This window comes from Nerophis ophidion, linkage group LG04 (assembly GCF_033978795.1).
Source record: "Nerophis ophidion isolate RoL-2023_Sa linkage group LG04, RoL_Noph_v1.0, whole genome shotgun sequence".
Taxonomy (NCBI): domain Eukaryota; kingdom Metazoa; phylum Chordata; class Actinopteri; order Syngnathiformes; family Syngnathidae; genus Nerophis; species Nerophis ophidion.
In genome coordinates, this window is record NC_084614.1 from 54,032,229 (window position 1) to 54,309,889 (window position 277,661).

The window sequence follows — 277,661 nt, forward strand, 5'->3', positions numbered from 1 at the left end:
AAGTTAATAGCAAGCACGGCAACAATTAATAAATGTAGCCAAATCCACATAATTGTGAACATCCATATTTTAGTAAGAACTACAATTATCCCGCAAAATTGATTCACTTGCTGGAATATAAAAACAATATAACAAGCATCCATAAACGTGGATGTATATAAAAAAGTGTGATATATTTATACGTACAGTAATCTATTTATTTATATTTGCACATTATTGCTCTTCTTTCCGGGACTACAACGAGTTAATGCAACAAAATTGGGTTATTATCTGAACTGTAAATTTCAAATTTGAATGACAATAAAAGTAAGTCTAAGTCTGTAGCATGTGACATTTGTGCATAATGAATTAAACATTAACTCAACACACCCCACGACAAAAATGTTTATCAGTCACTTGAGACAGCCTGAAACCTGAAACTCACTCTTCACACATGCTCCTCTGGATGAGGTCATCCCCTGACAATCTGTTCCAAGACCTATTGTTCTTTAGAAAAAACGCCCTAATTGCCCCTTTCGCATCTTTTTCTCAATGTAAGGCGTGCCTACTGCCTAATCTTGTGTTTATCCCCAAAATAGAAAGCACATCTGGCAAAAAGTTAAAATCTTTTTATTTTATTTTGAAGCGTTTCCGTTTGTTCTGGTAGGTCCCTGTTGCTCTTGACGAACCCAAGGTAACAATACATCTCTTTGAAAAGAGCACGTTGCTACGATGCTAGAAGAAACCTGGTGGTAGAGGCAGGTACTATCACTCTATCCCAATTTAGTTGACCCGATTCTGTCCTGGATTTGGCCCCAGACTCCGCTCTGCTGGTGTGTGTTTTTTCTGGCCCGTATAATATTACATGCTCAAATGCTCCAACCTGAAGAATACCAGCTTTCAAGGACAATCCCTCAGGCCAGATAACCTTTGACCTGGGATTTAAAATGGCCGGGGTGTGTGAAACGCAGATACTGGACTTAGTGTATTTTCATTCCCGCCAAATGTAAGCATGGCAGATACTGCAAAATTCAAAAGCTTGCGTCTGCTGAGATAATATTGAAGTTGCATAATTAAACCAAGCTAGCTTTAGAAATGAGCTCGCGTGCATTGGCACGAGCTCGCTGGCCGCTTTGATAAGCGCACATTTAATGACATCTCTCTGGAATGTGTGATTTGAACACAACATTTTTTTAATGAGAGCCATAACATTACAGATTCATTACATCAGTGATGCGGCATAGGCTGTTTTCTTATCTAATTAACTGCTGTTTTTTCCTGGGGGAAACCAAATTTAATCACTTCTTTTAGAAGATCTGGGAGTGAAGGCCCTGTTAATAAGCGGAAATGCAAATTTGAGGTCTAAATGACAACATATAAATAAGACATTTGCAATTCGGCTGACTAACAAGGCCAGACTTGCGATTCATCTTGACAAGAGTAAATTCAAAGTGTGTGTTTTGGAGGCTGAAGTTGAATAAGTGCAGACACACCTTCTCATTCAATGGGTTTTCTTTATTTTCATTACTGTTTACATTGTAGATTGTCACTGAAGGCATCAAAACTATGAATGAACACATGTGGAGTTATGTACTTAACAAAAAAATGGGAAATGACTGAAAACATGTTTTATATTCTACTTTTCTTCAAAATAGACTGTCTTTGCTCTGATTACTTTTTTGCACACTCTTGGCATTCTCTCGATGAGCTTCAAGAGGTATAGTCACCTGTAATGGTTTTTATTTCACAGATGTGCTTGAAGCTCATCGAGAGAATGCCAAGAGTGTGCAAAACAGTAATCAAAGCAAAGGGTGGCTATTTTGAAGAAACTACAATATAAAAAAGGGGGAGGGAACCTATGGCTCTCGGGCCAGATGTGGCTCTTTTGATGACTGCATCTGGCTCCCAGATAAATCTTAGCTGACATTGCTTAACACGATAAGTAATGAATAATTCCGCTGGTAACCACAGTGTTAAAAATATCGTTGACAATGTAAAACATTCTCATTTGAAATCACCTGACATGCATACGGTGTGTATGTACTTAATTTTTAATTTTTTAAACGTAATTTTTTTTAATATACATATTACAGGGTACATATCTTTTATTATTGAATGTACAAACCCCATTTCCATATGAGTTGGGAAATTGTGATAGATGTAAATATAAAAGGAATACAATGATTTGCAAATCCTTTACAACCCGTATTCAGTTGAATGTACTACAAAGACAAGATATTTGATGTTCAAACTGATAAACTTTATTTTTTTTGCAAATAATAATTAACTTATTATTTCATGGCTGCAACACGTGCCAAAGTAGTCGGGAAAGGGCATGTTCACCACTGTTACATCCCCTTTTCTTTTAACAACACTCAATAAACTTTTGGAAACTGAGGAAACTAATTGTTGGAGCTTTGAAAGTGGAATTCTTTCTCATTCTTGTTTTATGTAGAGCTTTAGTCGTTCAACAGTCCGGGGTCTCCGTTGTTGTATCTTACGCTTCATAATGCGCCACACATTTTCAATGGGAGACAGGTCTGGACTGCAGACGGGCCAGGAAAGTACCCACACTCTTTTACTACGAAACCACGCTGTCGTAACACGTGGCTTGGCATTGTCTTGCTGAAATAAGCAGGGGCATCCATGATAACATTGCTTGGATGACAACATATGTTGCTCCAAAACCTGTATGGACCATTCAGCACAAATGTGTAAGTTACCCATACCTTGGGCATTAATACACCCCTTTCCATCGCAGAAGCTGGCTTTAGAACTTTGCGCCTATAACAATGCATTTTTCCCCTTTGCATCAGTCCATCTTAGATGAGCTCGGGCCCAGCGAAACCAGTGGCGTTCCTTGGTGTTGTTGATAAATGGGTTTTGCTTTGCATAGCAGAGTTTTAACTTGCACTTACAGCTGTAGCAACCAACTGTAGTTACTGACAGTGGTTTTCTGAAGTGTTCCTGAGGCCATGTGGTGATATCCTTTACACACTGATGTCGGTTTTTGATGCAGAACCGCCCGAAGGATCAAATGTCCATAATATCATCGCTTACGTGCAGTGATTTATCCAGATTCTCTGAACCTTTTGATGATTATATGGACCGTAGATGGTAAAATCCCTAAATTCCTTGCAATAGCTCGTTGAGAAATGTTGTTCTAAAACTATTCGACAATTTGCTTACAAAGTGGTGACCCTCACCCCATCGTTGTTTGTGAATTACTTAGCATTTCACGTAAGCTGCTTTTATACCCAATCATGGCACCCACCTGTTCCCAATTAGCCTGCACACCTGTGGGATGTTCCAAATAAGTGTTGTGTTTAGCTTTCTTCAACTTTATCAGTATTTATTGCCACCTTTCCCAACTTCTGTGTCACGTGTTGCTGGCATCAAATTTTAAAGTGAATGATTATTTGCTAAAAAAAACAAATGTTTATCAGTTTGAACATCAAATATGTTGTCTTTGTAGCATATTCAACTGAATATGGGTTGAAAATGATTTGCAAATCATTGTATTCTGTTTATATTTACATCTAACACAATTTCCAAACTCACATGGAAACAGGGTTTGTATCAAATGTGATGAATATGTAATGGACCACAATGGAAACAAGCCTTTTGGCTTTTTTTGCCATCCATTTGCCTTTATAAGCATTACAAGGATTACAAGATGTCAATAAACTTCTCAATCAATCAATCAATCATGCATTTTAACCTGTCCATCCTTTTTCTTCGCACCAGTTCAAGAAGTCGCATTAATGGTAAGAAGTATTTGATTTATTATTGGTTAGCTTCAAAATAGAAATTTGATTAAAATGAATAAGTGACTTATTATACTTTGAAAATGTTGGTCTTAACTAAAAATGCATGCATTTAGTTGTATTCTGTGTTAAAACATATTATATGGCTCTCACAGAAATGCATTTTAAAACATTTGGCTTTCATGGCTCTCACAGCCAAAAAAGGTTCCCCACCCCTTTTATAAAACGTGTTTTGGTTATTTCACCTTTTTTTTGTTAAGTACATAACTCCACATATGTTCATTCATAGTTTCAGTGACAATCTACAATGTAAATACTCATGACGATAAAGAAAATGCATTGAATGAGGAGAAGGTGTGTCCAAACTTTTGGCCTTTACCGTACGTTAAAAATGGCTGCACCTTATTGACATCGCCTCAGGCAATATGAGCCAGTGTCAAATGTTATAAGTCAAGACAACAAACACAAGAAGAGGAGCACTGACTCAATTCCCCCGCTGTGCCTTGACATGACTTTACAGCCATAACTTATCATACTTTAAAATCTTTTTCATGCCTCTTCAAGACTTGCCAAGGATGAGTTTTAAAACGTAATATAAGATTCCCCCGCTCGTAAGAACACATCTGAGATCAGGACGGCCGTGAGGAAAATGCTCTTTCTAGCTCGCCAAATCTGATTAAAAAACTCTTTAAATGTGTTTCCACTTCATTGAAGGCGGTACTTTGCTTTGGAGGGAAGACAGGTAGCTTACTGGACAGATGTCTTTTGTCTCAGACCAAAATGAATAGGATTAGATTGCTGTATTTAGGGGGCGGAGGCTGGCTAATTCCTACCATTTTAATACGGGCCCAGAGGGGGCAGCTAACGCCACACTCAGAGCCGTAGCCTTAACACTATTCATGTCTTTTAATCAGGGCAAATCCCATTATAGGAGGAGGACATCTAATAGGACTTCTGTCCTTTGAGGAGATACAGTCAATACTTGCTGCATACCTTTAATACAACCAAGCCAGTGTGAAGTTTTCCATCCATCCATCCGTTTTCTACCGCTTATTCCCTTTTGGGGTCGCGGGGGGCGCTGGTGCCTATCTCAGCTACAATAGGGCGGAAGGCGGGGTACACCCTGGACAAGTCGCCACCTGAATTTTTTAATGTATTTTTTTCTGATCCTATTTTGAATTATTCTTATTTTTTATTTTATATTTTTTAACATCCATCCATCCATTTCTACCGCTTGTCGCTTTGTTGGGGTCGCGGCGGGTGCTGGAGCCTATCTCAGCTGCACTCGGGTGGAAGGCGTTGTACACCCTGGACAAGTCGCCACCTCATCACAGGGCCATTACAGATAGACAGACACAATTCACACTCACATTCACACACCAGGGCCAATTTAGTGCTACCAATCAACCTAGTGAACCCACGCAGTCACGGGGAGGACATGCAAACTCCACACAGAAAGATCCCGAGCCCGGGATTGAACCCAGGCCTACTCAGGACCTTCGTATTGTGAGGCAGATGCACTAACCCCTCTTCCACCGTGCTGCCCTATGTTTTAACATACTCTTTGCTAATTTTCACTTCCAACACAATACCAATATTGGAGCTTTGAGTATTGGCCCATATGGATACTATATCCGCCTGAATTATAGTACATTTTGTTGTGTGGAATGTAAAAAAAAAACCAAATACTCAGACAACAATAATCGTTATAAAAACACTAACCTTAACACATATTATGAGGTGGAGTGATGATTATAATGGTTTTGCTGACACCCAGCGGTCGCAATAAGTCTTTGAGTGTCCGCCTTGAGATTGGTAGGTCGTGAGTTCAAACCCCGGCCGAGTCATAACAAAAACTATAAAAATGGGACCCATTATCTCCCTGCTTGACACTCAGCATCAAAGGTTGGAATTGGGGGTTTAATCACCAAAATGATACCCGGGGGCGACCACCGCTGCTGCTCACTGCTTCCCTCACCTCCCAGGGGGTGAAAAAGGGGATGGTTCAAATGCAGAGGTTAATTTCACCACACTGATAATGTGCGTTACCATGAATTGATTAACGTGAACCCCAACTTAAACAAGTTGAAAAATGTATTCGGGTGTTACAATTTGGTGGTCAATTGTACGGAATATGTACTGTACTGTGCAATCTACTAATAAAAGTTGCAATCAATCAATCAATCAATGCGTGTGACAATCATTGGTACTTTAACTTTTTGTTTACTTACCACCAACGGGACAAGCGGTAGAAAATGGATGGAAGTTCAGATCATAACACAGTAAGTTGAATGATGCAGACACGTTTGTTATTGGATAATTTCTTAGAGATTTTGTATGTGTAAGTAATGTACAACTACGATTATTTGATACTTGTTAATACTGGCAAATGTGCTGTTTTACACTGCAATATGGTTTAAATAAGGGCACCTGTTGCAGATGTACACTTTAGTTTGCTTAGCTGTTGTGTAGCTGCTCGCTCCATGTATGCCTTTTTTAAATAACTTGACTAAAATGCAAGAAAAAGGCCAACCTTGTGTGCTGATTGGAGTACATTTAGATGTTAACTGGCTGTCCTGCTTTGCACAAGTAAACACGCTGTAAGACGGCTCGTATAAGAGATTTTAGATGCACGTCGATATCATCCGATGCAGGTATTTTTGCTGATATCGGACCTATATCTGATTTTGATATCAGATAATATAAATACCCCTAATATTCATAAGATATACCTGTACTTTTTTGAAATAGTTACTGTGGAGAGGGGCGTGTTGCACGCGTCCCCTGCGGGTGGGGTGTGTGCCAGGGCCGGCCATGAAGCAGCCAACAGGTGAGTGGATACCTCAGCTGGAACGAGTGATCTAATCCCCTGTTCCCTTTATTAGCAGCGCTGGAGACCATGAAATGGAGAGAGGCATGAGGACGCATGAGGACGCATGAGGACGCATGAGGACGCAGGACAGACGCACAGAGACGAACAAGAGACAGCTGAAAAGCTGGACAGACGGACAATTGTGTAAAGTAAAAGATGTATTAAATACTGTGTCAAACCTGTATCTTGAGCTGTGTGATACTGTGGTCAGAAGAAGCCGGGCGAGACGCAGGAATCCTCCACAGTTACATTTTAGTTTTCCCGAGGGAACTCTCCTGAAGCAATCAATAAAATACTATCTATTTATCTATCTATTGTTCTAGTGCAGTGCTTCTCAAATATTTTATGTTACCCCCGGCCCTAAGGTAGAATAATTTGTCTATAAAATATACTGTATCTCTGCACAGCAATGTAAGCTTATTAACATTAAGGAAAACAACACACTGGTCTTTCCTCATCTATCACCGCAGTTACAGTGAAGTTAAATACCTACTGACACCCACTACTACCGACCACGCAGTCTGATGGTTTATATATCAATGATGAAATATTAACATTGCAACACATGCCAATACGGCCTTTTTAGTTTACTAAATTGCAATTCTAAATTTTGCGTGAAATATTCTGTTGAAAACGTTGCGGTATGATGACGTCCCGGATTGTAGCGGACATTTTGTTCCAGCCCCAATCACAGCTATAAGTCGTCTGCTTTAATTGCATAATTACACAGTATTCTGGAGAAGTCAAAGAAGAAAGATGTAGGTTGGAACGGTGTATTGCGGCGGCCTTTAGCAACACAAACACAGCCGGTGTTTCCTTGTTTCCTTGTTTACATTCCCGAAAGATGACGGTGAAACATTAAAATGGAACAGAGCCGTCAAGCGAACATGGTTCCCTACCACATGTCAACTGACAGGTTTTGGTGAGAAAATGATGGTAATAAGTCAGCTCTTACCATAGACATGAGCGGAGAGCCTGCGTCGTTCCTCGTGCACCTGTCAAAGTGGCAGCTGCGGACTCTTTTGCCTCCTCCGACCTGCAGCCCTCGAACGTGGGATGCTTCCACCGTGGAGGAAGGGAAAAAAAAAATCTCAGCTTCGCCTCGTCGAGAAATGTGGCTTCCCTCCAACTTTCACTAAAACGCTAAAACACTAGTAACACAATAAGAAAATAAGGGATTTTCCAGAATTATCCCAGTAAATTTGTCTAATAACATCTGAATCGCACTGCCGTCTAGTTTTTTTTTTTCCTAGTCCTTCACTCTCACTTTCCTCATCCACGAATCTTTCATCCTTGCTCAAATTAATGGGGAAATCGTCGCTTTCTCGGTCCGAATCGCTCTCGCTGCTGGTGGCCATGGAAAATAAAAATTCCAGCAGCAGTGTTCAAAGTTGAGATCAATTTAAAAAGTAAAACGTAAGTAATGGGGATATAAATTGAAACAAAATAGGAAAATATTACAATAACAATAAAAATAAAAAGCAACAATGATAATAAAAATATAACAGTAAAATAAGAATATAACAAGAGAAACTAGGCAGTAGTGACCATGCTATGAAAAAGTATTGCACTGTTATTGTTTTGCATCCCCTGTCATCCTAGTACCCCCGGGCCCCTCCCCAGAGAGGAGTCGTACAGTCTAATGGTGTGTGGGACAAAGGAGTTTTTGAGTCTATTAGTCCTGCAATTGGGATGAAGCAGTCTAGCACTGAACAGACTCCTCTGGCTACTGATAACGCTATGCAGAGGATGACTGGCATCATCCAGGATGCTTACTTGTTTGTCCACAGTCCTCTTCTCTGCCACCGTCACCAGTGAGTCCAGTTTTATTCCAATCCTAGAACCGGCCCACCTTATCAGTTTCTTAAGTCTGAAGCTGTCCTTCTTCTTAGGGGCCCTAATGGAAGTATAATTATTTGTTTATAGTATATAATTGGTGCAAAGGTTTGACATGTGTACAAAGATATTTCACATGCCTTTACCGTGTATATAATTGAACAGTATTTATGTTGTGTACAATGTGTATTTATAATATGTTGTGAAAAGGAAATTTCATATTTTTTGGAAGCTTGTACTTAACTTTGTTTATAGGGTTAGGCGCAATAAGTGTTCAACTTCAGCCTAAACCCTTTCGGTCTGCAACATTTTTTAGAAATGTATGAATGTACAACTGTTTGTTTATGTAAAACTGTTTGTTTATTTTGTTGACCATTGACCGAAGAAATAATAAACTAAACTATACTAAACTAAATCCATCCATCCCTTTTCTACTGCTTGTCGAAATTGCTAAGTAAAATCGCTAATACTAATCAGTAGTATGTCCATGGTAAATCCAATTAGCACGGAGCTAGCACATTTTGAAAGGTGCAGCCTTGCTGTGCTCACTGCTTTCTTTTTGCTTTGTTGCTGGAGCTTGCAACCAGACATGACGTCAGGTGCAAAAACGGTATTGAATCATTTTTATGTTAATCGGTACCTGGCAGTGCCGACGGACTTCGAACGTCCAATGAAAATACCGAATTCGGTATTTCTCACTTCGTCTCCATAGTTATATATTTCAAGCTATGTCATAATTTTCCAGCCTAAGCAGCAAGCCCTAAATCATAGTCACTGTTTCAGGGTTGCGCCTGTCAAGAAAAATGCCAATTGTTCATTCTCCCCGTGGTGCTAAAAAGAAGGAATTCACCATTAATCTGAGCACAGTGGCACCAAGCAGCAGGAATCTGCATTCTTCTTCTGCAAACTTGAAAAGAGGCCTCAGTTCTTCTCATCATGCCCCACCATGCATCCATCTGATGGGGAAGCAACTGATCTTTTGTGGATTCTGCAGGGTCCACAGATAGGGCGGCAGGGACGTGACATCATCCAGATTGGCCAAAAACTGAGTGCACAGTTTGAGACGGGCAGCTGAGACGTCATGGGCTAATCGGCAAAGAAGAAGGACAAAAAAAGTATGGAGGCAGCGGTGCAAAGAATGAATGCCTTAAAAGCTGTTCAGCAGGCTGAAAATGAATAATAGAATATGATCACTGAAGCAGGCTGCATGATCCTCTACTCTGGACTGGAACTGCCATGTTGCAATGGAGGTAACAAATGATGGCTGACGTTGCCTCCATGTTCTGGAGGCCGATGACTAAAAGCTAAATTTCCTTGCTAATCATCCCGGTTATAAAATATGTGCTGCATTACAAACCCCATGCATGAAATATCTCATGCAGCACTTTAATTAAAGCATATTTGTGGACGGAATGCTGTGCAGCACTCAAAAGACAACTGCTGATGATATCTGCTGTAATGGTTTGTGGAACGCTGCTTTCACAGACTCTTTTTAAGTCGGAAATCTTTCAATCCAATCCTTCAGTTGAGTTTTTCAGGGCACACATGGCAGCTTTTATTTCGGCAGCTTTTTCACTGCACACATACTGTAAACACGGCAGAGATCCGCCTCATCTGGAAGAACAACAACAGACTAATTCCGCCTGATAATCTAATATGAAAAGAATATCACCTTCGTGCTGCATAAGTGATCTGAATGGTCCCGCTAATTTCTCTCTGCAGGCTCCCACGCTCGCTACGGGCGGCTGAAATTGTACCCTAATTACAGCCTCGATTTAATGATACAATTTGAAAGCTTTCCTTGAGCTTCTTCCTTAAGATTTATTTGGCTTCCTGGCAGCAAAAGCACTAAATTGGTTGAGAATTTGTGACTTGCAGCGTCTTTGAATTTTTCCAAATGAAAGAGAGGAACACATGACCACACGGTAATAAAAACATATTTTTCCATGGCTATAAGCCTCACGCTCACATGCAAACTCTTGGATGTCTAAAAAAAAAAATTGACTACTTATATATATTTTTCTGAACTTGTGTCTAAAAATGTTATATGCATGTAGGACTGTTGACCAAAATATATTTTTAAACTTGTAGAAGAAACATTTACATGGGAATATATGGATGGGTGTATGCATAGGGATGGCTATCTTTCATTTGTGAACCAATACAGTACCAAAAACAGTATTGGTACTCAACAGTAGTATACCATTTTTTTGTATTTTGTGTGTGTTGAGGGTTTCATTAATATTAATTTGTTAAATAATAAAATAAATGTTTTTAATTCAACATTTATCACATAATTAATAATACCGGTGCTGTCCAGTTGTTATGTATTGTTTTCCTACACTTCTGAGTCTCATTTGCAAGTATTCTCTCACTTCAGTTTGTTAGTGTTGCCGTCAGGAAGTAGTGTTTGCCATTAAGTTGAATGTGCTGGCTGATTACCAACTTTGTTGAAGTGTTAAAATCGCCATATAAAATCGCTAATGCTAATCATCCATCCATCCATCCATTTCTACCGCTTATTCCCTTTTGGGGTCGCGGAGGGCTGTGTTGGCCCTGCGATGAGGTGGCGACTTGTCCAGGGTGTACTCTGCCTTCTGCCCGATTGTAGCTAATGCTAATCAGTAACATATATCATGTAACTTAGCATCCCTTGATTTTGGGTCTTTTCTATCAGGCATATTTACTTTGTAAAATTTGCAACATTACCTACAGAGACAGTCCGTGATAAGTGCGAATACGCTTGTATTCCCACCAAGTGCTTGAGCCGGTGCCAAGTCTGCAACCAGACATAGATCCAACATGTATATCTAAAGCTTGTGACTTAATTTTTTCTTTATTCAGGGATTCAAAGAATGTTTTTCAGGACTGTGTTGGTCTAAAACCTCAGGATGCAGAGAGAGCAGTTGAAGTGCAGGTAAGAAGACCCTTTATTAGTAAATGACAGGTAAACAAAAAAACAAAGAAGTGCAGCAGGGAAGTGGACAAAGAGCAAATCATGATTCACCCTATCCTACAGATGAGGCTGTTTTGAGAGGCTACCTGATTGCCAATCAGCTACATGTGTGTCCTGATTACCACCAGGTGAGGATGTGGTGGTGGTGGCAAACAGGAAGTCAAAACAAAAAAATAAGAGCGCTGGACAGGAAATAAAACACCAAAAAATAATAATTACTTTCGTGAGAGGTTATGACAAATTCCTTCAATCCTTGCATAAAGAGGAACAAAAGTCACAAACTTTATCAAAAGAGTCATAAATATAATTTTTTTTTTTGTTTTGGGATAAAAAAAAAATTACATGAATGCCTTTCAATAGGCAGCAACAATACTGTATATGTTCAACAATAAATATAGAAATACACATTTATAAAGTCCTTGGACGTTAGTGAAAATTTAGCATGCTTTTGCAAACTTATTTCTTGCTATGTCACACACTAAAAAATGATGGGTTATTTTGTTCTACCCAAAAGCTGGGTTGAGCTTGTTGGGTCATATTTATAGGTTATTTCTAAGAAGTTGGGTCGTTTTTACTGACCTAACCAGTAACCCAGCTGGTTGGATTGCTGGTCGGGTCAGCTCTGGGACGTTGCCCACCCTCAAAAAACAACCCAGCAAGGAAGTGCAAAACCCAAAACCAGTGAAGTTGCCACGTTGTGTAAATGGTAAATAAAAACAGAGTACAATGATTTGCAAATCCTTTTCAACATATATTCAGTTGAATAGACTGCAAAGACAAGATATTTAATGTTGGAACTGAGAAACCAAATTTTTTTTGCAAATAATCATTAATTAAAAATTTTATGGCAGCTACACATTGCAAAAAAGTTGGCACAGGGGCATTTTTACCACTGTGTTACATGGCCTTTCCTTTTACCAACACTCAGCAAACGTTTGGGAGCTGAGGAGACCAATTTTTGAAGCTTTACAGGTGGAATTCTTTCCCATTCTTGCTTGATGTACAGCTTAAGTCGTTCAACAGTCGGGGTCTCTGTTGTCATATTTTATGCTTCATAATGCGCCACACATTTTCAATGGGAGACAGGTCTGGAGTACAGGCAGGCCAATCTAGTACCCGCACTCTTTTACTACAAAGCCACGCTGTTGTCCTGCTAGACACCGAACTCTATTTAATAATACAACTCTAACATTTGACAACCAAACAATTAAACAAGGTGACACGGTAAAGAATCTGGGTATTATCTTTGACCCAACTCTGTCCTTTGAGGCACACATTAAAAGCGTTACTAAAACGGCCTTCTTTCATCTCTGTAATATCGCTAAAATTCGCTCCATTCTGTCCACTAAAGACGCTGAGATCATTATCCATGCGTTTGTTACGTCTCGCCTCGATTACTGTAACGTATTATTTTCGAGTCTCCCCATGTCTAGCATTAAAAGATTACAGTTGGTACAAAATGCGGCTGCTAGACTTTTGACAAGAACAAGAAAGTTTGATCACATTACGCCTGTACTGGCTCACCTGCACTGGCTTCCTGTGCACTTAAGATGTGACTTTAAGGTTTTACTACTTACGTATAAAATACTAAACGGTCTAGCTCCATCCTATCTTGCCGATTGTATTGCACCATATGTCCCGGCAAGAAATCTGCGTTCAAAGGACTCCGGCTTGTTAGTGATTCCCAAAGCCCAAAAAAAGTCTGCGGGCTATAGAGCGTTTTCGGTTCGGGCTCCAGTACTCTGGAATGCCCTCCCGGTAACAGTTCGAGATGCCACCTCAGTAGAAGCATTTAAGTCTCACCTTAAAACTCATTTGTATACTCTAGCCTTTAAATAGACTCCCTTTTTAGACCAGTTGATCTGCCGTTTCTTTTCTTTTTCTTCTATGTCCCACTCTCCCTTGTGGAGGGGGTCCGGTCCGATCCGGTGGCCATGTACTGCTTGCCTGTGTATCGGCTGGGGACATCTCTGCGATGCTGATCCGCCTCCGCTTGGGATGGTTTCCTGCTGGCTCCGCTGTGAACGGGACTCTCGCTGCTGTGTTGGATCCGCTTTGGACTGGACTCTCGCGACTGTGTTGGATCCATTGTGGATTGAACTTTCACAGTATCATGTTAGACCCGCTCGACATCCATTGCTTTCCTCCTCTCTAAGGTTCTCATAGTCATCATTGTCACCGACGTCCCACTGGGTCATTATTGTCACCGATGTCCCACTGGGTGTGAGTTTTCCTTGCCCTTATGTGGGCCTACCGAGGATGTCGTGATGGTTTGTGCAGCCCTTTGAGACACTAGTGATTTAGGGCTATATAAGTAAACATTGATTGATTGATTGATTGATTGTATCATGTGCAGAATGTGGCTTGGCGTTGTCTTGCTGAAATAAGAAGGGGCGTCCATGAAAAATACGTTGCTTGGATGGCAACATATGTTGCTCCAAAACCTGTATGTACCAGTATGTATCATCATTAATGGTGCCTTCACAGATGTGTCAGTTACCCATGCCTTGGGCACTACTACACCTCCATACCATCACAGATGCTGGCTTTTGAATTTTGCGCCTAGAACAGTCCGGAAGACACCACGCCCACAGTTTCTAAAAACAATTTGAAATGAGGACTCGTGAGAACACCTTTCCACTTTGCATCAGTCCATCTTACAGCTTGTGCCCAGCGAAGCGTTTCCGGGTGTTGTTGATAAATGGATTTGGCTTCGCATAGTAGAGTTTTAACTTGCACTTACGAATGTAGCGACGCACTGTAGTTACTGACAGCGGTTTTTCTGAGGTGTTCCTGAGCCAATGTGGTGATATGCTTTACACAATGTTGTCGCTATTTTGATGCAATACCTCCTGAGGGATCCAAGGTCACAAGCATTCAATGTTGGCTTTCAGCCTTGCCTCCTTATTTCTCCAGATTCTCTTAACCCGTTGATGATATTATGGACCATACATGTTGAAATCCCTAAATTCCTTGCAATAGCTGGCTGAGAAATGTAGTTCTTAAACAACTTGCTCACGCATTTGTCCACAAAGTGGTAAGCCTTGCCCCATCCTTGTTTGTGAATGACTGAGCATTTGATGGAGGCGGCTTTTATACGCAATCACGGCACCAACCTGTTCTCAATTAGCCTATTCACCTGTGGGATGTTCCAAATAAGTGTTTGATGAACATTTCTCAACTTTCTCAATCTTTTTTGCCACTTGTTCCAGGACCAAATTTCAAATGAGCTAATATTTGCAAAAAATAAAGTTTACCAGTTCGAACATTAAGTATCTTGTCTTTTGTGTCCTGAGCAAGACACTTCACCCTTGCTCCTGATGGGTGCTGGTTAGAGCCTTGCATGGCAGCTCCCTCCATCAGTGTGTGAATGTGTGTGTGAATGGGTAAATGTGGAAGTAGTGTCAAAGCGCTTTGAGTACCTTGAAGGTAGAAAAGCGCTATACAAGTACTACCAATTTACCATTTTACCATTTATCAATCGATTGAATATAAGTTGAAAAGGGTTTGCAAATCATTGTATTATGTTTTTATTTACGATATACACAATGTACAATTTACCCTGCAGTTGGGTTACTTTGTGAAATGGCTTCTTTCTACCTCCTGAAACGGCGTCAAGCTGTCATCCTCGTGCTTTGGGAGGACAGAATAAAAGAAAGGTTTGTATGTACTTTATAAGTTACTTCATAAAGTAACTTATAAATATCACTGTATGTTTAATGATAGTTATCCCTACACCATTTAATTGGAGGAAGCCGGAGTACCTGGAGGAAACCCACGCAGTCACTGGGAGAACATGCAAATTCCACACAGAAATAATAATAAATAATAATGAATTACCTTTGTGGGCAGCACGGTGAAAAAAGGGGTTAGTGCGTATGCCTCATAATACGAAGGTCCTGAGTTCAATCCCGGGCTCGGGATCTTTCTGTGAGGAGTTTGCATGTTCTCTCCGTGACTGCATGGGTTCCGGGTACTCCGGCTTCCTCCCACCGCCAAAAAACATGCACCTGGGGATAGGTTGATTGACAACACTAAATTGGCCCTAGTGTGTGAATGTGAGTGTGAATGTTGTCTGTCTATCTGTGTTGGCCCTGCAATGAGGTGGCGACTTGTCCATGGTGTACGCCACCTTCTGGCCGAAACGCAGCTGAGATAGGCACCAGCGGTAGGAACAAGCGGTAGGAAAATGGATGAAAGGATGAAATTACATTTGTAACACATTTTACATTTGTTAAAATCTTAAACTGCTACAAAGTAAAAAAAAAGGTAAAAAAATATTATTTTTTAAATTAGAATACAGAATAGAAAACTAAAATAGAAATAAAAACATGAAACACACTAGATATACACTAGATAACACATAGAAACATAGATAAAATAGAAATAAAAACATGAAAGCACTGGATAAAACATATAAGCAAGCAGTGCATTTAAAAACAAGAAGACAGAGAAATTAGATAAAAGCTAAAAGTGCCAAAAAGGTGTTTTTTTTGTCCCTTTTTCAGACGTGACGTAGCACCGAAGGGAGTGTTTGATTCAAACAACAATGACGGCAAGTTGTGTGCTGACATTGATTCTGCTTTTGCAACTGTTTTGCGACATCGATCGAATATTAATTATTTCAAAGTTGAACAGGGAACGGTTTTGAAGGCATTTATTGGTGGCGAGGATGTTTTGGCTCTTTGTCTGACCGGGTTTGGATTTCCCAGCGTCGCTCTCATCAGCATCACGGGTTGATTTGGATGTGAAAGGTTGAAGTAGCACGTCATTCAAGAAAACGGACAAGTGGTTTATCCAATCACATAAAATTATTTTTTTTTTATAAGGGCCCGCCTTCTGAAATACCTCTCCCATTGAGAAGACCCAGATCCTTGTGTGGAGCTCAACAAACTACAAGAATCTGGCGAGAGTCAGGTTACATTTTGTCACTGACCAATGAAAAACATGTATCCCAAAAATTTGTGACTGTTTTTTTTTTAATGCTAAACAACTAAAATTTACTTTGGTATCTATATAAAAAAAATGGACATACATTATTTCCGTTGAGCAGTAACACATTCCAAATCAAACCAATAAATAATTTCTGCTACATTAGCTTATGTTTACATTCCTGTGTGTGGGTGCTTGCGCCACGCCTCCACCCACAGAGACAAAGACAATGGATGACTGACAAGAGGGTTTTTTCATTCCATTATTGATAACTCACAGATAGATGGATAGATAGATAGATAGATAGATAGATAGATAGATAGATAGATAGATAGATAGATAGATAGATAGATAGACAGACAGACAGACAGACAGACAGACAGACAGACAGACAGACAGACAGACAGACAGACAGACAGACAGACAGACAGACAGACAGACAGACAGACAGACAGACAGATAGATAGATAGATAGATAGATAGATAGATAGATAGATAGATAGATAGATAGATAGATAGATAGATAGATAGATAGATAGATAGATAGATAGATAGATAGATAGGTAGATAGATAGATAGATGGATAGTACTTTATTGATTCCTTCAGGAGAGTTTCTCCAGGAAAATTAAAAATTCCAGTTGCAGTGTACAGAGTTGAGATCAATTTAAAAAGTAAAAAAGTAAATAATGAGGGTATAAATGGAAACAAAATAGAAAAATATTACAATAAGAATAGAAATAAAAAAGCAACAATGGGAACAAAAATATAACAGTAAAACAAGAATATACCAAGAGAAACTAGGCAGTAGTGACCAGTTTATGGTTTTATTTCTATCTATCAGGAAATGTCCAAATATGATATATAGAACAAGTCATTACATTTACTATTGGCTAAGACCTGTGCTTTCTGAGTGCTTTTGTAGTTCTTATGCATTTTTTTATACTGGCAATGACGTTGTTCATGCCTCTGTTTGGCTAAATGGCTTTACAGTGTTGTGTCACAGTACCACCAGTTGCTTTGGTATGTACATTTCTAAAAACGTGAACATGGATGGCTTCATAAATTCGGATTTAGAGGAAACGACATTCCTTTTCATGATTTCCCCCATCATCCATCTGTGTATCGCCCACCAGCTGGTGGCGCCATGCATTCCAGGAACTTCTGTTTGCAACTGACACCTGCTCATGTCTGAGGGAGCCATCCTTGGATCCTTGATGGACAAGCCACCCTTTCTTATAGTGTGTGCTAAACTACAGACTTTTGAAAAAACGTATTACAGGAACAGATTTCCTCGTAAAATTAACATTTTGAGAAAAAAGATGAATGGATTTACTTTGCACACGTACCTTGCAGGGGACACTGTAGAAATGAAGAATATCTGGGGCTTAGCTCAGTGATGGTGTTCTTAGTGTTCTCCAAAAATTGGTGCTTTTTTTAATACCAAGGCAACTGAACTTTCATAGTGGCCTAGTGGTTAGAGTGTCCGCCCTGAGATAAGTAGGTCGTGAGATCAAACCCCGGCCGAGTCATACCAAAGACTTTAAAAATGGGACCCATTACCTCCCTGCCTGGCACTCAGCATCAAAAGTTGGAATTGGGGGTTAAATCACCAAAAATTATTACCCAGCGTGGCGACCGCTGCTGCTCACTCCTCACCTCCCAGGGGGTGAACAAGGGGATGGGTCAAATGCAGAGGACACATTTCACCACACCAAGTGTGTGTTTGACAATCATTGGTACTTTAACTTAATTTAACTTTAAATTCTGACCACAAAAAGCACAATGATACACTTGTATGGACTAATATGCTTTAATGGAGCAAAATGATGATCACCCAAGTTTCTTTGGATTCCTCCCGTGTCACAATGTGGAAAGAAAAGCATTCTTAGCGATAAAAGTAAAAGATTTGCAACTTTATCTTACTATTATTGCGCTTTGCAGAAAACATGAGCCGACGTAGCCACCCCCTTTACGCCATCCCTGGTATCCTGTTTACATCACGTTCAGGGTGTACAGCAAACTGTTTACATCCTTGACAATGTTTACGTCTCTGTGCATTCCTGCACTTTAGTTTTCAACCATATGCAATTTGGAACACACAGCTATACATTTTCTTTTTATGTGTCGAGTAGTGGTACAGTTTATTTTGAGCATGCTTACAAAGTTCCATCAAAATCAAAATTGTTTACAGTTCACAGTTGAACAGATCCAAAAAGGAGTAGGAAAAAGGAAAGCGTATTTACTCCTACCCCTTTATCATATAACATCCCAGCAAATTACTGGTCATTTTGATCACTTCCTGTGCTCAAACTGTGCTATTTGAAAAAAGGCTGGAAACATCAGGCCCCCAGTGAAACCCCAGAAACACGGCAAAATACTAATGTTCAAGCTTACAGGTGGAATGCTGTAAAGGCACTGTTAGACCATTAAGGGTTAGCAAAAAGGATAGGCAGAAAAGACCTGGAATATACATATTTTTCTTAATGTGTCATTAATTTTATTGATATTTAAAACAATATTTTTGCTTTTTATGGTGATTTTGTGCTCAATACAGGACATGTTTTGTTTTTTAAAGGGCGATTCCTGTTTGTCAAGGGAGAGTTGGCAAACTATACAATTACTGTTTTATTCCGGGCTGTAAAGTGTACAGGTATTTATCCATTCATCCATCCATCAATTTTCTACTGCTTATTCCCTTCAGGAAGGGGGGCGCTGGAGCTTATCTCAGCTACAATGGGGCGGAAGGAGGCGTACACCATGGACAAGTCGCGACCTCATCATTTAACTACCATGAATTGATTAACGTGGAATCCGACCTAAAAAAGTTGAAGAACCTATTCGGGTGTTACCATTTAGTGGTCAATTGTACGGAATATGCACTGTACTGTGCAATCTACTAATAAAAGTCTCAATCAATCAATCAAAGCCACGCCCACCAAATTTGAGAATAAATAAATATTTCTACATGTATTAGCCTCACAGGACTAAAAGCCACAGATATATACTGGTACGAAATATTTTGTAAATGTTCAGTTTCACACATTAATTATTTCCAAACGGTGCCTGTCACAGGGCAGTAAAACGGCTGATCAAACAAAACAGAAGACATCGTCAATTATACATGCAATTTTAAGTGAATAATACTAACACAGACACTTGTAAACTAGTTAGCATATTCGCTACGCTAACTTCATCACATTACAAAAGCACATACAAATGTGCATGAAAACACTCCTACAGACATCACACATGGGACGGTTTAGTAAGTAGGAATTGCTTTAGTTATATTGTAAAACTTACAGACGTCGCTTGGAGTGATGAAGAATCCTTTCAAGCGGAAACGCTTGCGGATAGTTACTCTTCCGGTTCAAGAAATGAAACAGGACGTACATTTTCATCCCGCAGCACCTGCAGTGAGCATACTCGTCCAAAAGATGGCACATAAGCACAAACAATAACACACACACAACTTTTCAATGTCTCTGTCGGTGTTGTAAAACTATTTGTTGAATACAACATACGGGGACGGCGTGGCGCGATTGGGAGAGTGGCCGTGCCAGCAACCTGAGGGTTCCTGGTTCAATCCCCACCTTCGACCAACCTTGTCATGTCCGTTGTATCTTTGAGCAAGACACTTCACCCTTGCTCCTGATGGGTTGTGGTTAGCATGGCAGCTACCACTATCAGTGGGTGAACGGGTGAATGTGGAAATAATGTCAAATCGCTTTGAGTACCTTGAAGGTAGAGAAGCACTATACAAGTATAACCCATTTACCATTTAATACAAAACATTAACACAGTTAACGAAAAAAAATATATAAATTAGCTGTTTTATAAGCCGCAGGGTCCGAAGCGTGGGGAAAAAAGTAGTGGCGTATAGTCAGGAAAATACTATACTCTGTATATTTTTGACATATACTTTTGACTATATTATCCTCTTGTACACGAGTGTCAAACTCATTTTCCTCGTGGGCCACTTTGCAGTTACCGATGCCCCCCAACAGGCCACTTGTAACACCGAAAAAATACACAGTTGTACCTTACTTAAGGCCATGTCTACACTAAGTCGTTTAACCCCTTAAACGAGGGGTCCCCAAACTTTTTGACTTGGGGGCCACATTGGGTTCAAATAATTTGGCCGGGGGCCGGGCTGTTTATATATATATACATACATATATATATATATATATATATATATATATATATATATATATATATATATATATATATATATATATATATATATATATATATATATATGATATCACGTCATCGATTGGAAAATGCATTTTTAGACAATGTGATTTGCCTGAGCGGCAAGGAGACTCTGAGAGTAACAAGCAACAAGCGGTAGAAAATGGATTCGAAAGGACAGATTAAAAAAATAAAATAAAACATTTGAACTTGGGACTTCCCGCGGGCCAGATCTCGAACTGGGCTGTAGTTTGGGGACCCCTGCCTTATTATTTTGCCTAAGCCCCATGTCAGCCACACTAAACCAGCATTTAAGGTTCCCCTCCTCTGACAATTTTTTACACAGTCAGCCATGTATTATTTGAATCTCCGGCTCTTAGCTTTGTATGGACTCATTGATCGTTTACAAACTGAGCTTGGACAGGAAGTGACGTCAAAAAGAATGCGCTACAGCCAGGTTCGTAATAAAGCGGTTTCGTAACTCGGAGCTAACCACTGGAAATATGGAGGCGCATCATCCAGACATGCCCATGTTTCCCCTTCCTCTACATGTACAGACGCTTGTGGAAATCACACACAAATACCTTAAGAGAAAGCGATTGCAGCTATTTCAGATACAACACTTCTCAGACGGCAAGAAAACTTCCAAATGTCCAGGTGAGTTGGGATTCGACTTACTGAAATACTTTGTCCATTTGTCGAAGGAGAGACAATGAGAATGTGGGCTCCTGTGGATTTGATAAAAAAGGTAACTTGTGCTTTGTATTACCTGGCCTTTTAGGGAAGACTACGGAAAACATTGAATGCATTTGCACTGGCAAAGCAGACTGTATCAGTTATTGTCCGCCATGTATGTCGCGGACCCAACGTCTAGGTCCAGAGTATATAAAGTCACCAAAAAGGAATGAATGGACAATGAAGGTGAAGGCAAAAGAGTGAGTGTCCTGACCAGATATCTAGATCCCTGGATTGATTGTTGTAAAATGTTCTTTATCATATTTACCTTCACGTGTCCATTAATATAACAGACCTTTTTTACCTAACCTAGCGTTTAGGTAAAAAAATGATTTAATTTTAACTAAAAAAGGTAAAAACAAAAAGCGCTCACAGTGGAGGCACAACTTGGCTAAGGAACAAAACTAACACATAAACAGATTATGAACTAGTGATGGGTCCGACAACACGGATGCATCGGCGCATGCGTCGAGCTCATAGAGGAAAAACCCTGTGCCGGTGCGCGTACCGCTTTTTGAAAGTCACGTGGCCGATCACGAGCTGTTTCGGTCACCTGACCGATACGCGAACTTTGTCGAATTGACGCCTGCGTGCCAAACTGTGTTTATAAGGAAGCACATCTGTCAACGAGATGTTGCTGCCAACAGAATCGCTGCACTTCTGTCGTTGGTCATTTGTAATTTATCGTCGTCGTAGATGATTTCCGCTGTGTGGGAATATTTTGATCATATATCGGAAAAAAAGGTATTTGTGTTCATTTCCTTTTCGTTTCATCCTATTTTCTCAAAGTTTCCACTTGATCTGTTAGTAGGGGTGTAACGGTACGTGTATTTGTATTGAACTGTTTCAGTACGGGGGTTTTGGTTCGGTACGGAGGTGTTTCTAAGCTAAAGTCTTAACAAGCTGCTTTGCTACTTCTGCCTCTGTCTCAGCACCCAACATTGTCCCACCCACACAACCATCTGATTGGTTACATAAAAAATCGGTAACAGCCAATCGACAGTGCGTATTCAGAGCACATGTAAAAAAATAAATACTTTTTTTTTTTTTTAATTCCCAGTCCACAAGCATCCTCACCCACAACACGTTCTCTTAGATTTCCATGTTATGATACATGTTCACATTATTTATTGACTGTATCTAAAAAAGATAAATAAATGTTTTTATTTAAATGAAGATATGAAATAATCTTAAATGAAATACAATGACTTGGTTTATATTATTGTATATTCGAGGTCATAAAATCAGTGTCAGATGAGTCGGTACATAGGTTGACTATAGGGATTTTTAATGTCCTGCAGATGTCAGTATTTAGTGACACAGTATTGACACGGTATCAATACAGTTTTGCAATGTGTCGAAACGCTTCATGACGCCTCATCAACCCATCACTACAATGAACATAAATCGAACAGCACTTACTATGGCTTGACAAGAGTAGCATGGACTTTGGCATGAAAAAACTGGCATTAAAAGAACACAATGATGCCAGCCCGACTGACCGGCAATGGCAGGCTTAAATAATGCCTCTGATTAGCGCTCGGGTAGCAGGTGAGCGACCGAACACTAATCAGAGACAGGTGAACGTAATTTGCAACCATGGCAACAAAAAAAGGGACTGAAAAAAAAAACAGGAACTTAAAGAGTCCAAATGTCAACAGAACATAGCCAAACAAGACATGATCAAAAGACATGACACTGTTGTGTAGTTTCACTTCCCCTGTCTGTCCACAGAGTGCTGGCTCCCACACCTGTTTTTGATCGGCAACCGGGTACAGTCTCCTGTTTCAGTCCAAAGCCCTGTCACACATTTCCAGGTTATTGCAGGCCAAATGAAGCCCCTGAGCCTTGGGTTTGCCATCTGTGCTGCAAAGTGATGATATGATGTCATGTCGCAAAATGGTTTCACAAACACACAAGTCTTTGCATCAGATGGTCATGTCACGTTTCATGTTTTGTGAGTCCCTTTCCACTCTTTAAGGATTACTGTATGCGGTTGGCCCTACGATGAGGTGGCGACTTGTCCAGGGTGTAAGCCGCCTTCCAACCAAATGCAGCTGAGATAGGCTCCAGCACGCCCTGCAATCCCGAATGGGACAAGCGGTAGAAAATGAATGAGACGGATGTATGCGAGGAATAAGAGCAATGCAAATGTTCCCACACTATTTTTATTTTTTTTGTCCTGAGTGGGTCCTCAGCAGTGTGTGTGCTTCTGTGAAGAGCTTGCTGAGCTGGAGGAGGTGGCAGGAAGGAGAGCAGCCACAACACGGAGAAGGAGTGCCCTCCCCTGGCTGCACATTCCACCAAGCACGCAAACAAGTAAATCAAGTCCATTCAGAGTCCATTTTTCAGAAAGCTGTTTTGAAATTAATTTTTATTATTTCATTGCTAATTTACAACAAGCGCTTCACTTAACTGGAACATTTTAAATTTGCTTGATATTGTCATCGTTAAATATACTTTTCTGTGTTATTATAGTCAGTCTTTTTTGTAAAAATTAATATACTTTTTTTTTTGAATAAGGAATATCACACTATGATATGGATGGCTGAGAGAGATATTGTGAAAAAACAAAATACAGAAAACATTATTCAATTCATGGATGTGACTGGATGCGTGCTTCAAATCTTGTGTGTGTGTGTGTGTGTGTGTGTGTGAGTGTGTGTGTGTGTGTGTGTGTGTGCAAATGTCAATACGCTGGGCTGTTGGATTGAGTACTTTGCATCAAATCTGCAGTTTCCACAGCTAAATCTAAAGCCACGCGGCATGATATTTACAGCAAGTAACCCTAATACCTCTCTCAATGTGGGAAATAATACAAAAATATACAGACTTGATACAGACTGACAAATTCCAAAAATAAACAAAAAATTGATACGTGTCATTCACAAGCATTAGCTGTTCCGCCAGTGAGCGAAAATCAACAATAAATATGACCGATCAATGGATACTTCAATACCTCCACTCTTAGAATTCAGCAATAAAATGAAAAAGAAGTCAACACAAAAACATGCTCATAAATCCCGAATATCCTTTTTGCTTTTTAGCATATTTTTTGTTTGTTTAACCCTGTGGCACACAATGCCGTCAGTGCAATAAATAATTTCATATCTGGACACACAAAACCTTCATTGCATAACATCATAGCAGTATTGCACTACATCTTTATGTGCATGTCTCCCCCCTTCTCTCTCTCTGGTAGACGTACACACACAGCGTGTATTTATTACACTTTAGCACTGATTGTGGCTGTCATATAGGAGATATATTCTCATAAAGGATCATTTATATTTCAAAATTTGATGCACACACATCTGCATTGTACTTTCCCCCCCATTGCTTGCCAACTTAAGTGAGGTCAACTTTGTTGACATTTCTGTTGCTATCCTCTTCAATGAAATAGAAGTGTGAGTAAATTCCTCAAACCAAACCGCAAATTCAACCAAAGGAACTAATGGATATGTGTTTGGAGATTTTTTTTTCTTCTTCTATTTTTACAGACTATAGTCCTGTTAGAAATTGTCATAAAAAAGATATATGTGTATATATTTATATTTGTATATATATAGACCATTTATTTTTGACTGAGCTTGAATCGGTGTGGTCACACAAGGGAAAAAGCAGAGTAGAACTGAAAGCGATAGAGTAAAAGAAGACCTGTACCTCCCACACAGAGGTGTTTCCGCACACACGCGCACGCACGCACACATACACCCACACACAAATACCATGACACCATGGCTTTTAGCGCGACCACTGGAAAACAGAGTGAATGTCTGTGGCTTGAGGGATCGCTTCGGAAGAGTGACGGGTGGGTGGGTCGGTCGGTGGCGGTGCGTTCAGGCCCAGAGAGATAACATTCATCCAGGGTTTGGTGACCAGGAGAGCCAGTCCTCTCCCACCTGTGCAGCTGAGGTTACATTATGAGTGTATTGTCTGTGCACAAGTGTGCGTGTAGGCGTGTGTGTGTGTGTACATAAGAGGCTAAAATGTGCGTCAGTTTCTGCTCTACTCACAAGTGACCACGTCACATGACCGCATCGCTCTTTTTCATCATAAAACATGCTTCAAACTCATCCCTGTTTGCCTTTTTTTTTTTTAAAGGATTTTTACATACAGTGTTTTGTGCCCCATCCTTACATTGTCTTTGAGAATGCATGCACAATTTCAGCATAGTAACTATCTTTCCCGAATAATCATTTTCCTTTGAATAATTGCGGTATTTGACGTGTCATCCGTCACTGAGTTTCCTCCTCCTCCCTCCGAGTTAAGGGGGACTCAGCAGGATTTGGGCACGGTGTTTGGACCTTGACCGTCCTAAACCAAGGCAGAGCTGATAGGAGGACAGAAAGCCAACAAGTGATATAAAAAGGGGGCACCTCATGGTCCATCCCTGCTGGGTCAGCCTGTCGTTCCTTTTCATCTCTGCATGGACCAGCTCACACTTGACATCAAAATTCATCTGCACTTTGCTTTAATCTAACATAAAAAGCTCATTTATCTCTTCGATAGCGCCACGAAGCAATCACCACAGTGGCTGTTTGGTACTTCTCCTCTGAAAGTTTCGGCTTTTTAATGCCAAGTGTGAACACGAATGCTAATACTGGTCCGTTCCAGTCTAATTACACATCAGTGTCTGTCTCTCAGCCTTTTTCCTGTGTCATATCTTTGTTTTTGTCGTCTTCTTCAGCAAAGACTTTAGCGGAGGACGGCCCGGCAGGCGAGGCTGGCTTGGCGGTGTAGGGCGGTGTCGGTTGGTGGCGGCTTATGGAGGACGGGAGGGCATCACAGCCTTTCCCGGGTGGGAATCCAAATGTAAGGCCCTGATTGCTCCTCGATCACTGTCTTTACTTTGTGGTAGACCTCTTCGAAGCTGTCCCCTTCCACAACAGCTGCAGGAGGACATGGCGGGGGTTGGAGGAAGAATGAGAGAAAAAATAAGAAATCCGTTTTAAACTCGCAACCAAACTGGTATTGGATTTTTGGAAGAACGGGACATCATTTGTATTCGCTCAACTACTGTGAGTTGCCCTGAAAACGTCTTTTAAATGTTCAAATGTGTTGGATACTCTTTAAAGTCTGGCAGCCTCTCATTCAGTTATGCGGCGAAGATGTAAATGTGGACAATGTTGCAAAAGGTGCATGTTTGCTGGTGGAGTTTAAAACAGCACAAATTGCGTCCATCTGGACTGATCAAATAACTAAGCTCCAGCAATGAAGTGGAAATCTGTACAAAGTGTATTGAAAATCTCTCCAGCATTAAATGGAGCAATTTTATGACTAAAAGTGCAGCGAGGCGCACATGCAGATGCTTTGGCTCACGTTTACCATCTGCCGCTGCCATAACCCAAATTTACTGGCAAGCAAGGAAGTCATGAACGCGGATACGACTTTCCACCTTAAAGTGATCTCTGTATTGACACTTCATCATTTCCTCTGACTAGGAAGAGAGATTGTCACCAGCCATAGGCGGTCCTTGGCTTAAGACGTTCCGTGTTACCACGCTTTGAGGTTAAGACCTCGCTGCCATAAATTGTTCAACAACTTCATTTTGGTGACTGGATTGGCTCAAAAACTGGTTACAGTGCTCAGCAGAAGTATGCAGAAGCGTGCGCGTGCATACCTGTCACCCTCTGCATTTGAAGATGTGGGACATTTCCAGGTAAAATAAATGAGTATGGCGAACATATTGTAAGTTACAAATACTTAAAGTTATTTGGATACTAGGGGAACAAATTAGGGGTAGGGTTAGGTTTACTAATAAGCAATAATTCTGAGGTTATTGAGGGAAGACTCTTAGTTAATGGCTTACTGGTTGTATAATAAGGCCATGCAGAATAAGGCATTAATAAGTATTTAATAATGACTAGTTAAGAGCCAATATGTTACTAATTTGCATGTTAATAAGCAACTAACTAATGGTGAATATGTGTTCCCCATACTAAAGTGTTACCTAAATGTATTTATTACAAATTGTAAATATTATTGTAAATACCCCGCTATTGCAGTTTTAAAGTCTTCTTAATACTGCCGTGTCGTGTGATATTGTCAAACAAAATCTTGGTGAGTGTGGTTTTTTTTTTTGGCGCTTTTGCATTAGCCAATCTGAAATAAACGACATAACTTACAAACCAATATGAAACAAATATGAAAAGTTAATTGATAAACAATGAAATAAGATACTCGAAGCCAGCGAAGCTAAACATCAATTTGTGAGGTATTTACATTAAAAGGTAAATTGCCAGTTAACTTTTATGAGAAACAGCATTTTCCAAACGGATATCAAGAATTTCCACTGCAGAGGACACAGCTTTTCAGAAAGAACAAGTTGAACATTATTGTTTTACTCCTGTTACACTGGGTGTTTACATTGTCACTTTCAAGAGACTTAACTGTATTTTCAAAAATATTTGCTTCTACCAGTGGATATGTCTGCATATTTATTCGTGGTTAAAAATACATGTGTTTGTCAGTAGTAATAAATATGAATAGAACAATTGAGCATTTTGTTTGGGTTCAATTACTGTAAGCCTGTTTATCCTAAACATTCCTACCACTTCATTTTACACACTATTGCATTTTTTACCAAGTCTTTTTTTAGGGACAATTCCACAACAATATCATACCGTGGCCTCAGTCCCGAAATAATATTGTACCGTGAAATTTTGATATTATTATATCCCTCCGAAAAACCATTAAATAAATAGATTAAACATTTTTTTTAATAAACTGGGCACAGGTCCTTTTAATCACAACACAGTGTCACTAACTACTGCGCCAATCAATCTGAAATATAAATTTATGCTATGTTAGGCTTTCTAGTTGCATAAATGAAAACAAACACAATTCTGGGCTCTTTGACAGTGCTTATTAAGTTGGCTTACATTTTTTCTTCTATCTTACAGAAAGCATGAGGAAGTCTGACCAGCTGCATGCTCTTTTCAGGGAAAGATATGTCTCCTGCTTGTCAAGATATTTGCACAAAGTTTGGATTTTTTTTTCAGAAATGTCTTTTCTGTGGTCCTCATGTGCATTTGTATCTCTCGCGTTGTCGATTAGGTAGACTCACGTAACATGCAAAACGCCACCCTGCTGTCATGAACCATGTTATCCTGAGTGATGTCAAATGATGCCGAAGCTTGAGTCAAACGGACACTAAAGCTGTAATAGCAGCGGTACTGGTGAGGGCGGCGAGAGAAATCCAGGAATAAAACGTGTCTGTGAAGATGGTGGGAAAGAAGGACGAAACATGGGATTTCCTGGAAAAACGGGATCAGCTACACCAGTGGTCGGGATCCTTTTTGGCTGAGAGAGCCATGAAAGCCAAATTATTTAAAATGTACTTCAGTGAGAGCCATATATTTTTTTAACACTGAATTCAACAAAATGCTTGCATTTTTAAGTTAGACCAACATTTTTAGAGTATAATAAGTCTCTTATTCTTTTTAATAGCATATTTATTCTGAAGCTAACCTATAATAAAGTACTTCTTACCATTGGTAAATCTTCTTGAACAGGTGTGGTAGAAAACGGATGGATGGATTAAAATGCATGAAGTGAAGTGAATTCTATTTATATAGCACTTTTCTTTAGAGACTCACAGCGCTTTTACATAGTAAAACCCAAAATCTGAGACTGTTTTATATTTCGAACGTTATTTTTAACACTGTGATTAGTAATTATTCATTACTTATCATGTTATCTGAGAGTCAGATGCAGTCATCAAAAGAGCCAGATCTGGCTCTATAGCCATAGGTTCCCTACCCCTGAGCTACACAAAGGATGGTCATTAGTTAACTTTTTGAACTTAAATATGTCTTCTAAGCATGAGGTGGACCCTCCTGGGGCGATCGCACCAAAAACAAAAACATAGTGAAAGTAAAACGTGAAGCTCACTGCAATTGGACATTGTGAAACATTCAGTGGAGAAGTGAAGGAATATACATTGGCTGCATTGCCTGGTCCAAGTCACGCTAGTGTTACCATATCTGAGTTATTGTGTAGAAATATGGGGAAACAACTACAAATGCGGGCTTCATTCACTAATGGTGTTACAAAAAAGATCTGTTAGAATAATACATAATGTTGGATATAGAAAACATTCAAACCCTTTATTTATTTAATCAAAATCATTGAAATTCAACGATTTAATGCATTTGCAAACTGTAACCTGCTACACAAGAATGTACAACAATTCTTCTCAACAAAAGAGGAGAAATATAACCTTAGAGAAAAATCTAATTCAAAACATTTGTATGCTTGTACAACACTTAAAAGCTTTAGCATATCAGTATGTGGAATTAAATTATGGAACAGATTTACCAAGCAAATCAAACAAAGCACCAATATGATTCAGTTTAAGACTGTTCAAACAACAAGTGTTCACAAAGTACACAGAACAATAATTATGATAAACATCTTCAACCCTTTTTTTTCTTCTTTTGAGATAAAGATTATTGATGTATTTCATATTTGTTTACTTACTATGGTATATTATTTATTTATTATTTATTTAAAAGCAGTAGAAAATGGATGGATGGATTTATTCATTTGTTCTGTTACAGAGAACGAGGAAATGGGAAAAAATTGCTATGGAATGAAATATAGGATTGAATAAGCGCTGCTTCTTCCTACTCCTTTTCGGACATGCTGTAATGAAACAACTGGAAATATGTGGCACATTACATTGTTTCGTATGCATGTTCGAAATAAACTGAAACAGAACTGAACTGAACTCAAAGGCTGCAACCATCATCAAGGATAGAGATGCTATTTTTGAACATGTGAAGGCATCTTTGCTACGACATGGACAGTAATAACTAAGCAGCCTAATGACACGTCCTCTTCTCAACAACCCCGTCTCTCCCTCCTCTGTCCTCTCTTCCAATTTGCAAGACAGTCACAGGCATAGAAGTTGTTCTCTTTACGTCACTATTTCACTTTATTCTTGTATTTATTCTTTTTCTTACTGTATTTCATGTATCATCCATGTGTTCTGTGTACAATGTGAGATCACGTCTCGTCTTGAGAGTCAGTGGTACTGGGTTTGAAGGTTCATACATTTATATTTTAATGATTTTAAAATTGTTATTTTGCACACCCAAAATGTTTTTTAACAATTAAGTACAAAACATGCATTGAATTAAATTCAGGTTTAAGCAAGAAAATAATACAAATTGTAACCCTAGGACCACCTGTTGCTACACGTTTTTGTATTCACCTTAACTGTTCTACATGTATTTATTAATATGTAAAGAATACAAGGTATTGATTAGACAGAGGCTGTTACTTAACATCATTTTAAATCTATAAGGATTTGTGCATGAAAAAGTGGAAAGGAAAATGGAGCTCGCTTTGATCACACGGTCATTTATTAATAAGTACATTACCCAACACAGCAGCAACAGAACCAATGTTGTAATAGCAGTAGGGCACAAACTGCTGAGCCAACACCACTGATGAGTTCATTGTAACAGTGTAACAAAACACGAGTGTCACACCAACAGCTAGAGTACTGCAATATTTTAAAGGGCATGTAGATGTAAATAACACTGCTGGACTCTGACCACTAGCAGTAACTGGCATCTAGTGGTATTAGTAAAATGCAAACTACATTGCGAGGTTGGCTACGGCCACAGCTGTAAATATAATTGGGGCGCAAAATAGATATCCTTGTGGTTACAAGCTTTTGTAGATCATGCGCTTGTCTGTGGTTAATTGATTGGAGCCGTTAATTGGAGCATTTTCAATATCAACCAAAAACTTTTTGGTTAATACTGAAAATGGTTGTGCTCTTACCTGAGAAACACTCGATGAAGTCTTGTTCTAGTTTGAGAGCTCTGTCCATTCCTTTCCTGGCCTGCTCCTCTGTCAGGCGAGTGTTAATCTCTCTGTCCACAAAGGCAGAATCATCTGTTATGGCGCTTTATTTCCACAAGGAACATGCAAGTAATATATCAAATGTTCAATGAGGTTACGTACAAGACATTCTCCAGTGACTTAGGCCGGACGAAGATGGCGATAGGATGAAGCTGAGCGGCTTGTAGTCGCCGCACAGCATTGGCCGACACGTCCAGAATGCAATGTTTCCCTTGCTGCTTGTACACAAGTGTATCAAAAAATAGCTATGTAAAAAAAAATCAACCTTTAATTCAGGTAGGAGTTTTAATACAGTGTTTTGCTTCCTACCTGCTCAGCCACCTCGCGGACACTCTGGACGCTGGTGCCGTACAGGTGGCTGTTGTACTGGCCGGCTTCGATGAAGCGATGGCTCTGAATGTCTTTCTCCATCTGTTCACGTGATGACACAAAGTGGTAGTCCCGCCCATCCACTTCATACTCCCTCTTGGGTCGTGTGGTGTCTGTCAATGGAGTAAAAATATATTTAGAAAATGTCTCATACCTGCGGAACCTCTTTGAATCTCACAATGACAGCAATTACATCTCGGCGAGGAAAGCATGCAGATCGCTCCCGAAAGGGCTGCAGGTGGCGGAGGGGTGTGAGCTGTGTCTTTGATTGACAGCACAATTACTTACGTGGGACACACGAGCCGAACTTATCAGGGAACTCAGACAACAGGTCATCATTTATCCTGTCTTTCACAGGACCCAGAATGATGATGGGCCTGGCATAGTGAACTAAGCATGAAGAGACAAGAGACCACGTTCAGAAATGGGAAATTACAATGACAATGAACTTTTATTGCCTTAAGTAATGGAATTTATATATTACTTTACAGCCTTACCTTCCACTTGGGTGACTGTCTCATAACTGTGCGAGGTTTTATCTCTCCCTGGTGACAAATCGGGGAATCAGTCAGTACGATTTCTTTTCCCATCAACATTTTAACAATAAAGCTTAGGTCACCATGTGTGGTTAATTTTAGTAAAAGTGTGTTGTAGCGAATACAACTTCTTACACAATAAATATGAACTTGAAATGTAATTCTGCAGGTATGTTCTCAAAAGAACTATGTTCCAATGCATGTTTGAACTAAACTATTTTTCCATTTCTACAACATGAGCAGCATTGTGGCTGTGACAGCACAAATGCACTAATAATCCTTGCAGCAATGCTGTGGACATTATGCAGACAATTAGGGATGGGATTCGAAAACAGTTCACAATGTATCAATTCCTTGGAATCGTTTGACATTTATTCAGATGGTTCTCTTATCGATCCTTCCGGGTGCTCTTCAATTGACTATAATTTCCAAGAAAATATTGCAAGGCTGCTAGTTCATCAAAGGAAGGACATGTGACCAATATGCTGAAACATTTGAACACACAGAATGCAATATTTATAAATGAAAGTCGCGTTTTGAACCGCTCCGATCTCATCTCAGCAGCAGTTAACACTAGCACATCATTTGAGTACAACAGGTACAAACCAACGCTTCCCATTATGGTAGTGCTATTATTTGTTAAATTGAAATGAATGCATTCTCATTAAGATGAGCATGACAAGGGATCGATTCTAAATAGCTCTGAGGCAGGCAGCCCAAGTTCACGTCTGCCGGTAGAGCCTAGACCAATGTCACCGAGCAGCGACTAAGTTTGTGGTCAAAAGTTAGCATTTTCGGTAGATGAATGTTGTAGCCAGAGAAAAGTTGCATGTTTTCCTGCAACCAGATTTTCATTATATTATACAGGTGAAAGAAAATGGTGTAAAAGTCCACTCATGTCAACAGTTTGACTTCAAATGTGAACATTTATGTGATATTATCTTATTACATGCCCGCCTTTATTTGTTATAATTCTGATCATCATGGCTAATAATTTTTGAAACCTTACATTTTCTGAGATTTTCAATTCAAAGTTTTCATAAACTGAAAGCCATAATCATCCAAATTCTAACCAATAAAGGCTTGACATATCTCACTTTGCATGTAATAAGTTAACATCACATGTTACTAAATGTTACATTCTCGTGTAAATTGCACTACGTATGTTCCTCTTGAGACCTCACTATAGGCCTTGTTGGCTCATGTTACCTCTAAACTGAACACATTTTATGCTAATCTGTCCTTTTTTTATCTTTTTTTCCCCAAATAAAAATCAATAAGAGAACCTTAAGCAGAATCGAAAGTGGAATCGGAACCGGAAAAATCTTATCAATTCCCATCCCTACGGATAATGCTATATTTTGCCACAAAAACAGTATACAGTGTATGACATACACAGTATTAATAAATGCTTTTTCAAGGAAGCCCAAAAATATACAGACTAATGTGACTTTTTGAGAGTATCCTTAATCGCTTAAAACTGCTACACCATATGAAAGAACATGAAGACTAGCAATAATTCATAATCTTCTCTGGGCATATATTGGCTACATTTAATTCTAAAATCATACTCCCCTAGCATTGCTAATTTAAGTAGAAGGAGCTTGCAAATTACCTTGCATTCCCAAAGTGTCCCGAACATGATCCTGCAAAGACAAGATTACAGTTTTATATGCTAGAAGACACCCTGAACTAGTTTGGTTCACTGAAAGAGCTCAGATGAACCTACCCTCTCTTTGGTGTTGACACGAGACCACTCTTTTCTTTCCACCCTGCAATGGTTAAAAAGCAGAAATTCAAGATAGGGATTAGTTTAGATTTGGTTTGAAATTGTTCTGTGCACAAAGGCGGCTACACTTTTACTAGAATTAAACACTGAGGGCCTGATTTACTAAAAGTTTGCATGTACTAAAACACGTGCAGACTTGATAGCACACGCATAACTGATCTACTAAACGTGTGCAAAGTAATTTGCGTCTCTATCTTCATTAATAAGCAAAATATATGCTGATCATCGAATTTCCCACAATAATGGGAAGAGAAGATGCAAATATATTATACAATATGCGCAGTGTGATTTATCAACACTCATCACTGTTTTGGGAGCACTATTTAGCGTTTTATTTAGCACATTTGAAACTGAGAGTTCCACAAATGGCTGTGAGAGAGGAGTGCTCGCGCTGCAAAGGCATGTGATAGACAAAGAATCCTCCGTCCTATCTGTACATTTTAACGTATTTGGACGGCCAGTAGTAAAAACAAATATTAGAAAAAGTGTTTATTCAGCAACATTTCATAGCTGCTGAATGGCTTAAGGGGCTGATTAAACTAATTCAGTTGATGCTTTTTGGTGTAATTTAACATTTTTCTAATTAAGTTTGTTTTTCCACATAGAATATACATTGAAAACATATATCTTATATAATAAAAAACTTCTTGAAGTATGCATTTATTGCATCTTTAACCAAGTGTAGTGCAACCACCCTCTCATGCACATTAGGCAGTTAAAAATGACAATTAAAATAAAAAGTTATTGTCTATTGCTTGGATTTAGGCCTGGGCAACATGGCCTCAAAATAAAATACCCGATTTGGAACATCCCACAGGTGTGCAGGGTAATTGGGAACAGGTGGGTGCCATGATTGGGTATTAAAGCAGCTTCCATGAAATGCTAAGTAATTCACAAACAAGGATGGGGCGAGGGTCACCACTTTGTAAACAAATTGTCGAACAGTTTTAGAACAACATTTCTCAACAAGCTATTGCAAGGAATTTAGGGATTTCAACATCTACGGTCTATAAAATCATCAAAAGGTTCACAGAATCTGGAAAATAAACTGCAAATAAGCGATGATATTACGGACATTTGATCCCTCAGGCGGTACTGCATCAAAAACCGACATCAGTGTGTAAAGGATAACACCACATGGGCTCAAGAACACTTCATAAAACCACTTTCAGTAACTACAGTTGGTCGCTACATTTGTAAGTGCAAGTTAAAACTGTACTTTGCAAAGCCAAACCCATTTATCAACAACACCCAGAAACGCTGCCGGCTTCGCTGTGCCCGAGCTCATCTAAGATGGACTGAAGCAAAGTGGAAAAGTGTTCTGTGGTCTGACGAGTCCACATTTAAAATTATATTTGGAAACTGTGGACGTGGTGTCCTCCGGAACAAAGAGGAAAATAACCATCCGGATTGTTATAGGCGCAAAGTTCAAAAGCCAGCATCTGTGATGGTATGGGGGTGTATTAGTGCCCAAAGCATGGGTAACTTACACATCTGTGAAGGGACCATTAATGCTGAATGGTCTATACAGGTTTTGGAGCAACATATGTTGTCATCCAAGCAACGTTATCATGGACGCCCCTGTTTATTTCAGCAAGAAAATAGCAAGCCACGTGTTACAATAGCGTGGCTTCGGCTTCGTAGTAAAAAAGTGCGGGTACTTTCCTGGCCCGCCCGTTGCCCAGACCTGTCTTCCATCGAAAATGTGTGGCGCATTATGAAGCGTAAAATACGACAGCGGAGACCCCGGACTGTTGAACGACTGAAGCACTACATGAAACAAGAATGGGAAAGAATTCCATTTTCAAAGCTTCAACAATTAGTTTCCTCAGTTCCCAAACATTTATTGAGTGTTGTTAAAAGAAAAGGTGATGTAACAGAGTGGTTAACATGCCCTTTCCCAATTACTTTGGCACGTGTTGCAGCCATGAAATTCGAAGTTAATCATTATTTGCAAAAAAAAAATAAAGTTTATGAGTTTGAAAATCAAATATCTTGTCTTTGTAGTGCATTCGATTGAATATGGGTTGAAAATGATTTGCAAATCATTGTATTCCGTTTATATTTACATCTAACACAATTTCCCAACTCATATGGAAACGGGGTTTGTGCATACCTGGTGTAAATGATTGCACCATAGTAAGTTGAAACAAACTTTTCACTGTGCAGTAATTTATTCCATGCCTGTTGCTGTAAAACCAAAGTACTGACAACACTTTTGTTTTCTTTGAAACAAACGTCTCGCTCTCATTAGCATTAGCCATTTTTCGCTATGTGGGCTGCTAAGAAAGTAAGGGGTCAGCACAAGCTGACCCCTTACTTTCCCTGGGGGGCAGAAAGTATGCCGGAACAAGAGGAGAAAAATATTGGTTTTAATTTCTAAATTGTCTAATACGAAAAACTTGAATATATCGATAAAATCAATATATCGCTCAGGCCTACTTGGATTTTTACAGACGTTTACAAATTTCTTTAGAGTTCCTCAAGATGTAGTGAAAAAGGGCGGAAGAGTGGAAGATATTAAGGAACGACGACAAGAAAAGAAACTCACACTCCAGTCCAAGGGAGCAGAGTTGAATAATTCACAAGTTTGCAGTGATCACTTTCTTAAAAGTTTGTTTGATATAGTGTTAATGTTTATTATTTGCACGACAACTCTTGCTGACCTACTGCCCTCGGTAATGGCACCATTCCCAAAGTATGTGGGCTCTATTGATAACCTCACTAACCACTTTAACGATGCCCTGCGCGAAACCATTGATAACATAGCACCGCTAAAGTTAAAAAAGGCTCCAAAAAAGCGCACCCCGTGGTTTACAGAAGAAACTAGAGCTCAGAAATTATTATGCAGAAAGCTGGCACGCAAATGCCGCACGACTAAACTTGAGGTGCACCATCAAGCATGGAGTGATGGTTTAATAACTTATAAACGCATGCTTACCTTAGCTAAAGCTAAATATTACTCAAATCTAATCCACCGTAATAAAAACGATCCTAAATTTTTGTTTAGTACGGTAGCATCGCTAACCCAACAAGGGACTCCTTCCAGTAGCTCCACCCACTCAGCTGATGACTTTATGCAATTCTTTAGTAAGAAAATTGAAGTCATTAGAAAGGAGATTATTGGGACACGCAAACTCCTCTACCACGGTAAGGTAGCAGCTCAGAGATCCTAGGAGCTATGTTGTCTGGGGGCTTTCATGCCCCCTGGTAGGGTCTCCCAAGACAAACAGGTCCTAGGTGAGTGATCAGACAAAGAGCAGCTCAAAGACTTCTATGGAATTACAACAAAATGAACCCAGATTTCCCTCGCCCGGACGTGGGTCACCGGGGCCCCGCTCTGGAGCCAGGCCCGGAGTTGGGGCACGATGGCGAGCGCCTGGTGGTCGGGCCTGTCCCCATGGGGCCCGGCCGGGCACAGCCCGAAGAGGCAACGTGGGTCATCCCTCCAATGGGCTCACCACTCATAGGAGGGGCCATAGAGGTCGGGTGCATTGTGAGCTGGGCGGCAGCCGAAGGCAGGGCACTTGGCGGTCCGATCCTCGGCTACAGAAGCTAGCTCTTGGGACGTGGAACGTCACCTCACTGGGGGGGAAGGAGCCTGAGCTAGTGCGCGAGGTAGAGAAGTTCCGGCTGGATATAGTCGGACTCACCTCGACGCACAGCAAGGGCTCTGGAACCAGTTCTCTCGAGAGGGACTGGACCCTCTTCCACTCTGGCGTTGCCGGCAGTGAGAGGCGACGGGCTGGGGTGGCAATTCTCGTTGCCCCCCGGCTCAAAGCCTGCACGTTTGAGTTCAACCCAGTGGACGAGAGGGTAGCTTCCTTTCGCCTTCGGGTGGGGGGACGGGTCCTGACTGTTGTTTGTGCTTACGCACCAAACAGCAGTTCAGAATACCCACCCTTTTTGGGTACACTCGAGGGAGTACTGGAAAGTGCTCCGCCGGGTGATTCCCTTGTCCTACTGGGAGACTTCAACGCTCATGTTGGCAACGACAGTGAAACCTGGAGAGGCGTGATTGGGAAGAATGGTCGCCCGGATCTAAACCCGAGTGGTGTTTTGTTATTGGACTTTTGTGCTCGTCATGGATTGTCCATAACAAACACCATGTTCAAACATAAGGGTGTTCATATGTGCACTTGGCACCAGGACACCCTAGGCCGCAGTTCCATGATCGACTTTGTAGTTGTGTCATCGGATTTGCGGCCTTATGTTTTGGACACTCGGGTGAAGAGAGGGGCGGAGCTTTCTACCGATCACCACCTGGTGGTGAGTTGGCTGCGATGGTGGGGGAGGATGCCGGACAGACCTGGCAGGCCCAAGCGCATTGTGAGGGTCTGCTGGGAACGTCTGGCAGAGTCTCCTGTCAGAGAGAGTTTCAATTCACACCTCCGGGAGAACTTTGAACATGTCACGAGGGAGGTGCTGGACATTGAGTCCGAGTGGACCATGTTCCGCACCTCTATTGTCGAGGCGGCAGATCGGAGCTGTGGCCACAAGGTAGTTGGTGCCTGTCGGGGCGGCAATCCTAAAACCCCTTGGTGGACACCAGCGGTGAGGGATGCCGTCAAGCTGAAGAAGGAGTCCTATCGGGTCCTTTTGGCTCATAGGACTCCGGAGGCAGTGGACGGGTACCGACAGGCCAAGCGGTGTGCAGCTTCAGCGGTCGCGGAGGCAAAAACTCGGACATGGGAGGAGTTCGGGGAAGCCATGGAAAACGACTTCCGGGCTGGCAGTAAGTCGGACACGTTTCCAGTGAGGGTTGGACTCCGCCAAGGCTGCCCTTTGTCACCGATTCTGTTCATAACTTTTATGGACAGAATTTCTAGGCGCAGCCAAGGCGTTGAGGGGTTCCGGTTTGGTGGCCACGGGATTAGGTCTCTGCTTTTTGCAGATGATGTAGTCCTGATGGCTTCATCTGGCCGGGATCTTCAGCTCTCACTGGATCGGTTCGCAGCCGAGTGTGAAGCGACCGGAATGAGAATCAGCACCTCCAAGTCCGAGTCCATGGTTCTCGCCCGGAATAGGGTGGAGTGCCATCTCCGGGTTGGGGAGGAGACCCTGCCCCAAGTGGAGGAGTTCAAGTACCTAGGAGTCTTGTTCACGAGTGGGGGAAGAGTGGATCGTGAGATCGACAGGCGGATCGGTGCGGCGTCTTCAGTAATGCGGACATTGTATCGATCCGTTGTGGTGAAGAAGGAGCTGAGCCGGAAGGCAAAGCTCTCAATTTACCGGTCGATCTACGTTCCCATCCTCACCTATGGTCATGAGCTTTGGGTCATGACCGAAAGGATAAGATCACGGGTACAAGCGGCCGAAATGAGTTTCCTCCGCCGGGTGGCGGGGCTCTCCCTTAGAGATAGGGTGAGAAGCTTTGCCATCCGGGAGGAGCTCAACGTAAAGCCGCTGCTCCTCCACATCGAGAGGAGCCAGATGAGGTGGTTCGGGCATCTGGTCAGGATGCCACCCGAACGCCTCCCTAGGGAGGTGTTTAGGGCACGTCCAGCTGGTAGGAGGCCACGGGGAAGACCCAGGACACGTTGGGAAGACTATGTCTCCCGGCTGGCCTGGGAACGCCTCGGGATCCCCCGGGAAGAGCTAGACGAAGTGGCTGGAGATAGGGAAGTCTGGGCTTCCCTGCTTAGGCTGCTGCCCCCGCGACCCGACCTCGGATAAGCGGAAGATGATGGATGGATGGAAGAAAGGAGATTAAAGACAATGCGTCCCAGCTACAACGGGGTTCTATTAACACTGATACGATGGTATATACGGCGGATACTGCCCTCCAAAATAGTTTCTCTCGTTTTGAGGAAATAACATTAGAGGAATTGTTACAACGTGTAAATAGAATAAAACAAACAACATGTTTACTTGACCCTCTTCCTGGGAAACTGATCAAGGAGCTCTTTGTATTATTAGGTCCATCAGTGCTAAATATTATAAACTTATCACTTTCCTCGGGCACTGTTCCCCTAGCATTCAAAAAAGCGGTTATTCATCCTCTTCTTAAAAGACCTAACCTCGATCCTGACCTCATAGTAAACTACCGACCGGTGTCTCACCTTCCCTTTATTTCAAAAATCCTCGAAAAAATTGTTGCGGGGCAGTTAAATGAACACTTAACGTCTAACAATCTATGTGAAACCTTTCAATCCGGTTTCAGGGCAAATCACTCCACGGAGACAGCCCTCGCAAAAATGACTAATGATCTATTGCTAACGATGGATTCTGATGCGTCATCTATGTTGCTGCTCCTCGATCTTAGCGCTGCTTTCGATACCGTCGATCATAATATTTTATTAGAACGTAACAAAACACAAATTGGTATGTCAGACTTAGCCCTGTCTTGGTTTAACTCTTATCTTACTGATAGGATGCAGTGTGTCTCCCATCACAATGTGACCTCAGACTACGTTAAGGTAACGTGTGGAGTTCCCCAGGGTTCGGTCCTTGGCCCTGCACTCTTCAGCATCTACATGCTGCCGCTAGGTGACATCATACGCAAATACGGTGTTAGCTTTCACTGTTATGCTGATGACACCCAACTCTACATGTCCCTAAAGCTGACCAACATGCCGGATTGTAGTCAGCTGGAGGTGTGTCTTAATGAAATTAAACAATGGATGTCCGCTAACTTCTTGCAACTCAACGCCAAAAAAACGGAAATGCTGATTATCGGTCCTGCTAGACACCGAACTCTAATTTAATAATACAACTCTAACATTTGACAACCAAACAATTAAACAAGGCGACACGGTAAAGAATCTGGGTATTATCTTCGACCCAACTCTCTCCTTTGAGGCACACATTAAAAGCGTTACTAAAACGGCCTTCTTTCATCTCCGTAATATCGCTAAAATTCGCTCCATTCTGTCCACTAAAGACGCTGAGATCATTATCCATGCGTTTGTTACGTCTCGTCTCGATTACTGTAACGTATTATTTTCGGGTCTCCCCATGTCTAGCATTAAAAGATTGCAGTTGGTACAAAATGCGGCTGCTAGACTTTTGACAAGAACAAGAAAGTTTGATCACATTACGCCTGTACTGGCTCACCTGCACTGGCTTCCTGTGCACTTAAGATGTGACTTTAAGGTTTTACTACTTACGTATAAAATACTACACGGTCTAGCTCCATCCAATCTTGCCGATTGTATTGTACCATATGTCCCGGCAAGAAATCTGCGTTCAAAGGACTCCGGCTTATTAGTGATTCCCAAAGCCCCCAAAAAAGTCTGCGGGCTATAGAGCTTTTTCATTTCGGGCTCCAGTACTCTGGAATGCCCTCCCGGTAACAGTTCGATATGCCACCTCAGTAGAAGCATTTAAGTCTCACCTTAAAACTCATTTGTATACTCTAGCCTTTAAATAGACTCCCTTTTTAGACCAGTTGATCTGCCGTTTCTTTTCTTTTTCTTCTATGTCCCACTCTCCTTTGTGGAGGGAGTCCGGTCCGATCCGGTGGCCATGTACTGCTCGCCTGTGTATCGGCTGGGGACATCTCTGCGCTGCTGATCCGCCTCCGCTTGGGATGGTTTCCTGCTGGCTCCGCTGTGAACGGGACTCTCGCTGCTGTGTTAGATCCGCTTTGGACTGGACTCTCGCTACTGTGTTGGATCCATTATGGATTGAACATTCACAGTATCATGTTAGACCCGCTCGACATCCATTGCTTTCCTCCTCTCCAAGGTTCTCATAGTCATCATTGTCACCGACGTCCCACTGGGTCATTATTGTCACCGATGTCCCACTGGGTGTGAGTTTTCCTTGCCATTATGTGGGCCTACCGAGGATGTCGTAGTGGTTTGTGCAGCCCTTTGAGACACTAGTGATTTAGGGCTATATAAGTAAAAATTGATTGATTGATTGATATTTCCCTTTTAGGTATTATCTTGATAATATTTGTTTTTATTAAAAACTGGTTTGCTACGAGTGTTTTGAAAAGCACCTACTTGACGAGTCTAAATAAAAGAAAGCGAAAAAGGCAAAGGCAACTATCATAAATGATGCATATTATTCCGGGAGAGTCTTGATACCAATTTCCTTGAGACAGCCACACATAAAGTGTTCATCTGTTTTGTCATGTAGAATGGCGTCTGGAGCACAATCGATAATATGTCTGGGAATGCGACCGACGTATAATCCTTGATATCTTTTTTTGATCAAGTATCAGGATCTATTCCATTGCAAAGTTACATTTTTTGCTCGTATCGTATAGATTAAAGTCTCTTTTGTATTTGGATAGTTTGTGCACTGTTTGCTGTACAAAAGCCATTTTGGCTTGATTAACCACCACTGGATGTTACTTCTGGGAAGAAGTCACGTGAAGAAATACAAACAATGCAGATGCACTGCACGAAGACTTGTAAAATGTCCATAAAAAGTGGTAGATGTCTCCTGCTTGTTTGAAAACATTGTACACGCTACAGGTGGGAGCATGATAAAATGAATGTGCAGTAAATGAGAGTGTCTCTGGTGATGCCTGTATAGTATATGCAAAATCCTCATTTAAATAAGGCGGTCTGCACCATTACTCAATTGTACATGCAGTCTTAGTAGATTGCACGCAGACACTGTTTAGCGCTAGGTATTTAGGTCCTAGTAAATCAGGCCCTGAATGCTATTAACAAGTCAATGGACAGTTAAATAGCAATTAGAACTCTACAAGGCATTTTATTGGTGCCTGGCAAAGAAAGAATGTCTAACCTGTGTTTGCTAGGGATGAAGCCAACCTCCTCATCCTCGTTCTGGGGAGTGACCTTGCGGGCCTGCCACCACTCCTCGTCCCCACAGTCCAACACATGGAGCACATCTCCGAACTTGAAGCCAACAGCCTGACTGAGGAATCCACAGTCCGCCGTCTTGTCATAGTCAAATAGAGCCCTGGAAAAGGAAAAAAAATTAGGTTAACCATGTAAATCTATGAAAAAAGCAAATATGTAGAGACAGGCACTGGTGGTTAGCACAGTCAGGAGATCCGGGTTTGTGTGGAATTTGCATGGTCTCCCTGTGCTAGCGTGGGTTTTGGTGGGTACAAAAACACGCATGTGAGGGGGGATTAGAGCAGTGTTTTTCAAAGTTTTTGGAGCCAAGGCACATTTTTTTTGCGTTGAAAAACTCCGGAGGCACACCTCCAGCAGAAATTATTAAAAAACAAAACTTAGTTGACAGTAAAAAGTTGTCGCAATTGTTGGATATGACTTTAAACCATAACCATCCAGGCATCACTATAGCTCTTGTCTCAAAGTAGGTGTACTGTCACCACCTGTCACATCACGCCGTGACTTATTTGGAGGTTTTTTGCTGTTTTCCTGTGTGTAGTCTTTTAGTTCTTGTCTTGCGCTCCTATTTTGGTGGCTTTTTCTCTTTTTTTTGGTATTTTCCTGTAGCAGTTTCATGTCTTTCTTTGAGCGATATTTCCGGCATCTACTTTGTTTTAGCAATCAAGAATATTTTAGTTGTTTTCATCCTTCTTTGTGGGGACATTGTTGATTGTCAGGTCATGTTCAGATGTACATCATGGACGCCGTCTTTGCTCCACAGTAAGTCTTTGCTGTTGCGCACCATTCTGTTTTTGTTCACTTTGTAGTCAGTTCAGCTCTAGTTACGTTCTGCATAACCTTTTTTTAGGGGCACTCACTTTTTGTTTATTTTTGGTGTAAGCGTTAGACACCTTTTTACCTGTACGCTGCCTCGCTGTTTCCGACATCTACAAAGCAACTAGTTACCGGCTGCCACCTACTGATATGGAAAACTATTACACGGTTACTCAGCCGAACTTTAGACAGCACAGACACTCAACAACGGCACAATATTTGCGGATTAAAATTACTGGTTTACTAAAAATATTTTTAACCCATTTAGGTGAAATGACTTAATCTCCCAAGGCACTTTGTAGACTGTATTTCACGGCACACTAGTGTGCCGCGGCCCAGTGGTTGAAAAACACTGGATTAGAGACGCTAAATTCTCCATAGGTGTGAAGCGGTCCTGTGGTTGCCTGGCAACAGATGGGCTTGGGTCCAGCTCACCTGTGAGTCTAATATGGACAAGTTGTACTGAAAATGGATGGATGGATAGATTGGGACAGAGACCCCAAATCGGTGAAAGTATTTCATCATCTGTTAAAGTCGAATACATGTTTTAACAATGCAACAAGGCTACCTAATATTAAGGATGTTTTTTTCAAAGATGTACCATTTGTGCCTAAAAAAACTGATGATGAATGTGAAAAATTTTGAGCATTGCTATTAGTGTGTTCTATATGCACCCAGTATTGTAATTTACTGAATTGTCTATGCTGAATAAACAGAGAACTTACAAAACAACAACAAAAATAATTGACAGTGACATATCCTACAATATACTTAGTTACGCTCACTATACTTCAATTCACTATTGTAAGCTTCAGCAAGTACAATCATTACACACTGACCCCTCTAGCTTTTTATTGTGTCTCCCTTAAATTGTTCCCCCGCAACATATGTCAACTAGGACAATTAACACAGTTCTATTGTAACACATACACAATCAATGTTTAGAAGCTTTTTAAATATTATATACCTTACGTATGAATTGTGATGTATCTTGTTGTAACTGTGTGCATGCTCAAAACTGTCGCGCCAAACAGCTGATATGTAGAGCCAAGATGGTGGCCCCAATTGATGACAGTTTCATTTAGTATGACAACATATATCATTATCGCCTTATCGCCTTACTTAGCACTAAAAGTGATGCCAACGTCCTCTGAAATGCAATTGGCTCGCCTGTTTAAAAGTTATTGCATTATTCACGATGCGACAGTCGCGCTGAATCACACTCAAACAAGAAGCACTTTTTAGCCTGCTAGCTGACGTTAGCTCAACGGCGGAAGCTAACATGAGGAGTCCGGCAGGGGCCACTCTCTCGCGGCACGTCTCAGCGAATTCAGCAATTAGATAGAAAATACAAATATGGTTCAGGATAAACAATTGCTGAATACAAAACTGGGGAAAAAGACGTTGCTAATGAGGAACGAAACGCCATAATGGATAGATACGTTTACAAACGTGTTGAAAAACAAACCCTCGTCATGTGACCTGTCATCATACTTGCCAACCCTCCCGGATTTTCCGGGAGATTGCCGAAATTCAACGCCTCTCCCGAAAACCACCCGGGACAAATTTTCTCCCGAAAATCTCCCGAAATTCAGGCGAAGCTGGAGGCCACGCCTCCGCCAGCTCAATGCGGACCTGAGTGATGTGTACAAAGAGCGTGTCTGCCCAATGACGTTATAACTGTAGAATTATCTTATGTGGGTTTATTGTTAGGGAGTTTCATTATCGTCCTCCCAGCGTGGTAAAACAACACACAACAACAGCTGTCCGAATTTGTCTACCTAAAGCAGTTTGTCTGCCAAACAGCAATGTGTTGTGACACTCTTAAACAGGACAATACTGCCATCTAGTGTACATGCATATGGTTAGAAAAACAAGGATGGAATGTTCAACCGTCATCTCAACAAAGAGTAGATGAGTGTTATGTGTGTGTAAATGTGTAAATAAATAAACACTGAAATTCAAGTATTTATTTTATTTATACATATATATAATAAAAAAATAAAAAATATATATAATATACAAATATATACATATATATATATATATATATATATATATATATATATATATATATATATATATATATATATATATGTACTTGACTTGATGAATCTATGAATGTAGTGGTAGATATACTCCTCACCTCTTAACCACGCCCCCAACCCGGCCCGCACCACACCACGCCTCCCACCCCACCACGCCCCCCCACCACCCACTCCCACCTCCCGAAATCGGAGGTCTCAAGGTTGGCAAGTATGGGAGACCACCGTCACAATAAAGATCTTGTTAAGGTAAGCTCTATTTATTTTTGTATTTTCAAGTTCCTTTTGATGCACCTCTGCTTGTTTAGTGTAGTGAGGCACTATCCACAGTGCTGTAATAAACATTTTCGCACTCTATTTGTCCTTAGGTACTCATATTTACAGTAATTTAAAAAACAAAATGTTAAAATCACAAATAAAATTACTACAGTTTTCTATAAGGCTGTTGAGTCATTTTCAATGTTGTAATAATTCCCGGGCGCGGCCACCGCTGCTGCTCACTGCTCCCCTCAGCTCCCAGGGGCTGATGGGTCAAATGCAGAGGATAATCTCACTACACCTAGTGTGTGCGTGACAATCCTTGGTACTTTTAACTTAACTTTCAATAACGTATTTCCTTGAATTGCCGCAGGGGCGCTAATTAATTTAAAACCTCTTCTCACTCCTGCGCTTACGAAAGGCATGCGGTAAACATTTGTGTGTGATGTAAGATTGGACCTTAAATCCTACTAAATAACTCTTAATCTTCTTCCCTTTATGAAATTTCAAATTACCGGTATTGAAGTCCGCCTGCTCCATTTTGAAAATGATGACAGGGGAAGTGTCACTCGTGACGTCACGAGTTTGACCAGGTGGTAATACTAAGCACGCGCTAATTACTTTGGGAAGCGAGTTTTACCCGGCAGTAATTCAAGACAGCCGCATACTATATGCCCTGCGGCAATTCAAGGAAATACGGTAATCATAATGATTTTTGCTATTTTCATCTTTGTCTTTGATGTTATTTGAGTATGACTTTTTCATCACTGTTCTTCACTGATTGCTTAAGGCAAATCAGTTGTGAGATATGTGAAGTACAGTTCTACACAAGTCTTACCTCATTAAACAGGTTACACTGACACCCTATTATTTTAATGACTATCAGTCTATTATCGTAATGTAATATGAGGAAACATACAGCCACAATGATTGGTATTTGGTATTTTCGTGCTGGTTAAAATGTGCAAGGAGCTTTTGCAAGACATTATTTTTTTTCATCACCATATTTATTACATTTCCTAAAGGGGTTCATAAATTACTAAAACTAGTTTCAACATTTTAAAATGCCAAACGCACTAAACCCTGTTTTGTAATATGCGCACATGCACTGAATTCCGTTCATTTCAGCACTTAACTACTACATGAACAATTTTATGCCCGTGCCACTTATGGTAATGACCAGCAGTAGACTGTTAAAATGATTCTTCCCTAAGGCAATCAACTGATCAGAATTAGTATGTGATTATACTGCCACCACACTGTATAGTATGTCTCGGACGAAAGAAAAAAAATGACATAATATAGCAGAATTAATTTATAACTTGAAAAGCATTTTTTGTGTCTTAAAGTGTTGTAATAGTTGATAGATTTTTCTAAAGACCAGTCATTGATTTCCAATGTTTTAATATGTTTCAACTAATTTAAAGTCTCCTCTGAGGTCACACAAGTAATGTACTAAAAGTGTATTTCTCAAAATTGAGACTCAGTGATGTAATTTAGACAGTTTAAAAGCGCTGCTGTTTTGTTTTGTTTGTAGCTTTAATGCTAATGAGCTGTGTTTGTCCATGCATGTGTCTCCAAAAACATTAATGTGCAATGTATACACTAAACAAATACACTGGTGTAAAACATCATGCTACGTTTGCCTGTTTGCTCCAGTTTGATGATGGATTTTGTGCCCGTGTCATCGGATTTGTGGTCTCATGTTTTGGACACTCGGGTAACGAGAGGGGTGGATTGTTCAACAGATCACCACCTGACAGTGAGTTGACTTTAATGGTGGGGGAGAATGCCGGTCAGACCTGGTACGCCCGAACAGATTGTGAGCGTCTGTTGGGAATGTCTTACAGTTCCCACCAGAGAGTTTCAATTACCCCCTCAAGAAGAACTTTGAACATGTCAGAAGGGAGGCGCTGGACATTGAGGGGACATTGAGTCTGAGAGGACCATGTTCTGTGCCTCTATTCTCGAGCCTGCTGATCAGAACTGTGGCCACAAAATGGTTGATGCCTGTGGTGGCGGTAATCCCACAAGCTGCTGGTGGACACCAGCGTTGAAGGATGCCGTCAAGCTGAAAAAGGAGTCCTATCGAGCCCAGAGGCAGCGGATAGGTGTGGTTTTGGTGGTCACAGAGGCAGAAGCTCAAACATGGGAGGAGTTTGGGAAAGCTATAAAAAAATGACTATAGTTTCATTTCTGTCCAGTTTTAGATCTCTGATCTTTGCTACAAAGTCAATTGAGTTTTGGACATGATGTGGAGTTTTGCCAACCAAAGATGCTGAGATGTTGGCCACATACTTAGAAAATGTTTATGTCATAGAGGTAATGCTGCTGAGAATGGGTCTGAGGGGAGCCCCATTTTTGTGTAATTTTCTAAGGCCATAAATACCAGGGATGGTTTCTTGTGGGTATAATCGGTAATGCAACGCCCGGTTGATGGCTTCTGACTTTTGTAGAGTTTGTAAGTAATCAATGATTGTTCTCTTGTACCCACTTGTGAGGTCCCTTTTGAGTATTTTATATGCGTTGGAGTCTTTGAGGAGTGTAAGCAACTGGTTTTGGTAGTCAGTTGTGTTTAGAATGACTGTGCATTCCCCTTATTAGCTGGCAGGATTGTGGTGTTTTCATCCTTGCCCAGTGATGTTACTGCCTTCCTCTCCTCTAGGAGATGTTTGGGGGTAGGCTTGGCATTAGAAAGAGCTGCTGTCACTTTCAGCCGTATTTGCTCCCCTTTGGTTTCTGTTCGGTTGTCTTTCTTGATGGCTGTTTCCATCGCTGTGATCAAATCAACTGTAGGAACCTCAAGTGGAGTCATGGCAAAGTTCAACCCTTTTGTAAATAAATCTTTTTCTTGTTGAGTAAGATTTCTGCTGGACAATATCTTTACCCATCTATTGTGTGATTCATTATCAGTTGAGTTCCCAGTTGTTTGCCTCCCAATGAGTGCTTGAGTGTGGAGGTGTTATAATTAAGTTGTAATTTTTGAAACGTTCTTGTTTGTCTTGCCTTGGTTTTGTTGTGTTGTCCAAGTTGGGCTTTGATTGTGAAATTCGTCAACTTTCCACAGACCACTTCAGGCAAGATATTTTGCAATTTGAGTAGTAATTAATAAAATTTTACTTTGAGGCTTTCAATTGTAAAATTGACTTGTCTTACTCTCTCATTCAAGAGTTGTTGTTGTGCTTTCAACAAGTTAAAAAAGATTGTCAGACTTTGTGTGTCTTCTTCTGGTTGCTACAATGAATTATGTAACTTTAATTTGTTTTCACGTAAAAAAAAAACCCATAAATTTTTAAGGTGTGGTGGCTTTATTTTTGGCCGTGGTGATGCGTTGCGATTGACTACATTAAGAAGAAACCGTTGAGGACCCTTTATTTAAGACCACTCTAACAACTTTAACTCCTCAAAGTCTATAATTTTGTCTTGATTACAACACACAGTGCCACTACTCTGTACGATTGTTGTACCTGATGTAGAAGCCTCTTTTTGAATTGCTTCTTAACGTGGTCGTCCCAGAGCCCATGCTGCTGTTCATCAGCTGCTCCCTCAAATCGTGAATCTTTGCCTCAAAACGACTGTACTCTGAAATGGACAAATCTCCTCTTTTATTTGAGCTCCATAAATGAACTTTCGCTGTGCTGCTGAGGTATACCGTCTGGTCTGTACTGAGCGATGATGGTTACCGTCTGGCCGGCATTCTTCAATGCTGCAGCCGCCTGCTCGTGCGTGGCCATACGCAGGTCCACGCCATTCACCTGTTGCACACACACAACTCAAATGTTAACAAGCATGCAATGACTACTGGGTTCTTCTATTAGCATGGGAAATGGGTAATGTGTCTTTACACTGAGGATCTGATCGCCCTTGTGCAGCTCCCCGCTGAGGTCAGCTGGCCCTCCTGCCAGGATGAAAGAGATAAAAATCCCCTCTCCATCTTCCCCTCCAACGATGTTGAATCCTAGACCGGTGGAGCCTCGGTGGATCAGAACCCTGCGAGGTTCTCTACAAAAGTAATGGAGGAATGAACTTCCCATAACAACAAGTAATACTAAACAAGATACTGTCGTGTCTTGGTTTTCAGACCACCATAATGTCTTTCCGACACCCTGGCTTACCTGGGGATGTCATCATCTCCCATCATGCCGTGCAGAACAGGCGAAAAGCGACTAGGCGAGGTGGGAGTGAGAGCTTGTGGGTAATCTGAGCCAAGGTAGTTGGGGTGGCTGAGTTCAGTATCCATGTGAGAATACGCTGGGAAAAGAAACCATGGGAGTCTTCGAATACGGCGAGAAGTGGTCATTTATGTTCAGTTTAATTCATAAGTACGGATACTTGACATATAGATGGGTAAACTGTTTTGGTCTGTAAAACCAGAAACACATATTTACCTGTCGTGAGTTTAACATTGATTTGTCCAATCTATCCAAGCAAAAAAATGTTGCTGACTTCATTGACACAAAGTACAGCTTGTCAATAGTATCCAACCATAACGAAACCAAGCAGAATAACTACACATAGTGCCACAATCGTTGACAACATTTTTCGTAACATGTGAAATCAAATCACCAGTGGCCAGTATATGTGATATCACTGACCATTTACCTGTTTTTACTTTGTATGACTGTCATCTCAAGAAAACCAAAAACACTATTGCAAAAAATATATTAATGAATATGAGGTAGCGACTTGTCCAAGGTGTGCCCCGCCTTCTCCCCAAATGCAGCTGAGATAGGCTCCAGCAACCCCCACCCACCCCCTACGAAACCGAAAGGGACAAGAGGTAGAAAATGGATGGATGGAATAGTAACTGAGAAAACGATCGATGTTCATTAGTTTAGCGGTCCACGATTACAGAGAAACAAATGTGGACTGTGCTTATTGTAATTTTTTTAGGCATCTTCCCTTCCCTGCATAATAAGCACTGTCATGTGAAATAATATTTCATAAAAGAAAAACATAAAAAAAATCCCTTGGATTACAAAAGGAATAATTAATGCCTGTAAAAAGAAAAACAATCTCTACAAACTGTTCATCAACGTGAAAACAAAAGAAGTTGAACAATGATATAAGAAGTACAACAATAAATTAACTGATATTATAGTTTATACTATAAAAAAATATATTAAAACAAAAACAATATTTAAGGAAATTGGGATATTTTTAATAGCCTGATCAAACTAGTATTTTCAAAGTTGAAATAACCTGATTACTTTATGGATGAAGACGGTGAATATTGTAATATGAGTAATGTAGTGAATACGTTCAATAGTTTTTTAGTAAATGTTGGTCTTAAGTTGGCTGTTGATTTCTAAGAAAATGGAGTTGCAAAATTGACTATTAAACATAATTATTTGTCATTCTTCCTCTCTGCTACAAATGAGCGGGAAGTGACAAACATTGTGCGGAAGTGTAAAAGTAAGTGCTCCAGTGACCATGTCCAAAACTCAATTCACTTTGTAGCAAAGATCAGAGATTTAAAACTTGACAAACACGAAACGAAAGTATTGTTTCGACCTCCCTGTTCACATGTATTCCAAACCAGGATGCAGTAGAGAGAGTAAGGCAACGTCTACTAGGTGATCACACCTTATAAGATAGATCCACATTAACCCAAAACAGATTTGCCTTTTGCTGGAATTTTGCCTTAACACTACATACTGTAAACATTACAGTGGTTCAAAAATGTGTACTGAATATTATAAAACCCTAAATTTATATATGTAACCTGTCATTTCGGACTGGCCGCTTTCCAAATAAGATGAAAATCGCTAAAGTAATTCCGCTCTTCAAAAGTGATAACAAACATGATTTTACTAATTACAGACCAATTTCTCTTTTGCCGCAGTTTTCAAAAATTATAGGGGAACTATTTAATTCTTGACTTGAAACGTTTCTTGAGAAACATCATATAATCAATGAGGGTCAGTAAGGTTTTAGGTCCAAAAGAACAACCTCAATGGCAATAATTCAAGCTCTTGAAGAAATGACTAATGCACTGGAGCATAAAAAGTATGCAGTTGGTATTTTTATCGATCTAAAAAAAGCCTTTGATACCATTAATCATTCAATCTTACAAGATAAGATGGAAAGATATGGAATTATAGGGCTGGCTGGGGACTAGTTAAAACGTTATTTAACAGGGAGGGTACAGTTAGTAAAAAAAAGTCAATATTTATCAGAAACTCTGGACATTGATTGTGGTGTTTCCTAAGGGTCCGTGTTGAGGTTAAAACTGTTTAATGTGTATATTGATGATATTTTTGAAACATATACAATTTGTAGACGACACAACTAAATTCTACAGTAGTGATGACTGTAATGAGCTCATAAATACAGTAAACGGGTTACTAAACATAATTTAAAAAAATGGATGGACACAATTAAATTATCCTTGAATATAAATCTAACTAAGATAGTGATGTTTGATAATCGTAACATAATGTCTGAACAGAGAATAAGTATTGATGGTACCATAATTGAAATCATAAATAATACATTTTTATGAGTAATAATTGATAGTAAACTAACATGGAAACCCCATGTCAGACTGTTCAAAACAAAAATCTCCCAAAGCCTCTCAATTATAAACAAAGCAAAACTACACATTTTAATGAAAATTGTAGCTGTGATAGGCACCAGCGACCCCAAAGGGAATAAGTGGTAGAAAATGGATGGATGGATGGCACTTCTTACTTCATACTATATATTGTGTTGAAGTTTAGGGGGATACTTACCAGAAGACAATTAATCATCTGATCATATTAGAACATACTCATAATCTGTTTATGCAATCAAAGTTGCTAAAATTGGACGATCTTGTTAAATATAATACATCAATAATCTTATATAAAGCATTTACTAAATGCTTACCGCTTAACCTACGTTTTTTTTTTTTAATCACACCAGTGCGGGCTCTTGACATAAGAGGTTTTGGATATTTCTCAATACCAAAAGCTCAGACCACTTTTAAACGTTTTTGTGTGTCTGCATGGTGAGTAAAACTGTGGAATAAACTGAACTTACAACACAAGCAATGCCAAACTATTAATTGATTTAAACTTTTGTACAACCATCGGGTCTGGTTAAAATATATAAATGAAGGTCTTTAATTTAAATTGCAGTAGTACTCTGTCTCATAGTTTCAACATGTGCTCAATGTTTCCTTACCATTTTGGTAAATTGTTTATTATCATTGTTGGTATATTGTCTATTACCATTGTTGGTAAATTATCTATTACCATTGTTGGTATATTGTCTATTAACATTGTTGGTATATTGTCTATTAACATTGTTGGTAAATTATCTATTGCCATTGTTGGTATATTGTCGATTAACATTGTCGCTACAAATTATTGTTACAGTGTAATCATTATTGTAACCTGTGGTAATGCCACCATGATATCACATGTGCATTATAATCTTTGAACAAACAGTGAAGCTCAATGTATTAATCACTAAATGGAGAACTGGGGGTGGGATTAAATAAATTATCCTCTTCCCACTCCCCTTCAGGTAAAACTGGATCATCATGTTTACATACTGTACATTCCCCTTTGTGCCCTGCGATGAGGTGGCGACTTGTCCAGGATGTACCCCGCCTTCCGCCCGATTGTAGCTGAGATAGGCACCAGCGCCCCCCGCTACCCCAAAGGGAATAAGCGGTAGAAAATGAATGGATGGATGTAGATTCCCCTTTGTATTATATTAATTAATATTATTATATGGTGTCTACCTAGTACTTTTTCTGTGTCATGGTCTGAAATAAATAAATAAATAAATGAAAATGAAAATGTTACTGGAAGGCTTTGTTTCCACAAAAAAAAGATTGACTCATGGATAATGATGTTAGTGCTTTGCTTCTTGTTTTGGTCACAAAGGTAGAATTCAAGTAGCAAATGAATCAGCCCAAAAGAAAGGTTTTCATGAAAAAGCTAAATTCTCTATTTAAAAAAGAGCTTTGATTTTAACCCACATTCATCTGCAGCCATTTATGAATAGCAAGTTATGTCCTTGCTCCTCTATTCTTAACTGATTATGTAAATGTGATGCATTCTGTGGGCGTGCAATCCTGGAAACGCATTCACTACAGATTTGGACATCTTGATACTGACCAATGTTACTGAATGCAGGCGCCTCAAAGTTATGTGATCAGACTTACTATTGGTGAGGTCAGGAGGGTTGTAGGAGTTGGTCAGGAACAGGTTGTTGGGCTTGGCCACCCTGAGGTAAACCACCTCGGCTGTGTTCTTCAGAGCCCCCACAGCATCCTCGTGCATGACGTCTTCCAGACACACGTGGTTCACCTGATTGGACAAACAAGCGAAAACAATTATTATCGTCGTAGTAGAGCACTTGAAAGAAGCGAGGGACTATGTCTTGGCATTCATAATCAAGGCAGCACAGTCAACAGCACCAACCAGAGTGCATGGGGACATTAACAAATAGATTATAATTGCGAAAATAACATTATCACTGCCCACTCTGTAATGTTCAGTACAAACCCAATTATTTTCCCTTGTACAGCTACTTTTATTTCTTAGTTCAGGCCAGGGGTTTCAGATACATTTTAATTAAGGACCGCATTACAGTTATGGCTGCCCTTAGGGAGTCGTTTATAACAATAAAAAAACATGAATATGATGTATGGATTCGCTTCATGATATTAGATAGATAGATACAGTAGATAGATAGATAGATAGATATATAGATAGATAGATGGATAGATGGATAGATAGATCGATAGATAGATAGATAGATAGATAGATAGATAGATAGATAGATAGATAGATAGATAGATAGATAGATAGATGGATAGACAGACTTGTATTCATCCCACAACAGGGAAATTATATGGTTGCAGTGCAGGTTTTTACATACAGTATCAGAATAATTTTTTTTTTTTTACAAAAAAATAGTAATGAATAATACATACTGCGCACAGCATTGATAAAAAAAACCCTATAAAGTTAAACTATATAAAATATAACACTGGTATTACATAATTGCCTATGCATTTGATTACAATATTATATATTTCTTACGCACACTGTAAAAATTAATCTATAGATTTTGCTGGAAGCTCAGTCGCTGGAATCCATCCATCCATTTCCTACCACTTATTCTCTTTTGGGCTCGCGGGGGGTGCTGGCGCCTATCTCAGCTACAATCGGGCGGAAGGCGGTGTACACCCTGGACATGTCGCCACCTCATCGCAGGGCCAGTCGCTTGAATTTTATTGTAAAATCTATAGTGGTAAAATGTACCGTCATTTTTCTAAGATCAAATTTTGGAAACTAAGCTGCCAGTTTTTTTTTTTACTGTCAAGTCCATTGTCATTTTTACAGTGTACAATTTGATGAATAACTTGCTTTAAAATTATAATGCAATCAGATAGAGTATTTAGTCTTATTTTAACAAAAACAAAGTTTGTATGTATGTATGTATGATATATTTACATTAGTACACAATATTAAAGTTTAAAATATATGCAATATATGTACTTTTTTCTGTCATGTACTGGTATAGGATGTACACTGCCTTCAGCCGAGTGCAGCTGGGATAAGCTACAGCCACCCTGCGACTCCGAGAAGGACCAAAGTTAGAAAAATGGATGGATAGACTTTATAATGCATATTTCCAGGTTTTTACGGATCATATAAAATAATATGTCCGGCAAGATCTGGCCCCCCTGAGCCTTGAGTTTGACACGTGATCTAGCCATAGAACAAAAATACATTTGTAGGCATTTTTTTTAATTTAAATTACAATGATTAAATATTTACCCTCATAAAAAATATTTCACTTTAAGTGTTGCAAGAGACAACATTTTTAACTTTTGCTGTGTAGACCCTTCCCTCTCCAGCAGATGGCAGCAACGCAATGCTGCTCGGCACCAATCCCATCCCACGCTACTGTTAACATATTTATGAATGTAATGTCAGGCCATAGAAATTGCATCTGTAGTTTATCTTGACTCTTAATGCGTGAGTCAAGCCTGTGAGCAATATGAGGGACTGTGCGAAAGTTGCTGAATTGGTTACATGGATGTCAAATGAGTGACTGACCGCTAAAATCTTATCCCCAATCTGCAGACGTCCATCTTTATGTGCTGCACCGCCTTCGATGATCTTGGTGACATAAATGCTGTTATCCCCTGGTATGTGCTGGTTTCCGACTCCTCCAGCAATACTGAAACCTAAACCTGAAAACAGGAGACAGGGGAGGGATTCAAAGAGGTATTGGTAAATACCACAAACGTTTCTGAATGCAGAAAGTACAGTTAGGCTACATAGAAGGCGTCCTCAAACCCACACAAAAGTATCAGCACCATACACGCTTCCATGTACCTTTAGGCCCTTTGATAAGCTTGAGCTCAGTAATTTTCTCCGCTGCCGGCTTCCGGCGGAGAACGTAGAGCCGGACGATAGCACCTGCTTCCTTTAAAGCTTCCACTGCCTGGCTGTGCGTCACCTCCCTCACGTCAACATCATTCACAAATAGTATGCAGTCGTTCACACTAACCAAGGGAAGAAATAAGGCGTAAGGTTAAAGCAGAGAAACATGACATGTATTCACATTTTTCCTCCCAAATCCATCCGTTTTCTAAGGTTACAGTCGGAAATGAAATATATCCCATTTGTACATAACACTCTGGCCTTGTCCTGACTTCCCAGTTGTGAAGAGCACATTGAGCTGCATGAGTGGCAGCTTTTAAGGTGTGTGAGAACCGGGGGTGGAACAAGTCAGAGCCGGGGCGGGCCCTGTCATGGGGCCCCCTAAACCCAAATATTAAACATGATCCTAACATTATTTTACAACACACACATGCCTTTCTGGCAGGGCTGGACGATTAATCGAATGTTGGTTCCGATTTCGAATGATAGGAAAAATACCTGCTTACGGGCTGCACAACGTGCATGCAAATTCCGGAGCTTGTGAGGAGCGAATGATTGAAAAAAAAAAGCAATTAGAATTAGGGATCACTCTATGGTTGCTACTTTTCATTTAAAGGCCTACTAAAATGAGATTTTCTTATTTAAACGGGGATAGCAGGTTCATTCTATGTGTCATACTTGATCATTTTGCGATATTGCCATATTTTTGCTGAAAGGATTTAGTAGAGAACATCCACGATAAAGTTCGCAACTTTGGTCGCTAATAAAAAAGCCTTGCCTTTACTGGAAGTCGCAGACGATGACGTCACCCGTGTAGGGCTCCTCACATCTTCACATTGTTTATAATGGGAGCCTACAACAAAAAGAGCTTTTTGGACCAAGAAAACGACAATTCCCCCTTTAATTTGAGCGGGGATAAAAGATTTGGGGCTGAGGATATTGATAGCGAAGGACTAGAAAAAAAAAGTTTTTTAAATAACGTTAAAAAAAAGACGATTGTATTGTGAGCGATTCAGATGTTTTCAGACACATTTACTAGGATAATTCTGGGAAATCCCTTATCTTTCTATTGTGTTGCTAGTGTTTTAGTAAGATTATATAGTACTTGATAGTCGGAGGGGTCTGTCCACGGGTGTCTTGACGCCAGTCTCTGAGGGAATTAGTCACGGCAGCAGCAGCACGACAGAAGTTCCGCTGATCTCCGGTAAGAAGCTACTTTTTCACCGAAACCTGCCGGTTGACACGAATATGCTTCAAATATGTCCCAATTCTTCCAAAGGTTTGCACTAAACTCACGGGCTGGTCTAACTAACTTCACAAGCCACATTTGGCTTGTGAGCCACAAATTGAAGTGATACACAACCTTGTAAAATGGTGCTAATTTTCCCAGCTTTCAGTATCCAAATATTAAAAAACAATGGCAGCTGCACATAGTTTAGTTAATGACAAACGTTATCAAATGTCTGCCTATCTGCACTAGAAAGACTATTTCAAATTTGGATTTACTATCTATTTTACAATGTACACGTTGCCTGCCTCCAAGAACCTGCCCTGAATGGGTCACTCATCACTCTTTTCCATTCGAGTACTAGAAATTGATTTCATGGCCATGCCATTTTAGTCTGTTAATTTTTTTTGTCAGATTCAACTATTTGCTGATGGCAGCAAAACGTTTGTGAAACAAGGCTCTCGAGGGAAACGGTGGCGATTATGCCGCATTCAGAAAAATGGGAAGTTTCTGATCTTCCACTATGAAAAAAAAGCATTCAGTGAACACTGTTCGTATTTTAAAAATCAATGTAAACTGATTTCACACAGATGCAGTAATCTGTTGTGTTGTCATACATCAATGGCGATGCAATACAATCTGATCTAAATGGTTATACTCGATATCACCATTTAACACAAATGGTTGATCAAAGCTGCCAAAAACAAGTACTGTCAGGACTAATAACATTAAAAGGATCTTTTCAGAAACTGGCAGCCATGGTTTGTTTTCAATATTTGAAAAAACCTTGTCATGTCCAAGTTTCATTTATTTTCTTATTTTATCAGAATAACTTTTTAGAGCAATGTTAGTAACCTTCCGTACAAAAGTGGATGTGTATGTTTGTTACCTAAGGCGCCCATCCTGAGCCGCTGCTCCTCCAGGTATGATTTTGGTGATAAAGATGCTCGGGTCATCGCCCACGTGGGGATTGTCGGTTCCCCCAGCTATGCTGAAGCCCAGGCCTGAGTTCCCCTGCAGTAGCAATTACAAGCAAAAACACAGTGAATAATTCATTCCGCTAGAGGCATTTGAGTGAGGCTTCTGGAAGCGCATTGAAATAGTAAGGAACATGCATTTATCATGGCTTCTATTCACTGTTATTCAGAAGGGTTGGAATATACAATAACGTGAAAAGTTTTGCAAGTCCAGCACAGCAAGCATCTCCTTAGTTTCAGATTGTGTGGCATCGTCTACCACTCCACAATATAAACATCTAGTAAATTTGTCTTTGAAAATAACCAACATTATACCTTAGCAGGTTTGGAAAATATATATTTCTTTATTTCTGTCATGGACGGGCTAAAGCGTGATGATTTTTGGAGTTTCTGACTAATAAATATTACAATGTTGGATACTGCATGCTGTTAAATACTGTCAAAGCGTCAAATCATAAGGTTAATGCATTTTGGCGTGAGCTTACACGCAGTTTTTGATGCCTCTGTTTGTGGGGTTTTACGCAATAGCATATCCAATACATAGTATCAGTATGTATTGGATTCAGTGGTTCTCAAAAGGGGGTACGCCTACACCTGGGGGTATTTGAAGGTATGCCAAGGGGTATGTGAGATTTTTTTTAAATATTCTAAAAATACCAAAAATTCTTTATAAATATTAGAGGTGTGGGAAAAAATCGATTTGAATACGAATCGAATCGTTTATGTTGTGCGATTCAGAATCGATTCTGATTAAAAAAAAATCGATTTTATTTTTAATCTTTTTTTTTTTTTAATCAATGCAACAAACCACAACACATCAATACCATAACAATGCAATCCAATTCCAAAACCAAACCTGACCCAGCAACACTCAGAACTGCAATAAAAAGAGCAATTGAAGAGACACAAACATGACACAGAACAAACCAAAAGTATTGAAACAAAAATTAATATCATCAACAGTATCAATATTAGTTATAATTTCAGCATAGCAGTGATTAAAAATCCCTCATTGACATTATCATTAGACATTTATAAAAATTAAAAAAAAAAGAACAATAGTGTCACAGTGGCTTACACTTGTATCGCATCTCATAAGCTTGACAACACACTGTGTCCAATAATTTCACAAAGATAAAATAAGTCATATTTTTGGTTCGTTTAATAGTTAAAACAAATTTACATTATTTCAATCAGTTGATAAAACATTGTCAATTATGAAAGCTTTTTACACAAATCTACTATTCTGCTTGCATGTCAGCAGACTGTGGTAGATCCTGCTGAAATCCAATGTATTGAATGAATACAGAATCATTTTAAATTGGGGAAAAAAAAATTGTTTTTGAATCGAAAATCGAATCGAATCGAAAAAAAAAATCAATATATTATCGAATTGTGACCCCAAGAATCGATATTGAATCGAATCGTGGGACACCCAAAGATTCACAGCCCTAATAAATATATTTAATGAATAATACTTCAACAAAATATTAATGTAAGTTAATAAACTGTGACAAGAAATGCAACAATGCAATATTCAGTGTTGACAGCTAGATTTTTTTGTGGTCATGCTACATAAATATTGTAGCATGACATTTATTTTTTGTGAAGAAATGAATCCAGATGGATCTCTTTTACAATCCCCAAAGAGGGCACTTTAAGTTGATGATTACTTCTATGTGTAGACATCTTTATTTATAATTGAATCACTTGTTTATTTTTCCAACAAGTTTTTAGTTATTTTTATATCTTTTTTCCAAATAGTTCAAGAAAGACCACTACAAATGAGCAATATTTTGCACTGTTATACAATTTAATAAATCAGAAACTGATGACATAGTGCTGTATTTTACTTGATCTCTTTTTTTCAAACAAAAATGCTTTGCTCTGATTAGGTGGTACTTGAATTAAAAAAATGTTCACACGGGGTACCTCACTGAAAAAAGGTTGAGAACCACTGATCTAAACCACGAAAAAGTTAAAATCGTCATAGGTCCCATTTTAAGGAAGGAAAGCACGGACAATGTCTGCACCGGAAAATCAGTTTGTAGCTTCATTAGAATGACTTGTAAAGACAGAAACAAACAACAAGCTGAATAATCAGCTTGAGTAATCATGTAATTTAGTTCAATGTACTTACTCTCTCCAGTGTAATTTCTTCATACTCGATTTCCCCTTCTGTTCCATTCACCTGCCAAGATAAACATGAATTAACTGACTTTCAACAGACAAGGGTGTGGTAGAATTTCTAAAATCATCCTTGGTAATTATAACACGAGTGGTGGGACTAGTAAGGCACTCGATTGATGAATAGCCACATTGTTCTTTCTTTGGTCCAGTTTGCCTTTTGGCTGAACAACGTATCCAGTCATTAGCATTACCTCCACAATTAATGACATCCCTGCGGAAGATGGAATTGAAGGAACTTGAGTCTGACCTAGAAAACAACTTTTCTCAGTGTGTAGTCCTTACAAAAATAGCAGTCGGTGGAAAGCCTTTCTCTCAAAATCCCCATTATTTTAATCCTCAAAATGCCTTTTTGTGTTTCACTTTGTTCTTCCCAACATTAGTTAAGTGACCTGGCTGTCATTAGGCAACAGTTTTAGTAACGGTAATGCTATCAGCTGAGACTGAGTCATATTAGTAGAGAAGAGACATGATCCTTACATATGGCGATCCATCCAGTGTGTCCGTGTTCACTACCACAGGCGGACTATTTCCCTATAGGCAGAAAGCAGAAATGTACATGACATTATGTAATAGCAGCACAAACTAGGCAGCTGTCAGCGTCACATCCAGTAAACTCACCATCACAACCAAGACTGATGGCCATTGGTTTCCCCTTAGTAGTGATAATGCTTTTCTTCATTTTTGATATGGTTGTCATGTTGCTACAGTATAATGGTTAATATCCGGTTTGCTATTGTGTTTTCACGACAGCCACAGAAATAATTCATGCGAACTATAATGCTCGTCCACCTTTTATTAGAGAGGCTGAGCGTCCCATCCGTTTTTCACCAACAGCATGTAACATGTAAATTAATTGCAGTAGTTGAAGAGCATGCATGGTGTTTTCTTATATTCCTTACTATGTCACACATTCTTTTTAGAATACACCCTTGATATGTGTTTGAGGATATAAACCTACTATTATGAACCCACTCCACTCTTGCATGTATGCTCCCAGCTTATTATCATGTCAAAGGTGGCATGCATTTTTAGTGCTCGGAGAGCAGCGGCATATAAATCTGCTCATTGACCTTCTCTGACCAGATATCTCTTAGAACACACAACATGAATCAAACAAAACATAGCTCTCGGTTTCAATAAAACTGATCGTGACACAGGCATATTAATATGACACTTTTTTTTAAACTCCATTGTATAAAGCCATCTGGACAAATATAAACATGTAACTCACTACTTAGCATTCATTGGTGCTCTAAATAAATTAAAGAATATTGGTCCAAAACTTCATTCACAATAGGTTCAGACTGAGATTATGATTGATATAATGCAGTTTTACACTTTGAGAAGCATCAATCTATTGATTTAAAGTATTACTCAACATACAACACTTGTAACCTTGCACCCAACACTGCGCATACGCTCATTTAAGAACTTCATATCACAAACTCAAATATTCGTCTTGGATCAAAAAAAATATACTGGTACAAGTGTTACGATCAGAGATCTAGGCTGCCGATTCCGGTCATCCATGGGTGAGATCGGCCGATAGCAATACTGATACCAATCAATGTATACATGAGTATTATTGACAGTTCAACCATATCACCACAATATTTAAATTAGGTTCCTTATTCTCTTTTATTAAATACAATTGTTTAAGCAAAGCAAAATCAATAGTACACAGTAACTAAAATAAATCAAAAACTGCCATGTACTAATCATTTTTAAATATTTATACCCTTTTTTAAGTCCTACTGTATCCAGAAAGAACATTAACAAAAACACTCTAGTTTTGATAATATACTGATACTACCTTTTGGTATTGACACCACCAATTTATGCATCGATTTGCCCTTTTATGTTCAGTTGTTGTTATATTCAGGAATGTGAATTGTCCAGAAAAACACGGATATCTCCTTTATAAATATACATCTTCGCCTCACAATATCACTTCTGCGTTTTTTTTTTTTAGTGAAGTATCATAAAAATGTGATCCAAACAAAATTTGTTGAACGCTTGCCCCAAACTCAGGTACTCGCTGTTCCTCTTGCCTAAAGGCCGCAATGAGATGCCGAATGGGGAGACGATCTCAGCATCCCGGAAGCAAGCTTTCGAGTTAGCTAACCATCTCGCTAGCTTACTTGTTGTCACCTCCCTTCGTTTTCCGAGCCACAACGTTGACACCTGTCTACATTGCTGATAATCATATTTATATTATTACAATCCGAACATTGTTAGTTCCAAACCGATTGTAGTTCTACAGTATTTATTAGTAGCCAGCAAGAAGGTTTTTGACGTGACCAATTGTAAAATTCACCGATAAAAAATTATGCTCTTTTTTCTCTCAAAGAGTGCTCACATATTATCATCTGTCTAACTCTAATCCATTTATTCATTTCCTGTTAAAAGCTTCTTTCTTTTTGCCGTAACGCAATTCCATCCAAACCTCTTCAAGTTTACTAAGCACCTATTTGACTAAGCTAGCTTAGTGGTTAGCTTAGCATTTGCATGACTGCTCCTGGCTTGTTCTCTGTTTGTAACATGTTTAACTTCATCCTCCATTGACAAATTTATGTAGGATACTTAAAATATGCAGTTTATTTTCAGTAATGGAGGTGATTATTATTAACCTATGGGAGCTTCTCCACACTGTTTATGGAGATACTTAACTAGTTAATACTTTGTCAGCCGGGGGACTAAGATATAGTACAATTGTTATCGGCATTAAAAGGCATTAAGTGGCAATGGTAAACACGCACTCTCTTATGAAAATAGCCTGATACTTATCGGTCGTCGATCAATCGGCTCATCCCATGTTTTTATTTAGACACTGTACATGTATATCACATTTTGACTATCTTCTCAAATAGTACCCAAAAAACAATAGTAACATTTTACACTGATTGTATACTTTTTAGCCAGCCTCTTCTCATCAAATTGATCGGCATTCTGTCCACTGAATTATGGGTTCGTTTTTTTTTTGGTAGTACAACATATTTGCACCCTAATTGCCATTCGTAGGTTGCTGCAAGGCTTAGATTTGCACCTGAGCTCTGCAGGGATCACACGCTGATGCGAATATTGCTGGCAAATATTCCACTTTGAGTGCTTACCTGTACAATGGCCACACTGGACCTAGCATATGAGGTACTTCTAATTAAAGTTATGATTCACGTTTTTCTGCATTTGCATGACAAACAAAGGTGGTAAAAAGCCCAATCTAAAATCATTAACTTGAGGTTTGCTGCTGCTGTTAACCCCAAATTGATGATAAATGTCATAATCTAGCAACTTGAAATTGCTCCATACAAAACGTAAAAAAACATGAAGTCTCTCGCCGCCTCCTCAAAATGCTCACTCCACCATAAAACCAGCAGCTGTGCATAGCTTCAATGGGTAGCTGCTTCCAGCAGACCACTGTTGAACATTACGTCAAACTTATCTACAGGCTGAAATGACGAGTATAGCCAACAACAGATATATAACAGTGTGTAGGCAGGGGAGTTTCACAGAGAATCTGTACTTCAACAACACTGTAAGTGTTTTTTTTTTAATTCACATTCTCCTGCAGACGTGGATGTGTTATTTCCACAGCAACATACAGAAAGCCAGATGGTTTTTAAAAGGCAAGATGAACGCTAATAACAACATCCATCACCTATGGGGAGTGTCTCCTCCCTGCTCATGTGATCTTGTTAGAACCTGTGCAAGATTAACCTCAAACGACACTTCAGAGAGGGGATTTAATGCATAACTGCACACATCACAGTTGGGAAGCCCATTAAATAGTCAACAAGTTAATGGTTCCCCCCTTTCCAACGCTCAATGAAATACTGCAACAATTACGCACATACCCATCATGGGAAGTATGCTTGTGTTGGCTTGTTTTTCTCTTTCTCATTTGTTTATTGGATTTTTAATTTACACAGTCCAGAAAAACAATTATTCACCTGTCAAATGTTCATTTTACCTCCCCCAAACAGGTGACCCACAACAATTATTTATAAAATATAAATACAAAAAAGAAAAGAAAGAAAAAAAAACTTGCATTGGTCAAATACGAACAGGCAAATATTGACAGCCACAAACAAATGCATTCCTGAATGTCCCCAACAGGGTGCAGCAGTACACAAAAGCAGACAAAATACTCATCAATTATCTACCTTTCAATTACCTTTCAATGGCTGTTAAATTTGAGATCAGTCTCTTTTACATATTTTAGGAAACTCTCCTATACTTCCTAAAACTTCACAGAACAACCGTTCAATCTCAGCCTAATTTTCTCCTATTTAAGGAAATAAAGAATATATTTAATCCAGCAGGAACTACAGGAAAGGCACTACAGCCTTCAAATTTAGCACAATGAGGTTTCGAGACAGCAAAGTAGTAAATGCTACCAATTTTCAATGGGATTTGCTAAAAAGATGACAGATGCTTCCCTGCTTAGGCTGCTGCCCCCGCGACTCGACCTCGGATAAGCGGAAGAAGATGGATGGATGGCAGATGGCTTAACCCAAATAGACCGTTTAGACTAGGGTTCATTTCGATCTTTTTGCCAAATACATGAGACAAAATATTAAAATTTCAGTACAGTACCTGCACAAGGACGGGCAATGCCAAAACATATTTATTAAGTTAGCTGGAGACTGTTGACAATGATCGCATAAAACCGATATTCCGTCATATATCTTAGCCAGCCGGACTTTGGTATAGTAGCTATGATATATTAGCTTGCATTGAATAAGGCTGCGTCTGGCACAAATAAGACTTATGAACTCCACTTAAAATGTCTGTCCAGCTCTCCTCACATAGAGTCCCTCATTGCCTGTGTTTTTTTTTCAGTTGGACTCATATGAGTCAGATAATTGCATCACAGACTTACATCAACACTGGTATATGCATGGAAATGAGAAGATGTGCGTGCGCATGTGTGTGAGGCCTTTTTATATTCTAATTATTAGTCCACTTGCGTGTACCAGGCCAGTCGGGTCATCCTTTTTGACAATTTGATAAAGCTATACTGTACAAGTGCATGGCAAGACTAAGGTTAATTTGGATGTCAGATTTAGCAGATTTCCCATTTGTTAGCATGCTTATTAAATGCTGTATGTAGAGTGCTAAAAAGGGTGGCAGCGTGCATTAATGTGTACACACTACACAGCCACATCTAAAACTTTCAGATAAGGGAATATTAAACATACATAACTGTATTTTATACATAATTACAGTTTAACTCACAGTTCATTGTTCAGAGCCCCTGTGATATACAGTATTTCCTTAATTAGTGGCTTCCGCTTTAATGGATGCCCTGACTCACTTACTCAGTCGCTGTGTGGTCTACATGCCTGAAAATGAACACCATACCTCAAATAAATGCTGTTTTATTCCATGAAAAAACATAGTGAAACGAGGTGGCGATAATGATGTTTTATTTTGCCCGATACCAACATGTTTTACAGTGGTCTGCACAGGGCAGACCCTGCATCTGTAAGGTTGAAGGTAAAGTGCTGAATGTACTGTGGAACAATCAGGAGTAAAAGCTACAGAACACACGTGCATCTTTACAAATTAGAACATTGAGCAAAAGGTAATTTACAGACAGATTTGAATGCAACATTAAAGGGGTACATTATCACCAGACCTATGTAAGCGTCAATATATACCTTGATGGTGCAGAAAAAAGACCATATATTTTTTTAACCAATTTCCGAACTCTAAATGGGTGAATTTTGGCGAATTAAACGCCTTTCTGTTTATCGCTCATTTGGTGATGACGTCAGAACATGATGTCTCCGAGGTAATACAGCCGCCATTTTCATTTTCAACACATTACAAACACCGGGTCTCAGCTCTGTTATTTTCCGTTTTTGCGACTATTTTTTGGAACCTTGAAGACATCATGCCTCGTCGGTGTGTTGTCGGAGGGTGTAACAACACTAACAGGGAGGGATTAAAGTTGCACCGTAGATGCGAAAGTGTCTGCCGCCAGACCCCCATTGAATGTACCAAAGTGTCTCCACATTATACCGGCGATGACAGACATGGCACAGAAATGTATGGATAACCTGCAGATGCATTTGCAACTATAAAGTCAACGAAATCACAAAGATGAGTTTTGTTGATGTTGACTTATGTGCTAATCAGACATATTTGGTTGCAGCGTGACTGCCAGCTAATCGATGCTAACATGCTACGCTAATCGACGCTAACATGCTATTTACCGGCCAGCAGACATGGCACAGAGATGTATGGATAACCTGCAGATGCATTTGCAACTATATTACGTTTCCTTCCACCCACATTTAATGCGAAAAAAACACTGATTGTTTGGTCCGCACATTTTACCGGTGATGCTAACGCAGCTATTCGGCCATGCTATGGCTATGAATAGCGTCAATAGCTATTCGCTCAATAGCTTCAGTTTCTTCTTCAATACTTTCATACTCCAACCATCAGTTTCAATACATGCGTAATCTGTTGAATCGCTTAAACAGCTGAAATCCGAGTCTGAATCCGAGCTAATGTCGCTATATCTTGCTGTGGTATCTGCCATTGTTTGTTTACATTGGCATCACTGTATGACGTCACAGGGAAATGGATAGTCGCATCGCAAATAGCAAAAATCAAGCACTTCAAAGCTTTTTTTAGGGATATTCCGGGACTGGTAACATTTAGGAAAAAACTTCAAAAAATACAACAAGCCACTGGGAACTGATTTTTATTGTTTTTAACCCTTTTGAAATTGTGATAATGTTTCCCTTTAATAAACTGCAGTAGTACGAACTTACCAGCTTAATTGGTTCTATGACAAAACTCCTACTCAAAACACTTGTATCTCAAATCAAAATTGGCCATTGAAATGAATTAAAATCCATTTAATCGGTGCTCGACACTCCATAACAGCATCATTTTAACATGTAACACGCCTTTTAGAAACTATCTTGTATGAAAAACAACACAATATAATGTACTACAAACAACTACAGTAGTTCTATCAAATAATGTAATAATAATCTACAGAAGACTTCAACGATATTTCCTTCTAGCTGCTTCTCTATCAAAAACACCATCAGCTTTTCCATACTTTCATGAATATAAAAATTATAAAATAAATATCATCCACTAAGCTGCATATTAACTATGAGCTATTGTCATCAAAATAACTTTGAAATAAAAACATACTTTCTTGAATTATTAGCCGGTACTCTATGTAAGTGACTTGATACGTTCCCCTGGCCAATATACTGTAGGAGGAAATTGGGTGGATTTATAAAACAAATAGTTTTTATGGCTAATAGTTGAAGAGCTTTAGAATTGTATAACCCAATAGCCATCCATCCATTTTCTACCGCTTGTCCCTTTTGAGGTTGTGGGGGGTGCTAGAGCCTATCTCAGAAGCATTCGGGCAGAAGTATTTTAGTCAAAAAAAAAATTCAACCACAGTAAAACATAAACCAAACTTACCCACTTGCGGCTTAGTTGATTTTTGTGTTTCGGCACATTGTTGAGCAGCTGGCAGCCCATCTTTTTAGCTCACAAAAATGATCCCCACAAGGTGCTTTCTTACAAAAATAAGCCCTAATGAAAAATCAAATTTCCTTAGCATTGGTCCATGTAGCATCCACATTGTTTGGATTCAGAAGAATGATATATTTCTATTGTCCATCTTCAACAACTTGATTCAACAAAGCTTTAGAGGGAACATGAACATCAGTAATAAGCATGGCCCAGTTAGTGCCGTCCTCTTTATTGCTGTTTCATGATTGAGACTTCATCTTTATCCCCCAAACCAACAGCTTGAGCTTTACAAATTTCCCATCCCTGATACGGTTGGTTATTATCCGAGTCCTAGTCGTCCCGTCTTAAGAAGTCACCCATCTAGAGTGAGGGGGTGGGGGGAAAGAGCCACTAATCCCTCACGTTCTCCATCATCCATTACAGCGGTTTGGGATAGCGATGTCTTTCTATTGCTGCACGCTGAGAAATGCAGTTCAGGTTTTCCGCAGCTATACTGTACGTTACCCCTCCCATCCTCTGGTGCTGAGGCAAAGAAGAGCAAGGACTGCAGTTTGATGGCAATTTCTTGCCTGTCTTACCATATAATGGCTACAGTGGTGATGCAAGAGGGGGAGAATTTATGCGGTGACTGAACTTGGAGGGACAACTTAGCTGTGAGAAAAGGCCTGCAAGTCCTATGTTGACTTTGAGTCAATGTAAAAAGTGGAAGCTCATTAGATCCAGGGTTTTTATGAACCCTGAATCAATAAAGTACAAACCCTGTTTCCATATGAGTTGGTAAATTGTGTTAGATGTAAATAACGGAATACAATGATTTGCAAATAATTTTCAACCCATATTCAATTGAATGCACTAAAAAGACAATATATTTGATGTTCAAACTCATAAACTTAATTTTTTTTGCAAATAATAATTAACTTAGAATTTCATGGCTGCAACACGTGCCAAAGTAGTTGGGAAAGGGCATGTTCACCACTCTGTTACATCACCTTTTATTTTAACAACAGTCAATAAATGTTTGGGAACTAAAGAAACTAATTGTTGAATCTTTGAAAGTGGAATTCTTTCCCATTCTGGTTTTATGTAGAGCTTCAGTTGTTCAACAGTCCGGGGTCTCCGCTGTTGTATTTTACGCTTCATAATGTGCCACACATTTTCGATGGGAGACAGGTCTAGACTGTAGGCGGGCCAGGAAAGTACTCGCACTCTTTTTTATGAAGCCACGCTGTTGTAACACGTGCTAAATATGGCTTGGCATTGTCTTGCTGAAATAAGCAGGGGCGTCAATGAAAAAGGCAGCATATGTTGTTCAAAAACCTGTATGTACCTTTCAGTATTAATGGTGCCTTCACCCATGCCTTGTGCACTAATGCACCCCCATACCATCACAGATGCTGGCTTTTGAACTTTGAGTCGATAATAATCTGGATGGTTCGCTTCCCCTTTGGTCTGGATGACACGATGTCGGATATTTCCAAAAACTATTAGAAATTTGGACTCGTCAGACCACAGAACACTTTTCCACTTTGCATCAGCCCATCTTAGATGATCTCGGGCCCAGAGAAGCCGGCAGCGTTTCTGGATGTTGTTGATAAATGGCTTTCGCTTTGCATAGTAGAGCTTTAACTTGCACTTACAGATGTAGCGACAAAGTGTATTTAGTGACAGTGGTTTTCTGAAGTGTTCCTGAGCCCATGTGGTGATATCCTTTCGAGAAGGATGTCGGTTTTTGATACAGTGCCGTCTAAGGGATCGAAGGTCACGGTCATTTAATGTTGGTTTCCGGCTGTGCAGCTTACGTGGAGTGATTTCTCCAGATTCTCTGAACCTTTTGATGATATTATGGACCATAGATGTTGAAAGCCTTAAATTTCTTGCAATTGCACTTTGAGAAACGTTGTTCTTAAACTGTTTGACTATTTGCTCACGCAGTTGTGGACAAAGGGGTGTACCTCGCCCCATCCTTTCTTGTGAAAGACTGAGCATTTTTTGGGAAGCTGTTTTCATACCCAATCATGGCACCCACCTGTTTCCAATTACCCTGCACACCTGTGGGGTATTCCAAATACGTTTTTGATGAGCATTCCACAACTTTATCAGTATTTATTGCCACCTTTCCCAACTTCTCTGTCACATGTTGCTGGCATTAAATTCTAAAGTAATTGATTATTTGCAAAAAGAAAATCTTTATCAGTTTGAACATCAAATATGTTGTCTTTGTAGCATATTCAACTGAATATGGGTTGAAAATCATTGTATTCTGTTTATATTTACATCTAACACAATTTCCCAATTCATATGGAAACGGGGTTTGTAATAAAAAAAACATGATAAAACGCTAAAATATTAAAAATAGCAATGTGCAACAACTGTGGTGCTTTCATATAGAGGTGACTGAAGTCCGTCCGTACCACCGGTACCGATTCATGTAAAAATTAAACAATGCCATATATTAAAACTTGTGTTGCGCGTGACGTCACGTCTGGTTGCAAACTCTGTTTCAAGCACTTGGCCTGGAAACAAGCAGTTAAGCACTCGAGGCGGACTGCCTCTAGGTATGTTACAATTTTCCATGCCAACAAAGCAAGAAGGCGCCGCTCAAAAGCACTGTAATACTCAACTTTTTAAAATATACACACACACACACACACACACACACACACACACACACACACACATATATATATATATATATATATATATATATATATATATATATGTGTATATATATATATATATATACACATATATATATATACATATATATATATATATATATATATATATATATATATATATATATATATATATATATATATATATATATATACACACACACACACACACACACATACATACAGGGTCCTTGAGGGTGCATGGGGGTTTGCCCAACCCGTCTGCATGTGCTTTGTGGACTTGGAGAAGGCATTCCACCGTGTCCCTCGGGAAGTCCTGTGGGGAGTGCTCAGAGAGTATGGGGTATCTTATTGTGGCGGTCCGCTCCCTGTACGATCAGTGCCAGAGCTTGGTCCACATTGCCGGCAGTAAGTCGAACACATTTTCAGTGATGGTTGGACTCCGCCAAGGCTGTCCTTTGTCACCGATTCTGTTCATAACTTTTATGGACAGAATTTCTAGGCGCAGTCAAGGCGTTGAGTGGTTCCTGTTTGGTTGCCGTGGGATTAGGTCTCTGCTTTTTGCAGATTATGTGGTCCTGATGGCTTCATCTGACCGGGATCTTCAGCTCTCACTGGAATCGGTTCGCAGCCGAGTGTGAAGCGAATGGAATGAGAATCAGCCCCTCCACGTCTGAGTCCATGGTTCTCTCCCGGAAAAGGGTGGAGTGCCATCTCCGGGTTGGGGAGGAGACCCTGCCCCAAGTGGAGGAGTTTAAGTACCTCGGAGTCTTGTTCACGAGTGATGGAAGAGTGGATCGCGAGATTTACAGGCGGATCGGTGCGGCATCTTTAGTAATGCGGACGCTGTATCGATCCTTTGTGGTAAAGGAGCTGAGCTGGAAGGCAAGCCTTTCAATTTACCAGTCGATCTACGTTCCCATCTTCACCTGTGGTCATGAGCTTTGGGTCATGACCGAAAGGACAAGATCACGGGTACAAGCGGACATAATTATTTTCCCCCACTGGGTGGCGGGGCTCTCCCTTAGAGAAAGGGTGAGAAGCTCTGCCATCCGGGAGGAACTCAAAGTAAAGCCGCTACTCCTCTACATCGAGAGGAGCCAGATGATGTGGTTCGGGCATCTGGTCAGGAACCCTTGGAAGGTGTTTAGGGCACGTCCAACCGGTAGGAGGCCCCGGGGAAGACCCAGGACACGTTGGGAACGCCTCGGGATCCCCCGGAAAGAGCTGGACAAAGTGGCTGGGGAGAGGGAAGTCTGGGCTTCCCTGCTTAGGCTGCTGCCCCCGGGACCCAACCTCGGATAAGCGGAAGAAGATGGATGGATGAATATATATATATATATATATATATATATATATATATATATATATATATATATATGTATATATATATATATATATATATATATATATATATATATATATATACATATATATATATATATATATATATATATAGTATACTGTATATATATTTAGCCTATGCTACATTTAGCCCCTATGCTTGCGTTGTTTTCGGCTTTACGAACCGTTTAAACCGCAAAAAAAATAAACAGTTATTCACATCTCCTCGAGAGGTAATTAAAAAGGCAAAAGGGTGCAAAATTTTGTGAAAGACAACGACAAAAGGTGGCACGCACTCCAGTATAAGGGAGCAAAGTTGAGGCACAAGTTTCAGTGACCACTTCGTTAAAGGTTTGTTTGATATATTTTTCATATACTTTACTCACTTACTGTTTCCAATTAAAATTTTATCTGGATATTGTTTGTATTTAAATTTTTAACAAACATAAACCAGAAAGTCAATGTTACTTTGTCAAAAAAGGTTCTTCTACATTTCCCCTCTTGTTTATTCTGTACACAAATGTGTCAGAGGACATATGACAGGCAAAAGTTAAATATGGTGTTGATTCAAAATGGTTAGTTTTTTAAATGGTTATGCAGTCACAGGTGTCGTACTGTGGACGCTCCTTTGTTCACATGGTTGGTCCTCGCAAAACGCAAATTTAAATGAAATGCCACCTTACCCAAGCAAAAATAATGCGTATTTATCCGGGAAAGCCTTCATAGCTATATCCTTGACTGAGTTACACACAAAGAAGTTGGAGACCTCTACGCGTTTCCAGATTTTTATCTGTTTTGTCGTGTCAGAATGACGTCGTGGCACAATCTAGTTCAACACGTCTGGAACTCCACCGACAAATAACATATGATATCATTCGACAAATCTTTTTAAGAAAAGTATAGGGAATTATTCCATTGCATTGTCAGATTTTTTACTCGTATCTGCTTTTTGCAGGAAGATCGAGGTCTTTTGCGTACTGAGGAACTGTGCACGCTGATTTATGCACGACAGCCATCTTGGCTTAGTTGACAGTTTTTCACTTCGGGGAAGAAGTGATGTGAGGGAATAAAAGAAAAGTGTATATCTATGTATATATATATATATATGTATATATATATATATATATATATATATATATATATCTATGTATATATATATATATATATATATATATATATATATATATATATATATATATATACATATGTATGTGACGTGCTGTCGGGGAGGTGAGTGCCTCGCCTGCCGCCAGGTGGCTTAACCATGAGATGTTCCAAAATGAAGTAATAAATTAAAATAAATTTTAATATTTCTCTTTTGGTTTATGTTTTCTATCTGATGTTGGTGTGGTTCCTGTATATTTTGATAATTTTCATGGTCAAAATTGCAGAAATTCCATGTTTCCTAAACAAAACAATGCAGCAGATGAGAAGTGAGGCAGACACAGGCGGTGCCTCCAAGGCTACACACAGTGTGTATTGGGTGTGCGTGCGAGCGGGCGCATGCTTGTTGCCATATGGAAAAGGCAGGTTTTGAGGCAGCAAGTACCTCTGTCTCAAAGTAGGGGGCAATATATTATCAACTTGCAGTTCAATGCCTCAGCAGAACTCTGACTCGCCACACTGGGAGAAGTGGGGGCGTTCAAGCTAGCAGACACAGGTCTCTCTAGCGGAAGCCAGCATTTTTTCTTTTCTTTTTTTTAACTGTATTTATAAAAAACATGACATTTTTATTAAAATAAGCCAGTGTTCGTGGGTGTTTTTTGTCAACTGCAAACATATTGTTTAATTTCTTGGAATGAAATTGAATTAAATGAATGTTTGTGCCAATATGGAGGATTATATGCTGTATCCAAGATTAAATACTCTCTAAACTGGACTTTAAGACAAAATCAATGCGATCATACAAAGTATTCGATTCAAAATCAATATATTTTTTTCAATTTAACAAGATTCTCGATTCAAAAACGATTTTTTACGCATGTAAAAGGATTCTATATTTATTCAATACATAGGATTTCAGCAGGATCTACCCCAGTCTGCTGACATACTAGCAGAGTAGTAGATTTTTTAAAAAGCTTTTATAATTGTAAAGGACAATGTTTTATAAAATGATTGCAATAATGTAAATTTGATTTAACTATTAAACGAACCAAAAATCTGACTTATTTTATCTTTGTGAAAACATTGGACACAGTGTGTTGTCAAGCTTATGAGATGCGATGCAAGTGTAAGCCACTGTGACACTATTGTTCTTTTTTTAATTTTTATAAATGTCTAATGATAATGTTAGTGAGGTATTTTTAATCACTGCTATGCTGAAATTATAACTACTATTGATACTGTTGTTGATAATATTCAATTTTGTTTCATTACTTTTGGTTTGTTCTGTGTCGTGTTTGTGTCTTCTCTCAATTGCTCTGTTTATTGCAGTTCTGAGTGTTGCTGGGTCAGGTTTGGTTTTGGAATAGGATTGCATTGTTATGGTATTGGTGTGTATTGTTTTGTTGGATTGATTAAAAAAAAAAAATAAAAAAAAATTTAGATTTTTAAAAAATGAGAATCGATTCTGAATCGCACAACATATTCAAAATGATTTTTTCCCACACCCCTAATATATATATATATATATATATATATATATATATATATATATATATATATATATATATATATATATATATATATGTATATATATATATATATATATATATATATATATATATATATATATATATATACTGTAAATGTGTTGTTTGTGTTGTTTGTGAAAAAGGGTGTGTGTGATGCGTCAGTGCATTAGCACTGCGTAGAAGTGCTTGTAGTTAGCACATGTTGCATGCTGCTTCTGCCTGCTACTGTCTGCTTTCAGCTACTGCCACCGGCTAGCCCTCCTTACGGGGGGGTGAAAAGAGGAGCCGAACGCGTTTGCCTCCTCTTGCCGGTACATAGCTTCTCCACCACCGAGACTCCTACAGTGCCTCCCCTTGGCCACACATGGTAACTGGGACCTCGCGGCCCCAGGCTAAACTGTAGGGGATCTCGGAACAGCAGTGGGCCCCAGAGACGAGGTGTGCAGGCCCACCGGTGTGTGGACACGCGCTGGCATCCTCAAGCCACTGCCCCATCTATGGGTCAAATAGTTGTCATCTCCCCCACCCGCTGCCTTGTGGTACCTTTGGGAGAAGGAAAGGCTACGGGAGAAAACCCAGACAGAAAATCAGGAGTGGAGCCTCTGAGGCGACTGCGTGTCATTGTTGACCCCCCGCCGGCAGCTCCTGCAGCCAAGCCGATGCCAGATGTATTGCCTTGCTTTCCTCTGGGCCACATCGACACAGCCGAGAGCGGGATCTTGATGTCTAGGCAACCCAAGATTTGCGCCACGGAGAGGTCACTCCAGCCTCCACCCAAAAGGGAGTACAGCAACAGCCGCCGCTGCAAGAAAGAATGAACTCCCCCAGGCGCAACCCATTCTCACTACTGACGGATGGATGCCTATGAGATATATATATATATATATATATATATATATATATATATACTTCCATCCATCTATTTTCTACCGCTTATTCCCTTCAGGGTCGCGCTGGAGCCTATCTCAGCTACAATCAGGCGGAAGGCACGTTACATCCTGGACAAGTCGCCACCTCATCACAGGGCCAACACAGATAGATAGATAGATAGATCGATAGATAGATAGATAGATGGATAGATAGATAGATAGATAGATGGATAGATAGATAGATAGATAGATAGATAGATAGATAAATATTACTTTATTGACAGACAACATTCAAACACTAGGGCAAATTTAGTGTTGCCAATCAACTTATACCCAGGTGCATGTCCTTGGAGGTGGGAGGAAGCCGGAGTACCCGGAGGGAACCCACGCAGTCACGGGGAGAACATGCAAACTCCACACAGAAAGATCCCTAGCCCGGGATTGAACCCAAGACTACTCAGGACCTTCGTATTGTGAGGCAGATGCACTAACCCCTCTACCACCGTGCTGTATATATATATATATATATATATATATATATATATATATATATATATATATATATATATATATATATATATATATATGTATATGTGTGCGTGTGCATGTGTGAGTGAGTGCAATTATTAAAATATATAGTCGATACTTCTTTCCAACTCTGGGCAATCACTTTAATATACTACAATACGTTTTACTACATTTAAATTATTCATGATTGTTGTGATTTAATTCAAATTGGCTTCACAGTGAGACAATCAGGTCCATATATGATATGCAATATTAATTTAGAAAGTAGCTACAGTACACTATATAGTGTCTGATGAAGTTACGAATTAATTAATCAGTGTTATACCCGATGCATATTTCCCTCTAAATATTTAACATTTATCTTACCAAAGGCATTTTTGATAATTCTCTGCATTGTGAGAACAGTTCAGAAAACAATTTTTTGATACAGCATGATTAAAATAAAATTTTAACTAGCTTACTTGGATGGTTTTGGTGTGGAAGAACTTGAGCGCCCTGACCGCAACCCTATCAAACAAGATTGGGATGAACTCAAAAAGACATTTTTGAGCCTGCATTAGTGACCAAATATAAATATCAACTACATTTTGTCCCAGTTTATATTTGTATAGATGCAGAGATCGCATGGCCATATACTTTTGTCCGTATGGTCTATTGGTTGACAGGCATGAAATAAATTATTTACAGTACACGCAGCGACAAAGCTATTGATCATACTTATGTAAGGACATGCAGAAGGACAAGCTGTCAGCCAACATTCTAATTTTGTTAGATAAAACCCCTCAGTCTTACCTTTTTCGTTTTGTCACCCCCTTCTAACTGAAAGGCCCTCTCTATCTAACTTCTGTCAGTCATACAGCATAAGAAGCACTCCCCCCCTCTTCTTTTTGCATGCATACTTCTAACCTCCTTCCCAGAGGACTTGGACTGCTGCCACACAGTAATTACACTGAAGCTGCAGGGACATCTTTAAACATTTATTAAAGAACAGTAAAAAGGACGTGGAAAATGAAGATAGACAGACAGCAGATACAGGGCAGACAAGAGTACAGAGCAGAGGAGGGGATGATATAATAGAGAGCTCTTGGGGGAACGATATAGAAGGCAGGAATTAGAGATGCATGTCAGACACATCTGGAAGGGGTTGACAGTCTTCTTTGAGGATGTTTTGCACAGAAAAGGATCCAAACTGATTTGCCTTTCTTTTCATAAGAACAGACAGGGTGTAACATAAAAAAGCTGCATGCTGGTTTTCGCTAGCAGCTCTGCAGGTGTAGTACTGACCGCATGTTGTGGCGTTTGTAGTTGAACACCTCCATTGTGTTTAAAAAAAACTGTCACAAAGACCTATAGTGAAATTAATGAGTTCTCCCCTTCATAACATAATAGCGCTCAGTTTTAAATGTTTAATATTGTCAGAAAGGTATTACTGTAATTTATTCATATTTATACGATATATAAGATATTCAAGATTCCAAAGTCAAAACCTTGCAAATTTAGGAACATTTTAGAACCCAAAAAAAATACCCCAAAAATGTTTTTCTCCCTGAAAATTGGCAATTTTGGCCACAGAAATGCACAAATAATTCACCTTAAGACTTTAATTATTGATAAATGCAGGATAATACAGCGTACAATGTACATTAGGGATATGACACTATGACGTTTCTTCTAGTAAAAAATACATTATTTACAGTGTGTATGAGGCCGGTCATCTGCTTTGGTCAATATGACAATGAAACTTAGGGCTGAGACAGTAATGGATTAAAATTGGGGCTGCAGCTATTAATTAGTAATAACACATTTCTTTGTGTGTGTGCAATTGAGCAGTGGCCTCCAACCTGTTTGTATCCGCGGACCGGTCAACGCTTAATAATTTGTCCCGCGGCCCGGGCGGGGGTGTGGAGGGGGAAGGAATCCTTTTTTTTTTCTTCTTTGTCATGAAAAAGGGAGGTTTTTGTGGTTGGTGCACTAATTGTAAGTGTATATTGTGTTTTTTATGTTGATTTTATAAAAAAAAATAAAAAATTAAATTTACATTTTTTATTTCAAATAAAAATGAATAAACAATTCTTTTGCGGCCCGGTGGTTGGGGACCACTGCAATAGAGTATGTGGATAAATCACACTTTGCAGCATCAATGCATACTGTAACGGGTTGAGTTAAGGGGAGATGTTAATGTTAATGTGTCAACTTTCACGTACTTAGTTTCATGTACTGTTCTATGACACTGAAGTTTACAGAGTGCCAGTGAAGGCAACATGTTCAGAGTTGCATGCTGGGGGTTGCCTGTGATTGGGTGAGGGAATAGGAGGGAGAGTGCTGTGATGTTGGGATGCGGAAGTGAAGAGGTCGGAGGTTTTAGAGCGGGAGAGACAGACGCACGAGAGATAAGTTTAGCAATACTAGAGAGATATATAAATGTGCCTTTGGCGGTGATTACCCCCCACAGTAGCCTGTTACGTGTCCAACAATAAAGACAGCAAGTGTACTACGCCTCTCAACTGGTTTCTGTGGAAACGCTACACTGGTGTCAGAAGAAAAAAAAGACGGTGAGAAGAGAAAAGGGACGCTACACACCACCGTTACATACGTGTGGACACAGAAGGACGGAGGACACAGCGTCCACACTCCGGTGAGAAATGGAGTACAAAAAAAAGTGAAGCGGGAGGAGGGAGCCGGGGTGCCGGAGCGATACGGCGCTGTCGGAGGCTGGGATGCGGCTGAGAGAGAGAGGGTGAGGAGAACGACTGCTCAGATGGCCGCTGATGCCGGGTTCAGCTCCTCCGCCCGTCTCGGAGCTGGACGTGCCGCAGGTGGAGAGCCAGCAGCCGTCAGGACGGAAAATGTCGCCCCGCCCTCGGTGAAAACCCCCAGGTATGATGGCAAGGCTGACTGGGAAGCTTTTCACGCCCAGTTCGAACTGTTAGCCCGGCCCGGCAGGTGGTCCACAGAAATGAAAGCTCTTCAGCTAGCTATGTGCCTCACCGGGGATGCTCTGTCAAGCCTGCTGCTGCTGAGCCCAGAAGACAGGAGTGACTATGATGCTTTAGTGGGAGCATTAAAGAGGAGGTTTGGACAATGTTCCGCGGCTAGCTTACTTCGCTCCGAGCTGTGCAGCCGACAGAGATGGGCCGGGGAGCCATTAAGAGATCTCGCCAATGACATTGAAGGGCTGGTCCACCGCACCTACGCCCACATGCCCCCCGCCATACAGAGCGAATTAGCTCGTGACCATTTCCTGCAGGCGCTGTCACCGGGCGACCTGCGTATTCAAACGCTGCTGGCTCACCCCAAGTCCCTCCTGGAGGCTTTGGAGCTGGCTTCAGAGAGAGAGATGCTGGGTGCTTGTCCCCCCACCTCCACGCTGGACAATGCACTGAGGGTGAGGGCCGCGAGCGTACCTGAAAGGGTCGACACAGCGCCTGCCTGGGCGGAGGAACTGACGCATCTGGTGCGGGCTGCTTCGCTACGGGGAGAACAGCGCCCCTGGGGGCGCACAAGGGTCTGCTGGGCGTGCGGAAAACCTGGCCATCTGGCCCGGCAGTGCCCCAATGCCCCTAAAGACCAGGGAAACGACGCGGGGAACGCATAGCCGGGACGGTGCGGTTCCCCGGGACAGCGTCCCAACCCCGAACGGGCGGGGATACAACACTGGAGGATACAGGGGGCCAACAGGTGCAGGTCGTGATGCTGGGCCGGACTGGGACGGGGAACTGTTGGTACGCTCCAGTGACATTTGGGGAGACATGCTGCTCTGCACTGGTGGACACGGGTTCGTCAGCCACCCTGGTAAGACCTGATGTGCTGGGAAGAGGAACCACAGTCTGGCCCACCTTAGTGAAGCTCCAGACGGTCACCAGGGACCGGGCCCCCATGGTGGGGGAGGCGGTGGAGACTGTGGGGGTGGGGAGAGAGATGGTTCGCTGCCCAGTGTGGGTCGCGGACCTGGAGGACTGCATACTAGGGTTGGATGTTCTTGAACTGATGGACTGTGTTATTAACACCAGGAGGGGAACGCTTACATTCCCAGACGGACATGTCGTACAGATGTCAAGACAACCATCCCGGCCGAACTACAACACTGCTCACGCGGTCGCGGTGCGGACGACACAGGTGACATCAAGCATGGCTGCAGGCCCTGTCTTCCTCTGTGAGCCGACCACACCGCCCCCCTCCTCACCCGCCACAAAACCACATCGACCCACCACAATTCCTGCCCTCGACTGCAACCCCCCCTCCAGGCCGCCCGAGCTGCCTTCCACCCCGCCCACCGCACATCCCCACGGTCGCCCAACACATGCCACACCGCCTGACAGTGAAGAGAGAGTCGCGGCCGTGAGAGAGGTGTGGCAGAAGAACTGTGACGGACTGACTCACATCGAACAGGGGTTGCTGTGGCAGCTCCTGCTGGAGTATAAAGACTGTTTCTCACTATCGGAGGATGACGTGGGCCAAACTGATCTAATCCGGCACGACATTGACACAGGAGAGGCCCCGCCCATTAGAATGAGGCCCCGACGCCTTCCCCTGGCCCGACAGGCGGCAGCAGACAAAGCATTACAGGACATGCAGCGAGCAGGACTCAGCGAACCCTCCACCAGCCCTTGGGCCGCCCCTGTAGTCATGGTGCCTAAAAAGTCCAAAGAAGACTGGCGGTTTTGTGTGGACTTCAGACCACTCAACAACGTAACAAGAAAAGACTCTTACCCCCTCCCACGAATCGACGAGGCCCTGGATACAGTGGCTGGGTCTTCCTGGTTCACCTCACTAGATCTGCGCAGCGGATACTGGCAGGTTCCCCTCACCCCTGCGGCCAGGCCCAAGACCGCCTTCATCACCAACGGGGGCTTGTGGCAGTTCAAGGTCCTTCCATTTGGCCTCTGTAATGCACCCGCTACATTCGAGAGACTAATGGACAGGGTGCTGGCTGGGATCCCCCGCCAGGAGTGTGTCGTTTATCTAGACGACATCCTTGTCCACGGGGTATCGTTTGAGTCAGGCCTCAGGAGCCTCAGGCGCGTGCTGGAGAGAGTGGCAGCAGCAGGACTGAGGCTGCACCCCCAGAAGTGCTGCTTTATGAGACGGGAGGTCAGGTTCCTGGGACACAGGCTGGGGGCTGGTGGCGTCAGCACCATGGAAGAGAAAGTGCAGACTGTGCAGGACTGGCCCACCCCCAGCTCTATCTCCGAACTGAAGAGCTTCACAGGGCTGACCTCCTACTGCAGGAGGTTCGTGAGGGGTTTCTCCAGCATAGCTGCGCCCCTGTTCCGGCTACAGCGGCCGAAAGAAAAGTTTGTCTGGACAGAGGAGTGCCAGACAGCGTTCACCTCACTTAAGAAGGCCCTCCTGGAGGCCCCGATTCTTGTCCCCCCTGACCCCACCCTGCCCTTCGTGCTTGACACGGACGCCAGCAACGTCGGCACGGGGGCCGTGCTGTCCCAGGTGACCCCCGAAGGGGAAAGAGTGGTTGCGTAGTGGGACATTCAATAAGCACGAACGTCGTTACTGCGTCACCAGGCGGGAACTCCTTGCCGTGGTCAGTGCTATCAAACATTTCAAATATTACCTCGGGGGCCTCCACTTCACAATTAGGACCGACCATGCAGCCTTACAGTGGCTCATGTCCTTCAGGGAGCCGGAGGGCCAGCTGGCACGCTGGATCGAACTGTTACAGTCGTACGACTTCACCATGGTCTACAGGCCGGGGAAACAACATGGGAATGCGGACGCACTTTCCCGCCGACCCTGCGCCGCCGACAACTGCCGCTACTGTGAGAAAAGGGAGACACGAGAAAGCGAGCAGCAGCTAGACGAGGTGAAATGTGCGGCGGTGGGACTAACAGCTGTGGACACAGCAGAGTGGAGGCTCAAACAGGAAGAGGACAATGACATCAGACCGGTGCTCACGTGGACGACAGCTCAACGTCGACCCCCATGGGGAGAAGTTGGGCTTTGCTCCAGGGCCACGAAGGGGCTTTGGAATATGTTCTCAAACCTGCGTGTGTGTGACGGGGTGCTTCAGAGGGGGTGGAGGGAGGCTGCTACAGGAGAGACACTGTGGCAGGTGGTCGTACCCAGGGCCCTACGCGAAACAGTGTTACAGGCAGTGCACGGAACTCCCGGCTCTGGTCACTTCGGGGTTGGCAAAACACTCCGCCGCCTACGTCAGGGGTTTTACTGGGGGCAGCATGGGCGGGACGTGAAGGACTATTGCCGCCGCTGTAACAGCTGCACGGCACGTAAAGGCCCCACCGACAGATCGTGCGCCCAGCTTCAACAGTTCCCAGCGGGCTGCCCCATGGAGAGAGTGGGGATCGACGTTCTCGGACCGTTTCCCCGCTCGGAGAGAGGTAACCGTTATATCCTCACGGCCATGGATTACTTCACTAAGTGGCCAGAAGCATACTGCCTGCCGGACCAAGAGGCAGGAACCATAGTGGATGCGCTGGTGGAGGGGATGTTTAGCAGACTTGGGGTCCCCGAAGTCATCCACACAGACCAGGGAAGGAACTTCGAGTCCCGCGTATTTACGGCCATGTGTGAACAACTGGGCTCCCACAAGACACGCACTACACCCCTCCACCCGCAGAGCGACGGACTGGTCGAAAGATTCAACCGCACGTTGGCGCAGCAGCTGGCCATAGTGACAGCCAAATACCAACGTGACTGGGACACTCATGTCCCCCTGGTGTTGATGGCGTACCGGTCCGCCGCCCAAGACTCCACCTCCTGCTCCCCGGCCCTTCTCATGCTCGGCAGGGAGATCAGGACCCCGGCTGAGCTGATGGTGGGCAAGCCGCCCGTCAGCCCAGCGGACCCCCCGGGGCCCGAATATGCCAGGAAGCTGCAGGACCGCCTAGAGTCTGCTCACGAGTTCGCCAGAGAGCAGTTAAGGAGCGCAGGAGCAAGACAAAAGAGGAACTATGACGTGCATGCCAAAGGGCGACATTTTAGTACTGGAGAACTGGTCTGGGTGTTCAGTCCCTTGAGACAGAAGGGCAGGTGCCCGAAGCTGGACAGTAAGTGGGTGGGACCCTGCAGGGTCCTAGAGAGACTAGGTGAGGTCGTGTATCGAGTACAGCTGCCACCAAGAGGTAGAAAAGTTGCCATACACCGTGACAGACTGGCCCCCTACCGGGGAACGGCCGTTCCCCCGGGACAAGGGGGCGGAACGCGAGACAGCTTGGACACTACCCCAGACACTCCCCACACCCCCACCAATGGACTGTCTTCCCCCCACTCCACCATCAATGGACCGTCCCCCCCCCCCACCCCACCACCAATGGACAGTCTGCTTTCCACTTCCCCACCAAGGGACCTGTCCTGTCTGAGCCCCCCCATAATGGACTGTTAACCCCCCACCCTGTGCCTATCTCGGGACCCCTTTCCCCCCCACGGCGCCTCCGGAGAGACGTCAGACCTCCCAGGCACCTGAGAGACTTTGTGTGCTCCCTCGGGGGCGAGGGACTTTGAAGAGGGGGTGTCGTGTAACGGGTTGAGTTAAGGGGAGATGTTAATGTTAATGTGTCAACTTTCACGTACTTAGTTTCATGTACTGTTCTATGACACTGAAGTTTACAGAGTGCCGGTGAAGGCAACATGTTCAGAGTTGCATGCTGGGGGTTGCCTGTGATTGGGTGAGGGAATAGGAGGGAGAGTGCTGTGATGTTGGGATGCGGAAGTGAAGAGGTCGGAGGTTTTAGAGCGGGAGAGACAGACGCACGAGAGATAAGTTTAGCAATACTAGAGAGATATATAAATGTGCCTTTGGCGGTGATTACGCCCCACAGTAGCCTGTTACGTGTCTAACAATAAAGACAGCAAGTGTACTACGCCTCTCAACTGGTTTCTGTGGAAACGCTACAATACTTTAAGGAAAACCGTTAAAAATGGTGTTTGTTTGCCATAACCTTCATTCTTTTTGCTATTAAATGCACATCATTAACATTGAAAATGCACTTTTTACATGTGTTACTATGTTGTTAGCGCGCGCGCGCGCACACACACACACACACACACACACACACACACACACACACACACACACACACACACACACACACACACACACACACACACACACACACACACACACACACAGAATCGCTCTCTTGTGCACTCTATTGCAGCGCCCATGCTGAAAATATGTCCGTGTATTCAAAGACCCAGGCACTCCATGCTGTCCGGATTTGATACATTTTTATCAGTTACACTCATTAAACGATTAATCGAAGCGACAGAGTGTAAATTAAAGCTTTATTAAATTGATTATTCTTGCAGATTTAATTAAATTGTTTAAGTTGATCAGAAAAAAGCTTTGATTTATAATCTGTTGCTTCAATTAATTGTTTAACTCGTACAACTAATAAAAATGGATAAAATCTGGACTGCATGGAGTGCCCCTAACTAAATACACAGACATAGTTTTTGCAATCGTGGGCACATGTGAGTGGTGCCATGTGTGTGCTGCGATCTGGATGGCAGCGGACAGCAGAGGTTTTATTTTACATTTGTATTGATACACACAATAAAAGTGAAAATTGAATGTTGATGATGTGTATTTTTTTTAAAAGAATGAAGGTTATGGCAAGCAGACAATTCGTTGTTTATTTCAAGTAGGTATTACCCTAAAATACACATTGAGGCTATTGATCAGGGGTCACCAACGCGGTGCCCGCGGGCACCAGGTAGCCCGTAAGGACCAGATGAGTCGCCCGCTGGCCTGTTCTAAAAATAGCTCAAATAGCAGCACTTACCAGTAAGCTGCCTCTGTTTTTTAAAAATGTATTTATTTACTAGCAAGCTGGTCTCACTTTGCTTGACATTTTTAATTCTAAGAGAGACAAGACTCAAGTAGAATTTGAAAATCCAAGAAAATATTTTAAAGACTTGGTCTTCACTTGTTTAAATAAATTCATAATTTTTTTTACTTTGCTTCTTATAGCTTTCAGAAAGACAATTTTAGAGAAAAAATACAACCTTAAAAATGATTTTAGGATTTTTAAACACATACCTTTTTACCTTTTAAATTCCTTCCTCTTTTTTTCCTGACAATTTAAATCAATGTTCAAATAAATTCCATCCATCCATTTTCTACCGCTTATTCCCTTTTTTGGGGTCTGGCGCCTATCTCAGCTACAATCGGGCGGAAGGCGGTGTACACCCTGGACCAGTCACCACCTCATCACAGGGCCAACACAGATAGACAGACAACATTCGTTCAAGTAAATTATTTTTTTTTATTGTAAAGAATAATAAATACATTTTAATTTAATTCTCCATTTTAGCATCTGTTTTTTCGGCGAAGAATATTTTGTGAAATATTTCTTCAAACTTATGATTAAAATAAATAAAAAAATGCTCTGGCAAATCTAGAAAATCTTTAGAATCAAATTTAAATCTTATTTCAAAGTCTTTTTAATTTCTTTTAAAATTTTTGTTCTGGAAAATCTAGAAGAAATAATTGTTTGGCTTTGTTATAAATATAGCTCGGTCCAATTTGTTATATATTCTATCAAAGTGCAGATTGGATTTTAACCTATTTAAAACACGTCATCAAAATTTTCAAAAACAAAAAGCCTTCCGTAAAAGGAAAAAAAAATGTACGACGGAATGACAGACAGAAATACCCATTTTTATATATATATGTATAGATTTATTTATTAAAGTTAAATTCAGCAAATAGGCTACTTATGGCAATTTAATTAAGTGTCTCTCAAACTGCGAGCCCTTCGCATCAATCAGTACCCAAGAAGTAGCTCTTGGTTTCAAAAAGGTTGGTGACCCCTGTTATAGAGTGTGTTTCATCCGATTACTCGATTAAGCAAGTAAATTAATCAATAGATTATTTAATTAGTAAAATAATCAATAGCTGCAGCCCAAGCGTGACCACTATCTATTAGATATTATGATGATAAATTATACACCAGTTAATATCCAATATTGAAGTTCCACTAAACGATTGTGCTTTTTAAACCTGAAGCAACTCCTCTCACGGTACTTACTCTTCCAAAGCATTGCAGTGCTCGCAAAGTGCGCCTCCTACCTGTAAATCAATGAGGCCTGGGGTGCTTGGCGAGCCCTGTGTCATTAACGCAATAAAGCGTCAGTCTGACGACACCACCTACCTACAGATCAACACAATGAGTACTACACCAGCTGCTACGGTTGCCCACGCACATACTGCAATGCATCACTGAGACAGTGCCCTCTTTGCCAAACCGTTGTGGGGGAAAGTAGAATCATGCATTTGCATAGTGGAATACATTTTTGTGTATGAGTGGCTTCAAGTGTTCAAGGCGACATGCTCAGTGCATTTTTTATTTTTTTTTCAAAATCAGATTATGTGAGCAATTACTGTAGAAGAAGATAACACCACCTGTCTGATTAGGACAACGTTTAATTCGATTTAATTCTTGAGGTTATAATTGCTACTGTATGATTAAACACTGACACAGGTTTATTTATATACCCTGTGTGTGTATAAATATATATATATATATATATATATATATATACATAAATATATATATATATATATATTCAGTATATATATTCATCCATCCATTTCCTACCGCTTATTCCCTTTGGGGTCGCGGGGGGCGCTGGTGCCTATCTCAGCTACAATCGGGCGGAAGGCGATGTACATCCTGGACAAGTCGCCACCTCATCACAGGGCCAACACAGATAGACAAACAACTTCACACTCACATTCACACACTAGGGCCAATTTAGTGTTGCCAATCAACCTATCCCCAGGTGCATGTCTATATATCGCAATATTTTGCCTTAGCCTTGAATGAACAATTGATGCATATAATCACAGCAGCATGATGATTCTGCGGGTCTACATTAAAACATTCTTGTTCATACTGCTTTAATATATGCTCATTTTAAACTTTCATACAGAGAGGGAAATCACAAATAAGTCATTTTATCAAAACTTTATTTATTAAAAAGTTGATAAGCAGTGGCACAGACATTCATGTCATTTCCAAAACAGAAAGTGCAAGATTGTCAGAGATATTTTAAAACAAGCTGTTTGTGCACTTTTGTGCATGATGTTCCTAAGATGACATATCAAAAAAACACTAAATTTAAGTGCACTTTTTGTACAGAACACCACTACAATAGTTTAAAACAGATAAAGTGCACCTTTTTGCATGATGTCACACAAGATATTTCAACTGTCAAATAAAAATGAGCTGCACAATAAGAAATCAAATAGTGTATGTCCTTCGTTCTGGGGTAGGTTCTTGCAGATGTTATCCCCTCTGTTGTTGATTTTTTTTTCATACGGTGTTGATCTGGAAATTGTTGCTTCGGCATTTTGTGGGTGTGGCACCGAAGGGAGGGGTTGACATGCGGAGTTTCAAGCACTCTTTATTCTCTTGTGCATGGGTGTCAAACTCTGGCCCGCGGGCCAAATCTGGCCCGCCATGTAATTTAATTTGACCCTTGAGGCAATATCAATTTAGCATTAGAGCTGGCCCGCCGGTGTTATACAGCGTCGGTGCCGCTGTAACACCGCATTCACCGCTAATACTCATACTTGCCAACCCTCCTAATTTTCCCGGTAGACTCCCGAAGTACAGTGCCCCTCCCGAAAATCTCCCGGGGCAATCATTCTCCCGAATTTCTACAGATTTCCACCTGGACAACTATATTGGGGGCGTGCATATAAGGCACTGCCTTTAGCGTTCTCTACAACCTGTCTTCACGTCTGCTTTTCCTCCATACTAACAGCGTGTCACATAATATTTGTGGTTTTTACACATACACACACACAAGTGAATGCAAGGCATACTTGGTCAACAACCATACAGGTCACACTGAGGGTGGCCGTATAAACAACTTTAGCACTGTTACAAATATGCACCACACTGTGAACCAACACCAAACAAGAATGACAAACACATTTCGGGTGAACATCCGCACCGTAACACAACAGAACAAATACCCAGAATCCCTTGCAGCACTAACTCTTCTGGGAAACTTCCAGCAAACTGACCAATAATTAATATTTTATTCATGCATTTTCCCTTGCTACTTCAAGGCTTGACTGTTTGGTTCATTCATTATTGTTATTTTATTTTAAAAATTTATTATTAGCCTGTGGAAAATAATTGATATTTACCTCAAAAGATTGCAAATAGAAAAAAAAAAAGGCATACAAATTTTATTTAAGTTTTAAAATTGAAATTATTATTATTTGAAACTGGATTTTGCATGTCACTAAAGTTATATAAGCCTTGCTTGTTCAATATTTAATGCAAAACTTGTTAATTTGTTCAACCTTGGCCCGCGGCTTCATTCCGTTTAAAATTTTGGCCCACTCTGTATTTGAGTTTGACACTCCTGCTCTAGCGGGTGCCTTTTCAAATGATGCTACAAATTAGCAGTGCTGCTACCTTTTTGTAGGAACGCTTTTTGTTCAACATCTTCCCGCTTGAAGCCTAACCGCCGCCAGACGATGCACCCCGTGCTATTTTTCTTGGTTATAAATTATTCCTCCATTTGTTACCAGATTCGCACCTTCTCACTCTCGTATTACCACTCGCAACACACCGTTAGCATCACAGCTAGTTTTACCCATGTAACTACATCTCTGCTCGTATGACGTTGCCAGTGACGTATGTAAGAAGGTGCGCTTGTTTATGTCTCTGTGAGAAGGAGAGACAAGAAAGAGTAGGAAACGCATGTAGTGTAATGCCCGCAGCTAAAAACAACTGTGTGAGAACGTATACTCGAATATCACGATAAAGTCATTTTCTATATTGCACAGAGACAAACCCGCGATATATCTAATTTATCGATATATCGCCCAGCCCTAATATATATCTGTTTTAAAGTCTGTTAAACCACAGAGACATTTAAAAAAGGAAACATTTATTCCACATTTGCTAAAAGTCAGGAATGTTCAACTAAATTGTATTGGGGGCCACATTTTTAGAAAAGTAAGGATGTGGGATGCAGGCGTCTCTTTTCACTATTAGTGTTGTTTTGTACATTTTGAAAAACCAGCGTCCTCCATAGTAGACATTTGATGTTGGTCTATTTATTTTGTCAGTTATAGAAGCCCTCTGCTTCATTTTAGACATTATGCAAAAAAAAATATTCACATAACTCTATGATACCTCTCTAGTGTTTTTAAGAATCTGCTGCAAAAATGTGAGTCTCTCAAAAAATTTTTTAACTAAACTCGCAGTACACCTGCTGAATAATCCAAATGATTAAAACGAGGGGACCTGAAATGGAACCTTGAGGAACTAAAGTTGAACAAATGACTACTGACTGCACCTGAAGAACAAGCTACAGCAACACTTAACAGGGACGGCGTGGCGCAGTGGGAGAGTGGCCGTGCGCAACCCGAGGGTCCCTGGTTCAAATCCCACCTAGTACCAACCTCGTCAAGTCCGTTGTGTCCTGAGCAAGACACTTCACCCTTGCTCCTGATGGGTGCTGGCTGGCGCCTTGCATGGCAGCTCCCTCCATCAGTGTGTGAATGTGTGTGTGAATGGGTAAATGTGGAAGTAGTGTCAAAGCGCTTTGAGTACCTTGAAGGTAGAAAAGCGCTATACAAGTACAACCCATTTATCATTTATTTATTTAACACATAAATCACATTACAAAAAAATTAGTTGTAAATGCCAAAAAGGAGATGACTTAAAGGGATGCTTTGAGGAACACCTCAGTTCTGTAGAACACAAGTTTGGACCTTAGGGGTCTATGTTTACTAGTAAGGTTAAAATGTCAATGCAAGGATCTGTGTCTTTACAGTGCTGCAAGTTCCTCTATTCAACAGGTGCACTTTAGCGCTTTTTGGAATTTTATGCAATTTCTTTTGTTTTGATCCGAATTCGGGTTTGAGACGGATTTGGCCCCCCGGGGCGGCAGTTTATTTATTTTTTATCATGTTCTGTTTTTGTTGTGTTGTTTGCACGGTCCTCGTATTATCTTTTAACCTGTCCATTCTACAGCACTTTGGCTACCCCTGTGGTAAATTTTAAATGTGCTTTATAAATAAAGTTGATTTGATTTGATTTAAAAAGACCGGCTCTAAGTGCTTTAGTGCGGATTGACATGTTTTCGCCATGACATTTTTGTATTGAATGTGCTAACCAGAGGAAAATGCCCTTAAAAACAGTTTCATAACTGTTCCGTATTACCTAATCTATCTTTCTCCTTCACGGCAAGATTGCTATTGACAAATTACGGTAAATTTAACATGACGGCGAATTGTAAAGCTTTTTCTTCGCAGCAATATTACATATTCACAAAGCACTCAACTGAAGCGATCGTTTGAATAAAAAAGCATTAACACGCCAAAGAGATGACCTCATACATATTACAGATAAATATCTCGGAAGGATGGATGATCATCTCATATTATTCTGTGAGTGAACAAGCAGAGACAGGAAAATGACAGGAAATGAGCACGATGGCCCGTCGGACTGATGACGACTAATGGTGATGATGATGAGGACAACATTGCGGCTTTAAAGACAGTTTGGTGCTCTTACCAGCGTGGAAACAGCAGAGGTGTACATTGGAGTGTGTCCCGTAGACATCAACACTGGCTGCAAAACAACAAAAGGAAGAGGCAGGTGAGCACTGCAGGGGACAACAAAAGCTTGTTTTAATTTAACAGCTGATGCTGACAGTAGAGCTGCAAAGATTAGTCGGCATGTTGCCAATAATATTTTTAAATGTTGACATTTACATTTGAGGACAAAAGTCATGACGTCATCACTCGCGCCACCAGTTTGCCAAAACATCGCCAGTGATAACATGTAAAGTGTGAAAACATTTCCTCCTATTCTTATTAAAACATGAATACTTCGCTCATTTTGCAAAGCGGACCTTGTTTTCATGGCAGTACATCTGTGATACCCTCAGTAAGAGTGTTAGCTAGTACTTTGCTAGCTAGCGAACAAGTGTGAGACAAAGTAGTGTGAAAAACAACTAACTATCATTTCAGCCAAAGTCAGCCAGCTTAACTTTGTATACATCAATCCAAGTACTTTTTAAAGCTGCGTTAATTTGCAATTCCATAAAAAAAGCACAATAACAAAAGTGAACCGCGCTTGCGCTCATGCACACACGTACATAGAAACAGACAGGCACCAATGCAGAGGTAACATAGAATTAAACATACAATCTATTAAATAGCCAACATTTTAAGAATGAATCAAAGATACAATTCTACACATCAAAAACTGCCAAGAGTTAATCAATATCTATCCATCTATCTATTGTACATATATATTAGGGGTGTAACGGTACACAAAAACTTTGGTTGGGTAAGTACCTCGGTTTAGAAGGACAAGGTTCGGTTCATTTTCGGTACAGTAAAAAAACACGCCCACACCATCAATATGCCGAGGCAAACGTTTCCACATCAACACCGCATGAAAAAAATAGATTTGAATAACATCCTTAGTAACCTACCACATAGCGAAGGACGAACACTATTTGACTTCCTATTATGCAGCTCATTTTTATTTCACACTTCAAATGTCTGACAATCTTACACTTTCTGTTTTGGGTATGACATGAACATTTGAGCCACTGCTTGATAACTGTTTAATAAATACAGTTTTGGTCAATTGACTTAGTTGTGATTTCCTTCTCTGCATGAAAGTTTAAAAGTAGCATATATTAATGCAGTATGAAGAAGACTGTTTTAATGTAGACACATAGAATCATCATACTGCTGTGATTATATATATCAAGTGTAAATTCAAGTCCAAGGCAAAATATCGAGATATATATCGTGTATCGCAATATGGCCTAAAAAATATCGAGGTATTAAAAAAAGGCCGTATCGCCCATCCCTAATATACATACATATATACATCATCCATCCATTTCCTACCGCTTGTCTCTTACGTTGTCGCGGGGATATATATACACTATCTATATATTATTATATTATCAATTATGTATATATACATATATGCATATATACATATACATACATATATATATATATATATATATATATATATATATATATATATATATATATATATTATATATATAAAATCAATATTCCAGTATGCAGCTTTTTGAACAGAATTACAAAATGCTTTTCTTTTAAAGAAGTTACAGTATAAATACATATTTATGAATAAATTGTTCATCCTTGTTAGTAATCCATCCATCCATCCATCCATCCATTTTCTTGTTGGTAATCACATGCCTAAAAAAACAAGCTGCAGTTAGAAGTCGATGGAAAAATTAGAGGCATTAAATATGTGCACGCTTTATTAGTCGGTTAATCATTAAGATAGTTGATGACTACTCGACCATCAAAATAATTTTTAGTTGCAGCCCTATCTGACAGCTTCATCTGCAGGCTGTGAGCTCTCAGCAGAAAAGTGTAGGAAAGCCTGTCTGCAAGCTAATACAAGGACCAAAATCAGCCACTATAAATATTAATGAAGTCTATAATTAAGATCTGTGATGAATTATAATGCTCCCTACTTTTTCCACACATACTTCAATGTTCAAGTGTTCTCTCCTCTTTCTACTAACTCTACCTCTTGAGAAGCTATGTACTCTGCAGTGGACATTTCTGTTTTGCATAACGGGGCTAATTTTCCCAGAATGTTACTATGACAAAATAAATGGAAACAAAACCAACGTCCACTGCAAAGGATGCTGGTTCTTAGTAGGATATATGCAATGTCCACATATTGTCTTAAGACTTTTTTGCTATTGAGACCCAAGGTTTTGGCGAAGTTCTGCGCTCTCAGAGTTTTTTTGTAGTTATTTATGTGTTTACGCTTTGGGGTTCTCTGTTGTCATTAACACCTGATTCAAGTACGTTTAACATTAATATCTTGTCTGGACAAATTTATGAAGCAGACTGGATTTTAATGGTGTTTAAAATATTTCATTACACATACAGTATTATCATTACGTCTAATACTTAATAATACTAATAATGGATTAGATTTATATAGCGCTTTTCTATCGACTAGACAGAGAAGTGAGAACCCATCATGTCATGGACAATACACTTTAAATACTGTGCATTATTACAGGTTTGAACTTGCTGCCAACAAACAGGGAGAGGGAAGGAAGCTGCTTAATACCACAATAATTGTGTAGGAAGTCATACAAATTTCTACACATTCATGAGGAATCTTCTTAACTTCTTGTAAGAGCAGGCTCAATGATGTGGTGGTGGTACAATGTGATAGAGGAGAAGCCAACAAATCAATACATTTTGTGGAACTACAGTACATGGGAAATAGGGCACATGCAGACGAGGGAAACCAGTAATCCTCCAACTGTACAAACTCACTACCACCGCACACGGTAAGGAACATACGTACACAAATCATCTGCAAGAAAAAACTGGGAGAACTCTGCAAAAAAGTCAGTTTTATCAACCTCACTATAGCTGTACAATAGCAAAACGAAAAAGTCATGCAATACTTGCGCGGAGTTACCCCCAGCTGGAAATCTAAACGTGGCGGTGGGGCTCATTGTGACATTACCTAATTTGCATATTTATATATATATATATATATATATATATATATATGTATATATATATACAAACCCCGTTTCCATATGAGTTGTGAAATTGTGTTAGATGTAAATATAAACGGAATACAATGATTTGCACTGCTTTTCAACCCATATACAATTGAACAGACTACAAAGACAAGATATTTGATGTTCAAACTCATAAAATTTATTTATTTTTTTGCAAATAATAATTAACTTAGAATTTCATGGCTGCAACGCGTGCCAAAGTAGTTGGGAAAGGGCATGTTCACCACTGTGTTACATCACCTTTTTCTTTTAACAACCCTCAATAAATGTTTGGGAACTAAAGAAACTAATTGTTGAAGCTTTGAAAGTGGAATTATTTTCCATTCTTGTGTTATGTAGAGCTTCAGTCGTTCAACAGTCTGCTGTCGTATTTTACGCTTCATATTGTGCCACACATTTTCGGTGGGAGACAGGTCTGGACTGCAGGCGGTCCAGGAAAGTACCGCTCTCTTTTTTTACAAAGCCACGCTGTTGTAACACGAGCGGAATGTGGTTTCACATTGAAATAAGCATGGGCGTCCATGAAAAAGAAGGCGCTTAGATGGCAGCATATGTTGTTCCAAAACCTGTATGTACCTTTCAGCATTTATGGTGCCTTCACAGATGTGTAAGTTACCCATGCGTTGGGCACTAATGCACCCCCATACCATCACAGATTTTAGCTTTTGAACTTTGCGTCGATAACAGTCTGGATGGTTTACTTCCCCTTTGGTCCGGATGACACAATGTCGAATATTTCCAAAAACCATTTGAAATGTGGACTCGTCAGACCACAGATCACTTTTCCACTTTGCATCAGTCCATTTTAGATAATCTCGGGCCCAGAGAAGCCGGCGGCGTTTGTGGATGTTGTTGATAAATGGCTTTCGCTTTGCATAGTAGAGCTTTAACTTGCACTTACAGATGTAGCGACCAACTGTATTTAGTGATAGTGGTTTTCTGAAGTGTTCCTGAGCCCATGTGGTGATATCCTTTAGAGATTGATGTCGGTTTTTGATACAGTGCCGTCTGAGGGACCGAAGGTCCCAGTCATTCAATATTGGGTTTTGGCCATGCAGCTTACGTGGAGTGATTTCTCCAGATTCTCTGAACCTTTTGATGATATTATGGACCATAGATGTTGAAATCCCTAAATTTCTTTCAATTACACTTTGAGAAATTTTGTTCTTAAACTGTTTGACTATTTGCTCACGCAGTTGTGGACAAAGGGGTGTACTTTGCCCCATCCTTTCTTGTGAAAGACTGAGCATTTTTTGGGAAGCTGTTTTTATACCCAAATATGGCACTCACCTGTTCCCAATTAGCCTGCACACCTGTGGGATGTTCCAAATAAGTGTTTGATGAGCATTCCTCAATTTTATCAGTAATTATTACCACCTTTCCTAACTTCTTTCTCACGTGTTGCTGGCATCAAATTCTAAAGTTAATGATTATTTGCAAAAAAAAAAAAAAGGTTTATCAGTTTGAACATCAAAGATGGTGTCTTTGTAGCATATTCAACTGAATATGGGTTGAAAATGATTTGCAAATCATTGTATTCTGTTTATATTTACATCCAACACAATTTCCCAACTTATGTGGAAACGGGGTTTGTATATTAATGCTAAAAATATTTTACATGCATTTAAAAAACATTTTTTTTTAGTAATTAGTATCGATGAGGTGGCGACGAAAGGGACAAGCTGTAGAAAATAGATGGATGGATGGCGTATCTGGTCTTTCAAGTTGCTATTTTTCTGCTAGTCTTTAAACATGAGCACAGTCTCCAATAACAGATTAAAGATAGATTTTTAAAAAAGTTGTGCCAAGTTCCTTTCTTAAGCTATATAAATTAAGTGAAGAGGAAAAACTCAGTTATTCACACATTTTGTGGAAAATGACAAGTTTTTTCTTCAAACAACATGAAATTTGGTGTTTAAATACAATTAAGCTGCTTATATTAGGGGTTTAGTGAAGACATGTCATTTTGACCCGGAGGACACGGGGTCTATACAGGAAATGAGGAAAACACAAGGGAACCCGGGTAAAAAGAATGCTAAAGCCGATGTATTTGTGTTGTTGGCTTGAGATAAACCCTGACATTTATTTTTCACGTAGTTATTTACAGCTGCAATTGTGATCTTTTATGAATCATGAAGTCATATTGTACCGAGAGGACAACTTTTTGACCGTAGGACATTGGGACTAAAGCCTGACTTTGGGACTAAAGCCTGATTTTATGAAAAATTTGGTACACTTTATTTCATAAATCATATCGTTTTGTATATAATTGAGTTGTATTTCAATTACTTACGTTTTAGTAAAATAACTGTGACCTGGTATTGCCTGTGTATTTATTTACATGCTATCAGTATAGAAATATAGTAAACCGCTCCTCCATACGTCATCACCCTGATTTGTATAAACTACCCTGAACTGTGAAATGCGGTGGAAACACAAACTACACACTTCTACAAGAACCTATAGATCCAGGAACTAAAGGTTCTGGGGACCTTTGGTGGAAAAGGACCTTATGTCTCCCAAGGGGTGCCATTTTGGGGTCATTTACACACACTATAATAATACCTTTATGCTGAATGCACTAATAAGTAGATCCACTCGACGTCCATTGCACCGGTCGCTCGGACGGAGGACCACAACTGCAGTCCCCTCCAAGGTTTCTCATTGTAGCCCATTGGGTTGAGTTGTTCCCTGCCCTGATGTGAGATCTGAGCCGAGGATGTCACAGAGGCTTGTGCAGCCCTTTGAGACACTTGTGATTTAGGGCTATATAAATAAACTTTGATTGATTGATTGATTGATTGATTGATTGAAGCACAGCACGTCTAACTACAGTTACCGCAATGCGCTAACATTCCATTAAGAAGTGCGGCTTCGTAGCTTACCAAAGTTGTACTAAAACATATTCACAGATTTTTTAGCGTTGTGTGTAATGTTCTATATTCTCAATGAAACATCAAAGTTTTGGGCCTGCTTGCTAGCGTCCTTTATTGAACAAATTAAAACAATTTCCCTTGTGGATCATTAAAGTTGGTGTAAATCTAAGTCTAAGAACAGGCGTCAACCTGCAGTCCACACGTATCATCTCTTATGTGTGACTGCTATCCACTGGTCACACTTATTAATACACCATGTATGAAATAAAATTGCCTTAAGCACAACCAGTAATAATCTGTATATTAGGTGAACAGGGTTATAAGGCACGCATTATTTTTGAGAAAATGAAAAGATTTTAAGTGTGCCTTATAGTTAAATACATGGGGGTAAGCATTTTTTTATCAAGTGTAGAGAGAAAAACAGTTTTTTCTCTCTACACTTGATAAAAAATGCTTACCCCCATGTATTTAACTAAATTTTTCATAAAGTCAGGCTTTTGTCCCAATGTCCAAAAGTGTAGAGAGAAAAACTGTTAGCAGGTGGTCTCACAGAAACAAATTAATGGACTTCAAAATAAGAGTGCTTTGTTTTGTGCCAATAAATGCTTCATTAATACCTTGCATCGAGGGCAGCTTCAACGGATTGTACTCCATCCATCCATCCATTTTCTACCGATTGTCCCTTTCGGGTTGCGGGGGGTGCTGGAGCCTATCCTATCTCAGCTGTAAATGGGTACACCCTGGACAAGTCGCCACCTCATCACAGGGCCAACACAGATAGACAACATTCACACTCACATTCACACACTAGGGACCATTTAGTGTCGCCAATCAACCTATCCCCAGTTGCATGTCTTTGGAGGTGGGAGGAAGCCGGAGTACCCGGAGAGAACCCACACAGTCACGGGGAGTACATGCAAACTCCACACAGAAAGAGCCAGAGTCCGGGATTGAACTCAGGACTACCCACGACCTTCGTATTGTGAGGCACATGTTGTAATCCCTGTTTCACCGTGCTAAACTGTACTAAACATGCTGAAAGATACGAACGTGTTTTGGCCTAATTTGACTACTTCTTTGGCTTCATGTAGAAGTCATTTGTGTCCAGTGTCCATGTGGAGCTGAATATTTTATTTGGTATTTGCACTCAGTATGTAGATTAATTTGTACATTATCCATAAGCATGAACTTTAACTTTTAGTGTACTTTAATTTAAAATATAGTGATAATGATGTCCTCTTAATGTACGGTTCATTATCAATGTTGTATCCAGGAGAGCAATCAGTTTGAAGTTGTGGTGATTAGAGGGATACAACTGCCGCTGCTGTATAATTTATCACCATTAAAAGACCTAAATCAACACCTTTTTTGCTGGCTTCTCAAAATGGTCAACTTCCTTTAATGTGGTGGCTCACCCGGCATTGAAGTTATTACTTCCTGCTGACATCACACATTTTTTAAAATAGGTCACAAATACCTCTACTCTATTTTGGACATTAGCTTCTTTCTTTTTTTAAATATTATTTTCCTGTTTTCTATCTAGTTTTGGCCACACAGTGCCAATTATGATGTGTTCTAAAGGCTTATCACATATTAGCTCTCATCTAGTACAGTGGTCCCCAACCACCGGTCCGGGTACCAGTACACATCCGTGACGCATTTTGCTACCGGGCCGCACAGAAACATTAATTTATATATGAACTACTGCATTTTCTCCAACATAACTTCCGCCTGTCCCACTAAACACCATTAAGCTTGTTAATAGATGTATATTACAACTCCTATGTTATAGTAAATGGGACAATGCACATTAATGGACATATACAATGTTAATGTGCCAGATTATAGCCAAAGGATAATTTGTTAGCGGTTTTTATCTGCCACACTTAGAAAGCCGGTCCATGCAAATAATGCATACATTAAAACCGATCCCTGGTGGAAAAAAGGTTGGGGAACCCTGATCTAGTCTACACAGATGTTGCATTTCCCAAATGGACTCACACATGCACAAAGAAGAAACACATTTCTGATACCACTTGCCCTTCGGGAGCAATGAATGACTGGTAATGGATTGGAAATAGGGGCTGGCACACACCGCGTTGTAAAAAATTCAATTAAATACACTTTGATTATCTGATATTGTTAGATTTTTGGTAAAGAAGCACGTGTTCACCACATGCCCATTATAAATGGCCCATGTCATCTCTGAACAATTACTGATCTCTCTGCTTTGTGCTGGATGACATTTTTTCTTTTAGATGAAAGGAATAACTCAAACCACAAAAAAAAACAATAAAACACGTTGATGTGTTTGCTTACTTCTTAATATTTTGTCACACTGCTTACGAGCTTTGAATGTATCTTGCATAGCTTTTCAAGATTTTGAACCAAAAGGTAATATAGGTTGAATTAACACCTAGCCTCCTGAGGTAGTGTTGTGTAAAATGTCTAAAAAATAAAAACAGCGGAACCTGCATAGGTCCAACACAGTCTGTGTTCAGATTTTTCTCAGACGAATTGATGGAAATAAAAATATGTAAAATATGTCATATATCATATTTATACTGTATACATGTTAAAAATCAATTCCAACCAACAAACCAATAAAGTCCAATGTGAAACATTTACCATCTTAAAGGCTCCCTTTACACTACACACCAAATCCGATTTTTTTGCCCTGAAGTTAACACTGATCGCATATTTTTTTTCCAGTATAAATGTTCCAAAGTGCTTCAAATCTGATATTTTCCCATCCAATTCAGGCCACATCAGAATATAGTCTGAATTTGTTTGGAATTTGATCGTTTGAAATATGACTTCAGTCTGAAAGGCAATACAACCTGTTTGTGACTTTTACATCATCTTTGGTCGAGCTACGTCATTCGTGTGCGCAGTAAAAGACACGGCCAGCCAGCGGGAGTTGATACATTGTTTTACTTTAATTTGTTTTAATGGAAAAAAATCTAAATTTTTAAGGTGTGGCGGCTTTTATTTTACAACGTATTAGTAGCAGTGGTAATAGTAGTAGTAGCGACTTCATTTATTTATAGAATACGGTCAACTTATTTTGTTTTGACTTTATCGAACTGCGCATACAAGTAACGTAGAGGCCACATTGGGGCCACATTGGGGCTTGTGCACGTTTATACTGGAGTCTGATAAACATCACATTTTACCTGTAATCTAAACAGTCTTCTAGAAAAAAATCTGATTTGGTCTACTTTGGCCTGCAGATTTGCAATTGCATGTCTTCGACACCCGGGCGAAGAGAGGAGCTGAGTTGTCAACTGATCACGACCTGGTGGTGGATCAAGTGGCGAGGGAGGATGCTGGACAGACCGGGCAGGCCCAAACAATTATTGAGGGTTTGCTGGGAACGTTTGGCAGAGTCTCCAGTCCGCCAGATCTTTAACTCACACCTCCGGCAGGGCTGCTACTGCATTCCTAGGGAGGTGGAGGACATTAAGACCGAATGAGCCGTGTTCCAAACTTCCATTGCTGTTGCTGATCGGAGTTGTGGTTGTGCCGGTTGGTGCGTCCAACCCCCAAACCTGATCGTAGACACTTGAGGTAAAGGTGGCGGTCAAGCTAAAGAAGGAGGCCTAAAGAGCATGGCTCGCTTGTGGAACTCCCAAAGCAGCTGATAGGTACCGACAGGCCAAGGCTTTGGTGGTGGCGGAAGAAAAAACCTGGGCATGACAGGAGTTCTGGGAGACCATTGAGCAGGATTTTTGGTCGACCTCAAAGAGATTTTGGCAAAACATTTGACGCCTCAGGAAAGGGAAGGAGTGTCCTGTCCATACTGTGTATAGTGGGGGCAGAAACCTGCTGACCACTACTGGAGATATAGTTGGGTGCTGAAAAGAATACTTTGTGGTTCTCCTCACTCTTGCAGACACACCCTCTGTAAAAGGAGGCAGAGTCTGAGGTTCCAAACACAGACATGTCCATCAATGGAGCCAAAGTTTCTGAGGTAATCAAAAAACTGCTCAGTGCCCAGGCCTCAGGACAGGCCAAGATTTGCCCCGAATACCTCAATGTTCTGGATGTTATGGGACTATCCTGGCTGACACGTCTCTTCAACATAGCATGAAAGTCTGGGGCTGTAACTCTGGATTGGGAGACCCGGGTGGTGGTTCCCCTTTTCAAGAAAGTGGATCAAAAAGGTGTGTTCTAATTATAGAGGGTTCACACTCCTCAGCCTCCCGGGGAAAGTCTATTCCAGGGTGCTGGTGAGAGGAGTCCGGTCGTTAGTTGAGCCTTGGATTCAGGAAGAACAATGTGTTTTTTTTCCTATTCATGTAATACAGTACCAGATTTACACCCTCCCTAGGGTAGTGGAGGGGGAATTGGAGTTTGCTCAACCATTCTTTGTGTTTTGTGGATTTGTAGAAGGTATGCGATTCTGTCCCTCACAGTGTCTTGTGAGGGGTGCTCCAAGAATATGGGATCCGTTGCTACTGGCTATTCGGTCCCTAGACAATCGCAGTAGGAGTCTGGTTTGCCTCGCCGGTAGTAAGTCAGATATGGTCCCAGTGGACATTGGACCCTTTGTCACTAGTCCTGTGGTTCACCTGGTTCTAGGCACAGTCATACTGTGGAGGTTTTACAGTTTGGTGGCCAGAGGATTGCATCTCTACTTTTTACAGATAATTTGGTCCTGTTGGTTTCATCAGGCTGAGACTTTCAATGTTCACTGGGGCAGTTTGCAGCCAAGTGTAAAGCTGCTGGAATGAGGATTTGCACCTCTAAATCTGAGGTCGTGGTTCTCAGTCGGAAAAGAGTGGACTGCACCACCCAGGTTGGGAGTGAAGTTCTGCCTCAAGTGGAGGGGTTCAAGTATCTCAGGGTCTTGTTCAAGAGTGAAGGAAAAATGCAATGCGAGATTGACATACGGATCGGTGAAGCACTGGCTGTGATGCAGTCACTGTACCGGTTTGTTGTGGTGAAAAGGTAGCTGAGACCGAAGGCAAAGCTCTCAATATACTGGTCAGTATACTTTCCTACTCTTACCCATAGTCATTAGCTTTGGGAAATGAACAAAATGACAAGGTTGAGATTATAGACATCTAATAAGTAGACACAGCATTGGCTGCTGTGATGCGAGAAATTCGGCCGCCATCTTGAAGTGGTGACGAGGAGCCGGCGAGCAGCCTAAACTGACAGTTGACAAGTAGAAAACCAAGATGCCGGGCTGGTGTTCAGCGTTTTCCTGCTCAAATGAGCGGACTGTTGAAAGTAGGAATCGGGGAATTACTTATCACAAGTAAGATTTAACGTTAATGTACTATTGGTTGTATTTTGTGAAAAGAATATTACCACAGAGTTGAGAAGGAGCAAAAATCTTCAATAGTACTGAAATCGTAGCCGCTAGCAAACAAGAGTATGACCATAATAGAATTGCTTGTCAATGAAATAATTAAATTTCAAATGTCATACTTGAATTACATAAAGTTTAAATAAATGATGAAGATAAAGAGAGCAAAAGCCAACAGGGGTGAAATTTAGGACCACAGTCCAGATTGTTTAAGGGGGGGGGGGGGATAGTATACGTTATCTAACTAGACAATCAGATGGACAGTGGTTATACAGTATTATACAAGTCTAAATTTAGTCTACTTTTCCAACCCAATTAGCCACTGATTATGATGCATTCTCATTTTAGGCAAAGTATGAGGCAATACTTTTTTAACTGTATAATTGTAACCAGGAATAAGTCTTTAAGTAACAACATTCAAACACTAACATTGTTGGATGAGACATAATTTGGTTTTATTCTGAATCCAGTGAAACAGATTGGTGGTTTTAGCTGATTTAAAGACTTTCAGGTGTTTATATATGTTTATGTTTAAGTATTTGGCAGACTCTTTTATCCAAAGTGACATACATAAAAAATACATATAAATCAATCACAGTAAACATTATTATTTAAGGGAAAAATGTAATACAAAATATCAATACAAAGTGTCAAGACAGAATAAATTCTCTGCTGCTGCAACAACAGAGATACAGTCTATTGGTCCCTAAGATATATAGATATCTGATGTATTCATACATTGTTTATGTAGGATATACGCATGTACATATATCCTAATCAAATTGTTTCTTCAACTTAAAAATAGCTGACCGTTTTTCCACCCCCTGGGGGATTATATTCCCAGTTTTGATCTCGGACGTCTGGTCACTTATAGCATATAAGAATATTCTATTACTGTTAAGAAAACTATGAATAATAAAACACGCCAAAACATGTGTCCTTATCATAGCTACACGTATGACAAAAAAAAGCGTGAAAATCAGTGGTATTCAGTGAGGTAAGATTAATTAAATGTGTGACAGTTCTTTGCTCTGTGTGGAGCTGATCACAACTCCAAGATGGCAGCCCCGCGCCTCGTCAGTGCCAGTGGGCAGTAGTGTTCGATGCTGCGTCTACTTATAAGATGTCCGTGGTTGAGATAACAATCGGCAGAAATAAGTTTCCTTCGCAGGATGTCTGGGATCACCCTCAGAGATAGGGTGAGGACCTCGGACATTGTACAGTAAATCATGGTTTTATTATGTTGGTAGTTTACATTTTCTTGTTTAGCACTTAGCAATACTGCAACATGATGCTTAATGTTTCACTAAAGATAGATCTTTTTAGCACAAAGCTTCTAAAACTCATCTTAGTTAAATTGAGGTTCAAAAATATTATGTTCTGGATCATAATTTGTCCCAAAGTAGTCTCTGTTGTGTCTCATGAAGACTGCAAGGAGTGGTCATGGTGTTGTTGTTGAAGGGAAAAGCAAACGTTGTGAAATCATTACACAGCTGTATGTTTGCAATAAGCAACATACGACTTAAGTTAAAATTAACCTTTGAAGTTTAGCGCATCTTACAAGGGTATTTTGGTTGACATTTGTATTGTTTGACTTAATGAGGTTCCACTCTATTTTTAGACATTTTTACGGTGGGACTTCACTGACTGTGCTCACATGCAGATGTGAAGCTCATTAAAAGATCATTAAAAAGAGTTCATGGTGTTTTGTGCTGTGAGTTGCTCCTTGTAGCCGTCCTACCTGGAACGCACTCTCCAGTGCCCATCTATTCACACAGCTGTCAGTTTGAAAAGCTTTCCGTAAAATACCTCACAGCACCCCGTAGGACAAATCTCCATTACCAGCACAGCTCAAACTGAGTAGGATCTGATTTAAATAGCAGGGGCAAAGCTCAGTCTCACAGCCTCTTCTCTTCGCTCATTAAAAAGAGCGGATTTTAATGGACATATAGGCTGTTCCTCCGTGACATCGCAGTCCATGTGGGACATAGATAAACACTTCCTGCTGCCTTGGAGCAAACTCCAGTCGAGCTGTTGAATCACACTACTGTGCACATGGAATCATTTACGAAGTGAGCCTTATGGCCTGCATTTTTGTGAATGCAGAATTACTATCCTGTACTGTGTCACTGCTTCACGGTACAGTATAGTAATTTTGCATTTACAAAAGGCAAGCCTATTGATGCCACTTAGCTTTGGTGTGTAGATTTGTTTGTGTTTGAAAGACGTGTGTCAACCGGATATCAGACATGAGTTCAGTGTCTGTTAGAGATGCGCGGATAGGCAATTATATCATCCGCAACGGCATCACCAAAGTCGTCATCCACCCGCCGTCCACCCGAACCAACATTTTATCAGAACTACAACCGCCCGCTGAAATACATCAGAGGTCGGCCACCTTTACCACTCACAGAGCTATTCAAACCCGTATCACAGAGTAATGAAGACAATGGGAGCCGCTAACGTTCTCGCGAATATGCAATGGTGTTCATCCTGATGACAAGAATATGGGTGTGCTGTGAAGCCATTGGCTTTGACACCTTCAACAACATGTACAAACCGATTGTTAGTCCGGCAACATGTTGTGTGCAGCTTCCGCAATCACATGTACAAGATTGAAAGACATATTGGGTGATACAGAGTACACTGATGGTTGTGATATAAACAACTTTAACACTTACTAATATGAACGCAACACAACAAATACCCATAATCCTTTGTATCCGTGACTCTTCCTAAATAGATTTTAAACCCCTGCGCCCCCAACCCCGCCCACCTTACTGACGCACGGGAGGGGGCGGGGGGGGGGGGTGGTTCTGCTAGCGGGCTGTATACAATAGTCAGTAAGTATCATGGATACAAAGGATTCTGGGTATTTGTTGTGTTGCGTTTATGTTGTGTTACTGGGAGGATGTTCTCCTGAAATGTGTTTGTCAATCTTGTTTAGTGTGGCTTCACAGCTTGGCGCATATTACTAAGAGTGTTAAAATTGTTTATATCATAACCATTAGTGTACTGTGTGTCACCCAGTATGCCTTGCAGCCGTGTGCATGTCGCTGCGGAAGCCACACACAACTTGTTGCTGGACTGACAAACGGTTCGAACATGTTGTTGAAGGCGACAAAGCCAACGGCTTCATTGCCTGCCCTAATACTTATTAACTGGGTGACTGGCCGCAATCATTTTAGAGAATATTTGCGTCTCCTATTGTCTTCTTCGATTTGTGACACGGGTCTTAAATGGCTCTTTGAATGGTAAAGGATACCAATCCCAGAACCATGTATATCAAATATTTCTGGATGGTTCAACCGCCCGAATCTAATTAAAATCTATATTTTCGTCATGTCATCCACCCGACCCGCGGTTTATCCGCGGACTCCGCGGATGAGACCGCAAACCGTGCATCTCTAGTGTCTGTACAGTAAGCTCATCTGCCTTTTTTTCATTTGGAGATAATGGTGTGAATGTGAGCATGAAGGGGTTTCTGTCTCTACATGTACCCAGTGATTGACTAGCACCCAGTCCAGAGGGATTGATTTATCAAGGTTGCTGTGCACAGAGAATGTTTATCGGGATGAAATGTGTGTAAATAACTTTCACCGCAAATGTTATTCATAGAAACTTTTTATGCATAAAAGGTTGATTAATCCTGTGCACTGTTTCAACCATGTAGAGCTCATGCAAAGGTTTTAATACATGGGAGTCAGCGACGCTCAATAGTGTCACCACCAAATAAAGCTCATGCTCACATAAATAAAACATATACAGTATGCACTATTACGTACATAACAAAACATATTTAAAGATTTATACCTTTTTCTGTAGTCCTGGATGCATTGTACATTTAGCTGTTATTTATTCATATAGATATACAATAGGTCAGGACTTAAATTTATGTGTGGCCACACAGTGAGAAGTATTTTTCTTTTTGAAGCTAAAGACCAAAAATATGGATTGCAGTATAATGTTTATGTTCATCTTTTTTCAATACAAATCTCAAGCAGACACGCTCCATATACACAGTCACTAAGTAATCCAAATTATTATTATCACTCATCAGTTTGTGATAATAGACTTGATTGGTCAGCTCTAGTCCAAACGGTTGGTGCCAAAACCACAAATACCTATTTTTATACTACCTGAGTTGTGTGGTCCTCTGTTGTCCTTTGTGTTTTTTATACACTTTGATTTCTATTTCACTGTTTTAATTGATTTTACCCTTTAAAATTGTTTTTAATCATATTTGTTTTTATATTGGTTTTTTATTTATTTATTTTTTGTTTTTATTCAGTCATTGGTGGAGCATAATATTGTTTTTTTTAATATTGTTTTTAACATGGCTGTGCAGCACTTTGGAAACGTTATTGTTGTTTAAATGTGCCAAATAAATAAAATGGATTGGATTGGATATTTAAAAAAACAACCGTTTAGACTAGATCTTACCCGTCTAAGTCTATGAGCACAAACTGATGAAGCCTACTCAAATGAGCGGCAAAACGTCTTCCAAGACAAACCAAGGAGTCTGTTTGCAAACGATTGAACCCCCTGAGATATATATGTATGTGTATTATGTATGTGTTCTTTCCTTACTTCTTATACCACCTGCAGTTTCTATATATGGGTTTTGTATTTGTGTGCATTTTTTTACGATATTAGAATAGCACAAAAATAAAAACAACAAAAACAGTAATGCCCCAAGACTTTGCACATGGCAGTTGGCTTTCTACCAAAATAATGTTGTTTTCTTTTATTCATTATTAAGGTCAACTGTAACTGTTGATCGCTGGAAACTATTTTTCGTCAAAAAAAGTGCAGCACTGTAGTTTCAATTTTTTTTCCCCATACAAGACGTGCACATGTACTGTGGTACTCCCTAACCAGTGCAAAACTTTTTGGACTATTTCCCACTCTACTGACAGCAGTCTGCGCTTCATGATAAATTATCATTTTCACAGCTAAAAAACACACAGCAATAAAACTTTTCGGTGTTATTGCATATACGACAGGGCTGTATCAGGCCTGCGAAGAGGTTGAATCCGGCCTGTGGCCCACAAGATGAGTTTGCTAAGTATAAAAATGAGCTGCAACCTTTAATCTGTTCTAAATGTGTCCACTGAATGTCGCGATAGCAATTCAAGCGTAACTCATGTCACTCGTGTCAGTTTGTTAAAAGATGTCGTGTCAGCTGTCTTTAAGTGCCCTCTGTATTGGCTGCTGCTACTCCAATCAGCGCAGGTGCAAGCAATCTGCTGCTCCTTTTGTGGTTGGCAGCAGATAGCAGCAGACTGATGCTGTAGCAACGCACATTACCTTATTTCATTGTAAATTAACCACTCAACGGATAAAATGACTAAATGGTAAGGTGCAAAGACTTAAGTCAACTAGACAATCATCTTTGTAGTTAGAGTTCTGTGCAGCCCTTGCAATTGGTTGACAGTGTGATGCGCACTTTAAACTCCGTTGTAAAATGTGTGTTTCTACGTTTGTTATTTGTTCTGTTTGTCGTTATGTTACCTTGATTTTGGCTGTGGTGTAATTTAGAGAAATGTTTTGCTTGTATTAGATAATTGTAATATTTGAATGATGATAAATGAATGGAAGGTTGCAGTTGCGGATGTCACCAATGCAGTGGTTTGAGAAAAACACTTGGTTTCTTTTCCAAACACGTCTTTAATGGTAAACTGCCAACATGAGAATGGTAAACAAGAAGTGCTTAATGTTTAATGGCTTTGTAAATACACTGATACAAAGTCTAAATTCATGGTGTTTTTTAAACGACACTTTTTCTTCTCAGAAGTGTTTTGGCAATAGGATTATTTGTAATAAGTACATTTTCAGAATGATCTTGTTCTATTTTTGGCGGGAGTAAAACAAAGAAAACAATCTGTAGTTGTCTTTATTTTAAAGGTATTATGCCATGATTTTACCAGTGCAGCCCATGCAGGAATAGATTTTCCTCTATACGGCCCCTGAGATAAAATGAATTTGACACCCCTGCTTTACGGCCTTCCACCATGTAACCTATTAGGATAAATGTATCTGACTAGTATTTCTTAAATGCACCTCCTGTCCGCTTGCACTTCCATTTTCATGTTGTTTAGATAGCATCTCGAATTTCTTAGAACACTTATTCACACATTCCTGGTGTGAAGTTACCTCCTAGATACACTGGGTTGGTATTTTACATAAAATGATACATATACATTTCATATTTTTGATTTTAAAAGAGCCTCGTGTAATTATGTTTTTTATTGTCATTGTTGTGACCGACATCGCATGGTTAATCTGTTTCAATGTTAGCCACTGTGGTCCTAAGGAATGTGTTCATTCCCCATGTCAAGAAGTGTGTTTATCTACAACAATGGTTTTTTTGATTGATTGATTGATACTTTTATTAGTAGATTGCACAGTTCAGTACATATTCCGTACAATTGACCACTAAATGGTAACACCCGAATAAGTTTTTCAACTTGTTTAAGTCGGGGTCCACGTTAATCAATTCATGGTTCTCAAACATTTTTCACCAAGTACCACCTCAGTAAACACTTGGCTCTCCAAATACCACCTTAATGACCGACACTAAAATACAGTAGAGTAGTGGGTCTAAATATTTGTTGAAAAAAAGGCAGAGATTTTATTTACCAAGTATAGGAAATATTTTTAGCCACAACAGACACAGTTTGAACAAAAACACTGTTTGAATATTTAATTAAGTGATTCTTTGGCACACCTCTAAATGGAGCGGATGTACCACTAGTGGTACCACAGTTTGAGAATAACTGTTCTACTCAGCTGTGTACATGGTCCACTCTTAAAGTGCTGACTGTTGGGAGCACAAAGAGCTGTGGTAATGGTGTTACATATTAATAAGCAACGATCAGAAGTGCCTGTGCGGGTTTGTTTGCTCCTTACCTTGACTGGAGAGATATGCGTGTGTGGTGTGTAGCCATGTATGGCCTCCATGGCAGCAAGATTCTTGTCGCTCATGTGAAGCATTTCGGCACTTTTCCCTGGAGCCAGATGTGCTGGACTGTGCTCCAAGGGGGGCGTCTCCTCATCTTGGTACCTGTACTTCTGCAGAAACAAATCAATAAATGGATTAGGAATCAGTTATTGGCATGGACAGGGCTGTACGCTTAGCTTTTTCACTAGAAGCACTGGTCCTACTAAATAAAAAAAATTAAAAAATAGGAGCACAAAATGTTTTGTAGCATAGAAAAAATTAAGGCCTATATGAAATGTCTCACATATCACGATATTGTTCTTAACACTAAATGTACACATGTGCCCCCATACTGTACATATAAACACAATGCCATCATCATCTGGCCTACTATAACACTCAATTAAACACACAGAACTATAACACTATAACACTATAACACTCAATTAAACACACAGAACTATAACACTATAACACTATAACACTCAATTAAACACACAGAACTATAACACTATAACACTAAAACACTCAATTAAACACACAGAACATCCCTAAACTGTACTAGTACTGTTGCTAACACAAGTGCAGAGGTGGGGGATATTTCTCAAAACTCATATCCCAATATAGTATGGCTTATAAACTAACCCACGAGTGGAAATATTTCTTGACGTAACTAAATATATCTCCACCGTGCTTTGATTTTGCATTTTCAAGACGGATGGGGGATGCCAAATACACAAAAAAAAGTACCGATAAGTAAGAAAAGTAGGTTTTGCATAACACTATCCTAACTTAAGAGGTGTTGTGGGATAAGAAAAAAGAAAAAAACCTTGACATTAATATAAAAAAAGTCAAATGTAATCTTGAATCTTATTTAAAAAAAAACATTGTTATGCTTAGCTCTTTAGCTAACAAAACCACAAAAGAACAACATGGGATATAAAGTGCCCTGTTTTAAGAGAACATGTTTAAACGTTAGCAGAAAGATGAAAATAATTGACCTTTAACAATGGTGTTTTTATAGGTAAACATTATTGTAGGACATACTCACAAAAATTTTAGCCAGGAACACCAACCTACTAATTGCTTCATGATGCTGTGTGACAGGCTGTGTTCTGACATTTACTTTTAAAAAGTTATTATAGTTACTCGTTACTTTACCAAACATTAATTGAAGTACTTCCTTAGACTTAGAGACTTAGACTTCCTTTTATTGTCATTAATATCTGAACTTTTAAAGTACAGATAAGAACTGCATTTTGTTGCATTAGCCCATTTTAGTGCATGATAAAAGAACAATAAGGTGCAGATATAAATAAATATATTACTGTACAGAAAGATGTATTGCACTTTTGCATATGCATCCACATTTGTGGATGTATGTTATATTGTCTTTATATTCCAGCAAGTTAATTCCTTTTTTGGAGGAATTGAGGGGATTATTATGCGTTCAAGAGTCTCATGGCCTGAGGGAAGAAGCTGTTACAGAACCTAGAGGTTCTGCATTGGAGTGTGCGGCACCTCTTTTTATAGTCCAGCAGTGAAAACAGTCTTTGGTGGGGGTGGGAGGAGTCTCTGCATATTTTCTGGGCCCTGGTCACGCAGCGGCTTTTTAAAAGATTATCTAATGAATGTAATGAATTACTAGGTAAAGTAATTATTGTGTTACTTAAAATACCTCACAAAATGCAGTTACGTTTCAGTGTGTGCTTTATGTCAAGTTTTAAGGTTGTGGAAAAAAACATCTTTTACTGATCAGTTCCTCCAACTAGGACCTGGTTTCTTCCGATTTGTAAGACTTGGAGCTCACACGCAGCCTCGCTAGCTACTGCTCTGCTCCCCTCTGTGCATGGCACAAGTGGCACGCACACGCACACAGCTGTCAGCGCGCACAGAGTGATAAATACTTTCGCGTCTATCACTTCTTCATTTGGTAATGGTTTTCAAACATATACAAATGGGCAAACATTTTACTGTAGTTTGATGAAATTTGGGTGGATTTATTTCAGGAGCAAATTAAAGGGTAAAATCTGTATTTGCAACTTTTTTTTTCCCGATACTCACACTATTTTAAGTCGCAAATGAGACTGAAATTCTCGCACTGTACAGTCTTGATAGAACGGTTTTACCTAGTTTTCGCGATACAACTTTACCACTGCCGATATGATACTAATATTGGAGCCTTAAGTATTGTATGATACCGATATCAACTCGATACAATGTCAGCACAAATCATAGCACATACTTTTATCATATTGTAGTGTGGAATGTTAGAAAATACTTGACCAAGTGAAATTGATCAAAAAGACAACGGTGGTAGGAATTAAAAATACATAACCTATTTATTTTTAACTGTCTGAAATGGACATGTCTCTCTTTAAATTGAAGTGGAGTAGTAATTTGTTTTTTGGCGACACTAAGTTGTCAAAAAGATTTATTAGGCTAAGCATATGACTCATGAGGCAGTTGAATGATGCAGACACGTTTGTTACTGGATACTTTCTAATCTAATATGCAATTATACTTATTTGATACTTGTTTATTTTAACAAATGTGTTTTAGACTGCAATATTTTTCAATTAAGGACACTTATTAATAGGGTTGTAACGATTCATTTTAACAACAATTAAATTTGATATGTATTCAGTGAGTTGAAATCGGTTTAATAAACTTTTTAGCAAAAAAAAAAAAAAAAGTGGTACTGTGTGAATAAATTCTGGATACTGGACACTGCAGGTGATGTTTCCTATATTCCTGTTATTTCTTGCGAGGAAATTATCCGTCCATCCATACATTTTCTACCGCTTGTCCCTTTTGGGGTAGCGGGGGGTGCTGGATCCTATTTCAGCTGCATTTTGACAGTAAGCAGGATACACCCTGGACATGTCCCCACCTCATCACAGGGCCAACACAGATAGACAGACAACATTCACACTCACATTCACACACTAGGGCCAATTTAGTGTTGCCAAATAGTTTATGTGAGAGAATTATCCATCCATCCATTTTCTACTGCTTATTCCCTTTTAGGGTCGCGGGGGGCGCTGGCGCCCATCTCAGTTACAATCGGGCGGAAGGTCGTTTACACCCTGGACAAGTCGCCACCTCCTCGCAGGGCCAACACAGATAGACAACATTCACACTCACATTCACACACTAGGGCAGATTTAGTGTTGGCAATTAACATATGTGAGGGAATTATGTATAAATGAATTATGGATACAAACAAGCAAGTAAATAACATTTAATGGCCCCGCAACCCTGAAGGGAATAAGCTGGTAGAAAATGGATGGATGGATGGGCCAATGCATTTACATCTTATTTGAACAAAGTGCAACCAACACTTAAGGTTGAATTAACATGAGGAAACACTTTCTAAACACATTGTCAACATCCAAGCATATTTCAATAAAAGTACAGTGTACAACATTTTAACATTAGATTTACCTGCTGTATAAAGTGTCAGTTGTCTGCCAATTTGGTTTTGATGATGCTACAGACGGGCAAAATAGACTTAACCTTTGGCTTTTTTTTTCCTACATGTGCAAAATTTCTTATAAACTTTGCCTACCTACTGTTTTTCTTTTTCTACTTGATTGATTTTCTTTTAAAACGATCTTGTATCGATGCCTATCTTTTGGAAGGCAAACTTGTCAAACACAGATCTATATACTTTTGGAATATAAATCGATCTATCGATATATAACCCTACTTATTTAGTACGTCTATATTTTGAGCCATTATGTGCTTAGCTGTTGTTGTGTAGCTACTCGCTCATAGTAGCTTACAATACAGACGAACATGTTTACCTTTTGTAAATGACTTCTCTGCTTGTATGGGACCTTATCTTGCAAGATTTTAGATGGAAGCTGATCTCATCCAATACTTGTATTTTTGATGATATTGGACCAATATCAATATTGGATTTGGACACCCCTAATTTTAATGAAAAAAAATCCCATCTTGTACCTTGAATCACATTACACAATGGAGTAAAACACAATTAGAATAGAATAGAAAGTATTTTATTGATCCCTGGGGGAAATTCAGCACCACAGTTTGCTCACAATAAACAAACACTTAGGTATTTTTTACATGTGAATAATATAAATACAGTCCATTGTACAGCATTAGTTGCATGTGAATAATATAAATACAGTCAATTATACAGCATTATTCACATGTGAATGATATAAATACAGTCTATTACACATTCAAGTACAGTCAAATAGGAACATATGCATTATACAGTCTGATGGCTGTTGGTGTAAGGCAGGGGTCGGGAACCTATTTGGCTGAGAGAGCCAAAAAGCCAAATATTTTAAAATATATTTCCGTAAGAGCCATATAATTTTTTTTTTTAACACTGAACACAACTAAACACGTGCATTTTTAGGTAAGACCAACAATTCTAGAGTATAATAGGTCTCTCATTCTTTGTAATAACATTGTTATTCTGAAGTTAACTGTGGAGGAGGCGTGGCCTGCGGGCCTGCAGCGACAGGTGCGTAGATGGCCCACCTGGGCCTTGTTATCTAATCACCTGTCGCTCTGTTATAAACAGAAGCCAGGAGGAGAGATGGGGTTGGGGCTGGAAAAACTATTGCTGGAAAGCAACTGAGAGACTTATTGAAAAATAAAACAATATTGTAACCCTTAAACAGGCTCTCATGTCGGTGCTTGGGGGTCTGAAGAACCCCCAAGAGGGCAAGCCCCACACTAACCAATAATAAATAAATAACTTCTTACCATTAACGCAACTTCTTGAACAGGTGCGGTAGAAAACAGATGGATGGATCAAAAATGCATGAGAATGTTTTATATTTTGAACAATATTTTTAACACTGTGATTACAAGTGGAATTATTCATTACTTATCGTGTTAAGCAACATCAGCTCAGATTTATCAGAGAGCCAGATGCAGTCATCAAAAGAGCCGTATCTGGCTCTAGAGCCATAGGTTTCTTACCCCTGGTGTAAGTGGACATTGAAATAATCTGTTCCAAAGTCAAACTGCCACCAACCTAAAATCTCTTTTTGTGAATTCCAAATTGTATGACCTCAGGGCATTCAACGTCAGAGCATAAAGTACTGAGTAAAAAAATACCACCAACGTCTGTTGTTATAACGACCTTTTGCACTGCAGTCATTGAGCGATTGTTAAAAAAAAGTAGGACGGATAGAATTAGAGGGCTTCACGGTGGAAGAGGGGTTGGTGCGTCTGCCTCACAGTACGAAGGTCCTGAGTAGTCAGAGTTCAATCCCGGGCTAGGGATCTTTCTGTGTGGAGTTTGCATATCGTCTTCGTAAATGCGTGGGTTCCCTACGGGAACTCCGGCTTCCTCCCACCTCCAAAGACATGCACCTGAGGATAGGTTGATTGGCAACACTAAATGGTCCCTAGTGTGTGAATGTGAGTGTGAATGTTGTCTGTCTATCTGTGTTGGTCCTGTGATGAGGTGGCGACTTGTTCAGGGTGTACCCCGCCTTCCGCTCGATTGTATCTGAGGTAGGCACCAGCGACCCCAAAGGGGAATAAGCGGTAGAAAATGGATGGATGGATGGATGGATAGAAGATACAATTAGAAAGATAATTAAAAGTTATATCCACAAGTATTTACAGATGAGACGCTCGTGTGCATTTAAGTTAAAAATGATTATTACCCTTTTTTGGATTAAGTTAAATATTGTATTTTGCGTGGGTTCTCTCCAGGTACTGCGGCTTCATCTCACACTCCCAAGACATGCAACTGGGGATAGGTTGATTGGCAACACTAAATTGGCCCTAGTGTGTGAATGTGATTGTTATCAGTCTATCTGTGTTGGTTCTGCGATGAGGTGGTGATTTGTCCAGGGTGTGTGTACCTTGGACAGCTAGGGTAGGCTCCAGCCCACCTGCGACCCCGAAAGGGACAAGTGGTCGAAAATAGATGGATTGAAGAATAGAATAGTAATCTTTTATATGAAAGTGAGTGGCAAAACACTTAAGTGTTGCGGTAGGGGATTTTTCCTTTTTAATATATTGTTTTGATGGATATCAAAGGATCAAAGTGTGGAACAATGACCCTCCCATATGTAGGGCATATTTTGCAGCGTTTTCTGCTCACCCCAGACTCCGTTAACTCAATTAATTAAGCCTTTAAACATGACTGAATTTTGCTAAAAGTCCTTTTCTCAAATCAAGCTGATACACATCTGAAGTCGTCTGGGGCCTTCCAGGGGTGCCCAGGAATGTGTGTTTACCTTATGTTCCTCGAAATCACCCTTATTTTCAAATGCAAATGTAGGCCTACGCAACATATCGATTCTATCAATATATTCAAGTTTTTTGTTGCAGACGATTTAAAAAATCAAAAATATGATTTTTTCTCCTTTGCTCTGGCATAATGTTTGCCCTTCAGGAGCTTCCGTGGCTTGTACTGTCCCCTTACTTCCTTAGCAGCACACATCGCAAAACATGGCTAAGGTTATCGCTAATGTGAGCAAAAAGTATTTTCCACAGAAAAGAAAAGTGTTCTCACTACTTTGGTTTTGCGATAGCAGGCGTGGAACAAGTGACTTCATGGTACAAAGTTTATTTCAAAAAGGCATCCGCACAACTAACTTATTCCAGCATTTGAGTGTACCAAAGCCTCCAGCCGAGTGCGGGAAATACACCTCTTTTTGAGGCGAACAAAATGCAATGATAAACTCCGGGCTAAAAATCAATTTACTATGTTGGAATTTTACTATGTTGGAATCATTTACAGAATATATGTATGATGATGCCATGTAGGATGAGAAAGAATCACAATGTGTAGAGTGATCACTAAAGCAGCTCTGCACACCACCAAGATGTGTGAATGAAAAAAGCTGCATTTACTTTACTGAAAGAAACTATAGTCCTGAGCATGGGCCGTCCATTAAACTGCCGTCGACTCCCCTGAGACATTGGCGTCAAGATACCGTGGACACACCCCTCCGACTATCAGGTAATATTAAACTCACTAAAACACTAGCAACACAATAGAAAGATAAGGGATTTCCAATAATTATCCTAGTAAATGTGTTTAAAAACATCGAAATCCGTTCCAATGCATTTGCGTTTTGTTTTTTTTCTAGTCCGTCGCTATTAATATCCTCAAACACAAATCCATCATCGTCGCTCAAATTAATGGGGAAATTGTCGTTTTCTCGGTCCGAATAGCACTTTTTGTTGGAGGCTCCCATTAAAAACAATGTGAATATGTGAGGAGCCCCCACACTTGCGACGTCATAGTCTGCGACTTCCGGTAGAGGCAGGGCTTTTCTCTTAACACCGACAGTTGCAAACTTTATCGTGGATGTTCTCTACTAAATCCTTTCAGCAAAAATATGCAATATCGCAAAATGATCAAGTATGACACATAGAATGGACGTGCTATCCCCGTTTGAATAAGAAAATCTTATTTCAGTAGGCCTTTAAATTCTTAAAAAATTATTCCATAAAAAGCACAAGTTACAGCTAGTCTAAAAAGAACAACAATATACACATTGGGTAAGATGCAGTGTATGCAGTATCATTTCAAACTAATTCATTAAATTAAAGAAAAATATTATTTTGAATTATCTCTGTCATTTGTATTCTTTAAAACGTAAGAGAAAAATCATAAATCCAATTTTTTGTAAAAAAAAAAAATTGGGGATTTTATTTTTCAGGCCATATCGCCCAGGCCTATGCAAATTTTAATAGAATATCAATGGGGCGCAGAATTGTAATGTTCACTTTTTTACTTCTACTTCTTTACAGAGATACATTGTAGTTACTACTATACCCTTGCTAAAAAAAAAAAAAGAACATAATTGTATTTTGCACAGGACAGTATGTAATGTTTATTGTGAGCATTCAATGCCGTGACTCACTGCAGATCATGCATGTTCTTCCTCGTAACCTTACCCCCACATTCCCCCCTGCAGGGATCCCACACATAGGCAGACGGCCAGCAGCCCACCGCGTTAGCCACACACGGTAGGTTTTGTCGGAGGTGTGATGACACAAAAATCTGCACGCAGCATTTTCCATTACAAGCGTCAGAAGGTGAGCAGTGTCCTATAGTTTGGCTTGTTGGCGTGTTGTTATAAAACACACCGTCTGCTGCGACGCACTGCAGATGTGAGTGATGTCCATTGGAGGGGGGGTCATCAAAATATTGTCTAATAGACTAATGTCCAGGCCTGCCACTGTACTGCCTCGCTCATCTTTTTTTGGAGGCCGTCGGAGAGGGCGGGACATGAGACCATCTCAGACAGGCTGCCTAGCAACCGGAGCAGCACAGAGATTGCAGTGCCACGGTATCGGCCCTGGATCACATTTCACTGAGGCAGCAAGCGAGCAAGAGAAGGAGTGAAATAGAGATGGATATGTAAGAGCAGGGTGGGGTGGATGGACCAAAAAAAAGACAATAGACAAATTCATGCAGAGAAAATAATGTCATTTGTTGTGGTTGCCATAATTGGAAGTCGATACTTCTACTGTACAACATTCAGTACATCCTGAAGCTTACCAGCCTCTATAGCATGTTAATAAATTGACTATATTGGATATGAACTAAAACAAAGCAAATCAAATACACAATCGCCTGAAGCGCTTCGGTGCCTCCCCCTTTCCGGCATGACTGACCATAATGCTGCCTTGTGTCCCACTTGTGTGGGGCGGTAATGGCAGTCGATCCTTATAGGTTCCCTTGCAAAGTGGGGGGGTGAGGTACGCTCACTGTGACCAATAAATTGTACGCTTGTTGCACAGTTACGCACTATTAGCATTAGGGCTGCAACTAAAGACTATTTTGATAGTTGATATGCCATCGACTATCTTTAACAATTAGTCATGTAATCGGATTATGTATTTATTTATTTCACAACACTGTCTCTCTGTTGTTAGCTAGCTAGAGTAGGTAACATTCTAATCATTAGTGATGGGTAAATGACACCTCAGTGAGCGTATGGAACATTCATTACCTGTAATGACACTATACTGATACTGTGGTAGTGTTTCAATTGGTCATCCTCCATCTGCTGGAGTTAAACAGTAATTACCTTTGACCTGCAAATAATAATATGAATAAGCGGTAGAAATGGATGGATGGATGGATAATAATAATGGATTCAATTTATATAGCGTTTTTTTTAGACACTCAAAGCGCTTTACAGATAAGTGAGAACCCATCATTCATTCACTCCTGGTGGTGGTAAGCTATTTTATGTAGCCACGGCTACCCTGGAGTAGACTGACGGAAGCGTGGCTGCCAGTTCCCAGCCTATGGCCCTTCCGACCACCACCTATATCAGTGCTTCTTAACCTTGTTGGAGGTACGGAACCCCGCCAGTTTCATATGCACATTCAGCGAACCCTTCTTTGGTAAAAAAAAATACCTTTTTTATTTTTTTATTTAAGACAAAGTTGCACAAAATGAATTGTGCATAAACCACAACAAATTACACACCTGCAAATCAGATGGTAAAAATTAGAGGAAACATCGTTTTGGGAGTATCCATAATACGCCGAAAGGGAGAAGTTTTTATTTACACGTAGAGTTGGGTGTGTCTCGACCTCCGCCGAACCCCTGAGGCCAACTCACCGAACCCCTAGGGTTCGATCGAACCCAGGTTAAGAACCACTGACCTATATCATTCATCAGTCATTCACCAGTGTGAACTGGGGGAAAGGGTGAAGTGTCCAGCCCAAGGACACAACGAAAGTGATTTGGGATGGCAAGAGGCGGGGAGCGAACCTGCAACCCTCAAGTTTCTGGCACGGCTGCTCTACCCACCACGCCATCCCGCCCCCAAGATAAAATGAATATAGCAAATATATTTAGTTTTAACGGCAGCACGGTGGAACAGGGGTTAGTGCATGTGCCTCACAATACGAAGTAGTCCTGGGTTCAATCCCGGGCTCGGGATCTTTCTGTGTGGAGTTTGCATGTTCTCCCCGTTTGGGTGCCCCGGCTTTCTCCCACCGCCAAAGACATGCACCTGGGGATAGGTTGATTGGCAACACTAAATTGGTCCTAGTGTGTGAATGTGAGTGTGAATGGTGTCTGTCCATCTGTATCGGCCCTGTGATGAGGTGGCGACATGTTCAGAGTGTACCCTGTCTTTTTCCTGACTACACCTGAGGTAGGCTCCAGCACCCTTCGCGACCCCAAAAAGGGACAAGCGGTAGGAAATGGATGGATGGATGGATTTAGTTTTAACGTATACCGGCGCAGAAAGGATTGTAAATTGCGCAACTCTGTCCAATGAGTAAAACAGTAAACAGGAAAGGAAGATAATTTACCTTATGTGGTGCATTGGGATCGAAATGATCCCTCACTTGTGGAAGTTTATCTTTTTTTTTTTTTTAATTCCATTTAGATCAATGATTGAGATGAAAACCATTCTCAAATATGGCATGCCATTCCTCTGACTTCATTTAGGACAAGTTGTACTAAACACAAGAGAGTTTTTTTCGGATACACAGTTTGAGACTTTGCTGTCAAATGACACAGCAGTTGTATCGATCATGTGTTTTTTTTTGTTTTTTTTTTAGTGACTCACACATCAAGGGATGCTGTATCACTCCTTGTGTTTCATAAGGCATCACTGCTTCCGTCTCATTTAACCCATAACTACTACAGTAAATATCTTACCGACGTGATTCCTAAACTGTGTTCTTCAAACAGCCAACATTTAAATGGTCCCACGCAAACTGCCATGAATAGCAATATCAAGTTATTGTGTCTTTGAAGGGTTTAGTTTTTACTCACAGTGGTTTTTGCAGGGATTTCACTCTTCCTCTTTCTTCCCGGTCACCAGTGGCCCTAACACCGGCATGTTTTTTTCCATCCGGAAAAACACGTGTAATGACGTCAAGTTAATTTGTCGGAGAGAAATATTAGCAATTTTTGACGACAAATCGTTGCACCCTAAATTGGCATATACAAAGCCTATTAACTAAAGTTAAAGTACCACTAATAGTCACACACACACTAGGTGTTGTGAAATTAATCCCTGCATTTGACCCATCCCCTTGTTCCACCCCCTGGGAGGTGAGGCGAGCAGTGAACAGCAGCGGTGGCTGCGCTCAGTAATAATTGTGGTGATTTAACCCCCTCATTCCAACCCTTGATGCTGAGTACAAAACAGGGAGGTGGTGGGTCCTATTCTTATAGTCTTTGGTATGACTCGGCCGGGTTTTGAACTCACGACCTACCGCTCTCAGGGCAGACACTCTACCCCCAAGGCCACTGAGCAGGTTTAGTACAGTCTTGAATATACTATACATACAAGTACTGTATAGAGGTCTTCAGTAGGCCGAAGTCTTTAATTTGGCCCGCCAAACATCACCCAAATAATAAAACCATACAGTTTTACAGAAAGCTCATTGATAGAGAAGCTACGTAGATTGTGATTGGCTTGAAAGCTCAATGGGGAATAATGTTTGCACTCTGAAATGTGGGGACGGTCAGGGTAAATGTTATCATGCACTATTGTCATTGTTGTAGTTCATTTGACCTATGTTGTTATATTATAATTATACATTATTTTTGAATGGTACCAGCCCTTACAGTGTCTGCTGAGAAAAATCATGTAATTGAGGAACCCTGGTATATGCAGTAGTGTACATACAGTGTATGAGTATACCAGTCTCCTCTGCAGTGGACGTTTGTGTGTGCTCTATTTATTTTGTCAAAGTTACACAATTCAGAAAAATAGCCCTGTTATCCACTACGGAGAATAAACTGCATGTATATCCTCACACAGTGTGTCACACACCGTTAAACACGTACACACGGATACATGAATGAATGTAAGGAATATAGTTGCTGATGTAGTGTACGCTGACATTAAAGTATATAATTACTTATAATAACTGTAATTGGACCTCACATGAAGAAATGGCTTCCCATGGATTCTGTTCATGCATGCAATATGTTAATTACAGCATGCGACAATTAGAATAGCTTTACCAGACCTTTAAATTACCAGAGCAACGAAATGCATTTGGGTCCATTGAGTGACTTTATTGAATCAGTGTATGAGAGAGAGGGAAGCCTGTGGATCTTAAGGGAAATAATCAGTTGTAAAGGTCATTATAAGGAGAGTCTTCAGATCTTACGTTTGCATGCACTGCGATATAAATCCAACGCTGAGTGACTGAATAAACCGTCCCTTTAATGGTTCGATGAGTTGAAGTAATGTAGAGCAAATGTCAAATGCTATCTTCCGTCATCTCCGTTTTGTAATTCAAGCAGCGAGCTTGGAGCTTTTAGACGATGGCGCATTAGGCGAAGAAGGAAGGAAAGTCAACCTTGTCCTCTCAGGCAGGTAATTTCCACAAACTGGCATGTTAAAGGAACTGTGAGGAGTTCCTCATTTATGCATTAGACAGGAAAATCACTTGACAAAATATTTATGATTAATTCAAACAGCTGCTGCTCCAATGAGGTTTTTACATTGTCTGCTCATTTCACATGAAGCGTGTACATTAAGAACATCGCTCTTCACTGCTGAATATGAATGAAACTACATTGACTGGAATCTTAGAAGCACTAAACCAAACCCTGCTTGGTTAAACTATTCACAAAATGTAAACAAAACATTGATCACATCAACCATTAACACAATGGGCACTCTGATAAGAATGAGGCACCAGGTTTGTATTAATGACCATATGTATGTCCACGTAGAATCTGGTCAAACAACAAGCATAGGTAGGAAAATAACACAAATCATAGGGTGTGGTTCACTGAGGTTTCATTTGGTGTAATCCCACTAACTAACAAATGTGATCAAAACAAGGCTTCTTGTAAAATTAGCTGTTTAGTTCCAAACGATTATTTTATTTTTGTCTTGTTTTTTTTTTAACTTAAATTTGTATTATTTTCCCCCAAAAAAACCCAGGCAAAACATACAACAAACAGAGGAAAAACAAAACACATAAGACAAAGCAAATAAAACTAAACAAAGCAAAACAATACCCCCCCACTCACACTCATACACATTCACCTACTCAGTGGCCTAGTGGTTAGAGTGTCCGCCCTGAGATCGGTAGATTGGGAGTCCAAACCCCGGCCGAGTCATACCAAAGACTATAAAAAAAAAAAAATGGGACCTCAGCATCAAGGGTTGGAATTGGGGGTTAAATCACCATAAATGATTCCCGGGCGCTGCACCGCTGCTGCCCACTGCTCCCCTCACCCCCCAGGGGGTGATGAACGGGATGGGTCAAATGCAGAGGACACATTTCACCACAGCTGGTGTGTGTGTGACAATCATTGGTACAAAGACAAAGACCTATATTGATTTTGATTCTTAATAAAAATGTTTACATGATTTGAGACACTAGTGATTTAGGGCTATATAAGTAAACATTGATTGATTGATTGAAATGAAGGTGGTAACCAGAGTTGTTTTTGGATGAAATGTCCCATCTATTAATCAAACAAAAATGTCCCCTTTAAAAAAAGGCCATGTATCTGCAGTTGTTTATCACATTTGTCATGCACTAACCTTTGCGAAATATAACAACCTTGCATATCTTGCACTGCACTGATTGGTCGTATTTATTTATTTTTTTATACAGAGTCAAGCCAAACTTTTAAGCGCTTCCGAACACTGTCCATGGTTGTAACAAGACCTGCTTCTTTTCCTTTGCTACGGTAATTTCCGGGATGTAAGGTGCTACTTTTTCTCCACGTTTTGAACCCTGCACTGTGTACAATGCTGGGGCTAATTTGTCGATTTTTCCAGGTTCACAAACTTCACTTGCCCCGAGTAAATTTAGCCTCGTAATATCAGAACTACAAAATGGCCCAACTGTTCATGGTGGACCAATGAAATTGTTTACATTGAATCAAACACACTCACACAATGATTCAGTCAGCCTTTTAGTATGTTATGGACTCACCATCGTCGTGGAGAAAATACAATGAAATGCACGTGACGCAGCCCCAAAGCTGAAGACGATAAACCTGGCCATTGAAAAAGGAAACAGCCGCTGCAGGGAACATAAATCCACCACCACTAACAAGACTGCGATCCATGACCTCTCCCTCGGCTTATGTGAACGAACACATGCGCTTGTGTAAATATTTCATGTTTCAATGTTGACCCCTGCGGGTAATAGGTGCTCAAGACTTGGCCAGTATATGTACAAAATAAAATTTGACCAAAAATTAGGTGGGTGTGTCTTCTTTTTACAGTTGGTGCGCTATATAGCCCAGATATTACGGTATTTATTTTTCATTGGTGGCGGGCGGGTATTCGTTTCTTGTTGTTCGGTGGCTGTTTCTTGTGGTCAGGCAAAAAAATTGGGAATCAAATGAAAACTTTTTTTTATTGCAGTATAATAGTAATGTTGTTTGACCCCCGATGCTCAATCCTATATGTAACAGGTGTCAAACTCAAGGCCCAGGGGGCCAGATATGGCCCGCTAAAGCCTGGAAATATTGTGCATCATTAAAGTACTTTATCTTTCTTACTAAATATATTTGTTCTTTCCATTTTCAACAGTGTACTTGCATATCTTTTAACCTTTAACATATTTACTATTAATGCAACAAATATTTTTATGATCTCACATGGCAGTTATTACAATCTTCATGTGTTTTTTGTTTTAATTTCCTTTCCAGGGCTCTATTTTTTGTCTCCACTTACATCTTGCCTCTATTTGTCTTAAGTATGAAAGCTGGCTCCCTCACTTCTTCCTTATTGGCAATCAGGCCACACCTGCCCCTGGTTACCAATCAGGATGCTTCTGATGCAAGCCATGTCCTCTGAACAGGATAATTTTTCCTTTGTACCTCAACGTGCTGTATACGTTCCTAATGTTTTCTGTGCCTGGTTGTGTTTTGTGCACCTCGTTGCTGCACTAATTTGTGTTGTGTTTTCCCTAATAAAAGGGTTGCCTACTCTCTTTGCATCCCAGGGTCAAGACCAACAACACCAAACAGATAATAACAACTATTATATCATCATACATGTCAAAAATATTTTTGTTAAAATTTAGATAAATACTTACATACAGTATCTGCTTCACTTATGATTTTAAAACAAGTTAACTATCAAAATATACGTAAAAAAATTGTAAGCAAATGCATAGGCAATTGTGTAATAGTATGATGCATTTGTACATTTACGTTCATATACAGTATATTTACTGTTACAAGTGATGTAGTTGTTAATGAAAACGGTTTTGCCACCCCTGCTATACGTAATTAACAAAAGTAACAATGCTCTCCTAGACTATCATTCATGCTGTTATTTCAACTTCAGTCGATCCAAATCCAAAAATACCACCTTCTCAGTTGATTTTCACCTTTATGTTTCGTCTCAAGCGTCCAACCCCAACACAGCAATCTCCTCACTGGCATGATCACGATTTCAGCTGCCAGCCAACACCTACCAGCGCTGCACTATTTTTTTTTTTTTCGTTTTTGGAATTCATGAAGACGCGAGCCCCGCGAGGACTGGCGATCCACTCATCCTCCGCCAATACTACCTTCAAACTATTCTCCAAGGTGTTTCTGCACAACACTTTGACAAGTGTTAGTCCTCCTGTGGTGCGGAATAGCTCGGTTGGTAGAGTGTCCGTGCCAGCAACTTGAGAGTTGCAGGTTCGATTCCCGCTTGTGCCATCCTAGTTACTGCCGTTGTGTCCTTGGGCAAGACACTTTACCCACCTGCTCCCAGTGCCACCCACACTGGTTTAAATGTAACTTAGATATTGGGTTTCACTATGTAAAGCGCTTTGAGTCACTTGAGAAAAGCGCTATATAAATATAATTCACTTCACTTCCTGTAGCTAGCTGTACACGGTGCAGCAACAACAACATATCACTTAGCATTCACCATGGGGCGGATACTTAAGGTTCTGCCAGTACATAAAAATGTATTAAGCCTAAAATCCAAACAAGACACTGCAATCTCACACACAAAAGGAAAAAAAACATTCAAGGTTGGGTTCCAATCACTGAATAATAGAGCAAATATCTCTGTTCAAGTGGTGCACAATATTTAAAGGTAAAATATGCTCTCAGCTTTCCTATGAACACATCTAAAAACAAATTCCCACAGCAGCACACTAGTATCATAAAAAAGAAAATACATAGAGAAAACATCTGTTTTCCTATCTATTCCGCATTTTGTCTGCTTGTGTCCTCGCCAGAGTAAATTCCCACTTGTTAATTTGTTTTCTTGAATTAATGAGACTGTATCTTAATCTAGCGAGATGATTCATCGTTGACGTTGATGACTGTCGTAACATTCAAAAATCGGCTTATGTTTTTGTCACCAAAAAAGAAAATGGAGGAGGGAAGGGATGAAGCACTAAAGTAATGGTCACACTTAATTGTGGTTGTTAATGAATCCAAAGATCCAATTATGCATCTGCAAAGATAATATTGCTTCATTCGGATTGGCACTTTCAAAAATCGGACAATATGATAACAGTGATTGCAGTTTGTAGTGTGCAGTGGAACTCATTTATCTATATTATTATAAAACTCTACTCACTGTAGTGTTGTACTGGGAGTGTGGTTTTGTAGTATATTTTGCTCCTGCACTAGGTGCTGGAGCGTTAAGCTTATTAGTTTACTGAACTACTGAAAACAAACACTTCCATACAAGGCCAGTAGTCTTATGTCCCAGCATTCTCTTTAGTTATCAGTCAGCACACTGCACTTTTAATAAGATGCACATCTCTGATTGGCCGCCTTTACATAAATACGAGCTAGTCAGAAGTTCACTTCAAGCATCAGTGAGAATGCAGCTTAAAAGATAATCACTTCGCACATTGAAATGCAACACAGCGAGTGCACGTAGACTTCCGCAGCCTACTGTAGTAGAATACAGTACAGTGAATGTGGGAAAAAATAAGGCCTAGTGCTGTTGGTTTTATTTGCTGGGAAAAGAGAAGAGTTCAATGATGGATTGTTTCTGTTTTGAACAATCGGTGGGTCTCTTATTCCCAATAACATACACTCCTCTCTATTCCTCTCTTCTCACTATTTCCTTGCAGTGTTTCTTCCAATTACATTATGCACTGTACAGTGTTCGCTATAACTAATTGCTCAGTTCTGTTGCAATCATTTGTTGCTACGCAGAATTCAAACAAATGACATACGGCCATCATACCCACCAGGCCAGAGGTGTCAAACTCGTATTCATTGTTGGCCACATCGAAGTTATGGCTGCCCTCAGAAGGTCACTTGTAACAATGAATAATATATGAATACAAATCGATAAGGATTTGATCTTGATATTGTTAAACATTTCTTTTTCACGTACACTGTAAAAATAAAAATAAATTCTATATTGTGTGGTAAAAACTGGCCGATTTTTAAAGGGGGTTTTGACAGCATATTATTGTCAATGAAAAAAAACTCCCAGTTTTTTACATTATCATCAATCAATCAATCAATCAATGTTTATTTATATAGCCCTAAATCACAAGTTCCTCAAAGGGCTGCACAAGCGACAGCGACATCCTCGGCAGGGCCCACCCACATAAGGGCAAGGAAAAACTCACCCCAGTGGGAGGTCGACATTAATGACTATGAGAAACCTTGGAGAGGACCGCATATGTGGGCAACCCCCCCCCCCAACCCCCCAGGGGACCAAAAGCAATGGATGTCGAGCGCATCTAACATGATATTATAAAAGTCCCCATAGTGGATCTAACGTAACCGTGAGAATCAAGTCCAAAGTGGATCCAATATAGTAGCGAGAGTCCCATCCAAGGTGTAGCCAGCAGGAAACCATCCCAAGCGGAGGCAGATCAGCAGCGCAGAGATGTCCCCAACCAATACACAGGCGAGCGGTCCATCCTGGGTCCTGACTCTGGACAGCCAGTACTTCATCCATGGCCACCGGACAAAGGAGAAAAAGAAAAGAAACGGCAGATCAACTGGTCTAAAAAGGAGGTATTTTTAAAGGCTAGAGTATACAAATGAGTTTTAAGATGAGACTTAAATGCTTCTACTGAGGTAACATCTCAAACTGTTACCAGGAGGGCATTCCAGAGTACTGGAGCCCAAATGGAAAACGCTCTATAGCCCGCAGATTTTTTTGGGGCTCTGGGAATCCGGCCATTAAAATGCTGTTGGATACGCTGCCAGTTGTTTTTGTTTTTTTTAAATCTAATGTTGTCGTTTTTACAGGTAAATAGAAAAACGTTAAAATTCTGCCGACTGGGCTGCCAGATTTTTACCGTAAAAGCTGTCATAATTATATTTTTTTTGTCAAAATGGAGATATAGTAGAAAGAAAGATAAATTACTTTATGTGAAAATCATTGGTACTTTAACTTTATTACTATGTACTCATATCTAACAACCGACTCGCTCATAGAGATGTGACTGCTTTAAATGAGTTTTGTCTTTTGAACGGCTCTATTAAGTGATCGAGGACAACCTATTTGAAGATATAAGAATACAGTGTTACCCTTAACTTACGAGTAATTTAAGATATGAGCTCTCTCTCATCTTTTATGCTTTAAGTTGCGAGCATAAATTTGAGTTGCAAGCCTCCCTGCCGTTTGTTGATGTCGCGATTGTGAGAATGAAACCTTTAAGATCTGCCCCAAATCATCCAGCCTTATTAGCTAGCAACAGCCAACAGCCAGATATCGACACAATCCTGCCTTCCAACCACCGGAAAGGACAATGCAAGTTCAAAGGAGGGCCTACAGAAGAGGGAATGGATGACACATACCGAATTAAAGAAACAACTCATAAAAAAACATGACCGTTCTTGCAGCCGAATGGCGAGGAAGCCTGTCAGTTCGTTCCACTCCCAAGCAAGAGCCAGCTTGCGCAGCACATTAAGACACCGAAAAGAAAACATCCAAAATCAGCCGACAAAGCCGAACATATATCCATGAAAATATGGAGAAGTTGGCGATGGTGTGCCCGACGTAATCTAGTTCGTTTTGTCTCCTGCATGTACAAACTGGACGATCGAAGCAACCTTTGCTGACTGGGTCTTATTATTTATCAATGTACTTAAACATACATGTCTCTCGCCATCAACTCTGTTACTCAAAGAAGGTTGTGTGTGCAACATAAACAATAACAATTCTTATTGTTACACGACGGAGAAACACCCCGGAGGAGACACAATATTAGTCCGCTACCCACAGGTTAAATGCTGTACAATATTCTTACATTATTTCATACAACTACTGTAGTTGTTTGTAATACATTCTATTTTATTGTTTTTTAAACAGTATTTGATGTTTAAAAATGTGTTTTTTGTTTAAAAGGCATGTTACATGTTAAAATTGGGATGTGTTTTTTTTTTTTTGTCCAGCACCAATTAAATTGATTTCAATTAATTTCGATGGGCAACGTTGATTTGAGATACTTGTGTTTTGAGCTTCTAAATTGAGTTACCACTGGATACCACTGTAGTCTTGACTCAAAATATCTATGTCAGGGGTCGGCAACCTTTACCACTCAATGAGCCAATTTGACCTGTTTCACTAAATAAAGAAAACAATGGGAGCCACATAACATTTTTGAAATTTAAAATGACATAACACTGCATAAGAGGTTTTATTTACTTTGTGCTATGTATAAACCAGGGGTCTCAGACACGCGGGCCGCACCTTAATATGAAAATTTAATGATAGTGGGGCCCGCCAGTTTTATATGAATGCCGCTTGACAGCTTCACACTTGCCAACCCTCTCGAATGTTTCGAGAGACTACCGAATGTCAGATCAACTATTCTCACGAATGTTTGCAAGATTTCCCCTCGATCAAAAATAATAAAGGGCATACTATGAAGGCGCTGCCTTTGGCGCCTTCTACAACACGTTCAATCAGCTTGCCAGCCCAGTCACATGTCGTATGACGATATTACAGACACACGTGAACGATTGCAAGGCATACTTGTTTAACAGCCATACAGGCCACACTGAGGGTGCCCATTTAAACAACTTCAACACTGTTACTAATATGCGCCACACTGTGACCCAAACACCAACCAAGAATGACAAACACATTTCAAGAAAACCTCGGCACTGTAACACAACATAAACACAAAATAACAAATACTCAGAATCCCATGCATCCCTACAATTCATGTAGGCCTCTCAATAACCTGTTTTAGACACCTAAACATATCAACAGAAAACACATTTTATACAGTATTATTCCAGTTTTTCTTGTAAAACAATGTGAAATTCTTACAAATGAATGGCATTGGCGAAGATGGCGATAAATGCAGAAGTAGTCGGTGAATGGAGAGTCACACTGATGCCAACTTTGTACTTGTACTGCAAAGAGTTTTTTTTTCATTCAATAGTGTTTCTCACCTTCTGACACTGGCAACTTACTTTGGCCCAATAATGGCGTGTTTTGCAGTAGTACTCAGTAAAATTCAGTCACCAGTGTCTGTTTTTTTAATGTTTAGGCACTTTTTTTTTCTCTTGCGTGCAATATTTAGATGTACGATTCTAAAAAAAAAACCAGGTAAAAAAAATTAAAACCAAGGTGCCACTCTATTCTAAAAAGTAAAAAATCAGAGTTTAAACTCAGATGGTTCACTGTATAAATAAAGGTAATGACCTGTCCACTAGGCTCTAAAACCTCTATAACTGTACTAGTCATGTGATGTATCTCACATAATTATACGGATGACCTGTTTATTCTTGCGACCTTTTGCAAATAAGTGTTTTTGCAAATTTAAAGCATGCGGTTTCCATTGAAAAGCCTTTCAAATAGTGCTCGTTCAGCACAGGATTATGCTTACTGTTAAGTCCAAGGTTGGGGTCATTTATTTCCAAGGTTGGGGTCATTTATTTCAAAGGATTTGACATTGCATATGTGCTACTGTGCTCGGACAACCAGCGCACAACAGCTGTAGCGTTTGATAGCAGATGAGCACTAAAGAAAAGTAGGCAGAGGCAGGGGCGTCGCCAGACATATTTCAGTGGGGCACGTGCCCCACTGTTGATCTGCAGTGCCCCAGTAAAAATTTCACCAATAAAAAAAAAACGCTTCAGAGTTTTAAGTCTACATAACATAGACAACAGCGCACATACTACTTAGTATGGTAATTGATTGCTACTGTATTCACTCCACGAAACAGTGAGCACATGGCTACTTAATATGGTAATTTAGTCACGTGTGGATGAGACTTCGGTTGAGAGAGAGAGAGAGAGAGAGAGAGGGAGAGGGAGAGAAAGAGAGAGGAGGGATTCGAATCACTGCGTGAGGTAGGTAACGTTAGCCAACAACAATTTGCTAATTACAATATTTTGATTTTGATTTGACTCAAACTGTAACTCCTAGATGGATTTAAGAATGTTATTCGCCCGCAGCAGAGAAGAAGCGAGGAATGAGAGATGTAAGTGAAGTCCTAGCTAGCTAGGCAACATCATTGTCTTAAGTTGATGCTAAGTTAGCTAACGTTATTCCTTGTATCAAGACAAACATATTCATTTGCTGTACGAGCTGTCGGGGGAATTTCCAATGAACATGAAACATCATGTTGGTTATTGTCTGCTGGTTCTGCATCAATGATGATTTGGAGTCAGCATGTGTGAGTTGAATGCTTCTCAAATGGTTTTATCTTCAGGAAGAAAAACATTTTTCCATATCATCAAGTCGTGAGCCAAATTTTTAAATCATTCAAGTTTATTTCACAGAAAAATAGCACAGTAGACTTGTCTTGTTAATCGGTGTGACTTTGACTAAAATAATTTTGTTTTGTCACCAGAAAAATGGCTACAGCTTAAGCATTTGGTTTTGTTTCCAGAAAAAATAGTAACATTTCTGTATTTGTTTTCAGAAAGATGGGTGAAAATATCAGGGTTTGTTGCCCCATTTAGATTTTTTTTTAAATATATTTCCATGTCTGTCCTGAGTACTCCTCCAACTTGTTAGTCGGTTTGCCTTTTGCTAAAATACTCACTAATAGTCACTAGAAATAAGGCTAAAATAATCTTGTTTTGTGGCCACAATTTGATTTTTTTCTCCCTAAACTTTTTTTTTTTCATGCACACATGTGACTGCGACTCACTGAAAATGACACACAATCCACTTTTATGTCACGACCCAGCAGTTGGGAACCACTGGTCAACTGTATAACAGTTAGTGTAATATTTCCATGTCTGTCCAGAGTGATTGACCACTTTGCAAAAATGAAAACGAGACGTTACAGTTTACTTCTCAGAAAATGATTCCCTGAACAGACACACAACAGTTGTTAATTTATTCTACTACTGTGGCTTTATTGTTTTGTGTATATTTTATAGTTTTGTGTATCTGAAATAGGATTAGCCACATTGCCATAAATGGAAATTAAATAATATAAAAGAACCCAGAGATGTAGGGGTGCTTTATTTTTTGTTTTACTTTTGTAGATGTTAAATTTGCAGATTATTACTGCAATATATATTTCAAAAAGATTCATTGCTCTTCCTTTTTGCTTTTACCAGTAGCAGTTTAGAAGTCTGGAGTAAAAAAGTGCACAGGTAGGTCAAATGCATTAGTTAATTTCAGGTGGTTAATCAAAGATCCATACAACATAATCTGATATGATTTCATAGTTTAAAGCACTATTTATGTATTTTTTATGATAAATAAGTGCTAAAAATGTTTTTGCTTGCGCGCTTTGCACGCTCACATGAATTATTTGTGCCCCAGGTGTGCCCCAGTACAGTATTAGGTCTAGTGGCGCCCCTGGGCAGAGGTGACCCTGCGTGGTTCAGTTCAAGAAATGGACTGCATCAATAAATATGTCAAAGAATGAAATAGTTTTGATTTGTATGAAGGTAATATTTTGATATGATCATATGCACATTGTAGCGAGATAATGATATTTAATTCCTCATTAACTCTTGGTCATTTTAATGTTTGTCTGACACTGGGTCACCCACTGCCCATTTTCCAGTAAAGATTTCCCAAAATCGATTCTAAGGGATGAAGTAACAATTGATCTTGATATAGACATGACGACACGCTGAGCTGAGTCATGCATCGTTAATGCATTAATAGTCAGTTTTTGCTCAAACTCTATCCTATTGACGTTTTTGTGCCGCACAGTACTGCATCCTAAAGACACTTTCAGCAATACGGTCCGTCTTCATTAAACCTTGTAAAGCCATCAATGAGCATTAAGCATAAGAGAGCCATTAGAGCACTTATCAATGCTTCCATCCGCATAAAGACCATTTTAATTACCATCCTGAATTTAAGATGACTGTTCAACAGCAAAGGTTACGCAAGCAACCATTGTAGGGATAGGTGATCCTTTTAGTGGCTATTTTTTATAGATCTGCACCAAACAAAGCGACTGAAAGAAAGCTGTGTACAGTAAAACACTATACCCTGCAATGATATTGATAAATGCTGTCCCAAAAGGCCCCGTCAAATAAAGCAGCACCAATAACAACCCGCCATGGGACCGCTACCGACTGGACACAATCTGTTATAGGGCTCCTCATGTTGCCTGGTGCTTAATGAGAACAGTGGAGCCTTTGTTTTCCTTTATTTTGTTTGTTTTTAAATCCAATGTCCCCGAAGTCGCTAAATTGGACCAGCATTTACAGCGATGCAAGAACTTAGTGCCTGTTTTGCTTTTAATTTGTCTTTCTGCAACTTTTTTCCCCTTGTAACACTACTTCCAAAAGAATGAATGAACAGTTTCAACAAGGGCTGTTAGGAGAATAAGCACTATACAGTGCTCCCTCAATTCACTTTGTGACGAAGCTCTTAACTCAAAACACTCGTCAATCAACATCTCCCATTGGAATAAGTAGAAAACAATTCAAATGGTGCTCAGTCACCCCAAAATATTTAACATGTAACATGAGGTTTAAAACCAGGGATGGTGTGGCGCAGTTGGGAGAGTGGCCGTGCGCAACCCGAGGGTCCCTGGTTCAATCCCCACCTAGTACCAACCTCGTCACGTCTGTTGTGTCCTGAGCAAGACACTTCACCCTTGCTCCTGATGGGAGCTGGTTAGCGCCTTGAATGGCAGCTCCCTCCATCAGTGTGTGAATGTGGAAGTAGTGTCAAAGCGCTTTGAGTACCTTAAAGGTAGAAAAGCGCTATACAAGTACAACCCATTTACCATTTATTTAAAAAGAACACCATTTTAGATAAGAAATACAATGATACTATAGAATGTACTACTATAACAACTACAGCAGTTTAACAATGGAATGTATTGTAATTCTAGGTTCGTTATTGCCTCATCCCTTACTTAAAGCGTGAGTAAAGAATGCATGAAGAATGCACAATCCACCTGATAGGACCTGATAAGTGAGAACGAGAAAGAGATGATACAATATTATCTGCTCACAGATGCTGCCCGGTGGTTGTTTGAGCAAACTGCTGCTGGTCCTGGATAGTCCCACTTCTTAATGATTTAGCCAGGCGGATGATTCTCAAAAGGAGTGAGGCAAAAAAAGAACCTTACATACTGTAGTAAAAATGTACAGCATTTACTTTGGAGAGTGGACTTTCTTTGTCAAACACATCATCATCAGCTTCTCCACATTTTCATGAGTAAATGTGAAATTTATACATTACTTTAACATTTTTGGCAACACACCCACTCTGGTTTTTGATGATTTTACTTTTTTTAATTCAATGAATAGTAGCCACTTTTTCTTTTCAGGACTGTCCTTCACACTCAATGTATTCCTTCCCATGCAAAGGTATGTCTATCTCTCGCTATAAGTTAATGCTCGTGAGCAGGATCAGATGTTTTGGTCGAATCTTACGGGGTTCACTGTGACAATTTTTGTGCCAACTAATTGTAATAACCAACTGCTTGTAACTCCTATTTATGCTTCCATCTTATGTGTCGTTTAATTTTGTTTTACATGAGTAGTTCAAAGTTGATTGGCAACCCTAAATTGGCCCTAGTGTGTGAATGTGAATGTTTTCTGTCTATCTGTGTTGGCCCTGCGATGAGGTGGCGACTTGTCCAGGGTGTACGACGCCTACCGCCCGAATGCAGCTGAGATAGGCTCCAGCGACTCCACAGGGGACAGGCTGTGGAGAATGGATGGATGAGTAGTTCACCTCTTTTTACACTCGTGACAGTTAAGCACGTAAATAGTGCAAGGTACATCTTTGCATTTTTATCATTGAAGTTAAGACTTACTGTAGTTCACATATTTTTACACTTGTATAACAGTTATTGTTAAATATACAGTACCGTGCAAAAGGCATTGATATTATTTATTATAGCAATCATTTAATGAAGAAAACTGAACTGTTAACCAAATTAAATGAAATAATACGATGTGGAGTGCATTTCGTTTTTTTTTTCCATCTGTTTGTTAGCTGGCCACTTCCTGGTTAATTTATTGCAAACTACTGCAGGTTTACATGCTTTGAAAATATACAACACAATAAGAGTTGGGTATTTTTTAGTGCAGTCCTGTTTTCTGTGTCAAAATTTGAGATTGTGTTTGCAGGGCAAAAATGCAGCATAAATCATGGTGAGTCAACAATTGGATTAATTTTGATGAATAACAGTGCTCTATTGTGAAGGATTAAAGCAAAAGGGAATTGTGTATATGCTTGTATGATGTGTTACCTGTTTCACTGCTAAATCAGCTCTAAAGGACAGAGCTGAACCACCACTTCCCAGAAGACAGCTTTGTATAACAAAACAAATCAAAGAAAATAGTTTTTTCTTCACATCTTAAAATAAAAGCTGGGGCTCTGCCTACTATAAGTCAGTCAGCTATAGACATAATTGTGTTTTTCTTCAGCGAAAAAGCTAACCTTGTTAAGTTTGTGTGGCATAACGATGCCGGATTTGTTTCTCCGTGGATGCGTCGGGCAAGAACACAGCGAAAGGTAAAAAATGAAGTATTTATTAAACTAATAAAAAGGGCTAGGAACAAAAATACTGGTGCTAAGCAGAAAAGCAAACAAATGGTGCTAGCATGGTAGCTAGGAATACACAAAGGCACAAAAAGGGAAAACAAAAACTACTAGCATGAAAGCTAGGAATAAAATAAACCGCAGCGCGAGAGCTAGCGAGTAATAGTATAGAAAGTAAGTCATCAAAAGTTGCGTGAAAGCAAACTATTTAAAAATAACAGGAAATATATATTGTCATTTTAGTAGGTAGACATATTTATGTTGCACTTTACTGTTTGTGTCTTCTTTTTGTCTACGCATGGGAGAGTACGAATTTTTTTTTCGATTCCTTTGTATGTCTTTAGATGTAAAGAAATTGACAAATAAAGCTGACTTGACTAGAGTCCGAGAATGAGTGAACAGAAAAGGGCTGGCTTATATAAGGCAGTAATCAAAATAGAAACAGGTGTGCGTCAAAAGCAAGGGGCAGGTAAACTAATAAGCTACTATGGTGACAAAGCAAACAGGAAATAAGGAGGTCAAACAAAAAAAATGTGATACAGGAAGGAATCAAAACTACAAAAATGGAACGATCAGAGCAGCAATTTTTTTTCTTTGATTACCAAAAGAAATGTATGTTTAATTTTCTATAAGATTTATAGTCAAAATAAAGCCAGTAATACCACATATGTGGCCCCCTTAATTTGGAAAAGTATCGAATTACATTTTGGTACCGGTACCAAAATATTGGTATTGGGACAACTCTAGTACTTACTTTTTATGAAGTTAATTTTCGACCTTGTCTGGAAAAAAAAATAGCAGTGATGTTCTCCTTCAATGTGTATATTTAACACTGTACATTTTCAAAATATACATTCTGATACTTTTGGAGAGGGTGGGGTATGGTTTCGTTTACAATCTAAAGGTAAACGCCTTCACTAAAGAACTCTTTGCAGACATTATCAGAAAGTGGGTTAAACATGTGACTGTGGAACATTTATGCAGAATTTTTATCCAGAATTATCTAGACCTGGGGTCCCTAATCTTTTTTGCACCAGGGACTGGCTTAATGTAGGCATTATTTTTACGGACTGGCCTTCCAAATGTGGCAGGTTGACGGTATATAATATATTCAATTAACCCGAGTTGATGATATATACACCAACAACCTGGACTGAACTGCCGATGAAAATTAGCCTTTGGCTGCAATCTGGCATGTTTACATTTTTAATGTTCATTATCGTGCATTGTCCCACGTAAATGGTAACTTCCTATCAGTAGTTTTAATATACATCTACAGGTATGATGAGCAAGCTTACTGGTGTCTCTGGTAGCACAGGCAAAAGTTTGGTCACAAAAAATGTGGTTGTTTATAAATTATTCAACGTTTCTGTGTGGCCCGTTAGCAAATGAGTTACTTACAGGAACTGTTCACCTGAACAATCGTTGTGAAACCACTGATTTGGTGGGTTTTTTTCATCACTTTATTGTCACCGCCATTTGAGTGATAGACATATTCGCCAATCAGAATTGTTGAGCCTTTCCTCATTTTCCTCATGGCTAATTAAAAGTGTTTAAGAAAACAGCAAGTTTGTCTGCACTGCAGTGGAGGCAGCCAGTACGCTTACAACAACTTGCTCCGGGGTAAAGGTTTTAATGGTGACTCAGCCTCATGGGCCCATAGTCAATAAGTCAATCAATTGAACAGTAAATGAAAATGAAGTCGAAATACTTTGCTGGGATCGATAAATTGCCATGTCCGTGTATTTGTCTTCCTAGTCTCCCGTTTCAAAACAGTGAGAAAGAGGTCTCACACTCTGCATCGCTCTCAGCACCTGAGTGTTTATTTCACAGTAGATTAAAATGAAGAGTGACCCTTCTATTCAGTCATTCACAATCTTTGTCTCTGTGGGCGGGGAGCAAGAACGGTCGCTTAGAAACACAGGAAGCACGTACAGAGAGCTCCACTCCTCACGGCCTTACTATTGTGAAAAGTTCCGCAAAGCAACAAAAATTAAGGGAACGAAATAAATGATTACAGAGCCAAATGTCCCGCTGTCGGTTCAGCTCCAACCCGAATGGGCAATATGAGCCCATCAACACTGACAATCGAGGGAGAATGCAATGACCATGCGACCGCAACAGAAAAAAGACAATCTGACGTAGTTTTTTTCCAACTGGAGAAAAAGTGTCTTTTAAAATGGTTATTTATTTAAGTTAAAGGGGAACTGCACTTTTTGGAGAATTTTGCCCATTGTTTACAATCATTATGTAAGACAAGGACACCTATGTTTTTCTTTTTGTTATGCATTCTAACTGATAAATAAATGCAATCAAAAGTCTGCTTACAATGGAGCCTATGTGAGTCACTCTATTCTGCCTATACAGTACTCTAATAAAACACCCGAACACCTGTATCAAGATTGTATATACAGTACATGCTGCAAGTTCATATGTAATGTAGTAATGGGCATATTTATAAAAAAACATGTATTATGTACGTATTTTGATCATTTTAAGTAGACGGGGGGCGCATTAATTTAAAAACGAATCACAGCGTTGGCTTTTTCCTTCGACAACATCACTGATTACTACTCACTGCGGACACCATGAGAGCCAACAAACATAATAAAACATCACTTACTGTACAATGTCTGCTCTCACTGGGTTGCCGACTGCTAGAATGTAAATATATTCCCCTTTAAATGTTTGCTTACAGAAATTAGAGTCCATTTTCTAATGGTATGTCTGTTTATGACTAAAGTTTACCTTCCAATTACAGTGCAATTGTAAACAATTATACAGTAAGGAGATATCAAAGTGTATTTCCTTTTAAATGGTTACTTCCATTATTATATATTATGATTACATTACATTATAAACACAGTATAGTTTTTAATCGGTTATTTCTTTAGTTTAAAAGCATGATGTGGACCTGTGGTTCTCAAACTTTTTTCACCAAGTACCACGTCAGAAAACAGTTTTCCAGTACCACCATAATGACCAACAATAAAATACACTAACATTGTCAGCCTAAATATTCTTTAAAACAAGGCAGATTTTTTTGTAAACAAGTATAGTTAATGTTTGGCACAGTTTGAACAGTAACACTGTGTTTTAATATTGAATTATGTGATTCATTGGCGTACCACTAAATGGATCCCGCGTACCAATAATGGTACACAGACCTCAGTTTGATGTAGCCAAAAGCTCAGTGTCTGCATTAATCCAATTATTTTTTTAAAGAAATTATTGCATATTGTTCTAATTTGTGCTACCTTGGGAAAATGTGTTGATTGAAGGTCTAAAAGTAACATGTCTTCCTTAACTAATTTTCATACCTTTATGTATAAAATATAAAAATCGTGAATCACAATCAAATTTTTGAATAAAAAAACAAAAACAAAAAAAACGCAATTATATATATATATATATATATATATATATATATATATATATATATATATATATATATATATATATATATATATATATATATATATATATATATATATATATATATATAAATCATCCCTGTTATATAGGTCCATTTTTAGAAGAGAAAACATAGCAGGACTGTCACAATATATTTTCATATTTACAAAAAGTAACAAACCATGATGTGTACGAGTTTGATATTCCTGGGTTCCCTTTCTGGGGGAAAATAGATTTCTGACAATAAAGTATAATGTAGTTCACACTTTTTTTATATTGCCTACATTATATTTTCTGTGAGCACATATGAGAACAGACAGTGGACTAAAACATATATCATAGGTGGATAAAAGTACAACGTCACATGGAGGGAACATACTCTAAAATGCATGTAGGTATAAATTTGATTTTTAACCCAAAGAAATCAAGTTTAAACTACTAATGCAAAACTAGATATCTATCCATCCATCCATTTTCTACCGCTTGTCCCTTTTGGGGTCACAGGAGCCTATTTCAGCTGCATTCGGGGGAAGGCGGGGTACACCCTGGACAAATCGCTACCTCATCACAGGGCCAACACATTTACACAACATTCACAGTCACATTCATACACTAGGGCCCAAATATAAGTATTATATATTGTTGAGAATATAATGGGGCGGCATGGCGTAGTGGGTAGAGCGGCCATGCCAGAAACCTGAGGGTAGCAGGTTCGCTTCCCACCTATTGACATCCAAATCGCTGCCGTTGTGTCCTTGGGCAGGACACTTCACCATTGCCCCCGGTGCCGCTCACACTGGTGAATGTATGATGAATGAATGATTGGTGGTGGTCGGAGGGGCCGTAGGCGCAAACTGGCAGCCACGCTTCCGTCGGTCTACCCCAGGGCAGCTGGGGATACAGATGTAGCTTACCACCACCAGGTGTGAATGAATGATGGGTTCCCACTTCTCGGTGAGCGCTTTGGAGTATCCAACAATAGAAGAGCGTGATATAAATCTAATCCATTATTATTATTATTATTATTATTATATAAAGCAGCTTGCCTGCTTCAGATTCCTCCTTGGGGTATGGTGAAAAAAGAGGAGCGTTCCAGTTATCTGATTCCGAGGAGGAATAAAGTCTCTTGTATGCTCTCCCTGGTGATGAAGGCTATCTAAGTTGCTCTGGGCTAGACAAAGTGCATTTCCCAAGGTCAAAATCATGCAGTGCAGTTCCTCATCTCTGCTGTGATGCAAACCTAAATGTGGACCAGTCAGCATGATGTTAGCCCTGAAGGACCTGGCCTAGACTGTGATGGAGATTTCATTCATGGCAGGGAACATAATAATAATAATAATAATAATATACAGCATGAAGCAATGTAGTGGACGTGAGGCAAATACAAATACAGCAATGCATATATGCTATAAATACACGCATCCCCTCCTCAATTGATCCGTGGAGGCAGCAAGCATCCAGCACTCAGGGGCTTCACCCTTACCTTGCAGCCGAACATGAGCGACAGGGTCCGGTTGCTGCAGATGACCTTACATTGGCACATGACCGGCGAGAGACACTTTAAATTCCTGACATTAGGCAAAGACATCTGTCCAAAAGATCCACGCCGCTGCTCCGACGGCCGGCCGCCACTGCCGCGATCGAGATCACCGGAGAGCCGCGCGGAAGCTCGGAGTAGAAGTCCGGGGACAAGGGGGTGGGGCCGGAGGGGGTTGATAAACGACGCAATGGCTGGTGGAAATGTAAAGGAACACTTCTTCCCACTCAACTTTGTGCACGCTCGTCGCCTTGAAGACGTCCTATTGATAGTGATTTACCCACGGCTGCAACGCCCCCGCCCCCTTTCCCCCTCAATTGCTGCCTTCCCCTGCACTCTCTCTAGTAATCGAGCGTAACGTTTATAGTAAACGTGCGGTTGGATTGAGCATCCGTTTTTCTTATCTGCTGGTTCACAGGCAAAGGGTCGATGTCGAGGGTATTTTCTTTTTATTTTACACGCCGTGTCGCCGTGTTCGTGTCTGACTGGGCAGCTGCGCCCCTTTCGGAGTGTAAAATACAGCAGGAGCTGTCCGTGGTGTTGAAAGTGTCTACTTTAGTGATTGAGGTGAACCCCACTGTCACTCATTAGCACGCTCGCTCAAGGTTGTTGCCATCAAGCCTTTTATGAATGACTCCCAAAGTGTCCAAACACACACACGCACGCACATTGTTGTATTTTTGACCTTCTTGAGACCCACGAAAAATTCCTACCTCTTTAGGACCACCCTTTCTAGATGTCACGACCGGGGGTGCAGCTCTCCCGTCCAAAGGCAAAACCTAGTAACTCACTTCTAGCTGATTTTGAGAAAACAAAGAAAAACCAATCTATCTTGATGCTGTCTAACAACGATCTACAAAGTCGTCAAACGTATAGATGTTTTCTTGAGCTTTCATTTTCTTGCCGATTGAGCCATGGATTGAATCTGCTCTCATGAACGTGTGCCCTTTCTCCAGATATTTTATCACAATCTCGGGTGGGCCCCATTCTGCGTTTGCACATTGGGCAAGAGCCGTGTACAGCGTCCAGTTTTTATTTTGACCTCCACAGTTATCTGCCCAAAAGAGTATGCAAGGGGAAGAATCAAGAACAATACATTTAATGAAGGTGCTTAGCAACGTCCTGGGCCAATCTTCCAAATATCCCCTCGTGCCATAATATCACATAATCAGGTGGACCGTCGGCCCCCATTCGTGCAAATGTCTCATTAAAGACAATAAGGCGACTGACAAAGAAGCTCCGATTGGTCCAATGAGATACTAGGTTTTTCTGTTGTATCTACGCGGGTATGTGGTAGTTGCTAGGTCCTGCCATGCGCGTAACAGCTTACTTACAGAACGAATTACAATATCGCATACACTAATGTAAAGCATATCACCTAGGAACTCCAAAATTATCATCAGCTCAGTTTTGACCAAAATTGAGTTACTGGGTTTTGCCTTTGAACGGGAGAGCTTGCTGCGCGGTTATTCTCCCGGAATGCAAAAGGGACGGCTCTGGATGACAGCGTGAAGGTAGGATTTGATTTATTAACATAAATCTCGCAGCTACCAACAACATAGGCAAAGAACAATAAGACATGCATGCCCAACACACTTATTTGTATACTCTAGCCTTTAAATAGACCACCCTTTTAGACCAGTTGATCTGCCGTTTCTTTTCTTTTTCTCCTATGTCGGTCCGGTTTGCATGGATGAAGTACTGGCTGTCCAAAATTGGGACCCAGGATGGACCGCTCGTTCAGAGTCGGGACCCAAGATGGACTGCTGTCTGCGCTGTTGATCCGCCTCCACTTGGGATGGTTTCCTGCTGGCTCCACTTTGGATGGGACTCTCGCTACTATATTGGATCCACTTTGGACTTGATTCTCACGGTAACGTTAGATCCACTATGGATTGGACTTTCACAATATCATGTTAGATCCGCTCGACATCCATTGCTTTCGGTCCCCTGGGGGGAGGGGGGAGTGTCCTCTCCATGGTTTTCTCATAGTCATCATGGTCGACATCCCACTGGGGTGAGTTTTTCCTTGCCCTTATGTGGGCCCTACCGAGGATGTCATTGTGGTTTGTGCAGCCCTTTGAGGCAATTGTGATTTAGGGCTATGTAAATAAACATTGATTGATTGATTGATTGAAATGAAGCTAAGACTTAGACAGGAGCGATGGCATGGAACAAGAAAACTTACTTGGTCAGAACAATGAAACCAGAACAAGTGATCAACAAAGGTAGATTTAAATAGTCCTCTCTTGATTAGACACAGGTGTGTCTAAAAACAACACGGGCAGGTGAAAATCCTAAGTAACCATGGTGACTAAAACAAACTCACAGGTTCACAAACAAGAACAAAAGGAGTCCAAAACTAACATAAAACACAAAAACATGATCCGCACCACGGATCATGACACTAGATAAATAAAAATTTGTATTTATAACATTAATACAGCACGGTGGTACAGGGGTTATTGCATGTGCCTCACAATTCGAAGGACCTGAGTAGTCCTGAGTTCAATCACAGGCTCGGAATCTTTCTGGGGTGTATTTTCAAAGTATGTGTTGTGTTTGGACGTTGGAAGTTCAGTGAGCATGTTGTGTTATGTGTGACCACGGGTGTTGACTTGTTGTGTTATTATTTGCGCCATGAGTGAGACATGTTGTTTGGTTTTGGGTAATATATGAAATGTTCTGCTGTATAAAGTTCAAAGTGCAATTCATGGTCACTAACTTGAATTTCTCCACCAGAAGAGGGCACATTTGCAACTATTATACGAAGGTCCTCTGTAGTCCTGGGTTCAACCCCGGGCTCGGGATCTTTCTGTGTGGAGTTTGCATGTTCTCCCCGTGACTGCGTGAGTTCCCTCCGGGTACTCTGGCTTCCTCCCACCTCCAAAAATATGCACCTGGGGATAGGTTGATTGACAACACTAAATTGGCCCTAGTGTGTGAATGTGGTCTGTTTATCTGTGTTGGCCCTGCGATGAGGTGGCGACTTGTCCATGGTGTATCCCGCCCTTCACCCAAATGTAGCTGAGATAGGCTCCAGCACCCCCGGCGACCCCAAAAGGGACAATCGGTAGAAAATGGATGAATGGCTGGATGGATAATATACACATACTATGCAAATATAAAAAAGCTGGTAACTCTTTAGTATGGGGAACACATACTGTATTCACCATTTATCACACTATTATGTTATTATGTCCACCAAGGACTGGACTCTCACAATATTATGCCAGATCGACTCGACGTCCATTGCACCAGTCGCCAAGGTTTCTCATTGTTATCCCATTGGGATGAGATTTTTTCTTGCTCTGATGTGGGATCTGAGCAGAGGATATCGTTGTGGCTTGTGCAGCCCTTTGAGACACTCGTGATTTAGGGCTATATAAGTAAAGATTGATTGATTGACCAATACTTAGTTGCTTATTAACATGCACATTAGAACACATATTGGCTCTTAGTCATTATTAAGTGCTTATTAATGCCTTATTCTGCATGGCCTTATTATACAACCAGTAAGTCATTACTATGAATCTTTCCTCAATAACCTCAGAATTATTGCTTATTAGTACCCCTAACCCTAACCCCAACTCTAACACTTGTATTTTCCCCTAGTGTCCAAATAACTCTTAAGTCGTTGTTACTTTAATACCCAACTAATTAATGGTGAATATGTTCCACCCACTAAAGGGTTACTAAAAAGCTTGTTGTGAAAAATGAGTTGGATTTTCACAAGAAAAAAAGTCACAATTTCACAGGACCAACTTCGAATTTTGGCAGTATTATAATAGTCGTAACTTTATTCAACGCAACTCAAAATTTTACAAGAAAAACTGAACATTTTTGCAATATTATGATAAAAGTTGGAATTTTACACCACAACACTCGCCATTTTACAAGAAACACACACACATACAGTGACATCCTGCTTAAGTGATACACCGAAAAGCTTAATGTGTTTTATCATTAAAGGTACTGAGTCACTGTGGAAGCTAGTAAATAAATAGCACAACGCTCGCTTAGAAAATTTCAGCTTCACTTTATCGGGTATTTAAATAAAAATCCAAGCATATTCGAAAGTTTTTTTGTCATAAATTAAGCGTTTTCAAGCACAAAAAAGGCTAAAAAAAACTGATTAAACTCCGCCTCACGGAGCAGTACTTTATTGGATGAAAAGCGCAAAGAGGTGACCAAAAAGTGTCGAGAGTGCTAGTAATGAGGAAAAACTAAAAAAAAGATCATGAATAGTTTTTTAATCCCTAGCTATGAACATAATACTTAAGGATTCTTACTTAGCGGAAAGTAATTGCGATCATGTCCACAACCAATCAATTGTATCACAGTCTCTGGTGTTACAGTTGAAAATGTTTTTTGTAATGTTTATTTTACTCACATGAAACAGACGTTCAGAAATTGAAATATAATCATTTTCCAATTTAAAAAAAATAAATCTAAAACCCATCAGCAGGAGATCGACTTAGACAAACTTTAATGATCCACAAGGGAAATTATTCCACACAGTAGCTCAGTTACAAAGGATGGAAAATGTAATGATGGAAAGGATAATGCAGATATAAAGTAGAATAAAAATGTACCGTTATAGCAATATAAAATATAACATATGTTACATATATATATATATATATATATATATATATATATATATATATATATATATATATATACACACACAGTATATGATATATACAATACAATGTTATATTATATGTAATATATTCAACATCTAACAATTACCATGTACAGTATTACAGTATATGCAACAGCTGCAGCATTAAATAGAGCAGAAAATATACATTATAAACAAAGAGAGGTAGCTAACATAGAAGGTGTCAGGTAATAGACAGTATTGCTGTATGGCCAGTGATTATAAAGCTGGATGGAGTGCTGAATGAAGGAGTTATGGACAAAATCTCAGATTTCCATTGACTGAAGGTTTATACATTTTAAAAATGCATTTAACTTACATTAAGGGCTGTTTTAAGTACAACTGTAGAATATCACAGTCGAACAGGGACGGCGTGGCGCAGTGGAAGAGTGGCCGTGCGCAACCCGAGGGTCCCTGGTTCAAATCCCACCTAGTACAAACCTCGTCACGTCCGTTGTGTCCTGAGCAAGACACTTCACCCTTGCTCCTGATGGGTGCTGGTTGGCGCCTTGCATGGCAGCTCCCTCCATCAGTGTGTGAATGTGTGTGTGAATGGGTAAATGTGGAAGTAATGTCAAAGCGCTTTGAGTACCTTGAAGGTAGAAAAGCGCTATACAAGTACAACCCATTTATCATTTATTTAACTAATATTACAACTGCATGAAAGTTACAGTCATAAAACATATAGAAATGCTGAGCTTGGGTTGTTTTTCAAATAACCCATCCATCCTTTTTCTACCACTTGTCCCTTTCGGGGTCGCTGGAGCCTATCTCAGCTTCATTCGGGCGGAAGGCGGGGTACACCCTGAACAAGTCACCACCTCATGGCAGGGCCACCACAGATAGACAGACAACATTCACACTCACATTCACACAGTAGGGCCAATTTAGTGTTGCCAATCAACCTATCCCCAGGTGCATGTCTTTGTTTTTCAATTATAATGATCATATTAATCTTACCTGAAAGTTCCACTTTTGAAGCTGTATTTATACTGTATTTACTGTATGTGGGTCTTGTATATGCCTGTACTGGCAGGGTGAGCCCACAGGGGGGAGTGAGAGAACCGGCTAGGTTATATTTAAATATTGTGCATTCATCTCAGGACTGACTGCGGTGCTGGGCTAGATGCTCCCAGGTGACGTCAACCACTAAAAAAAAAAAAAAAGGGAATCCAATACACAGGCGGATACTACTCTCTGCCATGAAAGGCAGGATATCCTGGCAAGTGTGCCGTAAAAAAAATTGACGTGCGGGTCTGTGAAAGGAGGTCAATGTCCAAGGCAGGTGTCGTAAAATGTACGCTGCAGTTAACCAAGCTGTCCGTCTGGTAGAGGACAGATAAGACATAAAGTAAATCTGAATTATGATGTGTGTTGTACCCACTCAAGCCAAATGACGTATTTCTCGTAGCATAAGAAACCCAGAGAGGACTTTTTGAACCCACATCTCGGTTGCCATGGATACGGCTTTGTTAAAGACAAAACTCCGTCCTTGATGGTTAATGCATGCTAATGGAGGAGGCGGGGGCTCCATGCGATGAGTGTCCACTGTGAGTGAGTGAGTGAGCATGTCGTGATGAGTAATGGACTTGCATTACTTACTTTCTTCAACATCACTTGCTGGTGGGCGCTTTTATTTCCCACGGTTCTCTTAGCATGAGAAACCGCACAATTGTCGCATCAAACTTTACTAATAAACAAGTTACTAGGGAGACAACACACACACACACACACACACACACACACACACACACACACACACACACACACACACACACGCACACACACACACACACGCACACACATCCACTTAACACAACTGCAGCATCAAATAGATTTCCATAATCTTCTGGGATCATGCGCTAACAGTCTATTCCAACACAATGGAACCTCAGATGACACAAAACTAGCACTATTTAGACACAGTTTTCCCCAAAAATATATGGCTTCCGACATGGATTTGAAAGCATCATCATGCGCGACGTCACACCAGACGTCATGAAATCATATTCAGCTCAGTGAGCAGCTAAAACGTTAACTCAAGTGTTTTTGTGTTTTTTTCTGTGGCCCTACAGAAGTGTAGCAGTCGGCAAAAGACGAAAAAGTGCGATGATGACCATAGAACAGGAAACATGACCATACAGCCACATACAAAGGAGTCAAGCTCCTCGGTACGTAAATCCCATAGGGGTGATGAATGGATGGTCAGCACCTGAGAACTGCGGCCTACCTTCATGACCTTGAACTACCTTCCCTCTTTTGCTAGATATCTTGAGATGTATGTTGTAATATGTATATGTGCTTTGCGATGGAGGTTTTTTCCCACTCCAAACTGGGCCCCCTTAGGAGCCCAGTCTGGATTGTATTTTTTTACTCATCCTTCCCCAGCGTTGACCTTTTTCCCATCTTTTACGGGGCGCTTTATGGCGACCCAACAGTGTTCTTGTTCTGTAACCCTGTGCACTGTTTGTTTGTCTAATCCTGAACAGGTTTGTGCTGAAAACAAAGTTTTGTTGTACTTGTGCAATGACAATAAAGACTTATCCTATCCTAAAAAAAAAGTTTTAGCAATACAATTAAATGACTACAATGGTATCTCAACTTACGAGCTTTATTGGTTCTGGGACGGAGCTCTTAACACAAAACACTCTTAACTCAAATCAACGTCTCCCTTTGGAATGAACTGAAATTAAGCAGTGCGGTGGCCCAGGAGTTAGTGCGTGTGCCTCACAATATGAAGGTCCTGGGTAGGTATTACCATGAATTGGTTAACGTGGACCCCGACATAAACAAGTCGAAAAACCTATTCGGGTGTTACCATTTAGTGGTCAATTGTACGGAATATGTACTGAACTGTGCAATCTACTGTTAAAAGTTTCAATCAATCAATCAATCAAAGGACCACTGTAATTTGTCAAGTGTGGGGCAAAAGCACTGCTACAAAAAGTAGCATTACTGCTAATATGTAGCATCATTTGAAAAGTCACCTGTGAAAGAATGAAGAGTGCTTACTCCGCAACATCTCCATTCCGTGCCACACCAACAAAATGCCGAGGCAACTATATCCACATAAACACCGTATGAAAAAAAATAGTCCACAACAGAAGGAGATAAGGTCCGCAAGAACCTAGCACATAACGAAGGACGGACACAATTTGATTTCCTATTAGGAAGCTCATTTTTATTTGACAGTTATTGAAATATCTTGTGTGACATCATGCACAGAAGTGCACTTTATTTGTTTTAAACTATTGTAGTGGTGTTCTGTACAAAAAATGCACTTTAATTTAGTGTTGTTTTGATATGTCATCTTAGGGACATCCTGCACAAAAGTGCACTCATCGCTTGTTTTAAAATGTCTGACAATCTTGCACTTTCTGTTTTGAAATGACAATGTTACTGCTTAATAACAGTTTAGTAAATACAGTTTTGGTCAATTGACTTAGTTGTGATTTCCCTCTCTGCATGAAAAGTTAAAAATTAGCATATGTTCATAGCGGTATGAACAAGAATGTTTTAATGTAGACACATAGAATCATCATACTGCTGTGATTATATGCATCAAGTGTTCATTCAAGGCTAAGGCAAAATATCGAGATACATATCGTGTAATGGCCTAAAAATATCGAGATAATAACAAATGGCCATATCGCCCAGCCCTAGTCCTGGGTTCAATCCCGGGGTCGGGATCTTTCTGTGTGGAGTTTGCATGTTCTCCTTGTGACTGCATGGGTTCCCTCCGGGTACTCTGGCTTCTTCCCACCTCCAAAGACGTGCACCTGGGGATAGGTTGATTGGCAACACTAAATTGGCCCTAGTGTGTGAATGTTGTCAGTCTATCTGTGTTGGCCCTGTGATGAGGTGGCGACTTGTCCAGGGTGTACGCTGCCTTCAGCCCGAATGCAGCTGAGATAGGCTCCAGCACCCCTCGCAACCCTGAAAGGGACAAGCGGTAGAAAATGGATGGATGAAATCTATTTATCGTATTTCCTTGAATAGCCGCCGGGGCGCTAATTGATTTAAAACCTCTTCTCACTCCTGCGCTTATTCAAGGCATGCGGTAAAAGTAAGCAGGCGCTAAATATTTTAAAACGTCTCCTCACCCCTGCGCTTACCAATGGCATGCAGTAAAATTTGAGTGTGATATAAAAAAAAAAAAAAAAAAAAAAATCTTCTGCGGCCGCTGCCCGGTGGTTGGGGACCACTGCTCTACAACATGTCATTGCACCCACTTTTACACCATGCTAACTGCGTGCCAGTCGGACACATGCATATCGCTGCTTCTCATACAAGATTGCAATGCATACTCGGTCAACAGCCATACCTTTTACACTGATGGTTGTGATATAAACAACTTTAACACTCTTACTAATATGCGCCACACTCTGTGAACCCACACCAAACACATTTCTGTAAAACATTGGCTCTGTAACACATAAACGCAACATAAGAATTACCCAGAAATCCAAAGCATCCATGAGTCTTGGCTATATTATACACGCGTCCCCAACCCCGCCCACATCAACCAGCGCATGGAGGGGGGTGGGGGGGAGGGGGGTATTTGCTGCTAGCGGGGTGTATAATATAGCCAAGAGTCATGGATGCATTGAAATTCTGGGTAATTCTTATGTTGCGTTTACAATGTGTTACAGAGCCAATGTTCTCCAGAAATGTGTTTGGTGTGGGTTCACAGAGTCGGGCGCATATTACTAAGAGTGTTAAAGTTGTTTTATATCACAACCATCAGTGTGATCTGTATGGCTGTGGAACAAGACCCTTGGTTTACACATAGTGACGACAGAGGAAGCGTCACTCGTGACGTCACGACTTTGACGCGGCGGTAAAAGTAAGCATGCGCTAATAAAATTGGGGAGCGAGTTTGACCCGGCAGTAATTCAAGGCAGGCGCATATTACAAGGATATACGGTAATTGAACTTTCCCCCCCAAAAAAACCCATCATTTTAACATGTAATATGACTTTAAAAAAATTAAAAACAAACTTTTTAACAAACAATACAATAAAATCTACTACTAAGAACTATAGTAGATTTATGGAATACTGTAATAATAATGTAAAACATTTACTTGGTTGAGCGGACATCTTTGGTATCTCCTTCCAGCTGCTTCTTCGTCAAACACACCATCAGCAGCTTTTCCATATTTTACACCATTAATTTATTATCTTAACATTCCTGGCTGGTGTTAGACTTATTCTGCTTCAATATGGTGCAGACTAGCAGTGATAGGCTCAAATTGCTTTGCCAAGTTGGCGACACTCTCTGTCATGTTTTTGATTATTTATTTCTTAAATTCTGTCCGAGTTACTTTGTGACGAACCCCAAGATGCAGAGACGGAGGCAGGCATTGAACAGGAAAACATGATTTAATTAAAATATTAGAACAAGAACAAACTAATGGGGTACAAACAAAAGCGCGCACGAGGCGGATAACAAACTAAGGGAGCTAGCATGGAAGCTAGAAAATAATAGGAGCTTAATATGGAAGCTAGCAAAAACAAATAGGGTCTAGTGTGGAAGCTAGCGGGTAGCGAGCAGGAAAACAACAGTCGTAACGTGTACTACAAAACAAACTGGAAGCAGGGAACAAAGAACAGTAAGCTACAAACAACGGATATAGCTTACCGCTACGCTGCAAATACAAGACACGACACGACACGACACGACACGAGGGACATCGACAAGACAATATTCCAGCACTGACTGGAGGACAAAAGCAGGTACAAATAGGAGCGGGCTAATTGACACCAGCTGTGGCCAGGTGCCAATCAGCCGCAGCTGAGGTGAAACAGCGCTTAGGGAGAAAGACAGGAAACTAACAAAATAAGAGCGCTGACAGGAACTAAAAACAGGAAATACTAAACACACAGAGGAAATTCTAAAACACACACAGACAGTGGCAAGCCTGACAAATTCATTGAATATCATCCACTTCTTATTCTCAGCGCTGACCTTCACACATACTTTCTTCCTTCCCATGGTTGGAAAACAAAGTTATGTCAATCTGTAGCTATAAGCTAATGTTATGGAGTAAGACCAGATGTTTTGGTAAGATATTAAATTGAACTACAACTGTTTTACTAACACACACAGAGTATATGCTAACATAACTACATTGATTCATTCAAGAAATACCCATTGACACCACTTGGTGACACCACTCTACAAACAACTTCCTGTTTGTCAGGCATCCTCAAAGGATAATTTTATTTTTATTGCATCGGGGTTTATATTTATATGACCCTTAACTGCTCAGGGGACAAAGAACGACTTTTTTGTCCTTTCAGTAGAAGTGTGCTGTATTTGAGCCATAACGTATGTTGTTTTACTCCATTATACATGATTTTTCCCAAAAGGATTTTTTTCGTGTTTATTTTTAAATGTTATGTCTAATTAGACTGTGATCTACTAAGATAATAATAATAATAATGGATTATATTTATATCGCGCTTTTCTATTGTTAGATACTCAAAGCGCTCACAGAGAAGATGGAACCCATCATTCATTCACACCTGGTGGTGGTAAGCTACATCTATAGCCACATCTGCCCTGGGGTAGACTGACGGAAGCGTGGCTACCAATTTGCGCCTACGGCCCCTCCAACCACCACCAATCATTCATTCATCATTCATTCATTCATTCATCAGTGTGAGCGGCACCGGGGGCAAGGGTGAAGTGCCCTGCCCAAGGACACAACGGCAGCGCTTTTTTGGATGTCAATAGGTGGGAAGCGAACCTGCAACCCTCAGGTTTCTGGCACGGCCGCTCTACCCACAACGCCATGCCGCCCCTAAGACTGCGTGTAAAATTAATAACAAGTGCAAAATGTTAGAGACCAACTTATTTAAACAGGGATGTTATGTACTCTATTTCCTGTAACCATGGAAACACTCTTACTGCATATCTGTGTTCAAATATTCAAGGGACTTTATGCTACAACTAGTTGTGTATTACTTTGCTGTGTAACATGCAGCACCTAACTTTAATCTGTACCAGCTATAGAAGTACAATCTAGGCAACATAACCTATTTTTAAAATACCAAAGGTGTGTTTTTTTTCATGATGATATATTGTTTAGGTGTCTATGTTTAGGTGTAATTATAATAATATACAGTATCTCCATGAAAAAATAAACACCATTAACCATCAGAAGACAAAGGCTGACTTTTTTGTCGTGTGAGAAAATGTTTGCTGTATTTTGGCCATAAATAGACCAATTCCAATGTTTAATTTTTTCACAGGTATGTATGGCAGTTATTCGACAATATCCCAAAGACAAACAGTACAAATTTCCAGGACATAAAACATTTTGGATTTTCTTTTAAGTTATTTTGCTCACGTTTCCTAATAAATTTCAACCCTGAAAATATCAGTTTTTGTTTTGTTTTTTTAAATGTCAACCCTTTGAAGGCATATTTGATCAAAATATGTCAACGTTGTCAATTGCATATAAAGTTATTTCACTAATTTAAACCTGGGACATTATCTGATCAAAATGCTTTCAAAAGGGTGAACATATTTTAAATATGTATTTTTTGTTTTTGTTCAGGTCTATAGTTTGAGATGTTTTCTTTAAAGGAAAAAGTGACAAAAACAAACAAACTATTGACTATTATCTCCTGTTTGACTTCGAAGATAATTAAATTCAAACATTGCCAGAGTGTTAAACATGTTAAAATTAAGGAGTTATTGAAGTCCTGTGATGCCAAAAAGCATGTTGGTGGCAAATCTGTTAACGTAAAAGCACATTTTCAAGTCAGCAAAAGCTATTATTACTTTTATACCTATAGTAGCCATTTGAGCCATCAGATGTAAGGAAGTCATTTGTTGAAGGCAATATTGGCATATATCAGTTGGAAACAATATATTCATTATGAAAATGCATAAAACGGCAATTCTTTCCCCGGAATATATGACTCTATAACGAACGAAAGAGACCACAAACATGCTGGCCTCTGGTAGAATGTAAACTCAATTAAGCGTAAAGAAAATTACTCACAAAAATGATACACATTTATATTAAAACATGTAAACAAAAGGCCAAAAACGAAGCAAAATATGTTTGTGTAGTCATGGCCCTATTTGAATAAAACTGCCCGTGTACCTTTGAGTGTAGAGTTAAATTTCTGCTCAAACTCCACAAACATGCAAACATTTTCTTGAATTAAAAAAATGGATTGCATTTAAAAAAACAACTATTTTCTTCAGTTTAATCAAATTATTTGCAAGTAAAAAAAAAAAAAAGAAAAGAAAAAGTTTTTGCAAGTAAAAAAACAAAAACGCATGAGTAAAATATTTTTGCCAGTAAAAAAAAAACAATTTGCAAATACAAAAAAATTGTTGTTCAAGTTAAAACATTTTACAATAATATGAAATTCACTCTTTTGGTTGTAATATTCATATTACGACCAAAATATACTCAGAACACTCATAATTCACACTCTACAATGACAGGGGTGCAGCTGAGTCAATTTAAGGTTGTCACCGAGTTACTGCTGTGTGCGCATGGTGCTGTCCGCCAAAAATAACAGAAGAAGAAGCAAAAACTTACAGGTTGAGATTGTTTCCCCTCTCTTCTCTGCGCCATTTTACTCCCCACCTTGCTTCGACTTCTTTATTTTTGTCGGACGGCACCATGCGCGAATAACACTAGCTCTGACAGCCTTAAATTGGGTCAACATCACCACCTGTTCTTGTAAACTGCAAATTACAGGTGGTTTGAGTAGAAGTGTAAGGATCACACAGGGTGGTATAAAACTGACAGAATGGTGGAATTTTACTGCCAAAAGTTTTAACATGAATAAAATTGGGTTAATGTTGTCTGTCTAGCTGTGTTGGCCCTGTGATGAGGTGATGACTTGTCCAGGCCATGTGCAGCTGAGATAGGCTCCAGCAACCCCCCCGGCCCTGAACGGGACAAGCGGTAAAAAATGGATGGATGGCTGGATGGATAAATAATACTTGCCGATCGTTTTTTTACTTGCAGAAAGTTATTTTTATACTTGCAAATAATTGGGTGAGTGTTTGTTGAGTTTTGACAGTAAATTACTCCATATTTAAGTGACCCATTTTGCTGCATTTAACCCTCAGGTTGGCATTTATTATCTCTTTTATATGAGTCACCTTAAGGTGATCTGTTACTGTGGGTGACTCCTATGCTCTACCTCAGCGTTATGTAAAGCTCGGCTCCCACCTTCAAGCTGTGGTATTCCACCGTAAAGCTGCATTGTGTGAAAACGAGCGAGTGAGTGAGAGTGAGAGAGAGAGGACTCTAAAAGAGCTGGAGTGTTTCCATGACAACATGTGCAAGGAGGGTGGCAGACGTCGAACAAATGGTCCACTTGCCAACAACGTTTAGACCACCATATTTATGGAATGGCTGCTTCCGTCAAAAGTGGGAGGGGGGGAAAAGAAAAAAGAAACAGGTGCTTCCTATGACACGAACGGTGGAATTTTCTCGGATTCACAGCGAATGAGAAGTAACAAGCTGTTTGGGCTTGACCGAATTCACCGTGATGGCTTACTGAAGGTTACTTTACTGGCCCACTTGCTCTACGTTCCTTAACTATTTTTTGTTTGTGCCCAAACTAATGAATGGACGAGACGATATGAAAATATCAAGATTATTGTAACCAAAATTATCACAGTTCTTATGATCACAGCATTATCACTGTATGATCAGTGTCAGAACTTGGTCCGCTTTGGCGGCAGAAAGTGGGACATGTTTCCAGTGAGGGCTGCCCTTTGTTACCGATTCTCTTTACACATTTTATGAGAATTTACAGAATTTCTAGGCTCAGTCAGGCCGTTGAGGAGATCCGGTTTGGTGGATGCAGGATTAGGTCTCTACTTTCTGCGGATGATGTGGTCCTGCTGGTTTCATCTTCAGGTCTCACCCCATCGGTTCGCAGCTAAGTGTGAAGCAAATGGGATATCAGCACTTCCAAGTAGGGCTGCAACTACCGATTATTTTGACAGTCAACGATTAATCGATTTGTAGGATAATAAAACGAACACATAGACATTTTTGCTAAAAGTATTTGGCCACTTGCCTTGACTCACATACGAACTGGAAGTGTCATCCCATTCCTTACCCGTAGGGTTCAATTTGATGTCGGTCCACCTTTTGCAGTTATTACAGCTTCAACTCTTCTGGGAAGGCTATCCACAAGGTTGCGGAGTGTGTTTATAGGACTTTTCAACCATTCGTCTAAAAGCGCATTGGTGAGGTCACACACTGATGTTGGGGCTCTCAGTCTCCGTTCTAATTCATCCTAAAGGTGTTTTATCGGCTTCAGGTCAGGACTCTGTGCAGGCCAGTCAAGTTCATCCACACCATCCATGTCTTTATGGACCTTGCCTTGTGCACTGGTGCGCAGTCATGTTGGAAGAGGAAGGGGCCCGCTGGAAACTGTTCCCGCAAAGTTGGGGGCATGGAATTGTCCAAAATGTTTTGGTATCCTGGAGTATTCACTTTTGGCCGGGCCAAGTGATTAGGACACCTGATTCTGATCATTTGGATGGGTGGCCAAATACTTTTGGCAATATATTGTATGTAATGCATACTTGCCAACCCTCCCGGAGTTTCCTGGAGACTCCCGAAATTCAGTGCCTCTCCCGAAAACCTCCCGGGACAAGTTTTCTCCCGAAAATCTCCCGAAATTCAGGCGGAGCTGGAGACCAAGCCCCCTCCAGCTCCATGCAGACCTGAGTGAGGACAGCCTGTTTTTATGTCCGCTTTCCCGCATTATAAACAGTGTGTCTGCCCAATGACGTAATAAGTGTAGAATGATCGAGGGCAAATTCTTGGTTTCTTATGTGGGTTTATTGTTGGGCAGTTTATTTAACGTCCTCCCAGCCCTCTAATAACACACAACTACAGCAGTCACGTTTACGTCTACCATAAGACAGTTCGTCTTCCGTAAACAGCATATGACACTCTTAAACATGACAATACTGCCATCTACTGTACATGCACCACAACACTTCCAGGCAACTTCAACCCTTTACTAATCCTCCTCCAATTCACATCCCATCTCCCCGGATAGTAAATAACCTAATGTAAACAATCGAATGTATTTATGATGAATATACTTGTTCTTATGCTATGTGAACTCACTATGTTCTCTGCTGGCTGTACATATCCTACTAAGTCACACCTACACTGTTTCAATGTCCATTTCTCTGTTGATGCAATTGTTGATGACTGAAGTACTGATATCAACCAAAGCTCCTCATCCCACCCCCCGGATTGTAAATAATTCAATGTATATAGTATGATGATTAACTTGTGTGGTGACTGTATTATGCTGATAGTATATATTTGTACCATGAATGGATTAACGTGGACCCCGACTTAAACAAGTTGAAAAACTTATTCGGGTGTTACCATTTAGTGGTCAATTGTACGGAATATTTACTGAATTGTGCAATCTACTAATAAAAGTTTCAATCAATCAATCAATCATGCATATGTGACAATAACATCTATGGCTTTTAGAAAGTGCAGTGCAGAACTGCGCACACAACAGCTGTAAATATACTCCTCCCCTTTTAACCACGCCCCAAACCACGCCGCCCACCTCCCGAAATCGGAGGTCTCAAGGTTGGCAAGTATGATGTGACGGCTCTAATTATTCCATCGACTTCTAAATGCAGCTTAAGTTATTTTAGGCGTGTGATTACCAACAAAGATGACCAATTAATTCCTAAATATTTATTTTTACTGTAATTGTGCTGCTCATTCATCTGTTACAAAGATTCAAATGATTATTGAAATGTAGTAGTGTACGTTGAAAAAGGCACATTGCTAAAAAAAATAATATAAAAAAAATTAACATTGTTTATGTATTTAAAAAAAACAAAAAACTTATGTAGTACCGATGGAAAAAAAAACAACAGAAAATCTAATTTCCTCTAAAAGAGAAGCATTTTGTGATGTTTAAAACGCTGCACACTGGTATATTGACCATTGATTAACTTTTGGCAGTTTTAGCACTTTGACAGACTCAATGTGTACAATTGTGTCTTTGATTCATTCTTAAAAAGATGGTACGTTTAATGTTATGATACCTCCACATTGGTGCCTGTCTCTCTCTATGTGTGTGCATTTGTTAGTGTGCCCTTTTTTACGGCATTGCAAATTGACGCTGCTTTAAAAAGTGCTTGAATTGATGGAGACAAAGTTTAGCTGCCTGACTTTGGCTAAAATGAAAGTTAAAGGCTTACTAAAATGAGATTTTCTTATTTAAACGGGGATAGCAGGTCCATTCTATGTGTCATACGTGATCATTTCGCGATATTGCCATATTTTTGCTGAAAGGATTTAGTAGACAACATCGACGATAAAGTTCGCAACTTTTGGTGCTGATAAAAAAAGCCTCGCCTTTACCGGAAGTCGCAGACGATGACGTCACAAGGGTGAGGGCTCCTCACGTCCTCACATTGTTCTTAATGGGAGCCTCCAGCAGCAAGAGCTATTCGGACTGAGAAAACGACAATTTCCCCATTAATTTGAGCGAGGATAAAAGATTTGTGGATGAGGATATTGATAGCGAAGGACTAGAAAAATAAATAAATAAATAAAGTTTAAAAAAAAAAGGCAATTGCATTGGGACGGATTTAGATGTTTTAGACACATTTACTAGGAAAATTATGGGAAATCCCTTATATTTCTATTGTGTTGCTAGTGTTTTAGTGAGATTAAATAGTACCTGATAGTCGGAGGGGAGTGTCCACGGGTGTCTTGAGGCCAGTGTCTGAGGGAAGTCACGGCAGATACAAGGACGGCGCAAACTCCACAGATCTCCGTTAAGAGGCGACTTTTTAACACAATTTTCTCACCGAAACCTGCCGGTTGACAAGTGGTCGGGAACCATGTTCGCTTGACCGCTCTGATCCATAGTAAAGCTTCACTTCCGGGAATTTTAAACAAGGAATCACCGTGTGTTTGTGTGGCTAAAGGCTAAAGCTTCCCAACAATATCTTTCTACTTTGACTTCTCCATTATTAATTGAACAAATTGCAAAAGATTTAGCAACACAGATGTCCAGAATACTGTTTAATTGCGCGATGAACAGAGACGACTTTTAGCCATAAGTGGTGCTGCGCTAATAGGCCTTTAAATCTATTTTTCACACAACTTAGTCCAACACTTGTTAGCTAGCTAGCAACGCACAAGGTAACAATATTACCGAGAACGAGACATTTGTCCTCCCTCCAGGCCCAGAGCATCATACTACCACCAGCATGTTTGAGGGTAGGAATGGTGTTGTTGGGATTAAAAGCTTCACCTTTTCTCCTCCAAACATTTTGCTGAGTGTTGAGGTCAAACAGCTCAATTTTTGTTTCAATTATATATATATATATATATATATATATATATATATATATATATATATATATATATATATATATATATATATATATATATATATATATATATATATATACATAAAAACATACACACATGCACACTAGCACCGAGACACATTTTTTTTTCAATGAGGCCCCCTAGTCTAAATAATTGCCCGGGCCTGTTTTAAGCCATAGCCAAACAGTGACCAGTACAGTACCCAAAATGAGCCATGCCACATTGTATTACACATATACAGAAGTCTATTGTTATCTCGTCCAACATGTTCAGCAGAGATAAACGAATGTTGCAGTCACATGAGAAAACCCGACCATCTTGATGGAGCACTCTAAAGCTCACTCACAAACCATACTACTCCACATCACATATTCCTGCTTGTGTGTCTTGCAGAAGCACCCAGCTGTGTAAATTTTACATGCCAGAACGGAGTCATCACCAATAGTGATGACCCGATGCGCTGCATTATGCATGAGGTATGTTGCGCACGTTATGTCTCAAAAATACTTAAAAAAAAAAAAAAGCCCTTTTAAAACTGCAGCGCGTTTCAGTTGCTACGGCAGCTTCAGGGTTTAAAATAGATCTCGTATTGTGGGGTGAAATGGTTGGATTAGAATTCAACATAAACCTCAAGTAAAAGCAAGAACATCCAGACCATGGGTGTCAAACTCTGGCCCGCCGTGTAATTTAATTTGGCCCTTGAGGTAATATCAAATTAAGATTAGAGCTGGCCCGTCGGTATTATACAGCGGCGATGCCTCTGTAACACTGCATTCACCGCTGATACTCGTACTTGCCGACCCTCACAATTTTTCCGGGAGACTCCCAAAGTTCAGTGCCCCTCCCGAAAATCTCCCGGGGCAACCATTCTTCCGAATTTCTCCCGATTTCCACCCGGACAACAATATTGAGGGCGTGCCTTGAAGCTACTGCCTTTAGCGTCCTCTACAGCCTGTCGTCACGTCCGCTTTTCCGCCATACAAACAACGTGCCGGTCCAGTCACATAATATATGCTGCTTTAACACACACAAGTGAATGCATTGCATACTTGATCAACAGCCATAAGGGTCACACTGAGGGTGGCCGTATAAACAACTTTAACACTTTTACAAATATGCGCCACACTGAGAAGCCACACCAAACAAGAATGACAAACACATTTCGGGAGAACATCCACACCGTAGCACAACATAAACTCAACAGAAGAAATGCCCGGAACCCCTTGCAGCACTAACTCTTCCGGGACGCTACAATATACACCCCCGCTACCACCAAACCCCGCTCCCCCAATTTTTATTTGATATGCCATTGATATTTTTTACTCAATATTATAATTTGAAACTCGATTTTGTATGCGACTATAAAGCTACATAAGCCTTGCTTGTTTAATATTCAATGCAAAACTTGTTTGGGTCCCTATTAAAAGGTTGATTTGTTCAACCTTGGCCCGCGGCTTTGTTCAGTTTTAAATTTTGGCCCACTCTGTATTTGAGTTTGACACCCCTGATCTAGACCGTAATAACAGAGGACTAATGGATGATCTTCCAAAAGGACGTGTCACAGCAAATGATGCTCTAATTCTATACAGGCCGTCACCTCACTTTCTGCCGCCCCTCTTCCTGGGCTCAAGTAGACAGCCTTGCGCTGTCCAAAGTACGCGGACCATCCTGTGCCAGCTGTCTCCCGTCTTGAAGGTTTAAAAGGTATGAGAGAAATCACTGCTGACTGTCAACTCATGCTTCATCCCGTATGGAAAGCTGTGCATTAAAGAACAGCCGCCAGATGACAAGTTTCCTGTCGGTCTTTCTACGCTGTAACGCAGCCCTGATACCAATCCCTCTTGAGGTCATTTATCACCACAACATACAGTCACAGGCCTGTTTGGGACACATGCACAATCTAATGACATCTGAAATAAAAGTATCTGCCTGGACCAAGATAATCCATCCTATTATACAAGATGTCTGTCTATTTTTGTTGCGGTGATTTTAAGCTGTACTACTCATTCTGACAGATATGGTAATATTGTTCTCTCCTTTGACTAAATAAGGCAATTCAAATATCAAACACTTCTTTCATTAAATACCTCTGCAGATTACAACCACATTACAACACACACTTATACAGTGAGGCCTGATCTACTAAAGGTTTGAAAGTGTTAAAACTAGGGCTGGGCAAGTTAATGCGTTAATTACGAGTTAACTCATTAATCTATTAAGGGCGACAATTATTTTATCGCGCATTTGTGTATGTTGTTTACGTGCTTTTATTTTGTTAACGCCTATTGCTGGCTCCTGCAGAATAGGAAGGAGAACGCGGAAAAAAACAAAACAAGCATGGAGAAGAAGGGTAATGCAACAGAACTTTTACAGAGTCATTTTCATTATAAAGAACTTCCAGGCGGCGGATTTGACAGATGCCAAGTGGTTTGTAGCCACTGCCAAGCTGAATTTTCTTATCACAGGAGTACTTCCGGTCTTAAATATCAGGAAGAATACACAAGTTGTATGAAAAGGAGAGGACTGTAAAAGTGACAACTTTACAACGTGCAACTGGACTACTGGACATCAATCGGTAAGCATAATTACCTCAAAGATACAGTGCATTATATTAATGAAAAGTGCTTTCAAATGCTCTGTCTATAATGAAAACAGAGGAGAGGCATTATGCTGAAATATGCGCGGTGCACTTCACTGAAGTTATACAGTGTTAAAAGTGTGTTTGCACAGAAAATGTTATGGCACTTTAATTCATAGGGCAGTACATTTAAAATTAATGGCCGTCAAGTTCTAACAATGAACAAACTGCACCGAGTTGAGTGACATTCTCTGAAGGAACACCATTATTAACATGGACTTTACATTTTAGTCCCCTGTAAGGGAAATCCCAGCAGTGAAGTGTTTTGTGCTTCACCCTTTCTTTTCTTTCTCCCTGATTAAAAAAATGTTTCTGCTGATACCTCAGAAATTGCCTGTTCGGATGTTATGATTGTGGCTCAGAGATTTGTATGTAGATTACATTTATTTTCCACAACAAACAGGACAACTTAAATACCCTGGCAGTGGCAATAAGCTTAAATGTTTGTATTTACATTTTTTGAGTAGATTTTTATAAGAAATGCTATTTAACTGCTACTGTTTAACAAGTACTGATTTAAATTGTGTTTGCACAACAAATGTTTTGGCGCTTTTGTTCATATGGGAGAATATTCCAATAAAAGGTGCACTACACACTACTTTTGAATTCATTATTGGGCTTTGTGTGTAGAATGCAGTTAATCGTGATTAATCGGAGAAATAGTGTGATTAACTTTGATTAACATTTTTAATCGTTGCCCAGCCCTAATATATATATATATATATATATATATATATATATATATATATATATATATATATATATATATATATGAGCTGTGAATCTTTGGGTGTCCAACGATTCGACTCAATATCGATTCGTGGGGTCGCGATTCGATTATATATTGATTTTTTCGATTCAATGCGATTCTCGATTCAAAAACAATATTTTTCCGATTCAAAATGATTCTGTTTTCATTCAATACATAGGATTTCAGCAGGATCTACCCCAGTCTGTAAAAGGACAATGTTTTGTCAACTGATTGCAATACTGTTAATTTGTTTTAACTATTAAACGAACTAAAAATGACTTATTTTATCTTTGTGAAAACATTGGACAGTGTGTTGTCAAGCTTATGAGATGCGATGCAAGTGTAAGCCACTGACAGTATTCTTTTTTTTTAAATTTTTATAAATGTCTAATGATAATGTCAATGAGGGATTTTTAATTACTGCCATGCTGAAATTATAACTAATATTGATACTGTTGTTGATAATATTCATTTTTGTTTCACTACTTTTGGTTTGTTCTGTGTCGTGTTTGTGTATCCTCTCAATTGCTCTGTTTATTGGACTTCTGAGCGCTGCTGTGTCAGGTTTGGTTTTGGAATTGGATTGCATTGTTATGGTATTGCTGTGTAGTGGTTTGTTGGATTGATTAAAAAAAATAAATAAAAAAAATCGAAGAAAAAAAAAAGAGAATCGATTCTGAATCGCACAATGTGAGATTCGCGATTCGAATACGAATCGCGATTTGTATTTGAATCGATGTTTTCCCACATCCCTAATATATATATATATATATGAAATACTCGAGTTGGTGAATTAGCTGTAAATATACTCCTCCCCTCTTAACCACGCCCCAACCGCGCCTACGCCCCACCCCAGACCACGCCCCTCACCTCTGGAAATCGGAGGTCTCAAGGTTGGCAAGTATGCTCTTAACCACTAGGCCACTGAGATCCCAAATATACATCAGCAGGTACCAGATGGTAAGAAAAGTTTATTTTGCATAATATTGCGAAACAAAACGCCAGATAATATGTCTTACCTTATACACACACCATGATAATACTCATATGTTGAAGCACATCAAGCGGTGCAGCTTCATAGCTTACCAAAGTCATACTCAAAAATTTTTGAGCAGCGTGTGTAATGTACTATATTTCCAATGGACCATATAAAATGTTGGTGTTGTTTACTTGAGTCATATTGTCATCATAGTGCAGTCTACGCGTATTTCTAATGTTTGACTGCCATCTACTGGTCACACGTATCATTACACCGTCTACCAAATAAAATAGCTTCAAGGTCAGTAAGTAAAACCAGAATTATTCTGTACATTAGGCGCACCGGTTTATAAGGCACACTGTCGAGTTTTGAGGAAAAAAAAGTATTTGAAGTGCGCCTTACAATCCGGAAAATACGGTACTTCATACGCCAGTAGCCAAAGGAGGAGCGTTGTATCTATATTACAACTAATAATAATGATTACATGTATGGCATTTATAATATGTAATAATATATGATATACTACCAAAATGCAATATGATAATATACAGTGAAGTAACATAATTCAATATGTATAAATAATCGATTTATTATAGTTTGATTGTAGCACATGAATTGTCACCGTAATCAAATTGCGAGGTGCCCAAAAATCCTACCCACTAGTATACGTGTCAGCAGGGTGCCTCAGTCTTAATACCACGGGACTGCTTTGTTCTCACCTGTAGTCTCCTGCGCCGCTGTGTTTTCCCGCACTTATGATGTGGGCCAACAGTCGCACATGACACGTCATTAACACTTCAAAAAAATTAAAATATTGCCGCTAAATATAATCAGAATGACCTTGTTATTATCGTGTTAACTTTGACAGCCTCCATTTCTAAACTCATTTGTTTTGCCCACGTTTGTCTCCCCCACAGCGTTCATAAAAATGACATTCACAACTATGCAAATTACACGATGACCCCTTTTGGCCCCAGCAACCCAATGCCGCACATAGACTGCAGTCCTGTGGGGAACACACTAAAGACTGTTTTGAAGTGTCAAAATCAACATTAAACAATAAATAATTTGAAAATGTCTAATAAGATATATGAAGGCTTTTTAATGACTTTCAAGGCTTTTGAATCACATATTTCATGTTGTGGTCAGTCACACACAACACAGGAATTTCATTTTTCGTACGTCATTATTTTGAGAATTTAATATTAGCCTAGTGCTGACTTGACATGCGATACTTAACCCCTCATTCAAGTGCAAAATAGAAGATCCCCAGTATAATGTTTATGGAGATACAAATGACAAACATCCTGATGCCTTGCGGTTTTGTATTTGGATTGTATGCTTGGCATAACTTTGCCACGTTTTGTGTCGCAACTGCAGCCGCGTATTCACTCCCATCCCATAATGAGCTGTACTGATCGCAGTGGATGGTGGTCAAAACGAGTCAGTCAGTGTATTAGAGAGTATATTTGCCCGGGGGCGTCTTTGCAGCTCTGTACATGCATTTCGATAGGATATTTGCATCGTGGGATTGTGTAAGTTTCCTAGCATGACCGTGACGACTCACTCTTCAGTGGGCAGCACATTGCTAATCATTACATAATACCCCCCACCCACCTACTCCCTCTCATTTTAACAACTTTATCAACTAGGTGGCACAAAGCACCAATTATGGCCCTACAGTCAACACACATGTAAATATATAAACACTTTGCAAAATTTGCATTTAACTGAAGAATAATCTGGTTATCCTCTTCCAGAGGAGACATGTGTTTTGCAAAACAAATGCCAGTTTTACAAAAGTCAGTGTGAAATTTTTTGTTTTCTGGAAGCCATCGCTGATGAATTGCAACAAAATAAAAGGCTCAGGATGCCACTAATAGCTTTAGCTTGGCACAGAGCGAGCACAGCACGTTACCAGACTGGTCAGCCATGGCTTTGCAATTCTGGCCAACAAGATAAACATAGAGCAACCAGGTGTCTGTGACTTGATTTTCACTGACAACTGAAAAGCACAGTAGGAAATGCATCCTAATTACCGGAGGCGTTTATTTACTGAACTGAAGATAGCACCAGGCGTCTATTGAGAGTTAGGTGTTATCAGCTGTTAGTTTTGTATCATCCATCCATCCATTTTCTACCGCTTATTCCCTTTGGAGTCGCTGGTGCCTATCTCAGCTACAATCGGGCGGAAGGCGATGTACACCCAGGACAAGTCGCCACCTCATCGCAGTAGTTTTGTATCCTCTTCCAGATAAATAAATAATGATCATTCAAATATCACATACATGGTCTGATCTATTAGGATGTAGCCGCACCGTCGAGAATGCCTTTTATAGTCACTATACACAGGTACAGTGAGATTAAAAACAAAGCCAATATCAGTGCGACAGTCTACTAAATATGCTAAATATAGGCAGAAAAGAGAAAGAAAAATGGTGCAAAAGGAGGTAAGGTGCAGAGTCCAGTCCTGAGAACGATTTACCGTATTTCCTTGAATTGCCGCCGGGGCGCTAATTAATTTAAAACCTCTTCTCACTCCTGCGCTTACCAAAAGGCACGCGGTAAAAGTAAGCATGTGCTAATTATTTTAAAACCTGTTCTCACTCCGGCACTTACCAAAGGCATGCAGTAAAACATTTAGTGTGATGTAAGCTTGGTCCTTAAATCCTTTTGAATAACTCTTAATCTTCTTCCCTTTATGCGATTTCAAATTACCGGTATTGAAATCAGCCTCCTCCATTTTGAAAATGATGACAGGGGAAGTGTCACTCGTGACGTCACGTGTTTAACCAGGCAGTACTACTAAGCATGCGCTATTATTTTGTGAAGCGAGTTTGAACCGGCAGTAATTCAAGGCAGGCGCATACTATATGCCCTGCGGCTATTCAAGGAAATACGGTATTACAGGAAATAAATATTAACCAATATATATATATATATATATATATATGTATATATATATATATATATATATATATTGGTTAATATTTATTTCCTGATAATACTGATTTTATAGTTTAGCACCTCTCTATGTGCAATTTTTACTTTACACCCACAATCTGAATGCTTCTGTGTATGTGTATATATATATATATATATATATATATATATATATATATATATACATATATATATATATATATATATATATATATATATATATATATATATATATATATATATATATATATTTATATATATATATATATATATGTATATATATATATATATATACATAAATATATATATATATATATATGTATATATATATATATATATATATATATGTATATATATATATATATATATATATAAATATATATATATATATATATATATATATATATATATGTATATATATATATATATATATATACACATACACAGAAGCATTCAGATTGTGGGTGTAAAGTAAAAATTGCACATAGAGAGGTGCTAAACTATAAAATCAGTATTAAGATCCAAATAACACATACTAAACAGCACCAGACTATAAAATAGAGTTTAATATGGGAGGGCTGTTGCATGCCACCTACTGTGACTGTGTGTACAATTGGTAACAGATGCAAAAGTGCCCTCTTTAAACTAGGTTTTTGCTTGTATTACAGGGATTATGTGCCCATGGAAACACTCATTTCCCTGCACATTAATGTTATCATGTGTTCCAACCTGTGTGGTTTTGCAATGTTGAATACGCAGCACACATTTAAAATACCTACCACATTTTCTGCGATATTGAATTGCAGTATGGACAACAGAAACTGTTTCAAGCATGCTTTGACGGTGCGCTCTGCATGGAGGCGGTGGATCAACACAACGCTACAGCACATTCATGAGTCTGGAATGATCCAAATGCAAGAAAGGTTCTTTTCATAGCTAATATATATGAGATATATTATTATAATATATTTCCTAAATCAAAAAACTAACGCCATTAAAAAAAAAAAAATGCCAGCAGACACCAAAACACATCAGTTGAATTTGTTTCAATCAGCCTCTGAATTATTTTAGCAGCTATTAAATTAAAAAAAGTATATCGCTGAATAGATAGTATCCATCCATTTTCTACCGCTTGTCCCTCTTGGGGTTGTAAGGGACTGGAGCTTAGGTACTTGCATAGGCGGGGTACACCCTGGACAAGTCGCCACCTCATCGCAGAGCCAACACAGATAGACAGACAACATTCACACTCACATTCACACACTAGGGCCAATTTAGTGTTGCCAATCAACCTATCCCCAGGTGCATGTCTTTGGAAGTGGGAGGAAGCCGAAGTACCCGGAGGGAACCCACGCAGTCACGGGGAGAACATGCAAACTCCACACAGAAAGACCCCGAGCCCGGGATCGAACTCAGGACCTTCGTATTGTGAGGCACATGCACTAACCCCTCCTCCACCGTGCTGCCCCTGAATAGACAATATGTCTATTATTTTTTTATTTCTGACAGTCCAAATATGTTGATTTTCTGTCGAGTTGTTTTTGCAGCCAATCTGCTCCTTTTTCACGGCAAAACAGCGCCCTCTGAACACCTAAAGCATTGATGAAGGTGCTGAATAATTATATGTGTCTTGTCCGCCCAGTTTTATGGGCGTTCTGATGATCAGCATCTGCATATTCAGGGGAGGCGTGTGTGTTGGGAGAGTGGCCGTGCCAGCAACCTGAGGGTTCTTGGTTCGATCCCCACCTACTACCAGCCTCGGAAGACACTGCACCCTTGCTCCTGATGGGTCGTGGTTAGGGCCTTACATGGCAGCTCTCACCATCATTGTGTGAATGTATGGGTGAATGTGGAAATAGTGTCAAAGCGCTTTGAGTACCTTGAAGGTAGCAAAGCGCTAAACAAGTATAACCCATTTACCATTTATTCATGAAGGCCGACAGACACGCTAAATGGACTGTGCTCCTTATTTTGCCCCTTTAAGAGATAAAATCTTCCGCGCATGATTTTAGTACATCATTCTTGCGTGTGCTATCAAGTCTGCACAGGTTTTATTACACGCAAACTTTTAGTAGATCTGTCCCATAGTGTGTAAAATCTCATTCGTAACAATCGCCTGCGATATGCTACAGGCTCACACCTCCCCCCTCCAAACCTTTCAGCGGTGCATGACGTGCACCTCCCAAAAATTCTAACCTGGAAACAACGGCACCCTGGACTGCAAATAGGTGATTTGATGGCTTTTTTCTTACATCATTTGGATGTTGCCTTTCTGGTTTTCCCTTCTACGAAAGTGGCGTTTTTACATCAAACGCCTAATGCTCTTGTTTTGTAGCAACATGTTACATGAAAGGGACTGATTTGTTCCAGCGGTCTGAATAAGAAATTAATTGTTTGCAAAAAAATCAAAACATTGGGAAGCCATTCTCAGAAAGAACTGGTTCTCGATTCCCATCCTGAATTGACACACAGATCTAGTTTTTCTTTGAGGTGTGGCTTTCATTTATTTAAGTTGATAACGCAGCCCACAATTAATTCAGGGCATGGCGTCTGTCAGACTGCAGGACTCGGGAAATCCTCTGCTGTTTTGTTCACATAAGCCCTGCTCTCCCATCATAGTGGGTGAACCATTGTGCTAACACAAGACACGTTAGACATGAAGTATAAAGCGCTTCACGAGAATGTAACAATATAGCAGCCAGATACATGCCCAAACATCACTTCTGATCAGGCAAGTGTTGTGACATCACACTTGACAAAATTAATATGACTACATGTGTATAGTGTTTTGCTAATGTGAGCTGCACATGATAGGAAGCCGTATGTGTTGTCTTTGCTAAACTTACTCAAATGCTTCAACCTCCATGTAGAGTGCACATACCAGCTAACGAAGACAAGAAAAAGGCATTTAAAAACTTTCTGCCAAAAAATGCTGTGCCTGCTTAATCAATAAAATAGCTTAATCCTGCAGGAGGCCACCAATAACTTCAGGGGAGACACTGCGGCTTGCGAAAGAACAAGAACAACAATGCTTGGGTTGAGAAGAAATTGTCCCAAAATATGTTCAGAAATGTTTTTTTGGTGGGGCCCAACTAGGGGTGGGTGTCCCGATACAACTTTTACACTTTTGATACAATGCAAATATTAGAGCCATTAGTATTGTCCGTTAACTTAATGATTCTGGTTCTATATCAGCATAAATCATGTACATCAGCAACCTATCATTTCAAACAGGCAAAATGCAGATAGCAAAAGTCATACCAATTTATAACAAACACCAGTTTACAAACTACAGACCTGTTTCCTTACTTCCACAATGTTCACAAATTTCTGAAGAACTGTTTAACCACAGATTGGAAACATTCCTAAATAAAAAGGAAACGCTCACAGATACAGATCCAACATTTCAACATTTCAACTTCAATGGCGTTATAGCAAGATGGCGGCGCCCGGACGGGCTGCGACACTGCGGAGCTCTTGCTAAAGATGGAACATTTGGCGGAAATGCCGGACAGTTCTGCAGACTTCATGGCTGGCTCGCATCGTGGTCACTCCGTGATCACATACGACCGCCAGACACTTCTGGATATGGACATATCGGGCCGTTTTGGACCGATAGACGCGTGCTTGTTCGACGTGCTAACTAGCATGGGAATACTTCGGCGGCTACATCCAGCGGCCTGTGAAGCAGCGGAGTCTAGTAGCAGCGGGGGCCGTCTACGGAGCAGACGCCAGCGGTGTGATCGGAAACGCGGATGCCGAGCGGGGCTTAAAACAAAGCAGAAGGCTAATCCCCACAGAACACCACTTCCCTCCATCCTGCAGCCGGATTTAAATAAAGGATGCGAGACTACTGGTCTGGGTAAGGAGTCTGTTAAATTAGAACAAGTTTTTTCTGCTTTGAGTGTTTGAGAGTTGGACATGTGTTTTACCGAGGTGGCTAACTATGATGCGTGCAGTTTATCAAAGCAACAAACAAACAATCGGAAAATTCCCGTCGTATCAATTCCTAGATATGGTCGTAATTATACTGAATGCACTGGGCATAATAAACACAACATTATTAATATTGCTACTACGGATAATTTGATCAAAAATTCCCTAAAACAGCCGACTACCTATAATATAGGTTTTTTAAACATAAGATCATTGTCTCCCAAAACGTTGTTAGTTAATGATATTATCAGAGACAACAATCTTAACGTCATCGGTCTCAGCGAAACCTGGCTTAAACCAAACGACTTTTTTGCGCTAAATGAGGCATGTCCTCCTAACTTTACACATGCGCATATTGCCCGTCCGCTTAAAAGGGGTGGGGGGGTCGCACTAATATACAACGAAAACTTTAACCTTAGTCATAACATAAATAATAAATATAAATCGTTTGAGGTGCTTACTATGAAGTCTGTCACACCGCTGCCTATACACCTGGCTGTTATCTACCGCCCCCCAGGGCCCTATTCGGACTTTATCAATGAATTCTCAGAGTTCGTTGCTGATCTAGTGACACACGCCGATAATATAATAATAATGGGGGACTTTAATATCCATATGAATACCCCATTGGACCCACCGAGCGTAGCGCTCCAGACTATAATTGATAGCTGTGGTCTCACACAAATAATAAATGAACCCACGCATCGCAACGGTAATACGATAGACCTAGTGCTTGTCAGGAGTATCACCGTTTCCAAAGTTACGATACTCCCGTACACTAAAGTATTGTCCGATCATTACCTTATAAAATTCGAGGTTCAGACGCATGTTCGTCAAACTAATAATAATAATATCTGCTATAGCAGCCGCAACATTAATACAGCCACAACGACAACTCTTGCTGACCTACTGCCCTCGGTAATGGCACCATTCCCAAAGTATGTGGGCTCTATTGATAACCTCACTAACAACTTTAACGACGCCCTGCGCAAAACCATTGATAACATAGCACCGCTAAAGTTAAAAAAGGCTCCAAAAAAGCGCACCCCGTGGTTTACAGAAGAAACTAGAGCTCAGAAATTATTATGCAGAAAGCTGGAACGCAAATGGCGCACGACTAAACTTGAGGTGCACCATCAAGCATGGAGTGATGGTTTAATAACTTATAAACGCATGCTTACCTTAGCTAAAGCTAAATATTACTCAAATCTCATCCACCGTAATAAAAACGATCCTAAATTTTTGTTTAGTACGGTAGCATCGCTAACCCAACAAGGGACTCCTTCCAGTAGCTCCACCCACTCAGCTGATGACTTTATGCAATTCTTTAGTAAGAAAATTGAAGTCATTAGAAAGGAGATTAAAGACAATGCGTCCCAGCTACAACGGGGTTCTATTAACACTGACACGATTGTATATACGGCGGATACTGCCCTCCAAAATAATTTCTCTCGTTTTGAGGAAATAACATTAGAGGAATTGTTACAACGTGTAAATGGAATAAAACAAACGTGTTTACTTGACCCTCTTCCTGGGAAACTGATCAAGGAGCTCTTTGTATTATTAGGTCCATCAGTGCTAAATATTATAAACTTATCACTTTCCTCGGGCACTGTTCCCCTAGCATTCAAAAAAGCGGTTATTCGTCCTCTTCTTAAAAGACCTAACCTCGATCCTGACCTGATGGTAAACTACCGACCGGTGTCTCACCTTCCCTTTATTTCAAAAATCCTCGAAAAAATTGTTGCGGAGCAGTTAAATGAACACTTAGCGTCTAACAATCTATGTGAAACCTTTCAATCCGGTTTCAGGGCAAATCACTCCACGGAGACAGCCCTCGCAAAAATGACTAATGATCTATTGCTAACGATGGATTCTGATGCGTCATCTATGTTGCTGCTCCTCGATCTTAGCGCTGCTTTCGATACTGTCGATCATAATATTTTATTAGAACGTATCAAAACACGAATTGGTATGTCCGACTTAGCCCTGTCTTGGTTTAACTCTTATCTTACTGATAGGATGCAGTGTGTCTCCCATAACAATGTGACCTCGGACTACGTTAAGGTAACGTGTGGAGTTCCCCAGGGTTCGGTCCTTGGCCCTGCACTCTTCAGCATCTACATGCTGCCGCTAGGTGACATCATACGCAAATACGGTGTTAGCTTTCACTGTTATGCTGCTGACACCCAACTCTACATGCCCCTAAAGCTGACCAACATGCCGGATTGTAGTCAGCTGGAGGCGTGTCTTAATGAAACTAAACAATGGATGTCCGCTAACTTTTTGCAACTCAACGCCAAAAAAACGGAAATGCTGATTATCGGTCCTGCTAGACACCGAACTCTATTTAATAATACAACTCTAACATTTGACAACCAAACAATTAAACAAGGCGACACGGTAAAGAATCTGGGTATTATCTTCGACCCAACTCTCTCCTTTGAGGCACACATTAAAAGCGTTACTAAAACGGCCTTCTTTCATCTCCGCAATATCGCTAAAATTTGCTCCATTCTGTCCACTAAAGACGCTGAGATCATTATCCATGCGTTTGTTACGTCTCGTCTCGATTACTGTAACATATTATTTTCGGGTCTCCCCATGTCTAGCATTAAAAGATTACAGTTGGTACAAAATGCGGCTGCTAGACTTTTGACAAGAACAAGAAAGTTTGATCACATTACGCCTGTACTGGCTCACCTGCACTGGCTTCCTGTGCACTTAAGATGTGACTTTAAGGTTTTACTACTTACGTATAAAATACTACACGGTCTAGCTCCATCCTATCTTGCAGATTGTACTGTACCATATGTCCCGGCAAGAAATCTGCGTTCAAAGGACTCCGGCTTATTAGTGATTCCCAAAGCCCAAAAAAAGTCTGCGGGCTGTAGAGCTTTTTCATTTCGGGCTCCAGTACTCTGGAATGCCCTCCTGGTAACAGTTCGAGATGCCACCTCAGTAGAAGCAGTTAAGTCTCACCTTAAAACTCATTTGTATACTCTAGCCTTTAAATAGACTCCCTTTTTAGACCAGTTGATCTGCCGTTTCTTTTCTTTTTATTCTATGTCCCACTCTCCTTTGTGGAGGGAGTCCGGTCCGATCCGGTGGCCATGTACTGCTCGCCTGTGTATCGGCTGGGGACATCTCTGCGCTGCTGATCCGCCTCCGCTTGGGATGGTTTCCTGCTGGCTCCGCTGTGAACGGGACTCTCGCTGCTGTGTTGGATCCGCTTTGGACTGGACTCTCGCGACTGTGTTGGATCCATTATGGATTGAACTTTCACAGTATCATGTTAGACCCGCTCGACATCCTTTGCTTTCCTCCTCTCCAAGGTTCTCATAGTCATCATTGTCACCGACGTCCCACCGGGTCATTATTGTCACCGATGTCCCACTGGGTGTGAGTTTTCCTTGCCCTTATGTGGGCCTACCGAGGATGTCGTAGTGGTTTGTGCAGCCCTTTGAGACACTAGTGATTTAGGGCTATATAAGTAAACATTGATTGATTGATAATCAAAGTAACGCAATAGATAGCGAAAAAAATGTGGTGCTGCAGTGTTTATGAATTTAACAAAAGCATTTGACACAATCAATCATAAAATGTTAATAACAAATTAGAAATTTATGGCATCAGAGAGTTGGTCTTGAACTGGGTAAGTCGTTACTTAACCAACAGGAAGCAATTCGTAAAGCTTGGAGAACACACGTCTACAGAATTAAAAATATCTCGTGGCGCACCTCATGGATCAATTCTTGGACCAAAATTGTTCAATCTTTATACAAATGACTTTAAAGGGAGTTAAATTTAGTATTATTTGCAGATGTCACGACAGCAGTTTGTTCAGGAAAGAACCCACAGAAACTAATACAAATAATAACAGAAGTTGAAATGAACAAATAAAAAAGATGGTTTGACAAAAACAGGCTATCCTTAAACCTCGGTAAAACCAAAATAATGCTATGTGGTAACAGTAGGAGAGAAAGTCGAACAAATAGACTTGAGTAGATATTGAAAGGGTAAAAGGAAACACGTTTTTGGGTGTGATAATAGAGTGTAAAATGAGAAAGATACCTCATGTCAAAAAATACAACAAAGTAGCTAGAAACACGTCAATAATGAATAAAGCTATACATGTTCTGGAAAAAAAAATATCACTTCATATCCTCTTCTGCTCGCAAGTGTTACCATATCTGAGGACGACAAATGATGGATATAGAGAACATACAAACGCTTTATTTATTGAGGCAAAAATACTAATTATTCAACGACTTGGTACAAAAATTATTCTCAACAAAAGAGGAGAAATATAACCTTAGAGGAAAATCTAATTTAAAACATTTGTATGCACGTACAACCTTTAAGACCTTTTAGCATAGTGTGTGGAATTAAATTTGGGAATAGATTAAGCAAAGAAATCAAACAAAGCACTAATATGATTCAGTTTAAGAAACAGTTCAAAAAACAGGTGCTCACAAAGTACAAAGAAGAATATTTATGATAAACATCTTTAAAACCTTAAAAAAAGAGATAATCTCATTAATCTCCTAAATGAAGCATAAACTACTTAACTATTAATTTATGAGAACTTTAATGAGTGTATATTTGTTTATATGTCTAATACGTATTATGTTTTTAATATTTGTTTACGTACTTATGGTATATTTAATGTATTTCCTTATTATTTTGTTAACTGTTCTGTTACAAACAGCGAACAAAGAAATGGAATACATTTCCTATGATATAATAAGGGATAGGATTAAATAAACCCTGCTTCTTTCTACTGCTTTTCGGACGTGCTGTAGTGAATATTTGGAAATATGTGATTTTAACTATATTGTATGTTTGCTCAAAATAAACTGAAACGAACTAACTAAAGTAAACATATTATTTTTTGTATTAAATGTTAGAAAATGTTTGATTTAGTTGAATTACTCCTAGAATAATAGCAGGTATAAAAAAACAGTAACCTTATGACAGACTTCTCTTGTCTTCAAATTTGAAGTAAACTGGTAACTGTTTTCCAAGCGACAACTAGTGCTTACTTCACTAGTTATTATTTATTTATTTATTTTAATGTTATTAGTTATGGAGTATATTGTGAATGAATTTAGAACAGGAAGTGAACAAAAGTTTTAGCAACTTCTATGTAAAGGAAAAGGGGTAGGCTTAAATAAACTCTGCTTCTTCCTACTCCTTTTCGAACATGTTCAATAAAGAAACTGGACATTTTGATGTGTCATGTTGTATGAATGCATGTTCAAAGTAAACAAACTCAACTTAACTCAACAATAATTCATTATGGTAAGGATATGAGTCATCACGCAGTAAATTAAATGATGCGGACGCGTTTGTTTGAGGATACTATCTAGTACACATGCTTATTAGCTGTTGTGTAGCTGTTAGCTCTGAGTAACCTAACAGGGCAGCATGGCTCGGGTGGTAGAGTGGTTGACCCCACCAACCTGATGGTTGCAGGTTCAATCCCCTGTCCTTCATGATCATGTTGAAGTATCCTTGAGCAAGATACACAACCTGTATGAAAGGTACATACAGGTTTTGGAGTAACATGTATTGCCATCCAAGCAACGTTATCATGGACGCCCCTGCTTATTTTAGCAAGATAATGCCAAGCCACGTGTTACAACAGCATGGCTTCATAGTAAAAGAGTGCAGGTATTAGTCCGGCCTGACGGTAGTCCAGACCTGTCTCCCATTGAAACTGTGTAGCGCATTATGAAGCCTAAAATACGATAACGGAGACCCCGGACAGTTGAACAACTTAAGGTGTACATCAGTGAATTATATTTATATAGCGCTTTTTCTCTAGTGACTCAAAGCACTTTACATAGTGAAACCCAATATCTAAGTTACATTCAAACCAGTGTGGGTGGCACTGGGAGCAGGTGGGTAAAGTGTCTTGCCCAAGGACACAACGGCAGTGACTAGGATGGCGGAAGCGGGAATCGAACCTGCAACCCTCAAGTTGCTGGCACAGCCGCTCTACCAACCGAGCTAAACCGGAATGGGAAATAATTCCACCTGAAAAGCTTCAAAAATTGGTCTCCTCAGTTCCCAAACATTTACTAAGTGTTGTTAAAAGGAAAGGCCATGTAACAGTGGTAAAAATGCCCGTGCCAACTTTTTTTGCAATGTGTTGCTGCTATTAAATTCTAAGTTGATGATAATTTGCAAAATAAAATTAGTGTCTCAGTTCGAACACTAAATATGTTGTCTTTGCAGTCTATTCAATTGAATATAAGTTGAAAAGGATTTGCAAATCATTGTATTCTGTTTTTAATTTACAAATCACACAATGTACCAACTTCACTGGTTTTGGGTTTTTTAAATGCCGTAACTACAATTAACGACAACAGAAGACCAATATTGTGTGCTCATTGAAGGACATTTAGATGTTAACTGCCTGTCCCGCTTTGCACAAGTAAGCACGCTGCAGGACTGCTTATAGCGGAGATTCTAGAAGCAAGCTGATATCATCAGATACTTGTTTAATTGCTGATATTGGACCGACATCCTATTTCAATGTCAGACCCCCAACTGCATTATAGTGTATATACTCTGATTGACATTGTGCAGCACTTTTTAAACCTCTGCTTGTTAGTCCAAAATTGAAATTTGGTATATGGTATAAAGGTTTTGTTGCTAAATTGAGCACCGTATCCACCTTTATTTAGACTGTTCAGTGGTTGTGGAGTTTGGCCCTGTGGAGATGATGCTATAGCAAACTGATGCTCATGTAAGAGTCCCGATTTAGATAAGCTTACTTATGAGTCAATTCCAACATCAATACGGTTTATTTAACAGTCCAGTCGAAAATTACCTTGTTTACCATCGCAACACAATGTATCTCTGTGGTAATCTTCAAAATGACTTTTGTCACTAAATTAATTTGATCATTTCTATTATAATGTCATTTTAAATCTTCTTTCATAATCCACTCAAACAGCCATTCTTTTTTGGGTATTACAGGTTTCTTTCTCACCCCTGAAGACCTTCTTTGTCCCTTGGTGGCATTCTGAAATCTAACTCCTCCGAGCTGTTGCGGTGAACCCATTAAGGATTTATTGGCATACTACCCTCCTTACAATAGTATCTGACATGTAATCAACTCTGACATTCTGACATCTATAACACTATAATTAAATCAGTGGGGGACAAACAAGACACACATTACAAATGTGCGTGTTAACAGACACACTCATTCACACTACATTAGTCTCATCATAGACATACAATGCAACTGGAAAATATTCACAGCGCTTCACTTTTTCCACTTTTGGCTATGTTACAGCCTTTTTTCAAAATGGAATAAAACAATTTTTGTCCTCAACATTCTACAAACAATACCCCACGATGACAATGCAACAAGTTTTTTTATTTTTTTATTTTAAAAATGTATTATAACAAAAAAAATCTCATGTACATAAGTATTCACAGCCTTTTCTCAAAACTTTGTTGATGCACCTTTGGCAGCAATTACTGCCTTAAATCTTCTTTAATATGATTTTACAACAGTGGTTCTTAACCTGGGTTCTATCGAACCCTAGGGGTTCGCTGAGTCGGGCTCAGGGGTTCGGCGGATGTCAAAATACACCCGACTCATCGTGTAAATAATAACTTCTCCCTATCGGCGTATTATGGATATGGCAACAACAGAAGTCAGACTGATTTGCAGGTGTTTAATTTGTTGTGAGTTTATGCACTGTGTTGGTTGTGCTGTTTGAACAAGGTGATGTTCATGCACGGTTCATTTTGTGCACCAGTAAAAAAACATGGTAACACTTTAGTATTTGGAACATATTCACCTTTAATTAGTTTCTTAATAACATCCAAATTATTAAAATATTGGCTCTTATCTAGTCATTATTAAGTACTTATTAATACCTTATTCGGCATGGGGTTATTATAACCCTAACCCTCTAAACCATACCCGAACCCTAACCAAAGACCTCTAAATGAAGTCTTTGTTACATAGAATGTTTCCCTAGCGTCCAAAAAAACTCTAAATTAAGTCTTTGTTACACCCCATCCTAAAGGGTTATCACACACATATAACTATGTTTTGAATTTGTTGAAAAAAGGAGGGTTCAGTGAATGCGGATATGAAACCGGTGGGGTTCAGTACCTCCAACAAGGTTAAGAACCACCGTTCTACAAGCTTGGTACACCTATCTTTGGGGAGTTTCGCCCATTTCTCTTTGCAACACTTCTCAAGCTCAATCAGGTTAGATGGGAATTGTTGGTTTTCATCCAGGATGTCTCTGTACTTTGCTGCATTCATCTTGGTCTAGTCATGGAGGTGACCAAGAACCCAATGGTCACTCTGTCAGAGCTATATCATTCCTCTGTGGAGAGAGGAGAACCTTCTAGAAGGACAACCATCTCTGCAGCAAGCCACCAAACAGGCCTGTATGCTATAGTGGCCAGACAGAAGCCCTTTCTTAGTAAAACTATTTCTAAAATGCATCAAAATATGTTTTATTTTTTTGATTTGAAAGTTGGGGAACAAAATCACATTATCACTGAGTATTATGTGTAGACTTTTGTGGACAAACATGGATTTATTGCATTTTGGAACATGGCTGTAATAAACTATGGAAAAAGTGAAGCTAAGGAAGATACTTTCCGGATGCTCTTTATACTGCAATAAACCAAAGTAAATATTGTGTACGCACATGTACATGCACACAAATATACTACAGAATACTACAGATTGACTGAATCAACATACACCAAAAATATATGTAATTGGTGATTTTTACTTGAAATTGTTTATTTTTCACACTTCATACTTTCAGACCCATTAAAAATATAGATGAAAGATAGATAAAAGTTGTAAGTTAAGTTAATAATAACATGCATTAAAAATACCTCAATATGTGTGTTTACTTTTTGAAAAGGGTTCATGTGTAAAAAAAAAAAAGTACATGAAAAATAAGTGAAATATTAGTATGTTATCAATGAATATGAATATGCAAATATGTATTGGATATGGGAATCTCATGACAACTCAGCTGGGGTGACTATTTCGATTCACAATTGATTTTCGATTTATCAAAATTCTTAATTCAAACCCATGAAAATGATGATAAAATATTTTCAAAGGAGGTTGCATAGATTACAAAAGCTCCTTGGAATTAATACAATTCACTATTCGAATCGATTTATTTGAGCACCACTAATATGCATTATTCAAATCTAAGTTACGAGGACTTTGGGGCGGTACCTCTGGATTGGCAGACCAGGGTGGTGGTTCCTCTCTGTAAGAAGGGGAACCAGAGGATGTGTTCTAACTAACGTGGGCTCTAGGGTTGTACAGTATACCGGTACTAGTATAATATTGCAGTACTAATTAATCAAAAACGGTACTGTACTCTGTTTTTTTTGTTTTTTTTAACGGGCACAAGGGCGCTTTGTCACATCATGACATTGCTGGTTTACACGTGGAGGAGCATGTTCAGCAGCGTACAATCACAGAGTACTTACAAGCAGACAAGGTGTGTAGACAGAAAAGGAAAAACGGACGCATTTTGGCTAAAAACTAAAGATAAAGCTGAAGATATAACACTGAAATGCCCACAGCAAGAGATGCTTTAAAACATGGCTAGCTAGTTAGCGGCTAATGTCCATCCGCAGTCGGCAGTGTTTTTTCTACACCTAAATCCTTAATCCTCGCCTCCATGGCGACAAATAAAGTGTGTTTCTTACAGTACATATCATATATTAGGACATACAGTAATTATCATCCCTGCAGGACAAGGAATAGCTAAACGTGCTTCACTACACACTGTAGCTCACCGACATCACAGCTAATGACACCGTTCCTGAATGTAAACAAATGCCATGGGTGGATCTACACCTGACATCCACTGTAATGGTACTAAGTACAAGAGCGTATCTAGTCGATACCACTATGATAACATTAATATTTTTTATCGTCACAATTTTTTTTTCCTTTTTTTAAAATTCATATTATGTTTATATATGTCCCTGGACACATGAGGACTTTGAATATGACCAATGTATGATCCTGTAACGATTTCGTATAGAATCAATACGTAAATTTGTGGCATCATCGGAAACTACTTTTACATTAGCTGATTAGTTGAGTACTACATTTTAACAGAAGTGTATATAGAACATGTTGAAATGGAAAAACACCAGATATTAACAGTAAATGAACCAGTAGATTAATTATACATTTTTACAGCTTGCCTGTGAGGATTATAATTTTGACAAAATAATAGAATGAGAAATGACACAATATGTTACTGCATATGTCAGCAGATAATAAGGAGCCTTTTTTCGCCTACTTGGTAATAAAAGACAAGTTGTCCAATATGTTCACTATTTTATTTATAGCCAAAATTGTTGTTCGATTGCAATAAGAAACTTATGTTTAATGTACCGTAAGATGTTGTTGTTAAAATAAAGCCAATAATACAATTTTTTGTGGTCCCCTTTATTTAGTAAAGTATCGAAAAGTTGTAGTGGTACCGGTTCCAAAATATTGGTATTGGGACAACCCTAGTGAGATCACACTTCTCAGCCTTCCCGGTATGGTCTTTTCAAGTGTGCTGGAAGAAGGCTACACTGGTGAGTCAAACCTCGGATACAGGAGGAGCAGTGTGGTTTTCGTCCTGGTCATGGAACTGTGGACCAGCTCTATACTGTCGGCAGGGTTATTGAGGGTGCATGGGAGTTTTCCCCACCAGTCTACGTCTGTTTTATAGACTTGGAGAAGGCATTCAACCGTGTGGCTCGGGAAGTCCTGTGGGGAGTGCTCAGAGAGTATGGGGTATCAGACTGCCTGATTGTGGCGGTCTGCTCCCTGTATGATCAGTGTCAGTGCTTGGTTCGCATTGCCGGCAGTACATCGGACCAGTTTCCAGTGAGGGTTGGACTCCACCAGGGCTGCCCTTTGTCACCGATTCTGTTCATAACTTTTACGGACAGATTTTCTATGCGCAGTCAGGGCGTTGAGGGGATCCGGTTTGGTGGCTGCGGGATTAGGTCTCTGCTTTTTGTAGATGATGTGGTCCTGATTGCTTCATCTGGCCGGGATCTTCAGCTCTCACTGGATCGGTTCGCAGCCGAGTGTGAAGCGACTGGGATTAGATTTAGCACCTCGAAGCCAGATACTATCTCTGAGTTGGGGAAGAGATCTTGCCCCAAGTGGAGGAGTTCAAGTAACTCAAAGTCTTGTTCACGATAGAGGGAAGAGTGAATCGTGAGATTGACAGGCGGATTTGTGCGGCGTCTATCCAGAAGGCAAAGCTCTCAGTTTACCGGTCTATCCACGCCCCTATCCTCACATATGGTCATGAGTTTTGGGTTTAGACCGAAAGTATAATATCACGAATACGAGCCAGAATGAGTTTCCTCCGCTGGGTTGCGGGGCTCTCCCTTAGAGATAGGGTGAGAAGCTCTGCCATCCGCGGGGAGCTCAAAGTAAAGCCGCTGCTCCTCCACATCGAGGAGCCAGATGAGGTGCTTCGGGCATCTAGTCAGGATGCCACCCGGACGCCTCCCTGCATGGGAGGTGTTTAGGGCACGTCCGACCGGTAAGATACCACAGGGAAGACCCAGGACACGTTGTGAAGACTGTCTCTCAGCTATCCTGGGAATGCCTCAATATTATAAAAACAAATGTGTTTTTTTTTTCTTTTTTTGGTGCACTCTGCCGTACGGGAAGTACAACCTGACTAACAATACAGCTAATGGAAAAACACCATTTGGCCAGTAAAGCTTCCAAAAAATAAACATCTAAAATCCAGCAACAATACGGCATTTACATCTTGTGACCTGAATTTTAACCGAGTGTTAGCGGTTTTGTTTTAATAAGTGAGAACGACAACAAACTATTTGTAGCGGCACATTGATCACAGAGAGATATCGACCCTTTGCTGCTATATTGACATATTGAGTCGGCTAGCTGCTGCTGCTGATGCAGCTTCCGAGTTGTCAAAAGTAAATTCTGTATCAGAAATCACCTGGATAGTCGAAAGATGTGGCCATAAACCAAGAAGTTGGTTAACTTTGATGTTTAATCCGGAGATGGCAAGACAGACACAAAAACAGTTTGTTTGCTGCACCTTTTTTTTTTTATCCCTTTGTGAGGATTATGATTAATTCTTCATTTAAACAGGAAGATTAGAACATGCTGTCAGTAGGCATCCAATTGAGAGCAGACATTGTACAGCAAGAGATTGTTATGTTCCCAGTTTGTATATCTTGTTCAACAGTCAGCACTTAGCAATACTTCTGTTTAATGCTTAATGTTTCACTAAAGTTACAGCTGTTTAGCACACAGCTTCTAAGACTTGCAGGTCATCCTCTGTATATTCAGGCTCGAAAAGATAAGGTTCTGGATCCTTTGTCCTAAAGTAGTCATATGTATCTCTCAAAGTCTGCCATGATTAGTAGTATCTGTTACTGTTGAAAAGGAAAGCGACCATTGTGATGCGTCTGTGAAGTTAACAACCCCGCCGCATGCTTAAAATGAGCAAAATACGTAAATGTTACATGTTATTATGAATATGCTTGTTACTATATACAGCATGTATGTAAAATGTTGATGGAGGTATTTGGATGTTTTTTAGAGTGCTTTATAGGTTCAAGCTCAGATCCCACATCAGGGCAAGAAAAAACTCAACCCAATGGGAGAAATAAGAAATCTTGGAAGGGACCCCCTCCCCCAGGTGACCGGTGCAAAGGATGCTGAGTGGATACGGTTAACAGTGTGAAAGTCCAAAACATATGTGTGCTTGTCTTACATAAGGATTAATGATGGGCAAAATTCCCCCCAAAAAGGGAAGTGGAAAATTATAAATATATGATAAAAGATAAATAAATTAAAAACACTTTTTGTAAATTTAACTAATAGGACATATTAAAATGATGAGTAATGACAAAAATACATGAATATAATTTAATAAAATGCACACAGAATTATGTTAAATATTTGTAAATATTAAGGATTAAATATTAGTTCAAATCAAAACATATTTTGTAATGGGACTGCCCTAAATCATAAACATTCCAGGAACCATTGAACAGTTATTAAGTATTGCAAAATTAGGGTAGTTTGGGGGATTTTTTTGGTTAAATGTCAACCTAATCTACCAGTAAAAATATGTGTGCATATCCTTACAAAAAGGTACATGCATATTATATTAAACTATGTAGGAAAGGTGTAATGAATATACGCCCCGTACAGTTTAATCAACAAGTCTGCAAGTTGAACTCCCTCCGCATGTCTCTACATGCTGCCTGGCTCACGCACGCCCACATGTGCATGCAGGCCACATTCATACCAAACATACCCAGCACCAGATAAATAAACATAACCAGAGCACATCTCTCATACGCACTCCTCTGATTCATCTATGACTTTGACATATCACCATCCATGCAAAAATTATAAAAGCCCGCCTCCCCCAGTCCAAGCCTTCCAGAACGACGAGCTGTCGTTGAGCTAACATGCGAAGCAGAAGGCGGCGATGGAGGCAGAGGATGACACGACGACGGAGGTGAATGTACCTACCACACATGGGCAGAGAGAAGGGAGCTTAGTGCGGCCCTTCATGAGCGAGAGACAGAGGAAAAACAGCCTCCCAGACACCCGCAGCGAAGGAGGAGGAGGAGAGGGATGGGGAGACGGCGACTGGGGAAGGGTGAAGGGGAAGAGAATGGAAGGAGGGGGAGAGAGGGAAGGGGAAGGGAGGGATGTCGTAGCAGAAGAGAAGCAAGAGTTTTCCTGGAAGCGGGTGTTGTTGGTGTTGTTGAACATATATGGCTGAGAATATAGAGGAATGGCAGCCTGCTCCAGCTCAGCTGTGACTCATAATATATGATTGTCACTGCCTCACAGTGAGGGAGGGCAGCCAATCAGACATGGAGACAAACTAAAGCCATGTATTATTTCATTTCCCTTTTCTCTGTGTGTATGTGTGGAATAAACACTACTGTCCTCCATCCTCCACACAAGGTCTAATACATAAGTCAGAAACCATCAATCAATCAAAGTTTATTTCTATAGCCCTAAATCACAAGTGTCTCAAAGGGCTGCACAAGCAAGAACGACATCCTCGGCTCATATCCCACATCAGGGCAAGAAAACAATTACAAGGTATTGTTTTTAATATTGACGCTCACCATCACTGCTATATATATATATATATATATATATATATATATATATATATATATATATTATATAGAAACATGTGTGTGAATGTGAGTGTGAATGTTGTCTGTCTATCTGTGTTGGCCCTGCGATGAGGTGGCGACTTGTCCAGGGTGTACCCTGCCTTCCGCCCGATTGTAGCTGAGATAGGCGCCAGCGCCCCCCGCGACCCCGAAAGGGAATAAGCGGTAGAAAATGGATGGATGGATAGAAACATGGGGCCACTCTAAGACACACTGCAGGTTGTACTGTATTCTTACATGTTTGGCAAATTTCCTTTTTCAGTTTTGGATGAAATTGATATGCGGACTTAAAACAATGTGAAATCAGCTGAGTAAACATGATGAGAGATAACTCTGAGACAGCACACGGTTGCAATACATAATCATTATAAAAAATAAAAAAAATGAAATTAGCGTAGTGATTTTGATATCAAATTTATTTAGATGCTTATTTCAAAACTGCGCTCTGATGTTTTTCATAGGAGATTTATCAATATATCTGTACAGGCCCACTCTAAGACACTCACCATCGCTACTATATTTTGAAAAAGGCCTAAAGATCAATATACTTTATTGACCTTGATATAAGATACTATTTTTCCCTACAGAAAGATGTCTAAAATAAATTGTCTCATACGTACAGATATTGACAGTACTGTATGCAAAACAGCAGAAATGGCCAAATGACGTCCCACCTCAAGGGATTCGGTGCTTTTCTTCCTGTCTCTCACACATACCATGCAGTGACTCAGAGTGATGTGGTTGCTTGGAAAAAAATGTCTCAAAGGTTGGGCAGGTTAGTAAACAAAAAAGAAGAAGACATGCCAATGTTTGGTAGCAGACTCTTCTTACAACTGTGGAGCACCTAAGATATATGATTTTATTTTCAATCTCCCAGTTGTTGTTTCTTAAAGAAAACATGACTCAAAAAAAAAACTGTTTAATTTTGTCTTGAACTGGAGGGATCGTTATACTGTGTTTTAGAAGGCAACTTATCAAAACAATTCAAGATGCTTAAAACATTAAAAATATGTTTTTTAACTTAAATTACTTTTACAACATTTTAACATCATAATATATGATATAGGCTTCACGGTGGCAGAGGGGTTAGTGCGTCTGCCTCACAATACGAAGGTCCTGCAGTCCTGGGTTCAAATCCAGGCTCGGGATCTTTCTGTGTGGAGTTTGCATGTTCTCCCCGTGAATGCGTGGTTCCCTCCGGGTACTCCGGCTTCCTCCCACTTCCAAAGACATGCACCTGGGGATAGGTTGATTGGCAACACTAAATTGGCCCTAGTGTGTGAATGTGAGTGTGAATGTTGTCTGTCTATCTGTGTTGGCCCTGCGATGAGGTGGCGACTTGTCCAGGGTGTACCCCGCCTTCCGCCCGATTGTAGCTGAGATAGGCGCCAGCGCCCCCCGCGACCCCGAAAGGGAATAAGCGGTAGAAAATGGATGGATGGAATATATGATATATTTTTTTCTGATATATTTCAGCATAACTTTTGACTGAAAGGGGAACTTATTTTAGAATTTTACCTATCGCTCACAATCATTATGAAAGACATTGCGACGGATGTATATTTTTTAATTTAATGCATTCTTTCTCATAAATGTAAATAAAAGTCGGCTTACAGCGGAGCCAATGGGAGGTCCTCCCGATAAATAACCATTCAAAACCAACAATACTCCATTTACATTCCGTGACTTGAATATTAACCAAGTGTTAGTGATAGTTATTATAAGCACAGACAAAGTATTTTTAGCGGCACCGTGATTACAAGATTCTGTGCCAAAGTTGACATGATCGACTGATCAGCTGTTTCGTCGTTTCCTTGCTCGTCAAACTTTATTGTAGATCATAAATCATACCTTTCACCAGGATAGCAGAAGGCTGAGGACATATTCTGACAAGTTGGTACACTTTGACAGCCACTTTAGGCGAAAACCCCACAAAAAGACGCTTGGTCCCACCCCCATTTTCTTCACGAGGTTTGTGAGTCGTTCTTCATCTAAATGGTAATATATGAACGTCCCAGCAGTCGGCTTCCTAATAACAGCAGCAGTAAGTGATGTTAACAGCAGCAGTAAGTGATGTTTTAATATGTTTGTTGGCTCTCATAAAGTCTGCAATGAGTAATAATCAGTGATGTTAAAAATAAGGAAACTTTGTAATGGGTTTTTGAAATTAATGCACCAGGTATGCTTAAATTGATCAAAATAAGTAAATATTAAATATTATTAATGTGCCTGTTACTACATTTCATATATAAATTACATCATGTATATAAAACCTCAATGGAGGGTTTTTTGGAGCATAGAATAGAGGGACTCCCATCGGCTCCATTGTAAGCAGAATTTTAATAAAAAATTTTAATACTTAGAATGCATTTAAAAAAATACATCGAATGTCATGTCTTTCATTATGATTATGAAAGATAGGCAAGTATCTTTACCAAGTATGATTCCTTGCTCTGCAAATATATTTCCATCCATCCATCCATTTTTTACCGCTTGTCCCTTTTGGGGTCACGTGGGGTGCTGGAGCCTATCTCAGCTGCATTCGGGCGGAAGGTTGTTTTACACCCTGGACAAGACGCCATCTCGTCGCAGGGTCAACACAGAGAGTAAAACAAAAATACTGAGGAATGCAGGAATTTGATTAACCTGAAACTCTACACCAGGGGTGTTCAAACTTTCTTCACTGAAGGCCGCAGACTGAAAATTTAAAGGATGTGCTGGACGTTTTGATATTTTTCACTTTTATTTTTATACAGAGACAGCCTGCGTGTCAGCTTTGTGTTAATAGAATCAACATTTCAACTTTTTCTAAAAACAGTACACCTTATTTGCTCTTTTATTCCACTTTTAGTGTTTTTATGATTACATGTTTTTCGTAATGTTATTTTCTTAATGTGCCATCGGTAAACAATTAACTGCAGAACACAAATTGCCCACGGGCTGCACTTTGGACACCTTCTCTAAACGCACAGTTTTAAAGGAATATTCTACTTATTTAAGACTATTAATGGTATGACAAATTGTAATATGTTGTTTGTGTTGCAAGTTTTTTCCGTCTTACCAACTATAAGGACATATACTGAAACATTTTCTGGAGAATAATTTTGCTGCTCACCATAGGTAGTAAGAAAAACCAGATCATTTGGCCTTTAACTGAAGTTAGCTTTTTTTAAACACAGTTTTGGGTAGGTTTTTTTTTCACCAAGCTGCTACTTTGAAAGCTTTGCGATAAACATTTAACACTTTTTCTGTTTTCACAGACATTTACTCTGAAAATATAGCCTCATAATTGTCAAAAACGTCCACTTACTACTCCCAAGTTTACCTTAAGATATAAATGCTAATGACACGTGTGATACTAATACGATAGTAATTTGGAAAGATATGTTTGCATACATGCAATACTGATACTCGGCCTGCATGATTATGGCCATCATAATATACACAATTAATTTTATCAATATTCAAAACACAATAATAAATCATGATTATTTACTATGTTATGTAAGGCAATTTTTTATTGCCCTCCCTATTTTAAACAAACAGTATGTGAACAGGGCTTTCATTTCAAAATGAAACTTGAGAAAATAATTAAACAGTAATAAAACAAAAAAAGGCAAAAGACAAAAGGGATAACTAAAAATAAATATGCCACTGCAGAGTGTTAACATAAAGTGCAAATATTAGTGAAAACAATTGATTAGGGAGCTACTATACAAGTAACACTGTATTGCTTAAAGTTTACAAACCCCGTTTCCATATGAGTTGGGAAATTGTGTTAGATGTAAATATAAATGGAATACAATGATTTGCAAATCATTTTCAACCCATATTCAGTTGAATGCACTACAAAGACAAGGTATTTGATGTTCAAACTCGAATTTTTTCTTTTTTTTTTCACAAATAATTGGGAACTGAGGAAAACTAATTGTTGAAGCTTTGAAAGTGGAATTATTTCCCCATTCTTGTTTTATGTAGAGCTTCAGTACAGGGTCTCCGCTGTCGTATTTTACGCTTCATAATGCGCCACACATTTTCGATTGGGAGACAGGTCTGGACTGCAGGCGGGCCAGGAAAGTACCCGCACTCTTTTTTTACGAAGCGACACTGTTGTAACACGTGGTGAATATGGCTTGGCATTGTCTTACTGAAATAGGCAGGGACGTCTATGAAAAAGACTGCGCTTGGATGGCAGCATATGTTGTTCCAAAGCCTGTATGTACCTTTCAGCATTAATGTTGCCTTCACAGATGTGTAAGTTACCCATGCCTTGGGCACTAATGCACCCCCATACCATCACAGTTGGTGGCTTTTGAACTTTGCGTCGAAAACAGTCTGGATGGCTTGCTTCCCCTTTGGTCCGGATGACACGATGTCGAATATTTCCCAAAACAATTTGAAATGTGGACTCGTCAGACCACAGAACACTTTTCCACGTTCCATCAGTCCATCTTAGATGATCTCAGGCCCAGAGAAGCCGGCGGCGTTTCTGGATGTTGTTGATAAATGGCTATCGCTTTGCATAGTAGAGCTTTAACTTGCACTTACGGATGGAGTGACGAACTGTATTTAGTGACAGTGGTTTTCTGAAGTGGTCCTGAGCCCATGTGGTGGTATCCTTTATAGATTGATGTCGGTTTTTGATACAGTGCCGTCTGAGGTATCGAAGGTCACGGTCATTTAATGTTGGTTTCCGGCCATGCCGCTTAGATGGAGGGATTTCTCCAGATTCTCTGAACCTTTTGATGATATTATGGACCGTAGATGTTGAAATCCCTAAATTTCTTGCAATTGCACTTTGAGAAACGTTGTTCTTAAACTGTTTTACTATTTGCTCACGCAGTTGTGGACAAAGGGGTGTACCTCGCCCCATTCTTTCTTGTGACAGACTGAGCATTTTTTTGGAAGCTGTTTTTATACCCAATCATGGCACCCACCTGTTCCCAATTAGCCTGCACACCTGTGGGATGTCCCAAATAATTGTTTGATGAGCATTCCTCAACTTTATCAGTATTTATTGCCACCTTTCCCAACTTCTGTGTCACGTGTTGCTGTCATCAAAATTTTAAAGTTAATTATTATTTGCAAAAAAAAAATGTTCATCAGTTTGAACATCAAATATGTTGTCTTTGTAGCATATTCAATTGAATCTGGGTTGAAAATAATTTGCAAATCATTGTATTCCTTTATATTTAAATCTAACACAATTTCCCAACTCATATGGAAACGGGGTTTGTATATAGGACATATGTCTTTGCCAATTAAAATGCTAATATCCCTTACTTATGTGCGTTTTGCACATTTTAGCTGCTTGATATTTCTGATTAATCACAAAACCTTAGGGAGGTCATCAGGGAAGTAAACAAGGTAGGAGTCAAACTTTCATATACTCTTAATATTCAACGGTTTATCGTTTATACTTCATATTGCATTGTCGTCAGGGTGTGATTGGGTGGTTGGTGTTAAAGTTCAAGTAGTTAAAGTTATGTGTTGTTCAGTCTGTTATAGCTTGCTTTAATCAAAGCAAACTGAAGTGTTATTTTGGTAGAAATTATTGTTGTTACGTCGCAATCAACCCTCTGCTGTGTGGTGAAAAAAAGTGTTGTAATATGTGTGTGTGCTCGCACATTCATTTAACAGCGCATTGCCGATTACTCTTGAAAATATGGCATCACCGCAGGTTGTACTGTTGTCTTACATGTTTGGCAACCTTCCTTTTTCAATTTGGTATGAAATTAATATGCAGACTTAAAGCAATGCAATCGCGGATTACCTGTGAAATCAGCTGAGTAAACATGATCAGAGATAACTCTGAGACAGCACACGGTTTTAATAAATAATTATAAAAAAACAACTGAAGTAAGTGTAGTAAATTAAATATCAAATTTAGTTGCTTATTTAAATATGTTATCTATATAATTACACTAACGGCAAAACTGTGTACATATACAGTATATTGTCTATACATTGTATGTATGTGTATATATACACATTAACATATATACATACACACACACACACACATACATACATGCATATATATATATATATATATATATATATATATATATATATATATATATATATATATATATATATATATATATATATAGATAGATATATATATATACATATACATACATATGTCTAGGCTATATATGTGTGTGTATCTAAATTGTTACTTTGCATGCAGTTGGCTTTTGGCCCCCAGCCAAATTACTTTAGTCCAAAACGGACCACGAGTCAAAAAGTTTGGACACCCTTGCTTTAGTAGATCAGGCCCTGTATGTATAATTGATAGCAAGTGCAGAAGTTGTGCAAACTGTCATTTTTAATTTAAGTTTTTGTGTATTACTTGCTTTCACTCATTCCCTGCATATCAATGTACAAGGATTCAAGGAACTTCAAGCTCAAACCTGGTTTTTTTTTATATATATGTTGCGGAACATGCCGCAGACCACTATAATATGTACCAGCTTTTCTATTAGTACTCTGATGTTTTTCGTAGGAGCTATATTAACAATACTGTATGTCTTTACAAGGCCACCCTAGGCATAATTGTATTTGGAAGCAAAATCCCAATTACAATATTTTTTCACACTTTTTAATTTATGTACAATTATTTTTGTACTTGAATTTAATTTTATGTGTGTTTTGTACTAAGTATTTATGAGAAAGACATTGTTCAATAATGTATTGTTTTAGTGAAAAATACAACATTTAACATACCGGTAATTAAAAACATACATTTGCAAACCTTCCTGACACAAGAGTGTTTTCAAATGTAGGGTTTAAACTATATACTGCTGCCCTACAAGAGTGTCACTAATGTTACACACCACAGGTGACGGTGGCAATTTTGAGAGAAATTGGCTCTAATATTATAATCAGTGACAGACCAGGAAGGGGGTAGGAATAAGTTTGAGATAAAAATGTCATATGAAGTGCCCTTTCATTCATTAGTTGACATTTTGCATGTACATATATATATATATATATATATATATATATATATATATATATATATATATATATATATATATATATATATATATATATATATATATATATATATATATACATAATATGTATATATATATATATATATATATATATATATATATATATATACACATACATACACACTGTATGTGTATGTATATATGAGATATAAAAATATATATTCTATGAAAGAACAAACATAATTGAAAAAAATGCCCACAGACACCAAAATTAATCAACTTATTTTGGTGTTTGCTGGCTCCAATCAACCCCTTAAGTTATCAAGCAGAATTGCTGAGTTAGCGATTTGTATAATACTTTAATTTCTAACGGTTCACATATGTTGACACTATTTTAGTACCAGTACCAAATGTTTTTTTGATAAATTTCAGTACTTGACTTTATTGTAACAGAAAATCTTATGATACATTAAAAATATTTCATTTTGCAATCAAAGAACAATTTTGGTATCCAAAAAGATAGTGAACATACAGGAAAACTTCTATTTTATTTGTAAGTAAGCAAAAAAAGGCTCCTAATTTGGCTACTGATGTATGCAGTAACATTTTGTGTCATTTCCCATTGTATTATTTTGTCAAAACTAAAGAAAAATGCATTATTAGTCTACTTGTTCATCATTTACTGTCATTATTTGCTTTCGTTCTGTTTTAATATTTTCTATCTACAATTCTGTTGAAATGTAATAATCACTTATTCTTCATACTTTACATAAGTTTTGGGTGATACCACAAATTCGGGTATTGATCCAAAAACAACTAGCTACATGGTCATAAACTGGTCATAATTCAAATTCAGGGACGTTTTCCTGGGTTTATAAACAATTAAAAAAGACAATAGATGGTGTGATCGTAAAAAATAGATCTAATCATTGTAGTATTGACTATATACACTCTTGTGTTTGGTATCATTACAGTCGATGTCTATCAATCAATCAAAGTTTACTTATACAACCCTTTATCACAAATGTCTCAAAGGGTTGCACAAGCCACGACGACATCCTCAGTTCCCACATCAGGGCAAGATAAAACTCAACCCAATGGGAACAACGGTTGGGATAAAGACCGCAGATGTGGGGACCCCCTGGGTGACCGGTGCAATGGATGCCGTGTGGATATAGTAAATAATGTGAGACCCAACAACAGCATTTGTTTACATTCAGGAGAACTACTTTGCTGTTAGCAGTTAGATAGTGTATCCTCCTACGATGTGTAGTTAAGCTATTCTTCATCCTGCAGGGATGAAACTTGTAAGAACCATACTTTATTTGTCCCCAAGGAGGTAAAACACTGCCGACTGCGGGTGGATGTTAGCCGATACCTAGCTATGTTTTAAAGCACCTCTTCCAGAGCAGTGCTTCAGTGTTAATTGTGTCAACTTTATCATCAGTTTAAAGCCAAAATGCGACCATTGTCCCTCTTCTATCTCCATGCTGTTTCTGCTTGTAAGTTCTCTGTGCGTTGCTTAATGGGCGCCTCTGGTTGAGATACCACCGATGTCACGACGTGACAATGGCGCGCCTTCATGTTTTGATAAACGATTACCAGTATAGTACCATTTTTATTTCATTAGTATCACGGTACTTTATGAGTACTGGTATACGGTACAACCGTAGTTGACACGCACCTGGATAGCGTATTCTCTCTCAATCCTCCTAATCTCCCCTTTTACACATCCTTTTGTGCGTAACTGTGCCAGTTTGGACTTACCTGCCAAACATGCTCAAAAAACTGAAATCTGTTGTTTCAGTTTTAATAAATCACATTGCGTGTGCGAAATGGTAATATTTGCATTTCCTCATTCCAATATTACGGGCGTTCTGATATTCTGTGCATATAGTCTGCATCAGGGGTGTCAAACACATTTTAGATCAGGGGCAACATGGAGAAAAATCTACTCCCAAGTGGGCAGGACTGGTAAAATCACAGCACAATAACTTAAAAATAAAGACAACTTCAGATTGTTTTCTTCGTTGAAAAATAGAACAAGCACATTTTTAAAATGTACAAATCATTATGTTGGTTGGGGTTTTTTACACTTATATGTTGTGGTTAATAGCATTATGTGTCGTTATTTACACTTTCTGAATAAATTATGTGATAATGTTCATTAGTCAACTCAGTGTTCATTTTCAATCCATCAAGATAAAAAAAAAATATCAAAATCAGATTACAGGATGTTATTGTAATCTATATGTGCTACAAATCATACAATAAATATATATATGAGGTGTTATGGGCTCGGAACAAAAGACTAGTTTCAAATCGTAGAGAGAGGCAGAGCTTGAATTGTAGTTTGGTTGACACCGAATTAGTGATGGACAGCAGATATATACACACACAATGAGTTGAATGGCCATTCAACATGAAAGCAATTTAAAGAGAAAACACAAGTACTATATACATATATACAATTCCATTTAAACTAATCAGTGTCTCTGGATCTTGTTTAAATCTCAGTTCACATAATAGTTCTTGGAAAAAAAAGGATGGCAGTACAGTCCATTTTCTACAGGTAAAGTGAGAATTGTAAAGGGTTGGCTCGAGAGCCTCCTACAAGCCCAGACAGAGCAGGCTGTGAGGTTCCTGGCTGGAATCTTCCAAAACCAATCCTTGGACTAGGTGATTATTTTCCTTAGCTCGCCATCAAAAAGAGAAGCCTGGCCTATGTAAGAGCCAAAACCATTCTTGTAAATCCATGTGTAAACAAATAATCTTCATTAAATAACACTAAATTGTGTTATCTAGTATTCATAATATATTATCCAATAATATACCATCAAGTATTCATAATATATTATTCAATAACAGTGTTTCCCACAGGTCAGGCATCTATTTGTGGTGGTGTGGTCGGACGGCGGCGATGACCAAGAACGCGGAGTTGGAATATAATTACAACACTTTATTTACATATTTATATAATATTTACATATTTATAGAATATGTAACTACGAGCTCCATTCACAGACAGAGTCCCATTGCTTTTATGAGCGGTCAAGCGAGTCAAAAGCCCCCCAAAAAAGTTTTTTTGTTTTGTTTTGTTTGTTTTGTGGCGGCCGTAATACTTTCGTGGCGGGCCGCCACAAATAAATGCATGTGTGGTAGACCCTGAATAATATATTATCAAGTATTCATAATAAATATTCAATAATTTCTAGTTCTTTCCTCAATATGTACAATATAAATCAATAAAATGCTAAAATAACCATTAGCAGCATAATTATGACCTATACAAAGCAGTCAGTGCACTAAAATGTGCTTATGATCCAAACACAAAAGAACATTCAATACACAAATGTGATCATTAGTTTAAGTCATAAACCTTTCAAATGGACGATTGAGAATATGCCACAAAGACTGTTGCAATGAAGAAAGATTAAGGCTTAAAGTGCTATTGTCATAAATATGAACTCACCAACTCAGCTTCTACAGTCAAACACAGCTTAATGAGAAAGACTCCGGTGCAGGAAGTCGGCTCTACAAAGTTACAAAATAGGCATGTAGTTTAAAATCCGTCAGCACAATATTTCAGGTGAAAACGAGGTTTAAAACCTACCTCAAGCAGAAATGCAATCGATCTCCTCTCATGTCCTGTCTCCCGGCTACTTCCTGCTATCGGCTTACAAGCACCACTAATTGGACTGCGGCGGTTACGTGACAAGGGAGGATGTGCGCCGAGTTGCCAAAGAGTAACTAAAGCAAGTTACCGGCATACACCTACAGCCGATTGGACTGCGGCGGTCACGTGACTAGAAAGTGCACAAAGAGTAAACAGAAAGGCAAGAGCCTAATAGTCTCCGCAAATGTATTTGACACCTGCGTTACATTATTTATGTAGTTTGCTCATTTTCCTCAACTGGTGCACTAACAGGTGGTTTAGTTTTTTTACATGTGTAGCATCATCTACAAAGATGCAAAGAATTGCTATTGCGACATCGATTGGACACATTTAGAACAGCAGTTTCTTTCATTCAAAAATGTTGGCTCATTTTAATACTTAGCAAACTCATCCCGCGGGCCTGATAAAACCTGAGCAGTATGTTTGACACCCCTGTTTTACATGCTGTCAGATGTGCGTGTGTTTTATTGAACGCAAACCTTTAGTAGATCAGGCCAAGTCTTTTCCTCAATCATCACATTTCTTACACTTTCAAAATAAAAATGATTCTCAAATTGGCCCAAAAGATTAGACATTTACTTAAACCAACAGTAACAGTTTCCCACCTTTGTCTTGTTCAGTTCCCCTCCTCAGACGCCATCACTCTCTGCCTCACGGTTGTATGGAAGAGAAAACCGAGTGGAGGGGTGAAAACGGTATAAACGCAGCGAGACCTATTGGACTGCTTTACACCGGACCACCGTGGGAGTGACGGATGGGTTATGACACCTGCAGACGTTTGGTCAAAAGACGCTCATGCAGTGACAAACTGAGTTTGTGCTTTAGCATCCCTGACTTAAGACAAGGGGATCACATTGTGACATTTCCATCTGGAATCAAGCCTGCGCTCTTTAAAGCGTCAACCGGCGGATGCAGCTTCCTCATACCAAATATGAAGTTGCTATTCTGCGCATTCACGAGCGTTCCAGGCCGCCGCCTACACAGAGGTCATCCTCCTACCTGCGCACTGTGGGCTTCATATTATCTACATCCTTCAATGGCAGGACTCTACCTCTCTCTCTTTCTCTCTCTCTGTCTCTCATTCTTTCTCTCTCTCTCGCCTTCCTCTCCCTGCTTTCCCTTCTTTCATCTCTATTCTCTCTATGATAATACCTCGCCATGTTGTCATGGCAACAGTCGGGCCCCTGATTGCAGGGTTGCTAGGCAACTGACATCACCTAAAAGAGGAGCATGGAGACACAAAGCCAGAGACAAACAAATCACTTAAATATGTTTTCCTGCACATTGTTTTTGTGTGTCCCTGCACGGGCTCCCTCAGAGCATCATTGATATTATTGTCTGTGTTTTTTTTTTTCATTTCAATACAGTAACATCCTCCACGGCTGTCAGCATTGTCGGTGATAGGCTTACCCAGGAAGTCATCTTTATTTAAATAAGTGGTTTGCAACTGTGTTAAACACGCGGATAGAATTCACACGCTCATTTTCTATTTATTTAAAGGTGTGGGTCAGGTTTTAGGAGCGAGGGATGAACTGTGTACACAAATGACATTCATAGCTAAAATTGAGAATTTTACAGACTCCTGAAATGTACAAACCTACCACAGGGTGTCATTGTATGCCATTTTGAAAAAAAATAAATCTATAAAGATAACTTGAAATAAACTTATGCCTTATCTCTCTTTTGTACACACGCAAGCAAAATGGGATGATTATATAATATCCTTTACCATAACTTGTTCACACAAGGTTTTGATCAACGGTGAAACTTACTGACCTTAGAGCGCCACGGTTGTTGTTTTTTTGTCAGGAGTTCTTAACCTTTTTGACCTTGGGGCCCAACTTTTTCCCTACAGATTATTATTTATTAAACACATAAACTATAATCTTAAATCAGGCTGATTAGAAAAACTAAAACTGTGAGCACAATTGATAACAAGTGCAAACGTAGTCCAACCTGCTCTATTTAAATGAGGATTGTGTATGCCCAAGGACACACTCATTTTTCTCCACATTCATGACATCATGTTCCAACCTGTGCTGTTTCGTTATGTTGTGGAATATGCAGCACACACCACCCCTTTTGGGCGGTACTGTAAAAGTGCAAGTTAGACAAAATAGCCTATTTTTAGCACGCCGGGGTGCGGTCTGGTGGACACTGGTGTTGTGACGTCTGGAATGATCCAGATATGCATGCAAGAATGCATAAAAATACATGTCGCAAAGAATAATTTATATATAGAATAAGAATAATTCCATATATATATGTGTGTATGTATATATATATATATATACATATATATATATATATATATGTATATATATATATATATATATATATATATGTGAATTATATTTATATAGCGCTTTTCTCTAGTGACTGAAAGCGCTTTACATAGTGAAACCCAATATCTAAGTTACATTTAAACCAGTGTGGGTGGCACTGGGAGCAGGTGGGTAAAGTGTCTTGCCCAAGGACACAACGGCAGTGACTAGGATGGCGGAAGCGGGAATCGAACTCGCAACCCTCAAGTTGCTGGCACAGCCACTCTACCAACCGAGCTATACCGGTTGGTATATATATATATATATATATATATATATATATATATATATACACATATATATATATATAAATTATTAATTGCGACATGTATTTTTATGCATTCTTCCATGCATTTCTGGATCATTCCAGACGTCACAACACCAGTGTCCACCAGACCGCACCCCGGCGTGCTAAAAATAGGCTATTTTTTCAATTCAACACGATTCTCGATTCAAAAAGGATTTTTTCCCGATTCAAAAGGATTGTCTATTCATTCAATACGTAGGATTTCAGCAGGATCTACCCCAGTCTGCTGACATGCTAGCAAAGTAGTAGATTTATTTACAAAAGCTTTTATAATTGTAAAGGACAATGTTTTATCAACTAATTGCAATAATGTAAATTTGTTTTAACTGATAAAAGAAACACAAATATGACTTATTTTATCTTTGTGAAAACATTGGACACAGTGTGTTGTCAAGCTTATGAGATGCGATGCAAGTGTAAGCCACTGTGACACTATCGTTCTTTTTTTTTATTTTTATAAATGTCTAATGATAATGTCAATGAGGGATTTTTAATCACTGCTATGCTGAAATTATAACTAATATTGATAGTGTTGTTTATAATATTCATTTTTGTTTCACTACTTTCGGTTTGTTCTGTGTCGTGTTTGTGTCTCCTCTCAATTGCTCTGTTTGTTGCAGTTCTGAGGGTTGCTGGGTCAGGTTTGGTTTTGGAATTGGATTGCATTGTTATGGTATTGCTGTGTATTGTTTTTTTGGATTGATTAATAAAAAATTAATAAAATGAAATAAAAACAAAAATAAAAGAAATGAATCCAAAAAAAAACAAAAATGTTTTTTTTAAAATGAAAATCGATTCTGAATCGTGAGAATCGCAATTTGAATTCGAATCCATTTTTCCCCACACCCCTAATATATATATATATATATATATATATATATATCTGCGATGAGGTGGCAACTCGTCAAGGGTGTACATGATTGTAGCTAAGATAGGCACCAGTGCCCCCCGCGACCCCAAAAGGGAATAAGCGGTTGAAAATATATATATATATATATATATATATATATATATATATATATATATATATATATATATATATATATAAAATAAAAAATGGGATCAGAATCTAACAGAAATCAATCAAATTCTCTTCAATCTGCCCTTTAAGTCATCCAGCATCTATGGATTGCTGATTAGACAATATGTGTATTATTTTGTATTTCTGACACTCTAAATTATATAAAAAAATAATATAACATAATAATATAATATATCACTAAATATTATATACTGTATATCCATCCATCCATCCATTTCTACCGCTTATTCCCTTTGGGGTCGCGGGGGGCACTGGTGCCTATGGCAGCTACAATCGGGCGGAAGGCGGCGTACACCCTGGACATCACAGGGCCAACACAGATAGACAGACAACATTCACACGCACATTCACACACTAGGGACCATTTAGTGTTGCCAATCAACCTATCCCCAGGTGCATGTCTTTGGAGGTGAGAGGAAGTCAGAGTTCCCGTAGGGAACCCACGCATTTACGAAAACGATATGCAAACTCCACACAGAAAGATCCCGAGCCCGGGATTGAACCCTGACTACTCAGGACCTTCGTATTGTGAGGCAGACGCACTAACCCCTCTTTCACCGTGAAGTCCTATACTGTATATATAATATGTAAATATTACATTTATGTTATATATTATATTGCTATTATGGTACATTTTTCGTTACTTAATACCTGCATTTTATTTTCCATCCTCACCCTTTCCATCCTTTGCAACTGAGCTACTGCGTGGAACAATTTCCCCTTGTGAATCAATAAAGTTTGTCTGAGTCTAAATCCAAATATGTTGACACACAAATACGTGTAGGACTGAAGATTGTCTCTTTTTGCAGCGGGATCGCCTCTTTTCACACTGCCATTTGTGCGTAACTGTGCCAGTTTGCAGTCACATTGCAAAAGAGCTAAATATAGACACACAAAAAAAGCACCCACAGAACAGTTTCAGTCGTGATAAATCACATTATGTGCGCCAAACAATTATATATGCCTCTCTCTATCTTTCAGTGTTGTTGGAGTTCTAACAACCATCATATATTCTGCTTATTCATGAAGACAGACACGCTAAATGGATTGTGCTCCTTATTTTATTCAATCACTAGTGATTCGAGCAGCAGTGTGAGGAAGGCGATGTGTCTCCACACCAGAATTGTGGTTCCTGGGTGTTGGCTCTCACAATAAAAATATACTGTATATATCTAGGTTAAAATGGAGGTCACAGCATTTAAATGGAGCTTTGTTGGTTATTGAATGTTTTTTGGAGGACTTTATAGGCAAAATAGATCACTCCTCATTGTTACCTGCCTTATACTAGCAGTTGCAGGTGCGAACTCAAAGAAAAGGGAAAGACGTGTAATCTTTCTCACTTAGGGATTGTGGATGATGAACGACATTCCGAAAAAAATTACATTTTAAGATGTTTCCAGAGCAACTAATTAAAGTTGTAGCTGGAAGCAACGGTCTGGATTAAAATGTTAAAGTACCACTGATAGTCACACACACACTAGGTGTGGTGAAATTACTCTCTGCATTTGACCCATCCCCTTGTTGCACTCCCTGGGAAGTGAGAGAGCAGTGAGCAGCAGCGCTGGCCGTGCTCTGGATTTATTTTTGGTGATTTCACCCCCAATTCCAACCCTTGATGCTGAGTGCCAAGCATGGAGGGTAATAGGTCCCATTTTAATAGTCTTTGGTATGACTCGATCGGGTATTGAACTCACGACCTACCAAACTCAGGGCGGACACTCTAACCACAAAGCCACTTACAGAGTTACCTCGGTTTTCACACATTTAGATGACAATTTAAGCAAAAATGTCTTGATTTTCATACAGTACTGTGTTGGTTTTAGAACAATTATACAAATCTTGGTCACTCATTTTTATACTACAGCTGCAAAATAACCACTATAGACCCAAATAAAGTTGTAGCACAAAGTAATAATCCATTTTAGTCAACAAGTATCTTACAGTCCCTGTTTCCGGAGTGTCACTGAATGCACCACACTGCTACGGTAAGTCTAGTCCATGGGTCGGTAACCCGCGACTCCGGAGCCGCATGCAGTTCTTTAGCGCCGCACTAGTGGCTCGCTGGAGCTTTTTCAAAAATATATGAAAAATGGAACTGATGAGGGAAAAAAAACATATATTTTCTTTTAATTTGGTTTCTGTAGGAGGACAAACATGACACAAACCCCCCTAATTGCTATAAAGCACACTTTTTACATTAAACATGCTTCACTGATTTGAGTATTTGGCGAGCGCCGTTTTGTCCTACTAATTTTGGCCGTCATTGAACTCACCGTAGTTTGTTTACATGCATAACTTTCTCCGACTTTCTAAGACGTGATTTATGCCACTTCTTTTTCCGTCTCGTTTTGTCCACCAGACTTAAAACGTTGTGCATCAATGCACAAAGGTGAGTTTTATTGAAGTTATTGACTTATGTGGAGTGATAATTAGACATATTTGGTCAATGCATGACTGTAAGCTAATTGATGCTAACATGCTATTTAGGCTAGCTGTATGTACATATAGCATCACTATGCCTCATTTGTAGCTATATTTGAGCTCATTTAGTTTTCTTTAAGTCCTCATAATTGAATTTATATCTCATGGCACACTATCTGTATGTAATATGGCTTTTAATTTTTTGCGACTCCAGACATATTGTTTTCTGCATTTTTGGTCCAATATGGCTCTTTCAACATTTTGGGTTGTCGACCCCTGGTCTAGTCAAACAATATGTCAAATGTGGCGCTTACCGACTGTCCGTCGGTTACCATGAATTGATTAATGTGGACCCCAACTTAGAGAAGTTGAAAAACTTATTCGGGTGTTACCACTTAGTGGTCAATTGTACGGAATATGTACTGTACTGTGCAATCTAGTAATAAAAGTTTCAATCAATCAATCAATCAAACCGTAGTTTTGTGGTTAGCCTGGTCTTGCACAGACACCTTGTTGACTCGCTTAGACAACTACAACCCTCATTTCCATATCAAAGTGCAATTGCAAGAAATTTTGAGATTTCAACATCTACGGTCCATAATATCATCAAAAGGTTCAGAGAATCTGGAGAAATCACTCCACGTAAGCTGCATGGCCGGAAACCAACATTGAATGAACGTGACCTTTGATCCCTCTGACGGCACTGTATCAAAAACCGACATCAATCTTGAAAGGATATCACCACATGGGCTCAGGAACACTTCAGAAAACCACTGTCACTAAATACAGTTGGTCGCTACATCTGTAAGTGCAAGTTAAAACTCTACTATGCAAAGCAAAAGCCATTTATCAACAACATCCAGAAACGCCGCCGGCTTTTCTGGGCCCGAGATCATCTAAGATGGACTGATGCAAAGTAGAAAAGTGCTCTGTGGTCTGACCAGTCTACATTTCAAATCCTTTTTGGAAATATTCGACATCGTTTTCATCCGGACCAAAGGGGAAGCGAACCATCCAGACTGTTATCGGCGCAAAGTTCAAAAGCCAGCATCTGTGATGGTATGGGGTGCATTAGTGCCCAAGGCATGGGTAACTTACACATCTGTGAAGGCACCGGTAATGCTGAAAGGTACATACAGGTTTTGGAACAACATATGCTGCTATCTAAGCGCCGTCTTTTTCATGGACGCCCCTGCTTATTTCAGCAAGACAATGCCATGCCACATTCATCACGTGTTACAACAGCATGGTTTCGTAAAAAAAGAGCGCGGGTACTTTCCAGCCCACCTGCAGTCCAGACCTGTTTCCCATCGAAAATGTGTGATGCATTATAAAGCGTAAAATACAACAGCGGAGACCCCGGACTGTTGAACGACTGAAGCTCTACATAAAAGAAGAATGGGAAAGAATTCCACTTTCAAAGGTTCAAAAATTAGTTTCCTAAGTTCCCAAGCGTTTATTGAGTGTTGTTAAAAGAAAAGGTGATGTAACACAGTGGTGAACATGCCCTTTCCCAACTACTTTGCCACGTGTTGCAGCCATGAAATTCTAAGTTAATTATTATTTGCAAAAAAAAAAAAATGTTTATGAGTTTGAACATCAAATAACTTGTTGTAGTGCATTCAATTAAATATGGGTTGAAAAAGATTTGCAAATCATTGTATTCTGTTTTTATTTACCTCTAACACAATTTCCCAACTCATATGGAAACGGGGTTTGTACAACGAAACGTGTTTTCAGTACAAGCTGACACTCAGTCGACAGGGGACTGATCGCCTGTAAGGAAAGGCTCGGCTGCCGCTTGTATGTTGAGGACACTAGCGCAATACACGTTTTCATGTCTCCAAAAATCCCCAAAAGTCAGTAGATTTGTCACTAATCGCTTTTGACAAAGAAAGTCACTAAGAGGAGTATGTGAGATACTAGATTTAGTTAGAAAGTCGCGAAGATGACAACACTGCGCCGAGGTGTGTGTGAAAGCTGGAAACACCAAGACCCGCCTTACATTGCTTCTAATTGGTTTACATTGCGTGGGGCCTTCCGTGGTTAGCTAGATTTAGGCACAGTAACTTATGGATTTGTTCTTTACGTAAGTCAATTTGTACTCAAACTATGACATGTCCTGAGGAAAAAAAAAATATCATAAAAGAATACATGGTATTGAATGGGAAAAGGTAAGTGTAAGAAATGTCAAGAGTGGCGTGAGAAAGGGTTAAATTGGTGTGACACTTTCATTTAAAGCATGAGTGTTTGCAGCCCTGACAACACAATAAATAAGTGCTTAGCAAAGTTTAAGAAGTGTAGATGGAAGCATGTTACAGTACAAAGTAAGTAAGTGTTAACAGGACGTAGAATAATAAGAGTCCAGAAAGGTGACAATATAACATCTGAGTCAGCATAGTCACAGTCAGTACGACACTGAAAAGGAAGGCAAATTAGTACAAAAAATGGTGGTGTCGATACCAAGGGTAGTATCAGTATTATATGATTGATACTAGAGTGGTTAAATCGATATTCTTGTTTTTTCAAAATTATTTTGCGCGGTTTTGTGCAGTTTCTGGACACAGGAGTATTTTGAGGGAAAAAAGGATTTCCATCCATTTCCTACCGCTTGTGCCTTTTTGGGGTCGCGAAGGGGTCGCTGGAGCCTATCTCAGCTGCATTCAGGCGGAAGGCGGCGTACACCCTGGGCAAGTCGCTACCTCATCACAGGGCCAACACAGATGGACAGACAACATTCACACACACATTCACACACTAGGGCCCATTTAATGTTGCCAATCAATCAATCAATCAATCAAGGATTTCAATGAGTAAAAATATTATATATTTTGCTTTAGTATAGTTATTGTGTATTATTGACTGAAATGTGATTTTCTTATTTAAACGGGGATAGCAGGTTCATTCTATATGTCGTACTTGATCATTTCGCGATATTGCCATATTTTTGCTAAAAGGATTTAGTAGAGAACATCGACGATAAAGTTTGCAACTTTTGGTGCTGACAAAAAAGCCTTGTTTGACCAGAAGTCGCAGACGATGACGTCACAAGGGTGAGGGCTCCTCACGTCCTCACATTGTTTTTAATGGGGGCCTCCAGCAGCAAGAGCTATTCGGACCGAGAAAACGACAACTTCCCCATTAATTTGAACGAGGATGAAAGATTCGTGGATGATGATATTGATAGCGAAGGACTAGAAAAAAAAATGAAGTTAAAACAAAAAAGGCGATTGCATTGGGACGGATTCAGATGTTTTTAGACACATTTGCCAGGATAATCTGGGAAATCCCTTATCTTTCTATTGTGTTGCTTGTGTTTTAGTGAAATTAAATTGTACCTGATAGTCGGAGGGGTGTGTCCACGGGTGTGTTGAGGCCAGTCTCTGAGGGAAGTTGAAGTCAGCTGCATGGACGGCTCAAGCTCAGCTGATCTCCGGTAACAGGCGACTTTTTACCACAATTTTCTCACCGAAACCTGCCGGTTGACAAGTGGTCGGGAACCATATTCGCTTGACCGCTCTGATCCAGAATACTGTTTAGCTCGGTTGGTAGAGTGGCCATGCCAGCAAATTGAGGGTTGCAGGTTCGATTCCCACTTCTGCCATCCTAGTCACTGGCGTTGTGTCCTTGGGCAAGACACTTTACCCACCTGCTCCCAGTGCCACCCAAACTGGTTTAAATGTAACTTAGATATTGGGTTTCACTATGTGAAGCGCTTTGAATCACTAGAGAAAAGCGCTATATAAATATAATTCACTTTAATTGCGCGATGAAAAGAGAGGACTTTTAGCCGCAAATGGTGCTGCGCTGATATTTCCTGACAGTCTGCGACGTTTTCAACAAGAAACTCCGCGGGAAATTTAAAATCGCAATTTAGTAAACTAAACCGGCCGTATTGGCATGTGTTGCAATGTTAATATTTCATCATTGATATATAAACTATCAGACTGCGTGGTCGGTAGTAGTGGGTTTCAGTAGGCCTTTAAACAATTGTACTTAATACAAGAAAATAATGAAGTAGATTAAATAATGTGCTAATATCGTTAAACTGTCAACATCAGTCATCATGAATAAACTGATAATTTTACAGTTAACGCATGCGATTGGTAGTGGTATCGGCCGATTTCACGCATGAATGATTGGTATGGGACCTGGAAGCGTAAATCATTGATAGCAACATCTCTAAGAATAACTGTAGTTGTGTATCTTGAAAACAATGCGAAATACATTTATTGACAAATGATGAATGAATGGCTACATAAACATCACTTTTATTGAACATTCTCAAACGCAACCACCGTACTTTGCCACACCTCATTTCTTCAACTTGATTGTGTATTTCTCCTTATTTATCAAAGCTCTGTCTTTCAAGTCATATCCAAGAACACGCAGACAACGGCTCACACGACTTTGTTTACACCAACTGATGCTCACACGCATGAGCAACACAGCTTTACGGCACAACACGTCACACTGTCATGACCCCGCAGCCTCACATACGAACAGTAAGTGCTTACATGTTCTGGCAAACTGCCTGGTCGCCCATTGTCCCTTTGCATCGGCACGGAAACACAAGGTGGAACTAATATTTGAGGGCATCTTGGCACGCCGGGTACAGATTGTAAGCAGCGCTTGTACAAACCCCGTTTCCATATGAGTTGGGAAATTGTGTTGGATGTAAAGATAAACGGAACACAATGATTTGCAAATAATTTTCAACCCATATTTATTTGAATGCACTACAAAGACAAAATATTTGATGTTCAAACGTATTAATTTTTTTTTTTTTTTTGCAAATAATAATTAACTTAGAATTTCATGGCTGCAACACGTGCCAAAGTAGTTGGGAAAGGGCATGTTCACCACTGTGTTACATCAACTTTTCTTTTAACAACACTCAATAAACGTTTGGAAACTGAGGAAACTAATTGTTGAACCTTTGAAAGTGGAATTCTTTCCCATTCTTGTTTTATGTAGAGCTTCAGTCGTTCAACAGTCCGGAGTCTCCGCTGTCGTATTTTACGGTTCATGATGCACTGCACATTTTCCATGGGAGACAGGTCTGGACTACAGGCTGGCCGGGAAAGTACCCGCGCTCTTTTTTGACAAAGCCACGCTGTTGTAACACATGCTGAATGTGGCTTGGCATTGTCTTGCTGAAATAAGCAGGGGCGTCCATGAAAAAGATGGCACTTAGATAGCAGCATATGTTGTTCCAAAACCTGTATGTACCTTTCAGCATTACCGGTGCCTTCACAGATGTGTAAGTTACCCATGCCTTGGGCACTAATGCACCCCATTACCATCACAGATGCTGGGTTTTGAAATTTGCGTCGATAACAGTCTGGATGGTTCACTTCCGCTTTGGTCTGGATGACACGATGTCGAATATTTCCAAAAACAATTTGAAATGTGGACTGGTCAGACCACAGAACACTTTTCCACTTTGCATCAATCCATCGTAGATGATCTCGGGCCTAGAGAAGCCGGCGGAGTTTCTGGATGTTGTTGATAAATTACTTTCGCTTTGCACAGTAGAGCTTTAATTTGCACTTACATATGTCGCAACAAACTGTATTTAGTGACAGTGGTTTTCTGAAGTGTTCCTGAGCCCATTTGGTGATATCCTTTCGAGATTAATGTCGGTTTTTGATACAGTGCCGTCTGAGGGATCAAAGGTCACGGTCATTCAATGTTGGTTTCCGGCCATGCAGGTTCCGTGGAGTGATTTCTCCAGATTCTCTGAACCTTTAATGATATTATACACCGTGGATGTTGAAATCCCTAAATTTCATGCAATTGCACTATTGAGAAATGTTGTTCTCACACTATTTGACTATTTGCTCACGCAGTTGTAGACAAAGGTGTGTACCTCGCCCCATCTTTTCTTGTGAAAGACTGAGCATTTTTTGGGAAGCTGTTTTTATACGCAATCATGGCACCCAACTGTTCTCAATTAGCCTGCACACCTTTGGGATGTTCCAAATAAGTGTTTGATGAGCATTCCTCAACTTTATCAGTATGTATTGCCACCTTTCGCAACTTCTTTGTCACCTCTATGCTGGCATCAAATTCTAAAGTCAATGATTATTTGCAAAACAAAACATGTTTATCAGTTTGAACATCAAATATGTTGTCTTTGTAGCATATTCAACTGGATATGGGTTGAAAATGATTTGCAAATTATGTATTCTGTTTATCTTTACATCTAACACAATTTCCCAACTCATATGGAAAAAGGGTTTGTACGTTCAAGTGCAATGACAATTAAGTTCCGTTCCATTTCAGTTCGAGCATAGAGGAGACCCACAGCCACTCTGTGCAAAGCTGCTGCTGTTTCTGCTTTGGTCTTCAGAGTGAGATTAATGTGAATGTTCATCAATGTCAAGCTTCAACTAAAAATAAACCTGTTGTTCATGTCATGGCCAGTCAATCGATTTGGTTAGTTTGTGAATATCAGGGGCCTTCAGTCTTTTGATCAAATTTGATAGCCAACATTTAACGACGTAAATTAAAAAAAGAATCAACAGAAAAAAATTAATGTACAATTCTAATTATCATTGGATTATTTAACTCACGTTTTATGTCTACCACCACGGTATTCCACTCTCCTACAGCATCTATTGTAATCAGTTACAAACCCCGTTTCCATATGAGTTGGGAAATTGTGTTAAATGTAAATACAAACAGAATACAATGATTTGCAAATCATTTTCAACCCATATTCAGTTGAATGTGCTACAAAGACAACATATTTGATGTTCAAACCGATAAACATTTTTATTTGCAAATAATGATTAACTTTAGAATTTGATGCCAACAACACGTGACAAAGAAGTTGGGAAAGGTGGCAATAAATACTGATAAAGTTGAGAAATTCTCATCAAACACTTATTTGGAACATCCCACAGGTGTGCAGGCTAATTGGGAACAGGTGGGTGCAATGATTGGGTATAAAAGCAGCTTCCATGAAATGCTAAGTAATTCACAAACAAGGATGGAGCGAGGGTCACCAGTTTGTAAGCAAATTGTCGAACAGTTTTAGAACAACATTTCTCAACGAGCTATTGCAAGGAATTTAGGGATTTTACCATCTACGGTCCGTAAAATCATCAAAAGGTTCAGAGAATCTGGAGAAATCACTGCACGTAAGCAATGTTTTTTACGGACCGTTGATCCCTCAGGCGGTACTGCATCAAAAACAGACATCAGTGTGTAAAGGATATCACTACATGGGCTCAGGAACACTTCATAAAACCACTGTCAGTAACTACAGTTGGTCGCTACATCTGTAAGTGCAGGTTAAAACTCTGCTATGCAAAGCAAAACCCATTTATCAACAACACCAAGGATGCCGCTAGCTTCTCTGGGCCCAAGCTCACATAAGATGGACTGCTGCAAAGTGGAAAAGTGTTCTGTTGTCTGACGAGTTCACATTTCAAATTATATTTGGAAACTGTGGACGTGGTGTCCTCCGGAACAAAGAGGAAAATAACCATTCGGATTGTTATAGGCGCGGAGTTCAAAAGCCAGCAACTGTGATGGTATGGGGGTGTATTAGTGCCCAAGGCATGGGTAACTCACACATCTATGAAGGCACCAATAAATGTTGAATTGTCCATACAGGTTTTGGAACAACATATGTTGTCATCCAAGCAACGTTATCATGGACGCCCCTGCTTATTTCAGCAAGACAATGCCAAGCCACGTGTTACAACAGCGTGGCTTCGTAGTAAAAGAGTGCAGTTACTTTCCTGGCCCGCCTGCAGTCCAGACCTGTCTCCCATGGAAAATGTGTGGCTTATTATGAAGCCTAAAATACGACAGCGTAGACCCCGGACTGTTGAATGACTGAAGCTCTACATAAAACAAGAATGGGAAAGAATTCCACTTTCAAAACTACAACAATTAGTTTCCTCAGTTCCCAAAACGTTTATTGAGTGTTGTTAAAAGAAAAGGTGATGTAACACAGTGGTGAACCTGCCCTTTCCCAACTACTTTGGCATGTGTTGCAGCCATGAAATTCTAAGTTAATTATTATTTGCAACAAAAAAAATAAAGTTTATGAATTTGAACATCAAATATCTTGTCTATGTAGTGCATTCAATTGAATACGGGTTGAAAAGAATATGCAAATCATTGTATTCCGTTTATATTTACATATAACACAATTTCCCAACTCATATGGAAACTGAGTTTGTATGCAAATCAGGCAATGTCGTCCACTATCAACTTCTAGCAATTTTCAGGACAACTGAAGAGTTGGCAACATTAGAAAATCAAGAGAGTTCAGAAAAGATTTAGAACAGTAAGGATTGATATAGGCTTCACGGTGGCAGAGGGGTTAGTGCAGAGGTGTCAAACTCAAATACAGAGTGGGCCAAAAGTCTAAACTGAACAATGCCGCGGGCTAAAGTTGAACAACTTAATCTTTTAATAGGGACCCAAACAAGTTTTACATTGAATATTGAACAAGCAAGGCTTATATAACTTTATACTGACATGCAAAATCAAGTTTTGTTGGTAGCGGGGGTCTATATTGTAGCGTCCCGGAAGAGTTGAAGAGAAGAGAGAGAATTATATCTATATAGCGCTTTTTCTCTAGTGACTCAAAGCGCTTTACATAGTGAAACCCAATATCTAAGTTACATTCAAACCAGTGTGGGTGACATTGGCAGCAGGTGGGTAAAGTGTCTTGCCCAAGGACACAACGGCAGTGACTAGGATGGCGGAAGCGGGAATCGAACCTGCAACCCTCAAGTTGCTGGCACGGCCACTCTACCAACCGAGCTAAACCGAGCGAAAAGAGTTAGTGCTGCAAGGGGTTCTGGGTATTTGTTCTGTTGTGTTGATGTTGTGTTACAGTGCGGATGTTCTCCCGAAATGTATTTGTCATTCTTGTTTGGTGTGGGTTCACTGTGTGGTGCATATTTGTAACAGTGTTAACGTTGTTTATACGGCCACCCTCAGCGTGACCTGTATGGCTGTTGACCAAGTACGCCTGCATTCACCTGTGTGTGTGTAGAATCCGCATATATTACGTGACTGGGCCGGCACGCTGATTGTATGGCGGAAAAGCGGACATGACGACAGGTTGTAAAGGACGCTAAAAGCAGTACCTTTAAGGTACGCCGCCGATATTGTTGTCCGATAGTGTTTAAAAAAGTAAAACTTTTTCAATCGCATCATGCCACCAAAGTTTTACGCTTGTCATTTTCTAAAACTTGTCTGCTGCTGCTCACTGCTCCCCTCACCTCCCTGGGGGTGATCATGGGTGATGGGTCAAATACAGAGAATAATTTCGCCACACCTAGTGTACAATGAGATTAAAAACAACTCTGGTATCAGTGTGACAGTCTACAAAATATGCAAAACATAGGAAGAAAAGAAAAAGAAAAATAGTGCAAAAGGAGGTTAGGTGCACAGTCCAGTCTTGAGAACGATTTGTGTGTGTGTGTGTGTGTGTGTGTGTGTGTGTGTGTGTGTGTGTGTGTGCGTGCGTGCGTGCGTGCGTGCGTGCGCGCGCGTGCGTGCGTGCGTGCGTGCGTGTGTGTGTGTGTGTGTGTGTGTGTGTGTGTGTGTGTGTGTGTGAAAAAAGTAGACTTAAGGCATGAAAGCAGTGTGCCACACTGCTCGCCGTGGAGCGGCCCCCTTTTTTTTTTTTATGAACTCTCAGCTTGTAGACTTTACAGCGCGATGGCACAGGCCAGCGTGGAGCTGCACGCGCATGCAGCTGCTGACACCGACTACATCCTTCCATCCATCCATTTTCTACCGCTTATTCCCTTTTGGGGTCACGGGGGGTGCTGGCGCCTATCTCAGCTACAATCGGGCGGAAGGCGGGGTACACCCTGGACAAGTCGCCACCTCATCGCAGGGCCAACACAGATAGACAGACAACATTCACACTCACATTCACACACTAGGGCCAATTTAGTGTTGCCAATCAACCTATCCCCAGGTGCATGTCTTTGGAAGTGGGAGGAAGCCGGAGTACCCGGAGGGAACCCACGCATTCACGGGGAGAACATGCAAACTCCACACAGAAAGATCCCGAGCCTGGATTTGAACCCAGGACTGCAGGACCTTCGTATTGTGAGGCAGACGCACTAACCCCTCTGCCACCGTGAAGCCCTCGACTACATCCTATCAAATGTATAATTGATATGGAGAAGCACTAACGAGAGAGGCCTTGAAAGTACAGCAAAGTAGGCCAGAGGCTAGTCCATGAAGAAGGGGGGAACGGGGCGGCCGGTGACCTGCAGGACAGCGACTTTAGGAAACATGACGCGCGTTCCTCTTGAAATGAAATCACACTTACTGCGCTCAAATGGCTCTTCTCTGACTCACTTGCCACGCCACGAGGGAGATTCAAAGGTATTGTCAGCGAGGCTGGCATAGCCAAATATAAAATACTGTGACGTCTCCTCACTCTGATGTTCCAGTTGGAGGCGTTACGTAATGACGCCACCGTGTGATACATTGATTTCCGATTCGTTATTTGTTTTTTTTCTCCCTTTAAGGTTCTGGTGATAGAAGCAGCAGGACAAAATTACATAAGCTCTCTACCAAAGTCAGATGCGGTACTCGGAGCGAAAAGCATCAAAGGGCTACGCTGGTTAGAAAGGTAACAGGTGATTTAATTAATTCTGTATTGGTATTCTTCATTATATTAATCCCAACGGAAAATTCTAATAATAGGAGCGGTAATAATACTAGCTTCCACACTGCTGAGTGCTTTTTTCAAATTGCACTTTTTCCGCTCTCTGTTGCTTTTATGCTTTTATACATTTCACAGAAGTTTGCACTTGACAAAGGACGCCATTGAACAAGTTGAAGACACTCATTCTCGGAATCAGAATCAGAAATACTTTATTTATCCCCAACGAGAAATCGTATTGCTATTGTACTATTTTTTCAGCTATAGTTACATTCAGTGGTTCTCAAATGGGGGTACGCATACCCCTGGGGGTAATTGAAGGTATGCCAAGGGGTACGTGAGATTTTTTTTAAATATTCTAAAAATAGCAACAATTCAAAAATCCTTTATAAATATATTTATTGAATAATGCATCAACAAAATATGAATGTAAGTTCATAAACTGTGAAAAGAAATGCAACAATGCAATATTTAGTGTTGACAGCTAAATTGTTTTGTGGACATGTTCCATAAATATTGATGTTAAATATTTCTGTTTTTGTGAAAAAAAATTTAGAATTAAGTTCATGAATCCAGATAGATCTCTATTACAATCCCCCAAGAGGGCACTTTAAGTTGATGATTACTTCTATGTGTAAAAAATCTTTATTTATAATTGAATTACTTATTTATTTTTCAACCAGTTTTTAGTTATTTTTAGATCTTTTTTTCCAAATAGTTCAAGAAAGACCACTACAAATGAGCAATATTTTTGCACTGTTATACAACTTAATAAATCAGAAACTGATGACATAGTGCTGTATTTTACTTCTTTATCTCTTTTTTTCAACCAAAAATGCTTTGCTCTGATTAGGGAATATTTAAAATTAAAAAAAATGTTCACAGGGGGTACATCACTGAAAAAAGGTTGCAAACCACTCGTTACATTAAACATTAGTAATGGAGCAGCCTAGTTTTGAATGGCAGGGTCCCTGCTATCACATGTTGATAAAAATATAACATTTACATAATAAAAATCAACTACAGGCTTCCCAAATTCTGTAATAAATTCAATATGATGGTGAATGTCTGTCTATCTGTGTTGGCCTCGTGATGAGGTGGCGACTTGTTTTGACTGAGGTAGGCTCCAGCGCCCCCCGCGACCCCGAAGGGAATAAGCGGTATAAAATGGATGGATGGGAAATTAAAATGTTCAGCTCCCAACTAAAAGCCGCAACCCTGTAATGTGGTGTCACTCCTTGGGTGTACGTGGCGTCAACCACCCACGCACCGTGATAAAAATCACGCATTCGCAAACCACGGTTGTGTCGCGGAACAGCTCACCAGTGTTTTCACAACGGAAAAGCTCCTCACCTGCAATGCAGCCATTAACGTTTCATAAAGTCACATTCCATCACTGCTTTTCTTGGCTGGAATCTGTGATCACAAGATTTATATGCACTCTATTTGAAGTGTCACTAAGTGGTACAGCTTGGGTTAGTTAGTGTGTCAGCTGGAGCTGGGCGATATTGATGAAAATGTATCACGATATACGGTTTTAATATTGGTTGATAACCATAATTATTGATATTTTTAATGACTTGTGGAAAATATGGACCAGGAGAAAAATATGTCAAATATAAACATTTTTATTTGAAATGTAGCCTTCCTCTAATTATAATCCCCTTGGCCGTCAAAGTTGAAAGAAAGGGGAAATGTCAACACAACCATTGAAAACAAACAAAACAAAACTAAGGTACAAAAATAAGGAATACGTAAGAAATGCCAAATAAAGTGTAACAAAATAGTGTAGTGTGAAAATATAGAAACATTTTTTAAGTTTAATGCCAATACTTGGTCTATAAAATATTGAATTTGGTCTGAGTATGGAAATAAATTTATGTTTTGAAATATAATTGGACCACATTATTAATTTAAAGATGCATTTTTTATATTTTGGTATTCATTCTATTTATACAGTTATACAGCTACACTTTAGGTCCTACCTGTTTCCGTACATTCAAATATGGAATGGGCGAGGGTTTGATTTGAACAGATGAGCGCGGCAAAGATTTGAAAATAGTCACACAAAAAAACTGCCATACTGTCGAGGTGACTTTTCCTGTTTTATTGAAAATATATTCGCTCTCTGCAGAAATTTTGGGAAAATTCTCTTTTCCCCCAATGCAGAGAATCAACAGTGAGACAGCAAGATGGCGCAATCAAAATGATAGGTGATACTGTTACGCGATTGAACATTTAGCACTTTGCTCACTGATCACTTCCTGTTTTGCTAGGTTACGAGACTCCAAGTGCCTTTGTTCATGCAACGAGCCTTGCTTCATTGTTTTGTTTTCCAACCGATATGCTGTATATATATATATATATATATATATATATATATATATATATATATATATGTTAGAAAACACATGTTTTATTGAGGGCAGCACGGTGTAAGAGGGGTTAGTGCATCTGCCTCACAATACGAATATATATTGATATTGTTTTATCGGCCCAGCCCTCGCAACACAAGTGATGTGACACCACAGCAACATGGTAAGATACATGTTCATTTGCATCGCTACATGCTAAGAATCCATCTGTGTGGGAAACACTGAGTTCATGATTGTAGGGCTGCACGATTATTCAAACTGGAATCCCGATCCCGACTTCGGCTGTCGTGATTTAATACGGGTGATTGTCTGCGATCAACGTTGACCCCGACTTAAATAAGTTCAAAAACTTGTTCGGGTGTTACCATTTAGTGGTCAATTGTACGGAATATGTACTGTACTGTGCAATTTAATAATAAAAGTCTCAATCAATCAATCAAAACTCAGCCCATGCCAGAGGCGACTGTGTACGTGCACAGAGCTCCATGACTACGCCGGCCGCCATTAACAAACTTCCCTGGCTGCTGCAGACTGTTGCCTCAGTTCCTCACTTACTTTCTCCTCCGTTGAGTCCTTGGTGTGTCTTAAAGACCGTGTAACTGCGCCTTCAAGGACTTGAGTATAATTGTTACATGAAATAATGCTATATTTTTGTACTTTGACACTTAACACACATATTACACTAACATCAATGAAAACTGACTTTATATAGACTACTCTAAATTGTAATATTGTCCCTAGGGAAGATATACCGTAAATACTCTACATTGTTTGGGCCAAAGTGGTAAGCATGTTGGCTGTACTGTCAAGTAGAGATGTGTCCTCCGCAAACAAATCGAGTGTTTTGAACAGCTTTTTAAAGTGAACAATGAGAACCGATTCACAGTTGTGAGTTATTTGGGAACAGTTTTTTTTATGCACATCCAGACAGTGTCGGCAATTGCCCACGCTGCATGCGTGCCATCTAATTGGTGACTGGACAAGAAAATGAGTCAAAAGAAGTTAAGCAGCATTTGGATTTACTTTTCTGGTACATTGTTCCAAAGTGGATATGTAAAGTATTGCAAGTGTACACACAACAAGGATAGTACAATGTTGTAGTCACTTTTTTATTATGTCTAGATTTTTATATATACTATTTATATATATTTATTTTTTTATACATATATGTATATATATGTACTGTCACAGCAAGAGGATGAGGCACCACATCACATGATGTTAATAATAAAAACTACTACTACTACCAGTGATTGTTTACTTGCTACCAGTGATTGTTTCCTTTATTTAAAAAAAACAACTAACAGCCTGTCTTTTGATTGACTTTTTGGAAGGAACGGCTCCTCAAGATCAGGCTCCTTTCAAAGAGTCATAAATCTCCCAAAAAACATCATGTTTGGCTAATTTGGGAAGCTAAATTGGCCATTAGTGCGAATGTGAGTATGGATGGTTTGTCTATAGAGTATACAGTAATATGCCCTGTGATTGGCTGCAGCGACCAGTCCAGGGTTTACGCTGCTGTTCAATCAAAGCAAGCTGGGATAGGCTCCAGCTCACCTGTGACCCTAAGGACAAGAGTTATAGAACATGGATGGAGACTCAGGATGTTTTGATCCGGGTTTTATGCTGCCGATCATCCATGAGTGAGATCTGCCAATCCCAATACCTGTGAATGTTGTGAGCGCTTTTGACAGTTTAACAATATCAACATAATATTTAAAGTAATTCATTATTCTCTTTCATTACATACAAATGCTTGATGAAAAAAAAGTTAGTAGTACATAAGAGCTAAACAAAAGCAAAAACTGCTATGTATTAATTATTTAAGTCTGTTGTTTTTGCCCTCAAAATCCTCCTGTGACAGGTAAATTATTTTCTGAGTTTCATTGGAAATTGTTCTAATAAAGTAGTCAAACAAAATTGTCTTTCTTGGATTTATTTGAGAAGCTCGAGCATCTCAAAAGACACAGGTCACATTTATTGCAAAGTATGTAAGGAGTGTTCAATAGGGAAAGAGATGCGTTATTCTTTATACACTGAATACAAGGGCGGTGGGGGAGGAGTAGGCTCAGTTTGGAGGGGGCTAAGAACATATGACGCAACTCAGTGAAAAGTGCCCACACTAAGATCAGTGGTGCATTGTTAAATGAGCAAAGAGAAGGGAAAGGAAATACTTTCAGTGAGTCAATGGGGACATGCACTATTGCAATTGACGCTAAGGTGCATACATGTTTTTCACCATGGTAAACATTAGCAAAAACAGCCGCAAAAAATATATTTTGAGGAGATAAAAATATCAACCTAGTATCTAATTTATAGTGATACGTAGCTGAGATAGACACCAGCGCCCCCCGCAACCCCAAAGGGAATAAGCGTTAGAAAATGGATGGATAAATGGATGGATAAACTACTCCTTGGTATTGACACCATGGATCAATGTATGCATGTATTTTCTGACTGTGACAATGCTGACACACCAACAGTTGTTATATTAACCTCTCTATAGACTCTTATTAATTTACTTGTGCAGCCCTTTGAGACACTAGTGATTTAGGGCTATCCATCCATTTTCTACCGCTTATTCCCTTTCGGGGTCGCGGGGGGCGCTGGCGCCTATCTCAGCTACAATCGGGCGGAAGGCAGGGTATACCCTGGACAAGCCGCCACTTCATCGCAGGGCCAACACAGATAGACAGACAACATTCACACTCACGTTCACACACTAGGGCCAATTTAGTGTTGCCAATCAACCTATCCCCAGGTGCATGTCTTTGGAAGTGGGAGGAAGCCGGAGTACCCGGAGGGAACCCACGCATTCACGGGGAGAACATGCAAACTCCACACAGAAAGATCCCGAGCCTGGATTTGAACCCAGGACTGCAGGAACTTCGTATTGTGAGGCAGACGCACTAACCCCTCTGCCACCGTGAAGCGATTTAGGGCTATATAAGTAAAAATGATTGATTGATTGACTTGTCAATATCCTGTATGTGGCTTCCTTCTAAACTCCCTAAAATTTACTAAATACTTAATTATTGGTGTTGTTTACACCAAACTTAGCTATTAGCCTGGCTATTAGCATATCTGCTCCTGGCTTGCTCTCAGTATATATCAATTTTAGCTTCGTCCTCCAGTTGATAATACTATTTGATAATGATACTAAGAAATGCAGTTGATTTGCCATAATGAAGGTGAATATTATTAACTTAAGGGAGTAGCTCCACATTGTTTGGAGACACGTATTTCGCTGCTACCTTGTCAGCCGAGGGACTACATTACAGTTTTTTTCCATTTGCTTACACACAATTTTACTAACTGTGTTTTTTTTTTCAAAAGGATTTACACGCTTTTCCAAAAACAACATTCAATTTTCTTGATTCCTACATCACTTGCAAAATGACGTACTTTGATCAAAACATATGCCCAGTAATTAAAATAAAGCAAGCATTTGTAAAAATGCAATTTTATTGTCATCTCACTCCCATTGACTTCAAATGATAACTCACTATTGGAGTGAGTTACCCACAACAGTGATAAATACAAAACACATTTGTAAAAAAAACAAAAAACTATTATACACTGTAAGAAATCACATGTTCGGGGAATTTTGCCCGAACTTATTAGCATGTGTGATGAATGATTACTGTAACTTGACAAAATATATTGGCATGATCATAGCAATTGTCATTATTTACTTTGAAGTGGGCCAATATGTAAGGACTTATAGACAAAGTAAAAATATCCTGTAATCTTTTCAACAACTGCTCAACAATGATGAGGGCAAACTGAAAATATTCATTTTTACCGCAGTCAGGTAAAGCAACATATCCCAGTTGTCAACAATGACACGCAGTGCAAATTAAAATCTGAGACAACAAAAAAGGTTTAAAAAAACATCTGTAGATAAAAATTACAAATGGAAAAAAATGTATAGCTGTAGCACTCACTTGAGAGCTGTATTTTCCATTTGTCACCTGTGTGTCTTCACACCTGGTATGTGTTCAATTGTGTGGTCATTGGCAAGCCAGCCCTTTGGATTGACCGGGAAGTATCTTCACAATTCTTATTTTTGTGTAAGGCGTAAGGATGTTTGTATCACAATCCTAGTGTGTGTGTAAAGTGTGAAAATGTGTGTATCGCAAACATTATCTGTGTGCAAGATGGGAAGGTGTGTGTAAAGCAGGGGTGTCAAACTCAGTTTAGATCGGGAGCCACACGGAGAAAAATCTACTCCCAAGAAGGCCGGACTGGTAAAATCCCGGCACGATAACTTAAAAATAAAGACAACTTCAGATTGTTTTCTTTGTTTAAAAATAGAAAAAGCACATTCTGAAAATGTACAAATCATAATGTTGTTGGTATTATTTTTTCATTTACATGTTGCGGTTTATAGTATTCTATTTTTATTTGTTGTTATTTATACTTTCTGAATAAATTATGTGATAATGTTCATCACACTGGTGTTAATTTTCCATCTCATCATGATTCAAAAATTATATCAAAATCAAATTACATGATGTTATTTATGTAGTTTGCTCATTTTCCTCGACTTATGTACTAAAATGTGGTTTATTTTTTCTTACATATGGAGCATCATCTGCAAAGATACAAATAATTGCTATTGCGACATCTAGTGGACACATTTAGAACAGCAGTTTCTTTCATTCAAAAATTTAAACTCATTTTTATACCAAGCAAACTCATCCCGCGGGCCGGATGAAACCGTATGTTTGACACCCCTGGTGTAAAGCATTGTGTGTAATATTTTGCAAAAAATGTGAAGCCAAGTCTATGCCAAATATTAAGTAAATCTGCACAGTGCTTTTGTTTACTGTGTGTAGACTTTTGTTAACTGTGTGAAAATGTAACATTTAGTGTGTACTGTAAAAGTCATCTGCGATGAGGTGGCGACTTGTCCAGGGTGTATCCCGCCTACCGCCCGAATGCAGCTGAGATAGGCTCCAGCGACCCCAAAAGGGACACGCGGTAGAAAAATGGATGGATGGATGTAAAAGGCATTAATCGGCTATCGGTACCTGTGTGACATTTCTGTCAACCAATCAGCATACAGCGGTTTTACTTAACTCCACCCCACACACAACACGCTGCACTGTACTGCAGACGGAAGAGTGCGCAAAAGTTCCGAAGGCTTTTTTGGTGACATGCACAGCACTAAACGACGGCCTTTTCATTTGCTAACTCTTCCATTTTCTAAAGTGACCATCTGTCTCCCAATCCCTTGGAGAGTGTGAGCTTTCTCTTGCCAGCTTTACACTAATTCTTTTTCTCACTTGAGTTGCAAGTGTTTGCTGACCAACTTTGGTCTTTCACTTAATAAGGTGCTTTGTTTCCTAGTGAGTCACACAGCAGAGATGCGTGAAATGTATAGTAGGCACTGCTGTATTCAAGCATTCTTTTCTACTGCACAATCAGACAGAAATGGGTTCTTTTTTTTCTTTTCTTTTCTTTTTTACAAAAGAGTGTCAAATGCAGCTTCTCTGCATGACTGCACCTACTTAATCTATGTTTAGGTGACCAACAATCCCCGTTGCCAAGGAAACAGACTGAATTTAAATGAAGATTTATGTAATACAGCACTGCCAAACAATCAGGTTGCTCTCCAGCAAGTGTGTGTGTCGTCACTTCCGGTAGAGAAAGTGCATCCAGGTGTTACCTGAATCTCCATCAAAGTACGATCAAATGGACATAACCTTTTTCTCCTTTTCAGGACATTTTCTCACGCGACAAGATGCTGAGCACACGTGTGACATAACAAGAGACGAGGTAAGCATGTAGAGCCTTCAATGTGGACTCTGGCTGACATATTCTGCAGCTCCAGTGTGACACAAAGCATCAACACTTTTACACAGAGCGTGGGAGATTGAGAGAGGGGGGTCATCTCGAGTGGGACATTGTGAAGCCCCCTTTTCTTGGGGAGAAAAAAAAGGACAAAAAGGAAGTGTGTTGTATAATTCAGGGCTCCTGTGTGTGCAACACAAATACAGCTGTGGCCCATGCATGCACACACTGAGTAGAATGAAGGAGCTTACCTTTGTAGTCACAATGCAGAGGCAGTCCATGGTATTTAGAGCAAAATATCGGGGTGTGTTTCAAGCCCCCCAACCCCCCACGACAGAGGGCTGAGACCCCCACGCCCCGCTCCCCAGCCTGCCCCACTCCTGCACTCTCGCTCTCGTCCTGCCTTTCCCCCCCTTTTCGCTCCTTCTGTGGATCTCTTTCTTTGACTAACCGAACCAGCGAGGGAAAGAGAGGATGGAGGGAGGGGGGAACACAAACAGGGAGGGGGAGGGCCACAGGGAAACGGAGAGAGTGAGCGGAGGAAGAGAAAGTGAGAGAGAGTGGTCTCGGAATTTGGTATGAGGGAGAAAGTGGAGGCGAGGCGGAAAGGTGAGGGCACATGCGCTTTTTTCTTCAGAGGAGGATGCGGGTCGGTGGGTTAGGGGGGGCTTTAAGAATACTATGGGAATGGATGGAGGGATGATGGAGATGCAGGGGGCGGGGGGAATTAAAGAAATAAGAGAGGGGAGTCACAATGTGGGAAGGAAGGGGTGAAAGAGAACAGAATAAGACAGCAAAGCAGGATGGAGGAGGAAGACGCGAGGGAGGGGACCGCGGAGGAGAGAGATGGAGAGTGGGTGTGCATGCGTGCACACACATAATGCTTTTATATATATATATATATATATAAAATAATATATATATATATAATATATCTATATATATATATATATATATATATATATATACATACATATATATGTATATATATATATATATATATGTGTGTGTGTGTATATATATGTATATATATGTGTATATATGTATGTATGATTGTAGTTGAGAAAGGCGTCAGCGCCCCCCGCGACCCCAAAAGGGAATAAGCGGTAGAAAATGGATAAATGGATGGATATGTATATGTATATATGTGTATATATATATATTTATATACATATATATGTATATATGCATATTTATGTACATATATATATATATATATATATATATATATATATATATATATATATATATATATATATATATATATATGTGTGTGTGTGTGTGTGTGTGTGAAGACAGAAGGAATTAAACTGCGGGGAAATGTGTTGAGGAGGAGAGTGTGAATATGCATCAGAGAAGACCTACAGACTGAAAAAGGCGCACATGGTGACACAGGAGGAGGATGAAAAAGAGTGAAATAATGAGATTGAAGAGGTTTCTTACTGGCTTTCTGCTTGTTGGAACACTTGGCAGTCGCTGCCTTCGGGATGGTGCAATTATTGCCATGGCAATAGCGAGGCTTGGTGTTCTCATATATGGTGTTAGTCAGAAGTAACTTAGGTTACACACCAGTGTGTGTGTGTGTGTGTGTGTGTGTGTGTGTGTGTGTGTGTGTGTGTGTGTGTGTGTGTGTGTGTGTGTGGTCTGCATAACAATGGTGAGCACTGCAGCATGCAGGCAGAGGAGCATGTTAGGATATGTACACGTAAATAAATAATCATAAAGACCGATCATGCTCAGCTGTATACGTGCACTCTGCCTTTAAGATGTTGGACTGTACCACTCGTGCGCGTTCACAAGGGGAAGGTTTGCTTCACCGTCTTTGCAGCATCACTTCTATAATCGTTCCACTCTACGCATCTCCCCCCAGCCCCCTACGCAACGGTGCAGCAATAAAACAATTCTGGATGATGAACACACATTTTAGTCCTTGGGGTGAAAAGTGTCATGGGAGGGGAGATATGTGTGTGTGTGTTTTTTTGGGGGGGTTGACTACTAGATTGAAATCTACAACGCAACAATGAGCGTCTCCTCCGTCCACAGATGGCCACGTTCTACAGATGGCAGTGTTATAAATACACTCATGAGTCAAGAAACACAGCGCCTGCAAAGAACACGAAGACGTCGATCATTACCTCATTAAAGTTCAGACCTGGAGTTTGACACTTTGACTTTGCGTATTAAAACAAGTGTAGCAGATTAATTCGATGGCAGTGTCATAAGCCATTCCAACTGAGGGCATTACGGCCATATTTTACTGCCATATAACATTTAATAAGTCCCTCCAACCTTTAATGCCATCCGACGACTCAATTTATTATACATAGACCGACTACAATTTGCAACCGAGGGTTTATTTATTTACTTCAGTGATAGGTGAATGCACCTTTGTGAGTATATGGCGCACTCACTAGCTCTATTGACATTGCACTCCTGAGAATTTTGAGCTTCTGCTACTAGTGGTTAGAGTGTCCGCCCTGAGATCGGTAGGTCGTGAGTTCAAACCCCGGACGAGTCATACCAAAGACTATAAAAATGGGAATTAACTCCCTGCTTGGTACTCAGCATTAAGGGTTGGAATTGGGGGTTAAATCACCAAAAATGATTCCCGGGCGTGGCCACCGCTGCTATTCACTGCTCCTCTCACCTCCCAGAAGTTAGGGTGATGGGTAAAATGCAGAGGATAATCTCACCACACCTAGTGTGTGTGTGTGTGTGTGTGTGTGTGTGTGTGTGTGTGTGTGTGTGTGTGTGTGTGTGTGTGTGTGTTTGTGTGTGTGAGTGTGTGTGTGTGTGTGTGTGAGACAATCATTGGTACTTTAGTTTTGATTAATTAAGGCTGGCTTATACTGTCATACTGTATGTCACTATTTAGTAATCTTGAAACAACAAACAAAACAACAAAACAGGCATTTATGAATTAATGCTAAAGACCTAGGCAGGTGATTGGTTCAGTGTTATCATTTGTTTGAATCTTTACCACGTTTGTATAGAGGGAACTGCAATTTTGGGGAATTTTGACTATTTTTCACAATCATTATGAAAGACAAAACAACAGATTAATTTTTTTAACGCATTCTAACGCGTAAATCAGTGGTTCTCAACCTTTTTTCAGTGATGTACCCCCTTTTAACCTTTTTTTAATTCAAGTACCCCCTTATCACAGCAAAGCATTTTTGGTTGGAAAAAAAAAGAGATTAAGAAGTAAAATACAGCACTATGTCATCAGTTTCTGATTTATTAAATTGTATAACAATGCAAAATATTGCTCATTTGTAGTGGTCTTTCTTGAACTATTTGGAAAAAAAAGATATAAAAATAACTAAACACTTGTTGAAAAATAAACATGTGATTCAATTAGAAATAAAGATTTCTACACATAGAAGTAATCATCAACTTAAAATGCCCTCTTTGGGGATTGTAATAGAGATCCATTTCGATTCAGGAACTTAATGCAAAACATTTCTTCACAAAAAAGAAATCTTTAACATCAATATCTATGGAACATGTCCACAAAAAATCTAGCTGTCAACACTGAATATTGCATTGTTGTATTTCTTTTCACAGTTTATGAACTTACATTCATATTTTGTCAAAGTATTATTCAATTAATATATTTATAAAGGATTTTTGAATTGTTGCTATTTTTAGAATATTTTTAAAAAATCTCACGTTTTTTGATTGATTGATTGATACTTTTATTAGTAGATTGCACAGTTCAGTACATATTCCGTACAATTGACCACTAAATGGTAACACCCGAATAAGTTTTTCAACTTTTTTAAGTCGGGGTCCACGTCAATTAATTGGCATACCTTCAAGTACCCCCAGGGATACGCGTACCCCCATTTGAGAACCACTGGCGTAAATAAACCTAAAAGTCCACTTACAATCTATTCCATCCAATACAGACTTCTTAATAACCATACAAAAAGCGCCAACAATATTACGTTTACATTTGTTGATCTGATTTTTAACCAAATATTGGTGGTATTTTTATTATAAGCGCTCAATCTCGTTACCCAGCGTAATGACAAAAAAGCTGATTCTGATTCTGGTTCTGATTCTAAGGCACACAAACAATTTTTTCGTGGCGCATTGTCACTGAGCGCTAACTAGCTTGTTTCTGCTATATTGATGTCTACAGCTCTTAAGCTTCTTTCTCACCACGGCGCTTGTGAAAGTTTATTCTACATCATAAATAATGTCTCTCACATTGATAGTAGAATGATGAGGGCATAATCGGACACGTTGGTCAACTTTGACAGTCAATTTAGACCAGTAAATGGCGAGAGGGACCTGAAAAGACACTTGGTTCCACCCCCCCCTTTTTTCTTCGCGAGGATTATGAGTTATTCTTCATCTAAACGGGAATTAATCATCATCCCATCAGTCGGCATCCCGGTGACAGCAGACAATGTACAGTAAGTCATGTTTAGTTATGTTTGTTGGCTCTCTTGATGTCTGCATTTCATTGCTGGGCTGCAACCACGTGACCTAGACCAGGGGTGTCAAACTCTTTTTAGCTTAGGGGCCGCATGGAGGAAAATCCATTCCCAAGTAGGCCGGAAGGGTAAAATCATGGCATGATAACTTAAAAATAAAGACAACTCCAGGTTGTTTTTTTTATTTTCTTTGGCCCAAAATAGAACAAGCACATTCTGAAAATGTAAAAATCACGGATAATCCTCTGGACAAAACACTTCCAGTTTGTTGAAAATTCTGAGGCAATTGGTGCAGTTTGAGAAACAAAATGAGCATAGACTTCGTCTCAGTGTATCTACAAAGCCATGATTAAACTTTAAATCACAGCCTTTCTGGGATTGAAGGTAAAAACTATTCAAAAGGGTTAAGTTCGATTTTCTCGTGTTTGACAGAGACATTTTGGGGCAATGAAGAGGTCCAAATGATGATGTGTTCGAAGCAGAAGACATAAAACGGCAGGTTTTAGGTTTCATGTGGGTCGAGGAGGAGGAGCCACAGTATACCTCTTGCTTAGCCTCGGTATAAACCATGCTTGCCTAACAGAATTGCTATTGTGACATCCAGTGGACACATTTAGAACAGCAGTTTATTTCGTTAAAATAATAAATAAAAAAGCAGCTCATTTTAATATTTGGCAAACTCATCACGTGGGCCGGGTAAAACCTGTTCACAGGCCTGATCCGGTACGTTTGACACCCCTGGTCTAGACTCTAGACCAGGGGTGTCAAAGTCAAGCAAGATCTGGATCACTGCAGCGCCGCACGTGGGTCTCGGCTTCATTATTTATTAGCATTCAGGGCGGATGTAAACTCTCAGCAACCCCCCTACCCAATAATGGCTAAACGGAAGGTGGACGGTGAGAACAGGTGGTTTCAAGCCAGGTGGGTGGCACACTACATGTTCACGGAGGTAAAAGGCAAAGCTGCGTGTGGAGAAAGTGTGGCTGTAATGAATGATTATAATCTAAGAAGGCACTATGAAAAGTCTAAGAAACACAAATATGGACACGGAACAAAGGCTATAGAAGGTGGAAGAATTAACACAAGGTCTTAAGTCTTTGCAGGCTCTGTTCACAAAAGCCACACCACAAAGCTATGGTGTCGTTTTGAGAACTGACACCATGTTTAATTATAATTGAACTATTTGAAAATGATAAACGAATGTGTTGTGGCAGTATGCGGATTTCACCAATGGGTTGCTTTTCCAAACATTTTTAATAAACTGCCAACGCTAGAACACTAAAAAGAAAGTGCTTAAAGTTTAATGGCTTTGTAAAAAGACTGAGACAAAGTCTAAGTTCATTGTGTTCTTCATGGTGTTTTTGAAACTGCACCAATATTTCCTCAGTTTTCAATTTAAGTTAGGTGTTTTGTCAAGAGGATTATTTGAAGAGTGTACATTTTCAGAATGTACATGTTCTATTTTTGGCCAAAGTGGGACAAAGAAAATAATCTGAAGTTGTCTTTATTTTTAAGTTATTATGCCATGATTTTTTCCAGTCCGGCCCGCGTCGGAATAGATTTTCCTTTAAGTGGCCCTTGAGCTAAAATGAGTTTGACACCCCTGGTCGACAGTCTCACTGGGCTACTGTTTATTTACCTCCATCAGTGCACATGTGGATGTATTTTGAAAGGTCCAGACTCATTTTAGCTCAGGGGCCGCATTAAGGAAAATCTATTCCCACGTGGGCCGGACAAGTAAAACCATGGCATAATAACTTAAAAATACAACTATGACAAATTCAGATTGTTTTCTGAATATCCTGTATATACACTAAGACCTAATCTCAGTGTATATACAAAGAAATTCAACTTGAAGTCGCAGCCCATCTAGGATTGAACAAAAGACAAAATAAAGCATAAATAAAAACTATTTTATGCTTCAACTACCTCACTTGTCATTTCCACATGTTAATCCTGTGCTAACTCAAAAAAACCATACGAACTAAGTTAGAAACTATTCAAGAGTGTTTAGTTACTTCCCGCCGTGTATCGATAGAAAAATAAAAATTGTGCAATTTGTGGACAATTTCAACAAACCAAAAATAAAAACTCAAAAGACTGACAGTATTGTACGGAGCCAAAGTTTCTCGTGGCCATGAGAAACTTTCTCGTGGCCACGAGATAGTTTCTCGTGCGCACGAGATACATGTCTAAAAAAAAAAAAATCCCCATGTCCCTTTAGGGGCTCCGTAGTATTGCAATATATCACACACTGTTCACTTTCTGTAAATTTGCACAGAAGACAATATTTTTCACAGAGCAATATCAATGTGCTCTGTCTCATGCAGCATTTTAAGTGTTTATTTTACTCCTGTTTGTTTTACGTTGGGTCGAGGGGGAGGAGTCGCAGCCCTGCTTTACCGTTTACGTCTTGCTTGGTATACTTGCTACTTCTTGCTTGGTATACTTGCTTGCCCCGGTATTAACTAACTAACTGATTTCTTGCCTCACAGAATTACATTTAAAACAGCAATTTCTTTAATTTAAAAATGCTGCTCAATTTTAGACTTAGCAAACTCATCTCACGGGCAGGATTGAACCTGTTTACCAGATCTGGCCCGAAGGCCGCATGTTTGATATCCCTGGTCGAGAAGCGAATATACAAGCTATCGTGAAAACATTTTCAAAATGGGATTGAGTGGATTTATACACTGTTAAGAAAAGTAATTTTTGAAATGTTTAAACCATTCATCATCACCAAAACGTTACTGCTCACATCCACCTCAATTCTTTGGAGACTTATTAGGATTTTAAAAAGCAAAGATTGGAGGCACGTCATGTTGTTATATCCGTAGGGGTCCACAAATTAAACATTAATCCATGAAAGACAATGTTGGACTTATTTTTGCGTCGCTAAGTAACGTATTTGATTGACATAACGAGTGCTGCGCTGCTGTTCTGTGACGCTAATGAGAAAAAGGAGAAGTTCATTTGCAGTTGTTTTGTGCTACTAATATTAATCTCATCCACAGTTTGTGTCTGCAGTTTTTTTAATGGTGTGAAGTTCATATTTTGTCCCATTATTAGCTATAAATGTCACTGTTGTTCAACATTCTTTGCTAACGATAGCCATCCATCCATGCATGTTCTACCGCTTGTTCCTTTCGGGTGCTGGAGCCTATCCCAGCTGCACTTGGGTGGAAGGCTGGCTACACCCTGGACAAGTCGCCACCTCATCGCAGGGCCAACACAGATAGAAAGACAGTTCTAAGTTAATGATTATTTGCAAAAAAAAAATTTAGTTTCTCAGTTCGAACATTAAAGGCCTACTGAAATTGGATTTTGTTATTTAAACGGAGATAGCAGGTCCCCTCTATGTGTCATACTTGATCATTTCGCGATATTGCCATATTTTTGCTGAAAGGATTTAGTAGAGAACATCCACGATAAAGTTCGCAACTTTTGGTCGCTAACAGAAAAGCCCTGCCTTTAACAGAAGTCGCAGACGATGATGTCACCCGTTGATGTCACCCGTTGATGGCTCCTCACATCTTCACATTGTTTTTAATGGGAGCCTCCAACCAAAAGAGCTATTCGGACCGAGAAAACGACAATTTCCCCATTAATTTGAGTGAAGATGAAAGATTTGTGTTTGAGGATATTGATAGCGACGGACTAGAAAAAAAAAAAAAAAAGTAAAAAAAAAAACGCGATTGCATTGGGATGGATTCAGATGTTTTTAGACACATTTACTAGGATAATTCTGGGAAATCCCTTATCTTTCTATTGTGTTGCTAGTGTTTTAGTGAGTTTAACAGTACCTGATAGTCAGAGAGGTGTGTGTCCACGGGTGTTTTGACGCCAGTGTCTCAGGGAAGTCGACGGCAGCTTTATGGACGGCGCAAGCTCAGCTGATCTCCGGTAAGAAGCGTCTTTTTACCACAATTTTCTCACTGAAACCTGCTGGTTGACATTCGGTCGGGATCCATGTTCGCTTGACCGCTCTGATCCATATTAAAGTTTCACCTCCGGGAATTTTAAACAAGGAATCACCGTGTGTTTGTGTGGCTAAAAGCTAAAGCTCCCCAACTCCATCTTTCTACTTTGACTTCTCCAATATTAATTGAACAAATTGCAAAAGATTCAGCAACACAGATCTCCAAAATACTGTATAATTATGTGGTTAAAGCAGACAACTTTTAGCTGGGTGTAAGTGCAGCACTCATATTTCCTAACAGTCCGTGACGTCACGCTTACACGTCATCATTACGTGACGTTTTCAAGAAGAAACTCCCGGGAAATTTAAAATTGCAATTTAGTAAACTAGAAAGGCCGTATTGGCATGTGTTGCAATGTTAATATTTTATCATTGATATATAAACTATCAGACTGTGTGGTGGGTAGTAGTGGGTTTCAGTAGGCCTTTAAGTATCTTGTCTTTGCAGTCTATTGAACTAAATAGAAGTTGAAAAGGATTTACAAATCATTGTATTCTGTTTTTATTTATGAATTACAGATTGTGCCAACTTCACTAGTTTTGGGTTTTGTAATACTATTAAGAATACTTTCTTGATGCTAACAAATATCACTAAAGATGATATAATGTAGTCATCCGTGTCAAATAAACCACTTGGCTTTCCTGCAATACAACAACTAAGCTTTTAGTTTCTCTTCTTAAAACCGACAATGAAAATACGGTGGATTGGACCAACGATTACAATATTTATTCCTAGGACTTAACATGACATTAGTTTATTTGCACAACCAGAATGCAAACTAATGCGAGCTACTGTTCTTTCTTCACGTTGACTTTATTGTTGGAAATGCATCTGCAGGATATCCATACATATCTGTACCATGTGTGCCTTAGCATCATCGGTAAAATGTGCAGACCAAATGATCGGGACTTTTGCATCTTGTGACACAGGAGCAACTTAAATCTGTTGATTGGTAAGTGTTTGGCATTAAAAGTGGGTGGAGGGAAAGGCTGGATGCAAATATAGCTACAAATGTACATACAGCTACCCTAAATAGCATGTTAGCATCGATTAGCATGTCGTGCTACTCGATGCACATTCTACGTAAATCTACTTGAATCCGTCCCTGATCATGTTGTTACACCCTCCGACAACACACCGACGAGGCATGATGTCTCCAAGTTACGGAAAACAGTTGAAAAAACGGAAAATAACAGAGCTGATTTGACTCGATGTTTATAATGTGTTTGAGAAAATGGCGGTTGACTACCTAGGTGACGTCACGTTGTGATGTCATCGCTCCGAGAGCAAAAAATAGAAAGGTGTTTAATTCGCCAAAATTCATCCATTTAGAGTTCGGAAATCGGTTAAAAAAATATATTGTCTTTTTTCTGCAACATCAAGGTATATATTGACGCTTACATAGGTCTGGTGATAATGTTCCCCTTTATTGTTTGAACTGTTTGTTATTTTTTTGCAAATATTGGCTCATTTGGAATTGTTGGAATTTATTATATTTTTATATACAGAGTTCACGGATAAATTAAAAAACTCAATGCAAGTTATATATATGTACACAAGATGAAAAACATTGTAATAAAAATTATCAATTTCCATTCATAGAATTTGCACGGAAAGTAAATCAAGTTTCTTGAAACTTAATTTTAAAAAAAGATAAGCCCTTTATTTTTCAACTGTCAAATACTTGTACTGCCTTGCTCACCATTACCCCCACACAGCAAGGTCAATATTCAAAGATGTATGTACAGCATATAAAAAATGTACATGAATAAACCATATTTTAGTCTATGTATAATAAATTGAGTTGTCGGATGGCATTAAAGCTACAGGGACACTTTGCGGAGCGGAAGTCGCCGTTGCGTTTCAGTACAATCGGCCCAAAACATAACCTAAAAAATCTGATATTGAAACAGTAAAAATCTGTATTATGTTGTTAGAAAATGTATCACAATGTACTAACTGTATGTTGAATTGTTTTTACTCTTCCATATGTTAAGAATGGTCAATTGTGACGTTGTGTTTACACGTTGGATCACTTTTACTTCTTATTATGAAGAAGGTACTTGTGTTTGTACTCGTAAGGACATTGCTGTACCAACATATAGCTTATTCCAGTGGTTTTCAAAGTCCGAAGTGCAGCAGCATGAGAAAGAAATACAGAAATACGTATTTTTAGTTGCTACAGGCAGATTGCTGAGCGAACTCTTTAATTTATGCTCCGGAAAATATTTTTTGGGGAAAGGGAAGAGGAGCCAAAACTGTGCTTGAAAACCCCTGACCTATCAGCTTGACTAAGGTTTTATGTTAGTGACAGTTTGACCCTGGAACAGGTTAATTTATTGCCATTTTTTTCTGTATGGGATAAAAGGTTTTGTACTACAAAAAGCGTCCCTGAGCGTATTGTGTGTGTCTTCTAAAGTTCTGCTGTATTACAATGGTGTCATGTCTTGTGATCATGTTTTGTTCAGTTATGTTCTGTTTTGTTTAAGACTCTATTGCTCCCTGTTTTTTCACTCCCTTGTTTTGTCGCCACGGTTACTTATTGTGTTCACCGGTCTCTGATTAGTGCCCGCCCGCTCACCTGATTCCTGAGCACTAATCAGAGACAGTATTTAAGCCTGTAGTTGCCAGGCAGTCTGCCTGGCGTCATTGTTGGTGTTCCACGCTCTGTTCATTTGCTTCATGCCATAGTTCATGATTCATGCCCTGCACGTAAGTTTTGTTTATTCAAGTCACAGTTAGCGAGTTTTTCATGTCCTAAGTTTTTTGCCTTTGTGGTAGTTTTTTTTTTTAGCCAAGTTTGTTCCCCGCCTTGTGCGCACCTTTAGTTTGCACTTTTTTATAGTGTTAAAATTAAATCATCTTCCTTTGCAATCTGGGAAAACAATACCCTCCACAGTCCACATTTTGACAAATGGCAATAAAAAGTGAGGGTTTGATATTAATAACCTCCAATGGGCTCACCACCCGTAGAGGTCGGGTGCGATGTGAGCTGGGCGGCAACCGAAGTCAGGGCACATGGCGGTCCGATCCTCGGGTACATAAGCTAGCTCTTGGGACTTGAAACGTCACCTCACTAGAGGAGAAAGAACCTGAGCTAGTGCGCGAAGTAGAGAAATTCCGGCTGGATGTAGTTGGACTCACTGGATGTAGTTGGACTCTTTTCCACTCTGGCGTTGCTGGCAGTGAGAGGCGAGGGGCTGGGGTGGCAATTTTCGTTTCCCCCCGGCTCGAAGCCTGCACGTAGGAATTCAACCCAGTGGACGAAAGGGTAGCCTCCCTCCACCTTCTGGTGGGAGGACGGGTCCTGACTGTGGTTTGTGCTTACGCACCAAACAACAGTTCAGAGTACCCACCCTTTTTGGGTACACTTGAGGGAGTACTGGAAAGTGCTACCCCGGGTGATTCCCTTGTCCTACTGGGGGACTTCAACGCTCATGTTGGCAACGACAGTGAAACCTGGAGAGGCGTGATTGGGAAGAATGGCCGCCCGGATCTGAACCCGAGTGGTGTTTTGTTATTGGACTTTTGTGCTCATCACAGTTTGTCCATAACAAACACCATGTTCAAACATAAGGGTGTCCATATGTGCACTTGGGACCAGGACACCCTAGGCCGCAGTTCCATGATCGACTTTGTAGTTGTGTCATCGGATTTGCGGCCTCATGTTTTGGACACTCAGTTGAAGAGAGGGGCGGAGCTTTCTACCGATCACCACCTTGGTGGTGAGTTGGCTGCGATGGTGGGGGAGGATGCCGGACAGACCTGGCAGGCCCAAACGCATTGTGAGGGTATGCTGGGAACATCTGGCAGAGTCTCCTGTCAGAGAGCGTTTCAATTCCCACCTCCGGAAGAACTTTAAACATGTCACGAGGGAGGTGTTGGACATTTAGTCCGAGTGGACCATGTTCCGCACCTCTATTGTCGAGGCGGCTGATTGGAGCTGTGGCCGCAAGGTAGTTGGTGCATGTCGGGGCGGTAATCCAAGAACCCGTTGGTGGACACCGGTGGTGAGGGATGCCGTCAAGCTGAAGAAAGAGTCCTATCGGGTTCTTTTGGCTCATAGGACTCCGGAGGCAGTGGACAGGTACCGACAGGCCAGGCGGTGTGCAGCTTCAGCGGTCGCGGAGGCAAAAACTCGGACGGCATAGCTCGGTTGGTAGAGTGGCCGTGCCAGCAACTTGAGGGTTGCAGGTTTGATTCCCGCTTGTGCCATCCTTGTTACTGCCGTTGTGTCCTTGGGCAAGACACTTTACCAACCTGCTCCCAGGGCCACCCCCACTGGTTTAAATGTAACTTAGATATTGGGTGTCACTATGTAAAGTGTTTTGAGTCACTTGAGAAAAGCGCTATATAAATATAATTCACTTCACTTCACTTCACATGAGAGGAATTCGGGGAAGCCATGGAAAACGACTTCCTGACGGCTTCGAAGCGATTCTGGACCACCATCCGCCACCTCAGGAACGGGAAGCAGTGCAGTGTCAACACCGTGTATGGTGCGAATGGTGTTCTGCTGACCTCAACTGCGGATGTTGTGGATCGGTGGAAGGAATACTTCGAAGACCTCCTCAATCCCAACAACACGTCTTCCTATGAGGAAGCAGTGCCTGGGGAATATGTGATGGGCTCTCTTATTTCTGGGGCTGAGGTTGCCGAGGTAGTTAAAAAGCTCCTCGATGGCAAGGCCCCAGGGGTGGATGAGATCCGCTGGATGTAGTTGGACTTACTTCGACGCACAGCTCTGGAGGCTGTGGGGCTGTCTTTGTTGACAAGACTCTGAAGCATCGCGTGGACATCGGGGGCGGTACCTCTGGATTGGCAGACCGGGTTGGTGGTCCCTCTCTTTAAGAAGGGAGACCGGAGGGTGTGTTCCAACTATTGTGGGATCACACTCCTCAGCCTTCCCGGTACGGTTTATTCAGGTGTACTGGAGAGGAGGCTACGCCGGATAGTCGAACCTCGGATTCAGGAGGAACAGTGTGGTTTTCGTCCTGGTCGTGGAACTGTGGACCAGCTCTATACTTTCAGCAGGGTTCTTGAGGGTGCATGGGAGTTTGCCCAACCAGTCTACATGTGCTATGTGGACTTGGAGAAGGCATTCGACCGTGTCCCTCGGGAAGTCCTGTAGGGAGTGCTCAGAGAGTATGGGGTATCGGACTCTTAGAGCTTGGTCTGCATTGCCGGCAGTAAGTCGGACATGTTTCCAGTGATGGTTGGACTCCGCCAAAGCTGTCTTTTGTCACCGATTCTGTTCATGACTTTTGTGGACAGAATTTCTAGGAGCAGCCAAGGCGTTGAGGGGTTCCGGTTTGGTGGCCGCGGGATTAGGTCTCTGCTTTTTGCAGATGATGTGGTACTGATGGCTTCATCTGGCCGGGATCTTCAGCCCTCACTGGATCGGTTCGCAGCCGAGTGTGAAGCGACCGGAATGAAAATCAGCACCTCCAAGTCCGAGTCCATGGTTCTCGCCTGGAGAAGGGTGAAGTGCCATCTCCGGTTTGGGGAGAAGACCCTGCCCCAAGTGGAGGAGTTCAAGTACCTAGGAGTCTTGTTCACAAGTGGGGTAAGAGTGGATCGCGAGATCGACAGGCGGATCAGTGCGGCGTTTTCAGTTATGCGGACGTTGTACCGATCCGTTGTGGTGAAGAAGGAGCTGAGCCGGAAGGCAAATCTCTCAATTTACCGGTCGTTCTACATTCCCATCCTCACCTATGGTAATGAGCTTTGGGTCATGACCGAAAGGATAAGATCACGGGTACAAGCGGCCGAAATGAGTTTCATCCGCCGTGTGGCGGGGCTCTCCCGTGGAAATAGGGTGAGAAGCTCTGCCATCCGGTAGGAACTCAGAGTAAAGCCGCTGCTCCTCCACATCAAGAGGAGCCAGATGAAGTGGTTCGGGCATCTGGTCAGGATGCCACCCGAACGCCTCCCTAGGGAGGTGTTTAGGGCACGTCCAACTGGTAGGAGGCCACAGGGAAGAAGTAGGGCACGTTGGGAAGACTATGTCTCCCGGCTGGCCTGAGAACGCCTCGGGATCCCCCGGGAAGAGCTAGATGAATTGGCTGGGGAGAGGGAAGTCTGGGCTTAGGCTGCTGCCCCCGCGACCCGACCCCGGATAAGCGGAGGAAGATGGATGGATGGATGATATTGATAATAAGTATTCTAGTTTTTAGGACATGCCGCTTTTTTGTTCTTCAAGCTGAAACTTGAGTATTTGTTTGGAGACGTGTGCGAAAAAAGTTGAAATAGTAGCTGAGTTTCAATGAAGAAAATGAAGTCTGTTAAGACTAACTTGATTGTTACTTCCTGTGACAGATTGATTCCTCATTGTGAAATATATGCACACAAATGAAGCTAAATTTAAACCAGCCTGCTCTGGATGAAGGCAAAAATCACATCTGTTATTTTTTTTAGATCGGGAGCATTAAGCATAAAGTCAAATAGAAATAAGGCAATGAGAGAAGTATCCAACACTTCTCTTTTCTGTACTGCAGACATGGGCATCTACATCAATGATATGATTTGCCCGAGTGGCTGGACAGGACCAAAAATAATGCAGGAGCATTTAAATGTGTGTAAATATTTCAATACATATTTGGAACAAAGCCTATCAAATTTATCCGTAATTTATGGAAGTGTATTCATAATGTATGGATGCTGTTTATGCTAGTAGTAAAATGTGCATCAGTGCATGTCTATTATAAGCCATTCAAAGCTTAACTCTAAACAATCGAAATTAATAATTAATTATAACACACACCAACAAAAAATATATGCATATAATTGCCCAAACACACAGTAATAGAACACATTTTTGCTCAAATAATAGAATAATCAATGCACAAAATTGAATAGTAATATGATTATCACATTTCAACCTAAAAAACGATATACAGTACATATGTCGATATTGTCTTTTCTAAGACCTAACGGAGACTTACCCGCGAACACATTGTCTCCATCCTCCTGTGCTGCTGTGCTTAATGATGATAGTCTTTTGGCTCCATGGCGCATTTTTGACCCGAAAGTAGGCCAAGGACAGGCGTGGCCGGTCAACTAAAACAGGCTAAACCTGAGCAGGACATGCACTTCATGGGGCTGCTGATTGAACGGTAGCCAGGTTTATATTTGGAGCTTTTTTCTCTCCTGCTGGGATGGTGTTCAACGTCATACTGTTCAGAAATAATGAAAATAGAAATAATATGTCGCCATCGATAAAACCTAACTATATGGCCGAGGTTTTAGGTAACGAGCGGTGTCAAGGGTTTGAACATTTTAATGGGATTAATCACATGGTTGCTTTGGATTCAATTCGATTCACAGTTAAATATTCCTTTTAATCTACATTTGTTGTGTTTAGTTTTGCACAAGCAAAAGACTGAAGAAAGAAGTGTATACATTGTGTATAGGCGTTTGCCGGGTTTATTTAACACCTTTAGACATCATGGTCATGTTAACCAAACATGTGAAACATTGGTCAACTGCTCTGTACTCAAATGTTGCAACATGCTGTTTAGTATCTTCCATATTGACTTAGTTGCGTCTGCAGTCTATGTGTACCGGATCACTTGCACATTTTCCCACACACGACAGTAACACTACATGGCCTAAGCCAGTGGTTCCCAACCTTTTTTCAGTGATGTACCCCCTGTAAACATTTTTTTAAATTAAAGTACCCCCTAATTTAACATGGCTGTGCAGCACTTTGGAAACGTTATTGTTGTTTAAATGTGCTATATAAATAAAGTGGATTGGATTGGATAATCAGAGCAAAGTATTTTTGATTGAAAAAAAGAGATAAAGAAGTAAAATACAGCACTATGTCATCAGTTTCTGATTTATTAAATTGTATAACCGTGCAAAATATTGCTCATTTGTAGTGGTCTTTCTTGAACTTTTTGAAAAAAAAAGATATACAAATAACTAAAAACTTGTTGATAATTAATCTGGTATCATGGTGTGGGCTTTGTTCTCTCTATTATTCAGTCGGCCTGGAAACAGCGTGAAGGTAAGAAATTATGATTTATTTATACTATAAAACAGACTAAGAACATAAACACTTGCAAAGGCACTAAATGCAAAACGAACAAAACTAGCACGGGAGCTAGAAAGAACTAAAAGCGCTAGCATGTGAGCCAGGGAACAAACAAAAAAATATACAGCGCGGAAGCTAACAAGTACAAGAAATAATCTTTTTACCACAATTGGGAAACACCGTCGTCACCTGTTGCACAGAACAGAAACTAGAATGCGAGAGCGAGTAACGAAAAAGGCAGGCTTAAATAAGGAGAGTCATTACGAGGGATGTGCGTGTCAAAAACAAAAGGCAGGTGACATTAATGCGTAACTATGGCAACGGAACAAAACAGGAAGTGCCACCAGGAACCAATGAAGTCAAATAACAGAACGTGATACAAAGACGGAACAAAAACAGAATATGACATGATCCAAGTAGCGGATCATGACATAAGCCCCCTCTTAAGGGACAGATACCAGATGTCCCAAAAAATACTTTGAACTTCCCCCCCACAAAGAAAGTTTAGGAGTAAAGGGAGGGTTGAGAGAGGACATGGTTGAGGGTCGCCAGGTCGTGTGTCCCCGAGTCCACCGGGGACAAGTCAGGTGGAGGCGGCAATTGGAACACCGCTGCCGCAACAGTCTTGGTGGGCGACCTCGAAGAGGCCACATCCATGGCCGACTGAGAGGAGGATGCACCCGGCAAGGAGGACGACCAGGGCATGGCCACATCCTTGGCCAACGTGGAGGTGGATGCACCCGGTGAGGAGGACGACCAACGCAGGGCAACATCCGTGGCCAACGTGGAGGTGGGCGCATCGGCGCCGTCGTCATGGCGGGCTTGGAAGCAGCAGACAAAGCCAGAGCTGGTGCAGCAGACGACGACGGCGCTGGTGCCGCAGACAAAACAGGTGCGGGTACTGCAGCCAAAGCAAGCACGGGTGCAGCAGACGAAGCCAGCGCTGATGCAGGAGAAGAAGCCGGCGCTGGAGCAGCAGACGGTGCGGGTGCGGATGCTGCAGGCAAAGCAGGCGGCGTCGTCGTCGTGAAGACAGGCGCTGGAGTATGATCCAGCCGAGGGTCAGGTGCCAGAGAGTGATCCAGCCTTGGATCAGGTGCTGGAGTAGGAACCAGCCTAGGGACAGGTGCTGGAGTGGGATCCAGCATAGAGTTAAGTGCTGGAGTGGGATCCAGCATAGAGTCCGGTGCTGGAGTGGGATCCAGCATAGAGTCAGGTGCTGGAGTGGGATCCAGACCTGGACTAGGACTATGACTCGGACTCAGACTAAGACTCTGACTCTGACACGGACTCGGACTAGGACTATGACTATGACTATGACTATGACTAAGACTATGACTCGGACCCGGAGACAGAGTCGGACTAGGACTGTGACTATGACTGTGACTAGGACTGTGACTCGGAATCGGACTAGGACTATTACTTGGACTGGGACTTGGACTAGGACCAGGACTCGGACCAGGACTCGGACTATGACTATGGCTAGGACTATGGCTAGGATTTGGGCTAGGGCTTGGGCTAGGACTTGGGCTAGGACTTGGGCTAGGACTAGGGCTTGGACTAGGGCTAGCTACAGGTGCAACCTGTGGTGCAATTAGCCGTGGTGCCGGTGGAGGCGGCCTAGCAGGGGTAGCGGTTTGGCAGGCATTTTAGTCATCCATCCATCCATTTTCTACCGCTTATTCCCTTTTGGGGTCGCGGGGGGCGCTGGCGCCTATCTCAGGTAGAATCGGGCGGAAGGCGGGGTACACCCTGAACAAGTCGCCACCTCATCGCAGGGCCAACACAGATAGACAGACAACATTCACACTCAGATTCACACACTAGGGCCAATTTAGTGTTGCCAATCAACCTATCCCCAGGTGCATGTCTTTGGACGTGGGAGGAAGCCGGAGCACCGGAGGTAACCCATGCGTTCACGGGGAAGACATGCAAACTCCACACAGAAAGATCCCGAGCCTGGATTTGAACCCAGGACTGCAGGAACTTTGTATTGTGAGGCAGACGCACTAACCTTTCTGCCACAAAAAAAAGTTATTTTTGTTTAGGTCAGAGTTTCTCAACCACAGGGCAGAGTTCCACTGTAAGGCCTCCAAAAAATATTGGTTTCTCAGCTGTGGTCCGGATGGGCCGCAGCGGTACTCAGTACTAATACAACTTTCCACCACGTGTGGCAGTAATGACAATATCAAACAAACAGAAGAAGTCTAGTGCTAGAGTTATAGGGAAGTTTCTTAAGCGCAAAAAATATGACTAACGTGGTAAATATGTAATTTATTTGCACTTTAATTTTTGACAGTTTAGACAAGAAATATATGCATTATTATTAGTATATTTTGGTTAGTACTTATTTTTCTAATCAGCCTGACCCAGGCCTAAGGCTTATGTGCTAAATAAATAATAATCTTTGTGATAAACACATTTTTTTTATATAATTTATACATTTACATGATTACTGAATACATTTAAAATCAAGAGTAAAATTATTAATTCAGTGTTAATATTTGAGTGGGCCCCGTCCGCTCTGTAGCACAACAGTTTGGTCCTGAGGTCAAAAATGTTGAGAACCCATGGTTTCGGCTGTACGTGACAAACACTCATTGGCTTTATTTTTAACAAATGTTTTGTCTTGTAGTCTTTTTGGTCTAGTAGCAAAGCAACAGCTTTTTGTGAGTCATCAAGGACAAGACACCCACAGGTTTTTCTACATGCTGCATGACGGAATGGGATATTATTTGGTGTTGTTGGGGGCATCTATTTGAGGAGGAGTTTGCAGATTTGCAGCATGGGCTGACTCTAACACTTTCCCACAAGTAGCGCAGGTGTTGAGTTATGTACTCCATGTGTGACTTCCTCCTAAAAAAATTGCCTGCGAATGGATTCTGAGATATAAATCGTGTCCCAAGAGAGACGTTCTGCGTTTGGCGTTCTGCAATGTTGGTATTGTCAGGTAGACAATAGATAGACGATACACTATATTGCCAAAAGTATTTGGCCACCTGCCTTGACTCACATTTGAACTTGAAGTGCCATCCCATTCCTAACCCATAGGGTTCAATATGATGTGGGTCCACCTTTTGCAGCTATTACAGCTTCAACTCTTCTGGGAAGGTCGTCCACAAGGTTGCGGAGTGTGTTTGTAGGAATTTTCCACCATTCTTCCAAAAGCGCATTGGTGAGGTCACACACTGATGTTGGTCGAGAAGGCCTGGCTCTACAACTCCGTTCTAATTCATCTCAAAAGTGTTCTATCAGGTTCAGTTCAGGACTCTGTGCAGGCCAGTCAATTTCATCCACACCAGACTCTGTAATCCATGTCTTTATGGACCTTGCTTTGTGCACTGGTGCACAGTCATGTTAGAAGAGGAAAGGGCCCGCTCCAAAATGTTCCCACAAGGTTGTGAGCATGGAATTATCCAAAAATTTTTGGTATGCTGGAGCATCCATCCATTTTCTGCCGCTTATTCCCGTTCGGGGTCGCGGGGGGCGCTGGCGCCTATCTCAGGTAGAATCGGGCGGAAGGCGGGGTACACCCTGAACAAGTCGCCACCTCATCGCAGGGCCAACACAGATAGACAGACAACATTCACACTCACATTCACACACTAGGGCCAATTTTAGTGTTGCCAATCAACCTATCCCCAGGTGCATGTCTTTGGAAGTGGGAGGAAGCCGGAGTACCCGCAGGGAACCCACGCATTCACGGGGAGAACATGCAAACTCCACACAGAAAGATCCCGAGCCTGGATTTGAACCCAGGACTGCAAGACCTTCGTATTGTGAGGCAGACGCACTAACCCCTCTGCCACCGTGAAGCCCTATGCTGGAGCATTCAAAGTTAATTTCACTGGAATTAAGGGGCCATGCCCAACTCCTGAAAACCAACCCCACACCATAATTCATCCTCCAACAAATTTTACGCTCGGCACAATGCATTCCAAAATGTACCAAAAACAACCCCACACCATAATTCATCCTCCAACAAATTTTACGCTCGGCACAATGCATTCCAAAATGTACCATTCTCCTGGCAACCTCCAAACCTCTGACCCCTCCCTATCAGTTTACATGGCCTACCCCTCCGTCGCTGAGTTGCTGTTGTTCCGAAACCCTTCCATTTTCTTGTAATAAAGACGACAGTTGACTTTGGAATATTTAGGAGGGAGGAAATTTCAGGACTGGATTTGTTGCACAGGTGGCATCCTATGACCATACTTGCAAACCCTCCCGGATTTTCCAGGAGACTCCCGAAATTCAGCGCCTCTCCCGAAAACCTCCCGGGACAAATTTTCTCCCGAAAATCTCACAAAACTCAGGCGGAGCTGGAGGCCACTCCCCCTCCAGCTCCATGCCGACCCGAGTGACGTGTCGACCGCCTGTTTTCACGTCCGCTTTCCCACAATATAAACAGAGTGCCTGCCCAATGACGTTATAACTGTAGAATGGTCGAGGGCGAGTTCTTGGTTTCTTATGTGGGTTTATTGTTAGGCAGTCTCATTAACGTCCTCTCAGCGCGGCAACAACACACAACAATAGCAGTCACATTTTCGTCTACCGTAAAGCAGTTCGTCTGCCGTAAACAGCAATGTTGTGACACTCTTAAACAGGACAATACTGCCATTTACTGTGCACGCATATGTGTCAATAAAATAAAGTTAAAGTTAAAGTACCAATGATTGTCACACACACACTAGGTGTGGTGAAATTTGTCCTCTGCATTTGACTCATCCCTTTGATCACCCCCTGGGAAGTGAGGGGAGCAGTGGGCAGCAGCGGTGCCGCGCCCGGGAATCGTTTATGGTTATTTAACCCCCAATTCCAACCCTTGATGCTGAGTGCCAAGCAAGGAGGCAATGGGTCCCATTTTTTTGTTTTATAGTCTTTGGTATAACTCGGCCGGGGTTTGAACTCCCAACCTACCGATCTCAGGGCGGACACTCTAACCACCAGGCTTTTAGAGCAGTGGTTCTCAACCTTTTTTAAGAGATGTATCCCCTGTGATATGTTATTATGTAAATGTTATATTTTTATCAACATGTGATAGCAGGGACCCTGCCATTCAAAACTAGGCTGCTCCATTACTAATGATTAATGTAACAAGTGGTTTGCAACCTTTTTTCAGTGATGTACCTCCTGTGAACATTTTTTTTAATTCAAGTACCCCCGAATCAGAGCAAAGCATTTTTGGTTGAAAAAAAAAAGATGAAGTAAAATACAGCACTATGTCATCAGTTTCTGATTTATTAAATTGTATAACAGTGCAAAATATTGCTCATTTGTAGTGGCCTTTCCTGAACTATTTGGAAAAAAAGATATAAAAATAACTAAAAACTTGTCAAAAAATAAACAAGTGATTCAATTATAAAAAAAGATTTCTACACATACTGCAATGAGATGGCGACTTGTCCAGGGTGTACACCGCGTTCCGCCCGATTTTAGTTGAGATAGGCACCAACGCCCCCCGCGACCCCAAAGGAATTAAGCAGTAGGAAATGGATGGATGGATAGCTGTAAATATACTCCTCCCCTCTTAAGAACGCCCCGCCCCCAAATACTTTGTGTGCACGGAAGCAGTCTTCCAGCGCCATTAGATTCAAGTAGGAACGGCGCTCATTAACCTGCAGACTCACAGGACACAACTTTAAAATTAAACTGCACTTTTGGGGGGAATTTTGCTCATCATGTATAATCCTTACGTGAGTCAAGAACACACGTCTTTCCCTTTTATGTGCATTCTAAATAGTGTAAAACTTCATCGTAAGAGTTTGCTAACAACAATTACTTATTATTCCTTTAAAGCCCAAATAACATCCAAAAACCACCAACAATGCTCCATTTACCTGCAGTGACATGCATATTAACCAAGCTATATCGACATTGTTATTGTAAGCGCTAATGCAGAGAAACTCTGTTTCTAGTGTAGTGACACATCGCCTTGCTCACACTACTCCTCTGACCACTAATCGCTAGCTTGAGCTGCTATTGGTTGTGACCCACCATAAAATGCTTTTGAGTTATCAAAAAGTCACTAAGTTAAATACTGTACTAGGTTATAAATCACATGTCGAAGTATTTAGGGCACGTCCGACCAGTAGGAGGCCATGTTCGGGGGGGACTACGTCTCCCAGCTGGCCTACGAACGCCTCAGGATCCCTCGGGAAGAGCTGGACGAAGTGTCCGGTGAGATGGAAGTCTGGGCTTCTCTGATTAGGCTGCTGCCCCCGTGACCCGACCTTGGATAAGCGGCAGAAGGTGGATAGATGGATGGATGGATGGATGGACGGACACCTAACATGTATGGTAAAAGGTTGTGCCACCAAGACAGAAAGTTGGCCAACTTTGAAAACTGACACGCTTCCAACGAAATATATGGCTCTCATCTTGGCTCTCTATAAATGGAAGGCAGCATATAGGAAGCATTTTTATCTGAGGAGTGAGGATTATTCTTAATCTACCAGTTCAAGGAGACCGCAAGTTCTGAAAAATAAAACTATCCTACAAGTCAGCATCCCAGTGAGAATCAATGTTTTATGTTCTTATTTGAAACATTTGTCAATAGTGCTACATGACAACGCTGCAAGGTTCTCATAAAATCTGCCATTCCATTGCAATCTCAGAAAGAATATTATGTACTGGGGGACTTGACGGCACAGACAACAAGGGCATAGTATAGCGCTATGTATTTATTATACATATTTACAAAACATATAATAACAAACAATAATATAAATAAACTAGAGAATGGAGTGTGACTAGATCCAAGAGTGTGTATGGTGCGCGACTATGTGTGAATTAACTGTTGTGTGTTACCGGGAGTGTTGAGCGAGAGGCGGAAGTCCCAGAGGGGAAAAGGCAGAGTAGAATGTCCGTGAGACAGGCAGGAAGTCGGGGGCGATAGAGAGCCGTCAAAATGTCCGTGTCCAGGCAAGAAGTTGAGATTCAAGAGGGGCAGCCAGAGAACCAGAGAGGAACAACAGGGAAGACGAGAAACACTGCTCGTCACACGGGAACGGGGTTTTGCTGCAGGAACGACACAACACAGGACAAGGCACAATGAAACAATGAGGAGAAAACACAGAGAGAGCAGGATTGCATAGAGCATGTTATACGGCTTACTGTACAGGACAGGTAGCTATGTTGCGGCACGGAACAAAGGTCTGCACTGGTTTAAGAAGCCAAGGGAGCTCATCAGCGACAGGTGTGCAGATTGATTGCAGCTGCCTGCTGCAGCCGCAGTGGCGTGCGCAGGTGCGCTCATGGAGGCGCAATCCGCACAGCGGACAGATGAGTGTGCATTTGCATGCGCCCAGGCCGTGACAAAGTGCTCTCTATGTTGTTGCTGTTGACATAAGTATCATTTGTTGATAAAATGTGAAATCAATGCACTCTGGAAATAAGTCACAGTAATGCTTAAAATGAGTGAAATACTGTAAATGCTTTTGAGGGTGCCCGACAGGTGCTCAATTGGGTTTATACTTGACCCCCTCCATCATCTTTAAAGATGTGTTTGGACTCCATATCATGTTGTCACATGTGCGGCGCATTTTGATGCGCAGAGTTTTCACCGCTTGGATGCACGACGACCAGACAGCCAGGATTGCCGGTGGGAACTTGATTTAATACACAAAAATAAAAAGAACACTGGCAAAAAGGCAAAATAAAGCGCGTGCCTATGCACGGAAAGCTAACGCTAAACGTAGCTGGAGACAAAAGTACAAACAGTGATGTGCCGAGCGCACGCGAAGCTAAGACGGAACTTAGCATAAACAAATATCTAAAGCCGAGAACCAAACGTGACTGTTGCATTGAGCAAACAATGGACCAAGAACGAACAAAGGAATCAAGTGGGCTTAAATACACAAACATAATCACAAACAGGTGTGCGACAGGAGCCCGTGAGGAGGAGCAAATTACGCTGCCATGGTGACTAAAATAAACGAAGAAGTGCTCAAACACAGGGATCGGCAGAGTCCAGAAATAAACATGATGAAAAACATATAAAAAGGCAAAACCATAAACGATCTGAGTCGTGGATCGTGACACCTGTTGGGAAACTGCCATGTGGCCTAATTTTATATTCTATAGAAAGTCACAGTACATGTTGGAATTTGTGTTTCTCTTCAATGAATTGCACCCCCCCAGTGCGGTTCATACAGCCCAAAACCATGGTTCTACCATCACCATGCTCATATTTTTTTTTCTACTCTCTAGCATTGCCAGCTATTTCGACAATAAAAGGCTCCGTATTTAACATTTTCAGTAGATGGTAGATTTATATTGATGTACTGCACAAGCTGAAAATGACTACTCTGTCTCCTGGTTTACTTGCTCCACTACTGCCATTTGAGGAATGATACTACAACAAAATTGTTGCTGAAATGTGTATACCCCCTCTTGTAAGATACTCTCTGTGATTTAATTGGCTTTGTTGTTTAGATTAACACTGAACAGTGTATTAGTACGACTAAGAGTTCTAATACGTTGGCGTCTCACACCCGCTTAATATATTGTTAGCACTTGATCCAGTTTGCATCTTTACTGGTCCAACGATGGGGGCGGTGTGATGCAGTGCGAGAGTGGCCGTGCACAACCCGACGGTCCCTGGTTCAATCCCCACCTTGTACCAACCTCGTCACGTCCGTTGTGTCCTGAGCAAGACAGTTCACCCTTGCTCCTGATGGGTGCTGGTTAACGCCTTGCATGGCAGCTCCCTCCATCAGTGTGTGGATGTGTGTGTGAATGGGTAAATGTGGAAGTAGTGTCAAAGCGCTTTGAGTACCTTGAAAGTAGAAAAGCGCTATACAAGTACAACCCAATTATTATATTTATTTATTTATAACGAAGTGTGCTGACAGATTTTCATGCAGTTCTACAAGTATACTGTACATGCTTTGCAAGAAATTAATGAGTCAGTTTCTTGGAAGTGAGCAGTAGTTATTAACGTCACTCGACAGTGGGATGCTGACATATACCGAGCATATTAGTTAGACTGTTGTTCTGGGCCAGTTCCGTTTGAAAAAGTAAAAACGACTAACATTTTGGCAGCAGCTTTTTTGTCATAGGTCTTTAAAAGCAGCTGAATGCTTCTGTTGTATAATGGGGAGGAATTTGTCCTTTTATGCTGCCCAAAAAATATGTATTTGCTAACAAATTCAATGGATTTGAAATGAAAGAAAAAATGCTGCTGGCGTTGTTCACTTGTAGACTACTTTCACAATCAACATATTCGAAGGGAAAATACATTGGGCTGGGCGATACGGACCAATAAAGTACAACATATTTTTCAGAGAAGGCCCTTCCAAAAAGATTGAAGTTAGGTCTACCCAATTATAGGATTTGTTACAAAGAAAATTTGTTACAAAAACCACAATTTGTACCCCAAATGTATGTTTGTGTGAAAAATGTGTGTATATATATGTGTGTGTATATATATATATATATATAAATATATATATATATATATATATATATATATATGTATGTATATATTTGTACGTATATTGTATATATGTGTATACATATGTATATATGTACACATATATATGTGGGTAAATATATGTATATGTGTGTGTGTATATATATATATATATAAATATATATATATATATATATATATATATATATATATATATATATATATATATATATATATATATATATATATATATTTATATATCTTGATTGGATTATCCAGAGAATAGTGCTCGATACCGTGGTAGAGCGCAATATGTAGGTGTGGGAAAAATCACAAGACTACTTCATCTCTACAGAACTGTTTCATGAGGGGTTCCCTCAAAAAAAAATCTCCTGATGATTGAGGGAACCCCTCATGAAACAGTTCTGTAGAGATGAAGTAGTCTTGTGATTTTTCCCACACCTACATATATGTATATACACGTATATATATGTATATATATATATATATAAATACATATATATATATATATATATATATATATATATATATACATATATATACGTGTATATACATACACATATATATATATATATATATATATATATATATATATATATATATACATATATATATATATATATATACATATATATATATATATGACACAATCAATCATGATATATTTTGAACGTTATAGCATCGGAGGGTTGGTCAGGTCTTAAATTGGTTAAGAAGCTACTTAACCAACAGGAAGCAGTACGTGAAGTTAGGCAAACATATATCGACAGAGCTAAATAAATCTTATGGCGTACACCAGGGATCAATACTGGGGCCAAAATGTTTCCATCTGTACATAAACAACAAAATTAATTAAAATTAAATTTTAATCACAAGTTACAAAGGACTTATAATTAAAACTATTTGACTCCGCACTGCATTTTGTTCAAGAGAAAACGCACAAAGATAAACAAATTAAAGAGATGGTTTGACAAAAATAGACTATATTTGAATCCCGGCAAAACCAAAATAATGTTATTCACTAGCAGTAGAATCGAAAGTCAAACACAATTAGACAGAGTAGACATTGAAAGGGTAAAAGAAAACACGTTGGGTGTAATATTAGATAATAAAATGAACTAGAAGCCTCATGTAAAAAATGTACAACATAAAGTAGCAAAAAATATGTCAATAATGAATAAAGCTAAATATGTTCTGGACCAAAAATGTATCCATATTCTCTACTGCTCACTTGTGTTACCATATTTGAGATGTTATCTTAGGAAATAATTATAAAAGTAAGCTTTTTTCATTTACAATGTTACAAAAAAGTCAGTTAGAATACTACATGATGTTGGATATCGAGAACATTCAAACTCTTTGTTTACTGAATCAAAAATATTGAAATTCAGCGATACAGTGAATTTGCAAAAAGCTCACATTTTGTTCAAGGCAAACTATAACCTGCTGCCCAAGAAAGTACAACAATCCTCAGGGAAAAATCACATGTAAAACATGTGTATGGCCGTGCAACACTTAAAACCTTTAGCATATCCTTTAATTATTGAATGGATTAAACAAAGAAGTCAAACAAAATACTAAAATTTGACAGCCACATTATAAAAATGACCATTATAATAAATATAAACTGTTTCGGGCTTATTAGACCTTGTTTTATCTGTTCAAGCTGCACAACCTTACATGCATTCAATGATTTAATCCCATAAATGTGTGGGTTCTTCCGAGGATGTCGTAGTCGTAATGGTTTTTACAGTCCTTTGAGACATTTGTGATTTAGGGCTATATCAATAAACATTGATTGATAAATCTTACTGTGCCATGGTCTGGGGACCGGCCACGAGATGTGTAGTGAAGCCTCTATTGCATGGGTGTCAAACTCTGGCCCGCGGGCCAAATGTGGCCCGCCGTGTAATTTCATTTGGCCCTTGAGGCAATATCAAATTAACATTAGAGCTGGCCCGCCGCTGTAACACCGCATTCACCACTAATACTCATACTCGTCAACCCTCCTGATTTTCCCGGGAGACTCCCAAAGTTCAGTGCCCCTCCCGAATTTCTCCCGATTTCCTCCTGGACAATAATATTGGGGGCGGGCCGTAAAAGCACTGCCTTTGGCGTTCTCTACATGTCGCCACGTCCGCTTTTCCTCCATACAAACAGCGTGCCGGCTCATACACACACACAAGTGTATGCAAGGCATACTTGGTCAACAGCCATAAGGGTCACACTGAGGGTGGCCGTATAAACAACTTTAACACTGTTACAAATATACGCTACACAGTGAACCCACAGCAAACAAGAATGACGAACACATTTCGGGAGAACATCCACACCGTAACACAACATAAACACAACCGAACAAATACCCAGAATCCCTTGCATCACTAACTCTTCCGGGACGCTACAATATACACCTCCGCTACCACCAAACCCCGCCCCAACTCAAACCCGACGCTGAAAAGAGGCATTCAATTTGTATTTTTATTTTATTTGATATGCCATTGATATTTTTTTATTTTTGCCATTGATATTTTTTAATTATTATTATTTTAAACTTGATTTTGCACTATAAAGTTATACAAGCTTTGCTTGGTCAATATTCAATGCAAAACTTGTTTGGGTCCCTATTAAAGGATTAATTTGTTCAACGTCGGCCCGCGGCTTCGTTCAGTTTAAAATTTTGGCCCACTCTGTATTTGAGTTTGACACTCCTGCTCTATTGTCATTATATAAACAATTACTAAAGATGTTTGACCAAAAACCAATGAAGCATCATCACTGCTATATTACCCAAAAATATAAAATGGTGAGTTTTTAATCATATTTTTAAGTGTCTTAATGGATTAGCCCCTGATGTGATGTGTCAAGAAATACAAAGACACGGTAGTTCAGAAGGCGTGCAGACTCCAGCTGCAGAGTGAAAAGGGGCCTGACGACTCTGGGTCAGTCTGTGTTCTCAGTGAAGGCCTCACATCTGTGGAACTCTGCCACTGGAGTTAAAAGTCACAGTCACACATTAAACTGTTCTCCTCCAAAACTGAAAAAGAAATGATAAATGGGTTATACTTGTATAGCGCTTTTCTACCTTCAAGGTACTCAAAGCGCTTTGACACTACTTCCACATTTACCCATTCACACACACATTCACACACTGATGGAGGGAGCTGCATTGCAAGGCGCTAACCAGCACCCGTCAGGAGCAAGGGTGAAGTGTCTTGCTCAGGACACAACGGACGTGACGAGGTTGGTACTAGGTGGGGATTGAACCAGGGACCCTTAAGCCAAAAAGTGGCTTAAGGAAAATCCGAAGTGTGAGCACTAGAACTGGATGTAGTGTGGACAAATGGGGCCAATTATTTTCAACGTGTTTTTATTTTAGTACTTGTCTTAATCCTTTTGTATGTGTTTTACACTTTTCTCATCTTTTTTTTAAAAGCCTAACCAGGGACAAGGGTTCCAAATCAGCCTGTGGCTAGAAGTGACATCAGTTACCTATGAGTAGCAATGTTTAAATGTACTGTCCCTGTCGAATAAGTGATACATGAATGAATGAATAACATGACCCATGAGTTTGGGAACTGTTCAATCTTAAATTGTTGATAAAAACATATTGAACCTTAACAAAAAAAAAAAAAAATAGACCATCTTAATTATCCCATAATCCGTCCATTTTGTACCGCTTATACCCTTCAGAGTCGGAGGGGGCGCTGGAGCCTTTCTCAGCTACAATCAGGCAGAAGGCAGTTTACACCCTGGACAAGTCGCCACCTCATCGCAGGGCCAACACAGATAGACAGACAACATTCACACTCACATTCACACACATTTGCCAATCAACCTATCCCCAGGTGCATGTCTTTGGAAGTGGGAAGAAGCCCGAGTACCCGGAGGGAACCCACACAGTCACGGGGAGAACATGCAAACTCCACACAGAAAGATCCCGAGCCCGGGATTGTACCCAGGACTACTCAGGACCTTTGTATTGTGAGGCAGACGCACTAACCCCTCTATCACCGTGCTGCCCTCATCCCATAATGTCAACCATAAATTACTAAACTGATTATTAATGACAACTTTATTTATTGTTTATTTATGTATTTAATAATTATTTACTCGTTTTCTATTCATCTATTTATTTATTTATTTATTAACTCAGCTCTGTATTTGCCCTCCGGTCAGAGGCGCCGCTAGGGATTTTGGGCCCCATGAAAAGAATCTTTACAGGGCCTCCAACACATAATTTCCTATAATTTCATCATCATTAAGGGACTCTCTGCGCCCCCCTCCATTATGGGCCCCTAGAACCTGTCTCCTTTACCCCCCCTTTTCGGCACCCCTGCCTCCGGTCGTTGGCTTTCTGTAAATATGCCCCCCCAAAATAATTTAGTTGAACGTCCCTGCTGTAGTAAGTCGAGCACACCTGCAATGTGGTCACTAGAGGGCAGTCTATGCCTGATTTTATCCTTTTCTCCAGTTACTATGTATCCAGCATGGTTGGATGAGTTTATCTGTGACCTCTGACCTTGCAAATGTTCTTCTACATGAATGGATACATATTCGCACAGATACACGCCGGATTCTTGTAGCGTTTTCCCAGTAGAGTGGAAGCTTTTATTGCTACTAATGGGGAAGCACCTCTGTATTGTGTGACATGTTGACTTCCTGCACGTGTGGCGGCCTTATACTTTTGTCCAGTGAACCTGCATTAACACACTGGCCTAACTTGCCGTAAACTTCCTTGTTGATGATAAGTGAACTTGAACATGTGATGTTTTAAGTTTTGGAAGTATAGAGAATTTGCATTAGGAGCATTAAACAAACAAGAATTAAAGGCCTACTGAAACCCACTACTACCCACCACGCAGTCTGATAGTTTATATATCAATGATGAAATATTAACATTGCAACACATGCCAATACGGCCTTTTTAGTTTACTAAATTACAATTTTAAATTTCCCGGGAGTTTCGTCTTGAAAACGTTGTGTAATGATGACGTGTATGGAAGACGTCACGGGTTTTAAGGAAATATGAGCGCTGCACACACAGCAAAAAGTCGTCTGCTTTAACGGCATAATTACACAGTATTTTGGAGATCTGTGTTGCTGAATATTTTGCAATTTGTTCAATTAATATTGGAGAAGTCATAGTAGAAATATGGAGTTGGGAAGCTTTAGCCTTTAGCCACACAAAAACACGGTGATTCCTTGTTTAAAATTCCCGGAGGTGAAAATTTACTATGGATCACAGCGCGGTCAAGCGAACAGGAATCCAGACCAAATGTCAACCAGCAGGTTTCAGTGAGAAAATTGTGGTTAAAAAGTCGCTTCTTACTGGAGAAAAGCTGAACTTGGGCCGTCCATGAAGCTGCCGTCGACTTCCCTGAGAAATTGGCGTCAAGACACCCGTGGAGACACCTCTCCGACTATCAGGTACTATTTAACTCACTAAAACACTAGCAACACAATAGAAAGAGAAGGGATTTCCCAGAATTATCCTAGTAAATGTGTTTACAAACACCAGAATCTGTCCCAATGCAATCGCGTTTTGTTTTTTTTAACACGTTTTTTTTTTTTTTCCAGTCCGTCGCTTTCAATATCCTCAAACACGAATCTTTCATCCTCGCTCAAATTAATGGGGAAATTGTCGTTTTTTCGGTCCGAATAGCACTTTTTGTTGGAGGCTCCCATTAAAAACAATGTGAATATGTGAGGAGCCATCAACATGTGACGTCATCGTCTGCGACTTCCGGTAGAGGCAGGGCATTTCTCTTAGCACCGAAAGTTGCGAACTTTATCGTGGATGTTCTCTACAAAATCCTTTCAGCAAAAATATGGCAATATCGCGAAATGATCAAGTAAGACACATAGAATGGACCTCTTATCCCCGTTTAAATAAGAAAATCCAATTTCAGTAGGCCTTTAAATGGCTGCAGGTGAGATGTGAGTGATAACCGTGGTAGGTAAGTAGGTTGGTAGGTAGGCAGTTGCATAATTGTGCTACCCTTCTTAAGATACTTTTTTGGATTAGGTTGTGATAATACTTTTATTCTGTACACTATTTTATGTCATTTAACATACTTGTATTCTCTATTGAATTTTTTTTAGGTTTATTTAGGAGGATTTTGGCTGGCTGTTATGGGGAACAATTACATGGAGTTTACCGCCATCCTGTGGCAAAAATTTGTCCTACAGTTAATGGAAATGGGTTCAGTGCATTCCATCCATTTTCTACCGCTTGTCCCTTTCAGGGTTGCGGGGGGAGCAGGAGCCTATCTTAAATGCATTTGGGCGGAAGGCGAGGTACACCCTGGACAAGTCACCCTCATCGCAGGGCCAACACATATAGACAGACAACATTCACACTCACAGTCACACACTAGGGCCAATTTAGACATGCACCTATTCCCATGTCTTTGGAGGTGGGAGGAAGTCGGATAACCCGGAGAGAACCCACGCAGTCACGGGGAGAACTTGCAAACTGTAAACAGAAAGACCCCGAGCCCGGGGATTGAACCCAGGATCTTTGTATTGTGAGGCCACTGCCCGTTCATTTACAGTGTATGGGCATATATTGTGGTTAGGCGTATGGAAGGAACACCGCCTGTTCGGCAGGTTTCAGAACTTGTCGAAACCAATTCTGTGGAATAAAAGAAAAGACTTGGCACCTGGCTTGTTTAACCAGTGTAACGTACTGTATGCAGGCATGAACTATGCAGGCTATTTTGGTGCTACATAACATTTGGGTGTGACCTGTATGCACACTTTTCTACCTTGGAATCGTCTTTCAGTATATGCCGCTTCAGCTGCACGCCTTCCAACAACTCTGGAGGTGCATAACCCAAAACTTGAGGCTTTATTGAGATGATAAATCATTCATTTTGATCAGTATCAAATTGTAAATGCATTGAGCAGAGCCTGCAATGTTTCCAAAAGACCTCTGCCTATATGTTGAACTGCAAGCCCAAACTGCACACTATTTTGATTATAGGCTGTATTATTTTTGGTTTTCAAAGTCCTCCTTGATGGACTTAACAAAAATAGAATAAATAAATAAATTTGTGTACGGCATCTTGAAATAGTGAAAAGCAAATACAACCCTGGCCAGAATAAAACAAATTGTAAAGTCAAAACAGTCATGTTATTACTTGGAGGTCAGCATGGAAGTATGTGGTAAAGGCGGATAAGAAAAATCAAAGACCATGATCATAATAATGATAATGGTAATAATAATGATCAGAATGTATTTATTTAATAAGGCATCTTTAAAGGCCCTCTAGGTTGATCAAGGCTGGGGATCCACAACATCAAATCATACATTGACAACACATTTGCCTCTTCCAGCAACAATTTTCACTCTCTAATCAACACTTTTTTATATATCTACAAAGCCACAGTTTTGTTTGTAATACTTTCCCCAGGTTTTTAAACTTACCAACTGACAGTTTCAGATGCTTTTTCAACACCACTTCCGACTTTAAAAGGATCAATTACATGTGTTTACAATAAATTTTTTTCATTTATGCCCTGAGTCTCTGAATTCAATTAAGTCACTTTGGGAGGGTAACTTAGGAGTGACCATATCTGAGTATAGAGATTTTAAGTATAGTTCATAAGTCTTCTATTTTGTATTAGACACAGCCTAAATCAATGCAAGCTAACACATTGTACCTATTATACCAAGGTCCTGCTTGCTAAGATGGATGTTGTAATATCAATCAATCAATCAATCAATCAATGTTTATTTATATAGCCCGAAATGACTAGTGTCTCAAAAGGCTGCACAAACCACAAGACCACAACACCACAACCACAACACAAACCACAACGACATCCTCGGTAGAGCCCAACAAGGGCAAGGAAAACTCAACCCAGTGGGACGTCGGGTACAGTGACAATGATGACTATGAGAAACCTTGGAGAGGACCGCATATGTGGGCAACCCCCCAACCCCCCGACCCCACCCTAGGGGACCGAAAGCAATGATGGATGTCGAACGGGTCTAACATGATACTGTGAAAGTTCAATCCATAGTGGATCCAACACAACCATGAGAGTCCGGTCCAGTAGCGAGAGTCCCGTCCATAGTGGAGCCAACAGGAAACCATCCCAAGCGGAGGCAGATCAGCAGCGCAGAGATGTCCCCAAACGATACAGAGGCAAGCGGTCCATCCTGGGTCCCGACTCTGGACGAGCGGTCCATCCTGGGTCCCGGCTCTGGACAGCCAGTACTTCATCCATGGCCATCTGATCGGACCGGACCCCCTCCACAAGGGAGTGTGGGACAAAAAGAAAAGAAACGGCAGGTCAACTGGTCTAAAAAGGGGGTCTATTTAAAGGCTAGACTATACAAATGAGTTTTAAGGTGAGACTTAAATGATTCTACTGAAGTAGCATCTCGAACTGTTACCGGGAGGGCATTCCAGAATACTGGAGCCCGAACGGAAAACGCTCTATAGCCCGCAGACTTTTTTTGGGCTCTGGGAATCACTAATAAACCGCAGTCCTTTGAACCCAGATTTCTTGCCGGGACATCGGTATTATGTGATCATTGTCAACAGACTCCAGCTAACTTAATAAATATGTTTTGGTTTTGCCCATACTTGTGCAGGTACTGTACTGAAATTTTCAATATTTTGTCTTTGGAATTTGGCAAAATGATGGACAGAATCATCCAAGAGTACTTATGGGTTAGCCCCTCTGTCATCTTTTCTTTGCAAATCCAAAAAGAACTTGTTAACATTTACTACTTTTTTGGCTATAAGACTCATTGTGCTAAATTGGAAGGCTGTAGTGCCTCCCTGCAGCTCCAGCTGGATTAGAGATATTCTTTATTTCGTTAAATTGGTGAAAATTAGGTTTGTATTGAATGGTTGTTCTGTGAAGTTTCAGGAAATATATGGGGTAGTTTACATAAAATATGTAAACGAGACTGATCTCAAATGTAACCCTAATTGAAAAGTTATAGAAAAGTAGATAATTGATGAGCCTTTTGTGTGCTTGTGTGTATTGTTGCACCGTGTTGGTGACATTCCGGAGTGTAGTTGTCTGTGGCTTAATGCCCATTTTTGACTGTACTTATTTGACCAGTGCATGTTTTTTTATTCTTGTTTAATATTTTTATTTTATTTGATATATATAATTTTGTAAGTTACTTGTTTGGGGAGAAAAAAAGAGCAAGAGACGTGTGAACTGTATATTTCCAAAATTCAAAACATTTTTATTATTATTATTATTTTTAAAGGCACTCAAGGGCACGGCACAGGACCTAAAAAGCAGTTTGAAAACAGTTAGAAATTGAACAAAGTCAGTAAACATTCTTTATTTTTTCCCATAGAAAATGATCATATAAAACACACAAAGTAGATAAACTCAGTTCAGTTCAGTTCCAGTTTATTTCAAACAAGCATACGATACACTGTGATGCATCACATATTTCCAGTTGTTTCATTACAGCACGTCTGAAAAGGAGCAATTTTATCCCATTACTTTGTTCTCTGTAACAGAACAATGAGTAAATAAATAATATACTATATAAAGTAAACAAATATTAAATGCATAAATAATCTTTATCTCAAAAATAAATAAATAAAGGGTTCAACAGCGTCATCATAATTCTTGTTCTGTGTACTTTGTGAACAATTGTAGTTTGAACAGTCTGTTAAAAGTGAATCATATTGTTGATTTGTTTAATTTCTTTGGTTAATCCATTCCATAATTTAATTCCACATACGGATATGCTAAAGCTTTTATGTGTTGTACGAGCATAAAAATGTTTTAAAGGAGATTTTTTTCTAAAGTTATATTTCTCCTCTTTTGTTGAAAATAATTGTTGTACATTCTTGGGTAGCAGGTTATAGTTTGCTTTGTACATCATTTTAGCTGTTTGCAAATTCACCAAATCGTTGATTTTTTTCTATATTTGTGATTTAGTAAATAAAGGGTTTGTATGTTCTCTTTATCCAACATTATGTATTATTTTAATTGATGTTTCCCCCATATTTCTACACAATAAAAGGGCCTCACTCATAAAAAATATGGGGAAAATAAAGGATTTTTAGATGCATCGCAATTTGGACATGGTCAATTCCAAAATCAATTAGTAAATGTCAATAATCGATTAATTTAATGTATCTTTCCCCAGTCCATAATGGATCCAACATAACAGTGAGAGTCCAGTCCATAGTGGGGCCAGAAGGAGACCATCCCGGGCGGGGACTGGTCAGCAGCGCAGAGATGTTCCCAACGGATGCACAGGCGAGCGGTCCACCCCGGGTCCCGTCTCTGGACAGCCAGCACTTCATTCATTAGCCGCCGGACCTGTGCCCCCGCTTCCACAAGGGAGAGGGGGGCAGAGCAGAAAAGAAAAGAAACAGCAGATCAAATGGCCTAAAAAGGGGGTCTATTTAAAGGCTTGAGTATACAAATGAGTTTTAAGATAAAAGGAAAGCGATCGATTTTATCGATACTAGAAAATACAGTGGATTTAAACATTGGATTTAGGAACGCTAGACTTTATATGAAGTTTAGCACTTTTAATAATAAGGATGTCAAATAATAAGTCCTTTAGCCCGTCTGTGGCGTCATCAAAACAAAAATACGTACTTACGGTGGTCGAGAAAGTTCATACAAAATGTAAATGTCACAATACAATATCATTAATTACAACAACAAAAAAATTCAGTGCAGCACAATTGCAAAAGCCACAACAAATACAAACGACACAACACAAAAATATAAAGCCGCAACAAAACTTCAAGCTACAAAAAGACATGGCCGACAAGCCAGAAGTGACAGTGCAGCAAGTTACGGCGACACATCAACTTCTGGAAGACAACAACTGTCAGCCAGGGAAAAGTAATTTCATCATAAAGAAATAAAGGGGAGAGATGGATGAAGGAAGCTATGGAAATTAGGAAGCTAGGGGCCAACACCATCAACAAGGATGAGGAGACATGCATGCTTCCACACACTTGGGACATTGTCCGTTATTGGCCACACCATGGCAGAGGACAGATAGTGTATATTTTGGGGTGGTACCAAAGACTAGGAGTGAATGATACTGACCAATAAAAAGTCTAACATATTGTTCAGAGGAGGCCCCACTCACAAGATTGAAGTTCAGTCTAACCCTAAAAAAGAATTGTAACCCAAGACTTGTTTTGTAACCAACATCATGATTAAAATAGAGCAAGTTGAAGGAAATGGATGAAGGATAACAGAAATGAAGCCATACCCTGAGGTGACTGCATTATGGTCCGTACAAAGAATCAGCAGCCTGTTGCAAGCCACCATCAAAAATCTCCAAACATTTCTAAAAATGTTTTTTTTGCAGCAGCAGCAAACATGGTAGAGATCAAGTATGAATCCTGAGGTAGACAGAAGACCACATTATTCTTATCTCAGCTAGAGGGCTGACACAGACGTGGAGGCCTGTGCACTGAAAAGATATGAAAATGAAGACGCCTATTAATCATTTATACCACTTGGACACAAAAGACAGCACTTTTTTTTGTTTTTTTCTTTTGTGTGGGCTGTCATCTTTGATCATGTTTGAGATGATTCCACCTAGCTAGAAATAGTGGTCATCACACACTGTACATGCTTATTTAAGTGCAACACTTTCACTTTGGATCATATCAGGCCCTGCAGATATAGATTGACCATAGTCGATCAAAGAAAAATCCCTCATAAATAATCTCAACAGATATGCACATCCATTCAGTATTGAACAAAGACAAAAGTAGACTTCTTAGCATGGTGGGAAAAAGCATTCCATAAATTCCTCGATGAGCCCCAAAAAGCGCATCTGTTTTTTTTTCTGTTTTTTTTTTAAATTTTAAACAGAAAATCCAATCTCCAAACAAATGAGTGCATTCGGGAGGTGAACAGTACGTGATTGATATTCATTTCTTTGCTAATAGTGTGTTTATATTTAGAAAAATCTAATTTGTTGCGATCCGTGACTCGGATCTTCACATGTTTATTTTTCCATCTTTGTTTCTTTCTCTTTCTGACCCACTTACTTCTTGTTTAGTCCGTTACCATGGTTACACATTGATTTCACCTGCTCCTCGTTTTCTACACACCCCTGGTTCTACTTGATTACTCCCTATATAAGCCTTTCTCTTTTCCTTGTTCAGTCTGGGTCCATAATAGTTGCTCACATGCAACAAGTGAAGACTGCTCTTCTTGGTACGTTTATTCTCGCTAGCTCATATGTTAAGCCACCTGCCTTTTCTTAGCTCACATGCAAATTTTTTTCGTTTTTACATTTGTGTGCTTTCATGCTAATTCTAGTTTTCTGTTTGTATTTCCTATTATTAATACTAGCGTTTTTGGTTTGCCTTTTTATTAGCTCCAGTATTTAAAATACTCTGAACTGGGGGCAGCACTGTGGACCAGGGGTGGGTGCGTCTGCCTCACAATACGAAGATCCTGCAGTCCTGGGTTCGAATCCAGGCTCGGGATCTTTCTGTATGGAGTTTGCATGTCCTCCCCGTGAATGCGTGGGTTCCCTCCGGGTACTCCGGCTTCCTCCCACTTCCAAAGACATGCACCTGGGGATAGGTTGATTGGCAACACTAAATTGGCCCTAGTGTGTGAATGTGAGTGTGAATGTTGTCTGTCTATCTGTGTTGGCCCTGCGATGAGGTGGCGACTTGTCCAGGGTGTACCCCGCCTTCCACCCGATTGTAGCTGAGATAGGTGCCAGCGCTCCCCGCGACCCCAAAAGGGAATAAGCAGTAGAAAATGGATGGATGGATATTTCTGTTCAGAGCTCTCTTTTTGTGAAATAAATCTTTTAAGATCTTACCTTTGTTGTGTTGCATCCTCGAGGGAATCGAACCCGGCACCTAGATGCCCACCAGTCCTTACAAAATTCTTAAATAATGCTAATTAGATAACTATTCATCGTCGTGGCTTGTGTAGTGTCGTAAGCGTTTTTAAAAAGTGAATTAAGCAAGGGCGAAGAACACGTATATTGGAAATATTTTTTTTAAAAAAGGCCTAAACATTAGACGTTCCCATTAGGGCTTTAATGATTATTCGATTGAATGAAACAATTTGATTTAAAAAGCTTCAAACACCTTGCAAAGGCATTAGATTTAAATCTGACACCATGTGCAGAAATGGCTATTTTTGGGACGGTATCAGACCCCCAAATAAGGAGAACATTTAAGGATAGTATCGCCTTTGCATCCTTATTAGCACGTAGGATAATTTTGCTGGAGTGAAAGTCACCTTTTAGACCCAAAGCCTCCTTATGGCTTAAAGACCTTAAGATGTATTTAGATCTGGAGAAAATAACGTTCAATCTTAGAGGGGCACCTGGGAAGTTTTATTCTGTTTGGGGCTGTATGGTTGACTACATAGCTAAATTAAAGACGCTACAGGACACATGATAAGTTCATCTTTCATAAACCAGCTTCTATTTTTCTTTTTTTTTTTTATTATTTATATTTGTTCCGGGGGTATATTTACTATCTGCCTAAGTTGAGAAGAAAGTGATGTACTAATTACTTTCCATTTGTGACTGTACCTTTAATTTATGTAGGTCCTGGGGGGGTTATGTGTGTATGGGGTATGTGTTGGGTTGCTGTTCTTTGAAGTGGGTGGGAAAAAAAGGGGAAAATGTGTTTACTGTTTTATTGTACATTGTAATACCTGTCAGATTCAAAAAAATATTTATAAAAAAAAAAAAAAAAAGCTTCATTGTATATTATGTTGCTTTGATTGGTGGATTTGATTAATGAGTTTTACTTTAAAATTGATAAAATCCAGACGAATGGTGTGCAAGGAAGTTTAACGATGCTGACATACAGTGCATCCAGAAAGTAATCACAGCGCTTCCCTTTTGTTACAGTCTGATTCTATTATGGAATAAATTAATTTTTGTTGTCAAAATTCTAAAGAAAATTCCAGCATTTCCAGCCTCAAATATGTTTGAATACGATACCACAAGCTTGGCACACCTATTTTTGGGCAGCACTTTTCAAGCACCCTCAGATTGGAAATTCCTTTAAAACAACTCTCTCCTCCAATCTTTTTTTGCTCCAGACCTGCATCTGCTCCGAGACTTTCTTGGTGCTGTCAGCTTTTTAACATCAGCATAGCCAGTAGGGGCTATTACAGCGGACATCAAGCACAAGAACAACTGTGCTGTTGACTTGTAAGGAGCCGCAGATGCCTTGTTCTAGTGTGATGTCATAGTCAACCGGAAAAGCAATACTTTAATCCGCGCTACAAGGAAATAAGTGCCTCCTGTTGTACAGGAAGGACTTGGCGTCTGACCAATAGTCGCATTAGAGAGTGACTTCACATGTAGGTATAAAAATATTCTACAAAAAATATATATATATTTTGAAAAATCTGACTAATTTAGTGCATGGAAACAAACTGGCTGTAGGGATTCTATAAGCCTAGTTTCCTCCAAACATGATGCCTGGCATTTGTGCCAAAGAGTTCAAAGTTCAAGTTCTGTTCCCAATTAGCCTGTTCACCTGGGGGATGTTCCAAATAAGTGTTTGATGAGCAGTCCTCAACTCTCTCAGTCTTTGTTGCCCCTAGTGTAACTTTTTTGAAACATGTTGCAGGCGTCAATTTCCAAATGAGCTAATAATTGCAAAAAATAAAGTTTACCAGTTCAAGTGCTAAGTGTCTTGTCTTTGCAGTGTACTCGGAGGGAACCCACGCAGATATGCAAACTCCACACAGAAAGATCCCGAGCCCGGAATTCAACCCAGGACTACTCAGGACCTTCGTATTGTGAGGCAGACGCACTATCCCCTTCTACACCGTGCTGCCCGCAGACTAGAAGTGATACACTCAAATTGCTTCACTAAGTTGGCTACACACAATCCTGATTTTAATGATTTCTTTCTTTACTTCAATGAATATTAACCACTGCTTCTCAGCACTATCCTTCACACTCACTTTCTTTCTTTGAAAAACTACAAATGTCAATCTTCAGCTATAAGCTATAAACTTTTGGCTCCTGGAACCTCTGGTTCCTGGATCTATAGGTCCCTGTAGAAGTGTGGGGTTTGTCTTTCCACCGCATTTCACAGTTCAGAGTATCCATCCATCCATCCATTTTCTACCGCTTATTCCCTTCAGGGTTGCGGGGGGCGCTGGAACCTATCTCAGCTACAATCGGGCGGAAGGCGGGCTACACCCTGGACAAGTCGCCACCTCATCACAGGGCCAACACAGATAGACAGACAACATTCACACTCACATTCACACACTAGGGCCAATTTAGTGTTGCCATTCAACCTATCCCTAGGTGCATGTTTTTGGAAGTGGGAGGAAGCCGGAGTACCCGGAGGGAACCCACACAGTCACGGGGAGAACATGCAAACTCCACACAGAAAGATCCCGAGCCCGGGATTGAACCCAGGACTACTCAGGACCTTCGTATTGTGAGGCAGACGCACCCACCCTTGGTCCACAGTGCTGCCCCCAGTTCAGAGTATTTTATACAATTTAGGCTGATGACGTATGAAATAGTGGTTTAGTATATTTCTGTACTGATACCTTGTAAATAAACGGACAATATTAGGTCACAGTTCTTTTACTAAAAATTATGTAAGTGAAATACAAAGCAGTATGATTTATCAAATAAAGTGTACCAAATTGTTTATAACAAGTCAGGGTTTTGTCCGCAATATCCAATAGTCAGAAAGTTCTCCTCTCTTTAAATGATGAATTCATGAGCGTCAGGTGATTCGTTTCGGTCCATTCCAACTGTAAATAACAATATATAATAAATAATAAACGTCGGGGTTAATCTCAAGCCGACAACACGAATACATTGGCTTTAGCGTTAGCTCGTTACCATTAGCATTCTGTTCACTCGGGTTAAGGCAGATAACTACAAAAATTGAGTGTCACTGACTACTTTTACAACATGTAATAAAGTAAATAGTTAATATTTGATGTTATTTACCTTTGTTCCACTAATGTGCTGCATCCTTTATTTCACATTTATCCAATTAAGTCAGAGTAGTGAGCAGCTGAGGTCGCCGTTTTGACTTTGACTTCATACTCCTCCGTAAATACGTTTAAAACAGTTTGTCCACTTCTCATAACTTTACGTAGCGAAATGAAGTTTGTAAAAATAATAAACAGTAAACTGCATAGAGTTTAAAGACTACGGCTGAGTACAAACACTCCGAGATAGTTCCACTGATCAGCGTTCTCCAGCACTAAGATGCCCCACAAAAGTTCCTGCATGACGTGAACTCCTTTCGTTCTTCTTTCTTTCTGTTGTCAAGTTTATTGTAATAGAGATAAACAAGAAATAAGGAGTAAACAAATCGCTGCGTGTATTCCAATGGCGGTCGTGTGTTTGAAGGTGAAGTTTCAGGTTGCTTGGAAAAGTACCACCTAGCTAAGAGGAACTCTGAAAGGTTCCTATAAGAACCCTGGTAGATTTTTGGTGGAAACACAGTTGGAACTTTGTATATTCGCATACCGTATTTCCTTGAATTGCCGTCGGGTATATATTATCTGCATGCCTCGTTTTACCGCCGGGTCAAACTCGTTTTGCAAAATAGTTAGTGCATGCTTAGAATTATTGCATGCCTAGAATTACTGCCGGGTCAAACTTGTTTAGCAAAATAATTAACGCATGTCTCGGTTTACCCGCCGGGTCAAACTCGTCACGTCAAAAGTGTGTAACACGGGTGAGAAATAAGCCATATTTCCTGTCATGGCATCTCCTCATATTACCTGCGCCGTTTCCACGTTTAATCTCGCGAGTTTAACACAGGCGCACACGTCACCCGCTGCAGTTTCAAGATGGCTGCCAGGTGTGGTGGTTAAGCCTGGGGACATCTGAAGCCGGTATGTTTTAAAGTTGTCGTTTGCCTGCATATCGTAAAAACAACCGTCCAACATTTTACAACTAATTGTAAACTTATAGGTGCCAACCATTAGGGCCAAGTTGTGATGAGGGAGTGTGGCGATGTTAAGATATTAAGCCGAGTTGGTAAGTGAATTTGTTTGCTAATAGTAGCTACTAGCCATACCCATGTATTTTCTATGGGCGGTTAGCATCGGGTTTTAATCCCGTTTCCTCCATTGATTCTGATCCGATTGAATTTATATTTATGTCGAGTCTTTATTTTGGGTACTTACATACGGTGACTGAGTGTTGTGGCGTTTTAAGGCCATCTGCATTTTTTATGCTACATATTAACTGTTCTGAAGGTTTGCATATTTATGTAATTGTTCCTTTAGTTCTACAAATAGGAAAGGGTTTCTGTTAGGGGTTTAATTATTATTTATTTTTTTTATTTCATATGTGTCGTTTGGAAAGGTAAAATGTGTTTCTTTAAGTTGTTTAACCGTTGCTATGGCTTCGGTTGCTATGGTTTACTGTTGTTATAGTTACGGGCAGTTCCATTTCTGCCGGCAAGTTAAACAAAGTGTTAAAAGAGCTCCGGCATTAACAAGCAACGTAGCGTCGGTAATACTACACGGGAGATAGTTCACCACAGTTGCATTTCAGAGAAATAACCACAGTAAGCTTCCTATTTCAGTGTGTTATAAGTGACAGTTAATAAGTTGCACTCGTTAAAGTTTAGGACGTTTGGGCACTCACATTGCCAGTAGATGGGACGGGTGTACTAACCAAAGCTCGCACGTGTGTTTGTTTGCTGCACAATGACTTCACAAACGGCAGGTTTAGTCATGTATTAGTTAAGTTTGTTAAAGAGACCCTCTCCCTGTGACTATTTACTATTCGGAGAGCGAGTGTGGAACATTATAAAGAGTTTAGTTGTGTGCTATTGTGGCTACATTGCTGCGAGGGAGGTGGAAAGCGTGAGGTTGGAGTGTTAATTGCACGCGCTAACGGACTAGTTGACAGAGAGGTGACCCAGGAGGAGGCTGGTTCTACTCTTGCTCCAGACTGGACTCGTGAGCCAGTTAACGGAAGATCTGCCGAGGGCCCCCCCGCCCCCACTTTTCTTCTCTAAAACGGGAGGTGTCCCCCCTCTCCAACGCACCCTTTGTATTCAGCAGTTTCAACTCACCCAGCCCTACGTGCACCACCGATTCAAAGGACAATATTCTGGCCCAGCCAACGGGCCCAGGTTGGACTGTGTGTGTGTGTGTGTGTGTGTGTGTGTGTGTGTGTGTGTGTGTGTGTGTGTGTGTGTGTGTGTGTGTGTGTGTGTGTGTGTGTGTGTGTGTGTGTGTGTTGTGTGTGTGTGTGTGTGTGTGTGTGTGTGTGTGTGTGTGTGTGTGTGTGTGTGTTGTGTGATTGGTTTAGTGCGGGAGGTTCTATTGGGAAGGTAGCGTGTGAGTGGGGACGAGTGTATGAGTGTAATTAATGTGTTTATTATTGTCTGGTTATTGTATGTTTATGTGGTGTATAGTAAATTGTTCAACTATATAAGCCGTCTCCTCTCACTCTCTCTTAGACTAGATTTATTGGGTAAATAGTGAATAATTGGAGCATCCCCCCAAGGTAAAATACAGTCCTTTACAGGCTCCCGTACATTAACGTTTTTTTTTATTTAGATGTGCTTTTCATGATGGTGTCCTTACATTACACTCAAACTTATAAGCACAGGCCTAAATTTACCGCATGCCTTTGGTAAGTGCCAGAGTGAGAAGAGGTTTTAAATTAATTAGCGCCCCGGCGGCAATTCAAGGAAATATGGTAAGTGGGGTAATTCCTAAAAAAAAGTTCCTGTGGTAGAAAAGGGCCTTTAGAAAGTCTAATCCATGCCTTTGTCTCCAGCAAAAGAACTGTAAAGCAGCTGCAGTACATTTAGAATGCTGCTGCTCGAGTCCTGACTGGAACTAGGAAAATAGGAAATTTGACATTACTAGTCCAGTGCTTAGGTAACTCCACTGGTTTCCTGTTGCTCAGAAAATAGACTTTAAAACACTTTTGCTTGTGCACAAGTATTTTCATGGGCTTGTGCCAAAGTACATCTCTGACATGTTAGAACCATATCGGCCTCTGAAAACCTCAAGGAGTGGCCTCCCGCTGGTGCTTCGAGTCAGGAAAACACATGGTGAGTCTGCATTTCAGTTTTATGCTCCTCAAATTTGGAATCGTCTCCCAGAAGATGGGAGACAGGCCTCAACGATGGCAATGTTCAAATCCAGGCTGAAAACACTTTTATTTCATTGTGCACAACTGAAAGTATTTTGTGTACGGTATTTGATTTTGATTTGAATTATGGTTGTTTTTATGATGATTTTATATTATAATTTTATTTGGAATTATGATTTTTTTATTCTTTTGCCTTCATGTAATTTTCCATGAAGGATTTTGAATTGCCTAGTGTAAGAATTGAGCTCTTGCCATGCCTTGACTCACAGTCAATAACTAGAGTAAAAAATCTAAATCAATCATAAGCGGGCGTGATTATACTTTACTTTTATTTATTTTTCTAAAAGCATCAGCTGCCTAATAACTGAAAGTATAAAAGGGGATAAAGAAACTTTTTTTTTTAACAACTTTTGTTTGATTTGATCGATGTCTAAAATCCCCAAATGTTGTGGAAAAAACACCTCAAACCACACTCACAGATGAAACACAGCATGATAAAATATTGTTTTATCATTTGTTGCAGAACCAACAACAAAGTGTTGCCCCAGCCACAAAAAGAAAAAAGACATTTGGCAGTAATGTGAGGAGGCCTTTTACTCTGTCACATCTAGCACGTCTGTGATCACTTCTTGTTAGATTCAGTGTAACATGTTATCCCAATGTTGTCACTTTGCACTGCCACCCAAGTTATTTTAGGCCCAATAATTGACAAATTAGGACCAAAATACCCTACTCCCCCCCCAAAAAAAACCCCAAAAGTGAGAGGAGAGTGGCAAACAAAGTCATACTATTTCGTGCACTTGTCTCCTGTTGTGTGTTTAGATGATTAAAAGCTTTCTGCGAAACGTCGCGGGCTTTGCTACACTTGCTATTTGAAATTTGAATGCATCTCAAAGAGAAAAACAAAAGAATGACTGCTACATGTTGTCTTCACACTCGGGGTTGTTTCAGTGCTGAAGTTATAAAGTCGATGTGCTAAATGTTTGTAAGCCCTGTATGTCACTATGTTGACTGACATCTGATGTCGCAATAACAAGCTATCAATCATGAGCCATTGACAACAAGGTGTTCAATGCACCTTTTGCGATGTTGGTAAGTTATCATTGAGTTGTGTCTCACTTTAGACACTTTTCACATCCTCAGTTATTATTATCACAGTATTGTTATTGTTATCTATACACACACTGAAATATTTTAACAAATGTATTTACTTTTAAATAAATAAATAGACACACTGTTAGAAACCCCACAATTTTGCATGTTTTGTGTTTTAAGTTTCACCGATAGAGTTTTAGTCTTATCTGTTTTAATGGCTAATCTTTTATTGTTTTATATGTCGGGGTGTACCGTAGCACTTCAAGACTTATTGAAATGAAAAAGACGTAACAAAAACAATCTATTATTATTATTTATTCTTTCTGGCGGGCATTCTACTCTGTTCAGCAGTCCTTGAACGCACCATAAAACACCTCTGTCTCGTATGCTTCTAAGTATAGCTCGTATTCAGTCACAAGACTTTGAACGGTAATAAACAAAGTGGTGATCCACCAAAACAACGTGGATACTATACACCAAACAGCGAGAAAACCATCTGAGTACACAAGGGACTCGGATCTTACCGTTAAAATACCAAAGACTATAAAAATGGGAGCCATTACCTCCCTGCTTGGCACTCAGCATCAAGGGTTGGAATTGGGGGTTGAATCACCAAAAATGATTCCCGGGCGCGACCACCGCTGCTGCCCACTGCTCCCCTCACCTCTTAGGGGCTGATCAAGGGTGATGGGTCAAATGCAGGGAATAAATTTGCCACACCTACTGTGTGTGTGACAATCATTGGTACTTTAACTTAAAAGCAGATACGAGCAAAATAGGAAATATGTATCAAGACTCTCCCAGATAAACCGTGCTTCATTTTTGCTCGGGTAAAATTACATTTCATGATTCAACTTTGCGTCATGCGAGGACGCATCCTTTTATATAAACTGCCAGTAGCCTTCGATTGGCTTGATTCACTGTTTTTCATTTGCCCACTATCTTACCCACTCATGAAGATAATTGGAATTGTGAAAGACGAATAAATAATCGATATACACACAATCTAGAGCAGTGGTTCTCAACCTTTTTTCAGTGATGTACCCCCTGTGAACATGTTTTAATTCAAGTACCCCTTTTTTTGGTTGAAAAAAGGAGATGAAGAAGTAAAATAAAGCACTATGTCATCAGTTTCTGATTTTTTTAATTGTATAACAGTGCAAAATATTGCTAATTTGTAGTGGTCTTTCTTGAACTATTTGAAAAAAAAGATATAAAAATAACTAAAAACTTGTTGGAAAATAATGAAGTGATTGAATTATAAATAAAGATTTCTACACATAGAAGTAATCATCAATTTAAAGGGCCCTCTTTGGGGATTGTAATTGAGATCCATCTGGATTCATTAACTTAATTCTAAACATCTCTTCAAAAAAAAAAAATCTTTAACATCAATATTTATGGAACATGTCCACAAAAAATCTAGCTGTCAACACTGAATATTGCATTGTTGTATTTTTTTCACAGTTTATGAACTTACATTCATATTTTGTTAAAGTATTATTCCATAAATATTTTTATAAACGATTTTTGAATTCTTGCTATTTTTAGAATATTTTGAAAAAAATCTCATGTACCCCTTGGCATACCTTCAATTACCCCCAGGGGTACGCGTACCCCCATTTGAGAACCACTGATCTAGACAAGCCGAATTGGTTTCAAAAACACTCATAGCAAACATGTGTTTTAAGAACTCAGTAAAAAGATCAAATACAAATAAGATAATACTTAATGGGAAGTTTGAAACGTTAAAAGTTTTTTCAAACAAACCTTTAACAAATTATTCACAGCAAACTTGTGCAATTTTCGACTCTACTCCCTTGGACTTGGTGCGTGCCACTTCCCCTGTGTCTTTCGTAAAATCTTTAGCCCTTCTTGTTTATCTCTCGCGGAATTCTGTGGAATCCTTTTTTCGATTTGAACGGTTGCAACAGCCTAAAACAACGCAAGTATTTTTCTCTGCCCAGAACGCTTTGACAGGCACTTGCCTGACCACCACTTTGCGCGTCGCGTATTTAATAAGCCGAACGTGACTCAGGTGAATAAAACCCGTTGAACGATCGCTCTGTTCCAAGACGGCACAAGTTGTAGGTTCAGTGTGCACAATTAAATGGTAAATGGTTGTACTTGTATAGCGCTTTTCTACCCCTTTTTAAGGAGACCAAACAGTGGCGGAGCTAGACTTTTATCCTTGGGGTGGCCAGGGGGTGGCCAACGCTATATCAGGGGGTCCACAGACTATAACAATGAATTTTTTTCTTGACTTATCAATTGCAATCGGAGTGTCAAATGTTGAATTGTACATACTAAGCACACAGGAGATGAGATTTATGTATATATAATTTGCAGTTTATTAACAATGCAGAAAATGTAAAACACAACTTGGCAACAATTTTTCAAGAACTAATAATTAATAATATCTATTTTTTACAAAGATGGTGAAAATGCACCAACACATTCATATTTCTCTCTCTCTGTCTCTCTCAGAAAAGGTTTAGAAAAGCATAATCCTTTGGTTATGGTGAGAAGCCGCAAAATGTTTCACAAAGTCATCCATGTTGAGGGCACGTGCCCTCCTTGACTCAATACTGAGAGTTCCAAGGTGACTTAACCTGTCATCAGCCATTGTGGTTCTGAGAAGAGTTTTAATCAGTTTTAAAGCAGAAAAGCTTCTCACAGGAAGCAGTGCTGACTGGAGTAACAACAGCAATTGTGTCAGACAAGGCTGAACTGGTCCCTTCTCTTTGCATCTGGAAATATCTGGAAAACAAATAGTCATGAAAACACAGTTAAGGGATCCAGAAGATTATTAGACAATAACTGCAGCTCACTAGCAAGTTTCAGGTAAGTAGACCTACCACTGGGTCCTCTTGGATGAGCAAAAGTGCTGGAGACAGCTGGCTCTGGGTCTGGCTCTTGTTGCTCATCGGCATCCTCATTAGGGTCAGTGGCCTCTGTGTCCTCATTCGATGGATCTACATTGTATAGTGTAATTAAAATAAGATGCAAAAAACAACACTCGTCAGTAACCAACATTTCAATATATCTAAAACTAAACTTACTGAACTGAGCATGTGACTGTTTCTGTCTATGCTCTGACCTGGTGAAGATGGGCTGTGCTGTGTTGTGAGTTCTCTCTCCCGACTAGTCCCAGGAAGGGAGCTGCCATCTTTTCCTTCTGTGTCTAATGGAACTACATTGTATAAAAATGAAAATATTAGTGTAAGCAAAATTAACATACAACCACCATCAAAAAACAACACACATCAGTAACAAACACTTCAAAATATCTAAAAATAAACTTAGGGGTTCCTACACATTTGAAATGTCCAGACCCTAATTCCCAGACTTCTCAGTAAAAAAATAATCTAAAAAAGAATCCAATAATTTGTGACATTTGAGATGAGTATATCATGTGAATAGATTATGCAATTCATCATGGAAATCATTTGTTATCATTATTGAATTTGTATGCCATTAAGTCACCAAATTATTTCCATAAGATTGTAGATAGGTAGTGTATGCAAAATAATTAACCCACAAATCTTAAGATAACCCAGATCAGTATAAATATATTTCCATACAATTGTTTCCATCTTCCTTATTACTACAGACCTGGAAATGTAGAAATTCCAAACTTTCCATACTAGCGTAGGAACCCTGTAACTTAAAATTACTTAAGTGAGCATGTGACTGCTTCTATGCTCTGACCTGGTGATGATGGGCTGTGTGCATCACATTCTCTCTCCTCCTGACTCGTCCCAGGATGGGAGCTGCCAGGACTGCTGGCAGACCTGAATCCTGGCTGTCTGCCTCATCTTGTCCTGACCCTGACTTGCTTCTTTTTAAAATAGTTCATAAATCTTCTCCCCCTGCCTTTTCATTCTCAACTGACCCTATGAAAAAATAAGCCAGTCCTGTTACATCACTTACAATCACACAGTGTTATTAAATCTACACTTCAAGCCTAAAACATGTCAGGGCAAATAAACCACTGTAGACTTAGGTTTAATATTCAGACTTTTCAGTTAGTTGGCAGCAGGCTAACTACCGTGTGAACATTATGTTACAACAGAGAATGAAACAGCTAGCTGGCTGGCTGATCCTCCGCTAGGTTCATTCCTCTAGAATTATTGGAGAAACACGTAAATATAAATAGCGACCAAATTAATTAAACGAGACATTAGCGGCTATTGGAAGCAAGACGCCATGAGACGTAACGTCGTTAACGTTTGCTTTATGCCGTGGCTCTCTGCTTGTAGAAAAAAAAACTTCTATCTACAAAAGTTATTTTAAACAGTGACTCATTAGGACACCACCGTAAAACCTACTTTACGAAGAGAAGGTTATCCTTCTTTTTCTTTGTAACTTTGTTGATCTCCGGCTCTCCGGTCTCCAGCAACGATAACCGACTCCAGTTCAAATATTCCTCTTCTTCAGTAGCGATTCTTCTTCTTCTCCCTTAATGAACGTGGCTCTCAACGCTTTGTGGTACATAGCGCCAGTTACTGTACAGGAGGGACTTAGCAGTCAATAGGCTTCACTGATTTAAAAATGCAACTGGCTCCTTCCGACAAGACGTGCGGTGCCGCGATATGTCAATCATCTGGGGTGGCACCTGGGGGGTCCAATCAGATTTCAGGGGGGTCCAGTGCTACCCCGGCCTCCCCTCTAGCTCCGCCCCTGAGCCCAAAGCGCTTTGACAGTATTTCCACATTCACCCATTCACACACACATTCACACACTGATGGCGGAAGCTGCCGTGCAAGGCGCTAACCAGGGCCCATCAGGAGCAAGGGTGAAGTGTCTTGCCCAAGGACACAACGGATGTGACTAGGATGGTAGAAGGTGGGGATTGAACAAGTAACCCTCAGATTGCTGGCACGGCCACTCTCCCAACTTCGCCAAACAGCTTAGTTGCTCAGACAGCAATGTAAGTTATATATATATATATATATATATATATATGTATATATATATATATATATATATATATATATATATATATATATATATATATATATGTTTTCATGTTAGTGTTTAAGCTAGCGAGCTGGAACCAGGCAGTTAGTAAATTGATCCTAGTGCGGCTAGCGTGGTCAGGAGAGTGGCCGTGCCAGCAACCTGAGGGTTCCTGGTTCCATCCTCACCTTCCACCAACCTCGTCACGTCCGTTGTGTCCTTGAGCAAGACACTTGCTCCTGATGGGTGGTGGTTAGGTCCATGCATGGCAGCTGTCGCCATCAGTGTGTGAATGTGTGAAAGCGCTTTGAGTACCTTGAAGTTAGAAAAGCGCTATACAAGTATAACCCATTCATCAATCATGTTTTTTGATCATTTTTAATTAAAAAGGCTAATCCTGGGATAGGCTCCAGCACTCCCCACAACCCCGTAAGGGACAAGCGGTAGAAAATGAATGGATGGAATACTGACCGTCGGGAGTTTTACCATTGTTATCATTGTTACCATCCCTGATGTAGAGAATGCGAACAAAAATGCAATGTTTTCAGTTCTGTATTCTTGAACATTTATTTTTATGCAGCTAACTGTCGACAGCAAGTGATGACGTTGTGCCTGCTTGCCTCATTACTAGTCAACATGTCAGCCTTGAGTGCTAATTGTTTAAAGATATGGGCTCTCTTTACCAATAAGACTGAAAATCCAGGTCCTTAAAACAATTGTGTAAAAGCCATGGTAATAGACTTGTTTGCACTTTGAGGATTTTTGTATTTCCTAACATATAAATGTTGTTACAATGTTAGACATTCAAATTAATTAATGAAAGCGTCAAATCATAAGGTTCCAGCTTTTGGACATGAGCCTGCAAGCAGTTTTGAATGCATTTGAATGCTGTCTTTGTTTTTCTTTAAAGTTGGCAATTTGTGATGTGTAAAAATAAGTTAACTACTTCAACCTCCTAAGAACCAGCGTCCTCCACAGTGGACATTTGTTATTGGTCCTTAGTCAGAATCACTAATGTCAGAAAAAAATTATGGAAGTAGAATTGTCTCACATCAACTTATATATATCAATATGATATTATTACATATGCATACATTAATAAATGTACAAATACAAATGTGATATACAAATAAATAAACAATTTCTATAAATAAACACATACTTGTAAATATATTTTAGAGATTTGATAGTATATACAAATAAAATGGATAAATATAAAAATGTGAAAGACAAATAAATCAAGAATTTGTATAAACAAACGTGTGTTTGTAAATATATTTTTGAGATTTGAATATAAATACGCTTGATTTTGTATTTGTATTTGTATTGAATTTGCATATGTGGATCGCTTTTTTGCTTTTGTGTCGATGAGACATTCCTATCACAAAAAAGATGCACAAATAAATGTGACTACTTACACACTCCCCTGAAAAACAAGCAAAAGGCACTGCAGCCAGAGCAGTCTGTGCACAGAACATTTTATGCATTATATGCAAAATGCCCGGAGCTCTCTGCACAAAAACAATCCACGTCTTTACAAAGAGAACATACAACAGGCCTGAGCTAGCTTACATTAGCGTTGTATTAGCTAATGCTAACTTATCCAGTTAATCTGAAAAACCATGCAAACTCCTAATTTTATTGTATCAATGCCGTGTAATGACCTTGTCCCGATGTAGGTACTGATATGTTATAAGTGCAATGTGTGTCAAATCATCCCAAAAGTCATGACGCAATATGACCCTCCCTAGTGTGCCTCTGATTGGCTCGCCAATGTCTAACCATGTCTGTGACCCAGACCGCTCTGGCTGCTGTGCCTTCTGCTGGTTGTTAAGGGGAGTGAGTAGTTAACATTTATTTGTGCATCTGATTTGTGGTAGGAATGTCTCATCGACACAAAAGCAAAAAAGCGATCCACATATGCAAATTCAATACAAATACAAATACAAAATCAAGCATATTCAAATCTCAAAAATATATCTACAAATACACATTTATTTATACAAATTCTTGATGTATTTGTAAATCACATTTTTATATTTCTAAGTTTTATTTGTATATATTTTCAATTCACAAAGATATATTTACAAATATGCGTTTATACAAATTATTTGTATATGAAATTTGTATTTGTATATTTATTAATATATGCATATGTATTAATATCATATTGATATATATAAGTTGATGTGAGACAATTCTATTTCTATCAAAAATAGCCCTGCTATTTAAATTACGAATGTCCACACTCTTGTTGTCTTTCAGCTTCTACCATCATGAGTGACCAAAGTGCGTAAAGCCCATGTATGATTTGGCTCCTTTCGTTTTTTTGTTTTACGCCAGATGCCTGTCATTGAAGACGATAATGAAGAAGGCGGACATATTGTGCAAAGATCCCACAAAAAGTGAGTACGTCTCTCTTAATTATGGTGCTCACATAGACGTGTTGTGTTGCCATTGGTAAGAAAACAAGGAGAAACATGATAGCAACATTTATGAATGTCATAAAATAAAATGTAGTCATTTATGTGCATTTAGTATATTGCTAAGAAAGAAGATCTTTACTTGAATCAAGGTGTTTTTTTCAAACAAGCATACAGTTACAATTTGGTACATCACATATTTCCTGTTTCTCAACATGTTCGAAAGGTAGTAGGAAGAAGCTACACCTTTTTCATCTCATGGCAATGTCTTACACATTTGTGTGTTACCTTCCTGTACTCTATTTGTAACAAACAAAATGAATAAATAAATAAAGTTCTCATGAATAAATATTAAAGTATAAATTGTGATTCACATAATGAGATGATTATGATTATCTCTATAACTTTTAGCATTCACTTTTACACAGATTTATGTATCTTACAGAAAGTGTCTCTTAAATTAGGGCTGTCACAGTTAACGTGATAATAACGTATTAATAACTATAAGTTCCTTTAACGACACATATTTTGTTAAGGTTCCATCAACGCACATGCATCCTGACTCTTTTTTGACCCTTGGTCCGTTCTGTAGTGTGGGAAAATGATGATGTTCAGGTACTTTTGAGCCATAAAAATGGAAAAAAGTGAGCAGAAATGCACAAAGCAAAGCATATTATGGAAATCTCTTGTATAAAGCCATGGCAAGTCATTGACAAGAAAAAAAACTATTTTATCTCCGATCGCCGTGAGACTACATCATTGGAGTGAAAGCGCCATTGAAATAATACTTCGCCGCTTGCAGAGAAGTGGAACTTCACGTCTGTGTTTACATTACAGTTAAGTGCATTGATAACATAAAATGTAAATTATTGTTACACTAACTCTTTTATTTGGATGGAAGCAAAAGCTCAACAGGGAAAGTAAGCAGGAAATTCCAATGTCATTTTTCATCAGAGACTCCCAAGTCGTCAAAACATGTGAAGACTCCTCTTCTCGACCAATTCTCGACCACACTTTGGACTTCACAATAAAAGTGATATGCGTCAAATCCAGTTCAACTCTGTAACAAAATAAAAAATCGCTTTACATTACGATCATTTTTTGTCAAAAATGTTTCATAATGTATATTGTCATATTGCTACCTAAATAAATGTTTTCTAGCCAATCGAAATAAAGTGTATATTCTTTTATAACCTTATCTGATTGATAGTCTGCAATTACAAAATGTTTAGCAGGATGAATATCACACTTTAATAATAAATTGAGAAATCCAAAGATGTTCATTACGTTTTCAAAAATGTTTGCAATTTGTTATTCTTATAGCCAAACCTGTGTGTTTACAACCGTACCTGACGGTTTCTGAAGTAAACACCCAGGTCTGGCTATAAGAATAACAAATTGAATAAATAGAGAAGGTTAAGGTTTGTCATGCAGATAAATGATGACCTTTAACCTGCACAGCATGTGATTTACAAAATATCAGAAGCATTTATTTAGGTAAAAATATCACAGATTACATTACCAAACATCTTGGACAATCAAACCATGATCGTAACAATCCAAATTTGGTGTTTTTAATGTGTACAATTTGTATCTAAGCATGGTGTAGCTCCTTTCCTCTGAATGCAAGTGCTCCTACAGCAGGAATACAAATTCTGTATTGCCATAAAATCGGGCAAGACACCAATACTTGAACAGGTAATTTTTGTATTGCCCGTTTTGTTGCGCTGTTTAAAAAAAAAGAATAATGTTTACAAAACATTTCATTAAAGCAAACAAACTGTCCAGTCATTGTAATAAAAGCTTTAAAATTATCTGTGTAGGGTACACTTATTGATGACGAAACACTATATCTATCTGTGTTTTATCGTGAATAATTTTGAGTTAAAAATGAACTGATTAATCGCAATTAATTATTTTACTTGTTTGACAGCCTTATATTAAATATTTTGATATAATTTTTGATTGTCCATGACTCAAACAGAATGGGGGTTCTTAAAGGTAAACCAAAATACTAAATCACAAAATACTTTAAATATGTTACTACTACTACATTGCATACATACTTATAGCATGTATATAAAATGTTGGAGGTTTTGGGATGGCTTTTAGAAGGATTTACGTGAGGAGTAGATTGTTATTGCGTTCGCTGCTTCGTACTAGTAAACTTTTTCACTAATTAGAATGCACAGAGAAGGGAAAGTAATGACAATAAAGCTGGTTCTAATTCTGATTCTGAAAGGCATGTTGGGTAGTGGGCTATGGACAACATTATTTCCTGGTTTTCAAGGACCATATAAAATGATGTGGCATGCCCGATGTGGCCACAGGGGCCTTGAGTTTGACATGACGGTATCATTGCTTTTTTCAAAAGAAGCAGTTCATCCTTTGTATATTCAGATTCAAAAAGATAAGGTTAGGAATCAAAAATTTTTCCGAAAATAGTTGTATTTGTTGTCTGTTACCAAGTCTGACATGATTACAACACACACACACACACACACACACACACACACACACACACACACACACACACACACACACACACACACACGCACACACACGCACGCACGCACGTTTGTCTTTCCGGAAGTCGGAATTGCACTGCTATGAAAACGGAAATAAATGCGCAGAGGAAATAAATTCCGGTAATCCATAAAATGACCAAAATACAGTAAATATTACTACATATTACACATTGTTATGAACATTTCTGCTACTACATTATTCATACTTGTGTGTATAGAAAACATTGGAGGGTTTTGAAGTTATTTTAGAGGACTTTAAAGGCTACAATGGTGACTCCCATTAGCCGCATTTTGCAACCGTTTTTTTAAATAATTTTTAAAATGAAATTTAAAAAAAGACGTGTTCTTGTCTCTCATAATGATTGTGAACGATAGGCAAAATTACCTATAAAGACAGAATGATTTCACAAAGTTGTTGATACTAGAGGTATCCAAATCCCAGCGCCCCTTTTGTGGGACTTTTGAGTTCTTCAGCTAAATGTTGAAAAAAAAATACCATGAAAAGAGAGTAAATATTTTTCATCAACTTTAAAGTAGCCTATGCCATTTTTAAAGGGGGCTTGTTGAAGGCCAGGGATTGGAGCTGTGAGTGCGGCCTTGGAAGCGTCCGATACCTCAGCCCACCACTTCTTTTATCTACTTTTTTTCTTTTTAAACTGTGCCGAATGAGAATTGTCCTTGGAAATTAATTCGTAAAGACAACATTTTGATTTTCACTTTTATTTTAAACTTATTTGACATACAATGTGAGGCAATTTCTGGAAGAATTGCTAGTGAATGCTCCAATACTGAAGTTGAACTGAAATGCTGATAGAATGTAAGAAAACCGGTAGTTTGAATGTTGAAAACGTTTCAATGTTAAAGATCTGACGCTGAACTGAAATGCTAAGGGAATGTAGGATGTATCAAGGAATGGTTTGAATGTGGAAATTGTTTGAATCTGGAAGACTTGATGCTAAACTAAAATACTTGTGGAATGTAAATATGATTTGAAAGTTTAAATAGATTAATGGTTAAAACGGTTTGAGAGGTGTAGAGCAGACGCTGTACTGAAATGTAGTATGATGCTAAATGATGGTGAAGTTATTGTAGTACATTTAGCATAATTATGAGGTTGCTAAGATGGTAGCATAAACTGTTAGCATGCTAACAGTAGCATGAATAACAGGGGAATAGCTTGCATTCCTCTAAGATGGCAGCAAGTCACAAAATCTATGATTATTAGGTTTAAGACGTAAAACATTTTGTAAAATGTTAGCGTGCTAATATTAGCACGCTAACAGGTGAAATGCAAGCTTACTATTAAGATGGCGCCAAGTAATGGATTTCATGACTATTAGGTTTAAAAGTAAGAAATTACATCAACTGCTAACATAAAACTTTAACATGCTAACACTAGCATACTAACATGGTAACAGCTAGCATACATCCAAAATGGCGCCATGTAATAAAATTCAAAAGGTGAACATGTTGGTGTTAGAACTAATCGAATCGGTTGAGAAATGTGGAAATTGTTGAACTTGGAAAAATGTCCTATTCATTTCAATTGGAATTTCCTGGTAATTTGGGAATTTCAGGACATTTTTGAAGGTGATAATTACAGTAGCATGAATGCCCTGAATGAGCTGAACTGGTTGGTGTTGTAATGGCTTGAATCGATGAAGAAATCTTGAAGTACTAACACTTTTTCATTGAGAAGTGGTAATACGGAATTCCTGGAATTATGGGAAAAACTGGGAATTTTTCTAATTCTTGAACCAAGTTGTTTTTTTGTCCTGACCAAGGAGAGTGTTTTGACGGTGTAATGGTTGAAATGGGTTGAAAAATGTGAAAGGAGTAGTCTAACGTAAACCTGGTGGAAATTGGTTACGGAAAAACGTGAATTCCTGGAAATGTATTGAATGTGGAAAAATAGTCATTTGAATGACCAGGATGAGTTAAATGTGTTAAAGGTGAAATGATTTGAATCGGTTGAAAAATGTGGAAGTTATAAAAATGAACAATTCATTTTGAATAGGGGAAATATCCAGGTGAACTAAGAATTTTGGAAAATCTGGGAATTTTTGGGGGAATTGTTGAAGTAGGGCACACAATTCCTGAACTGGCAGAATATTTTGAAATTGTAACATTATGAATCGGATGTAAAATGTGGGAATTGTGGACTTTGAAAAATGTCCTTTTCATTCCATTGGAAATTTCCAGAACATTTGGGAATTTGGTAAAAAGCTGGAATGTTTATGAAAATGGTAAAAACAAACAAACAAACAAAACAACTTGAATGTTCTGAATGAGTTGAAATAGATGGTGTTGAAATTTTTCAAATCGGTCAAGAAATGATGAAGTAGTAACATTTTTAATTGAGAAATTGTATCACAGAATTCCTGGATTTCTGGGAAAACCTGGAATTTTTCTAGATCAAAAAACAATTTTTATTTTTTTTTGTCCTGATTAAGAGGAATGTTTTGACGGTGGAACGGTTGAAATGGAACATGTCGAAGGAGTGGTAAAAATAAAAAAGGGTGGAAATAGGGCTTTGGAAACCAGGAATTGTGGGTAAATCCTGGAATCCTGGAATTTTGTTGCACTTGAAAAAATGGTAGTTTGAAATTCCAGGATGGTGGAATGTGTTGAAGGTGGAATGGTTTGAACAGGTTCAAAAACGTAAAAATAGTGAAAGTTTGCAAAACGGCCGACTCATGTTAAATGGGAATAATGTCCAGGAAAATGGGAATTCTGGGAAATCTGTGAATTTTTGGAACTTGTCGATGGAAAGCAGGCGATTCCCGAATAGGCATAACAGTTTGAAGTTGGAACGGTTGGAATCAGATGAAAAATGTGGAACCATTCACACATATGTATTTCGACACCAAAATTCTTCGATTTATTGTTATTATTATTATTATTATTATTATTATCATTATTATTATTATCTTGAGAAAATACTAATAATCCACACATGTTTTTCTACACATATTTTGTATTTATGTATTATTATTATCGTCT

The 277,661-nt window shown here is 39.9% G+C and overlaps 1 protein-coding gene and 1 long non-coding RNA gene across 6 annotated transcripts; both read right to left on the minus strand.

The window, feature by feature from the left end:
• Positions 1 to 23,629: 23,629 nt before the first annotated feature.
• Positions 23,630 to 219,049, minus strand: LOC133551558 (disks large homolog 4-like). 5 transcript variants are annotated; one of them, XM_061898383.1, is made up of 22 exons: positions 218,928 to 219,049; positions 108,741 to 108,902; positions 90,587 to 90,643; positions 61,011 to 61,064; positions 60,484 to 60,534; positions 58,256 to 58,380; positions 56,091 to 56,260; positions 55,809 to 55,945; positions 53,903 to 54,047; positions 49,860 to 49,995; positions 49,590 to 49,746; positions 49,397 to 49,499; positions 49,212 to 49,326; positions 42,552 to 42,728; positions 33,786 to 33,828; positions 33,672 to 33,702; positions 32,018 to 32,065; positions 31,809 to 31,910; positions 31,461 to 31,633; positions 31,254 to 31,396; positions 31,071 to 31,162; positions 23,630 to 26,164 (listed from the first exon to the last, which is right to left on the minus strand). In XM_061898383.1, exons 1-22 carry the CDS (start codon positions 218,955 to 218,957, stop codon positions 26,058 to 26,060), a joined length of 2,358 nt encoding a protein of 785 aa, XP_061754367.1. In that variant the 5' UTR covers positions 218,958 to 219,049; the 3' UTR covers positions 23,630 to 26,057. The 5 variants fall into 5 exon arrangements, with proteins under 5 accessions (XP_061754367.1, XP_061754364.1, XP_061754363.1 ...); XM_061898380.1 differs by lacking the exon at positions 218,928 to 219,049 and adding an exon at positions 182,446 to 182,706 and having other exon boundaries at positions 31,254 to 31,366; XM_061898379.1 differs by lacking the exon at positions 218,928 to 219,049 and adding an exon at positions 182,446 to 182,706.
• A 48,167-nt stretch (positions 219,050 to 267,216) lies between these two features.
• On the minus strand, positions 267,217 to 269,213 carry LOC133550577 (uncharacterized). The gene is made up of 4 exons (XR_009806320.1): positions 269,077 to 269,213; positions 267,846 to 267,938; positions 267,604 to 267,720; positions 267,217 to 267,505 (listed from the first exon to the last, which is right to left on the minus strand). It is a non-coding gene; the product is annotated as an uncharacterized LOC133550577 (long non-coding RNA).
• Between the last annotated feature and the right edge of the window lie 8,448 nt (positions 269,214 to 277,661).

What these genes read in the sequence shown, in the direction of transcription:
- LOC133551558 (XM_061898379.1), bottom strand. Translation starts at nt 182,691, where the DNA reads ATGTTCAACAACACCAACAACACCCGCTTCCAGGAAAACTCTTGCTTC. An exon ending in CTTCTCTCTGCCCATGTGTG is followed by an intron (nt 108,903 to 182,445) that starts GTAGGTACATTC and finishes TTGTTTCTGCAG; the next exon opens with AAGTACAGGTACCAAGATGA. An exon ending in CCTCTGCTGTTTCCACGCTG is followed by an intron (nt 61,065 to 90,586) that starts GTAAGAGCACCA and finishes TTCTGCCTATAG; the next exon opens with GGAAATAGTCCGCCTGTGGT.